Source organism: Eleutherodactylus coqui, chromosome 2 (genome assembly GCF_035609145.1).
Source record: "Eleutherodactylus coqui strain aEleCoq1 chromosome 2, aEleCoq1.hap1, whole genome shotgun sequence".
In the NCBI taxonomy this organism is placed as follows: Eukaryota; Metazoa; Chordata; class Amphibia; order Anura; family Eleutherodactylidae; genus Eleutherodactylus; species Eleutherodactylus coqui.
In genome coordinates, this window is record NC_089838.1 from 323,662,954 (window position 1) to 323,892,292 (window position 229,339).

The window sequence follows — 229,339 nt, forward strand, 5'->3', positions numbered from 1 at the left end:
TAGTGACCTGCTAGGGACCCCCGTAGTACTAGTGACCCCGCTAGGGACCCCCGTAGTACTAGGGACCCCCGTAGTACTAGTGACGCCGCTAGGGACCCCCGTAGTAATAGTGACCCTGCTAGGGACCCCCGTAGTAATAGTGACCCGCTAGGGACCCCCGTAGTAATGGGGACCCCGCTAGTGATCCTCGTAGTAATAGTGACCTGCTAGGGACCCCCGTAGTGGTGGTGACCGCGCTAGTGATCCCTGTAGTACTAGTGATCCCGTAGTAATGGTGACCCCCGCTAGTGATCCCTGCAGTAATGGTGACCGCGCTACTGATCCCCGTAGTAATGGTGACCCCGCTACTGATCCCCGTAGTGGTGGTGATTGCACTACTGATCCCCGTAGTGGTGGTGACCGCGCTAGTGATCCCCGTAGTGGTGGTGACCGCGCTAGTGATCCCCGTAGTGGTGGTGACCGCGCTAGTGATCCCCGTAGTGGTGGTGACCGCGCTAGTGATCCCCGTAGTGGTGGTGACCGCGCTAGTGATCCCCGTAGTGGTGGTGACCGCGCTAGTGATCCCCGTAGTGGTGGTGACCGCGCTAGTGATCCCCGTAGTGGTGGTGACCGCGCTAGTGATCCCCGTAGTGGTGGTGACCGCGCTAGTGATCCCCGTAGTGGTGGTGACCGCGCTAGTGATCCCCGTAGTGGTGGTGACCGCGCTAGTGATCCCCGTAGTGGTGGTGACCGCGCTAGTGATCCCCGTAGTGGTGGTGACCGCGCTAGTGATCCCCGTAGTGGTGGTGACCGCGCTACTGATCCCCGTAGTGGTGGTGACCGCGCTACTGATCCCCGTAGTACTAGTGATCCCCGTAGTAGTGGTGACCGCGCTAGTAATCCCCGTAGTGGGGGTGACCACGCTAGTGATGCCCGTAGTGGTGTGACCGCGCTAGTGATGCCCGTAGTGGTGGTGACCGCACTAGTGATGCCCGTGGTGGTAGTGACCGCGCTAGTGATGTCCGCAGTGGGGGTGACCGCGCTAGTGATGCCCGCAGTGGGGGTGACCGCGCTAGTGATGCCCGTAGTGGGGGTGACCGCGCTAGTGATGCCCGTAGTGGGGGTGACCGCGCTAGTGATGCCCGTAGTGGGGGTGACCGCGCTAGTGATGCCCGTAGTGGGGGTGACCGCGCTAGTGATGCCCGTAGTGGGGGTGACCGCGCTAGTGATGCCCGTAGTGGGGGTGACCGCGCTAGTGCTGCCCGTAGTGGTGGTGACCGTGCTAGTGATCCCCGTAGTACTAGTGATGCCCGTAGTGAGGCTGACCGCGCTAGTGATGCCCGTAGTGGTGGTGACCGCGCTAGTGATGCCCGTAGTGGTGGTGACCGCGCTAGTGATGCCCGTAGTGGTGGTGACCGCGCTAGTGATGCCCGTAGTGGTGGTGACCGCGCTAGTGATGCCCGTAGTGGTGGTGACCGCGCTAGTGATGCCCGTAGTGGTGGTGACCGCGCTAGTGATGCCCGTAGTGGTGGTGACCGCGCTAGTGATGCCCGTAGTGGTGGTGACCGCGCTAGTGATCCCCGTAGTGGTGGTGACCGCGCTAGTGATCCCCGTAGTGGTGGTGACCGCGCTAGTGATCCCCGTAGTGGGGGTGACCGCGCTAGTGATCCCCGTAGTGGGGGTGACCGCGCTAGTGATCCCCGTAGTGGGGGTGACCGCGCTAGTGATCCCCGTAGTGGGGGTGACCGCGCTAGTGATCCCCGTAGTGGGGGTGACCGCGCTAGTGATCCCCGTAGTGGGGGTGACCGCGCTAGTGATCCCCGTAGTGGGGGTGACCGCGCTAGTGATCCCCGTAGTGGGGGTGACCGTGCTAGTGATCCCCGTAGTGGGGGTGACCGTGCTAGTGATCCCCGTAGTGGTGGTGACCGTGCTAGTGATCCCCGTAGTACTAGTGATGCCCGTAGTGAGGCTGACCGCGCTAGTGATGCCCGTAGTGGTGGTGACCGCGCTAGTGATGCCCGTAGTGGTGGTGACCGCGCTAGTGATGCCCGTAGTGGTGGTGACCGCGCTAGTGATGCCCGTAGTGGTGGTGACCGCGCTAGTGATCCCCGTAGTGGTGGTGACCGCGCTAGTGATCCCCGTAGTGGTGGTGACCGCGGTGGTGACCGCGCTAGTGATCCCCGTAGTGGGGGTGACCGCGCTAGTGATCCCCGTAGTGGGGGTGACCGCGCTAGTGATCCCCGTAGTGGGGGTGACCGCGCTAGTGATCCCCGTAGTGGGGGTGACCGCGCTAGTGATCCCCGTAGTGGGGGTGACCGCGCTAGTGATCCCCGTAGTGGGGGTGACCGCGCTAGTGATCCCCGTAGTGGGGGTGACCGCGCTAGTGATCCCCGTAGTGGTGGTGACCGTGCTAGTGATCCCCGTAGTACTAGTGATGCCCGTAGTGAGGCTGACCGCGCTAGTGATGCCCGTAGTGGTGGTGACTGCGCTAGTGATCCCCGTAGTGGTGGTGACCGCGCTAGTGATCCCCGTAGTGGTGGTGACCGTGCTAGTGATCCCTGTAGTACTAGTGATCCCCGTAGTGGTGGTGACCGTGCTAGTGATCCCCGTAGTACTAGTGATGCCCGTAGTGAGGCTGACCGCGCTAGTGATGCCCGTAGTGGTGGTGACTGCGCTAGTGATGCCCGTAGTGGTGGTGACCGCGCTAGTGATGCCCGTAGTGGTGGTGACCGCGCTAGTGATCCCCGTAGTGGTGGTGACCGCGCTAGTGATCCCCGTAGTGGTGGTGACCGCGCTAGTGATCCCCGTAGTGGTGGTGACCGCGGTGGTGACCGCGCTAGTGATCCCCGTAGTGGGGGTGACCGCGCTAGTGATCCCCGTAGTGGGGGTGACCGCGCTAGTGATCCCCGTAGTGGGGGTGACCGCGCTAGTGATCCCCGTAGTGGGGGTGACCGCGCTAGTGATCCCCGTAGTGGGGGTGACCGCGCTAGTGATCCCCGTAGTGGGGGTGACCGCGCTAGTGATCCCCGTAGTGGGGGTGACCGTGCTAGTGATCCCCGTAGTGGTGGTGACCGTGCTAGTGATCCCCGTAGTACTAGTGATGCCCGTAGTGAGGCTGACCGCGCTAGTGATGCCCGTAGTGGTGGTGACTGCGCTAGTGATCCCCGTAGTGGTGGTGACCGCGCTAGTGATCCCCGTAGTGGTGGTGACCGTGCTAGTGATCCCTGTAGTACTAGTGATCCCGGTAGTGGTGGTGACCGCGCTACTGATCCCCGTAGTGAGGCTGACCGCGCTAGTGATCCCCGTAGTGGTGGTGACCGCGCTAGTGATCCCCGTAGTGGTGGTGACCGCGCTAGTGATCCCCGTAGTGGGGGTGACCGCGCTAGTGATCCCCGTAGTGGGGGTGACCGCGCTAGTGATCCCCGTAGTGGGGGTGACCGCGCTAGTGATCCCCGTAGTGGGGGTGACCGCGCTAGTGATCCCCGTAGTGGGGGTGACCGCGCTAGTGATCCCCGTAGTGGGGGTGACCGCGCTAGTGATCCCCGTAGTGGGGCTGACCGCGCTAGTGATCCCCGTAGTGGGGGTGACCGCGCTAGTGATGCCCGTAGTGGGGGTGACCGCGCTAGTGATGCCCGTAGTGGGGCTGACCGCGCTAGTGATGCCCGTAGTGGGGCTGACCGCGCTAGTGATGCCCGTAGTGGGGCTGACCGCGCTAGTGATGCCTGTAGTGGGGCTGACCGCGCTAGTGATGCCCGTAGTGGGGCTGACCGCGCTAGTGATGCCCGTAGTGGGGCTGACCGCGCTAGTGATGCCCGTAGTGGGGCTGATCGCGCTAGTGATGCCCGTAGTGGGGCTGATCGCGCTAGTGATGCCCGTAGTGGGGCTGACCGCGCTAGTGATGCCCGTAGTGGGGCTGACCGCGCTAGTGATGCCCGTAGTGGGGCTGACCGCGCTAGTGATGCCCGTAGTGGGGCTGACCGCGCTAGTGATGCCCGTAGTGGGGCTGACCGCGCTAGTGATGCCCGTAGTGGGGCTGACCGCGCTAGTGATGCCCGTAGTGGGGCTGACCGCGCTAGTGATGCCCGTAGTGGGGCTGACCGCGCTAGTGATGCCCGTAGAGGGGCTGACCGCGCTAGTGATGTCCGTAGTGGGGCTGACCGCGCTAGTGATGCCCGTAGTGGGGCTGACCGCGCTAGTGATGCCCGTAGTGGAGCTGACCGCGCCAGTGATGCCCGTAGTGGGGCTGACCGCGCCAGTGATGCCCGTAGTGGGGCTGACCGCGCCAGTGATGCCCGTAGTGGGGCTGACCGCGCCAGTGATGCCCGTAGTGGGGCTGACCGCGCCAGTGATGCCCGTAGTGGGGCTGACCGCGCCAGTGATGCCCGTAGTGGGGGTGACCGCGCCAGTGATGTCCGTAGTGGGGGTGACCCCGCCAGTGATGCCCGTAGTGGGGGTGACCGCGCTAGTGATGCCCGTAGTGGGGGTAACCCCGCTAGTGATGCCCGTAGTGGGGGTGACCGCGCTAGTGATGCACATAGTGGGGGTGACCCCGCTAGTGATCCCTGTAGTACTAGTGATCCCTGTAGTAGTGGTGACCCCGCTAGTGATCCCTGTAGTAATAGTGAAACCCCTCCCATCATACCACAGTATTAATATTGGCTGCAGTAGTATTAGTGACTGATAGGTGATCCCTGTAACAATAGTCACCCTGAAAGTTATCCCTGTAGTAATAGTGACACCTCCCCCCCAATAATACCGCAGTATGAATACTAGTAGTGATAGTGACCCGAAAAGTTATCCCCGTAGTAATAGTGACCCCCCCCCTCATAATAGCGCAGTATTAATAGTGATCCCTGTAGTAATAGTGACCCCCCCATAATAGCGCAGTATCAATAGTGGCCCCAGTAGTAATAGTGACCCAGATAGTGATCCCCGTAGTAATAGTGACCCCCCCCCATAATAGCGCAGTATTAATAGTGATCCCCGTAGTAATAGTGACCCCCCCCATAATAGCGCAGTATTAATAGTGATCCCTGTAGTAATAGTGACCCTCAAAGTTATCACCGTAGTAAGTTACCCCCATAATACCGCAGTATCAATACCAGTAGTGATAGTGATCTGATAGTGATCCCCCATAATACAGTATTAAATAGGGACCCCTTATAATACCGCAGTATTAATAGTGGCTCCAATAGTGACCTCCAATTGGTAATGCTGTCATTGGCCTGTGACCTCTGACCTCTCCCTAGGCCCTCCCTGCAGTCTGCACTCTATAAGGGGCATAAGTGAGTGTAATACTTGTGCAGCAGGCCATTAATATAATTCTCGTGCGGTTTACCTGCGAATACGAGCTGTTTTTCATGCAAAATCGCCTCGCATCACTTCCCAGGAAAATCACTGGTGTGTATGACTATTCAGCAGAATGCTCTTCATATTCGCAGGCGCGGGAATGTATCTTCTGGATGTGCTCACACTTGGCAGAAATGGTGCAAATTTTCCTTGGCAGTGGAAAATCCGTGTAAAATTCCATGTTAAAATCTGTATTGTTGGTGTGGAATGTGAGGCCGACCCGCGGCGGCCGTCGCCCCTTCACCTGAGATCCACGCCGGCCGTCGCCCCTTCACCTGAGATCCACGCCGGCCGTCGCCCCTTCACCTGGGGTCCACGCCGGCCGTCGCCCCTTCACCTGGGGTCCACGCCGGCCGCCGCCCCTTCACCTGGGGTCCACGCCGGCCGCCGCCCCTTCACCTGGGGTCCACGCCGGCCGCCGCCCCTTCACCTGGGGTCCACGCCGGCCGCCGCCCCTCCACCTGGGGTCCACGCCGGCCGCCGCCCCTCCACCTGGGGTCCACGCCGGCCGCCGCCCCTCCACCTGGGGTCCACGCCGGCCGCCGCCCCTCCACCTGGGGTCCACGCCGGCCGCCGCCCCTCCACCTGGGGTCCACGCCGGCCGCCGCCCCTCCACCTGGGGTCCACGCCGGCCGCCGCCCCTCCACCTGGGGTCCACGCCGGCCGTCGCCCCTCCACCTGGGGTCCACGCCGGCCGCCGCCCCTCCACCTGGGGTCCACGCCACACGCTGCAGAGCTGGATGCTGATGTTCGTGCACATCCCCACCAAAACCCACTGTGTCATGCCACAGATTCCAGAAACAATGGGGCCTCCTTCAGTTTTTTTCTTTACACGCAAGCGAAGAACCGTGATTCGCAGATCACGTACAGACGTGAAGAACAAACCTGCAGCGCATAGACGTCAGGGGGCTCATAAACCCGCCTCCAGCAGGCGCTGGCTCTGATTGGTTCTCGAGTGCAACGGCTCAGTCAATGTATGCAACGTGTGATGAACCAATCAAAGCCATCCAATGTGATAGCTGTTGATTGTTTCATCAAGCGCTGCATTGATTGGTTGATCCGCGGCGCTAGAGAACCAATCAGAGCCAGCGCTTCCTGTGGCTTAGTGACTATCCACAGAGATCCAGTGACTGTCCATGGTGAGCAGTGATTTGGCTACTATCCTGTGGCTTAGTGGCTATTTACAGTGATCTGGTGACTTACTGGATAGCCCTTGCACATCGTTGGTAGATTAATGCAGACGTTTCTGTAAATGTGGTTCGCAGAAATCCAGTAATCCGATTCACACTTATTGAATGAAATATGAGGGGAAATGAAGTAACCCTCCACATGAATGGTCGGCCATGAACTACGGAGAGCGCCCTTTCATTCTAGCCCAAAGAGGGGTATCGTGAGCACGGACCTGGCACTCCTTTATGGCCCAAGAAGGTATATGGGCAGAGTTGTCTTCACGAGAGAACCGCTTTTAAGTAAATGTACCGTTTTAATAACTTTTGGCTTTTTAATGAAACAAAGCATTATGTAGTGGATCTCCGGTTCCTTTGGCCCCAGTGGACCAGGAGCGGACAACAAGGTGAAGCCATACTGATACTGGGGGGAAGTGGTCAGTAGCTGGACTCCTCAGTGCCCTACATGTGCTCAGTATATTGGAGAGTGCAAAGCATGCAGGGAAATGTAGTCCATATCCAAGCACTAGCACTCGGCCGTTCCTCTATGTAGAAGCTGGCACTTGTGTTAACCTGTCACCTTGTGTCACCTCCAGCTGCTCCTTGAGATGGCATCTCCTGTCCCACACCAGTCTACTTCCGAAGGATCTCCTTCTCCATCCTCACCTCGGTCACCTCACAGTGAAGGAAGTGCGGGGGATGAGCCAGAAGATGACACGTGAGGATCACAAGTTTACATATCCTTCAGCTTAATAACACATTGCAGCAATCTATAGGCAGTAAGACAATATCACTAATACGTTTTAGGGGCTTGGATAGTTCTGTGCAATTATCTGCAGACGATGATGACGACGATGGAAGCGACTTTGAAGAAACTTTGAAAAAGAAATATAGGAGATCTCGAAAACCTGTTGTAAAGCAGACGCGGGTGAGTAGAACCTGAATGGGTTGGTGGAATTACACATGCAGCTTTTTTTTGAGTCAAAGCCAAAAGTGGATGTAAAATTAGTAGAAAATCTAAAGGGAGGACTTGTACGTCTCCTCCATGCTGGATCCACTTCTAGCTTTGGATACAAAAATTGCCATGAAAATTCACAATTTCGGTCAGACGGCAGAATTTGGTCAATATTTTTGCATCAGTATTTGGAACCCCAAACCATAAGTGGAACTTACAAAGACGATTGTCATACCATTCCATAAAACACTGTAATTCATGCCCAAATTTGGAGTCAAATTCCACCATGTGAACAAGGCCTTTCGTTATGTTCACACGTAGCAGAACATTGCTGATATTGGTGGGGATCAGCATAAATATCTGCATGTAACACTAATCTTGGTGCGGGTTTTGATGTGGATTTTACCTCCCCATTTGAAGAGGTGAAATTTGTGCTGTAAACTGTGGCCGTGGCACCTCTAGAAGTGAGGGCTGCACTGCTACTGTAGTCCAATCGCAACTGGCTGGAGCAGGGGAAGGGCCTTCTGCCTTTCCTCCTATCCTCCTCCAGCTCGCACAGTATCAGGCTTCCTATTGGCTCTCTCATCTTCTTCAACACAGTAACACAGTTACGTCTTCCTGCCCGCATATTCTCTGCTGCCTGCTGAGACGAGTGGTGCCTCTGACATGCTCCTCACACATCTTGCAACTTGCGGTTCAGGAACAGTTCCGTAACGGACAAGCTCTGCCTGGCGGCTAGCTCTCTTCCTCTATTGCTCATTCTACAGTGCCCCTAGCAGTAGGCCATTTACAAGTCACTCTACTTACTGACTACGGTCTGTGGGCAATCGACATCATGTCCAACTCCAGAGCTGAAGGCTTAAAGGGGTTGTCCCGCGAAAGCAAGTGGGGTTATACACTTCTGTATGGCCATATTAATGCACTTTGTAATGTACATTGTGCATTAAATATGAGCCATACAGAAGTTATACACTTACCTGTTCCATTGCTGGCGTCCTGCTTGCGCAGTCCGGTCTTCTCCCTTCTGAATGGGGCCGCTCGTGCCGGAGAGCTGCTCCTCGTAGCTCCGCCCCGTCACGTGTGCCGATTCCAGCCAATCAGGAGGCTGGAATCGGCAATGGAACGCACAGAGCCCACGGTGCACCATGGGAGAAGACCTGCGGTCCACCGTGGGTGAAGATCCCGGCGGCCATCTTCGCAAGGTAAGTAAGAAGTCGCCGCAGCGCGGGGATTCGGGTAAGTACTATCCGTTTGGTTTTTTTTTATCCCTGCATCGGGTTTGTCTCGCGCCGAACGGGGGGGCCTATTGAAAAAAAAAAAAACCCGTTTCGGCGCGGGACAACCCCTTTAAGAAAAGACCTAGTTAGAGCCACATGTTTTGTGTGCTCTTGCTATCGTACCAAATTCCTATGTGAGTAGTCTAAGCTGTTGTGCCAGCAGTCTTTCCTGCAGGCCGACCGGCGACAGACCGTCCACAGATGCTGCTCTTGTCAACTGCCAAACTGGAATGGACATGCTCTCTCGAGAGCAATGTTGGACTAAATCGTCCACCACCATCATAGAAAAGCTGGACCATCAACCACCTCCAAGCATGTCTGATGACGAATTTGCCATGCTCAATGTTCCTCGTCATAGGTCCTGGAACGGTCTAGGCCTTATAGCTCGAGGCAATCTTTTATCTCCCCCCACATCGGCATCTCCTCCAGTCCCGGTGGCGACGTGTTCAGAGCTCTCTCCCGAAGATGAAAGTCACTCTGAAGGCAAACAATTGGAATCTCTCTCGAATTCTGACCTGCATGAGTGAAAGAGACCCTCTATGTAAAGGATCAAGCTTCATCTGTGAAACCCTTTTCTTTCAGATTTCCGGAGCGATCCCCGAAGGTCTTTCCCTCTCATTCAGAACTAGGAGGTGTTAGGCCTCATGTCCACTCAAAAAATACAATCCGCGCAGAATCTGCCGTGGATTTCCGCGGCAGATTTGCTTTAAATGGCATTTTTTTGCATGCAGATATCCGCACACATTGCTATCAATGTGATAGCAATGTTGCCGATCCACGCGGATTCCGCGGCAAATGGAGCATGCCGTGTTTTTTCTCCCACGCATGAGAAACGCAATTCTTTTAAAATGCCATCCGTGGGTGCAAAAATCAATTTAATGGACCGCGGATGGCAATGATTCCTTATGGGCAAAATCTGCAGCGGATTCCGCAATTCCATTTACCCAGTGGACATGAGGCCTTAGTCAAAGAATGGAGCCTTCCCAACAAACGATTCATCAAACCAAAACGTTTGGGCGTCTCGTACCTTCTCCGGAAGACTTTAAGAAGTGTTCATCATCCCCAGCCTGCCTGTAGCGGACGCCCCGTCTTTTAGGGACATATGCGACACAAAACTGGAATCTCTGGCCAAAATTTCCTTTGTAGCAGTGAGTTCAGCATTTTGCCCTGTCTTTGCTTGTACTTGGGTCAGTAGGGATAGTACGGAATGGGCTAAACAACTACGTCACGGCATTCTAACTGGCTCTACTTCAGAAGAACCAGCAGAGATAGTGCAGCAGATAGGCCAGGTGAGAAAAATTCTTTGTGAAGTTGCCCTAGATGTGGTCAGGCTCTTGGCTTGCGCATCCGCAGCTTTGGTTTCCCCTCCCCAGACATTGTGGCTTTAATCCTGGGCCACAGATGCCGCCTCTAAGCAGTCTTTAACACGCCTTCCCTTTGTTGGCTTACGACCATCTTCGTTAGCAAACTGGACAAAATTATTTCTGAAGCCATTGGTGCTAAGAGTTCTCATCTACCACAAAACAAAGTCAGCTGTGTGAGATCTGCGCAGAAGAGGCCCTGATTTTGTTCCATTCCCTGCTCTAGCCCCTGGTCCTCACATGACAGAAAATCCACGCAAGACCAAATCCTAAGGCCTTCCTACAAACTGTTCTTCCTGGTTTTCCTCTCCATATTCTTCCAAGTCGGCTTCTACTAAATCCTCTACATGAAGGAAGGGAGGCAACCACCCAAGCCATCCATGGTAGAGGGACGTCTGTCCCTATTCCGGGAAACCTGGCTTGTCCACATCTTGGACACCTGTGTTTGAAAGGTCATCTCTTCAGGTTATGCCATAGTTTTCCACCCAACACCCCGCCTTCCACCCCAGATCTTTTAGTTCTAGAAGTCTGGTGCCTCCTTCAAAGGCCAACGCTTTGACTCATGCAATTCACATCTGCCCAGGGTATAATGGTCCCTGTTTTCCCCTTGGTATGGAGTAAAGGGTTCTATTCAAATCTGTTCTCCAAGAAGCACAGAACTGTACGCCCCGTTCTGGGTCTGAAGCAGTTGAATCAATATGTCAAGGTTTGACACATCTGCATGGAGTGGTTGAGATCTGTCATTGCATCCATGGAACCTGGGGAGTTTCTGTCATCTATCGATATCAAGGATGTGTGCCTTTTATATCCCAATCTGTCCAGCACATCAGCAATTCCTTCGTCTGGGGTGATTTAGTGAATCCTGCACTGAGCAGGGGGTTGGACCAAATGACCCTGGAGGTCCCTTCCAACTCTACCATTCTATGATTCTACGCTTTGTAATTCACTCGGAACACTACCAATTCACGGCCCTTTTGTTCAGGTTGGCCATAACCTCCTGAGTCTTAACAAAGGTTTTGGTATTAGTGATGGCTCTTCTCCACTCCAAGGTAATAGTAGGCATATGCCCTAACCCTATCTCAGCGATATCTTGGTAAAAGCCCCGATTCCATTGAGCAATTAGAGAAGTTCCACATCACTCTGGACACTTCGTCTTGGTTCGGCTGGATCACCAATCATCCCAAGTCTTCGCTCTTGTAGTCGCAACATCTGGACTTTCTGGTTCTCTCCTTCGACGTGGTACGTTCCCAAGTCCTACTTCCGCCGCAGAAATTACATCTTTTTATGGGAAGGTGTGCTCCCTGCAATATCAGACTACTGGAGCAATCCGTCACTTCATAAGAGTGCTGGGTCTGGGGGTCTCCTCCTTTTAAGGCGATTCTATTCAGCTAGTTTCACACCCGACCTCTCCAGTGGGCCATTCTCTCTCGCTGGGGCAAATCTCATCAGATCTGCTCTACTTGCCAACTTCAGCACTTCCTTCTCTGGCAGCTGGACTCTCCACAGGTTCTCCTGGGGTCGCTCCTTTCTGACGCTGCACTGGTAGCTACTAGCCGCAGATGCCAGGCTTCTCTGTTTGGGGGATGGGGGGGGGGGGGGTAAGCTGTGGAAGCTCTCAGCCCAAGGCACTTGGACAGCAAAGGAGCCAATAGATGTGTTGGAACTATAGGCCATTCTGTCGTTTCAACAACTGACATATGCTAAAGATCACCACCTAGAGCTCGGTTGTCCGGCATGGACAACTGGATAGCCAATTTTCTGAGTAGAAAGGCAGTCGACCTGGGAGTTGCATCCCAAGTGTCTCAAGCACTTTGTGTAAAATTGGGTCATCCGGACGTCGATCTCATGGTGTCCAGAATCAACTGCAAAATCCAAAACTTTGTGTCCTTAACTCCGGATTCCCAGGCTCAAGCAGTGAATGCCCTTGTAAGTCCCTGGACCGACTTCCAGTTCCTATACGTCTTCCCATCCATTTCCTCACATCCCTTGACTTCCAAACTGGCTTTGACATGAGTAGTATGCGGATCTTGTTGACACTCTGTGGGGCCTTCCTCTTCCAGAAGATCTTCTCTTACAAGTACTTGTCTTCCACCTGAGTTTGTCCACACTTTGTTTAACAGCGCGACAATTTAAGCCGCGGTCCTGAGCCCGTAGATTTGCAGAACCCGTCCTGCAGGGTTTACCATCGTGTCTGAAAAACGTTTATTCTCTGGTACGAACAGCGCTACTTCCATCCGATGCGGTTTTCGCTAACCCGACTTCTGTTCTTTCTGCAGGAGGGTCTGTACATGGGAGAGGCTTCAGCTCTCTGAAGGATAAGGTATTGGCACAGTCCATTCTGTTTCCATACCCCCTGACTACTAAATTTGCGATCTGTACCTTTTTTATAAGGAGTTGACCAAGCTGCTCCTTGATGCTATTCCCCTTTCCCATTTGGGGACCTCAGTTTGGTACTGGACACCATGCAGACTCCTCTATTAAAGCCATTATGCAGCATTCCGACTTGTCTTTTGTCTGGCAATCACCGCTGGGTCTCCGAGCTGGCAGCCAAACCTCCATTCACCATCTTTCATCAGGACAAGGTGGTCCTGCGTCCTGTGCCATCTGTTCTCCCTAAGGTGGTGTCTGCCTTCCAGACTAATGAAGACGTGGTCTTACCTTCATTCTGCCCCTCAGATACTCATCTGAGGGAATGTGGTCTCCACAAATTGGATTTGGTTTGAGCCTTAAGAACATGCCTCTCCCAGATGCCTTCCTTTAGACGATCTGACTCTTTGTGATCCTCTTGGGGCTTCCAAAGTAATTTCTCGCTGGATTAGATCAGCAGTAGCAGAGGCCTACCATGCAAAAGGCAGGGAGTCTCCCATTCGGGTTAATGCTCATTCGACTCAGGAAGTGTGTGCTTCTTGAGCGGCTCTTAACGCTGCTTCTGCCCTTCGTGTGTAAGGCTGCCACGTTGGCTTCTCCAAATTCTATTGGGTGTACACTTTTGCATCTGCAAATGATTCTCTCGGTCAAAGCGTTTTACAGATGTGTATCAACTGACCGCATGGCCATGGCATACCATTCCCCACGCCAGGGCAACTGCCCTGTAATGCCCCACGGTCTAAGCTGTGCCTCCAAGTGCAACAAGCGAGAAAATAAGATTTTTGTAATTTCCATAAAATCTTTTTCATCATGTTCATTGGGGACACAGCACCCACCCACTTGGGCTGAGGTTTTCACGATTTTCACCTTATTCGGAGTGTTTCTCTGGAGTTCTCATGGTTCCGCTGTGTTGCGGTCTTAAATGTTTTTAACGTTTAAATATTAACGTTGTTTTCTCTCTCATAACCTTCTTGGCTGTTCCTACTGCTGCCATACAAACTGGTTAGCTTGGTGCCTGTAGGAGGGTATAGCTGGTAGGAGGAGCTAACATTTTTTTCTGCTTAGTGTCTGCCTCCTAGTGGCAGTAGTTATACCCCACGGTCTTCTCTGTATCCCCCAATGAACGTGACGAGAAAGAGATTTTACAGTAAGTACAAAAAGCTTGTTTTAATGACGGATAGTTTTCCATGGTGATGAATAGCTCTTCATTTTAACCCCTAAATTCCATATTATTTTCTTCTAGGCCACAGAGCGAGTCAGGAGAGATGACAGAGACAGGGAGGACCTGTTTGAAGCTATCAGATTCGGCAGAATTGCCATGCAAGTAAGGAGGCAGTCAGTTGCTTGAAGCCATGAATTCCACACTATATACACTCAAATGAATTTTTTATGACCTCATTCCATTTCCTCTTACAGATACTAGTAGATGATTGGTTGGACAGTTACAAGATAGACCGTGGGTCTACTCTCCTGGGGCTAATCAATTTCATTATACAGGCCTGTGGTTGTAAAGGTGAGCCCACCAGCGTAGCGGCTGATGCACTAAACCAGCTGCGTGCTACAATATTTCACACACACATTTTTATTTAAAAAAAAAAAAAATCGTATCAAATCTTGGTCTTGTAACTGTACGGCATTAGTGAGTTTACATCGCAGGGACTAACACTTGTTACAATCGAAGACAGCAATTCAATACTGCTGATTTTACAGTAAATATCGAGATTATCAAAACCTCAGCATGTCCCTGTGGCCAACGAGGTCACAGGAGATGGAGATTATGTTGCCTGTGAGTTGCCTTCGTCCTGCCATCTAACTGCAGCCAAATGTCACTGTGTAGCCCAATTATTCCTGTTCACACAATGATGTGTGGCCGCTATTCTGAGTCTCCGTATTCTACACTAGAAGCAGTGATTTTAACCCCTTAACGACCAGCCCATAGCCTTTTTACGTCCTCCCGAAGTGGGCTTTATTCTCTGAGGACGTAAAAACATGCTTCCTGCAGAGAATAATGCCCCTCGGGCTGTGGGTGTGACAGCTCCATGCTGTTGGTGTCCGCAGGTAGCTGACAGCATGGAGCTGTCATCCCGGGCTGTTCGGAGCCCCCCCCCCCCCCCCCCCCCGGCATTGCGATCGGCGCTATGCAATGGATAGCGCCGATCGCAAAAAAGTAAATAAAAGTGCAATAAAAGTTAAAGATTCAGCTGCTCTGATGGATCGGATCCATGAGGGGAGGTGAAAATACTCACCTCAGGTCCGCCGATGTCCTCCGGCCGGTGTCGGGACCCCCCGCTGGCTTCTGCGATGTGCCGATGCGGCGCGCATGCGCAGAAGCCAGCGAGCCCGGCAAATTCAAAATCTCCCTGCACCCGGCTGTCACAGATAGCCGAGTGCAGGGAGATATGACTGGGGACCGCTGTATGCGGTTTCCAGTCATATGATCACCGTTATCCATCAGATAACGGTGATCATATAAAGTTAAAAAGTAAAAAAAAAAAAAAAAAAAGTTAAAAGTAAAAAAAAGTTTAAAAAGTTAAAGTTTCATTTCCCCTTATGGATCGTATCCGTAAGGGGGGATGAAATTGCGTACCCAAGGTCCCGGATTTGTTCCCTGGTGGGATGTTGATCCGTGGACCTTACCCCAGCTTTAGCGCATGCGCCCGTCAGCATGATGGCGGACGCATGCGCAAAAGTGAAAGATTGCCCAAGAAATATAAAATCTCCCTGCTGCTGGCTACAAAAGGTAGCCAAGAGCCTGGAGATGTCACGGGGAGCCGCGGTATGCGGTTACTGGTCACGTGATCGCCGTTATCCAATGCATAATGGCAATCACGTAAAAGTTCTTTAAAAAGTGGCAGTTTCATTTCCCCTCACCGATGCGATCGGTTGGGGGAGATGAAACATCTTCTTGGAGGCTTCCGCATTTGAATCCAGATGCGATTATCCTCCATGGACCCTTCCGGCTGCTGCGCATGCGCCCGCCGGCAAAATGCCGGACACATTCGCAGGAGCCGGGAAGCCCAGGAAATTTTAAATCTCCTTGATCCCAGCGACCAACGGTTGCTGAGTGCTTGGAGCAGTGACCGGTGGCCTCGCTGAGCGGTCCCCGGTCACGTGATAAAGTAGCGAACTAATATTAGGCCAGTCACACATGACCGGAGAGGAATTACAGGTTCTGCATGCGCTTGATCAGCGGTAATCCACGGATCAATCGCATGCATTGGATTACACAATTCCCCCTAATTAGCGGGTTGGAATTACGTAATCCACTCGCAGAAACAGAACACAGCATGCTATATTTTACCACGAATATCTGCGACCTAGAGCCCTTTGTGCTCTATGACCGCGGATATACTCGCACCCCATATGCAAACACATTGTGTACGGGCTGCGGGTACCCGGGTCATCTCTAAGCGACGGCGCGGGAAATGCAAACAAAAAAACGCCTGTGTGAGTAGGCAGTTATGCGCAGTACATTACGCGGCCGTACGCAGGGTCACAGCCGGGCTCACAGCTGGGATCCGCTGCAGGCCTCCGCAAGCAGATTCCGCCTACGGCTGTGTGAGCCCGACGTTATTCAGACCGCTACCTGTAATCCGTAATTTACAAGAAGCCCCGGGAACGTTCGTCTTCCTGCAGTTCCAGGAGCAGCTTGTTGAGCGTCTTCTGTGTGAGACCGCTGCACCGCAGCAAGATTACAAAGCCTCACAGCGCCACTTTCTACACCCCATACCCGCCGCTGAGGTTACGAAATACCCCCCAAAATACATGAGAGGAGGGGGGGGATACCCGGTTTTCTTGCCCCATGTGCCCAGCCCAACCAGCCTCCGTAATTACCCCTGTCTTCGGACATAAAACACAGTTTATATTATTACCTTTATCTAATATTTAGGGAATGCCAAAAAATGGGGATGGCGGGGGGGGGGGGGGGGGGGTGAGGGGGGGGATTATTTTTAGGAAGTCAAATTTTTTTCCGTATAAGTGGGCAATGGGGCCTGGAATTTATTCAGTTCTGCCCTGAAATCCAGCGGGCATTCCCTCCATTATGGGCCTAGCCATGTGTCCTGTAAGTAGATTAGGGCCACAATGGGTATGTTTCTGAACTCGGGTCAAATGGGGGGATCCATTTTGGGGTGAACGTCTTCATTCCTATGTACACTGTACAAAAAAACAGTTTTTAAATTGACAAAATTGCCAAACAAATGAAAATCGTAATTTTTTCCTTTTGCTTTGCTTAGATTCATTCAAATACTTTGGGGTCAAAATATGCAGTACACCCCTAGATGAATTTGTTAAGGGGTCTAGTTTTTAAAATGGGGTCATTTGTGGGGGTTCTCTATCGTTTTGGCCGCTCAATGGCTCTACATGTGGGCAATGGGGACTGGAATTTATTCCGTTGTACCCTGAAATCCAATGGGTGCTCCTTCCATTATAGGCCTAGCTATGTTTCCTTTAAGTAGATTAGGGCCACAAGGGGTATGTTTCTGAACACGGGACAGTGGGGGTATCCATTTTGGGGTGAATGTCTTCATTCCTATGTACACTTTCCAAAAAAAACCGTTTTTAAATTGACACAATTGCCAAAAAAATGAAAATCGTAATTTTTTCCTTCTGCTTGGCTTAGATTCATTCAAAAACTGTGAAGTCAAAAAAGTCATCATACCCCTAGATAAATTCGTTAGGGGTCTACTTTTCAAAATGGGGTCACTTGTGGGGGTTCTCCATCGTTTTGGTCACTCAATGGCTCTACAAGTGGGCCATGGGGACTAAATCTCCTTCAAGCAAAATTTCTGTTCCGAAAGCCACCGGTTGCTCCTTTCATTTTGGGCCCCATTGTGCATATAGACGTAATACTAGGGCCACAGTGGGTATGTTTCTGAGCACGGGACAAACGGGGGTATCCATTTTGGGGTGTAAGTCTTCATTCATATATGTTTGGTACAAAAAAACTGCTTTTGAAATGACAGAATTACCAAAAAAATGAAAATCGTATTTTTTTTCCTTCGGCTTGGCTTAGATTCATTCAAAAACTGTGAAGTCAAAAAAGTCATCGTACCCCTAGATAAATTCGTTAAGGGGTCTACTTTTCAAAATGGGGTCACTTGTGGGGGCTCTCCATTGTTTTGGTCACTCAAGGGCTCTACAAGTGGGCAATGGGGATTAAATCTCCTTCAAACAAAATTTCTGTTCCGAAAGCCACCGCTTGCTCCTTTCAATTTGGGCCCCATTGTGCATCCAAACGTAAGATTAGGGCCACAATGGGTATGTTTCTGAGCACGGGACAAACAGGGGTATCCATTCTGGGGTGCAAATCCTAATTTTCATGTGTACTATAGAAAAAAGTCCTGTCTTTAAAATGACATATTTGCAAAAATATGAAATTTTTGTTTTTCTCTTCTAAATTGCATTGACTCCTGAAAAAAAACTGTGGGGTTAAAATACTCATGACACCCCTCAGTGAATACGTTAAAGGGTGTAGTTTTTACAATGGGGTCACTTGTGGGGGTATCTATCATTTTGACTCCTATGAGCCTTTCCAATCTTGGATTGGTGTAGGAAAACAGTATTCCTCAAAAGGCTGAAAAGTAATGTTACATTTGTATGTCTCCTAAATGGTTAAAAAAAAAACGAAAGTTTTTCCAATGTGCGCCCAAAATAAAGTAAACGGATGGAAATATAAATCTTAGCAAAAATTTCTATATTATGTTTGCACATATTTGAGATATTGCAGTTGGAAATGTGAATAAATGACGATTTTTTCAAAATTTTCCCAATTTTGGCGCTTTTAATAAATAAACACAAATTCTATCGTCTTTTTTTTCCACCTAAATGAAGTACAACATGTGGCGAAAAAACAATGTCAGAATCGCTTGGATATGCAAAACCTTTCTGGTGTTTTTCCATGCTAAAGTGACACGTGTCAGATTTGCAAAATTTAGCCTGGTCATTAAGGCGCAAACAGGCTTGGTCACTAAGGGGTTAAGGGAAAATAACTGAATTGTTCATCATGTGATGGAACATAAAGCTGTGCATGCATCCTAAATGTATGTTCGCATGGGGTGGAAATGCCAATTTTTCACACAAAAATCTGCATGAAATCCACCCCAGAATTGACGTGGGGGTGGATTTTAAGTTTGCAGCATATCAGTTTATGCTATGGCTTTTCAGTGTGGATTCCATGTCCTAAAATGTGGGGCATGAAATTTGCTTTAAATTTTGCATGTTAGGGCTTATTCAGGTGAGCATGTCCATGAGAAAATTACCGTTTTTAATCTCGATGTATCGAGTGCCTGTTTTTTTTGTTTTGTTTTGTTTTTTTTATGCCCATGTGACAGACATTCCTTTTGTAGTTTTCCTAGTGCGCAAAAGCAATCCGGAAGACCATGCAGTTTTTTTTTCTCTTTTGTGATCTGTCTCTGTGCAGTACATTGCAAATACGGCCAGCACATGGACATGAAAATTGCCCTGTGTGAAAAAGCCCTTTTCTAATCAGGGGGTCATTGGGGGTCACGTCTGAAGACCGTGGGTATAGCTGCTGCTACTAGGATGCGGACACTAAGCAATACAGTGTTAGCTCCTCCTAGCTTTACCCCTCCTGCAGGCACCAAGCTAACCAGTTTGTAAGCAGTAGGAGCAGCCAAGTAGGAAAGGCATTTGGGCTGGCCACGGCTTCCCGGGTGTTCATAAAAAGACTTGCTACAGAAATGTCTACAGCTGTCCCATTCATATGTATGTAATTAGTAGACATCCATGTTCCTGCCCTGGGAATGGCCCCTTCAGATACATGCAACTGACTTTAATTTATCCATGTGTTTCCATAAAAAGTTCCACCTCCTAGTTTTTCTGTCCAGGACTAAAGCTGTGGGCCGTGGGCACAAGTGACAGATCTGCTGTGAATATTCCATGCCCCGAAAACCAAAGAGAAGTACAGTACAACTGGAATGGGTTTACTTCCTCCAAACTAAATCTGTGCAAAATTGATGGGAAGCCCTGCTGTATTCTAATGCAGAACTGTGGCAGATTTCACGCTTTGTATCGCAGATTTGCATGTTCCATGTTGTGGGCCACATCAGAATACTATAACGCCAACATGTAGTTGATCGAACAGCGAGCTGTCAACGTCAGGTGCAGATATGGTGCGCTCTAATGATATTGCATCATCCGTCTTTTTCAGGTGTGGTGACCCGGGACATGATGGAAAACCTGCAAAATGCAGAAATCATCAGGAAAATGACTGAAGACTTTGATGAAGTTAGTATAACATAAAAGCTGTGATTACTGTAAAGCTACTTTCAACTACTGTTGGATGAGTGATTGTTCACCCGACAGCCGTTCTCCCCAGTACCCCCAAACACACAAATGTTTGACTTGACTCTCATGGGAAACAAGAGTTGTGCATGGAAATTCAACACCTCCCATCCTTTTTCCCCTAATTTCACCTGTTGAGGGGGTAAAGTTGAGCCGCCCCCATACACATTAAGGAGTTGTCTAGCCCTGCCGTTATCAGTGAGTTCAAGTGACTAAACTCTAAGGTGTATGGGGGCTTTATCATAGGAATATAACACAGGCATGGGGGGAAAAATGATTGGCCTTTAACTGATCCTGCAGTTACCGGGCAGGTCATAATAACTGGCCTTAAAACAATGGTGGATTTCCTATTTCTTTTTCACTATACATCACAGTAAATCTATTGCAAAATGGCGCCATTAAAAAGGACAGCTTGTCCTACAAAAAAACACAAGCCCTCGTATGGCGATCTCTATGGAAAAATAAACAGTCATGGCTTTCGAAATGCAAAGATGAAATTGCCGCAAAAATCACTGTGTTAATTACCGAACTAAGCTGCAACATTAAGGGGGTAATGCAGGTTACTAATTTCTGCAGGACTCTGCAGACTATCCGCTGTCACTCAGCGCCAGGCCTTGGAAGAAGTTCAGGCTGAACTTTGGAGAATTTCTGGGCAAATTGGTGAGCTGCTGTCAGTTCAACATCATCTATGATGGGATTCTCATGGACACGCTTATCTCCTTTCTCACCGGACTCTCTGACTCTCAAGTGCGAGCCTTCCGACATACCAGCACATTTGCAGGTGAGATATACAAGATGTGTTTTAAGAGCTGCTTCATCTGCACCAGCAACAGAATACATCAGAGGAAGCCGTGACTTTGTAATTCTTTGACTTTACAGAGCTACTGTGTGAAGTACGCCATCCGTATAATGCTTAGTACCTGCATATTTTGACTCCACAAGCATCATCCTTTGTCTTCCACTGTAGTTACTTATCTAGCATTTATTTAGCTTTTATCTACACTGTGCCCCCTGCAAGATCATAAGCGACCTTTGGCAGACCTCTTAAGAGTATGTATTAATGGCATAAATTTGCTGCAGGTTTGATGGGAAATCCCGATCAAATCTGTGCCAGTAAAGTGTCCCAAATCTGCAGGTCGGGAAATCTGCACGTGAATTTGCCCATTGACCACTGCTAAAGCCGCGTGTGGATCCGTGGCTAACAGTTGGGCAAATCTACAGCACAAACCGGTGGCTTAGCTGCCCATTTCTACTGGGGTTTCAGAAAATCTGCTGTGGATTCTAGCGTGTGAACATCCATAACATGATATTTGTTTTATTGTCCTTATTTTTTCAGCCCAGTTGCCGGGGACATATAGTCTCTAGTGATGAGCGAGCATTGCCCTTAGCGAGTACCTGGAGTACCTGCCCGCTCGAGAAAAAAGGTTCGGCTGCCGGCGCGGGTGACAGGTGAGTTGCAGCAGTGAGCAGGGGAGGGGGGGGGGGGGAGAGATCTCCCCTCCGTTCCTCCCTGCTGTCCCCTGCCACACTCCCTGCCTGCCGTCGGCAGCCGAACCTTTTCTCTCGAGCGGGCAGGTACTCGCTCATCACTACTAGTCTCCTAACAAAGACTGCGGAGCTGATCTGTTAATACCCAGCACCTGGTAGTCAACAGCCTCTTCCTTATCTTTGAACAGTTCGGCTGTCTGATGATTTCTGTCCAGCTGCTGACTTTACAGAGACATTAGAGTTATATCTGGACCAGTACAACTTTTAACCCCTTAATGACCAAGCCTGTTTGCACCTTAGTGACGGAGCCAAATTTTGGAAATCTGACGTGTATTACTTTAACTACGTAAAGGTTTTGCATATCCAAGTAACTCTGACCTAGTTTTTTCGCCACATATTGTACTTAAAGGGGTTGTCTCGCGAAAGCAAGTGGGTCTATACACTTCTGTATGGCCATATTAATGCACTTTGTAATATACATCGTGCATTAAATATGAGCCATACAGAAGTTATTCACTTACCTGCTCCGTTGCTAGCGAGAAGACACCGAAGTTAGACGGAACCATGGCAACGGGGACGCTAGCAACGGAGCAGGTAAGTGAATAACTTCTGTATGGCTCATATTTAATGCACAATGTACATTACAAAGTGCATTAATATGGCCATACAGAAGTGTATACCCCCACCTGCTGCCGCGGGACAACCCCTTTAATTTTGGTGGTAAAAAAAGACCGATAGAATTTGTGTATATTTATTAAGAGCCAAAATTGGGAAAAATTAGAAGAAATTGTTGTTTTTTCACATTTTTAACTGCAACATCTCAAGTATGTGTAAATATACTGTACAAATTTTTGAAAATATATATATATATATATATATATATATATATATATATATATATATATATTTTCCATCTGTTTACTTTATTCTGGAAGCACATTTGAAAAACTTTATGCTTTACACTTTAGGAGACGTACAAATTTAACATTAACCATCAACATTTTGAGGAGCAAAGGCTCACAGGTGTCAGAATGATGGATACCCCCACAAATGGCCCCATTTTAAAAACCACACCCCTTAATACATTCACTGAGGGGGGGTCAGGAGTATTTTGAGAGTTAATGCAATTTAGAGAAGAGGAAAAAAAACATTGTTGCAAATGTAATTTTAGAGAGTTTTTTTCCTATAATGCACATGAAAATGAGGGTTTGCAACCCAAAATGGACACCCCTCTTTGTCCTGTGTTAAGAAGCATACCCATTGTGGCCCTAATTTTATGTCTGTATGCACAACGGGGCCCAAACCCAAAGAAGTAGTCGGTGGCTTTCAGATCATAAATTTTGCTTGAAGGTAATTTAGGCCCAATTGCCCACTTGTAGAGCCCTTGAGCAGCCAAAACAAGACAGACTCCCCTCCCCCACAAATGACCACATTCTAAAAACTAGACCCCTTAATGAATTCCTATAGGGGTGTACTGCAGATTTTGACCCCACAGTTTTTGAATGCATCTAAGCAAAGCAGAAGGAAAAGATTACGTGCTTCATTTTTTTGGCAATTGTGTCATTTTATTGGTCTTTTTTTTGTACAGCACACATATGAATGAAGACTTTCACCCCAAAATAGATCGCCATGTTTGTCCCGTGTTCAGAGACATATCTATTGTGGCCCTATTTTTCTGTCTGGATGCACAACGGGGCCCAAACCGAATGGAGCGTCCAACTTCAACTGTCTTTTAACTTTTACGTGTTTGTCATTATTCATTGGATTATTCACAGCGATCACGTGAACCGCTCACTGCGGCCCTCGGTCACTGCTCCAGGCTCTCGGCTACCTTTAGTACCCAGGAGCAAGGAGATTTTAAATTTCCTGGGCCCTCCCCAGCTTCTGCGCTGGAGTCTGCCATTTTGGCGACGGGTGCATGTACCGGAGCTGGGGAAAGGTCAGCGAATCAAGATCCCATCGGGAGACATTGCCGGAGGCCTTAGGTAAGTAGTTTCACCTCCCCTCAAGTGATTGCCGTTATCTGATCCGAGGCCAGGTAGGCCAGACTCTCGGCTATGTTTGGTAGCCAAGAGCAGGGAGATTTTAAATTACCCCCGCAATCTTCGGATTTTGCGCATGCATCCGCCATTTAGGCAACGGGTGCGTGTGCAGAAGCCGGGGTACGGTCTACAGATAAATCTTGGGGCCCTAGGTATGCAATTCCCTCTCCCCTCATGGATATGATCCATGAGGGGACATGAAACTAACTTTTTTTTCCTCGTTTTTTAAAATTTTACATGATCGCTGTTATCCATTGGATAACAGCGATCATGTGACCGGGAACTGCATAAAACCGCTCTTGGTGACAGCTCCCTGCTCTTGGCTGCTCATACTAGCAGGGAGTTTTTAAATTTCCCGAGTCTGCGCATGTCTGACAAGAACAGGTGCACTCCCTTCAAACTCAGAACCTGGTCCCTGTTCGCCACTGCATGAGAGTGCTGGGACTTGTGGTCTGCTCCTTCAAGGCAATTCTCTTAAGCCAATCTCATGCTCGACCTGTTCAGTGGGCCATTCTATCTGGGTGGGACAAATCTGCGGATTCACTTCTTCGGAAAATCAGTTTGCCTCAGTCAGTTTTACAGCCAGTGGTGGCTGGACTCTCCACAGATCCATCTGGGATGCTCTTCTCTGACCCTTCACTGGCCGGTGCTCACCGCGGATGGGATCTTCCTTAGCTGGGAGGTACCCTGCGAAACCTTACAGCAAGGACCGTCCAGGATAAATGTGCTGTAACATTCTCCTGCTGCTTCGACACTTTGCATCCCAGCTGATGGGTCATCCAGTCCGAGTTCAAATGGATAACGCAACGGCGGTTGCTTACATGAATCAAGGCCGGGATCCGCAGCACAGCAGTCATGGCAGAGGTGGCGAAGATCCTGATATAGCTGGAAGCCCACTTAACAGCCTCGTCTCCTACTTCTGTGCTTTGTGAATTTACTTGTCTCATGCTTTCTCTTTCTGATGCTCTGACTCTTTTTATGATTCCAGTAAGTGCTAAAATCTTGTTTTATAAAATTATTATAGTCCCGGTGATTTAGGCCATTAACCATAAAAATAATTATTGGTTTTCATCAAATGGGTTTTCTGCGGTAAATTGAACGTGGTGGGCACTCATTTGTACATGGGTGCAACATCTGTCATATGCGACATTTCGCCATTTTAAGTAGCGATCATGTGACCTCTCCTTACTGTTGAGCTAATAAATTAGAGTCTGATTCCACGCTCGTTATGGTTTTTTTTTTTTTATTGTTACTAAGCCCTGCCTCCCTATCCACACAGCAGGTTGTAATGTGCCTGATCTGCACAACACATGTAGTTATGTGTAGAATAAAAGGAGGCAAGTGTTAGCTGTGGTCACATGATACTGTATTATGCCGACCATGAGGGGCGTGTTTGTTACCACTGACTACCAGTAAACTACAGGCACTGGCGTCACGTGACCACCACTGACAATGGCGATTACCCAGCTCATTACATTTACACTAGCAAATACGTGTTTGTATCCAGAACCCCCATGAATAAGCTGTGGCTGCCAGACCCACAGTTTATGAGAAATTCATTTAACCATTTGGACCTTTATTGTCCAATTCTGTTTCTTCTTCCAAGATGAGCAGTGCCGTAAACCGCACACTCCTGCCCATTGTGCCAAAGCCTCATAGAGCTGACATGCTGTAAGGGTTTTAACCCATCTAATAGCTAAACAATTTTTTGGCCAACCGTTGCAGATTCTGTGGCCATCTTCCACTATGTCTGATCTTTATCCGCTCCTACTATATTGAGGATGTGCGTTCTCTGCTTTTGTCCAGTCCCTGCTATTCCTGTGAGTATCCGTGTGAGAAGAGGCTGCGGGAGGACACTGTACCATAAATCTTCATTTCTGCGCTACCATCTGTTCCTCTGCTCTTGTCTCTCAGGATCTGCTGATACCGCCTTCTTCTGACTTTGGCTGCCCTGTGACGCTCGCCTTTGTTTGCCTTTTGATTCATTTATATCTTGATTTAAAAAGGTTTTGGAAGAAATGTCACTAATACTGCCCAGATGATGGGCCACTTGTTCTGCATCTAACATACATGTTGTGTGACTTGGCACAGCCTGGCATCTGTGCAGATGCTGCAGATCACCTCTGTGCCCACAGACCATAACATTTCATTCTGCATACGCTGCTGATTACAATTAATTTGCGGTCAGTGTTAATCTGTATATGTGGCATTATAAAGCTAGATCATACTACTTGTGGTGTGCAGTGAAGCGAAAATGACTTACAGTAAGGCCTCATTCACATAGGCAGATTTGCGCTCCGTATTATGCATGATATGAAGAGCTGATCCCCATTGACTCACATCGTTTAAAAAAAAAAAATTGCAGCATGTCCTATTTTTTTTCGGCCATGCTACGGAATGAAATATCCCATTAAAGTGTATGGTATCATGCAAATAGACAACGAATACGCATGATACATGTATAGTCACAGCGTATTTACATGTGAAGTCAATGGAGCCTTTTTGCAAGCAAAATGTGCGCAAAAAACCCACGATACTCAGTGAATATGCACAGTTTAGGGAATGACCCCTAAAACTGGGCTACAGTCACATAGTTTATAGGGTGGAAAAAAGGCGAAGAGAAAAGCTGCTGCGAGGCGATGCCAGTCCCCCATATTAAGGGGACAAAAATATTGCCCTCCTCCCATTCCTAAGATAAACAATGCCATACTTAGTATGGTTCTCAGTTTTTAGAGGTTAACTCAGCACTTGCAAAACATCCAGGGACACAAACACAAGATTATAAAAGCTGTGATTGGATCTTGTGCAAACTTAGTGTGATCCCATAGAATCCTTTTAAAAGGTTTAATTGGAACTAACTTACGGTCATCAACATCTGATTGGTGGTCGGGCACTCTGCCGATAAACTGTGCGGCACTACATACCAGGCACAGCCGCTGTATAGGTTATAGCCACCGTGTCTGCTATTACAGCTCAATCCCATTAACTTGAATGGGACTAAGTTGCTCTCAGGCCTTGTGACTGATGAATGTGACATCACAGGCCTGAGGCCCCCACCAATCTGATATTAATGACCTACCCTAAATACTGGAAAACCCCTTTTAAAGGATTAGTGTCATCTTGGCCAGTAATGGTCAAGGTGGCTCTATCCCTCTGTATGTGGTGGCTGGAGTGTCCAGGAGTACAGAAACGGCCATATGGGAGCGTGTAAAAGAGAACAGCGTAGAACCGCCTCTTCGCTGCTTTTTCTATACTCCAGGCAACTCCTGGCTTGCCACATACATCTGAGCCAGAGAGGAGTGCGGCTCACAGGGCTGCATCTACCAGACTTTCATTAAAAAAAAGGTTACAAAAAACCCTGCGCTCCAAAGTGCGTGGATAGAAGATAGAAATTGTGTGTAAAGTTTAACTTGAATGAGAGGTTCGCAGTCCTTGGCAAACCTCCTCAAGAATACAGGTGAGCCTCCTAACTGCCAAACCTTTCATCCAGGTTTCCCCTAGGAGAGTAGGTTTATTTTATTGGCATTAGTACAGAAGATCCAGTACAGAAAATACAACGGTGTCGCAGGTCTTACTGACACGTCTGCCTCCTTACACAAGCGTATCATACAGAGATGTGTTGGCAGTATGAAGGGATTCATGTTAAGGGTAGAAGCAATACAGTAAGAAGTAAAGTGGGGAGGGGGGGAACAGTGCTGCACCAGACACACTGTCACCCCCTCCTCCAAGAAGAAAAAGCGGACCAGAGGGTAATGGAAGTCTACTCTGTCTCCCGCCAGCCATGGCATCACCGGAGGTTTCTGACTGCTCCCTCTACTTCCAGTGACATCTCAGATCCGAGGACGTTCACTAAAGCCGTGACCCTGCTGGTATGCGGGGAGCCGAAGCAAAGTGGGCGGAGATAGGTGACTAAATGGGATTAGGTGAGTATCCACCATAGTCCCTCCACACCTCGTTCCCCTTTCCCCATCAGCGCAGCGACGGTGTAACCCCGATCCCCTAAGACTGCGACCGGGGGCATGTGGGGAGAGGTGGAATATTCCCTCTGCCCTAAGGGCTCATGTCCACGGGCAAAATATGATTTAGGATCCGCAGCGGATTACCTGCACGCGGATCCGCACCCCATAGGGATGCATTGACCACCCGCGGGTAGATAAATACCCGCGGATCGTCAATAAAATGGATTTTAAAAAAAATGGAGCATGAAAAAAATCTGGACCATGCTCCATTTTCGTGCGGGTCTCCCGCGGGGACAGCTCCCGCGGGCTTCTATTGAAGCCTATGGAAGCCGTCCGGATCCGCGGGAGACCTAAAATAGGAATTTAAAGCATTTACTCACCCGCAGCGGGCCGGGAAGCTCTTCTCTTCCTCACGGCCGCATCTCCCTTGCTTCGGCTCGGCGGATGTGCCCGGCGCATGCGCGCGGCACGTCGACGACGTGCCGCCGGCGTCAGGAATTCATCCGCCGGCCGAAAAAGAAGATCCGGCCGTGAGGAAGAGCAGAGCTTCGCCGCCCGCTACGGATAGGTAAATTCTTATTTATTTGTATTTTCAGCGCTCATGTCCGCGGGGCAGGAGGGACCCGCTGCAGATTCTACATGTAGAATCCGTAGCGGGCCCGATTTTCCCCGTGGACATGAGGCCTTAGGCCATCTTCGCCGCTGCTGTGTTTTTAAATTTTTCCTGAGCTGCACCAGGGTTTTTTGCCTCGAGGCGGCGTTAGTCTTGCCACCATTTGGCGTCAGGGGCGCTGTAACTGTTACCATGCGGCAGTTGCTGGTCCTCCCAGGGCGGCGGTGTGCAGGGTCTCGCGGTCGAGGCGCGTGCCCCCCCCCCCCCTTGTTGTTCGGCTGCCAGGGGTGCGGGTGCTTAAAGGTGGGGTAGAGACTTGCAATCACTGCCAGTTATTGGTTTCCCTCAGTATGATAGCTAGTCTGCCTCTGTTGGTCTCCTGCTCCTCTCATCTTGTCTGCTATACTTTTCTATTATCCACCAGGTTTTGCCATCTGCCTCAGTTCTGCTTAGTATTGTTCGTGTTGGTTATTTACATCTGCCTTTTCTGTCAGTATTCTACCCTTTCCATCCAGGTACGCCAGCGTCCCTTTTTTCAGTCCCTAGTTAGAGTAGGGACCGCCGCCCAGTTGCCTGCCTGGGGTTGGCCAAGCAGGCAGGGACAGGTGTTGTGGGTGAGATCTATGGCACCCGGGCTGGCGTATCATGGGTAGTATACCGTAACAGTAACTCTGTGCATGGGTGGCCCTCCCGACTGGCCGCCATGTGGCCAATGGGCGCGTGGCCGCTCCCCCTTGCCGGCGAGCGTTCGGCTGGGATGCTGGCGCAGGCCCTTCCTCTTGTCTGTGGTGCTGCAGAGTGGCATGTTTGCCACAAGCCAGGGATGTTTAGTGGCAGCGGGGGCCTGCTATTTTGCTATTTCCAGTGGGACAGTCCGGCGGCATTATGCTTAGCCACTGTGCGTCATTATTGCTTGGCCGCTCTGCGGCACTATTGATTAGCCACTGTGCGGCGTTTTGTACAGCCGCTGAGCGGCATTATTATTCAGCTGCTGTGCGGCGTTATTGGCAGCCACGGCGCAACCTTGTTCTGTGCAGCTGCTGCGCAGAAATTCTGTGTAGCCATGCGTTTTCTGCAATAGGGTTGCATGGCTTGCTATATGTCGCCATCCTGCATGTGGTTATTGCCGCCTCGCATTTTTCGGTGTACATTTGCCACCATTCAGCATATTTTCGCTGCTAAATAGCCGTGGGCAAGATGTGTTGCCGCCGGCCAGACCAAGTGACTAACCCAGCCGGGGCGCCAGGTCTTTTGCGCGCAGAGGGTCCTGTGGGACAGGGGCTGTGACTGAAACGCGGGAGGCCTACTTTCCTCCATGTGCAACTTGTGCTCCCCACTTCCCCAACGGCGATGTGCCGTATTCCTAGGCGCCATAATCCTGACTCTTCACTGTCCAATCAACCTCAGCGTGATTCTAGGCTCGGGTTGACCTTGCCTAGCAGCTAGCTCCCCTGTTGCCCCTCCGGCAGTCCCCTGCTGCCATCCTTCGCGCAGTGTCCGTGTCCAGGATGACACGTGGACAGGGGCCGGCCAGAGCCACATGCTAGGGGCGCTCTCGCTACGATACAAGATTTGCATCCAGCAGAGAATATCTTGTTTTACTTACAACAGCGTTCGGACTAATGGTCAGCAGCACTCTGCACTGGGATTCTCTGGACTCATCGCTCCTCATGTCTGCTCCACACCGGGTTGAGCCTTGCCTGTCGGTAGCTCCCCTGTTGCCCCTCCTGCAGTTGCCTGCAGACAGCCTTGGCGCAGTGTCTGAGCCCAGGATGACACGCGGACAGGGGCCGGCCAGAGCCACATACTATGTGTGCTCTTGCTCCAATACGAGGTTTCATCTAGCCAGAGATTCTCGTCTTGCTGAGACCTGTGGTACCTTCCATACTGGAAAGAGTACTTTGCATAGGCATTCTCCGGACACATCGCTCCTCATGTCAGCTCTGCACCGGGTTGAGCCTTCCCTATTGATAGGTCCCCTGTGGCCCCTCCTGCAGTTCCCTGCAGCCAGCCTTGCGCGGTGTCGGAGTCCAGGATAACACGTGGACAGGGGCCGGCCAGAGCCACAAGCTAAGTGCGCTCTTGCTACAATACGAGATTTACATCCAGCAGGGAATATCTTGTCTTACGAACAACAGTGTTTGGGCTAATGATCAGCATAACCCCCCACACCCGACTCCGGATGTTTTCCATGACGGGACATGTTTAGAGTCATGCGGTTGCGATGCCAACATAGTGAGGAGCTTACTTGGTGTAGACCCCAGAGAGACGCCATTTCCAAGGCTAGAAGAAAAAACCATTGCCTTCAAGCAAAAGGTGGATGCCGCGGCCATGTCAGTTTGAGGGCTGATACTGTTATTTTTGAGCCATGCATCTACACCTCCCATTCTCTCTGGTAGTGGTAGCCCCCACGCATCGCCCGGGATACTTCCTACTAACCCTTCAACAGCGGGGCTGTCGTTAAATACAGCCTGCCCAGCTGGGGGTTTACAGTCCTCATTAAAGCAGACCCTGCTGTTCAACGGTATTATTGTATCCTGTCCCCTGTCACATCCCTAGCTCCTGATTGGGTGAATTCAATAAGGTCCTAGCAGCAGCGTGTGTAGTGCTCCAGGGTTAGGGTTAGGGATTAGTTTTCCTGTTAGGTTTACATTATTAGCTGTAAATGTGAAGCCTAATAGGAAAACTAATCCCTAACTCTCCAGGGCAGGCAAAAATAAATACACATTCTGCACTTGTCCCTGCGCTCCCTCAGTGGTCAGTGCAGCCACTTTTTTGCAGCTGCTGTGCCGGCTGTCAGCTCCGTCCCGGTCGGCAGTTGCCTTAGTCACTCACTGTTGGGGTCCGCTGTCTGTGTGCCTCAGCCGCTGCCTCTAGCTCAGCCGCCGCTCCCACTCTTGCTGTGGTCCTCCTGCCATGTCAGGACGGCACTTGGAGGATTCAACAGGCCGCCCCTCCCAGCCTTGCCGGTGTCCTCCAGCGCCTCTGTCTGTGCCGCTGCTCCCAGGCTTGCCGCTGTCTTCCTGTCGTCTCAGAACGGCACTGGCCGGTGTCCTCCGACGCCCTTGGCTCTGCCTGCGCTGACGCACCCTGCCTCGCTGCTGTCGTCCTGCCGTTGCTTAATTTCGTAACGCTCCCAACCATTCAGAAGCGGGGGGCCTTACTAAATTGTTTGACAGCTGGTACCTTGTCACCACCCCTAACTTCCAGGGGTGACGAGGTGCAATAGTACCCTGTTTGAAGTTTCAGCTCCATTGCCAATGGTGCTGACGTCACGTCCAGCTCACCTTGGCTATGCGTCTCCCTTCCAAGCAGGAGGCACTAGCGGGCGGATTTTCTTTGTCATCAAAAGAAGATGTTACCGACCTGCTGCATGTTACCTCTCTGCACGTGGTAACGTGATCCTACGTTGATGGAGACTTCAGCCCCAGATCTCTGCTGGTACTCCCGACAACACAAGTCCCGTCCTTGATTTTGCAAATGGGCTCTTCGCACTGGCTCTGCTTTACGGCAGTACAGGGTTACCGCACCAGGCATATCATATTTTTAGGCTGTGTTATGGCACATATTATTCGGCCAGCTGGTGTCTTGTTGGAAGCTGCTCGTCTGGAGATTTCTCCCGGTGGTGGATGGGACCGTTACTCGGTCCACTTTATGCTCTTTCTGAGCATGATGGAGGCCTAGGCATCCCTTAACGCTAGTTGTGGTTAAGGAGCTGATTACGCTGCTTACACGTGGCTTATTATTTTTTCCCACCCCCTTGGGTACTGCTCTAGAACATCCCAAGGTCTTGCTGTGTCCCCCAATGATACAGACGCGAAATCAAGATTTTGGTGAGAACTTACCGTGGACTCTTTTTCTCGTCCTGTTCATTGGGGGACACAGCACCCGCCCAGTCTGGTGTTAGGACTGTAACGTATACTTCACATGGTATTCCAGTGAGTTGCAGTTCTTGAGCATTGTTGTTTATTAACTTTGTCATATCCTACTTGGCTGCTCCTACTGCTTGCATACAAACTGATCAGCTTGCTGTGTGCAGGAGGGGTATATCTAGTAGGATAAGTGAACACTTTTTATGGTTAGTGTCATCTCCTAGAGGCAGACGCTATACCCAAGGTCTTGCTGTGTCCCCAATGAACAGGACAAGAAAGAGATTTTATGGTAAGTACTTACCAAAATCTTGTTTTTGTTTTTTTTACATTTTTCACTGCAATATGTCAAATATGTGCAAACATACCATACAAATTGTTGCAATGATATAGATTTCCATCTGTTTACTTTATTCTGGAAGCACATTTGAAAAACTTTAGTTTTATTTTTAACCATTTATGAGACGTACAAATTTTAACATTCATTAGTGAAATTTTGAGGAACATTTTATTTTCCTACACCAAACCAAGATTGCAAAGGCTCATAGGTGTCAGAATGATGGATACCCCCACAAATGACTACATTTTAAAAAATACACCCCTTAATATATTTACTGAGGGGTGTCATGAGTATATTGACCTCACAGTTTTTTTTTTTCCCCCAGGTATACTCTCCAGTGGGGTCAGGCATGAAAGGGAGGTCGTTTTTGTTATGCTGTTATAAAAAGTGGCATGAAACACACTAGTTCACAAAACCATTAAACGATGTTTGTTCACTCGGATTCGTAGTGCGTTTATTGTTCTACCCACATATTTCCGGCCGCGCGGACACTCCAGGAGATAATAATGTAATTCGATCCACAGCTTAACAAGTCTTTAATGATAAGTTTTGTGTTCATACCATTTTGTTAGGCATCTCCTGTGGATGTTATGACATGGGAATACCACGTGGGGTGTGCCTGACATGACGCAGGATGGGTCTCGTGCTAAATGTACCTGCGTGACACAATCCTGGTAGTTGCTAGAGGCGAAAAGAAAAATATTCAGTTTTTGTCATAAGGCATGTGGGGGCTGTTTCTTGCAAAGCAAATTTTCTGGTTTTGCACTTGGTGATTTTAAACCTTCTTAATATTTCCTGTTCTGCAGCCATGAAACTGATGACGGCATTGGTGAAAGTAGCGAAAGACCTGAAACATCACCTTGACACGAGCCAGCGTCAGTTCAACGGGGAGCGAGCAAAAAGTCCAAAGAAAATATCAGCGGAGAGGCTGGAGACGCTTGTGGAGAAGATGAAAGAGGTGATTGTGATAGAAGCAATGAGTGTGGGCTGTAGTATACCAATGTCACAGTAGTCCATGCTCATCTCATTAGGCTATGTTCACATTTTCACTCTGTTCGCCTTATGCAGCGAGGTTGTGCCAAGTATCTACCTCAAGTCCATCCACAGAGTCTTGATTTCTCCAACGGATGCCAAAAGAGGGGTTTTGTGAACGTCAGGGGTTCTGTGCTGGTACACTTTCTTGTTTAACTGTGCTGAACAACAAACATGTTCCGGTGCAGAGGGATCTTGCAAAGAAATCTTCATCTCATCACCTTTTTTTTTTTTTACTTGGTAAAATGTAATGGTTTCGGTGACGAAGGCCACTATACAGTATACAGTGATCTCTCCCCTTTTCTTCAGCCCAAATGATTGACATCTCCAGCTCCCTTGGAACACACAGAAGGAAATTTACTAAGCCTGGCATTACCGAGGTGCGTGCCTCTTCATGTATTCAGTGCATCCCAGCTCCTTAGGAAACTACAGGCCTGTGAGCCTGACTTCTATACCGGGAAGGATCTTTGAACAAATTATTAAACAGCATGTATGCAAGTACTTGGATGAGATTGGAGTAATTAACCAGAGCCAGCATGGGTTTGTAACAAGTCATGCCAGACTAATCTAATTTCCTTCTATGACAGAATCGCCGACTGGTTTGATCAGGGAAATACGGTGGATATAGTATATCGTGACTTTAGTGAAGCATTTGACAAAGTATCTCATACCATATTTATTGAAAATATGACCAAATCTGGGATTGACAAGGCAACTGTTAGGTGGATTCACAACTGGCTGAGTGATCGTACTCAAAGAGTGGTCATAAATGGCTGCACATCCAAGTGGAAGAATGTATCAAGTGGGGACCACAAGGCTCTGTCCTAGGCCCAGTGTTGGTCAACATTTTTATAAATGATCTGCATGAGGGAATTGATGGGAAACTGATCAAATTTGCCGATGACACAAAGCTAGGAGGGATAGCAAACACTAGGGGAGAGAGAGAGAGTATTCAAAAAGATCTAGAAAACCTTGCACAGTGGGCAGCGACTAACAGAATGGTATTTAACAAGGGGAAATGCAAAGTCCTACATCTGGGCAAGAAAAATGAAAAAAGCACATACAGAACGGGAGGAATTGGGCTGAGCAGCAGCACATGTGAAAAAGACTTGGGTATACTAATAGATCATAGACTGAACATGAGTCAACAATGTGATGCAGCAGCCAAAAAGGCAAACACAATTCTGGGATGTATTAAGAGAAGCAGAAGTTCAGAGAAGAGTTACCAAGATGGTGAGAGGTCTGCAAATTTATGTTCTATGAGGAGCAGTTAAAGGATCTGGGAATGTTTAGCTTGCAAAAAAGATGGCTGAGAAGAGACTTAATAGCGGTCTACAAATATCTGAAGGGCTGTCACAGTGCAGAGCGATCCTGCACTGAGCAGTGGGTCGGACCTGATGACCCTGGAGGTCTCTTCCAACTCTACCATTCTAGGATTCTATGAAAAATGTACAACTTTTTTGTGCCAGAAACTGGCGTAAAACGTTTTATGAATGTCCCCCGCAGTGTCTCCAGCTCAAGGGAGACTATTAGGGAGATTGGAGATGTCAATAGGGGATGGGGAGGGACCCGGACCAGTCCCAGCATGTGAACTGCCCATCAGACAGTTGACACCTCTTTTCCATACTGCGCACCACGAAAAAATGGTGGTTTCAGAGATTAGGCAGCGCTGTGAATTCAAGAAAAGGTATGATTCCTCTCGTCTCAATTTCCCCCATCTATGGTTAGCATTGCTTTATTAGAACTGTGGGTGACAGACTTCCTATAAAGATTTGAAAGTTGTTCTTTTGCAAACCGTTAATGGTGAGAGGTAAGTGACCTGGTAGATTTGCTGTTCTTTTACTACTTTGGTCGGTCTTCTCGGTGGAGACGACCCTTCGGGGCTCTTACATAGCCGCGATCACACCACCATTTCCACTTACATACAGCAGCATCGTTACACCGTTATTAATGAGCAATAGAAATTTCACAGCTTGAGCCGCATAATTTCATGTTTGCCCACACTTTATGTTAATTATCTGTTACAGGGAGGTCGGCTGATACCGGTTCTGTAATGGAGCATATGCGAGATCCCAAGCATGTTCTATTTGAGTGGCTAATGAATATTCATGCGGCTGATACTCCATCATTTACATCAGACTAGTGCTTGTCAGTCCTGGTCTTTGCATTTACCTCAGTATGTTCACAGTTTACAGCAATCTAAAATTAAAAATCGCTAATTACATTAAGACTAAAAATGCAATTAGCGTATAATTCCTTTAATATGGCATCAGTGGGACCACCCAGTGGAGGTTATCAGAGATCTTGGATTAGCTGACAGTCATAGAAACATAAAAAGTGTAAAACTCGTTTGTAACGGCGGTAAAGAAGCTTCATTAGGAGCCCAAAATAAAGTATCTGTACAAGATAAAATGTGCGTTTTTCCTTTTGATTACTTTTATGAATGCATGAATAGTAAAAGTCTGATTTCCTGTCATCCCTTTAACCATTAGACATATACTTCTCTTTTCTACACTTACCTGCTGCCTGGCGTGCAACAGCGGGTCGCCCCAGGGCTTCTGTGATGGATTCTCACTCAGCAGAGTGGCATATAATGCCAGCTGGAGAGATCCTGTGACTTCTCTGCTATTTTCACATTTACATCCGCTCTCCATGTTCAGGGCACATAGTTATGGCATATACCATATATACTGTACCTAGGTACTTAAGTCCTTCCCGACCGCATACATACATATACGTCATGCAGTCGTGAAAAGTGTATAGTGCGGCTGAGTCTTGGAGAGAAGTGGCTACTGTGTTGCCCTTCCTGACCCCACACTGGCCTCCCATGACCAGCGCCTCCCTGTGTGTGCAGATATGCTGCCACCCGCTTCCCCTCCTGAGCGAGCGCTGCACTGGTGCTGAACCGCTCTGTGGCCGAACTCTCTCTAGTAGACCTGACACCCGCTGGACTCTCTTGGGCGCCCTGAAGCCGCCTTCACAACAATAGTGGAAATGTTTTGTGGGGTTTTTTGTGATGAAATTAATTTTCATGTCCATTCACACAATTCATCTGATCGTCTTCATAACATTCTGAAGTTCATGCAAATCACCGCTATAAACGCTGAAGCAGCAAATTTGTGAAAACCAAAATTTGCGTCAGCCTCAAAATGTTTGGCAACGACTGTACTCTGCACAGAAGGGGCTGCGAAAGAATAACACCCGGAAGGCCAGAAAGTAAAGTGATCAAAAAGATATAAGATTCCCAAAATGGTATTAATAAAAACTACGGCTCACCTGCACAAAACGAGCCGTCACACAGTCCAATCGCGGAAAAAAAAAAAAATGTACGGGTCGCAGAATACTGTGACCGAAAGGAAAAATGTGTTTACCTCCTACAAATGTGGATCGTTAATGATGTTGTCATAATTGTACTAATCCACAGAACACGGGTCATACGTCGGCGTTACTGCACTGTGAACGCTGTAAAATAAAATGGCGCAATTGTGTTTTTTTTCTCCCTACTTAAATTTTGTTACGTTTTTTTCCCCCCAGCATTGTATGGCGGATTATATTGTGCCATTTAAATGAAATACGGCTTGTCCGTGTAAACGAGCCCTCATAGGCTGTCGGAAAAGGAAAATGTTCTGGCTCTCGGAAAACGGGAAGGAAAAAGCGGATAAAAAAACCAGTAAAGTCTCTGGTGCTGAAGGGGTTAAAGGCATTACGTAACGTCATTGTATCTCTCCACACAGATGCATTCCAGTCTGGAAGATATTGGGAACATGATGAATAGCTTATTCAAAGGCGTCTTTGTGCACCGGTACCGGTGAGTAATATGTCCATGTGTTCCCAGCATTAAATATCACACTGATGTTCATAAGATGATCCCTTGAAGAATTATGACATTTATTACGTAGTGCAGTGCCCCCTGGTGTTCACAGTATATAGCAATGTGTCACCTAATGAGCTGAGCGCTGGAAGTCACTTCCCCACATCCAGGTCCCTGCATAGTGATCATCTGTTCCCTGCAGGGCACCTAATAGGAATGGCTCTCTGCAACCTCTGTGATAAATGGCAGTATAGCTGAGAATACAACTACTTCAGGAGAGTAAGGAGAGAGACTATTGTCAGCTGCCAGAGGGGGGAGGAGACTGATTCTTCTCATAGCATATCCCCTGTAGCAGTAGCACTGGGGGTTGGGCACATGTAAGCAAAAAAGGATGAAAAAGATATGCTAGAAATACTGCAGATCAATTTAACACCGCTACGAACAGCATTTCAGGACCTTTGGTATGGAAATGCTTCACGGGATAACCCCTCTAAATGGTAACATTGAAAAACAAGCTCTTTATGTAGCTGGCGCCAGAAAAATAGAAACGTTTTATTTTTTTGAAAGGTGAGGATAGAAAAGTAAAAGCAAAAAAAAGGCTGCAGCAAGAAGGGGTTAAAGGGTCACTCCGGTGAAAACACATCGTTCCATCCCTGCCCCCTCACCTCATTGCCAGTGACACTAGGGAAGTCTCTGTGTAGTGCAGCCTCCTGTCTGATCCTTATCAGACAGCATCTTGAGAGTGTCTTCACACTTGCGATTGCAATACCCTGTTTCTTTGAAAATAAGACCCACCCTGAAAATAAGCCCTAGCATGATTTTTAAGGATGCAGAATGATTTTTCAGGATTTTTGTGGATGCTTTAAGTATAAGCCCTACTCCACAATTGAGCCCTAGTTACAGTTAAATTAAAAAAATATAAAGTGTCCAGGCAGCTTTACATGTAAATGAGTAAAATTTTCGAAGCAAAAATTATAAGACACTGTCTTATTTTCGGGGAAACGGGACCGGTGTGTTTTTTTTTTAACACGAATGGCAATAGGTCTGTTAGGGAAATGATCAGAGGGACTTCATAGTGTTTCATTGCCTGGTCCAAATTTAAGAGAAGCCGTGTACACGAATCACTGCCACAGGAAGCGGTCTGTATCATCCGACAGTGAAAGCAGACAATGTGTATATATAAGCTCTCTTATGTAAGGTCAGTTATACACGCCCCCTGTTATCATAACTACTGATTGGCTCTAGGTGCTAATGGTTTAACCCCTGAAGACCTGTCACTACTAAATACGTAATTCCTTGGAATAGAATCTAGATGCAGTATTTTCTAGATGTATGGAGAGTTAGACATCTCTAGTTATCTTTAGACATTGCTAAGCCATGACAGGATATGGGGGGGAAGGATGGGCCTATATATATATATATATATATATATATATATATATATATATATATATATATATATATATATATATATATATACATACATACACACACGTTTGCCTAGGCTGATGTGAGAAACATATATTATTACTATAACAGGACTTTCTAATGTTAAAGACGCATCTTTCACTTTCAATCAATCCCATGATGCATCAGCCCAGCATTAGTTAAGTATATACCGTTTTTGCCTCCGGGGGGTGGGCAGTTTTATTATCATTCCATTCTATATTCACCTAAATAAGCTACATCCCGTAAGTATACAGTCAGGAGGATGAGCTGTGATCTCCTCTCTTATACCTGTGTGGTCATCATCAGGAACTGTTACAATAGCGCCTGTATCCTTCTCTAAGCAGTTACAGTGGTAGATCCATGTAACTGCATCACACAAACTGGGACATTGACTAGAAAATGAATCCATAACCACGAGTCGTCAAAACTGAGACTACATGACCATCTGAGGTAAGAGGTTGAGGGGTTCAGACAGAAGGCAATGACTAAGCAAGGTAACACTAGATACTTATATCTACTTGGGGAATAGCTGCATGATGAATGAAGAACAATCAGCGGCGTGGCTCTGCAGAGGTCTGCGGTTTCTGACCCTCTTCCTGCGTGTTTATACATAGTGATACGCACGCCGACATCCGGATCCTCTGTATTGAAGAACTTGGCACTTGGATAACAACCTACCCTCAATCCTTTCTGACCGACGGCTATTTGAAGTATCTTGGGTGGATGCTGCACGATAAGGTGAGGATCCGCTGGACTGAGATCATTGTGGTGTGAACCTGATGATGGATGTGGGCAGGGGCGTAACTATAGGGGTGCAGAGCTAGCAGGGGCTATCGGGCCCTGGAGCCCTAAGAGGCCCAAAGGACCCTCTAGCTATAAGAAAGCACCAGTATTATAACTGGCGCATGAACGATTGGGGGTCCCTGTTACCGATTAATTGGGTCCCCTACATTTAGCCTCTGCCTGATCTAAGATTCCAGCTATGTCCCCGCCTGCTAATGTTGCATCGATAGGCTTCTTAAGAGACTCAGCGATGCAGAGGAAAGTTGTAGGGGCCCCCGTGCTGAACTTTTGCATCTGAGCCTTAAGCTACACCTCTGAATGTGGATATATACCTTTTATGTCTTTACAGCAAGGACATGTAAGATTACAGTGTCTGCAGAGCCTGCATGAACTCTACATTGTTCCTGAGTGGGCAGGAAAATTGGAGCTCTTTACTAGCAGATTTAAGGTATGGCCTACCTCTGTTCTTCCCAACCCTTTCAGCCATGGGCACCCCTGGGAAAAGATTTTACTGTAGGTGCACTCCTACCAAAAATGGGGGTGTGGTCAGGGGGCGTGCCTTATCACAACATATCACTACACCCAGCAGCCTCTAGTGAGTTTAAAACACTAGACACTGGTGAAGGAGGCGCCCATGGCACGAAGACTTCGGAGGTGAGAGGGGGTGCGGTATCTTCTGAATTCGGCAGCATAAGCACAGCAGATTTCGAGTCAAATTCCACACCTTTTGCAGAAAGGCTGCGGATTTTGCCGTAGGAATTTCCTGCTGCGGAAAATCCTTAGCATTTTCACTTTGTGTCGACATACCCTAAGGCCACTCTCACATGTGCGCTTGTAGAAACGCTGCGTTGATATGTGTTTTTGACTGCGTTTTCAGCAAATTTATAAACGCAGCCACGCAAGCTGATAATGCCAGAACTGAGCCAGCCCAGAAGAAACACCCCGGAAGCGATGGGATGAGCGCGCAGGGGCCGTTGAGCTTAGTTGACTGCTAGCTGTGGTCTTGAGGCCATGTCTTGTTTTGCTGCACTACTATGGCACCGCCATACGGTCATCTGAAGGAGGCCTGTCTCACATTGCTGCACTGCTATGGCACCGCCACCACCTTTAGCACTCTAGCAGTGGGGCCGCGTGTCGCTACAATATTGGGGTACTCAGCCTTAGATCCCCAGGCACAAAAAATAAAACCATTTGATGCCCTACACCTATCAAGAGACATACCTACTGTACTTAGGTCCTTTTTTGCTTAATGGTAGGAGTTGATCACACTGCTGGGGGCACTTCTGTAGCCAAATATTCCCAAGCCTGCTCTTTTGCACTACAATCCTTGTAGCTGCATCTCAGGAACATCGCAAGAATCCGCCCTTTTCTCACCGTAGACACGCTAAAAACGCTCGCTGTCACCCTCATCCACTCCCGGCTCGATTATTGCAACTCGCTGCTGATCGGCCTCCCCTGCACCAGACTCTACCCTCTCCAGTCCATCCTGAATGCGGCAGCCAGGCTCATCTTCCTGTCCAGCTGCTACTCAGACGCCTCTGCCCTGTGCCGGTCACTGCAATCTTTGCCCGTCAAATACAGAATTCAATTTAAACTCACTACCTTCATCCATAAAGCTTTCCACAGCCCCGCCCTACATTGCCTCCCTCATCTCAATCCATCATCCAGCTCGTGCCCTCTGCTCTGCTAACTAAATCAGATTAAGTGCCCCTTTAATTACAACCTCTCATTCTCGCCTCCAAGCCTTCTCTAGAGAAGCACCGGTCCTCTGGAATGTGCTACCCCAAAACATTTGGGCAATCACTGACCTACAACTTCAGGCGTGCTCTAAAAACGCACCTCTTCAGCGAGGCATACCGCATTCCCTAAACAAACCCCTCTGTACTCCCCTGATAACATGCTCCCTGACCTACTGACTGCAATCCTTGCTAGCTGCCATCAACCGGCAGCTGCAGCCATACCGATTCAGCCACTATACAGCTTATGTCTGACCATTGTCTATGTGTATAGCATCCCTCACTCTCCACTTCGCCATACCGCGCACATCTCCAGCCCTTTACCTTCTGTATAACCCCATTACCTGTAGTATTGGAGCAGGACCCTCACCCATACTGTTTCCATCAACTAATGTAACCAGGATTTTTGTACTTCTGTCTTTCTGTATCCCCCTGTCTTGTAAACGCTGCGGAATATGTTGACGCTCCATAAATGATGAATATTATTATTATTGTAGAGAGGGCAGTTTGTATTACAAATCGCTGGCTTCTCCGCCATCAGGTCTGTGAAGCCACAAATGTCCATGCGCGGCCTCTCCCTCTGTATTACCTCTGCATTGGCTTTACCTGTCAGAAGCTAAAGATAAAGAGCTGCTGACAATTTCTTGTAAACTTTTGGTCATTCTCAGTGGCCTAGCAGCCTGCGTTCAAAACCGCTGTGACCGCGCTCTACCTCATTGTCCGCAGTGCTGAAGAAGCTCCTCATTCATTTTAATCGCTTTAAAACGCTGAAACGCCCCAAAATAGAACAGAGAGTGCTTGGAAAATGTAGCGTTAAAATCCCTGCCCTAGAGCACTCGTCTGAGAAGCCCATTACAATCAAGAATAGCGCTTGACAGCGTTTAAAACGCAGCGTTAAACACTGAAAGGCACGCCTGTGTACGAGTGGCCGGCGGCTCGGCCCATGGGGCTGATTTGTTGCGGAATATTTTGTGCAGATTTTTTTCTGCAACTTGTGGATAAGAGATACAAAATCTCAGCCGCTTGCCTGCTACTGTTATTGCCACAGAATTTCCACGCAGGGGGTCTGCACGGAAGTTCCACAGCAAATCCGCACCTGTGTGGACTCGGTTGTGGCTGGCACTCATAATTGCAGATGCAGTCTCAGTGAAATCAGTGGGTGCTGTGTTTGTAACTGTAGGCTGGGGTCCCATTGATTTCAGTGACCGCTATGCCTGCAATTACAGTGCTGGCCACTACATGAGTCAGAGCAGAGTTTCCACTCCAACCCCAGCGGGCGCTGCTTTGAAACCCCATTTAGTGTCGGCTGAGTGATGCCCACCCTGGGAGCCGCTGCCCTCCGGTTGAGAATCTCTGTTCTGTATATTAATGCCTGATCTGCAGAATAAAGTGCTTGTAAAGCGTGTGTTCTATCACAGGACAGGATGGTGGCCATGGCCCTAGACAAGGAAAACTTGGTCTCCGCAGAAGCAATACATCTCATCGGACTCATTTATAGGTGAGTTATAATTGCAGTAATCTGCATTTGCAAGGAGATTAACCCTTTGATACCACTGCCAATTTTTTTGTTTGTTTTTTTTCCCTCCCCACTTTCAAAAAGTCTTATATTCAAAGTCCTTTTAGCGCATTTAATTACCATTGGGATAATTAAGAGAAACCTGTCACATCTCCACTGAAGTCTGTGTGCAGCACGAAAATCTGACTCTTTTCAGAGTCCTGTGTGCGTGCATCCCATAGACTTCCACAGTAGGGTGTACTCACGGGACTCTGAAAAGAGTCAGATTTTTGTGATGCACACCGACTTCAGAGGTGGACATGTAGGAGCGGGTGAATATAAACAATACATTCCACGGCTCCCTGTCACGTCCCCTAACGGTGCCATACCATTATGGTGCTGGGGGGCGTGACAGTTTCCCTTTAAATGATAACACCCACGATCTGAGTTATTTCTGATTGTGACTGCGGCTGACAGATGGCAGCTGTGACAGCTGATGACCATCATGTATGGAGCAGGCTTGACTCCTAAGAAACCCCACAGACATCCAATGTACCTGTACGCCCCCATACACATAAGAGTTCAGTTGTCCGATCCTGCTGGTAATGGCAGGACCAGATGACTCTCTAATGTGTATGGGGGCGACTCAACTGTTCCTCAATAGATGATGTTGGGAGAAAGGAGGACCGGGGACATTAAACTTCAGCACCTAATTCTTTTATTACCCGGGAGATAAGCCACTACCAGAGCTATTTGGCAACGACTTATCTCCCTAATATTGAATGCTCAGCTGAACCGAATGTTCATTTGTATGGGGAAGGAAACGGTTGCAGACTGTTGTTGAAGGTGTACGAGGGGCCCTGTGACCGCATAAAATATATTTAACGTAAAAGAACATGTGAAATTAAAGAGAACCCGTCAGAAGGTCCCCCAAAGCCGCCACCGCTGACCGACCGACCTGCTCCTGTGCTCTCTATGCTGTCCTTAGTAGCCCAAGCAGATACCGCATGATAGAAGCAGCCTAGTGTCTGCGCATGCTGTATGCTGGGTACCTTCTAGTGGTGGAGATGATGCCAAGAGAAAACAAGATGTCTGTGCCCTAAACTTGCCCAATCTGGGTTGATTGACAGACCGGGTGCGTCTTCAGTCCTGCGGCTGGGCTGCGTGCATGCACAATGTGGCAATGAAGTAAGGACAATTATGGCCCTGGTTATCTGCACTTGCATCAGAAACCGAGAGCGGGCAGTCACCTGCACCGTGGAGGAGCAGCCCTGTTTGGGGAGAAGGTTTTTATGGCAAGGGGGCATGACATCATAAAAGGAGAGAAGAGCGCAGAATTACTAATTACAAAGTATTAGTATGCTGTCAGAATACTACATATCTACTGCTCAGTACTATAATATGCAGAACATCAGGGCCTGGGGTGGTGGTATGTAGTACTGTACACCTTATGCACTGAGACAGGCAGACATGGGGTCCGGCGGAGAGCTGATACTATGAAGGCAAAAAGCCATCTGCATCGCACAGCTTCTCCATACACAGCGCCGGGGGGGAGAGAGCAACGGTGGAGATGTACTAAACACAGCGCTGGGCACAGAAGAAAAGACTGTGGTTATTAGACCGGATAAAATGTTTTAATTCAACCTTCATTAAGTGTTATAATGGGAAGAGCCTGCAGCTGCATTATAGAAAACAGTGCCGGCACCGCTGGAGCGCCCTCTACTGCTGCAGTGCACTTAGGTGAATACGGATTTCATTAGCAACGTCTCAGCCTAGCTGCATAGCAGAAGACTGGTTCTGAAGGGAAAATGTACAGAACAGACTAATGAAACGTAAAAATGCTTAGAATCGCCTATTCTGTGCTTTTTTTAAATTAAAATGACAGTCGTGGTTTGTGGTGGCCACGCCCCTCAACATTGGGCGGCATACGAACACCTCTGTGTGATGCAGAGAAGCCTGGAGCATCTTCATGGGCTGTAATCCATTTATATTTCACCTTATTTTAAGTCTAATGTTTTTCATGGGATAACCCCTTTTATGCAGTGGAGGGAATCTAAGCTTTATACACATGGAGCAGTTTGGGTGTTTTTACAATGTTTGTGGTGGAAAAAACAAACCGTAAACGGGACACAAATCCTTGTATTTTTTCCTTGTGGTTCTTGCTGCATCCAAGCCCCCCGTGTGAATACACCCTGACTGCTGCAAGCGGTTCTTCCCTCCTTCTCCTGCATTTCCTCTTTGCTTTCCCCTTTTCTATTTGGTCACGGTAATAACAGCGTTGGGATCACGAGGAGCAGCGGCTGTCCTACATCCAGTGGAACCTCATGGGTGTGATGTGGAAAGACCAGGAGATACTTTGGATCAGGGTTCTTCTATCGTGTAAAGCCTCAGTTCTCTTGTTGATGGGAATGATATTACTTATAATGCACTGCTGAAAACATTAAAGAGGTTTTGTAATGAGAAAAAAAATCAATACTTGCCTATTCCTCTCCCGTCAGTCGTCTTACCACATCTTCTCCTCCCCGATCTTCTCCTGGCTCCTTCAGTCCCCCAGGTCACCACCTCCAGCCGGCTGAATCCTCTTCTTCCTGTTTTGGAGCGTCCATAGCTACAGGTCACATCCTGCAGGGCGGGTGACGTAGCGTTCATTGTCTAGCAGGGAATGCCGAAACATCAGCAGCCTGCTTTAGCGCACATGCGCGATATCTCGCCGCTACTGGTTTACATACTGTATGAAGCACTAGTAGCGAGACATCATGCATTTGCAATAAAGCAGGCTGCTGAAGATTGGCATTCCCTGCTAGGCAGTGAACGCTACGTCACTAGTGACCGGGTACACTGACCTGCAGGAAGGAGAATGCTGGCAATGTACGTAACGCCACAGGAAGAGGCTGGCTGGCGGTGATGTGACCCGGGGGACTGCAGGAGCCAGGAGAAGATCAGGGAGGTGAAGCTCTGGTGAGGAGACGGACGGGGAGGAATAAGTATAGGATTTATTTATTTTAATGACAGAACCCCTTTAAGGTAATATGTAAATCACATCGGATCTCCATGAAGTCAAGTTGATTCTTTCACATCTATCACATGCACAGCAGGAACTTGTGAAGTGAATGGGCGCCAGCGGCAGACCTGCCAGTTATGGTGGTCCCTGGCGAATGCCAGTCAAGCTGCATGATGCTGGGCTGTGAGCACAGGTTCTGCTGCAGGACGTCGGGCCTCATGCCATTCTCATGGAGTCGGTGTATGACAGTCTGGTCATGGTGTTGGGCTCTTGCATTCGTCCTCCGGTACTGATGCGGGTTGATGCCCTTCTGCAGCCCTGTCCAGCTCTCCTCCTGTAACTGCCGTGTCCTGGTGTCTGCTCCATGCTCTGGAGACTTAGGGATGCCCCATCCCAGAGGAGAGGACTACCTGTACAACCGGATTGGGCTGCAGGAGCCCTTCATGTACCAGTAGAGAGGAGGACACCAGAGCTAGAGAAGAATCAGACAGGAGGAGGGGAGAGGAATCCTCTCTTTTTTGGGGGGCGTCTTGCCGTTCCTCTCCGGCGCGCCTGTTGTCACATTCATTTGCACCAAAGCAGGGGAGATGAATTCATAATGGACTGGACAGATTTGATATCCTGAAGTGACTTGGGGTAATACTGCAATGTGTTGAGCAGTGTAGATGGCTGCTAATCAATAAGCCATCTGCGGATGTAGTGATCGCTGCCCTGTGGTGTCCCTGGAGAGAAGTAACCTATAGCCGAGGTCTGGACCAAAGCTTGCTGCACTCCTGTGTGTCTGTAGAGGAAACATAAGGTATTGGATGTGTGAGGATAGAACATACATTACTATCTTTACCGCCAACTTCCCTAACTCTGTACTATGTATAAGGGGTGTTCTGTTATTGGGTGGTCTCACCATGACAGCCCCTTTGCATGCACCCTCTTCTCCGGACCATAAAAGCTGATTGCTGGGGCTTAAAGAAACCTGGGGGACCTGATGTGACCAGCTTTTTGTGAGATTATCCCTTTAAAACCTTAATCTACAATATATTCCTAACAGTAACCCCACCACTCTGCTGAATGTGTTAAACGGCAGCCCACCGGCTCCTGGCGGACATAGCCTTCTTGTGTGCGACCAAGCGCGGCAGAACTGAGTGACGGAAATTCGAAGCGCTGATGAATTTGAGGGGGGTTTACCTCAATTCACTGTTTTTGTCCCGGATCCATGGCGTCTGCCTGGATATGCCATTTTCATAACACATTATCCTAGTTTATCTAAAAGCTGAATGTCATTAGATAGCAGGCTGTGACCCCTTCAGAGAAGAGCTACTAGAACAATGATCACAACAAGACTATTCTCCCTCTTGAGTTTAGTTTCTTAGAAATCGCGTGATTAGTAGTAACACACATCTTAAGGCATTAACATATGTTAACCATTAACTCCCAGAGCCAATCATTTCTTATGATTACAGTTGATGCTGCGTACCCTAGGGCAGTGTCCCACAACTCCATTCCTCAGGGACCGCCAACAGATCAGGTTTTCAGGATTTCCTCAGTGTTGCACAGGTGATGTAATTGTCGGTGCCTCAGATATTGCCACAAGTGTTCTTACTATGGGATATCCTGCAAACATGGCCTGTTGGTGGTCCCTTAGGACTGGAGCTGGGGACCCCTGCCCTAGGGTATATTTGTGCCTGATGATGTTAATAAAGACAGAAGAGCTTCATTGTCGTATAAGGGAGATGAAGCAATACCTCCACAGTGCCACCTATTGGAAGGCAGCAATAGTCAATGGCAGCCGTCCAATCTGCGGCACGCCCACAGCTGCGGACGTGCCGCGGATCTTCGGCAATACAGGAGACTTTTTAAAAATTTTGTATTGCGCATGTCTGACAGCGAACAGTGAGGACCATGCGCAGAACAGTGAACCCGGAAGTGGAGGGATCCACAAGGACGCCGGTGCCGGCAAATGCAAGTAAGCGGGGCTCAGCGGCCGCGGCAGTGCTGTATTCAGTGTCAGATTCCCCGCACAGAATCTGCGTGCGCCGTGGACATGAGGCCTTACAGAGCAGATCATTGTAGTGGTTTAGGGAGTGGAAACCATCCGACAGGCAGCCTTTAATGTGAAGGAGAAGAATGGCGCTTCACAAGAGGAGAATTATTGGGGAAGTTATGTGGAACTTAAATTGTACAGAAGTAGCAAATGTTAACCTGACATATAATGCGCTCCGATAGCTTAATGACCTGTACTATTGTGCTGTGAATGTATTAAGAATTGCCATATTTGTACATTAAATGAGACTTCTCATCATAAAATGCTTGTATTCCACGGTATAAGCTGTACAGTAAGATGTTGGATGTCATTCATGCTGCCTTGTGTTTTTCCCACAGGAATATGGAAAACATTTTGAACAAAGAGGAGTATGAGAGTATTGATCCCTTGGTGTACACCAGCAGTCGGGCCGTGGCGGCTGCAGCGGGGGAATTTGTGTACCAGAGGTCTGTGTCACAGGGTTATTGATGAATGTGGTCCGCAGACTCGCAAATTAGAGAAGAAGATTTTAAATAGTTTTTTACCCATACAGGGAACCTGTCATCACCTGTGAGCCCCATAAACTACGTTATGGGGGATAGAGGGGAAACTGTGTTTCATACTTGCGTGCGCCCATTCAATCAGTGTGTCCCTACAGAATTGGTGCACAACAGCAGCCTGACTCTGCGAGCGCACTTGGCGTAGACATGAATGGGAAATGTGTGCGCAAAAAGAGTCTAGCTGCTGCCATGTGCCAACTTCCCGAGGACACAGCGCTGGAATGGGGCTCCTTGGACTCCCCTTCTTTTTGCTCAAAGGTGATGGCTGGTCCCTGGGCTAGTTTGGTTCTTTAGTAGTCGCTGCACTTTGAACAAACTTGCAGTTTTCTGATGGCTAATGTCATAACTGGCAAAAGTACAAATCGCTTATTTTTTGGGGGGCCCCGTTGTACGTACAGACAGAAGAATAGGGCCACAACGGGTATGTTTCTGAACACAGGACAAACAGGGGGATCCATTTTGGGGTGTAAATCCTCATTTTAATGTTAAATATAGAAAAAAAAAATGTCTTTAAAATGACATATTTGCAAAAATATGAAGTTTTATTTTTTTTCTCCTCTAAATTGCATTAATTCTTGAAAAACAAACAAAACTGTGAGGTCAAAATCCTCCTGACCCCCTCAGTGAATACATTAAGGGGTTTAGTTTTTATAATGGGGTCATTTGTGGGGTTATCCATAATTCTGACACCTATGAGGCTTTGCAATCTTGGCTTGGTGCAGGAAAACAAAGTGTTCCTCAAAATGTTAATAATTAATGTTATATTTGTACGGCTCCTAAATGGTTAAAAAAAACAAGCTTTTCAAACGTGCTTCCAGAATAAAGTAAACAGATGGAAATATATATCTTAGCAAAAATGTGCACAGTATGTTTGCACATATTTGAGATAATACAGCTGAAAATGTGAAAAAATAAAAAGATTTTCCCAATTTTGGCGCTTTTAATAAATTACACAAATTCTATCGGACTATTTTCACCACCTAAATGAAGTACAACATGTGGCCTAAAACAATGTCAGAATCATTTGGATATGCAAAACCTTTACGGAGTTATGATATGTTAAGTGACACATGTCAGATTTCCTGAATTTGGCTCCGTCACTAAGGAGTTAAATTACTCTTAAAGGGGTTGTCCCGCAGCAGCAAGTGGGTCTATACACTTCTGTATGGCCATATTAATGCACTTTGTAATGTACATTGTGCATTAATTATGAGCCATACAGAAGTTATAAGAAGTTTTTTACTTACCTGCTCCGTTGCTGGCGTCCTCGTTTCCATGGAGCCGACTAATTTTCGGCGTCTAATGGCCAAATTAGCCGCACTTGCGCAGTCCGGGTCTTCTTCTTTTCTCAATGGGGCTCCGTGTAGCTCCGCCCTGTCACGTGCCGATTCCAGCCAATCAGGAGGCTGGAATCGGCAATGGACCGCACAGAAGCCCTGCGGTCCACCGAGAGAGAAGATCCCGGCGGCCATCTTCAGCAGGTAAGTAAGAAGTCACCGGATTCAGGTAAGCGCTGTGCGGTGTTTTTTTTAAGTCCCTGCATCGGGGTTGTCTCGCGCCGAACGGGGGGGGGGGTTTGAAAAAAAAAAAAAAACGTTTCGGCGCGGGACAACCCCTTTAAGGCATGGACATCCTAATTGCCTTCTTACACATGGACTTTAGCTCTCTGTAGGACAGAAACATAACTCTTTGGTTCATGTAAGTCTGAGAGCAGCACAAATGGAGTCTAGATAACCAATCCTACAATATGACAGACCTGGGCGCTCCTGGCTGCCATAGAAACCCATCATCACTCTGCCAACACTGTACTCCCCGTGGGTGGGTACTCCTTGGGTGGGCTCACTGCTGCACTTTGGCTTACAGCAATAATTCCGTCTCTGTTCCGTTTTTGGCGCAAACGAAAAAGAATTAAAACGTAAATAAACGTTTCCATTTTCCCCCTTTGATTTCATTGGGTTCCCTGTGTTTGTTCCTGTAGGAAAAAAAACGGGAACGGAAGCAAACTGAGAGCTTTCCCGTTAACTTCTGTGTTGTTTTTGTTGTTGTTTTAAACTCATTGAAATTAGTGGGGAAAAAAACGGAATGGAGAAACGGGCTTGTAACTGAGAGCAGTAACACGGGTATAAACGGCTGTTAGAAGCCGTGGCCACTGCTGACCAGGGCACCTAAGGGGTTAAACAGCTGGGATTGGAGGGACTCCAAGGGGTTAGTGCCTGTTCCTCGATTCTCCTGTCAGATGGGTCATGTTACTATGTTTACAGCCTCAGTGTGTATTTGTATTGACCAGGTTACTGGACACGAGTGCGGAGGGACGTTCCCCGGAGCTCAGCAATCGCCGCAGTTTCCACACATCCTTCTTCCATCTGCTGATTGAGTTCTTCATTTCGAGCGAGGTGAGTGCCGTTGTGTCCACCATCTCGTATCGCCACGGCAGCCTCTACTTCTCTTACTTTATCTGTTGGCTAAGTTTTTATGTTGCACGGTTAAAAAAATCATCCAATGAGACGACCCAAATGGGGGATGTTGAAGGTTGAGTTTGTAGTTTTTCTATACAAGCTGAACTAGTCCGCAGCGGCCGTTGTGTACGGCCAGCTTTATGCTCCCTCCTTGTCCAGCGCTGCTTAGGCTGTGTTCTTCTCTCCTTTGTGGCTATGTCAGGTTTGTATTTCCTGACATGTCTTTTAGAAGCCTCTGAAGTACGCTGACTGTATAAGCAGAGTGTCCTACATTGACTTCCATTGTGAGAATAAAGTATGGTACCATGCGGTATATGTGTTTTCTACCGTGTCCCTCTGCATAGGAACGTGTAGTTGACTATGCATCCTTATACAGTGGAAAGAAGACATGCCAAGACTGACCCAGCATATGCAATACACTCTTTGCATACCTGGGAACATGGCGTATGTTGGGGAATACTCCTGATGTATACCCCAGACACAAGCAAAAACAAGATGAGAACAGTGTCTTATATGTTGCCTTCCTCACCTATTGCCAGCTTCACGAACACGCTGCTTACCTAGTGGACAGTCTGTGGGACAGTGCATCGACTCAGTTAAAGGACTGGGAATGTCAGACCGATCTTCTCCTAATGAAGAAAACCTGTAAGTTCAGACCATCTATCACACTAAGGGCTAATGTCCACGGGTGTTTGTTCACCGTGTATCATGCATGTGTGACTCGCAGTGAATGGGCTTTCATTCCTTCATGCAGACCAGCGTGTGGACCCAGCGTTTTCATACGGCAGAGAAATAAATTGTGTCATGCACTATATTTCTGTGCGTGTGGTACAGGCTCCGTATTGAACCGCTGCCCCTACGCAGGCATTACATTCTGTTCAGAGCTGGGAATGTGAAGGAAAAAAATAAAAGAATCACACTGTGCGTGACGTCAGATTCCGGACATGCGCAGGGCATACCCAGCCGATGCAGAGCGAAAGGGCCCCATATGTGTCTCCCGCACCATTTTACACTTAAACCCGTGGACATCAGCGCTTGTTTAGCATTTTATCTTTATCTTATCATTTTATATATGAAATTAAGTATAAACCGATGCAAAGAATGGTAGTCATAGTAAAAGAGCAGACATACACAGTAAGTGCATTAACCCTTTCCAATCCAATTTGTATCCTGGTTTTCCTAGGGGACTTACTCTTTTTCTAACGTTATACAATGGCGCTATATGCTGGCTTAAGCCAGTACTGCATGCGGTGACACGTTGGATTGGCTCTGACAGCAGAGAGGCTGGCAATATACAGTAAGGCCTCATGTCCACGGGGAAAAGCTCTGGATTCTCCATGGAGAATCCGGAGCGGGTCCCTCCTGCCCTGCGGACATGAGCGCTGAAAATGAGAATAAATAAGAATAAACTTACCTCCCGCCCGCTCCGGATCTCCTTTTCGCTGCGGCGTCATCTTCTCTCCGTCGCGGCCGGATCTTCTTTCTTCGGCTCGGCGGATGCGCAGGATGACGTCGGTGACGTGCCCTGCGCATGCGCCGGCCCGAAGAAAAAAGATCCGGCCGCGACGGAGAGAAGATGGCGCCTCGGCGAAGGGAAGAACCGGAGCGGGTGAGTAAATTCCTATTTTAGGTCTCCCGCGGATCCGGACGGCTTCCATAGGCTCCAATAGAAGCCCGCGGGAGACCCGCATGAAAATGGAGCATGGTCCAGATTTTTTCATGCTCCATTTTTTTTTTTTTTAAATCACTTTTATTGACCATCCGCAGGTATTTATCTACCCGCAGGTGGTCAATGCATCCCTATGGGGTGCAAATCCGCGGGCAGGAGTAGTTAAAATCCGCTGCGGATTTTAATTCTTCTTTTGCCCGTGGACATGAGGCCTAAGAGAACCCCGACGGATGTCTTCCAGCATTGGAGCTGTACAGCCTTAAATCATAATGTCTTTAGACGTCAGACAGTGGATTGGAAAGGGTTAAGAGACAAGGAGTCCTGCTGGGTCTTCTGGGCTGCCACAGTATAGGAGACAGCACTGCTGCATGTAATGTGATTGCTCAGCACTGCCACCTGTAGTGGAGCCTAGCAGGTAGTGCTGTGTCCTAATGCAGTTAAGGGCAGCCTGCAGTATGGACTATTTAGAAACACAATGTGGTGGACACGTTAATTAGAAGAGCCTTTATTACTCGCGCACAATAATTTTGTATAGAAGTGGAGTTACTCTTTAATCATGAAATTTAAAGTATCACTTTGTAAGCTGAACCTTCTATTTTGCATACAGCCAGCGGTCTACAGCTACGTCCAGATCACCGCGGATGTCACTGCCCATGTGCAGCAATTTCGACACAAAATCTGTTTGTGTAAGGCTGCTTTCACGCCTGTGCTGGGCTCAGTTCACGGTTTCCATCTCTCTGCTCCGTTTTTGGAGAAGAGAAACTGAAATCAAATGAAAAAAGGGTTCCTCTTTTCCCCACTGATTGCAATGGGGTTTCAAGAAAAAGGAAGGCAAACTGCAAGGCTTCAGTGTGACTGCAGTGAAGGACACCCTGTAGGTCAAAGATCTGGAGCCAGGGGAAGTCTCTTTTAGATGTCCAAGACGTTTCCCTAAGAGATTTCCTTCCCAAAAGGAATTCGAAGACGTCCTGACTAGGGAATGGAATCTCCCTAAAGCGAAGCACTTAGACATTATGTACGGAGGAGTCCATAAATAAATGGGCATCATCTCCTTCAGTAGACCCTCCAGTGTTACGCTTGGCAAAACACAACCACTCTGCATATGGAAGATGCCTCTTCCTTTGCGGACGCCCACAATAAAAAAAAAACTAGAATCGCTGGCCAAGACCTCTTTTGGGGTGGTAGGTTTGGTTCTACAATTTCTTTTTGCTTCTACCTGGGTCAGTAGGGCTACTACTCTGTGGGCCAATCAATTGTGCTGCGGTATCCTTTCCTGGTGGTTCCCCTGAAGAGCTTGCAGATATTGTGCAACAAATCGGCCATGCAGGCAAATACCCTGCGAGGCCTTCCTGGATGTGGCCAGACTAGTGGCCCCAGGCATCGGTGGCCTCATAGCAACATGTGGGACCTTATGCCTGAAATCTTGGGACGCTCATGCAGCATCTAAAAGGTCCTTAAATTGACTTCTCTTTGTAGGTTCCCGTCTCTTCGGTGCTCGGCTAGACAAAATTATGTAAGAAGCCACGGGTGGTAAGAGCTCCCACCTACTTCAGAACAGGTTTAAGCGGATGAGGTCTTCTAAGAAGAGGCGCCCTTGATATTGTTCCTTTCGTCACTCCAGTCCATGGACTCTGAGTACCAAGTAACCTGCTTGGGATCACGGAAATAAACCTTCCTTTAGACCCCGAGCCTCCTGGCATCCCTGTCCGTAGGCTCCCAAGCCCTCCAAACACAAAATCCTCCTCATGAAGAGCTCCCACCCCAGTCACTCTAGGTAGGGGGACGACTTTCCCACTTCCGAAACATCAGTTTTGGCCACAGCTCAGATGCCTGGGTTCTGGAGGTCGCCCCTTTAGGATATGCCATAGAGTTTGTCAACTGCCCTCTGGACTGTTTTTTCAGGTCCAGACTTTTGATGTCGGCTTCACGGATCAGCGATTTAATTCAAGCCACCTACAGGTCCAGGCTGTAATCTTCCTGGTTCTACTCAGAGCGTTTCCCTTTTTTGTTCTGTTACCATCGCAGAAACTTCAATTACTCCACATTATAAATTCAGACTTTGATCTCCATTTGACATTGTATGAGAGTCCTGGGGCTGATGGTCTCTTCGTTTGTCGTGATACCATTCAGCCAATTTCGCACCCGACCTCGCCAGTGGACAATCTTCTCTCGATGGGACAGATCCGCACACTCACTGGATCAGAGAATCCGTCTTCCCTGGCTGCTTCATCACTCCCTCAACTGGTGCCTGGAATCCTCTGTAGTTCAAGGGCGATCCTTCCTGACACTACAGGGATTGTTGCTGACCATGGACACCAGTCTTAGATGCACTTCAATCATGCACCCTCGAACTTATGTGAGATATCCCAGCTCACCTTTTGGTATAGAAAGTGGTGTTTTTGGTGGGTGTCGCCTCCATTCGCTGTGTCTTGGCGCTCACAGCCCTCTTGGCCAAGCCTCCCTTCACTTTAATACACCAGGACAAGGTGGTCCTCCACCCTTCCGAAGGGGGTGTCATTAATCCCCATCAATAAAGGCATTGTGCTACGATCCTTCTGCCATGCAGACATACATCTGAGGGCACGCACTCTCCATAGGCTCGATTTGGTTTGCGCTTTGAGAATTTTTTTGGCTCAAACTTCTGTTTTCTGGCACTTTGACTCCCTTTTTGTGATTCTAGACGGTCCTACAAAAGGGCTTGCGGCTTTCAAGGTGATCATTTGACACTGGATCAGGTCAGCCGTGGTAGAGGCATGCCATGCAAAGGGCAGAGATCCTTCCTCCCTCGTTACTACACATTGAACTCGGGCCGTGGGCAGCATAACATAGCGGCGCTTCCACCCATCAGATCTGTAAAGTAGCCATGTAGACCTCATTACACATCTTCACAAAACTTTACAAGGCTCACACATTTGCACACTGACATCTCTCTCGGGCCGCCGCATTCTGCAGACAGCCATATAACTGACTGTATGTCCTCTTACATATTATCCGTACCCCTGGGGACTCCTCGTGAACGTCTCTGACAGTCCAAGCTGTCCCTCCCCAATGACACAGACAAGGAAATTAGATTTTTGTACTTGCTGTAAAATGTTTTTCTCGTCTTGTTCATTGCAGAGCGACTGCAACCGCTAAGGGTTTTTTTTTCCTATTTTGAGACCTGTTTGATAACTCGCTCCTTGTTGGAGCAGTTTTCCTGGAGTTACGCAGGTTCTCCACTGTATTGCAGTTTATTTCTTACTATTTTGTTGGTTACAAACTGGTTAGCTTGGTGCCTGCAGGAGGAGTATAGCTGGTAGGAGGGGCTAACACTTTTTTTGCTTAGTATTCGCCTCCTAGTGGCCATAGCTATATCCCACGGTCCAAGCTGTGTTCCCCAATGAATGAGACGAGAACATTTGAACATTTTTTTTATGGTAATTACAAAAATCTCTTTTTTCCCCAGTCGTCTCCACGACAGCACCAATTGAGATAGCCTCCTCCTGATAGGACAGGAACACACTGAGAGGTTAAAAGCTCCCCCCCCTTCCCCACTTTCCTCAGTGTCTTCCTGTCCTGCCAGGAGGCAGGATCTCTGAGAGGAGCTGGTGGAGAAGCCAGACAGGATTACTTACAGGCGGATCGGAGGGCAGTGGGTCAGCCTGTCCTCCCTTCCAAGCCAGACGACTCCCGGGACGCCACATGGGGTGGTAACAGCCGTGCCAGGTTCCTCCCGCGGCGGCCCATGGGGGGTACAAAGCGGGAGCCTCAGTCCCCCTCGTCCTCCCTGCAGAAGTTAGAGCGCGGTGCTCCAGGAAGCCCTTCGACGGCGGGGGCGGGGCGCCGCGTCACTTGTCCAGCGCGATGACGTCATCGCGTCTGCATCAGGCGCGGAGGGGGCGGGGCTTAGCGCAGGAGCGCGAAAATTAAAAAAAAATAGGAACCTGAGAGAAGCCAGAACAAACCAGCACTACAGGTCGCAGGGTGTCTGCAGCACCGGTACAGAAATGAGTGCTCCAGCCCCAGAGATAGCTGAAACCTCAGCCTCAGCGGCCGTACGTAGCCAGTGCGGCAAAAAATACAATGCAAATATCCAGTGTATTGTGTATGGAAAATTGCATATTTACCTGCAAAAAATCCTTGCTTTGTCAGGGGGATATAAAGACATCACCCCCAGAACAAAACAAGAAAATGCGTGGAATGCGGGATAAAACTGCCAGCTACGTACCAGAGGCCTCTATGCAAGGCATGCGTAGCTAGGCTAGTTAAAGAGGAATCGGGAGGACGTTAGGAAGCTGGTGAAAGAAGAGGTAGATCAGCCCTAACGTCACAGCTGGCGCCGCCAGCGAAACGCCAGAAAAGGGCGTATGTTCCTGACGAGCCTTCCGACTCCAAGAGTTTTATCGGGTCGGAGCAAGAGGAACAGGCGGCTGAGGAGTCCTCAGATTAGGAGGACTACAAAAAATACTTATTCCATCAGGACGGCTTAATGGAATTGATTAAGTCAGTCAGGGCTACACTAAAAATGGAAGAGCCCAGAGAACCACGTACCCTACAAGATGAGATATTTGGGGGACTAGGGGAGAGGCGCAAGCATACCTTCCCTGTCCACAAGAATATCACCAAAATAATCCAAAAAGAGTGGAGAACGCCGCACAGTTAAAAGATCCCATGGATCGCAAAGCTGAGGGCCTTCTAAAGAAATCATGGGAGGCAGCGGCAAACATACTTAGGCCAGGGATCGCAGCCACTTGTGTGGCATGAACTCTGGGGGTATGGCTAGAACAGCTACACCTAACCAATAAGACGCCGAGGGAACAGATCCTAAATTCCCTTCCGATCCTGCGTATGGCAACAAATTTCCTAGCGGACGCCGCGGCCGAAACTGTCAAACTCTCGGCGATAGATACAGCCCGGTCTAACTCAGCCAGAAGAGCGTTATGGCTGAAATTGTGGTCAGGCGACCTAGCCTCAAAAAATAAGCTATGCGCCCTCCCGTTCTACGGCCAATTTTTGTTCGGACCGGACCTTGACAAGATTCTAGAGAAGGCGGCCGACAAAAAGAAGGGATTCCCGGAAGAAAAGCCACAGAGAGGGAAGAACTTCTTCCGGGCCCCAAGGCAACAGCCAGAGGCCTACCGAGGCAAGGGCAAGACAGGCCTCTGGAGTTGCCCCAAGGGGGGCAGAGGAAGGAACATCCTCTTTAACCCCTACCAGGGGGAGCCAAAGCAGAGACCCTGACGCCATCCCCGTAGGTGCAAGGCTGGGGGGCTTTGTGGATCAAGGGGCCGCGATTTCCGAAGGCCCATGGATCCCAAAGATCTTACAGCAGGGATACCGGATAGAGCTGGTGTCCCTCCCCAGAAGAAAATTCATTATCACGGGAGGCTCCAAACAACAGTTACACCTACTAAGGCAAAGCGTTGGGGACCTGCAACAACTAAATGCAATATCCCCCGTACCGCAAAACGAGGAAACCCAGGGCCATTATTCCAGGCTCTTCCTAGTAAGGAAACCCTGTGGGAAACAGCGGGTGATAGTGAACCTGAAACCTCTGAACACCTGCATCAGATACAGAAAATTCAAGATGGAGTCCATCTCCTCAACGATAAAGTTGATTCCCAAAGGAGCCTACATGGCATCCATCGATTTAAAGGATGCTTATTTCCATGTACCGATCCACGAGGGGTCCCGGAAATACCTAAGGTTCGCAGTGGATATGGGCAAAGGAATAGAGCACCATCAATTCAGATGCCTGCCCTTCGGGATCTCCTCAGCACCCAGAATCTTCACCAAAATTATGGCAGAGGTAGCCGCCTACCTGAGGAAGAAGTCGGTCCTACTAGTACCCTACCTGGACGATATTTTAATAATAGCAGAGTCCAGAGAACTCCTAACGGAACACCTTGGGATAGTGCTAGAACTTCTCCAATCCTTAGGATGGATCATAAACTGGGAAAAATCCAGCCTAGATCCCGACAAACAGAAAACGTTTCTGGGTGTAACGCTCAACTCAGAATCGCAATGCTCCTGCCTACCCGAGGAGAAAATACAAAAAATCCGACGGCTAGTCAAAACCTTTTTACGGAGACGATTATGCACAATTCGGAAAGCCATGTCTCTCCTGGGAAGCTTGACTTCATGCATTCCAGGAGTGGCATGGGCCCAGGCTCACACCAGAGCCCTGCAAAGACTCAGTCCTATCCACGTGGGAAAAAAGCAGTCCTCTCTAGGGACAAGAATGTACATTCCAAGCGCGGTGAAAACATGCCTGCGTTTGTTGGGCATCCCCAGAGAACCTGCGGAGAGGGGTTCATTGGCTACAAAACCCAGCCACTCGCATCACAACGGATGCAAGCGCCTGGGGATGGGGAGCGCATGTGGGGAACCAGTTCTTTCAAGGCCCATGGCCTCAAAGGACAAAAGAACAGTCCTCAAATTACAGGGAACTACAGAACTACAGGCCGTATGGCAGATCCTACAGCAGTTAGGGAACTCGCTATGGGACCAGCATATAAAGATACTGTCAGACAATATCACCGCTTTCGCCCATATACGACACCAAGGGGGCACAAGATCTCCCGCTCTGCAAAACATCGCACAGAAAATTTTCCACTGGGCAGAGGGCCGGATCCTCTCGATCACGGCAACCCATTTGAAGGGGACGCTAAACCAAAAAGCGGGCTTTCTCAGCAGGAGGCAAATAGACCCAGGAGAATGGTCTCTCTCCCTGAAAGCATTCAGAATCCTGATCAACCAGTGGGGGACCCCACAATTGGACCTGTTCGCAAACAGGGAAAATGCCAAAGTAAGCAATTTTTTCTCCCTCCGGCCAGGAGATCGTCCGACAGCAGTAGACGCCCTAGGCCAAGACTGGGGAGAGGGGCTGGTGTACGCCTTTCCTCCTATACTGTTGATCCCCAGAGTCTTAGAACATTTCAGAACCCAGGTATGCACACTGATCCTGGTGACCCCATTCTGGCCCAAAAGAAGCTGGTTCGGTCTTGTAGCAACATTGAGCGTCCAGGACCCAGTCATCTTCCCTACCTGGACAGATCTTCTATCGCAGTGGCCACTGAGCCATCCGAGCCTAGACAAGCTCCACTTAACAGCATGGCTCTTGAGGAATCCTCACTAAAAGAGAAGGGATTCTCAGAGAGAGGAGTAGAAACGTTAATGTCCAGCAGAAAAAAGACGACCCACCTTATCTACCAGAAAGTTTGGAGAAGGTTTTCCTCATGGAGACAGGGAAGGGATCGCGGGGATTCTATCCCGGACATCCCTCTAATCTTAGAGTTCTTGCAGGAGGGCCTAGAGATGGGCCTCTCTCCAAGCACCCTGAAGGTCCAGGTCGCAGCCCTTAGCGCCATATGTGACACAAAGTTCGCAGACAACAGATGGGTCAACAGGTTCCTAGCAGCAGCAACTAGATTACGGCCTAGGCCCATAAATCTTTTTCCAGACTGGAACCTTAATTGGGCCCTAGGGGCCATGACAACGGTACCATTCGAGCCGATCGAAGCACTACCCATAAAAATGCTTACTATCAAGACCATTTTCTTAGTAGCCATCACCTCCGCAAGACGGGTTAGCGAGCTGCAGGCCTTGTCTATTCGCCACCCGTTCCTGAAAATCTCGGACACCAAATTAGTATTTAAAACGGACCCGGCGTTTATGCCAAAAGTAGTATCACATTTTCATAGGTCCCAGGACATAATAATCCCCTCATTTTTTAGTAAACCTAAAAACGAGGAAGAAAAAACCCCCAACTGCCTGGACGTTAGGAGAGCAGTCCTAGGCTACATAGATGCGACAAGCCACTGGAGACGGGACGACAACCCGTTCATCCAGTTCAGTGGCCCAAATAAAGGGAGCAAAGCAGCAAAAAGCTCCATAGCCAGGTGGATCCGCCTAGCCATCATAGAGTCCTATAAAGCCCTCGGGAAGGAAATCCCCTTAGCTCTTAAAGCCCATTCTACAAGGGCAGTAGCATCCTCATGGGCCGAACATAGCTCAGCTTCGGTCGAGCAGATACGCAAAGCCGCAGTCTGGAAGAAACCCCACGTTTGTTAAACACTATAGGGTAAAAGTGCAGCAGGACCAGGACGTGGCCTTCGGCCGCAAAGTCCTCTCGGCAGCAATCCCACCCTAGGGAAACTTTAGTTGGTACGTCTCAATTGGTGCTGTCGTGGAGACGACTGGGGGAAAAAATGGATTATACCTACCTGATAATCAGGTTTCCAGTAGTCTCCACGACAGCACCCGTACCTTCCCTCCCTAAATTGATAGAAAAGAAACTATATAATATAATATAAAAAAACAAAAAAAAAAACCCTGGTTAAAAGAAAAAAATTTAAGTTGAGCTCCTACCCCAGAAATTCGTTAGAATCCACTGAGGAAAGTGGGGAAGGAGGGGAGCTTTTAACCTCTCAGTGTGTTCCTGTCCTATCAGGAGGAGGCAATCTCAATTGGTGCTGTCGTGGCGACTACTGGAAACCTGATTATCAGGTAGGTATAATCTATTTTTTTTATTTTTTTTTCAATCCCCATAAACTTCCTTTGTAAATTGCTGCAGATTTGTTATGCGGAATCTGCGCTGCACATTTGCACATATCTGAGCTTGTCCTAAAACAATAGCTTATACGGTACAAACCCTTATTTACGTACTACACTTCACCCATATCATACAGAGCAGCACATGTAGTATATACAGGGGTTGGACAAAATAATGGAAACACTATACAAAATACATGGGATTTTAACCATTCACACTGAGCTGCCCTTTTGACTGCTGCTGAGAGCTTTCCTGTCAAATTTGTGTTTACTTCACCTCTTGCCCTTCTCTGTGTGGTTTTGGGAGCCGGCTGGTAACAGCAGCTGAGTGGCTCAAACCCCTGACCAATGGAACCTTGTTGCTCAGGCAGATGTTCACTTCTACCCGGCAGCACATGTTATATTACCTCCGCTTACGTTACATAGGGTTATAAATAATATGTCAAGACATGTAGAGACTCATATTAAGGCATGCATTCCCTATGGTGCTTCCATACTTTTATCCACCCACTGTATCAGAGCAGAATGTGTATTCTGGCCATGCCAAATTATCTCAGATTTCCCCAAGATGATGCTTGCACCATGCGAGCTTCTATTAACCCGTATTACATACTTCATTTCTAGAAAAAATAACTTGCACTTTTTCACATATTCAAGGTCAAAGTTTACATCATGTGACCTTAAAAAGAAGAATGTAATGTTTTATTAGAAAACTATTTATTTATGAAAAGTGCGCTCAGCTGTCTTCAATACACGCCCCATATGAAATGTCTGCCATAATTAGGGGCAATCTTCTGATTTATTTAGTTGTTTTTTGTTCACCTGGTAAGCTTACATTTTCACATTGTTGTCATGTTTGCAATTCTGCTGTATAAGCGCTACAGATCACTGAGGACAAAAGTTTGGCATCTGCCAGTTACTTTATGCCCTCCGACGTCCTACCGAATTTCGTGAAAATTTGAAACATTTTTTTTTTTTTGTCATGATTTAGTATGGAATGACCCAATTAAATGTGACAACGAGTTCTTTACTGCAGCCCAATGACAAAGGGACTTATTTATTCATATGAAGGATCACAGCGCACCTCTCCTCAGTAAATATCCCAATTTTAGGTATTTTTGTGCCCATTTAGGCTTAAATGACCAGGAGGAGAGTGCGCTGATCAAAATCTTAGTGTCTTCCATAAGGCAGGCAGCAGAAGGGACGTCTCCAGCTGGCAGAGGACCTACAAAGAAGGTATGACAGCCTGTCAGACAAAGTGCTTTCATTAACATGTACCGCTTTAAGGCCTCATGGAAATTGAGCAGCGGATTCCACGCTTGTCAGCAGGTGAGGGCGATCCGCTGCTCAATGTGCCCATTGATGTGTGTGGAGATTCCTCTCTCCACGCATACCAGCGGATTTTATTTGCAGCCACTGCATGCCGGAATAAAATCGCAGCATGCTCTATTTTCAGAGCAAATACGCAGGGATGGCTTACGTTGAAGTAAATGGAAGCCGTCCCTGCCGCAGCACTTCTGCAAAGAGCATTGCAGAAGTGTTGCGGATCCGCGTCATCGCCTAGGCGATGGAGCTGGGAGATCTGTACTGCACATGTGCGTCGGAGCGCCTGCGGCACGTCCGCAGTACAGGAGATGATGATTTCTGACAGGTACGCAGGGTTGCCAGCAGCGGGCACGGGAGGATTCTGTGCGGGATTTCCCACACGGAATGTGTTGCACATCAGGCAATGTATAAAAATACAAGGGGCCAGTACAGAGATCTTTCTTATGATCTTTTTATACCCAGGACTGTAACAAGGGGGCGCTCTAATAAGTATGTGTAGATATATCGGGACAATGCAGAGATCTCTCCATTTATTATACCCTAGACTTAGAAGTTTATTAATGCCTGTATTGCTTAACATGAATTAAGGACGACTGAAGTACAACTAAAGCCTCATGTCCATGGACCCACACACTTTACCCGCGCAACATCCCACAGCGGATTCCACCTGGCCCGCAGACATGAGGCCAAAAAATACATTTTGCTCACCTGTCCCGACGCTGCGGGGCTCTCCTCCTTCGTGGCCGGATCTTCTTTCTTCTGCACAGCTGATGCGCTCGGTGCGCTGGCGACGTGCCTTCTTTGATTTTTTTAAACTCCTGCTTTCCCGCGGTCCGCAGTGTCGGCTGCGGATGTGCCGCGGATCCGGATGGCTTTCATTGACTTCAGTGAAAGCCTGCGAAAGCTGTCTGTGGGAAAACCGCAGGAAATCAAGCATGCTGCATTTTTTCCCACACGTGCAATCTGCGCACCGGAGTAAAAAAATGACATCCGCAGGTATTTAAATACCTGCAGAAGCCCAATGGTAGTCTATGGGCATATTGAACTGTGAATCATTTGTGCGGGAGAACCACGCGGATTCCGCAATTCAATTTTGCGCGGTGGACATGAGGCCTAAAATAAAATGCATCAGTAACCAAATCAAACAGGACCTCGGGCAGGATTAGTGGGGTGCGGCCTAGTAGTGTACAGAGTGTGAGTGGCGCAGGGTGTTCACACTTCCATTATTTTTTAGGTAGCCCATAAATCAGTCACAGAGGACGCCAACCCTTTCTTGTTTTGTTTAATTTAAGAAACTCCAAAATTCATGTCTCTTCATTGGTGACTATTTGGACATTGCCTTTTTAATTTGTACTTGAATACCATTGTTTACAACAGGGGTGTCAACCCATTTTCACCAAGGGCCACATCGGGCTTATGGTTGCCTTCCGAGGGCTGATTGTAATAGTGACCCCCATATTGGCCTCAGTAGTAAAAGGGTCCCCCATAATGGCCCCAGTAGTGATAGTAACTCCCCTAGTGGCTACAGTAGTAATAGTGCTCCCTCCAGTGGCCCCAGTTGTAATAGCGACCCCCTTAATGTTCCCGGTAGTAATAGTCTTTCCCTGTAGTGGCCCCAGTAGTAATAATGACACCTCCCCCCCATAATGGCTACAGTAGTAATAGTGATCCCACCAGTGGCCCCAGTAGTAATAATAACGCCTCCCATGGTGGCCCCAGTAGTAATAGCGATCCCCATAGTCACCCCAGTTGTAAGTGTTCCCTATTTTGGTGGCCTCAGTAGTTTTAAGTGACCCCCACAGTAGTAATAATGACCCTCTGACTGGACAGATTCGCCGCTCCCAAACTGCAGCTCCAGTCCAGCAGCAGTGCAGAATCTGTGACCCCTGACCCCTCACCACGGCTTCTACGCTGCATACAGGACGGTGCAGGAAGACTCCCCCTGGGTATATTTTTTTCGGTTTCTTCCCCACAATCCGACCTGGCCAGATGCTCCCACTACCTTTGAGCCATTCATCCTGAGTCGTGATGTCAGGGTGCGTTATTTTCGTTTGGAATCCATGAGAGAGATGACTGCTATGTATCAAGGCGAGTGTCATCAAATACTCCTATCCCACATCCCGATTCACCAGTCCCACCAGCGCTTTCTTTGGTTCACAGTCCAATCGGTTCCAATTCTGCGCTTTGGATTCTGCCCAGTAACAGCTCCCCCAAGTGTTCACCAAGGGACAAGCCAATGTTTCTGCAGCAAGGCATCCACTTTCTGTGGTCACGCACTTCCATCTCCATACGACAGGACATACCGGTGCTGGGACTTGTAGTTTGATGTGGCCCGGTACATGCATTTCCACACTAGCCCACTACAAGGAGCCATCCTATCCAGCTGGAACAGGTCGCATGACTTCCTGGATAGGCCTTTGATCATCCCTCAGTTGTTGCCTTCCCTTTAGTGGCTGACATCACCAACCTCTTACAGGTCCTTTCTTCATCTTAGCTGGAAAATGATAAATACGGACGCCAGGCTCTTTGAGGGGGAATCTCGGCAGCTTGACAGTTCAGGGACAGGTGACCAAGTCAGAGTCTACCCTTCAGATCAATGTACTGGAACTCCGAGCTATCTGCATGTCTCTAGCCCATCGTTCGATCAGTGTTTAACCCTTTAAGGACCAAGCACAGTAAATATACAGTGCTTGGTCCTGGGCTTTAATCCCGCCCGATAGCAAAAGTACGGTGGGAGTTAAAGCTTCTGCGTTATGGTCTGTGGAATATCTGTGTGGTATTCTCTGGGCCGCTTATCCATGTGGAAGGCACTCTGATCCGATCTGGTTATGTATCCGTCCTTGCAGATCACCTACACCCATACATGCTGATTGTCCTCCCCAGCCAGGTAATGAGACGTCACACACATATATATGTAAAATACCTACATATAGCTCTCACTTTGCTGATCCAAAGCTCCCAGTCCCCTGCAGAGGTGTCGTGGGAAAGATTTGTCACTCGTGTGCTACATAAATGTTAGTCTGGAGCTGGGCCGATTCCTGGGTCTCCCACTTACAATTAGAGCTGGAGTCTGCAAGACTGTGGCAGAGAGACATTTGAATGGAGTGGTGGTACAACACGGGCTCTCTGACACCACTCAGGCATTATGGGGATGACAGAATCAGCAGCACCCACATAATTTTCACCGACTGAAAGGGTAAAATCAGCTGCTGATTCACACCAAAATTTGCACCATTGGTGCGGATTTAGGCGCGAAAATGATGCGGATTTCCCCCACCGTTTGTTACTACATGTGAACGGCCCCTTATGCTGTGCTCTAGTGAGCAGGAGGTTCCCGGTCATTGGACCTTCAGCAATCTGACATTTATCCCTTTCCCATTGATAGGTGATAAATGTTTTAGGCCAGAATACCATTTTAATTGCCTGCTATCACCACTAGAGGGAGCTCACTGCAAAATGTTATCATCGAGTCCAATGTATAACAGAATGTAAGCTGCTCAGCTCCCTCTAGTGGTGGCTGCAGGCAGTCAGAATGTTATCACTTTTTAAAAAGACTGAGTCTTGACCACAAAAAATATGTTTAGTAACTAATCGGTACAGAATTTTGGAAGAAAATGGAGAGCAGTGATACACATACAAATTGAGAACACAAAGCTCCAACTCTCCCTTAATGAGGGGGTGTTCCTAAATGTCATTAAATTGTGATTTCTCATTTTAGATTCTGTCTGCGAAGGATAAAAAGACTTATTCAGAGGATAAACTGAAACTGAGCCGGCACATGGTCATAACATTACCACATCTCCTGGCGAAGGTACAGCAGTATAGATCATAAGCCCTGACTACTGAAGATATTACCATTATTAAGTGGCCCAACAGAAGAGTGGCGGTACCCAGCGGTTTGTGATAAAAATATGTGCAGTTTTGCTGTGTGTTTTGCAGCTGCACGGCCCAAACCGATGCCATCCGGGCAGCTAATATCAAAAACTGCAGTTGGTCAAATTAGAGAGTTGCTTTATCCTAGAAACAGCGCCACTCTTCTTCTTAGCCTGTGCATAGTATTACACCTCAGTGCCATTTACTTGGACATCACAGATTGTCCACACAGAACAATTAAAGGAGTAACATAGTAACATAGTATGTAAGGCTGAATGAAGACAATGTCCATCTAGTCCAGCCTGTCTATCCTCCTGTGTTGTTGATCCAGAGGAAGACAAAAAACCCCAAGGGCAGAAGCCAATTAGCCCTTTTAGGGAAAAAATTCCTTCCCGACTCCCTAATGGCAATCAGACTGTTCCCTGGATCAACCCCTAATAGTTCCTACCTGCCTATATACCAGGATTGACACTTCACCTAATATTTATATCCTGTAATATCCTTCTTCTCCAGAAAGACATCAAGTCCCCTTTTAAACTCCTCTATGGATTTTGCCATCACCACTTCCTCCGGTAGAGAGTTCCACAGTCTCACTGCTCTTACAGTAAAGAACCCTTTTCTGTGTTGGCGATGAAACCTACTTTCCTCTAATCGTAGCGGATGTCCTCTTGTTACCGTCGTGGTCCTGGGTGTAAACAGATCGCGGGAGAGATCCTTGTATTGTCCCCTCATGTATTTATACATGGTTATTTGATCGCCCCTTAACCTTCTTTTTTCTAGAGTAAATAATCCTAATCTTGATGCCTCTCTGGGTATTCCAGTCCCGTCATTCCATGTATTAGTTTAGTTGCCCTTCTTTGAACCCCCTCCAGCACTGTAACATCTTTCCTGAGCAGCTCTGACCAGAACTGTACACAGTATTCCATGTGAGGCCTGACAAGTGCCTTATATAGTGGGAGGATAATGTTCTCGTCCCTCGCCCCTATACCTCTTTTAATGCACCCCAAGACTCTATTTGCCTTTGCAGCAGCTGACTGGCATTGGTTACTCCAGTTTAGTCTATTATCCACTAATACCCCAGATCCTTTTCCAAATCACTTTTCCCTAGTGGTACCCCATTTAGTGTATATTGGTGACATCCGTTCCTCCTGCCCATGTGCATAGTCTTACATTTTTCAATATTGAACTTCATTTGCCATTTTTCTGCCCAAGCCCCCGGCTTATCTCGGTCCGTTTGTAGCCGCACATTGTCCTCCATTGCATTAATTATATTGTATAATTTTGTGTCATCTGCAAATATTGATATCTTGCTGTGCAGCCCCTCTACCAGGTCATTGATAAATATATTGAACAGAATGGGGCCTAGTACTGAACCCTGTGGCCCCCCACTAGTGACTGTGGTCCAATCAGAGTACGAACCATTTATTACCACCCTCTGCTTTCTATCATTGAGCCAATTTTTTACGCACTTACACACGTTTTCGCCCAGTCCGAGCTGTCTCATTTTGTATATTAGCCTATTATGTGGCACGGTGTCAAAGGCTTTGACTGTTTATTGGAGACCCCCGCTTCAGTAGGACTCCCTGTATTAAAATAATGGAGTGCAGTATACTGACCTTTCCATGGCCACCGGGAACCAGTGCTGCAGCCCCATGGTGGTCCCGTTATGGCTATGATGTAATATGATCAGTTGACCACTGTTGCCAACTAGAGGCTACAGCGTCACTTTTCTGAACGTCTGGCATCAGGATATGAGTGCCGATGCCAAAATGAGCTGAGATGCTGCAGCCTCTCATTGGCTGAGGTGGTCACTTAATTTCCTGTGACATCATCTGTCACAACAATCACCGGGACCACAGCGGGGCTGCAGCGGTGGATCCCGGCAACCACGTAGGGGTAAGTATAGTTCACTTCATTATTTGAATACAGGGAGTCCTATTGAAGCGGGTGTCTCCAGTAACCGGACAACCCCTCTTAGCTATTTGTTTTGCAAGTCTTAATTAGCCGCTTTAACGGTCTCTTCAGAATGCTAATCAACTCTGTTTTCAGTTCTCAGCCGATGAAGACAAAATGGCGTCTCTGCTAAAGGTTGTAGAGTACCTAGAATTAGAGATTTACTCCACTGAGAGGCTGGAGAAGGTAAGGAGAACGGAGTGGGAGCTGGTGGAGGGCCATGTACCGGAGCAGGACACTTCTGCATGGGTTGACCTGTTGTCTCTCCAGAATCTAGACCTCCTGCTGACCCAAGTGAGTGATATCGTGGAGAAGCACACGGCCGCGCCGGTCCTGGAGGCCTGCTGCCGCACCTTCTACCTCTTGTGCGCCCGGGACCTGGCGTTCTCTAAGAGAACGGACATAACGCTCAGCCAGCTGGTGGACAAACTCGCCACCCATTTCCAGAGCAGCCTCCCAGACATTCTGCAGGTATCTGCCGCACCAGCCGTCTGAAGGCCTGAGAGGAGGCACAGAACTACGTGTCTCTGACTGTAGATATTATTTTATTGCCTGTACTATGGGGACGGCCATCTTACCTGAGCTGCTGGTAACAGCATTTAGAGGGATGCTTTACAGCAGCCTCATGGACCATGGACACAGACAGGAGCTGACACACTGACTTCTATACAAGAGTGTTGTGGACATGCTCTGTAACCTGTGCAGGGAGGGAGGGGAGGTGAGCTGTGACATCACCTGTTGTGAATAGTGAATTCTGTGTTATCCTATATAGGTGTCACACCTCACTGTAATCCCGGCTGTGATGATAAAGAGATTACAGAACAGGAAATGTCCAGCTATTATTAGGCCTAGTGGTCAGTGTGAGAAATGCGGGATATTAGGATTTTCTTTATATATAGATTGTAACATTAAAAAAAATAATGGGATAAAAATTCTTAAAAATATGCAGAACGTAGAAATTAGATTTATACAATCTGTCATTTTCTGATGAGACATTCTCTTTATAGCAGCTGATGATTGGTGCAATCCAATATGGTGTATTCCCGAGGAGCCAGGACATCTTACAGGATGATGCAGCATTTTGTGCAACGGGTCAGATTTACAGTACCTTTACATGGACCAATAGTCACCAAAATAATTGCTAAAACGGGTGATTAAAGATGGCTGTCGGCCCGTGTGCACACTGCCCCCTACAGGGCACTGATGAGACGTCACTCAGTTGTTAGTTCTGTTTCAAATTGCTCCATCTTTGAATGACTCTTGTTTACAGTGAATGGAGGCCGGGGAATGGCAGAGATCTCACGCCGCTCTGCCTCCATTATCTGACAGACTGTCGCTCCTGTGTAAATGTTGCTGTCGGACATTTATGCGTCCATCAGTTGTCCGTGTAAAGGTACCTTACTAGTGAAAATTCAGCAGTTTTCTGGCACAAATTGCATCAGATATCTGTCTTGCATGCTTTACACAACTGCGTGTATTAGACATTTTCTGACTTTCTTTTTTTTTTTTTGCTATGTCCAAGAAACTGGCGATTCTTTGTGTGAAAAAGGGGGTGTGGCCTAAATGTGACGCTGTGCACTAAATAAGTGTGTTACGAAGTGGTGCATAAACTGAGACCGCTAATAGCTGGGATAAAGTTAGATAAGATAGTCTGAAGATTCAGCAGATTTCTCATCCTCTATCAGAGCTGCTGCGATCAGGCTGGAGCATTTCAGCGTCTGCTTTGCTGGCTCTACCTCCCTTCCTCTTCCCCTTGCTGTTGGGGTCCCCCAGGGCTCGGTCCTCGGCCCCCTCCTCTTCTCAATCTTCACAGCCTCCATTGGACAAACCATCAGATTTGGCTTTCAGTACCACCTCTATGCTGACGACACCCAGCTATACACCTCTTCCCGGGACATCTCAGCAACATTCCTCCAAAACATCGACTGTCTGTCCGCTGTCTCTAACACCATGTCCTCTCTCTACCTAAAACTGAACCTCTCAAAAACTGACTTACTGGTATTTCCGCCCTCCACTAACCGACCTCATCCTGACATCTCCATCTCAGTGTGTGGCGCCACCATAACTCCTAGACAACACGCCCGCTGCCTTGCGGTCATATTCGACTCCGATCTCTCCTTTACTCCCTACATCCAATCTCTGGCCCGAACATGTCAGCTGCACCTCAGGAACATCGCAAGAATCCGCTCTTTTCTCACTATAGACTCGCTAAAAACGCTCACTGTTGCCCTTATCCACTCCCGACTCGATTATTGCAACACCGCTGCTGATCGGCCTCCCCTGCACCAGACTCTACCCTCTCCAGTCCATCCTGAATGCGGCAGCCAGGCTCATCTTCCTGTCCAGCCGCTACTCGGACGCCTCTGCCCTGTGCCAGTCACTGCACTGGCTGCCCGTTAAATACAGAATTCAATTTTAAACTCACTACCTTCATCCACAAAGCTTTTCACAGCACCGCGTTGCCCTACATCGCTTCCCTTATGTCAATCCACCACCCAGCCTGTGCCCTCTGCTCCGCCAACAAAATCTGATTAAGTGACCCTTTAACTTGAACCTCTCATTCCCACCTCCAAGACTTCTTCAGAGCAGCACCTGTCCTCTGGAACGCACTACCAAAAGCCATCTGGGTAATCACTGACACCCTAAACTTCAGGCGTGCTCTAAAAACGCACCTCTTCAGGTAGGCATACCGCATCTCCTAAACCTAACCCCTCTGCACGCCACCTGATAACATGCTCCCTGACCTACTGACTGCAATCCCTGCTAGCCGTGATCAACCGGCAGCTGCAGTTATACTGATTCAGCCACTATACGGCCTGACCATTGTCTATGTGTATAGCATCCCTCACTCTCCACCCCGCCATACCACGCACATCTCCAGCCCCTTTACCTTCTGTATCACCCCATTATCTGTAGTATGTAAGCTCGTTGGAGCAGGACCCTCACCCCTACTGTTTCCATCAACTGATTACTACATGTCACAGTGGTTTTGTTTTTATTTCCCCTGTATTGTAAGCGCTGTGGAATATGTTGGTGCTATATACATAAAGATTACTATTATTTTATAACTGTCTATCTAATGGTGCGTAGGACAGGAGCTGATATCGTGTGATTAATCATTACATCAAGTGAATCAAAGTGCTAACGACCACTTGTCCATGAGTGTGCGAGTGCTTCACATGCTCCGCCCCCTGATCAGATGGCTGTAATGTCATTGCAGGTTCTAAAGCATATATAAAACACAGAGCCAGACAGCAGCCGTGTGCTCACAGGACCTGTGATGATGCCACCATCATGCGATCAATCACAGGGTCTCTGAGCTCCGCCCCCGATCACCTGACGGTGACGTCATCACAGGTCCTTCACATTATTAAAAGCCTGCAGGGCTGGACAGCTGCCGTGTGCTGACGGGAAACACCCACGGCCTCAGTTGCTATGGATATAGCTGTACTCAGTCTGGCAGTTTGTAGTTGCACACCTGTGTGGAGACTCCAAAAAATGACACCTCACAAATGGCGGCATACATAGCTGGCGGTGCATACTGACCAACAACACTGAAGCCTAGTCCTTCCCCACTATCTTCACATCTCCTGAAAGTGATATCATTTCATCTCAAGTACTAATGCCGCCAACACCAGTCCAGCCTTCATCTAATCATCAGTGTTGTAACAAACCGTCGCTGTTATGTAAACCTGTCACTGCAGAGGGTTCAACGCCACCATGAAGCTAATGCAGCTTACATGGCACAGCGACAAGCCACGATGTCACCACCGTCACCTGCTGAAGTTCGTAAAACACATGCAGCTCGTATGCGAAAGCTACGAGCCAACATGTCTCCTCGGCGAGCTGCTGAACTATTCACACCTAAATATTTTGACTAACTCCAATCCCTTTCACTATATATTACATTAGTAAGTGGTAATTAGTAAACACTGGTCCTATAAATCATACTAACTGGTATGAGCTGTGAACGCCTCCATTGTTCGTTGGGTAATTGCGGATATAAAGCCTATATTTACTAACATTAGGGGATCGGGGCGGGCAAAGTGAAAAATCAGCCTTGGGAAGCCGTTATTTAACCCCTATTCCAGTGAGATTTTCACTGACTGCTGCGGAGCCATAGGCTGATGTGAAGAGCCGCATGTAAAGCACCTGGGTGTAGACTGCTGGGACGTACAGGTAGATTTACACGGAACAGCTACGGGGCGCAGAATCATCTGACAGCCGTCGGAGTTGGCCCGTTTACACAGAGAATGGGCGCGGAGTGCACCAGAGATCTCTTGGAGCCGCACGCTCACATTCACAGAAAAACAGGCTTACCCGGAGCGAGAAGACATTCAGTAGTTGTTCTGCTTCAGTCAGATGATATGGAACGACTAGCAACAACTGAGCAAATTCTCACTCAGTGCCCTGTAGAGGGCAGTGTACATGGGCAGACAGTCGCCCGTAATCATTCATTTGGGCCCGTGTAAAGGTACCTTAAGCCTCCTGCTACAGTGGGCACATTGCTGGAGAACATGGAGGGAAGGGAGGCAGAGGGGGATCCTGCTGAAGAAAGGGGTAAGAGTGGCCCTGCTGTCATAGAGGAGTAGTAGTTTGCTGCGCCTCCTAGGACTTGGGGAACGATTTGTCCCAGCCTTGTTTGGAGAGCAGATATGGGGTTTGATTAAGTAAATGCCAACACTCAACTGTTCTTTCTGTTTAAGTTAGCTGGAAGCGCAATGTCCTTTGTGACTCGGGATTTGTTTTAATACATTTGACTTTCCTGTAATAAGGAAAGACCTTAACGATTGTAGTTGGTAAAGCAGGTAAGGCGCTCGTAGCCGGCGTTTGTATCTTTGTCACGCTCTGTCCTGTTGTAGGTGACGGATCTGGATGAAGATGACGTCTACAACATCGCAGCCACAATGAAGAGGCTTGCTGCCCTGTACAGGTGACACCCAGACCCCATTATACCTGCGCAGGTAATCCTGTCCGCTCTCATGATTCCTCCCTTCTCTCCTGCAGCGCTCATGATCTCACCCGCTGGGAGCTGTATGACCCCTGCATCCATATCCTGCAGAAGGCTATAGACACGTCGGAGGTTCCTGAGCAGGTGATGCCTTGTGTCTCAGAGCGGCGTCTGTGCAGCGGTATCAGTCACTAAGCATCCTCTCCTTTATAGATTGTCCGCCCGGCGCTGGTCTGCTGCCATTTCTCCCTGTTATGGGAGCTCTCACACTTCTCCAAGTGCCAGCCATCTGAGGTAAGGGACAGGAAGCCATCGGAGGTTAGGGACAGTCCTGCCCAAGGTCTATAGCCCTAAGGGCCCATTCAGACAGCTATAGATTTGGGCCCTGTGCTGTCTGTGTATTCCACGGACGTATTAGGACCAATACGTATGTTCACATGAACTTCCTGTCATATGGACCGATGGCAGCATATCCTATTCCACAGCACACGGATGGATGACTGTCTGCTGTCTAATCTCCCATGCTTGAGTTTCCCAGGCGTAACTGTTGTATGGCGGTCTGACTACGGTGATGTTAAAATTAGGAAAACCGTCCCCAAAATGTCACTCTTTACTGTGGATAGTAAATGTATGTCTCATTAAAATATAGTTGCCGCATAATTTAAATGTCTTAAAGGAAAGCTGTCAGGAGATTCTTGCTGCTCCAACCACATCAGTGTTAAATACTGACGGCCTCCTTCATTGTAAGCAATGGGGGACATTCATAGCAGCTTTTACACCAGTTTCTGGCATAAAGTCAGATTTCTGTGCAAGTTGGGTATTTGCGCACAAATTTGCAACTTTTCTGCTTTTTGCACCGCCCACGCCTCTTTTGAAAAAATTAAGGATGGTTGCCCCGGACCAGAAACCAGCAGAAATTATAGCAGAAATGTGCCCCAGGTTAGGCCTATTGTATATTTCAGTTAAGGCGCACGGAGATGCCAAGATGCGCCTAATATACAAAGGTCTGTCCCTGCTAAGCAGGGGGTTGATGACCCTGGAGGTCCCTTCCAGCTCTACCAGTCTATGATACTTGTATATTAGGCACTGTCTGAGCAGCTAAAAGTTCTGTTAAGACGGACGTTTAAAATGCCGGACCTAATAATTCCCTTCTTTGTTTAATGCTGAAGTGTTTAAAAGAAAATATCGGGGCTTATTTACTGATACTATCTAAAAGTTAGACCGTGCATACTAAGGCCGGCTCACATTATACTAAGGCCGGGCTCACATGAGCGTACATTATACTAAGGCCGGGCTCACATGAGCGTACATTATACTAAGCCCGGGCTCACGCGAGCGTACATTATACTAAGGCCGGGCTCACAGGAGCGTACATTATACTAAGGCCGGGCTCACAGGAGCGTACATTATACTAAGGCCGGGCTCACATGAGCGTAATACGGTGACTGGAGTCCATGAAAGGACATTGTTACACACTTGCGTATATTCATTACATAAATTAAAAAAAGAACGCATCATGTCTTGTTTTACCGCGTTTCACCTGCGTACCACTGTATTGTTTTCTATGGCTGCGTTCGGAATGCTGTGCATACGCAAATACATTGCATTGTGTTGCGGTTTTTACGCATGTTGCTAGGAAAACCAGAAGAAAGTTTAAAAAAAAAAAGAAGAAACCAGGAAGCAGGAGAGCGTGCGTAACACACTGTATGTACAGGCAAAAACGTGACACAGTTCCCTGCGCCGCTAAAACGCTGCCCTTTTTATGCAGCGTTGTACCGTGTGCCCGTGTTAGCCCAGCCTAAGACTAGACAGGCTTATAATGGATCAGATTCATCACAGCAACTCCTGCGGGATGCTACATTTATCGAATCTCAACTCTGCCCAGTCCAAGATTATACCAGCTATTAGATGGCTAGTTAATGCCAAAAATTGTGCTAAAACTTTGGCGCAGTTTGCCAGAATCTATATCTACACAATAACGCATAGGATACTGGATACTGAAAACTGATTTACCACGATTATCCAAAGGAACGGACCGCCATCCTAAGTGTCACATGTGAAACAACTTTACTTCTTCTTACCCCATGAACACTGTTCCTGACCTTTATCATCAGACACCGTGTCTTCCTCACTATGCTGTCCCGCAGGACATCCATCCTAGAGCTGGAGCCCCTGCTGAGTAAGGTCACATTAGACAGCGGTGTTGTCGAGACACAAACTAGACCCCACTGACATGCTTCACCGCATCCTCGGAGGGCAGAGCTACAAGTCCACCATTCGTCTCACTGTTTAAATGACCCGCCTGCCATCACGCGCCCCCTAAAACCCTTATCCAACCTGAGCTGAACTCCTAGAATAGAGGAGTGCTCGCCCCTCGAGTATCCCGTGGACCTGGGGGCTGCGCCGAGCCATCACATGCAGCATTTATTACCGAGCGCTTCCATAAGCGATGGGCATCCTGCTGCTAGGCAATGGGGTCTCTCCTCCGTTGACAAACGGGGCTGATATTGAAAAGGCCGGACATTTATATAATTGGACTGTTACCGTATAATAATTGTAGTCAAAATGGAATTAAGTAAAAGGGGATGTAACAAGGGCCCGCCCACAACGTGCAGCAGACCTCCACAACATGCAGGAAGATGGGGATGTTATAATAGTGGAAGTGTTTATTAAAGCAGTAACCCATCGGACATCGAGTTACCGATGTAAGGGGGAGTCAATCTGCAGACCCTGACCACCTTATAGATACATACACTACTAGGCAGGACTATCCAAAGCACCATCTTCAAAGTCCTCCCATAATTCACATCACCTACAGAAATCGTCCTTCACATGTGGAGCAAGGCATCGTTTTCAGTTCAGTGAGATTATGGCAGTGAACCAAAGTCTTACCAAGTAGGAAAAGTCACCAATGCAATTTAGAACATAGTCATTGGCTGATAGGAAAGCCCCTCATTTAACCCCTGTGAGACCATGCAGGTGGATAATCCATTTAGCTTCACGTTGTAAGAACGTTTTATTTAGATACCCCTGACAGAGTCAGAATGTAAGTTTTGAGTAATCAAGTTTACATATCTGGCCGCCGGAGTATTAGCTTGGGTCCCAATGAAACCCAACTGCTTAGCTCTCCTCCTCGGAAAGGTCAACACATTACATAAGCGACCACCTTCCTGCGTCCGTTGACAAATTGTCTGATCTCTCATACGCTCCCATCGGTGGGGTTAGTGCTATTTTTTGTTTATTAACAAACTGGCAGGGATGCCTTTTCCACATGGGGAAACGTCTTACCACATTTGGACAGTGTTGTAAGGAGTTATGACCCCCTACACGAGTCAAAATGGCTATATACCAGAATGTCCTTCACATTGGAGCCCCATGATGCATCACACCTGCATTCTGAGGGAAAACACGTGATAGTTCTGCATCTGACCGTGAACAAAATCCGTGCAGATTCAGACCCGTCAGATGGTATCCCTCAGAATCCAGAAATTTACACCAGAAAACCCAAATTTTCAATAGTATTAACCCCTTAATGACACGGCCTATTTTGGCGTTGAGGACCAAGCGATTTTTTTGGTATTTTTCCATCTCCATTTTTCAAAAGCCATAACTTTTTTATTTTTCCGTGGACGCAGCCGTATAAGGGCTTGTTTTTTGCGTGGCGAGCTGTAGTTTTTATCGGTGCCACTTTTGGGTACATAGACTATATCGTAAAATTTTTTAATTTTTTTTTAATGATAACAGGGAGAGAAAACGCATCAATTCTGCCATAGATTTCTTTTTCTTTTTTTTACAGCGTTAATCATGCAGCATAAATGACACACTAAATTTTTTCTGCGGGTCGGTACGGTAACAACGATACCAAAATTTTAATATTTTTTTTAGGTTTTTACACTTTTTTGCAATAAAACCCCCTTTTTTTTGGAAATCTTTTTTTTTTTCTCTATAGCTGCATTCAAAGTCCTGTAACTCTTTTATTTTTCTATGTACGGAGCTCTATGAGGGCTTATTTTTTACGAGACGAGCTGTAGTTTTTATTGGTACTATTTTGGGGAATGTACGGCTTTTTTGATCACTTTTATTGCATTTTTTGGGAGGCAAAATGCTAAAAATTAGCATTTTGCCTCTGTTTTTTAGCGTTGTTTTTTACGCTTTTTATCGTACAAAATAAAAAGTGTGTTCAACTTTTTGTACACGTCGTTACGGACGCGTCAATACCAAATATGTGGGGTTTTAATTTTTTCCCCCTTTTTTATGCTAATATTAGAAAAAGCATAAAAAAAGGGGTTTTTTTTTTACATTTTTCTTTTTTTACACTTTTCTTTTCTTTTTTTTATACTGTTTGTGTCGCTCTGAGGGACTTACAACACTGTGCCTATGATCGCTGTTATAAGGCATGGCAGAGCTACTGCTCTGCCATGCCTTATCGCTTATACAGCGATTATAGGCACAGGCAATACAGGACGCCAGTGTCTGGCGTCCTGTTGCCATGGCGACAGGCCGGGCTCTCGCGATGACATCGTGAGTTCCGGCCGGAGACACAGAGGGAGCGCGATCCCTCTGTGAACTCTTTCCCTGCCGCGATCTACTTAGATCGCGGCAGGGAAGGGGTTAACAGCGGGCGGCGCATCTCCGATGCCCCCCCCCACCCCGCTGTTGCAGCGGGACGCCGGCTGTGACTGACAGCCGGCTCCCGCTGCGGGATAGCGCTGGATCTTATGTGATCCCGCGCTATCTCCAGGACGTACCGGTACGCCCTGCAGCGGGAAGTACCAGGCTGCCAGGACATACCGGTACGCCCTGGAGCGGGAAGGGGTTAAAAATAGGTGACTCCCCTCCCGTCTTTCCTGACTTGATTGACCGGTCTCTCCCATTAGACGAATAGAGGCATCCACTTAGAATTATGTTCCCCATCATAGGAACATGGGATCCCTGACCAAAACAGATCCTTCCCATCTGCAACTGTTGGCAGCAAAGAAAACTGTAATCCTGGCAGCTAGTGCTCCCCTGGAGCTGTGTATAAGCTGACCTCGGCAATGTACAGGTGGGGGGATCCACTTGTAGCCATGATCACTCAAGCTGGGGCCACTATGGAGACAAGCAGGGCACACTAGTAGTATGCCCAGACCGATGCCTCTGCACTGTGGAGTATCCAGGATGTAGTCAAAGTCGGACCCATCGCTGGATCTCATACCAGTGTCCTATAGGGAGATAACAATTACATACTTGGGTAGAGAAAACACTGATGTGCTACACGATGGTACGGCGCATTGGCCCCTGGGAGCCCGGAACACATGCTTCAATTCTGTGTTGTGGCCCTTGGAAGAGATAGAAAGTAAACCTGATTGCAGAGTTGAAGAGTAGCGTGTGAGAAGCAGGAATCCGCTTTCTGCATCTAAGTCTTGTGGGACCGTGGCTATGACTGAAGTAAGGGGAGCGTACTGGACATGGCGTCCTTCTGCTACGACACTTGCATGGAGCCATTCGACAGCGCAGTCCAGGGCTGACGCCATCATTGTAGGACCTTGTTGGTGCAGATGCAATGCAGATTACTAGTAAGAGAACCAGCCAATCAGAAGGCAGTGCAAGTTTCTGAGTGAACGTGGGGGTTGGAATCTGGCGCCATTGTCTTTTTGGACCTGTGCAGGAGATTTTCGGATACCGATCCGTGTTGAGAGTGCCTGGAGTGAACAGACGATGGCGGACGACTTCCTGGATGATCGGCCCCCATCGTAGAATACACCTCCAGTACGCTCTCCTTACTTCATTCATAGCCGCGGTCCCACCGGACTTAGAGAGATGTGGAAAGCAGATTCCTGCTTCTCACACGCTACTCTTCAACTATACAACTGGGTTTTCCTCTCTCTTACAGGGGCCACAATACAGAAATGAGATCCGTGATCATGTAGTGCATCCAGGCCTTCCTATGCAAGTAGACTATTGTTACTCCAATATAGGACACCAGTAGGGAGATATTACGCTGGATCCGGCCTTTTCATTATACCCGGTGTTGTAATTGAACAAAAAAAAAACTCGGTCCCTTTTGTGAAATTAAGGATAGTGTTAAAATGATTAAAAATGATACAAAACTCTTTTTTTTTTTTGCTAAAATACATTTTATATTTGGTATCCCCATTACCATGCAGCACTACTTATAACATATGGAATTGAAGGGGTGTTCTGGGATTACAACATCTAATGAGATTGGTGGGGATCTGCCCCTGGGACCCCTCCTGAACAGCCGCTGGCAAGCTGCTGTGGCTGGCTGGATCCATCGGCCATAGCACTTTTGCGTGGTTTGGTATTGCCGCTCTGTCCTCTTCACTGTTCCTCCTCGCACCCAGGGATGTAGCTCCGCTCTGCCGTCCAGCACGCAGCCATTGATTTCAGTCCATGATGTTATCATGATTGAAATTAACCTGAAATTGCTAGAAGTGAAGTGCCCTTGGCCCGGCTTATACTTGTGTGTGACCTGAGTCATCGGCAGTGATCTGCATGACAATGAATGTCCTACCAGCGTCAGGCAAGGAATCATTTCCATCATATCCAGTTATCACTGCCAGAAAATGCACATTATAATAATGGCCCGTCTGATCTCTGCCGAGCCGCAGCTTAGATACTTGACACGTCAGAAGATGTGGAGTCTCCTTGAGTCCTCCAGTCTGCCCCCTCCCTAATACTAATGACACGTCAGATGATGTGGAGTCTCCTTGAGTCCTCCTGTCTGCCCCCTCCCTGATACTAATGACACGTCACAAGATGTGGAGTCTCCTTGAGTCCTCCTGTCTGCCCCCTCCGTGATACTAATGACATGTCAGAAGATGTGGAGTCTCCTTGAGTCCTCCTGTCTGCCCCCTCCGTGATACTAATGACATGTCAGAAGATGTGGAGTCTCCTTGAGTCCTCCTGTCTGCCCCCTCCCTGATACTAATGACATGTCAGAAGATGTGGAGTCTCCTTGAGTCCTCCTGTCTGCCCCCTCCGTGATACTAATGACATGTCACAAGATGTGGAGTCTCCTTGAGTCCTCCAGTGTGCCCCCTCCCTGATACTAATGACACGTCAGAAGATGTGGAGTCTCCTTGAGTCCTCCTGTCTGCCCCCTCCCTAATACTAATGACACGTCAGATGATGTGGAGTCTCCTTGAGTCCTCCAGTCTGCCCCCTCCGTGATACTAATGACATGTCAGAAGATGTGGAGTCTCCTTGAGTCCTCCAGTCTGCCCCCTCCCTGATACTAATGACATGTCAGAAGATGTGGAGTCTCCTTGAGTCCTCCAGTCTGCCCCCTCCCTGATACTAATGACACGTCAGAAGATGTGGAGTCTTCTTGAGTCCTCCAGTCTGCCCCCTCCCTGATACTAATGACACGTCAGAAGATGTGGAGTCTCCTTGAGTTCTCCTGTCTGCCCCCTCCATGATACTAATGACACGTCAGAAGATGTGGAGTCTCCTTGAGTCCTCCTGTCTGCCCCCTCCGTGATCCTGATGACATGTCAGAAGATGTGGAGTCTCCTTGAGTCCTCCAGTCTGCCCCCTCCCTGATACTAATGACACGTCAGAAGATGTGGCGTCTCCTTGAGTCCTCCTGTCTGCCCCCTCCCTGATCCTGATGACATGTCAGAAGATGTGGCGTCTCCTTGAGTCCTCCTGTCTGCCCCATCCCTTCTTCCCCAGACACCTTGCACCTCATAACCTTCTGAACTGCCTGCAGCCTCAGCAAGCCTCGTACACCGGCTGCAAACCTTACCTTGACATTTAACGCATTGTAATAATTTACCGTGTGCGACAATGCCATGATTCGCGTTATCACATTGCACCGGTCATGTCAACCATTGCCACATCTGTGGGTCCTGGGAAGTGTTGGTCATACACCATAGTCTTGTTGCTAGTATGGGCAGCTGATTGTTGTATCACAAGATGTTCTCTCTGTAACAAGGATGCGCTGGCGGATTTACGGAAGAGGCTCCTCTTGTTCCTGAGCGCGTGTCAGACTCTGCTGACGGATACCCACTGCAGCGTAAGAGAACAGGTAGCGGATGACGAGACTGATTTATGTTTGTTTTCCCTCCCTCTTAGCTATAAAGTCCTGTTGTTTGTAATGAATACATTTCTCAGTGTACACTGGATGGCCGTGTTCTTAGACCCCCATCTAGTAGCACGTTGGACCTCATTTGGCCTTCAGAACCGCAGCAATTCTTTGTGGTGTAGATTCCACTGGGTGGGGAAAATTTGTTCTGCAGGAATATCGGCCCCTGTGGACAGGAAGCTCTCTATGGTTGCCACAGATTCGCTGGAGGTTCTGAATGTTCTGCCTAGCTGATAGGAACCGGTCATCGATCTATGCAAATTTGGAGACTGTTGAAGTTGGCATCCCAGATGGTCCCATACATGTTCTATTGGTGATAAATCTGGCGATCGGGACCCTGCCTCTTGCAAGACCTGCCATGAGAGGAACACATGTCGCTGCAGGATGTCCTGAACATATGGCTGAGCTGTCATTGTCCCTCGTACCACTACTAGGGGTGACCGACTGTTGTATGCGATGACCCCCCGCAGACCATCACACCAGCAGGGGGCAGTGTGCCGCTCCACAGCAAAGGCAGGATTAAGGGGCTCCCCCCGAGGTCTCCAGACACAAACACGGCCGTTGTCGGCGGCCAAACTAAACCTGCATTCAGCACTGAAGACAATCCAGTTCCTCTGCGTAGCATCTAGTTTTATCATTTATGACATCACTGCAATGGTGGGGGACAGAGGCCATACATGTAATGGGGGCCGCGAGACCAAATGTCCTTTTGCAAGTGCCTGAACAGGGTTCTGACAGACACAGGGGTGTAACGATGGCGCCCTCTGTCTCTGGATGGCGGACAACGAAACGGAGTTGATGCTTGTCGGACGATCCTCTCTTCTGTTGAGGGCGTCCTGAGCCCGGTCACCTTGTGTGCCTTCATGCACTGGTCCCAATACCTCCTAGCAGTCTGGTCAGACGCTCCTCTCTTCTGGTGGTTTTTTGGAGCGTCCTGAGCCCGGTCACCTTGTGTGCCCTCACACACCCACTGGTTCCAGCACCTCCTAACAGTCTGGTCAGATGCTCCTCTCCACTGGTGGTCTGTAGGGGGCGTCCTGAGCCCGGTCACTTTGTGTGCCCTTACACACCCACTGGTCCCAACACCCCCTAACAGTCTTGTCAGACGCTGCTCTCTACTGGTGGTCTGTAGGGGGCATCCTGAGCCCGGTCACCTTGTGTGCCCTCACACATCCACTGGTTCCAACACCTAACAGTCTGGTCAGACGCTCCTCTCTACTGGTGGTCTGTAGGGGGCATCCTGAGCCCCGTCATCTTGTGTGCCCTCACACATCCACTGGTCCCAACACTTCCTAACAGTCTGGTCAGACGCTCCTCTCTACCGGTGGTCTGTAGGGGGCATCCTGAGCCCGGTCACGTTGTGGGCCCTCACACCTCCACTGGTCCCAACACCCCCTAACAGTCTGGTCAGACGCTCCTCTCTACTGGTGGTCTGTAGGGGGCGTCCTGAGCCTGGTCACCTTGTGGGCCCTCACACCTCCACTGGTCCCAACACCTCCTAACAGTCTGGTCAGACGCTCCTCTCTTACGATTGGTCTGTCGGGGGGTCCTGAGCCCAGTCACCTTGTGTGCCCTCACACATCCACTGGTCCCGACACCCCCTAACAGTCTGGTCAGGCGCTCCTCTCTACTGGTGGTCTGTAGGGGGCGTCCTGAGCCTGGTCACCTTGTGTGCCCTCACACCCACTGTCCCAACACCCCCTAACAGCCTTGTCAGACGCTGCTCTCTACTGGTGGTCTGTAGGGGGCATCCTGAGCCCGGTCACCTTGTGTGCCCTCACATATCCTATGGTGCCAACGCTGTTCTGACCCTAACAGTCTGGTCAGAACGGCCCAGTGGGGGACAATCCATCGATACGACCATCCAGCTTCTCACATCCCAATAATGCGCCCCTCTCAGACTCTGGTAACGGGGTGAAATCTCTTCTCTGCATCGTAGAGGCCACTAGTGGCCAACAAGCTCCACACAAGCGGAAGAAGAGGTCACTACACACAAGGAGCCTCCGAGAGCCTTTTATAGGCCAAGGGGGGAACCAATTTTAGGGTCTCAGGTGACAAGACCGTCTATCTAGTGGTATCCAAAAGAAGAATCCCGCAGCACACCAAATAATGCGCAGCAGCGCAGAGGTATTAAGTGATGTATGCCAAGCCACTAATGGGACTATGGACCTCCAGTCCCCAGATCAAGCATCAGAAAAGAAGTGGCCTTAGGCTTGATAAAGACTAATTGTCGAAACGTTGCCTGTACTTTTGTGATATGGAGTAATAAAATTGCAAGACCGTCCATCTAATCCCCACAACTCTCGGCATTTACAGATCTGCCTGAGATGGAACCGCATGCCGGGATTTGTAGCAAAGCAACACCTTCTAGGGCTGGGATTGTTTTCTTAGACATGGAGTGTACATGTGTGCGTCTATGTATGTAAATGTAATTCTATGTATATCTAATGTAATGGATGTGTCTATTGTTAACAACCACTCAACGAGTTCTTGCTGTTTTCCTGCGCAGACCTTTAAACTACTTAGTGACCTCCTGGTGATTTTCAGTGAACCCATTGGCCGGGGCGATCGGTCCTACCTGCAGACGCTTTCGTACTCGCCAGACCTTCCTCTCCAGGTGGAGCTTGCAGGGTTCCTCGTTGATCACGTGTTCACAAACTCTGAAGATGAGGATAGCGGTGCGTGTTCTGTGTGCGGGCGAAGGTAGAGCCATATAGGACGATATAAAGAGCAAGTGGTGGCTTATTTGTAGGGTTCAGTTCCCATCAGCATCATCTTGTTTTATAGGGACGGGATTACACAAGGCAGGGAAGGAAGGCTTCAAGGGGTTTTCTGAGATTTTTTGTAAAGCTTGCCACAGCAAGCATATAAAGGAAAAAAACATACTCGCCCTTTAATTGTCTAAGCCCTGCGGCTCGCGTCCTGGTCCTTTGCTTCCAGGAGCTCCTGGCCTCAGTAACGTGACTGCTGCAGCCAGTCATTGGCCTCACAGGTCACATGTCGCCATTGTAGCCAGTGATTGGAGGCAAAAATCTCCAAAAACCTTTTTACATTTCTCTTTTATTGATCCAATTAGTTTTAGTTTGACCCCTTACTGACATCCGCTGTAAATGTATAAGTGGGAAAGATGACGGGGCAGGCTGCACTGTACCCACTGTTGTATAACACTCCCCTACAGTGGCCAGGATTGGAGATGAGGCTTTAGGCTGTTTAACCATTCAGATGCTGCAGTCCATAGTGATCGTAGCATCTGGACAGAGGAAGGGGCCGCCCCTGTCACCCCATCCCCTCCACCCGCGAAATAACAGATATATTGTACAAGCGATGGCATGTTCAACCCGGTTCGTGGGATTAGAAAGCAAAGTGAAACTAAACTTTTCCTATCGCGTGAAAAACAGGAAAAAAAAACGTATTTGGTATCGCCACATCCAAAACAGTCTGCACAATTACCCCCTTCACTACCAGGAATTTATTTTCCCGCTTACCTCCAAGAGCCGTAACGCATAAGGTGTATTTTTGTTAATGGCACCATAAACTTATGTAAAAAAAAATATAAGTGGGAATAAATAGATGAGCTTTAGTTTTTATCGCCATTTTGGGAAATATAAGTCTTTTTGATCACTTTTTAATATTTTTTAGAAGCAAGGATAACAAAAAAAAATTCTGGCTTTTCGTACTTTTTTTGTGATGTCTTTCACCATGCAGGATAAATATCGTGATGTGTTAATAGTTCAGTCTTACAGACACAACTAGACCAAATGTCTGGAGGTTTTTTTTTAATGAGACTGGGCTTTTATCAAAATTAAAATATTTTAATTTTTTTTACTGATTTAAAAAAAAAAACCCTTTTATTTTTCTATTCCTTTTTTCACGCTTCTATATAGTCCCCACGGGGAACTTGAACTTGCAATCATTTTATTGCTTGTACTTTATACAGTAGTATTTGAGGATTTATAAGTATTGCCTATGAAAGCCTGTCACAGGCCGAGCTGCAGTAGGCTCTGGGCGGTCATGATGGTCCTAATCGAGGTAAGGAAGGCATTCCACCCTCACACTGACTGTTTAGAAACAGTCAGCATGGCATCTAAACGGGTAACCAGAGCAAACCGATCGGGGCAGTTGCTGTCAAGAACAGAGTTGGCATTTTGGGGTTTTTTGTATGTTGGAATGACTTTTTTTTTTGTTCAGTTCCACCTCAAGTCCTCACATTATGTGGTACATGGAATGGAATAATAAAGAGTTGTAGACCTCGGAGGTCAGGGATGAGAAAGGAAAATGTGACTGTGGCCGGAAAGTGTTACCAGCAACTGATGTGTAAAGCTCTGTTTACATCTTGTTTATGTGACATATCAACTGGGCGGGTGCTGAAAGGACACGATCTTTGGGTCCCATAGAAATGTTGCACAATGTAGTGTAAAGACAAGATGTGAACAAGTCCTGACTTACATTCCACTTTCACACCATGTCTTACTTGTTGATATCTTTCAGTCAACTCCCAGAACCTGTTGCAAGGGACCCAAATAGTAAGACTAGCAGTCATTGGCTTTTTTAAACTTATTTTTAGGGGACGAAGACTACAAAATCCAACGGCTCCATGAAAGACGCATACTCCTGGCAGGATACTGCAAGCTGATCCTGTATAACACCCTCGAGCTCCGCTTCGCCAGCGAAGTCTTCAAGTATTATATAAAGGTTGGAATCACTTGACTTGTTATGTGTTTATAATAATATTGATAAAGTGTCACCCGACTGTCCACCATTCTGGACTAGGGAAATGTTCAGTGGGTCTTCAATATTTATCTCTCCCCCTACTCTCATCTAAAGTGAACTCTGATTTGCATGTGGCCTCAGAAAGTCCTTAAACATGATGGCAATAAAGTTAGCCAGTGACAGGGGCATGTCAATTACCCCCCTGCCAGCGAGGTTTGACACCTCTGGTATTTCTCACAGACACCATGGCTCTGAGAGTCAGATTAAGGGGAAAATCTCTTAATAAGGATTATTGGTCTGTGAAGGTCCTAGCCTTCCTTATATTTTCGGAATTGGGGGGCAAGCCAATTAAAACGCATCTAAACTCATGGAGGTGCAGGCCCCAGAACACCCCCAAATGGCGTATCCACCTACCTGGGTATAGTTTCCGGGTCCTACTTGGTATTGCTAAACAGCTAAAATCATGACCTGAAATATGCCAGGCATATATTCCCGATCGGAGGATCTCCTGCAGAGATATGGTCAAAATGGGGAATTAGGGATTTTCCACAAGTACGTACACATTTACCGCACCCCTCTCGGAATGACCTCAGAGGGGGGGGGGGAGGTGTGTTCTGTGAAAATATTAAAACCTGGGGGGGTCAGAAAAGACCCAGTGTCAGACCTTCGGAGGTGTCCTACAGCGTATGTACTTTCCCATTTGCTTCCTGTTACTCCGCACAATGAAAACCTTGGGCCGAACATCCCAAATCTGGTATGTGTGTGTGTGTATGTATGTATATGTGTATATATATATTTAATTAGCACTGCTAGTTTTTTCCTAGAATAAATCTGCAAATTGAACCTTGTGCATTTTTAAAACTAACCAGAACTCCAAAAATTCAGAAGCCTGGGAAAGCTGGGTACAAATCCACCTGTAGTCTAACAACTCTGCGCTTGCAATCCCGCTGGAGTGATCGATCGAAGCTCTGACAAGGGGTCATAGCGGCACGAGTGCACTTGGAGTAGTCAATCCATGACAAATCTGTGATAAAGGTGATATAGATAGTGTCCCCGCCCCTCCCCCTCTCTCTCCCTGACATTGTACTTTGGAAGCTTAAAGTCAAACTGTGCTTTACAAAAACTTTTGACCTCTCATAAATTCTGATTACTGGAGGTTCGGGTGCTGAAACCTTCACCAGTTACCACGACTAAGCAGCCGAATCACTCATCCACTGTAGATGGGCTCAGTAAAAAGCTTGTGAGTCCATATGCAGCTAGTGAGCAGTGGCAATGCTTCGATAAGTGCTTTGCCTGCTTCATTCTAGCGATCAGTGGAAGTCTCATCATCCAGAAAGCAAAACTTTTGGCATATCCCTTAAATGCCAACACTCCCTCTGTAAACCCTTCCCATGCCACGATCTACATAGATTGCTGCAAGGAAGGGGTTAACATCGGGGGTCGCGTCTCCGATGCACCCCCACTGTTGCAGCGGCAGGTCAGCTATCAGTCACAGGTGGCTCCTGCTGCGGGATAGCGCGGGATCGCTTATGATCTCGCACTATCCCCAGGATGTACGTTTACGCTTGTTTCAGGGAGTACCCTGCTGCCAGGACGTAAGCTTACACTCTGGAGCGGGAAGGGGTTAAAAAACACAAACCGTGAAACTACCCCTAAAAGTTTTTTTTTTTAACAATGAATAAAATGTCTTAAAGCGGTTATCCAGGGGCGCATAGTATCCGGTAAAACCGTGCTCAGCCTCCAGTAGTAAAATAATAGAATGCATACTGCCCGGTCCGCTGCCATTTCGCCAGTCCCTGCTGGTCCTCATTCCAGGGTGCAGGGAGCTGGCGATGATATACCCCACAAGAGGGCCATCAGTCGGTGAATAGCTGCAGTGCTCAAGTGACCCCGTGTCGGGTCGTCATCACTCCCTTCACAGAAGGGAAGTCAAACAAGGACTGAAGAGACATCAGCGATTTGGGAGGTCAGAGTGGGGGTAAAAGGCAGCGGGGCTCGCCTCCATGTCTCAAGTCAAACTTCAAAGTGTATTTATTCTGAAACGCCTCAGCATTTCAAAATGAAATCTCCACGGGGGCGACGGGCATCCCTAACGCAGGTTCTTGCTTCCCACGGTTCAAGCAGCATGGACCTTATGACAGAATCCCTTTTAAAATCTCCTTTAAGTCTCAAAACATAAAATAATATACACATATTTGGTATCATCAAGAATCTCCAACACATGTATAGCATCATTGTCATGACTGGTGGGTGCTACAAAGATGATAAACCTACAGAGGAATGTCCTTCATTTACTACATGCCAAAATAAAAATATAACGTGAATGTATCTGTGTATGTAGCAGAACACGGCGCCCACATAAAGTACAACGCGTCTCGCACAAACACACAGCCTCATACGGTTATATTAAACAACTACTGCCAGAATGCAAAGCAGGAACGGAACAAAAAAATTGTTCTGGTCCTCGAGGGGTTAAATAAAATGTCGAACCCCTTTAAATCCCCACTTGCGTAGTATTGGGTGCTCCGTTTGTACGGTCATCTATAACACCGGATGGGAAGGCCACTTTGGGACTATGACATTTGTTCACTCTTTGTACTAAATAATCTTTTTTTCTAGTACTATACAGATTATGGAGACATCATAAAAGAAACCTTGAGCCGGTCCAGAAGAGTGAGCAAAGAAGAAAGCACCAGAACCATCCTGCTGTGCCTGACCCAGGTAAGGGGATTCTAGGACCACCGGGATTAGAGGTCCTTAAGCAGCGCAGTCTGAGCCGTATAACAAGCGCCAGTCGGTGGGATTGATGCTCGTTCAGCAGGACGATTGCGACCGTATAGGGGGACACCGATCGTTCCTACAATAGTTTTTTCCCCATACAGTTTCCTGGTTCTCAGCAGCTCATCACCCATTCACACATGGAATGGTCAGCTGTAAACTATGGCGCCCATTTACAAAGGTTTTTAGCTTCAAGAAGTTGCAGATTTTTGCACACGCGAGTATTTGCACAAACGTTTGTGACCTTCTTCCTTTTTTTGCCTAGCCTGCCACTTTTTCAAAAAGTAGGCAGGGCTTATCAAGAGGAGACTCGGCCAATCCCAGAACAACAGATTTACATATACTTTACACCAGAAACTAGCGTAAATTATACCAGGAGTGTATGCCAAGTCAGACCTGTCATCTTCGAAGACGCACGGAGCTACTGGGAAAAACTGAATACATGAAGAGGCCTACACCTTGGAAAGAGAGGAACCCTTCTTTTCTTTCGTTGTGACCCCGGCAGGACCACTTTCAGTGCCCACATAGAGGGGAGAGATGTGGACAGGTGCAAGCCGCTGCAGCTCCGCCATTCACAACTGGAGGAAGGGGAAGGAGTTGTAAAGGTCCACACACTTCTTATTTTGCTTTTTACTCACCCCCCCCCCCCCCCCCTTACAACCGCCGGGGCAGACTCTTCACTTGCAGTGCATCTTTCTCACGGATTTCCTCGATACTGGTGGGTGCGGGATTAGTCCCAGGGGCAGCACAACCCCTATCCCTTGGGGTGTGACATCGCCAAGCACCCATTGTTGCTGCCACTCAGGACTGACCTTGTAACATGTCCCCGCCCACAAGTGGCAAAGTCCTCCTCGGCATGGAAGGCGATGCAACCCAGGTCATCGAGGCGGGGAAGGGGGGGGGGGTGAGGCTTCTGCTGCTTTTCAGGGATGTGTGGTTCACTCAGTTTTCCCCTTGGTCTTATTTATGATCCTTTCCCCCTGATTGTGATCGTGTATTTCAGGCATTTTCCTATATAAGGAGTCCTCACTCATGTCCCTGGGGAATAGGGCCAGTCTGTTCTCTCACAGCGGCGATTGATCTAATGAGTGTTTGTTTGTCTCAGGCAGCTGCAATCTGGATTTTTAAGCTTTTAGCAAGTGAATTTATAGTTATATCTAATAAGAGTTATATTTTAGGGATCTCTGTGTTGGGCTTTACTTTAAAGGGGTTGTCCCGCGATAGCAAGTGGGGTTATACACTTCTGTATGGCCATATTAATGCACTTTGTAATGTACATCGTGCATTAAATATTGGCCATACAGAAGTTATACACTTACCCCTCCGATGCTGGCATCCCCGTCTCCATGGCACCGACTAAAGCTGCCTTCTGCCGGGATTAGACGCGCTTGCGCTGTCTGCTCTCTTCTGTCCGGCTCCGGCGTGCTCGCGCCGCAGAGGTCTTTTGCGCATGCACCGGAGGGGTAAACTGTGTATAACTTCTGTATGGCCAATATTTAATGCACGATGTATATTACAAAGTGCATTAATATGGCCATACAGAAGTGTATAACCCCACTTGCTCTCACGGGAAAACCCCTTTAAGTCATTTATGACCCTTGCCGAGCTTCTAAGCCACTTTCTTCTGATCATTTTGATAGGTCACTTTTATGGAGGCGCCAATACCATGTATGTTTTGGCTTTATTTCTTTGTTGTAATTTGTTATGTTAAAAATAGGAAAAGGGTTTTTTAAACTAAATGTTTTTATTTCATGCAATAATTATAAAATATTTACCGTATTTTTACTTTATTTTCAATCCCTGAAGTGGACCTGAACTAGCAATCATTTGATCGCTCATACAATGCACTGCACTGCTTCAGTATTGCAGTCTATTGTATTTGATTCGGCATTCTATTAAGCTCTGCCACAGGCTAGGCTTAATAGACAAACCTACATGGAGCTCAAGCTACCATAATGAACGTTCAGCCACAATCTTACAACATTGGAGCCTGAGGGAGCCCACCTCCCACTGTTGGACCATTTACATTTAACTGTCAGAAATGATAGCTGCATCTGTATGGGTAATAGCTGCTATCCAGTTATCTCCAAATGCAGCTTCTGCGGCCAGGTATCAGCTGTCAAAAACAATCAACACCCACTGTGTATGCTGCTGGCCTGGCACTCATGCCCACTCCGTACAATCACCGCGTACATCTGACGTACATATACGTACGGTGTCGCCAAGAGGTTAATTCAGGACTTGACCAGCTCCTTGCAATCACTTCTCTAGACAATAGGAAGCAGCAGCTATTACATGGAGAGAAAACAACATCTGCCAACTGCAATAAACCATCTGCTGAGTCAAACCCGGCCCCTCCAGCCGCTCTGGGGGAACAGATGAGCCTGGAAGCTGTAAATGAATGAAAACTGCTCCTTTATCAAGCAATTCAAAAGTGATTGTGAGCGAGCGCACCGAACGAGAGACTGACGACGAAGATTATACATTCCATCTCCGCTGTCCCCAGAGGCCAGCATTCAATTCACTGCAATCACAGAAGCCGCCATTCTATTATCCTCACATCTAATGAAATCTGCAGATCAAATATGAAGGTGAGATAGCGTGTTTACAGCGGTGGATGGGAGATCTGGCAGCGGCACAGAATGGCCAGCTCAGCTGTCTCCAGAATCCCGGACCCCTCTGCCTACGGCGTACAGATGAGTATCCCTGTGTCAGCAATGATGCATTGCCGTGGGAAGAAGCCTTTGACCTCTTCAAAACCAGAGGTTTGTCAAATGTTAGCACTTGTTTTAGGTCCCCGCCTCCTGAGAGCTCCAGCTTTTTTATTTTTGGGATGAAGAATGTTTTTTGATGGTACCTTTGAATGTGCTACAAACTTACTGGAAAAAAACTTTATAAACTTTTTTAGTGAGGTCCTTTTTTGAAGGCTGCAGCAAAAACAATGCGCACTTTATTTTGCAGATCGGTGCGATTTATGGTGTTAACAAGTTTTTATTTTTTCTTACTTTTTAAAAGCGGTAAGCTGCTTTCTTCTGTTAACAAGACTTTCTCTCCGTTCCGTGAACCCCGTTGGTTTGCAGCGGGTTATTTAGATGAGAGCTGTTCACGTGTGTAGATAAAATAATACGCAGCGTGGCCTATTTTGGTCTTAAATCGCCCATTAAAGTCTGTGGGATTATGTAAGAACACAGCACATACGTAGTTGCATACACAGTCACCATGTTTGTACGCATGTTGGCTTGAGAAGGAGGAGTTTAAAAAGCAGTGACATCAATTGGCCCTCTTGCTTATTTTTTGTGAGTGAATACGTGCACAAACAAAACTCCCCACATCTGCATATTTAATGCTGTGTGAATGAGGACCGCGCCTAGATGAACCTGATAGACATACGAAAAAATACCTGGTCCTCTTATAATCCACAGTATTTGGAGAGCGGCACATGCAAATAAAACAGACCCCCCCCCCACCACCACCACCACCAAAATTCACAATGATGGGGGTAAGAAAGTGTTAGAGGGTCTTGCTGTGCGCTCAAATTAGAGAACTATGACAATAATCTGGATGCTCACTCTGAAGGTTCCCCAATGCAAAATGAAGTGTCACCACCTCCCTTGGGGTCCCAGGATGGCCTGTCAGATGCAACGCGTTTCGACCACCTAGTGGCCCTTGTCAAGGCTTGACAAGGGCCACTGGGTGGCCGAAACACGTTGCCTCCGCTGTTGGACCTCCTGTGTGAGGGACATTTGTAAGCGTGACATTTAGGATAAAGAAGATTCTACTACTCCCGTGTGAGATTACATCATCTCCACGAAGGATTATCTATACTGACTGACAGGCCATCCTGGGGCCCCAAGGGAGGAGGGGACACCTCATTTTGCATTGGGGAACCTCCCCCTTCAGAGTGAGTACCCAGATTATTGTCATAGTTCTTATTTGAGCGCACAGCAAGGCCCTTCAACAAATACGTATATTTACATGCAGTAAGAACCCTGAAATGCACACATGGCTGTGGGAGGACTCTTTCCTGCATATTTTTAGCCCTTCATGAGGAATTTGAACTTGCAATCGCTTGTACCGTATACTTAAGTATTGCAGTATATAGTACTTTTTACTGTTGCCTGTTAAATCCATCCACAGGCAAGGCTTAATAGACATCCATGCATGGAAGCCATTGAACCTTCACTAAAACCCAGACTGTCAAGCCAACCTATCGGCATCCTGTTTTCACATTGCAGGGGTGGGGTGCTGATGGGAGTCCTCACACCAGGTCCTTAGATGATGTGCCCTCCGGTTAACTCATTAGAGCACAGTTAGCTTTGACTGCGGTATCTAATTAGTTAAGTCGCAATTGGAGCTAACTTTGTTCACGTCCTGGCAGCTCCCGGGGCCTCTTCATACACCCTTGGCGATCGCACGATGCATAGTGGTTATACAGCTGTATAGGGGATGAAGGGGAATTATTACATTAGCAGGACAGCTAGCAGGTTTCTGGGATTCCAGTATTGAATCGTCACCACAATGCTTTTGTGATGTAGATCTTATTGTCTTCTCTATAACCTAAGCCTACATCTCCACAGGCGTACACCGGCCTCAGCTCGGAGGAAGACTCTCCTGACCGGCACTTTTCACAGCCTTTCCTTGAAATCCGGGATCTTGCAAGACGCTTCTCCCTTCTGCTGGGGCCCGACCAAATTAGAAATCGCGAGGACATTGTCCTCCTCCACAAGTGAGTGTGCCGCTCCTTCACAGCTTGGCTTCTGCCCTTCGTAATGAGAAGTGCACAATTCCAGATCACAACAGCAGATTTTCTGGACACGTGTAATTCATCACATGTGACAGCTACACAGATTGCTTTTTGCTGAAGGTTAATCTGGATCTCCAACTGGCGAGGTTTGGAATTTTGCAGTCTCACGTTCTTGGGCACTGAAATACAACACCCTATTGTGTCCTTTCTATGTGCAGGGTACCTAAGAAGCCAATTCCTCTGGGGTGTGTTTAAAGCACCCTTTCACTGGGGTTAAAAACACATTTGCCTGTTCTGCGTTTCTTTGGTATGATTGTAAATAACTTGCGTTATAAATTACATGGCCAAAAGTATGTGCACCCCACTTAGATTATTAAGCTCAGGTGTGTAAGCCACGGTCATTGCAGCCAGGTGCATAAAATCAAGCACTTGGACATTTGTAGTATTATGGGTCATTTTGTAAAGCCCAATGATGTTCACCCTTTCCAATCCACTGTCTGATGTCTTCCTACATTCTGATTGAAGCTTATACAGCTCCAATGTCAGAAGACGTCCGACAAGGTATTCTTGCTGTCTATTGCCAGCCACTCTGCTGTCGGAGCCTCTCTGGCGCACACACACTGGCTTTAGCCAGCAGATGGCACCGTTGTATAACAGCAAAAAGAGAAAGCCTTTTAGGAAACCCTGAATCCAAAATTGGTTTGGAAAGGGTTAAAGTGTTTTTTTTGTTGTGTTTTTTTTAATTGTACAGAATAAGTGATTCTAACCATTTTTGCAATATGTGTTTTCTCAGCCGTTTTATTGGTGGACTCAGCCTAGTACCATTGGTATAGCTACTGCCACTAGGAGGCGAATACTAAGCAAAAGAATTGTTAGCTCCTCCTACCTGCTGCACTCCTCCTGCAGGCACCAAGCTGAATAGTTTTAGCTTAATGTCCGTAGGAGGCACACCTCTTATTTCATTAGTCTTCCTGACTCTGGGACTACAAGGCTGGCATTAGACTCTCTGTTTACCCCACTTAGGAGGGCAAACAGACTAAATTTACCCTCTCTGTTTACCGCCCGACACTCAAAGGAAAGGAGGCAGAGTTAGTTTTGACCCTGATCCGCCAGTCATAGTGACCTCCACATTGGAGCACTGGGGGTACACTGATGGGGACTGGGAGCTATATTTCATGTGACGGAAAGGTAAGTATTCCTCTCCACCGGGGTAAGTATCTTCTCTTTCCACCTTCTTCTCTCCTTCCTTCTTTCCCTCCGCCACTACCACCACTAATGTCCTGCCCACAACTCCTAGGAACATACCTCTTTTGGGTGCAGGGAACCCTACACCCCTTTTCTTTTGTTGTGGCCCCAAAGGGACCACTGCTCAGTGTCTGCATGGGGGAATGCGCTACTTGCTTCGTCTCTGCCATTCTCTTTCAGCTCTTTTAAGAGAGGCGGGTTCACTCCTCTTCACGCGGCTTCTTTGCTACCGCCCACGATACGGTCAGTGGCGGAGGAATGGTTCTGGGAGCAGTGCGGCTCTCCCTCATTCCGGGAGTGACCTTGCTACATGCCTGATGCCATCACCGCTCACACCACGGGAGACACTTCCTCCTGCAGAATGTTCTCTGGTGTTTAGGGTGGAAATGAGCAGCCACAATCCTTGCACCGCTTACCGGCCTCCAGGCCTAAAGTTTAGGCCCCTCTGTGGCCTACTACCGGACACTTCTGACGGGGGTGAAATCATTCCCCTTCTTGGTCCAATAGTGGCTTCAGGTGCCGTGGGGGGGGGGGGCCTCTGATGCCTGGGGGCAGGCTTCTGGCCCTCCAGTCCCCTTGGTGCCAGGGTCCTCTCTTCTCGTTGGCTCTTGCCCTCCTCTGCGTCTGATCCTGCCCTCAGGACCTGTTTGCTGCTTATCTACACAAGCTCATTGCTCTCTGCTGCAGCTGGGACTAGTAGTGCACTTCACAAGCTCCTTATTCCACTCCAAGTACGTCATCGGCAATCCATCTCTCCTTCCACATGTGACCAGCAGCGGATAAGCGCTGCCTGGCGATGAGCTCCCCTCCTCCTCTGCTTCTCCTGCAGCACCTATAGCAACAGACACCTATAACAAGGTTCCACTACTAGTGTGCAGTACTTGGCACTGTGTGTGTCACATACCAGACAGGAGAGAGGGGGTGATACCTATCAATCCCGCGTCTGTCCCTAGTTACTTACTGATCGACTATTCCGAGCGCACTTGAAATCCGCTACCAACCTTCATGGCAGAGCCTCAATCAATCACTCTAGCGGTATCGCAAGTGTGGAGTCCTTGGAGTACAGGTGGATCTGTACCCAGCTTTCCCGGGCTTCTGCACGCATGCGAAGTGATTATTGCGAAGTCTTATTTTATGTCAGTGTTTTCTATCGTTTGATTACATAAAATACTAATGTGTGTAACGCCTGGATATCCGGGACCTTCATACATATGGCCTCCACAAGGAGGTCCGCGGCCGGCATGCATCACTACCATTTGCCCTTCTCTATCCATAGGCTACCATGTGGCATAGTTTTTGCTTTCTGCAGTATGCCTGTTTGGAATATTCCTTTCAGTCTGCACTATTCTGTACCGCACAGGGGTACGTTCACAGGGGTACGTTCACAGGGGTACGTTCACGGGGGTACGTTCACGGGGGTACGTTCACGGGGGTACGTTCACAGGTTGTGGATTTTGGTGTATTTTTTGATACAGATTTCAGCTTTTCAATTGAAGGTGTGAATTGTGCTGCACCAATTCCGCTACGTGTGAAGTACCCTATAAAAGGTATTCTGATGTAAAACAGCCCGACACAGCCAAAATACACACACTCTTTCTCCATGCAGTGAATTGGGCACTATGAATATTTTTGATGTTTACATTTGCAGCTCTTAGTGTGATCGCCCCCTGAGGCCGGACTAGCAGATTGTAACACGTCCGTAATACAGGTGCTTATTACAGACCTGTTACCTGATGACATGACAGCCGACGTCCTCAGTATTTCACCACTAATTGATCTAGATTTACTTTCTACTGGGCAGATGCTGATCTGTATCTGTCCAATAGAAAAGAATACAAATACAGAGGTAACTGCACACAAAATGGGTCAGCTGTAAAAAGTACGGCCATGAGATACCAGGACTGCTGATTTACCTTAGCTCGTATTACCACCCCCAAAATACGGACCAAATGCAGAGGTGAAATACGCTTGTCCTCGGTGTCGTCCACCCGTGGAGGGCTCTATTAGACAGACTATCCAGGAGTATGTGGACGGTTGGTAACCCTGGGAGCCCTGATCAGGATTGTCCATGATGGTTCTGCATGGACATTTCTCTGCCCGTATCTGCAGTGCATGGGGCAGACTGCTAGACCCGGGTTCCTCGGGTGTCCTGGCGGAGCACACAGCAGATCCTACTGACATTTTTCGGTATGCTTTGTTACAGTGCCATCTTGTGGGCATTTAGTATAAAGATGTAACACATGAATGACAATCTTCTGGGAGGTCTTGTAGGCTGGAGATATGGCATCGCTCACTGAAGAGGTTTTCTCTACGTGTTCACGAATTCGCGCAGTCCTATTTATAAGACTGTAGAGTCCACAGAGTAGGAGAGGAACTGCTATGGATCTCATACCCAGTACATTTATGTTCTTCTAGGGAAGGTATAAAGTTTTCGGTGCGGCTCTCTCCATGGTCTGCGAAGAACCTCCTCTTCCTGGATGTATTAAGCGAATTCTCACCTAAACTTCTTAAACAAGACAAGGCTGCGCTGTGAGTAAACACCGATTTGTACTTTTTCTACTATATATACAGCCGTGTTCAGACATAGTCCAACCTCACTAACCTGATAAAGCCCTGGTTTTGGTAGAAGTGATATCTCTACATAGCAAGTAATGTACTTGTAAGGGAAGGACTAAGTTGATTAAAATGTTAATTGGAGAGGGAAAAGCATAGAGAAGTGCAGCAAATTCTAGGCTGTTCAGGTAAAGTGATGTCAAATGTCTTAAAGTAAGTAGTAACCCAAACCTGAGAGACGCGGAAGGAAGCGGGGAACTAATGTTCAAATGGATCAAAGAATAGCTAAAATGGCTCAGCAATGATCACATCAAAGAAAGGTGTGAACTTACCAGTGAGGACTGCTGGATCAGAAGAACATTTAATGAAGCCGAAGTTATCGGCAAGAACTCCACGCAAATAAGAAAGATGGAAGAATACCTCTGCAGCGCCACCTATTGGATGGCAGCAGTCCTGCAAATTACTGTACGACTCTTTAAAAAAGTTTTTAAAACTGTGATTAGCAATAGGAAACCAAGCCAGAAAACCATACACAGACAGCTGGGTGTTTGCCCCTCATTGGTGTGCAGTAGGTTTCTGGCTTGGCTGGTGAGAGGCCTGTGTATGGGGGTCAGGAGGACTGTCGTCTCTCTTTAAGGAGCGCACCCAGAAGGGGTGTGGAGACAACTAGGAGGTGGGTGAGGAGACTTAAAAGGCCATGCATGCTCCTCTGGGTAATATATGCAAATAAAGAAGATGGAAGAATACCTCTGCAGCGCCACCTATTGGATGGCAGCAGTCCTTCAAATCAACGTACGACTCTTTAAACAAGTCTTTAAAGCAATGATTGGGAATTGTTCCATCTTCCTTAGATTCATATCTTACCTAGAGGAGCATACATGGCCTTGAAAGTCTCCTCACTCACCTCCTAGGTGTCTTCACGCGCCTTCTGGGTGCTCTCCTTGGGGAGAGACTATGTGACCCCCCCCCTTCCCCATACATTCACCTACTAGGGGTCTCTGCACATAAATGATTACTCTCCTTAAGGAGAGACAACACCCCTTCCGACCCAAATTTGCAAGGGAACACAGACTGGCAAAAGAGAAATGGCGTAACACTTTATGGATTGATGAAAGCTAAATTGTTCCCTTTGGGTCTAGTGGCCGCAGACGGTATGTCAGGCGACTCCTGGGCAATGAACTGAAGCCACAGTACAATGAGAAGACAGTAAAGCATGGTGGTGGGGATGCTTCTCATACCACGGGGCAGGGATCATGGATCTTTTTAAATATATATATATATATATATATATATATATATATATATATATATATATATATATATATATATATATATATATACATACATACTTGAGGAGATCATGTTGCCGTATGCTAATGAAGAAATGTCCTCAAAATGAGTGATTCAACACGATAATGACCCGAAACACACCAGTAGGTGAACAGTGTTTTGGTTCTGAACAACCAGGATTGACATTATCGAGTGGCCACCCAATCCGCTGACCTCAATCCCAAAGAGAACTGGTGGGGTGACCTCAAAAATGCGGTTTATGAAGCAAAAACAACAGATGAAGAAGAGCTGTGTGATGTAGAACAACCTACCTGGACTGGAATGTATCTGTTCAGAGGGGCCGGACGTGGGTACACTCTGACCCACACAGAAGGCCAGCAGTTCTCAGAGACGACGCTTATACCACTAAATGTTAGTTTGGTCGTTTCAATCTTAAACATTTTTCCCCTTTTATACATTACATTTTTGAGTTTTTACAGAAAAATGCTGCACTGCCATATTTTTAACAGCTAAAAATACTGATTTCTAAACTTTCTGTAAAGTTTTACCGGAAACTGGATAAGTTGTGTCAGTGTTGATTTGAGTTGATGTAGGTGCATTTCTGGAAATAAGTACCGTATATACTGGAGTATTAGCCGACCCGAGTGTAAGCCGAGTCAATACGCTTTACCACAAAAAACTGGGGAAACTTATTGACTCGAGTAGAAGTCTAGCTATACTCCAGTATATAGTAGGTAAAAAAACCCCCGCAATACTCACCTCCCACCCAGCGTCTGTGTCCCTGGCATGATGGTCTACTCGGCGGTGCAGCAAGCTGCTTTAGATTTCTCCCCGTTGTCATCTCCCTGCTCGGCTTTAACGTCCCCCAACGTAAGCGCTGTGATTGGATCGAGCCCAAGCCAATCACAGCCAGCACTCGATAAACCAATCACAGCCATTCAGTGATGTCATTCACTGAATGGCTGTGAATGATCAAGCTAAAGAGGACCACTGGGCGGCCATTGAAAAACCAATAGACTACTGATTATAGAGGTTTGTTGGAGGATGGGCAGCCCGGGGAATTAAAAGGGTATTCCAAGCTTTTTTTATCTCATGATTAATTCCGTGGATAGGTGATCAGTCATTGATGGACAGGGGTCCCAATCCATCAACTGATCCTCCAACCCGCTGCACTGGCAGCAGGCCAGACGTTGTCATCAGTGGTCAGACATGTCGGAGTGCCAGCCTCGCTCCCATTGAAATCAGTGAGAGCGCCTGGCTGCTCTTAGACCGCCTGCTTAGGACAGGAGGTGACGGCCTCACCATGGTCAGCAGCTGGAAGTGTAGGATCAGCGCTCCCATTGAGTTCAGTGGGAGTGAAGCTGGTACTTGGACTTCCTCCTCTGACCACTGATGACAACGGCTGGACTGGATGATCAGCTGAATGATGAGGGGTCCAGAGGGGCGGACTACTGTCCATGAACGACTGATGACCGATCCAGGGAATAGAGCATCAGCTAACAGAAAGCCTGGAATGTTCTTTCCTGTACAGGCAGATTTATCATGACTGAGATGGATCCTGTTTGTTTGTACTTATTTCCGAATTACTAAGTAATATGCGCATCTCCATTCTGAAGCCCAAGGGCCCGTTCACACGGCCGTATTGTCTGCTGGTATTCAGTCTATTGTTTGCTGACCGCACGCTGAGCCGCGGAATCAAATTGGTCTATTCAGAATTGTGTTTATTTGGACCAATGTTGCACGTAAAAACAAATCGCAGCCCGTCCTATTTTGGTCCGTATCCACAAATCAGCATTGCCCGTTAAAGTTTGAGGGGGAGGCATACATTAAACCTAATGTTCATTTTGTTTTCGTTTTGCGCACACAGTTTTTTGGCGGATTGTAACCAAACGGACATCACTCGGGCCGTCATCTGTCTTCTCTTTTTTTTTTTTTTTTTTGAGCACGCCTGAACAGCATGGAAAAGCACATGTAACACGCAGTGAAAATGATGCCCTTTTTTACCGACTGAAATTGCATATGCCCATGTGAACAAGCCCTAATGCCTCCTTCCCACGAACGGATTTGGCGGAAATCCGCTGCGTTGCCCGCAGCTATTAGGTTCTATTGAACCTAATAGCTCAGGGCTCACGGTGCGGAATTCCGCACCGTGAAATCTCCCGTCCTCACCCGCAGCATGCTCCATTTGCCGCGGGTGTACGCGCGGACGGCTTCCGTTGCAGTCAATGGAAGCCATCTGTTCACGCTAGCTTCCGCTGTAGCACAGCGGAAGATAGCGTGAAAACGCTTCCCCGCCCACCACCGCCGTGGTGGGCGTGTCACATGACTCGGCGGAGGTGGGCGGGGAAGCGTCATGCAGGAGCGAGGACGCCGGATCTGCAGCTAAGTATGGGGTCTCCTGGGGGGCGCCGTGTGCAGCCGGCCTTAGGCTGCAGGCTGGCACACTGACCCATTACAGTCGCTGGCATACAGACATGCCAGTTTTTTTAATACAGACTGATAATCTGTGTAAAAGATTCACAGTATGTATTATTCTGGTCCGATTCCTTGGGCATAAAGTCACCCATTCAATCAGTAAGTGTGAGAATAAAGGCGCACGGACGGTCTGGTCTCTCAATGGCAAAAAAAAGTGGGGATTCGGATGACACAGAAATGAAGAGTGTAAAAAAAGCTGGCATCCAGCATATCCAGATACACGGCGTCACACCGAGTAAAGTCTGTGTGCTTCACAGGACAGAAGCCAACATGTTCTCCTGAATAAGAACGTCTCTCACCTTTTTTTCCAGCTTACATTACCTTGAGCAGACGTTCCGGCACTGCGTCCCCCCAGAACAGGCGACCCACATTAATGAGGACAGTAATGTTACTTGGGCGCCGCTGCGTGCATACAAGAAGTCCCTGGGCACAGACACCGTGTCCTCTCCTACACCCGGCCCTCGCAGGGCAAAGGCGAGGAGGCAGGCTCGCTCACCGCTGATCTCTCCAATCAGTAAGAAGAGAAGGTTCAGCAGAGGTGAGTAATCCTGATGTTATGGAGATTCACCCAGCTCTACATGGCCGCTTGTGGTTTCTGGGATCAGCTATTTTAATGCCTGGAAAAGCTGGGTGAATTGAGGGCAGGTGCTCAGGTGTCGTCCGAGCCAAGCTCGATCAAAGGAGATATGAATAACTCCACCTCAATGCATCCCGTCCCGCTGTTGTGTGATCTGAACACGTGGAGCCGCACAACCGCTGGACTATCTTCTATTCATGCTATGACATGGCGGCTATAGTTTCCCTCCTGGGGAAATATGGCCAACATACTGAATTGTATTTTCATCCGGTAAATCTGTGTCCGCTGAGCCGCCCCTCCCTGATGCCACGAAGGAGATCCCCAAACTGTCAGAATAATCTCGGTTGCGAGGAGCAGCAAAAATCTGAAACAGATACAGATCCTTTGATCTAAGCGACTTCTTGGACTGCCATCTCTATTATTGTATCCCTCAGAGCTGTGTTGTGTATATTAGATGTTCCTTACCCCTTGGTACATTATGCTTTCTGCATATTTTTATAAAAGCACTGCTATTAGAGATGAGCGAGCATTGCCCTTAGCGAGTACCTGCCCGCTCGAGAGAAAAGGTCGGCTGCCGGCGCAGGTGACAGGTGAGTTGCGGCAGTGAGCAGGGGGAGCGGGGGGAGGGAGAGAGAGATCACCCCTCCGTTCCTCCTCGCCGCTCCCTGCCCGCCGCCCGCAGCCGCACCTTTTCTCTCGAGCGGGCAGGTATTCGCTAAGGGCAATGCTCGCTCGACTAATTGCCCTTAGCGAGTATGCTCGCTCATCTCTAACTGCTACCTTTTTAGAATAAAGCCTTAAACTTTATTAGTCTGTCCTTGTAGCTCTCAAAAAAATCCATAAACCCCAAAGGTGTAGTAATTGTGTTTTGGCTGTTGGAAACTGGGAGGTTCATATCCAGACAGTGAACAGAACCTAGGTGGCTGGCGGACCTGGCAGCGAAGTGATTGGGGTGTAGGAGACCAGGTCTGAGTGTGATTCAGGCTCTAAGATGCACAGGCACAGGATCCAGGGGCCGGAGATGCTGTGTTCAGCCGCTACATCATCACACCCGGGACCCCCAGTGATGTCTAGAATAAAGTCATGTCCTCTTTCGCTTTTTTTTTTTTTTTTATACAGCCTTTCTCCTGAACTGCAACTTAAAGGCGTTAACCTCTACACCAGGATAGATCATCAGTAGTTGGTCAGCGGGGATCCTAACCTCTACACCAGGATAGATCATCAGTAGTTGGTCAGCGGGGATCCTAACCTCTACACCAGAGTAGATCATCAGTAGTTGGTCAGCGGGGATCCTAACCTCTGCACCAGGATAGATCATCAATAGTTGGTCAGCGGGGATCCTAACCTCTACACCAGGATAGATCATCAGTAGTTGGTCAGCGGGGATCCTAACCTCTACACCAGAGTAGATCATCAGTAGTTGGTCAGCGGGGATCCTAACCTCTACACCAGAGTAGATCATCAGTAGTTGGTCAGCGGGGATCCTAACCTCTGCACCAGGATAGATCATCAATAGTTGGTCAGCGGGGATCCTAACCTCTACACCAGAGTAGATCATCAGTAGTTGGTCAGCGGGGATCCTAACCTCTACACCAGAGTAGATCATCAGTAGTTGGTCAGCGGGGATCCTAACCTCTGCACCAGGATAGATCATCAATAGTTGGTCAGCGGGGATCCTAACCTCTACACCAGAGTAGATCATCAGTAGTTGGTCAGCGGGGATCCTAACCTCTACACCAGAGTAGATCATCAGTAGTTGGTCAGCGGGGATCCTAACCTCTGCACCAGGATAGATCATCAGTAGTTGGTCAGCGGGATCCTAACCTCTACACCAGGATATATTATCAGTAGTTGGTCAGCGGGGATCCTAACCTCTACACCAGGATAGATCATCAGTAGTTGGTCAGCGGGGATCCTAACCTCTACACCAGGATAGATCATCAGTAGTTGGTCAGTGGGGATCCTAACCTCTACACCAGGATAGATCATCAATAGTTGGTCAGCGGGGATCCTAACCTCTACACCAGGATAGATCATCAGTTGTTGGTCAGCGGGGATCCTAACCTCTACACCAGGATAGATCAGTAGTTGGTCAGCGGGGATCCTAACCTCTACACCAGGATAGATCATCAGTAGTTGGTCAGCGGGGATCCTAACCTCCACACCAGGATAGATCATCAGTAGTTGGTCAGTGGGGATCCTAACCTCTACACCAGGATAGATCATCAGTAGTTGGTCAGCGGGGAGCCTAACCTCTACACCAGGATAGATCATCAGTAGTTGGTCAGCGGGGAGCCTAACCTCTACACCAGGATAGATCATCAGTAGTTGGTCAGCGGGGAGCCTAACCTCTACACCAGGATAGATCATCAGTAGTTGGTCAGCGGGGAGCCTAACCTCTACACCAGGATAGATCATCAGTAGTTGGTCAGCGGGGATCCTAACCTCTACACCAGGATAGATCATCAACAGTTGGTCAGCGGGGATCCTAACCTCTACACCAGGATAGATCATCAGTAGTTGGTCAGCGGGGAGCCTAACCTCTACACCAGGATAGATCATCAGTAGTTGGTCAGCGGGGATCCTAACCTCTACACCAGGATAGATCATCAACAGTTGGTCAGCGGGGAGCCTAACCTCTACACCAGGATAGATCATCAGTAGTTGGTCAGCGGGGATCCTAACCTCTACACCAGGATAGATCATCAACAGTTGGTCAGCGGGGAGCCTAACCTCTACACCAGGATAGATCATCAGTAGTTGGTCAGCGGGGAGCCTAACCTCTACACCAGGATAGATCGTCAGTAGTTGGTCAGCGGGGATCCTAACCTCTACACCAGGATAGATCATCAACAGTTGGTCAGCGGGGATCCTAACCTCTACACCAGGATAGATCATCAGTAGTTGGTCAGCGGGGAGCCTAACCTCTACACAAGGATAGATCATCAGTAGTTGGTCAGCGGGGATCCTAACCTCTACACCAGGATAGATCATCAGTAGTTGGTCAGCGGGGATCCTAACCTCTACACCAGGATAGATCATCAGTAGTTGGTCAGCGGGGATCCTAACCTCTACACCAGGATAGATCATCAGTAGTTGGTCAGCGGGGATCCTAACCTCTACACCAGAGTAGATCATCAATAGTTGGTCAGCGGGGTTCTGCCACACAGGATCCCAGTCGATCAGCAGTCCTGGCAGCTCTGTGTATATAAAGCCTGAAGCTGACAGCTCCTTGCGGCCTGTAGCACCTGGGACCCCGGGCGATCAGCGGAGCAGGAAGCAGTTGGCTCAGCCCAGGTTGGTGCTGCAGGCACAGCTCCCATTGAAATCCATGCAATACCAACCCGAGGTGCAGCAGTGTGCCCTGAGCTGTCTGCTTCCTGCTCCATACCTGCTGATAGTTGCTGGGAGAACAGGTGATCGACTGCAGTCTAAGTGGCAAACCCCAAAGATCAACTATTAATGACTTATCCTGAGGATGGGTCACCAATACTGTAGAGGTGGACAACCCCTTTTAATATAGGTTTTTTTAGAGGCACCTTCTTGAAGAACCGTACAGAGACGACTTTATTCTGGATCAGTGTTTCCCACCTCCAGTCCTCGGGGACCACCAACAGGTCATGTTTTCAGGATGTCCTATAGTAAAAACCGCTGTGGCACTGACAATAATTACATCACCTGTGCAACACTGAGGGAATCCTGAAAACATGACCTGTTGGGGGTCCCTGAGGACTGGAGGTGGGGAACACTGGTGTAGATGACTGTGAGGGTCCCAGTGATTAGATGTCCACCAATCAGACATTGATGGTAATCAGTATACTAGTATATACAGAGACCATCAGGGTTCATACGCATCATGGAAAACCTGGAATCTGATGAAAGTCATGGAAAACCTGGAAATGTCCTGGAATCTTCGCATTGGTTGTGGTAATAATAATTTCTGAGATTCTTGTGTTTTTAGTTGTTTGTCCAAAACAATTTCTTTCTTGCGTTCCGATCCAGCGTTGTGTCTAACACTCGAGGCCGAAGGAATAAAGAACTTGTTCTGGATAAACAGAACTAAAACCACACACGAATCTCAAAGCTCCGACTTAGAAATACAGAAAATACCTCAGATTGTGCCGTTTGTTCTCAGCGGCCGCTCGCGGTCGGGTCGCCGCAGGGTGCGTCTTCTATTATTAATAATGGCGCCTTCACACCTGCAAGAAAATCGTGCATTTTTTTAAGCGATGCGAGAGTGAGAGCGCAGAATTATGAAACCAATGATTTCCCATGGTTTCCTTCACATTTCCGATGTTGCAAGAAAAGTAAAAACCAAGCCCGTTCCACCTTTCTGCAGTTTGCAGGGTTTTTTTAATCTCCCATGTTTCCCTATGGAGTCTCCTTTTTTTCGCTTCACAAAGCAGGAACGTGCGATTTTTGTGCGATGTGTTTTTATCATTAGAAAGTCCTATTGACTCTTGCGCTAAAAAATTGCACCAAAATCGCTCGAGAAAATGGCAAGTGGCAGCCAATGCTTCTGGCAGAAAAAGTAGTTCTGTCGCTCAAAAGTTACAGGGAAAAGTCGCAGTTTTCACGCAGCGATATCGCGATCGCCATCGTGAAGGAGCCCTAAACCCCTGATCTGCGAGCCTCATGGAAAACATTTTTTGGAGACCTGTATGAACCCTGTTGATATTTTCTGGTCACGTACTATGGGTGTATTCTACGGACTGAACACGGCGCCATTCTAGCCTATGAAGCTGGACACACGAGTGACTTCATACAGGCTAATTGTGAAGAGAAATGACTTCACGTTCTGGGACCATGGATCCACAGGATAGAGGATATCTTGGGGGTCTCATCGCTCAGAGCCCTGCCGATCTCGAGAACGTGGGTCTCGTGTCCCCCATCCTCCTCACTGCGGGGCCACTGTACCCACTGTAGTGAGGAGGACACGGGAGCGCGGATCACACTAGCGCTGCATTCACTTTCCACGGGACTGCTGAGATACCGGAGTATTTCCATTAGCCCCATTCAAATGAATGGAGCACCGATCATGCATGCTCAGCCAGCGCTACATTCACAGTCACCCTCGTAGTGACAGTCAGAATGGGACATGGGAGTCCCGTTCTGGAGATCGGTGGGGGTCTCAGCGTTGAATAGGGGATAACTTACAATTTTGGTATAACCTCTTTTGAGCATGGAGTCTGGTGACTTTCAGTCCTGCTTCCTTTCCTCTAACATGCTAGGCCACAGACAACATGCAGATCTCCCGTTGCTGCTCTTCTCCCTGGAGCATCGTCTCTCGGTCTGGGCTCATCGCTCGTGTTCTTACTTTTTGTAGCAGGAGACTCCAGCAGTGTCCTGACCGATGAGGAGGACGCTCACCCACCATTCATGTCTTCTACGCTGCTGCGAAAGAGGAAGACCGCTCCAAGTCCGGCCGATGACCCAGGAGGATCTGACTCGGATTTTGATACCAGGTCAGAAAATAAAGTTCACTTTAACTAAAAGTCCAACAATCTGGCTCCCAGCAGCCAGGAAGGTCTGTTAACCCCTTAATTGCCAGTCCGTTTTCTGTTGTCATTCTTTTCTGTCCAAGAAGAGATGACGCTTCTATTTTTCTGTAAACGTAGACCTGTGGGGGATTGTTTTTTTTGCTAGAGATGCAATATTTTTCTCTGACCCAGTAGTCCAAGTTAGAAAAATCGCCGCATGTCCTATTTTTGTGCGATTCTTCAAGTATTTCCTGTTGGTTATACACATTACAATCACGAGCCGTGCGATAAACATGCGATTGCAATGTGTTATTAACACAGATTACTTGGGGACAAGATGAAAAATGTACCACGGCATACAGCGCAGAGAAAAAACATGTACGGAAATCACAAGGGAAGCGGTCAGTTTTGCACCAACCAAAATCACACTCCCCTGTTTACATGCAACAATTTCAGAACAGTCTATATAGTAATTGAAGGCCCTTTACAGTATAGACATGCGCCTTGTTCCCATATACAAGGGAAAACCAGCACATGCGGCCTGAACAGACACACATATACTAAACTCAAAAACTGCATTAAGAATGTAGGGGTTCTGTCAACGGAGACCAATGCGAATGTTGCCTGAGTCCAAATTACGAGGAAATATTATATCGAGTACTCGTAGATGAGAACCATAAGAAGCCACTACACACACAGTCTAGTGATATCAGTATGAATTCTAGTTTATTGTTGAACATTGCTGGTTATATGCAAGATGAAAAGAAGGCGTTTCCAAATGTTACCTGATACTTAGTTTCAAAGTACTTGACCAAGTCCTCATTCCAACAGATTACAATATGGCTGTAAATCAAAAGCCTTCTAAACAAAAGGTATCAGCAAAACTGTGTGAAGTGGACATCAAACAGTTACATGTGATCGTAAAGATGACTCCATACTGTCTGAGTACGTACTTAATTACACCTCTTCCCAGACCAGGATGTAATCTTAAAGTCCATTGTGTTAAATTTTATCTTGTCTCCAAGTCTGATTTGCACATCAAAGAGGGGGCATTGGTTCTAGTTTGCACATAGAACTGGTTTTAGCCACCTACTTAGTACCTTCTGGTGGAAAATTCAGAATTGTATTCAAGATAGCTGAATAAAATAATACATTTAGTATTTTAAAATCATCATCCAAATATACCTTTTGACATATGATTCTATATCCAAATTCTACTAGTAACTTCCGGAATGTTTTACATATTTTTCAGTTCCATAATACATAACCTTATACGACCAAATAACTGATGTCACATTTATTACGCTGTTTCCTTATCTTTCTTATGTTAGGTTATTAAAAATATGATTGACCCCTAACAAGAACACCTACATATAGGTTCTTCACTGGGGGTCAGAGTCTCCTGTCTAACATGTAGGCGATGGAGGGAATCGGACCACCTAAGATGTTATGGGAAGTTCATATAGTTTGCATTTATATACTGATTTGGCACACTACCATGAGGATGCCATCACTTGTTTCCCATTGTAATGAATACGTAGGTTAGATTGCCGTATTTATCATGTACTATTTTGGCCTGTGGCTGAACTTCTTGGCAGAATGCCTATCAAGCTATTCCTGTGGGGTGCCTTAATAGACTGCCAGCCCGATCGCAGTATGATGTAATGCTGTGGCATTACATGATACTGCAGAAGCGATTAAAGCAGTGCAAGTTGTGGTCCCCCAGGGGGACTAAAAAAAGTTAAAATATTATTAATAAAGTTTTTAGTAATTATTTTTTTTTAGTTATAAAAGTAAAAAAAAAAAGAAACTTTTTGCCATATTTATAATAAAAGAATCTAAATGATAAAACAAAAATACATATTTGGTATCGCTGCATCCGTAAAAGTCCGACCTATCAAAGTAACATATTATTTACCACGCACAGTGAACGTCGTCAGGAAAATTAAAACCCGCCAGGAATGCATTTTTTGGTCACCTTGAAGTCTTATGTATTTCAAAATCACAACAACGTAAACTACAAGATGTCCCGGAAAAAAATGAGCCCCCGCACAACTAGGTTGATGGAAAAATGAAAAAGTTATTGCTGTCAGAAGATGGCGGCAGAAAATAGTAAAAAAAAAAATTTAGTATAGGTATAAAAAAACTATGTAGGTTTGGTATCACAATAATCGTACCGACCCGGAGAATAAAGTTATCAGGTCACTTTTGTTGCAATTTGCGCGCCGTAGAAACAAGACGTACTGAAAGATGGCGGAATGCCGTCATTTTTTTTTTTTTACTCCACTTAGAATTTTTTCAAAGTTTTTCAGTACATTATATGGCACTTTAAATAGTGGCACTGAAAATACAACTCGTCCCGCAATAAACAACCCGCAGATGTCTGTGTCAATTGATAAATAACAGAGTTATGATTTTTTTTTTTTTTTTTTAAAGGGGGAAGGAAAAACTAAAAATGGGGGGGGGGGGGGGAAGAGGGCAGCGCCATTAAGGGGTTAAACAGCATAGGCGGATTAATTTGTGAAAAAGTGCTGGCAGGTTTCCTTTGAAAAATGCACCTCATCCCACGAACAAGAAGCGCTGGGGCAGCGGTGTCAGAAACAAAAAAGTGTTACAGCTCTTGGAACGCCGGGAGGAAAAACAACCAAAAACCCCAAATGTCTGCTGTAATATCTGTGTAACGCATCTTCTCTGTTACAGCCAATCCTTCGGCGTCCGACGACCCCTGAAATCTGCGCAGACTTCACAGAGGACACAAGGAGAGACGGCTCCATTTGCCTTGGGCCACAGTCTGCATCGGTGAGATCTTTGGTCACTTGGCAGCTGGGCTCTGTAGTACTACAGTTTGGGAGGGATGGTTAGAGCATCTATAGCTCCCGGAAACACTGGACGAGGGCCATATTAAAGGACACTGTACAGTCCGGGCTATTATGAGCCGTGGAGCTTCTTGCCCCTGTAGGACACGCTCAGATGTGGCAGAACTGTTTAAGGCTTCTGGTGAGGATTCTTCCACAACAATTCACAATACAATATAAACCGCCATCCACACGGAAAACCTCATCGTTGTGGGAATCGGGCGTGCCAGTTGTGTCACAGGAAGCAGACGTGATTGGGAGTCCATTTCACCTGCTTTGCTCCAAATGAATGTGACAACAGGAGCGCCGGAGAGGAACGGCAAGACACCCCCAAAACTGAGACTATTCCCCTCTCCTCCTTCCTCACTCTTCTCTAGTTCTGCTGTCCTCGTCACTACCGGTAGATGAGGAATACCTGCAGCCCAGTTGGGGTGTACTGGTGGCCCTGCTCCTCCAGGATGGTGCATCCATACGTGCTGGAGCCAGGAGGTTTGCGGTGTCTTCCTGCACGGTCGCTGGAGCAGATAGCGGACACAGCCGTTACACGGGGAGAGCTGGCAGATCGGTACTGGAGGAACAGGAGGGGCTGCCAGAGCCCTACAAAATGACCCCAGCGGCTTCTGACCAGACTAGTAAACCAGCTCCACGAGGGTGACCTGAGGGCCTGATGTCCTGTAGTGGGACCCCTGCTGACAGCCCTGGACAGGTCGACTGGCATTCACCAGAGAACTCCAGAACTGGCAGATCCACCGTTGGCGCCCCCTTCCTCTACACAGATAAGAGCAGGTTTACAAGGAGCATGGCTTTAGTTCATCGAGGTCTGATGTGTGATTTAGGTGCCCCTTCATTTACTTTTGAGCAGTGTGTATTATTTGTAGGAGGTAAGGTTATGAGCTTTACTAGCAGACCAGTTATTGTATTGTCATCTTACAGATTGAGTTTAATGGAGGAGGAAGAGGAAGAAATGGTGATAGATGACAGGGACAGCAGCGTGGAGTCAACAGCTGGAGAAGAGGAGGTAAGCTTTAATGTGAATGTCCACCTTCATAACCAGTTAATCTCAGTGGATCCAGGAACCTGTGACATGTAAGTAGGATGCAGAAGTAGCAACAGGAAATGCACATCTATCATAATAAACTCTTATAGGGGACAGAGCGACGAGTTTTTGTCCTTCCACACTTGTACAATAAAATTCTGACTGCCTTTGGCCACCACTAGAGGGAGCTCACCGCATGGGAATTCATTGATTTCAATTGGTGTTGTATAAATCTCTATGCATTGAGCTCCCCCTAGTGGCAGATGCAGGATGCTGATCCGTAAGTTGAGGATTAGAAGGGTTTAAAATGGTTCTTCATCTAAACAAGGATTTGAGCACACAGAAGAGTGTGGCTACAGGCTGCTGCCACCAGGGGGTGGACACTAAGCAAACAGCATTAGCTCCTCTTGCAGGCTATACCCACACTGAGTTAAGGCTCATTCACCCAGCTGTAGGCAGTCTTTGGTCTGTGAACACGCTGAGTTTTCCTAGACATTCGCCGCTCGTTCTTTTTGTTTGTAATCACTACAGATTTATGTGCCCAAAGAAATCACCCGATCCCATAGATGTCGTGCCTAAACACAATGAATATGCGAGTATCGGGTATATTTATACAACCCCAGTGACTTCAATGGGCTCTTTCAGCGTGTAATATGCACCATAATAAGACGAGCTGCGTTTGGTTTGGTCACGCGACTGTTAGTGAAATATACACTTGTGTGAATATCCTAGTGCAAGTCAGTGGGATTCAGCCCTGCGTATTAGGCCTCGTTCACATGAGCGCGGTTTTAGCGCTGTATAGGCGCAAAGATCACGTCTAACAGAACCAACTGTTTCTATAGAAGTGTTCAAGTGTTAAAGAATTTTAGACGCACAACATACAAAGATGGGACATGTGACTGCGAGACACCACCAAGGTCCGTGGTGCGAGAACAGATAAAGCCTGACCTATCTTTGGTGCGAGCTGCGCAGGAGTTTCCATAGACTCCTATGGGTGGTGGATAACGTGCAGCACGCCGCTCCGATCGTGTGAACGGGCAAATTCACTGCTAATTACACTCAAGACTTAATAACTGGAAATCACCCGTTCACACAATTTTTTATTTTTTTTTTTTTTGCATGAGCGAAATGCGGGTTTTTTTGTTTATTTAGCTCAGCTATTTGAGTGCGCAAACAGCGCTGTGTGAACAAAGCCTTAATCGTACAGATACGCCCATTTGCATGATCCATTTAACTTGTACACAAACATTAGTAGCAATTAGGAAAAATCAAGAGAAGAGACCAGAAAACATCTGAGGCCTCCTTCACACGAGTGTTACGACTTTATGTTCCGCAGATCGCACCATAAAATCACATGAACGAAGAATAACCGCGACCAATTCACGGCCATTATTCGCTATTTATTGTCCAATTACCAGCTGGCTGCGGCACAATGCAGGGAAACTAAGCTGCAGCCCGAAATCCCTCTGTTGGCAGAACTGCTATTAAATCCCTTCTAAATGCCCCACTGAGGCCCCTGCCAGTGTTTAGTGGCGCTCGCCGCTGCCTAACTCCCTCCCCCTACCTTTTCTGACGGCTCCCATAGGAGTCTGTGGAGCCTTCAGCATTGTGCGGTCTGTAGATCGGGCACGGCCTATATTTTTGCGCAGAAAGAAATTTCGCTCGGTGAAATAATGAGCTTATGCGCTATTTTTTTCGCTCCGATATTTGTGTGCATAAAGAAATCGCTTGTTCGCTTCACGCGGCCCTAAGGTAGCTGCAATATAACGCTCGTGTGAATAAGGTCTGGGGATGCAGAAGTGTACACACCATGGAAGTAAGGGCTCATCCCCACGGCCATGTATGTAAAACACTGCCTGTAAATGGCCATCTCAAGGCAAAGCACGACAGTAAGCAGGGATGCATCCAGGAGGATGAAGAGAGTTGGAGCCGCGGAGGGAGACGGACAGAGGAGAGCATTTCCTAGGATGGCAAGGTAAAAACCTTTATCAGGAAAAACTGCTGACTGAGCTGCACATCGGATGACGGCCGCAATAACAAGGCTGCTTACCAAGATGAAGCCAGAGAATATGGACCAGGTGATGATAAAGGGAACTGATGGGTGACCCCTTGGAGAAAAGCTAGCACGTCGAGCAACAAACTAAGGGCTTATTCACATGGGCAATTGTGCCATCCCCCTGCTGCCTGCACACAGACCCATTACAGTCACTGGGGCTATACAGGCATGCATGCCTATACAGACTGAAACAAAATCACAACATGCCCTATCCTGGTCCCAGGGTAACAGTCAAGTCAATGGGTGCACAAAAAAAATGCAGGGCTTCCCTCTGCGTGTTGCTTTTTACTGACTATTGCAATGCAGTGCTAGAAAACAAGGGGCCACTTTTTAAAAAAGAATTTGTGCGCATGCAAAAAAAAAAAGATTTACACGCAGTAACAGGCTGGGCACATGCCACCCAGACCCACACACAGAGCAACGTAGGCTAATTTCCGCAGACCAAATTGAACATGCTCATCTGCCAATGTCCTTAGACCAAGCCCCAGATCCTGTGCCGACAGAGGAGGAGGGAGGAGCTCTAATACATGGAATGATCAGCGTTCAAACGAGAGAAAGTGAATGATAAGCAGCCAGCGATGGAACGATACATCATTCACTTCTCGTTCATTTCATGCGGCCCCTAAAAACCATCGTTGGCTCGTTCACTAATCGTTCAGTTTAGATCTCGATGGTTCAGTCCTTCTCAGTCACTTACAATGAGCCGACCATGTATCTGCCTGTCCAGGCTGCATGAAATCATTCACTTATTCAAAGGACAAATCTTTTGGTGTAGACGGCCCCTTCCCGTACAAGCTTGTAGACCACAATGGAGTCGGTGCTTCAATTAAAGGCCCATTTACACGCAAAGATGATCGCTCAAAAGTTGTTCAAAAGATAACAGAGAATGACAGTGTGAGCGATCACTTTGCATAAGCTGCTAATGTTCACTAATGCCTATTACTAGCTACATTTGCATGTAAATGAGGCTCCCTGTGCTGTATACAGATAACGGCAGGTGGTCTGTTATCTGCATACATCCCCTTTGTTGTGCCAAGGGACTGTAGCTGAATACATTGTTATCAATGCTCCCGTGGAGAATCACAGCGTGCGGTCCCTGCAATCAGCTGTCCGACCGAACTATGGATTTTAAACTCAACAGAAAATCATCGTTCAACCGAAAAACGATGGTAGCATTTACATGCAACAAATTATCACTCAAAAGACATCATCTGAGTGATAATCGTTGCGTGTAAATGGGGCTTAACACTGGGGACAGGGGGAAAAAATACAAGCACTGCGGAATAAGTTGGCGCTATACAAATACCAAGATTTATTTATTTACAATACACCCACAGACTGAAGCTACGGGCAGAAGTCCAAGACGGCCTGCCCAAGGAGCAGCACAGAGGCAGACGGACCGTGCAGCAGAGGAACTTGGTGGCATGGCAGGGGGCTAAGTGTTGCAATGGACAACCAAGACTCCCTCCAGGGAGAATTTCCATGGGGAAAGAAGAGTCTTGACAGGAGGGATGGATGAAGGTTAGGATGGGTGAGGAAGAGGAGTGTTATCCGTTCTCCCCTAATCCTGAAATATTCACCTCTAAGCTTTGGGTTCCCCGGAGTACCAGTGGGGTCACCCCTTCATCAGCTGTCTCCCTCTTGTGCGAGTATAGATGGGGGTAATGCTGGGTGACTCCATGGATGGTGGGTAACAGAGGAGCTGGACGAAGGGATAACTGTGTGAAAAACCAGCACTACTCGCCCTGTGCCCTTACTTAACCCTTGAGTGGCAGGTTTATTATTACCATGTTGTGCCTCAGAGGGCAGGTTTTTTAAATGAGTCAACAATGCAATTTTATCACGCAAGTATTTATTAATCCCTGGAGTGGCACGCCCGCAAAATCTTCGGTGCTTGCTGCACTGACCATGCAGTTAAATCCCAGAAGGTTTTTCGTGGACAGCTCTATTGCTGAAATGTGCAGAGCACTGAGCTGTCAGCTGGATTTTCCGGGGTTTTTACTGCATGGGGAGTGAAGAGGACGCCCCGCGGGGAGTAAAGAATCCCTTTCCACAGCTGTCATAGCGGTGACAGCTATGGGAGGGGGACCACGCAGCCCTCCTATTGATTTGAATTGAGCCGCCCATTGAAGGCAATAGGGCGCTGGCACCCCCTGCAGGGATTTTTGGGAAAGGGCTTGAAATAAAACCATGCAGTAAAAACCCGGAAAATTCAGCTGACCGCTCAGTGCTCTGCCCATTTCAGCACTGGAGCTGTCCGCGGAAACGTTCCGGGGTTTAACTGCATGGTCAGTGCAGCAAGCCCCGGAGATTTTGCGGACGTGCCACTCAAGGGCTTAAAGGGGGTTGTTGAAGTTATAGTCAGTCCACAGGGTAGCTTTTTGGGGGACATGCCTAAAGCCTTTTACACCAGTTTCTGGCTTTAAAATGTCACAGATTTTTGTGCAAGTGGGCATTTGTGCAAAATTTGTGACTTTTAGGTTTTTTACAGCTACCTTGCCGCTTTTGTAAAAAAATGTTAAAAACTGGGCAGGCTTGTTGGAAAGGGGCATGGATCCCCTTTAAAGTGTTGGTCAGCGGCCTGCAGAGTTGTGAAGTCCTTTCCTGCACTCACTGTATTTCTTCTTCCCCACAACAGCCGGATCTCCTGGATTCCGCTATTCTAGATGGTGAAGAATGAAGCCCCCTGGTGGCCGCAGTCCTGAGGAGCAGCTCGCAGGGCGCAGTTCACAGCCTTGGGTGTTCAGAAGTTGTGTCTTCATATAGAAAAATGTTTAATGTTTGGAAATGTGCGTCCAAGTTGTACTGCAGGACTGGTTGTATTTATGGCCCTGACAATACACACGGAGAGAAAGCAGCGCTGTTGTGTCATACTTCAGGACGACGTCAGCAGGGTGCATGCGAGGTCACACAGGACAGCAACACGGCTACAATCTGGGGGCGGGCCAGGGCCCAAAAACACCTTCGGGCTACTAGTATGTGGGAAGAAAGTGCCAATGGATTTTACATGCAGGTGTCCCCATGATGTACAAAATGACTCCACCAGCAGAATAGTGAGTGCAGCTCTGGAGTATAATACAGGATGTAACTCAGGATCAGTACAGGATAAGTAATGTATGTACACAATGACTCCACCAGCAGAATAGTGAGTGCAGCTCTAGAGTATAATACAGGATGTAACTCAGGATCAGTACAGGATAAGCAATATATGTACACAGTGACTCCACCAGCAGAATAGTGAGTGCAGCTCTGGAGTATAATACAGGATGTAACTCAGGATCAGTAATGTATGCACACAGTGACTCCACCAGCAGAATAGTGAGTACAGCTCTGGGGTATAATACAGTATGTAACTCAGGGTCAGTACAGGATAAGTAATGTATGTACACAGTGACTGCAGCTCTGGAGTATAATACAGGACGTAACTCAGGAGCAGTACAGGATAAGTAATATATGTACACAGTGACTCCGCCAGCAGAATAGTGAGTGCAGCTCTGGAGTATAATACAGGATGTAACTCAGGGTCAGTACAGGATAATTAATATATGTATACAGTAACTGCACCAGCAGAATAGTGAGTGCAGCTCTGGAGTATAATACAGGATGTAACTCAGGATCAGTACAGGATAAGTAATGTATGTACACAGTGACTCCACCAGCAGAATAGAGAGCGCTGCTCTGGAGTATAATACAGGATGTAACTCAGGAGCAGTACAGGATAAGTAATGTATGTACACAGTGACTCCACCAGCAGAATAGAGAGCGCTGCTCTGGAGTATAATACAGGATAAGTAATGTATGTACACAGTGACGCCACCTTTCATGTCGATTATATTTGTTTTGAAGCTGTACAAATATCAGATCTCGCACCTGAATGAGCCTTTTTATCGCTCCTCTGATGGTGGATTTACAGGGTAGTTGGGCGAAGACAGAAACCGTGGCAAAACACTGCTGTAAAAAGTTCCCAAGATTGCAGTGCAAATGCCAGAATGAAAGCGGTGACGTTGTTGTGAGCGCCCCCTATGTTGTATGTAGCAGTTGGCTGCCCTGTCTGGGGTCACACAGTCGCTACATCACCAGATCAAGTACACTAGTAAATGTCTGTAGCCGCAGCTAGCCGAGCCGCACACTGTAAGAGTCACTCTGGGTCAGATATCTGACCCACGTGTGGATTGGGGTCGGCCGCTCACTGCGTAGCCTGAGAAATCGGATCTGCAGCCCCGAGCAGGTGAGGGACGGGACCTGGAAGGAGAGGTTGAGAGGCGGGAGATCCAAAACGGAGGGAAGGGAGAAGCATCCGGACACATCCACCTGTGCAAGGAGGAAAAGGCAGAGGGACAAGTATTAGAGGGTTCTGATCCGCCATGACTCCCACTGCTGTAACGGCCATATTGTCCCCCAGCTGTTCCCGTAAGCTCTGGTCATCCGTGGGATGATCCGGATGGCACAGGATTACCTTGAACAGTGCTGATAGCTGGCTTCCTCCACGGATCCTTGGGATGTTCCAGGACAGCGACTGAGTGTTTGGCGTCAGTTCTGCGCTCTGGTCGGGGCTGCTCAAATCCTGAGACACACTGGATAATAAGAGTTAGGGGCTAACCAGCCGTCTGGGGGTACATAAGACTACAGAACATGTTCGTCAACGTGAAATACCAACCTGTTGGCTCCCTTTGGTACAGGTATCTGGACACGAACGTTAATCGCCTGGCTGTATGGGGGACAAGTGTACAGGGAGACCATTAGTGCACCTCAAATGGAAAGTTCTGCATAAAGAGACACAATCTAGGGCTATTCTGCCGTTTCTCCGGCCTCCACTACGCCTCCTGCAGGCGGCGCCCCTCTCAAGCACCTTCCGATTTTAGAACAAATATTCCAGAGAAGAGGGGTTTATTACCGGCAGTTGTTCATCTCTGCCGCTTCCGACTTCCATTTTTGGTCGTCCAACATGGCTGGTGGAATCTTCAGACTACCCAATGCCTACAGTGCTTTGATAGTGTTAGACTACCTAGACTATATACCTGCTCTCTGATTGGCCAGGGCTGCTTATGTGATCAATGCTGGCCACTCAGAGAGCAATGGACAGTGTGCATGAGGTAGGTAGAAAATTGGGATGGCCATCTTAGACGGCAGAAAACGGGACCCAAAGCTTATCAATTGGAAGGAGAGCAGAGAAGTTCATCTACAGGTAATATATATATATATATACGCCTTCCTGTCCCAGGACAGATATTGTATACCAAAACCGCAGGGTTGCTTTAAGCAGCTATACATTTGCTGATGCTTCATAGCTAGGCAAATTTGTCATCAGGGAAGGCTGAAGAGGGGAAAAAAAAAAAATCACTGGAGGAGCTGTAATTTCTACCGTTTTTGGTATTGCTAGCTTCACCAATCTACTGAAAAGGTATTTTCTGGGAAAATACTATTGATGCATCCTCAGTATCCGGAGCCCCCATTGATTGCAAGGAGCCTGCAGTTACAAGCGCCGGCCACTAAACCAGGGTCGGAGCAGCTTCTGTTCCAACCCTCGTTTATTGCAGCACTGTCAGCGGGCACCTAAACAGCTAATTGGCCAGGGTCCCAAGAGATGGACTACAGACAATCAACTATTGATGACCTGAGGATACATCATCCATAGTAGGGAGAACCCCTTTAACCCCCATCTTGATGTCCACTGTACATGTAAGTCGGGTGTCAGTGTATGCAGCCTGCGTGCACTGATCATATAGAATAGGCAGATGTTAAATGTACAATCTACTGCTATACTGAAGTATTGCAGTATATTGAAGATGCCGTCAGACAATCACAAGTTCAAGTCCCCTTTAGGAGCTTAAAAAAATATGATAAAGATGGTGCAACGGTACTGATATACTGAAAAACGTTAAACAAATTCTAAGTAGAGTGAAATGGCAAAAAAAAATGCAATTCCTCCATCTGTGGGGGGAGGGGTCTAGTTTTTACAGCGTACACACTGCAGAATAATGACGATAACTTTGTTTTGCGGGTCGGTACGATTATGACTAGAGATGAGCGAGCACGCTCGGATCATGCAGTTACTCGGGGAGAGCGATGCTGGCTCATCTCTTATGACGGTACCTGCTTTATGGGTTTTTTATTGTACTATTTTTAAAAAATTAAATCTCTTTGGAATAACATTATTTCCGTGTCGACCCGCCGTGCGGAGGCTGCGGCGACCCGCTGTGCGGAGGCTGCGGCGACCCGCTGTGCGGAGGCTCCAGGGACACGTTGTGCGGAGGCTCCAGGGACACGTTGTGCGGAGGCTCCGGCGACCCGCTGGGCGGAGGCTCCGGCGACCCGCTGTGCGGAGGCTCCCGGGCCACGTTGTGCGGAGGCTCCAGGGACCCGCTGTGCGGGATTTCCGTTAGCACCGGTTTGGATCACCTACACTTTCTGATCACTTCTTATTACCTACACTGATATACGGCGTTTGGACTGAGCGCAGCATTGATGAAATACCTCCTCCACACTACTTACATGTCGGATCTCAAAAAGGGGCCGGTTTTGCTCTGAGCCCTCAGCTCCCCTGCATATCTGCGTACTTATAGAATGTACTAATGTATAACTAGACATACGGCGGCCATATTGATTGTTACCCAGCTTTCCCAGGAACAGATATGATCTTTAAGTAGATTTCTGATTTAGATAGGTAACCCGTGATCATTGCATTTCGCTTCATCTGTGCCTCACCTCTTCGGGCTTAAGTCACAACGCAGCTTCAAGTAGATCCGCAGGCGACTGCAAGAGAAGGCGAGCCGTCATGGAGAGGAGGCACACAGTGTCATGTCATTCAGCTCCAGTCTACGGGTACATGTTGTCTAGCAAATGGTTATCATTCTGTCTGGTGACTATACAAGCCTACACGGCTACATACACTGAAGTACTGACAGGATGGACGCCCCCTCGCTGTACGGCTTACCTGCTGCCAGGGTCTCTCTCCAGGCTGGGGAACAGGTGAAAGGGCAAGCTGGTGGAGATGCTATCCGAGATCTGGTACTGCATCACTGTGAGCTGAAGGGAGCAACAGCAGAATTACAAAAAACAGCACTACTCTTGCCCACAGGTTGTGTGCGGTATTGCAGCTCAGCTTCATTTATTTCAATACCAGGCATAATCCATGGTCAGGTGTGGTGCTGTTTTGGGAAAGGGGGAAGCAGCCATGTTGTTCTAATCCTGGACCAACCGCTTTAAAGACCTCACAAGGAGGGAACCAAAAGGTAACGGGGCCGATTTTATAATAGTCCACAGCTGATCATCAGGATACTCGCACACTGTATTTCTCACCTCGCCCTGCGGAGGCAGCACTTTCAGGATCCGACTGATCTCAAACTCGTCTAGTTTTACCGACTCGTGGAACTGACAGCTGTCCACCCGCACTGCAGAGCCGTATCCTGTAGGGGGCAACATGAGTATATCTGAACTTAAAAGGGCTTCTCCAGTCCTGTGTAAACAGAGTTCAGGCTGTGAAATGGAACGCTCTTTGTTGTATTTTATATCAAAGTGAATGAAGAGATGAAGATCCACCTCTGACTAAGGGTGAGCACCCACTGGCGTTTTTTTACCTGCGTTTTGCGTTTTTCCTGCACAGCCATAGAGATAAAGTGTGCTCATGTCCACTGGCGGTTTTAAAATCGCCCCGCCCCGCAAAATCGCATCGCAGCTGTCCTTACACTCTGGCTCCTTTTTTTAATCTAACTTCTCCCATGGTTTTCAATGCTCCCGGAAAAAACGCAACGCAACTCGCACGCGCCGCGTGGCGTTTTTGCAGACAACATTACTGAAGACTGTGGAAGGGCGGGCATTCTTCACAGGTGCTGTAGGGTGTGTTGGTATAGAAACGCTATGCAACGTTTTAGGATGAGACATTCTCCGCGTTTTGCGTAAAAAAAACGCAGCGAAAAACGCAAACGCGTAGATGCGAAATCACTGCGTTTTTCATGCACTAACAACGCAAACGCCAGTGGGTGGGCGCCCTGAAGGTGGCTTCACATGGGGCAACTATCGTCCGAATAGTCGCTCAATCAAGCAAAGAAGTGACAATTCTGTGTAAACACAACCACCCCCAGGGGACAAGTGAGAACTCATGCGCTACTCGCTAATTATTTTTAGGTGAGACAAAACGAAGCAGTCGTTGTCGTCTGTTGTAAACAGGTAATCTCTGTCTTTTAATGACTTTTTCAATTACTCTTCTCTTCAGTGACCAAAATGGGCCAAATCATTGTAAAAACACACCAATAACGAACGTCTGGCTGTGGCGACTGTTCAGACAGTAGTTGCCCCATGTAAAGCCCCTAACACTCCTATAGTACAGCTCCCTAGATGGAAATGTCAGCGTCTCCCTCCTGTAACTGCAGTTTTCACTTAGTGCTGTATAAAGATCTCCTGTTCCCGGGTGGAACCCATCAGCAGGCAGGCCAGTTTCTCCTCACTCGTGCTTTACGACTTGATCCCTACTCTACACTGGTGCAAACTAAAAGTGTTACACAAACAGAGGTGCAGAAAACTTATGAAACTTGGATGAAAGTCCCTCCATGTGAGGAGTATAGAATAAAGCTTGGATGAGGTACATGTACTAGTGTGCAAATGATAGGGCCCTTTGTAATGCATTATGGCAATGTAAGAAGGTCCGTTACTCCCCAGGTGACCAGGAATGCCAAATCGTAGAGTTTGATCTCCGTACACCCAAGTATCTAACGAGAGACGTTGGATAATTGGCATGAAGTGGCAGCATCATATAGTGAGATGTCTGGAAGGACCGGCCGCAGTGCAATGTCAGTACAGAGAGTGGTTACTCAGTGGGCACAGGGAGGCTCCAGTACTCACAGACCCGGAACAGGTACATGCAGAAGGGCAACGCCACGTGAAGACCGCCACACTGCAGATGGCAGTTGCTGATAGACGGGCTACTGCAGCACAGATGATTGGAGTCAGAGTCACCCCATGAACAATTGTAACCCCATTAATTGAAGCCGATTGCATGTTCGGACCCCCATCCAGTATGTTCTGTTAACCCGGTTTAACTGCCAGCAACAACTAGCGTTTTGGAAAAAGGGCCCACCCTGCTGTGATTTCGGAGCGCCACACATGTCCGACCCCTGGAGTCATGGTTTGGGGGCAATCAGTTACGACAAAAGGACTGAGTTGGCAGTGGTGGAAGGCACGATGACTGCCCTCCGGCATGGGGATAGAGTGGTACACCCTGCTGTCATACCCTTTATGACCACCATCTACAATGGTATCTTCCAGCAGGATAATGTCCGTACAGATACTGCAGCCACGCTTTGACCATGGATTGGCCTGTGCGGTCTCTAGATTATCTCTAACGAGCATGTCTGGGATGCCAGAGGGAGGCACATTACGTCACACGACCACAAACTGTACAACTTGCTGCAGAAGTCATGCAGCTATGGAGAGACCCCAGCAATACACGGACAAAAGTATGTGAACACTGCAGAAAATCAGCAAATATGCAAATACTGAGTTTGCAGAACGGCATGCTGGGAAGGGCATGGGGAAAATAACAAGATGCTCATTTTGTAATAACTATTAATTCCTCCGATCGAGTGGTTGTGGGACGACCTGGAGCGACGGGTACGACACCGCCACCCATGCCCATCCTCACAACAATCTCTTTTCACAGCCTGGCACGAGGAATGGCAGCTATTCCTGCCCAGACTTACAGAGAACTTGTGGAGAGTATTCCTCGACGTGTTACCGCTGTAATACAAGCAAACAGAGGGTCGGATTAACCCGTTTCAGCAAATAAACGTACAATTACGTCCCAACTGCAGTGTTCTTCCTGCTCTAGGACATAAGAGTACGTCCAGGGACTGTACCCCATCCATCAGCAGTGCATGAGCTGTAATATGCAGACAACGTCCTGCTGCAACGACTGGGTGATCTCCGGTCCTAACCGTTCAGTCCTCTACTGAAGGTGGCAAGGAATGAGACTGACCAGAAGGGGGCGCCCTCTGAGGGGGGTGAATCCCCAACACTGACCTCTCAGCTCTGAGCTCCCGACACAAAACTCTTCACTCAGTCCGACTCTTAGCTCTGAAAAGGAAAGATGCGAATGACGTCACAGCGACTTCCAACTAGAAGGTAGGTACTGAGTTGTGGCTACTGACCTGGACAGCTCTGGTAGAAGTTCTTCAGTCGTAATTCTCCCTGGACATCGGCTTTTAGCAGCGACCCCTGCAAAAAAGAAATACGTAGAGGCAGCAAGCTTATATGACGAAGGCTCACAACAACTTCCACAGACGGGTTCCAAGGATCCACAGCCTGGACACAAATTGAGCACATATCCAAGTTACCACAGGGGGCAGTACTGCACCCTCTGTCACCTCGCTGAGGGGTAAAATATTAATATTTGCAGGCGATACTAAGTTCTGAAAAATAAGTGTCCTTTTAGACAAGCTGATTGCACTGGGCAACATAATTTGTGTAACAGATAAGCAGCTAGGCGGCTTATAGTAACTTTAGTGCGGAATTCAAATAGGAGATCCGTTTTTTTCTGGACCGTAAGGTTTTCCAATTATGGGGAATAATGTCATCCAACTGCCATTGTATTTTTTGGAAATATGTCTATACAATTAATCCAGTCGGCCGCCATTCACCTGCTTAATAAAAAAAAAATAACAAATTATGCAACTATTGCGCAATCTCTGTTACACACCGCACTGACTGCACACTGTAAGGGTAGGTTTATAATAATAATAATAATCTTTATTTGTATAGCGCCAACATATTCCGCAGCGCTTACATAGACAGGGGGATACAGAAAGACAAAAGTACAAACATTACAGAACCACGGTTACATAGTAATCAGCTGATGGAAACAATAGGGGTGCGGGTCCTGCTCCAACGAGCTTACATACTACAAGTAATGGGGTGATAGAGAAGGTAAAGGGGCAGGAGATGTGCACGGTATGGTGGGGTGGAGATGTGCACAGTATGGTGGGGTGGAGGTGTGCACGGTATGGCGGGGTGGAGAGTGAGGGATGCTTTACACATAGACAATGGTCAGACATTTAGCCGTGTGACGGCAGAATCGGTATGACTGCAGGAGCGGTTTATGATGGCTAGCAGGGATTGTAGTCAGTAGGTCAGGGAGCATGTTATCAGGCGGAGTACAGAGGGGTTTGTTTAGGGAATGCGGTATGCCTCCCTGAAGAGGTGCATTTTTAGAGCACGCCTGAAGTTCTGCGAGTCCTGGATTGCCCGGGTAGCCTTTGGTAATGCGTTTCAGAGGATCGGTGCTGCTCTGGAGAAGTCTTGGAGGCGGGAATGAGAAGTTCGAATGAAAGGGGCGCTCAGTCTGGTTTCATTAGCAGAGCGGAGAGCCCGGGCTGGGTGATGGATTGAGATGAGGGAGGCGATATAGGGGGGCGCTGCACTGTGGAGGGCTTTGTGGATGAAGGTAGCGAGTTTAAATTGAATTCTGTATTTACCGGGCAGCCAGTGCAGTGACCGGCACAGGGCAGAGGCGTCTGAGTAGCGGCTGGACAGGAAGATGAGCCTGGCTGCCGCATTCAGGATGGATTGGAGAGGGTAGAGTCTGGTGCAGGGGAGGCCGATCAGCAGCGAGTTGCAATAATCGAGCCGGGAGTGGATGAGGGCAACAGTAAGCGTTTTTAACGTCTCCACAGTGAGAAAAGAGCGGATTCTTGCGATGTTCTTGAGGTGCAGCTGACCTGTTTGGGCCAGAGATTGGATGTAGGGGGTAAAGGAGAGATCAGAATCGAACATGACCCCAAGGCAGCGGGCATGTTGTCTAGGAGTTATGGTGGCGCCACACACTGAGATGGAGATGTCCGGAGGAGGTCGGTTAGTGGAGGGTGGAAACACCAGCAGGTCAGTTTTAGAGAGGTTTAGTTTTAGGTAGAGAGAGGACATGGTGTTAGAGACAGCGGACAGACAGTCGGGGATGTTTTGGAGGAGAGGTGCAGAGATGTCACGGGCAGAGGTGTATAGCTGGGTGTCATCAGCGTACAGGTGGTATTGGAGGCCAAATCTCCTGATGGTTTGTCCAATAGGAGCTGTGTAGATAGAGAAAAGAAGGGGGCCAAGGACCGAGCCTTGGGGGACCCCAACCGCAAGGGGAAGAGGAGGGGAGGTAGAGTTTATGTAACATATAGGGGATGTTTCCTCGTGGCGTAAACGCTGCAGATCATCCATCAGTGAGCTGTAATTAATGAACTGGGTTTTTACAGGTCATTGGTCAGACTAAATAAAAGAATCAAAATCATACAACAAAAATACATATTTGGTATCGCTGCGTCCGTAAAAGTCCGATCTATCAAAGTAGCGTGTTATTTACCCCAAACTGTGAACGTCGTCCGAAAAAAAGATTAAGAACACAGAAATGTGCTTTTTCTGTCATTCTGTCTTCAAGAAAAAAATGCAATAAAAAGCGATTAAAAAGTCGTATGTATTCCAAAATGGTAGTTACGCAAACTACAAGATTTCACGCAAGAAATGAGCCCCCGCACAACTATGTGTACGGAAAAGTAAAAAAGTTATTGTGCTCAGAAGATGGCGGCAAAAAATAATTAAAAAAAAAATTAAATGTCTTTAACCCCTTCCCGCTCCAGGACGTACCGATACGTCATGGCAGGCTGGTACTTCCCGCAACAGGACGTACCGGTACGTCCTGGGGATAGCGCGAGATCACATAAGATCTCGCGCTATCCCGCAGCAGGGGTCGGCTGTCAGTCACAGCCGGCGTCCCGCTGCAACAGCGGGGGGGGGGCATCGGAGATGCACCCCCCACTGTTAACCCCTTCCCTGCCGCGATCTATGTAGATCGCGGCAGGGAAAGAGTTCACAGAGAGAGCGGACTCCCTCTGTGTCTCCGGCCAACTTTCGCGATGTCATCGCGAGAGCCCGGCCTGTCACCATGGCAACAGGATGCCAGACACTGGCGTGCTGTATTGCCTATGCCTATGCTCGCTGTATAAGCGATAAGGCAGTAGCTCTGCCATGCCTTATCACAGCGATCATCAGTACAGTGCTGCAAGTCCCTCGGAGGGACTCACATTGTGTAAAAAAAAGAAAAGAAAAATGTAAAAAAAAGAAAAATGTGAAAAGAAAATGTAACAAACCCCCTTTTTTATGCTTTTTCTAATATTAGCATAAAAAAAAATTAAAAAAATTAAAAACCCCACATATTGGGTATTGACGCGTCCGTAACGACGTGTACAAAAAGTTGAACACACTTTTTATTTTGTACGGCAAAAAGCGTAAACCGCTAAAAAACTATTTTTAGCATTTTGCCTCACAAAAAATGCAATAAAAGTGATCAAAAAAGCCGTACATTCCGAAAAATGGTACCAATAAAAACTACAGCTCGTCTCACAAAAAATAAGCCCTCACAGAGCTCCGTACATAAAAAATAAAAAAGTTACAGGACTTTGAATGCAGCTATAGTGGAAAAAAAAGATTTCCAAAAAAAAAAATGGCTTTTTATTGCAAAAAAGTGTAAAAACCTTAAAAAAATATATGAGTTTTGGTATCGTAACCGTACCGACCCGCAGAAAAAATTTAGTGTGTCATTTATGCTGCATGATTAACGCTGTAAAAAAAAGAAAAAAAAACGATGGCAGAATTGATGCGTTTTCTCTCCGTTATCATAAAAAAAAAATAATAAAAGTTTTATGATATAGTCTATGTACCTAAAAGTGGCACCGATAAAAACTACAGCTCGCCACGCAAAAAACAAGCCCTTATACGGCCGCGTCAACGGAAAAATAAAAAAGTTATGGCTTTTGAAAAATGGAGATGGAAAAATACCAAAAATCGTTTGGTCCTCAACGCCAAAATAGGCCGTGTCATTAAGAGGTTAAAAAAAAATAAAAGTAGTACAAAAACACTATACAAGTTTGGTATCGTAGTAATCATACTGATCCACAAAATAAAGCTATCAGGTCGTATTTGTTGCAGTTTGTGTGCCGTGGAAACAAGACGCACTGAAAAATGGCGGAATTTAATTTTTTTTACATTTTACTCCGCTTAGTTTTTCAGTACATTATACGGTATATTAAATAGTATCATTGAAAAACAACCCGCAGACATCTACATCGATGGATATGTAAAGGCGGTACGATTTTTTAAAACGAAAAAAAAAAGCTTGATCACTTAGGGGTTAAATACCTTAACAAGGAGCCGCGCCGCTATTATTCCGTTTTAGCGGTGGGATCAGCAGGTTTTAATTTTACAAAAACATAAATTATTTTCGTTCATGAAAATTTTTTAAAAATTTCTTGCGCCGTGCCATCGTTGGGCCGAGCGAGTGATGTCATTACTAACCTTGTTGGCTGTTGTCCAGCCTGTCTATACAGGCCCAATATCGCACTCATCAACTTGTGATTTACCTGCGGATGCGAGGCGATGTTCAGGCTAAAAGGCATCGCATCTGTTAAATTCCGATCCTCTCACACACGCTTCATGCACCATAGAGGATCGGAAGCGTTTCCCATTGGTTTCAGTGGGACACCCCACACATCACACGGCATGCAAGAGCCAAGCGATGAATTAAAGGTCCCGTTGAAATCAATGACTCACGCAATCCAAGGAACACGAAAAGATAAGACCTGACTCCATTCAAAAGAACGGGATTCACAATCACACAAGATTGTCAGCCGTGTGTAAGCGGCCTATGTGAGGGCGAACGAGCGAGCGATCAGTATAAGTGAACGAGCCAACGATGATTGTTATGCCGATGAACGATAAGCCAACGATTAATGTTTGTCGTTTGGTCATTGACTGCGTTTTGACGACTGTTTATCATTCACTTTCACTCGTTTGGGTGACTTTTTGAACGATCTGTGATAGACATGATGATTGGTTGGTGTAAAATGTCTATCGATTTGTACTAAACTAGACGTATTATGTGTGTTTTGTGACTTCAGCCTAATGTGGAACTCTGCTGCATAAGGAAAGAGTTAAATCACAGTGTTATATGTTATTGCTTGTATTCAATACTGAGTGTTTCCCCAGTCCTTTCCCATCCCCCACACAGAAACTTCTCCATAATCCAGCTCACAACAAAGAGATACAAACATGTGCTCAAAACTGAAAGTACGTAAGACAAAGACTTGCTTATACATTGGACTTGAGAGAAGGTGGGCAAGAAGGAGGGGGGATTCTATATGATCCGACAAATGAGAATCCTATATGTTACTGATGTAATCTGTTGCACGCCCATTGTATGCTTTACAATAAAAGGGGCTGTCTGGGTGTTTCTGCCCAGAGAGCCATTTTGGATATGAGACTGATAGCTTGTGTCTGATCTGGTCGATGATGTGTGCACACTATACAATTTGGAGGCTACAAAATACCCCGAAACCTGCTGGAGAAAACCAATGTCCAGCTCAGATCTTTCCATCTAAAAGCACCCGAGCGGGAGGATGATCTAATATTACGGGGCATTTGGGCAAAGAAATGACACATGATGTTTAACCCCTCCCAGCTTTCAAGGAAACATGAAGATTTCATTCTTACATTGAAGCAGCAGTGCGACTCCTTGAGTGGTTTTTACTGCTGCTATTTAATGTACTGAAAAACTTTTTAAAAATTCCCAATGGAGTGAACTAGAAAAAAATGCAACTGCACCATTTTGGGGTGGGGGAGGGGGCTTGCTTCATGGCATAGAAGTTGTAGCAAGAATGACTTGACACTTTATTCTTTATTTTTATTGCACTACTTTGAAAAAAAGTTGTCCCCATTTTCTGACCACCGTGAGTTTTTTATCTTTCCGTCGTTGGGGATGCTTGAGGACTCAGTTTATAAGGGGCGACCGCTGCTTTCACTTGCCATGATTTTGGTGCACATGTTACTTTTTGATAGCCTTCTATTACATCTTTTTTGGGGGATGGGGTGAACAAAAAAGTGCAATTCTGGTATTTATTTTACTGACCGTTCACGGTGTGAGATAAATAATGCGTCACTTTATTAGATCAGACTTTTACGGATGCAGCGATACCAATTATGTTTACCTTTCTTTTGTTGTGATTTTTTATTATAAATCTGGGAAAAGAGGTTTTAAATGTTCAATATTTTTTGTAATTATTAAAAAAGTTTTTTTGCACTTTTTTATTGCCCTCAGGGGCTATTGCAGCATACTGCATGTTGACAGGCGTTCACAGGCACACCTTAATAGGCAAATAGTCATGACACCTCTGTGGGCTTTCGCCAGGCCCCTGGTTGCCATGACAACTGAATGGCAGACCATAATCTCATCGCAGGGGACCATTCAGGACTTCTCAACGCAGATCAAACCATTTGAATACTGTCTGAATTGACAGCGGCGTTTAAGTAGTTAACAGCCATGATCTTGGCGATCGGGGCTGTTGCAGCCAGTCATGCATGGAGCGGGCTTTGGAGTCAAAATAGAATTTATCCTCCTAATTTGGGCAATTGGCCTCATGGGTTTTTTTTAGCATTCTTCTGTATTAACAGCATGGGATTATGGACTGATTTGTTGGATCTGTGTCTTTTTTCAAGCTTGTCAACTATAAGCCAAAGGTCTGAGTGATCAAATATTGACCGGTTGCTATACATATGCTGCTTGACAACCGCACTGAAAAGATTGGTTGTTAGGCAGAGTATCCCTAGCAACCAAACTGTCAGATATTCACGGGCTGTCAACCAGCTTTCCTAGGCCTGTGCTGTAATAAGGGAGCATCACAAAGCTGATTTCCCATTCTGGACCCCTAGTAGGAGTTGTAATGGTGGCCATACTGGTGTCCAGCATTCCCAGGATCGGGCCCATTTATGGTGATCAGATTACTCACATTAGCTCCGATGGCCACAGTCATGCGTTCTATGACATCCAGGAAGATCTCGTTTTGATCCCCCTAGTAATAAAAAAAATATTAATAAGTATGTGCCCCCTCTTCACATACACAAACTATGTTCACATGTAGCACTCACCTGTGGATGACGGGAGGACAGAACGGGCCGACTGGAGGCTGAACTTGGTGCAACCTTACTCTGCTGAGTCTCTGCTCCGAACTGCAGATCATCAAGCAGGAGGGGGCATTGGAAGACACGTTAGTGGGGGATAGTGGTATACAGAGACAGAAGCAGGTATATATATCATATATACACAGATCTTACCAGCCCCACGCTGCTCAGGTCCAGGAGACTAAATGGCTTGGTGACAACTGGATCTGACTGGATGAAATTCTTCAGCACGTCTGTGGAGGTTGTCTGGATGAATCCATAGTCCTGTGGAGGAGGACATACATAATATATACTACTCATGTATACAGTCACTATTATGGTAACCCCATCCACCACCTACCAGAACCTCATCCAGCAGCTCGTAGATCAAAGCAAAATTCAGTCGTATGACGGCCTCACTAAGGTCACCGCAGTAGTCACGGATCAGGGCAGCCAGTCTAGGACAAGGTGGAGCGGTAAGAAGTAGAGTAGCTTAGTACAGTGAAATTAGGTTACGTGTATCATCCCACAGCCTGCATTTATGTTTAATTCCCATTGCATTCCAATGTTTCATTGGCAGTGCTTTATACTCCAGAGCTGCACTCACTATTCTGCTGGTGGAGTCACTGTGTACATACATTACTTATCCTGTACTCATCCTGAGTTACATCCTGTATTATACTCCAGAGCTGCACTCACTATTCTGCTGCTGCAGTCACTGTGTACATACATTACTTATCCTGTACTCATCCTGAGTTACATCCTGTATTATACTCCAGAGCTGCACTCACTATTCTGCTGCTGGAGTCACTGTGTACATACATTACTTATCCTGTACTGATCCTGAGTTACATCATGTATTATACTCCAGAGCTGCACTCACTATTCTGCTGGTGGAGTCACTGTGTGCATACATTACTTATCCTGTAGTGATCCTGAGTTACATCATGTATTATACTCCAGAGCTGCACTCACTATTCTGCTGCTGGAGTCACTGTGTACATACATTACTTATCCTGTGTTACATCCTGTATTGTACTCCAGAGCTACACTCACTATTCTGCTGGTGGAGTCACTGTGTACATACATTACTTATCCTGTATTATACTCCAGAGCTGCACTCACTATTCTGGTGGTGGAGTCACTGTGTACATACATTACTTATCCTGTATTATACTCCAGAGCTGCACTCACTATTCTGCTGGTGGAGTCACTGTGTACATACATTACTTATCCTGCACTGACCCTGAGTTACATCCTGTATTATACCCCAGAGCTGCACTCACTTTTCTGCTGGTGGAGTCACTGTGTACACACATTACTTATCCTGTACTGCTCCTGAGTTACATCCTGTATTATACCCCAGAGCTGCACTCACTATTCTGCTGGTGGAGTCACTGTGTACATACATTACTTATCCTGTTCTGACCCTGAGTTACATCCTGTATTATCCTCCAGAGCTGCACTCACTATTCTGCTGGTGGGGTCACTGTGTACATACATTACTTATCCTGTACTGCTCCTGAGTTACATCCTGTATTATACTCCAGAGCTGCACTCACTATTCTGCTGCTGGAGTCACTGTGTGCATACATTACTTATCCTGTACTGATCCTGAGTTACATCCTGTATTATACTCCAGAGCTGCATTCACTATTCTGCTGGTGGAGTCACTGTGTACATACATTACTTATCCTGTACTGCTCCTGAGTTACATCCTGTATTATACTCCAGAGCTGCACTCACTATTCTGCTGGTGGAGTCACTGTGTACATACATTACTTATCCTGTACTGATCCTGAGTTACATCCTGTATTATACCCCAGAGCTGCACTCACTATTCTGCTGGTGGATTCACCAAATGGGTGGAGCAAACTGTAGACACTGAACAAGCAGGGTGTGTTGTGTAAACTGTCAAATGGTTTTCACAGACTAAAAGTTATTCTAGCAACTTCTTGTATTCATTGCAGACCCCCCTGCTGAATCAGTAATGGTCTATGTAGCTGTAGTAATGCCGCGGCGCGGTGCCACAGGCAGTCACATTGCTTAATCTCTGCTTGCTGTCAGAGTATGAGAACCTTCTTGTTATAGTGTATCAGAGCTCTCTTACATAAGGAGCTCAGCTTTCAGCCTCTGGATGACAAATTTCAAGCAAGCAGAGATCTTGAAAATGATGAGGAATTGAAACATACAGTATTTTGAAGAGTTTTAGAACTTTCTGTCAGCAGGAGGTTTTCAAAATCTGGTTGTAAAGATGTATGTCTCCATTTTCTAACAGCAAGCAGAGATCTTGACAATTATAATTATAATTGATAGATTGGAATGTTGCAGAACTTTCCATCGCACAAGGAATTTTTAAATTAGGCCCAGATACTCAGAATTATGGGATGGTTGCACAAGAAGCCCCTGCAACCCGGCCTTTTCAACATCCACTCACCGGTTCAAGAAATCCAGATACATGAACGGAGAATCATCGGGGCGAATGCTGATCACAAAATACAGACCTCGGTGCCGGGTGTGGAGGAAGTGGCCGCCCTCGTGTTCCTACAAGACAGCAGCAGAGTGTAGCAAAATAGAGCGAGACTGTCACTAAGAATACAGCACTGAAGGCAACGTTTACCCTCTTACTGACTATCCCGAGCCATGCTACTGCTGACTGTTCCCGGGCCGTGCTACTACTGACTGTTCCCGGGCTGCGCTCCTGCTGACTTTTTTCAAAGCTGCGCTACTACTGACTGTCCCGTGCTGCGCTCCTAATGACTATCCCGAGCTGCGCTACTGCTTACTTTCCCGAGCTGCGCTACTGCTTACTTTCCCGAGCTGCGCTACTGCTTACTGTCCCGAGCTGCGCTACTGCTTACTGTCCCGAGCTGCGCTACTGCTTACTTTCCCGAGCTGCGCTACTGCTTACTGTCCCGAGCTGCGCTACTGCTTACTGTCCCGAGCTGCGCTCCTGCTGACTGTCCCGAGCTGCGCTCCTGCTGACTGTCCCGAGCTGCGCTCCTGCTGACTGTCCCGAGCTGCGCTCCTGCTGACTGTCCCGAGCTGCGCTCCTGCTGACTGTCCCGAGCTGCGCTCCTGCTGACTGTCCCGAGCTGCGCTCCTGCTGACTGTCCCGAGCTGCGCTCCTGCTGACTGTCCCGAGCTGCGCTCCTGCTGACTGTCCCGTGCTGCGCTCCTGCTGACTGTCCCGTGCTGCGCTCCTGCTGACTGTCCCGTGCTGCGCTCCTGCTGACTGTCCCGTGCTGCGCTCCTGCTGACTGTCCCGTGCTGCGCTCCTGCTGACTGTCCCGAGCTGCGCTCCTGCTGACTGTCCCGAGCTGCGCTCCTGCTGACTGTCCCGAGCTGCGCTCCTGCTGACTGTCCCGAGCTGCGCTCCTGCTGACTGTCCCGAGCTGCGCCCCTGCTGACTGTCCCGTGCTGCGCCCCTGCTGACTGTCCCGTGCTGCGCTCCTGCTGACTGTCCCGTGCTGCGCTCCTGCTGACTGTCCCGAGCTGCGCTCCTGCTGACTGTCCCGAGCTGCGCTCCTGCTGACTGTCCCGAGCTGCGCTCCTGCTGACTGTCCCGAGCTGCGCTCCTGCTGACTGTCCCGAGCTGCGCTCCTGCTGACTGTCCCGAGCTGCGCTCCTGCTGACTGTCCCGAGCTGCGCTCCTGCTGACTGTCCCGAGCTGCGCTCCTGCTGACTGTCCCGAGCTGCGCTCCTGCTGACTGTCCCGAGCTGCGCTCCTGCTGACTGTCCCGTGCTGCGCTCCTGCTGACTGTCCCGAGCTGCGCTCCTGCTGACTGTCCCGAGCTGCGCTCCTGCTGACTGTCCCGAGCTGCGCTCCTGCTGACTGTCCCGAGCTGCGCTCCTGCTGACTGTCCCGAGCTGCGCTCCTGCTGACTGTCTTGAGCTGCGCTACTACTGGCCGTACCGAGCTGCGCTCCCGCTGGCCGTCCCCGGGCTGCGCTCCCGCTGGCCGTCCCCGGGCTGCGCTCCCGCTGGCCGTCCCCGGGCTACGCTCCCGCTGGCCGTCCCCGGGCTGCGCTTTTGCTGGCTGTCCCGAGCTGCGCTCTTACTGCAGAAATGTGCAGGGTGAAGTCAGTTCTTACCATAACCACAGGGGCCTGGTCTGATGGGAGGGACGACAGCTTCAGGTACAAGCCATCCGCCGCATTAGAATTTGTGGAGAGGCCGTGATCTGATATGTCTGTAAGGAAAGTGTTGAGACAACAGAGACCTTTCCACTGCTCAGCGTGTGAAAAAAAATGCAATATGGCGGCCATCCAGGTTCACACCCAGGCATCCTCCGTATACATACAACCAAGAAGCTAGAAGGATCCTCGCTGACTTACCCCTTGTAGACACCCCTATAGAAAGTACCAGAAAGCAGATGCTATGAAGCAAGAACCGAATTTCTGCAGTATCAGGAGCCGAAGTAAAGGAATCTCAGTCTATATCTAAGCTAGTATTAGGATACCATATTCCCTTCCATCAGCTGGACTCATTATATAGAGTCTCGCCGAGGTCCTTATATCTGCACTACAGGTTGTTAAAGGGCCACACACCATAATATATCTGCACGGAGTGGAAGAATAAAATAAAACGTGTTCCAATTCTATTATCTCGTATAACTAATGGCTACAGAAAAATTATGTCGAAAATCCCGGCGATGATAAATGGTGTACATGGGGTACATGTGAGGACTCGTGGGCGTCAGGCCTCGCTCACACCGGCTACATAATCATCGCTGTGTGTTGTAGCCTGGGAGAACCCACTGGGAACCCGGAGCTTCACATCCATGGGTTTTGTAGCGATGACTTTGTAGCCCGTGTGAACAAGGCCTAGACAGAGTAATGGGTCATGTGACCCTGTACAGATTACCGCGGGTGCCGACTACACAGAGAAGGGAAAACATACATAGAATTTTGGGGGGGTGGAAACCGTCCAAGGTGGTATTAGATAACGGTCAGTAGTCTTCTAGGACTTCATCTACTGGCAGAGGATACAATCCTTGTATATTAGGAGGTCGCCCTTGGAGGACAGGATGAAAAGCTGCGAGATCATGGCTCCTCCTCAGCCCTGTAAAAGAAAAGAACATGAAGAGTTATCGGAGGCGGAGCTCCTGGGGGATCCACTATGGCGCCAACTTAGAGCCGATCCAACATCTTGCCAGAGAGTCTGCCATTTAGGCCCGCACACTGGCATTTATTTAACGCTGTGATATCGCTGTGTTTTTTTAACGTGATTGTCAATCGGACTCTCTAATGTTATAAACACGTCACAGGTCGGCGCTCGGCCATTTCTGTGTGATGTGTTTATAACATTAGAAAACGCAGCGTTAAAAAAATGCTAGAGTGCAGGGGCCTTAAGGCGGCCTTCACATGAGCATGATACAGGTGCGTTTTCACTCCCGCATTACAGATGAGCCTCTCTGCCCGAAGGTGGCCCTACTGACCCAAACTCAGAGCAGCATAGGGATCTCAGATACTTGGGGCTGCCACCTTTGTCACCAAAAAATCCCAATCAAGGTACAAGGAAGCGTGGCTCTGGGGTGGGACCTATCACAATGTATGCTTTTTCCTCCATTTTTCCAGTGGACCCAATAGTAATAGTGCCCCCCAATAGTGGATCCAATTCTAATAGTGTCCCCTCTCAGTGGCTCCCATAGTAATAGTGTCCCCTCTCAGTGACACCAGTTGTAATAGTGCTTCCTGTCAGCGTCCCCCTTAGTAATAGTGTCCCCTATAGTAATAGTGCCCCCTCTCAGTGGCCCCAATAGTAATAGTGTCCCTTCTCACTGGCCCCAATAGTAATAGTGCCCCCTCTCAGTGGCCCCAATAGTAATAGTGCCCCCTCTCAGTGGCCCCAATAGTAATAGTGCCCCCTCTCAGTGGCCCCAATAGTAATAGTGTCCCTTCTCACTGGCCCCAATAGTAATAGTGCCCCCTCTCAGTGGCCCCAATAGTAATAGTGCCCCCTCTCAGTGGCCCCAATAGTAATAGTGCCCCCTCTCAGTGGCCCCAATAGTAATAGTGCCCCCTCTCAGTGGCCCCTATAGTAATAGTGCCCCCTCTCAGTGGCCCCTATAGTAATAGTGCCCCCTCTCAGTGGCCCCTATAGTAATAGTGCCCCCTCTCAGTGGCCCCTATAGTAATAGTGCCCCCTCTCAGTGGCCCCAGTAGTAATAGTGCCCCCTCTCAGTGGCCCCAATAGTAATAGTGCCCCCTCTCAGTGGCCCCAATAGTAATAGTGCCCCCTCTCAGTGGCCCCAATAGTAATAGTGCCCCCTCTCAGTGGCCCCAATAGTAATAGTACCCCCTCTCAGTGGCCCCAATAGTAATAGTGCCCCCTCTCAGTGGCCCCTATAGTAATAGGGCCCCCTCTCAGTGGCCCTTATAGTAATAGTGCCCCCTCTCAGTGGCCCCTATAGTAATAGTGCCCCCTCTCAGTGGCCCCTATAGTAATAGTGCTTCCTGTCAGCGGCCCCCATAGTAATAGGGCCCCTTCAGTGGCCTTAGCAGTACAGTAATAGTGCCCCTTTTGATACCCTCCCACCTCTGAGCCTGCAGCTGGGCAGCAACCCTATCATCAAGCACTATAACTCACAGTCGAGCTCCAGTCAGGGCAGCACGCTGCTGCAGCTCAGAGTAGATCCTCACTCTTCCCCTCCTGCTGGTGTTCCTACACATATTGTATGCAGTGCAGACACCGGGGGAGGAGCGGGGATCCTCTGTGAGCTGCAGCGCCGTCCTATCCCAACCGGAACCTGACTGTGAGTTACAGTGCAGCGGTGACACCTGGAGGCGCTACACATTGTCAAACAAACTAATATTATGTAAATGGATGGGTGACTCCGGAGGAAGGGGTATTATATATAAAGCATTCATGTAAAGTGGGGGCGGCCATTTGCATCACTTATAACTGGCAGAATCAGATTACTTGGCGTCTCAATCCGGTCCGCAGCAATCCACCAGTTTCTACAGACGGCCATTACCAAACGCTGCTTCAGGGACACTAGACCCCATCCGCCCTGTTTGGGTCGCGTCTCTTCTACTGAGACGCACAGACATCGACTGTATCCACGGACAGCGGTGTATCACAACCAGTAATGCAGGTGTTTGCTGGCCCTTCCATCATACATATCACACACAAATCAGCTCATGGATAACATTTCTACTAAAGACTTATTTCCCCTGTCGTAGGCCTGCGCATAACTTACTAGGTGTGCACAGCACACCGAGGCCAGCCTCACTTACATCCTGACGCTGCAGCAGTGTCCATAACCTTTGGTGAGGTGGCAGCCGCTCTCGCTGCTTCTCACGGCCCCCACCACGTAACTTCGCTGGTGGCTGCTGGGCTCTCTGACATGCTGGCTGCGCTTCACTAATAGCGGAGCCAAGATAAGCAAATCCAGCAAGAGGGGCGGGGCTTCATATGACGGAGAGAATATTCTGCGAACGTTGGCCCAAGCGTTGGCATCGCCCTCTTACACGGGCATGAAATATCACCTCTATTATGTTTATGTGACCTACAGCGGCCCAGACACCACAAACACGTCCGGTGGGGGATCCTTCATCTGACAGAGGTTTCCCCGGATCCCCCATACAGGTGAATGTTTGGCTGGGCTGAATGTCTGTGTGTTTAGGGAGGGAATCCATAACCAGGCGGCTCTGGTGGCTCCTGGGGAACCAAAGCATCGGCATTCAACACCCCCTGCTCTTCACTTCCCTGACACCGTCAGTATGGTTGACCCGCGCCCGAACACACAGAGTCATCCCGCCGCGCCGGTACTGGCAGGTTCAGATGACTAAAATCTAATGTGGCCTCAGGTGTGATGTGTGTGCTCCATTACCACAGCACCTCCGCAGGAAAACCCCGGCATTACACATCATCTCTGATAATGGCCCGTACGGACCTCCACTTGTCTACGGATTTTGCTTTTTTTTTTTTCGAGGGCCAAGATTTTAGTTGTTTTTTTTTTCATTTCATTTTTAACCCCTTTCTTTGCTTTAAATCTGCATAACCTATTTCATTTTTTTGGTAAATGGCGCACATTTTTAAGGAGCGTTTTGTGACAATGGCGGCAGATTCGTTCTACAGGTTGTTCCTATCGGGACTGAATGTGTCGTCCGTTATTGTTACGGAACGGCGTTCAGATGGATTATTGTCATATAAGGCCGGGCTCAGACGGGCGTGATTCGCTGTGCGCCGCCCACGGCAGTTACACAGTGACATTACGCACTTGCTGCACACCGCCAATCACCATGCGCTATCTCGGCGTGTATCGTTGCGGAATATGCGCCCAGATAGAGCACGCTGCGGTTTTATTGTGCAATTCATGTGAGCGACAACATGGCCAGGGAAAACCGCAGACGCCAACAGCGGGTTGTATGTTCATGTGCGCTGAGGGGCTCCAACGCACAAAACGCGCGCAGTGTGTAAATATGGCCGGAGGCGCCTCCACACTGGAGAGAAATCCGCGCATTTTTTGGGCAATGCGACAGCGGGTGTGAACGAGCGCAGGGAGGCGGGCTCTTCGGTTGGTTCACTCACATCTGCGAGGTTTATAAATGGCGGCACGTCTGCTCTGTCTGCGTTTTTTTTTTATTGGCCATGTTTCCCTATGGAGACTTTGTTTTATCACAACGCAAGAACTCGTGATTTTCGTGCGATGTGACGTATTAACATTAGAAACTCCCATTGTCTGTCATGAGAGAAAAATCGCAAGTGGCGGCCATGTTTGTGCAAGAAAAAGCATCGCCAACGCTCTCAGGAGCCAAATTGTGATATTTGCTGCGATTGTCTCTCAGAGATCGCCAGTGTGAAGGAGCCCCCAGACCTCACTGTACAGCAGGGGGTCTGTCAGTGATCACCTCATCACTCCTCACACACAACTCCCTCACAGTCACAAAGACAGAAAAGCGCGGGAAACCGTAACCTTCTCCGCTTCCCATTGGCTTCTCCAACTCATGAGGCGGGCAAAATGTCACAAGTTGATTGGCTAAAGCTACTGCCAATCACTCGAAGAAGGCTGGGCGCTGTTGTTTGTGTCTCCGCCACAGCTCGGAGTTTATTGGTTGTAGGCTTGGTCACGTGTCACGCGCTCCGTTGCTAAGGGGCGGCGTTCAAAGTCCGGCAACTTACAGCCAATCAAAGCGCTGCTGAGGGAAAAGCCCGCGAAAAACTAGCCCGGGAAAACAAGAGCAGAGTCAGTCAGAGCGGAGCGCGCAGCAGCAGCCTGTCATCATGCCGCGGGACTACCAGGCCGAGAAAGGTGATTAAGAAGCCGGGGAGGTCAGAGGGAAACTGAGGGGAGGACTGGGAAGAGGTAGCGGGCCGAGTTGGGGGATGAACACTGAGTGATGCGCGGCCCTTGGTGTCAGACTGCAGCCCCGGGCTGTCCGCTGCGGCGCGGCCTCAGTTATCACTGCCTCATATACACTACTAATAGAGACGCCTGCCTTTACGGTCCTCCACCACCAGAGGGCGCGCGCGCGGTTCTTACGGAGCTCTCTGTAACGCCGGGCCGGCTCTTTCTAACGTTACTCGCTGGTAACTGCTTGTGAGCGGCGCCGTCTTAGAACTCACCGGCCGCGTCTCCGGTCCTGGCAGCGGGATTGGGACACGATGACCGCCGGTGCCGAGCCTTCCGTGTCCGGGTCAGCCCGTCACGTGACTGCTCGTGCTGTAGAAGGCGGCGGTGTGCGGGAGCCAATCACATCGCGTCTTGTATCCAGTGCTGAAACATGAAAGCCGGGATGTGATTGGTGGCTCTCTGCCTCCTGCTTATCTCTATGCAGTGCTGGGCTCCGGTGCTTCCTGCTGATGGCTCCTCCAGTGGGCACATGACTGATGTGCAGTGTAAAGCATGGGGGAAAGGGCAGCACTAGGGAGATCTGACAGGAGGCGGGGTCACACGGGGTATAGAGGCTGCACTGAGTTAGTCTTAAAGGGATTGTCCACTCTCTAAACATAATGCTCTGATCACCTAATATTAAAAGGGCCCCGAGGGGCTCTGACTTCTGCTAGCTGATCTTGGGCCCCTGGCTGAGGGCCCGCTGTCTCTGGGACCGTCTCCTCGCTGATGGCAGAAGTTGCTGCTGAACATGGAGCTGTAATGGCAGCTGAAGCCTGGAGGTGGTGCCAGTGAGGGCGGTCTGGCCCCCTAGGACAGCGGGTGATAAGGGATCCTACAAGGCGACTCCCTGGTGACTATTGATGACCCACCGGAGGACGGGACATCGTTAGTTTATGTGCGGAAACCCCCTCTATGGCGCCCACAGCTGGCCAGTTACAGTGCAGCATCCACAGCGCCTCCTGTAGGAGAGGAGGCTGACGTGTGACCGTCCTCGCACATCCCAGTGTGACCTCCAGGGGATCGAGCCGTCCAGTCAGGAAGCAGGAGGGGTTGTGGGTCCACTTCACCGGCTCTGGTGTAAATGACAACAGGAGCGCCGGAGAGGAACGGCAAGACGCCCCCCAAAAAAGAGAGGATTCCTCTCCCCTCCTCCTGTCTCATTCTTCTCTAGCTCTGCTGTCCTCCTCTCTACTGGTACATGAAGGGCTCCTGCAGCCCAATCCGGGTGTACAGGTAGTCCTCTCCTCTGGGATGGGGCATCCCTAAGTCTCCACAGCATGGAGCAGACACCAGGACACGGCAGTTACAGGAGGAGAGCTGGACAGGGCTGCAGAAGGGCATCAACCCGCATCAGTACCGGAGGACGACTGCCAGAGCCCAACATGATGAGCAGACTTAGTAGCTGCTGTCAGACTGCCCCTGCAGTCCCCTCACTGCTGACCCTTCCAGTGGTGCCCCCCGCTAGTAACAGTGACCCCCTGCAGTGGTGCCCCCGCTAGTACCAGTGACCCCCTGCAGTGGTGCCCCCACTAGTACCAGTGACCCCCCTGCAGTGCTGCCCCCCGCTAGTAACCCTGACCCCCCGCAGTGCTGCCCCCTGTGGTCCCCTCACTGGCGACCCCCTGCAGTGCTGCCCCCACTAGTAACACTGACCCCCCCCCCCCCCGCGGTCCCCCTCACTGGTGACCCCCTGCAGTGCTGCCCCCACTGGTAATGGTGACCCCCTGCAGTGCTGCCCCCTGTGGTACCCCCCTAGTAACGGTGACTCAGAGTGCGTGCCATTATTACCCCCCTTCTGTTTCCTATCGCTGACCAGTTACCCTCTTACACACGTTCTCCCCGGACCCAGGGTTCTCATCTACAGACCAGATGGGGTCAATAAATAGATGAGATTATTTATCCCCAGGAGTGTAATAATAGCGCCTGTCAGACTCTACGTTTATCACGCCTTCCGCTTGTGCCACTGCAGCCCATTATTGGGTTGTAGTAACTATAATCTACCACTAAGTGGAGGAGAGAGGCATGCGGCCCACGGGATGCCAAAAGCACAGCGGTTCTGCTCCTCCGCGTTTCATGCCTGCGAGAGGGCAGCGTTTAAAACTGAGCCTGACTGCAGAGAACAGTCGCCCTGCGTGCGTCCGTGATGCCATAATACCGGGCTCTGTGCCTATCGCGGTCCGTACGCAGTCTCTGCCGGCGGAGCGTAGGGGCTGTGAGGAGTGCAACACTGCGAGACTTGTGACATTGTACGCATACACCCGTGTGAACAAGCCCCTATGAAAGCCTGTGTATGTCCCCGCTTCTGAGTGCCGGGGGGGGTATGGCTGCATATCTAACTGCGTTTCCATATGTGCTTGGGGGGAAATGCAGGCAGGGAGCGAAGTATATACAGTGATCACTCAGCATTTTGCTGGCACAAGCGTTTCGCAAGCAAGGCCTCCACCGCGGGTTGTCTAAGATCTGCGTATGCACATATATCCATAGTGTCCAATGGGGGCCGCACCCGCTGATCACGTGGTAAAATAAAGCATGCTGCAAACACCCCCCCCCCCCCCCCCCCCTCACGTATCGACATGCAGCGTCCAAATGCTGGTGTGCAGGAAAGAATGAAGGTCCATCGCCTCCACTCACCGCCGATCACACACACATAGTTTGCCGTGGACATTAGCCCTAATAGTCACAGAGGACCAGAGGGTCTCACTATGACGTGTAATATCGCTGATTGTTCACATTGGAGTCAAGGAAGAATTTTTCATCCCCCCCCCCCCCCCCCTTCCCAATATGATTAATATTGTCTTCTACCTCATTGAGGGTTTTTTTTTTTCCTTTTTTGCCTTCCTGGGTGGTGGCGAACCTATGGCACGTGTGTCAGAGGTGGCACACGGAGCCCTCCCTGCTGGCACGTGCCGACCGTCGCCCGCTCACCATGTTAGTGTATACTGGCAGGCGCCACAGCTCACCTGCCGGTATTCACCCAGCTGCCCTGCTAGCGGCACTAATCCCGGCGTACGCTGTGACGTTGGTGCAGACGGGATCCTCCTCCCCTGACGTCTCCTCTTAGGTTCCACGAGAGCGGAGGAGGTGGCGTCAGGCAGCACGCTGACGTCACAGTGTGCACCTGTGATCAAAGCTGCTGGTGGCGCCCTGGGCAGAGGAACAGCAGCGCTTCCATATGGGGGGGGGGGGGGTATGGGTCTCACTATAGGAGGTTGCCGTGGGATATCCCTACTACTACAGGGGGCCGCCGTGGGATGCCACCTCCACTACTAGTACTACTACAGGGGGCCGCCGCCGTGGGATGCCACCTCCACTACTAGTACTACTACAGGGGGCCGCCGTGGGATGCTGCTGCCACCACTACTAGTACTACTACAGGGGGCTGCCGTGGGATGCCACCTCCACTACTAGTACTACTACAGGGGGCCGCCGTGGGATGCTGCTGCCACCACTACTAGTACTACTACAGGGGGCTGCATCCAATAGCAGTCCAGATCCGCACCCAGTCTATTTTAAAACAGCCCTGTTCCTTTTATAAGGAGGGAGGTAAAATCATAAGTCATGATAAGCCCCGCCCCCTGATGTCTTGGCACTTTGCGATAAATCAGTTGGTTTTGGGTTGCAGTTTGGGCACTCGGTCTCTAACAGGTTTGCCATCACTGCTATACCGGTAGAACTAGGGGTTGTCTTGGTAATGATTACCACATGGCCCTCCGATATGTTGATGAGGTGCTGCCATATCTTCAGACTATACCCATTGCCAGTAGGGTACATGGCTGCACACAGCGAATACCAGCGGGCAGCTCTGCAGGGTGTCCAGGTGACTCCTCAGCCAGCCTTGTAATGAAGATGAACGGCAGCACCACTAGAGAATGCCTGGCACTTGCTGAACTGCTGTCATGTTAATGACGATCACCCAACATGGTGGCCCCACTGATCCTCCGGAGCAGGAAGCTGCCGACTTACAGATTGCGCAGTGTGAAGGGCCTCCGCAGTTGGCGGAATGCTTGTACCCCATCGTCTTACTGATCAGTGGGGGTCTCGGCATCAGGACCCCATCATTAAGTGCAGTTACTCCAAGTTCATATATTTGAGTTTTCTACTTTGGAGATAATTTTCTGTAGCTTTTTGGTTTTTGTGGTTTTTCTTTAATGCCTCAACTTCACATTTCAGAAAAATTCAAGACCTTCCTGCAGGAATTCTACAAGGATGATGAGTCGGGGAAGAAGAACTTCAAATATGGCACCCAGCTGGTGAGGATATACACTGCCACCCCGCCCACAAACATGGCAGAATGCATTTTTCCCTATTTCTCTCACTTATAATGTACCCTAGAAAGCTTTCCTTTTTCAGTACTTTACATAGTACCAAAGAAAAATACAACTCGTCCCGCAAGAAACCCGCGGCCAGCTACAGTGATGGAGGAATAGGATTGTAGTATTCAGTTTTGGTTTTTCTTGCCCACTTTAAAAAGTGTCATTGAGGGGTTAATGGTACCAGAAAAGCTGGATGTTACTTGGTGGATCCCCTTGTATATCATACTCTACAGGGTTGTAGTAAATAACTGCATAGAACTTCCCTCTCTCCTCAGGCGAACATCGCCCACCGAGAACAAGTGGCTCTGTACGTTGACCTGGATGACCTGGCGGAGGAAGACCCCGAGCTGGTGGACGCCATCTGTGAGAACACCCGCAGATACACCAATCTGTTTGCAGACGCTGTGCAGGAGCTGCTGCCCCAGTATAAGGAGAAGGAGGTGAGCGCTGGGGTCTTACACGAAGCTGCTGGGGTCTCCAGACAGAGCCGCTCACCATGGCTTATCTCCTCAGGTGGTGAACAAGGATGCTCTGGATGTGTACATAGAGCATCGATTAATCATGGAGCAGAGAGGCCAGGACCCGACAGAGATCCGGGATGCCCACAACCAGTATCCCGCCGAGCTCATGCGCAGATTGTAAGTCCCCATGCGTCCTGCTGACACCCCTTAACCCATTCATTACTGACTGCCTGACTTCTAATAACACAAATGAAGGTTTTTAAAGGGAATTAAATCTGCATTCTAAGACCCAGAATGTTTTATTTTTCCAGCAGCAGAGTTGAAGCTTTTATCGGTACCTTCTTGGGTTGTATTTTATTGCATTTGCAAACAAAAGAAAATGGCACTTCTGGTGTTACTTTATTTACATCTTGACATTGTTTACCACACAATATAACGAGGAAAAAAATGTCACTGGGCCTTTATGAATGCAGTAACTGCTTTGTGTGTGTGTTACCTGAAATCTTGTGGATGTCCACAACGGGCGCGCAGGGAAATTCCACCTCGAAGCTGCTTGTCCGCCTGTATCTTGTTGCGGAAGTCTCTTCCCATAGACAGAAGGGGGCCCACAGCAAAAACGGCGACACACGTGACATGGTATGGATTTGAACTCCGTACCGCATGTTTGTGTGGCTTGTCCGCAGCGTGTGGATGAGACTTTTTTTATTTACTTTTTAATTTTTTGCAACTGTCATCCACTTTGCTGCTTAGTCTCAGGCTTAAGAATGCATGTGGAATTTCTGCAGCAATTCCGCCCTGTGTGAACACAGCCCAAGATGTGATTAGCTGCTAGGATAGTACACTGCATTTCTTACACAGCACATTCTACAATGTCTGACCGCAGCCTATTAGACTGAGTAACATGATCGACATGGAGCTCTTTGTCAGGCTTCTGGCTGCCATGGGAACCCATTGGTACTTTGCTGTTGCACTGCCGGGTACTGATGGGTGACAGGAGGAGCCCCCTTTCCCTGTCATCTGCTTACGTGCTGTAGTTGCGATTACTTGTGGCATATATAAGGGGTTAAACTGCTAGGATCTGAGGCTTCTCTGTTCCTGGCAGTTAGAGCAGGAGACTGGCTGTCTGTAGTCAGCCAAGCCACCACTTTAAAATGTGTGTGGGCCTTTTTAAAAGCCTTTAGACAGCCATAAATAGGTTTTGATGACTATGGGGTTAATAAGGTTGTCCCACTTCTAGTGCTTTGCCTTGCAGATGGCTCCATACACTGCTCCGTGTCCTGACCAATATTGCAGGCTGAGTCCCATTCATTTCAATAGGACTTAGCCTGCAGTACCAACCCCAGCCACTGCACAATGGACAGAGCTGTCTGCATCCTGCAGCTAAAAAACAGTTGGGCAACCTCTAAGTCCATAACTTTGTCACTGACATGTCTTCCATGTAGTTTCTTTACTATAGAACATTCTTCCTTTTCCAGCGAGTTGTACTTCAAGGCTCCTTCCACCTCCAAAGCCAGAGTTGTTCGTGATGTGAAGGCCGACTCCATCGGAAAACTTGTAACAGTGCGAGGAATTGTCACGAGGATCACAGAAGTGAAACCCATGATGGTGGTAGCAACGTACACATGTGACCAGTGCGGTGCGGAGACGTACCAGCCTGTAAGTCATGCAGTAACTCGTTAGATGTGTAGAAGGATGTAGGACGCCATGTAACCATTTTCTTGTCCACTACAGATCCAGTCTCCGACATTCATGCCCCTCATTATGTGCCCGAGTAAAGAATGTCAGACCAACCGCTCAGGCGGCAGGCTCTATCTGCAGACCAGAGGCTCCAAGTTCATCAAATTTCAGGAGCTCAAGATCCAAGAACATGTGAGTGTGGGCGATGAGTGCGTTTGGGATGCATTCACTTCAGATGTCCGAGATATCGATTGGGGAGGAGTTACTGATGTGTGCCTCAATTACCTTCATACACACATGCCAAAAGTCATGGGACAGGAACAAAAACACACTGTGCTCACATCCAGAATTGCCGTTTTACAAGTGCAATATCGGTCCGAGTTTCTTTGACTGGATCCCGCTGACCTGTGTGGATGCACCCATACATAGGTGTTGGGCGTTCCCACAGTCACCTGAGCTAAAGTCACTTCATCAATTTACACACTGCTATCCCAGGACTTCTGGCATGTTGGTGTACGCTGCTGTACAGTGACATATCACTACACAGGGGAGGGGAGAGGAGACTCAAGCCAGAGGTACTCGTGGGTACATATGATGGGAGTGTGAATTCATTCATGTAACTAATGGGCTCTATTATCCTAGAGCGACCAAGTTCCTGTTGGTAACATTCCTCGCTGTATGACCGTCTGTGTCCGTGGAGAGAATACTCGTCTGGTGCAGCCCGGTGACCACGTCGGTATTACTGGAGTGTTTCTGCCAATGCTGAAATCTGGTTTCCGGCAAGTAGTCCAGGTAAGAGCGATCCTAACGTTTAATGCTTGGGAGGGCATTTCACTAGATATTCGGTGCACATGGCCTCCGTCCTCTCCTGCAGGGGCTGCTGTCAGAAACCTACCTGGAGGCTCATCGGTTGGTGAAGATGAACAAGACTGAGGATGATGAGCTGGGAACAGAAGAACTGAGCGAAGAGGAGCTGCGACAGATCACAGGTGAGCGGGGAGCTGGACACGGCCCTAGCAGGGTGCAAACTAGTTTAGGTGCAAGATGATGTGTCGCTATACAGATGGCGGTCATACATGTTGGAACGCTAATACCCTCCATTGTCCTGTTGAGGAAACGGGAGGATGTTCACCAGAGCAGTGGATGCCACCATACTTGCTGCTTGTGCAGGACGCTGGCTGAAATAACCCCACTAATGGAGGAGCCTCTGATGGTCAACATTCTGGGTATGTCCACACGGGCCGGATATGCTATGGCATGTCCACAGCAAATCTGCATTATATGGTGTGGAATTCAACCAGCCCCTCACTTGGAGGTGGGATTTAACCAAAAATCTATTGCTATAATTGATGCTCTGCAGATATTAAAATCTCATCCACTTTGCTGAAATACTGTAAGTGCTACCCGTTTTCTGTGTGGCGGGTCTGTACAAAAAAAACTGTGGCGAATCAGGCCTGTGTGGACTTGGCCTATTATACGATAGAATGGGCACACTTGGCATCATAAACCTAGGCTGCAGCTTTATATCACTTATGGTTGGTATATGCAAAAAAAAAACCTGCAGTGGAACTGCAAAATGTATATGTACCAAACTATGGCACTTGCATAAAGTACACCCTGGCAAAAACCAACTATGCCAAACAAGTCCTGAAAATAAAATCATTCTGGCCTTCAAGGGGTCACAGCTGACAAACACAATCTGCTTCTTATTTCTAGAGGATGACTTCTACGAGAAGCTCGCTGCCTCCATTGCACCTGAAATCTATGGACATGAAGATGTGAAGAAGGCTCTGCTGCTTCTCCTGGTGGGTGGTGTTGATCATTCACCCCGTGGCATGAAGATCAGAGGTTTGTACCACATCCTGCATGGTGGTCATTTGCTTCTGTGTCATCTGGCATATTCAATGTAAATACTTCCACAGGGAACATCAACATCTGCCTTATGGGAGATCCCGGAGTGGCCAAATCCCAGCTTCTGTCCTATATTGATCGCCTGGCTCCTCGCAGTAAGTGTTGTTCTGTTGGATCAGGGGTCAGTGTGTAATCTTAATTTTGCATCATACCTGTCTTCACTGTTTTTAGGTCAGTACACAACAGGAAGAGGCTCCTCTGGCGTTGGTCTGACGGCTGCGGTGATGAAGGATTCGGTGACCGGGGAGATGACCCTGGAAGGGGGAGCCTTAGTATTGGCAGATCAAGGAGTCTGTTGTATTGACGAGTTTGACAAGATGATGGATGCTGACCGCACTGCCATTCATGAAGTCATGGAACAGCAAACTATCTCCATTGCAAAAGTAAGCGGCACATACTCATCCCTGTAGTAGCAATAACATAAACTTCAATGAGTAGCAAGTTGGGTTGGTCTAGATCAGTGTTTCTTAATTACCCTACCCCAACGGGTCATGTTCTCAACATTGTCAAATCCTGACCATTGGGGGACTGGGGTTGAGGAAAGCCTGACCTAGATTAGTGGTCAGTATTGGAGTAAGCTGGGAGTTGTAGTTACCTAATGGCAGAGGTGCCATAAAAGCATCTGATCTGGAGCACAGCTGTCGCCTTTTGATCACGGACCTTGATGTAAGGGTACGTCGCAGACTTGCTGTGGATTTTCTGCAGCATTTGGTGTGCATTTAACCCAACCCTTATAGAAGTGGAATCCGCAGCATAAACTGACAAGTGGACGAGACTCGTCAAATCTTGTCCAATTGGCTTGGACTGTAAATGCATACTTTCGGAATGGAAAGCCCTCAGTAACACCTCTGACCCTTGTAGATGCACCCTAAAACCTGAGCTTCAAGTAGTACATGTTTGAAGCACAAGAATGCTTAAACTGTACCTGCGTCACTGAAGGGGTTTCCAGAATCTTGGATAGTGATGACCTTTCCTCGGGACAAGTCATCAATATCGCATTAGTAGTGGTTTTCAGCTTGGATGCCCCCACCCCCAACTGATTGGCTGTGTCTAATCATGGCTGTTCCAGCACATACAAGGCACAGCACTGTATAATGGATGTGCCTGGTGTAGCAGCTGGAGCCCATTTACTTAAATTGTGATCAGTAACCATCACATCACTGGCCTGAGAGGAGGCCGCAGGGCACACTGTCTTCAAGCAGCTGAGTGGTCACATCCCCCCCCCCCCCCCCCCCATCTGATATTGATGACTTGTCTTAAAGATAGCTTATCAATTTCTGAGTTTCAGAAAACCCGTTGGAATATTCTTTGAAGGAAGTGGCTGACGTTTAGTTGACTTTCTAAAGGTGTGAACAGACTTGTTGCAAGCTGGTGTGACTTGTATTAACACAATTGTGTGTAATAGGCTGGAATAATGACCACTCTGAATGCCCGCTGCTCAATTCTCGCTGCTGCTAACCCGGCCTATGGAAGGTACAACCCCAAGAGGACCATCGAGCAGAACATCCAGCTCCCCGCCGCCCTTCTGTCTCGTTTCGATGTGCTTTGGCTAATTCAGGACAAGCCTGACCGAGACAACGATCTCAGGTGCCTTATGTCACTATCACTGCTGCCTGCATAGACACTGCAGCCTCTGTCATGGTCCTAACTCTGACTCTCTCCTCAGGCTGGCCCAGCACATCACTTATGTCCACCAGCACAGCAAGCAGCCACCCTCTCAATTCGAGGCCCTTGATATGAAGCTGATGAGGTTAGTCCGTGTTCATGTTCTCATGTTTCATCCCTGCAGTCGTCATCTGCGTCCTCTAATCTGTTTTGGCCCTTTTTTTTTGTAGACGTTATATTACCATGTGCAAGCGAAAGCAGCCTGCAATCCCAGAATCCCTTGCAGACTACCTGACGGCAGCCTACGTTGAGATGAGGAAAGAGGCGCGAACCAACAAAGACACCACATTCACGTCTGCCAGAACCCTCCTGTCCGTCCTGCGGCTCTCCACAGCTCTGGTAAGATGGATCCTGGGAACTCCAGTGATGTGTGATTTCCTTCTTAGAGGTGCTTCAGTCCACTGAGCTCCAAAGTGCTGTTCGTGCAGGTAGCTGTATACAGAGCCTACTGTAGGGGCAGCACTTCCGCCGCTCGCTGTGACCCGCTTCTACGCTGCACTGCCGCTTCTTCCCCGACAGGCCGATGTTGACAGGCAGAGACAGGAGCAACTGCTGGTGTGTCCTGGGAGCATTGCACTTGTCTCGGTCTGACAGTGTTGGCGAAACACTGCAATATGTAAAGTCGCCATGATCTTTGCTTATCTCCGCTCCTCCAGTAACGCTGCTACTAGTTACTTCCACGTGCAACTTTGCAAATGCTTTGCTTTATGTATTATGCATCGGTCTTGTCTAATACTCTAATTACATCCAATGACGCATCGGTGACCCTATAATATAGTGCATTGTGGAGATGAGCATGCCCTTTACCTACTACGTCTCCCACAATCCACCACAGCACAGAGCTGTAAGGGACGTCTTGCAGCACTGGATGTGTCCTCCATCTAAGGGCTCATTCACACAGCAGATTTTGGTCCATGAATATATAGTGTCTTCACAGACCGAAACACTATATTCCCTGCGTATTTTGTCTGGCTTGCATTTTTGTACACAACTGCTCTTATCCATGGGGTGCCTCTCTGTATAGTAAAGGGGAACCTGCTGCTTGATCCTGCAGAGTATATATAAAGTCCAGCATTAGAGATGAGCGAACGTACTCGTTAAGGGCGATTTTTTTTTTTTTTTTTTTTTTTTTTTTTTCCGCAATCGAGCATTGCTATTTTCGAGTACCTGGCTACTCGGGTGAAAAGATTAGGGGGGTGGCGTGGTGGAGCGGGGGTTAGCAGTGGGCTCTCTTCCGCCCCCACTCCCCTCTGCAACCCCCCTGGCGCCCCCTGAATCTTTTCACCCGAGTAGTCAGGTACTTGAAAACAGCAATGCTCGATTTGCGAAATCGCCCTAAACAAGTACGTTCGCTCATCTCTATCCAGCATCCAAAAATAGACTTAACAGTAATTAGATTGGTAACAGAGGACAGATACTACTGATGTGTTTTGGACAGCTAAAGGGTGACTAGTCTTGGCCTCTGGTTAAGGACCCTCCAGTGGTCTAAGACATATCGGACGTCTGTCCTGTGTTGTGGATCTGAAAAACTGTTTAATGCTTATTTCCTCTCTGATCCTGGTTCTGTCCTGCACCTCATGCATCCATGTCAGTGATTGGGGAGCTGAATTGTTCTATACAGCTGACGAAATCCCCTCTTAACCTTTTGAGTGAATGATGGGGCCAGTGTCTGAAGGTTCTTTTACATGGGACAAGCTGTCGGGCCGACTATGCTCAGCACTCGCCCCCAGTGATACTGGCTGTGCTGTTACACAGCAAGTACCCCGTTTCCCTAAAAATAAGACATAGCATGATTTTCCAGAATTTTTGAGGATGCAAAATGATTTTTCAGGCTTTTTGAGGATGCTTGAAATATAAGCCCTACTCCAAAATTAAGCCCTGCTAAGTTAATTTAAAAAGTCAATTTAAATAGCGTCCAGTCAGCTATACATGTAAAAAAGTTAAACCTTTTTGAACAAAAATAATATAAGACACTGTCTTATTCTTGGGGAAACACAGTATTGCTTGCAGCACTGCCTGCATGGGGAGGAGGGTTCTTTCCCTGCCACCTCCATTGAACAGCATATCATTACGTTCTGCATGGGTTTACATGGGACAATTGCTCAGAATCTGATCGATCATCCCGTGTAAAAGGGCCTTAACACGTACGCTCGGGTGCTGTGCAGCGTCTAGCTGACTAGAAATCAAGAGAAGGTGGCCCAGGAACTAATCCCTGCGGCACCAGCTGTCTGTCATTGTGGTGACTTCCTCATATACTGCCCTCTAGGCCCGTCTACGTCTGGAGGATGTTGTAGAGAAGGAGGACGTCAATGAAGCAATGAGGTTAATGGAAATGTCTAAAGATTCCCTGTTGGCAGACAAGGGGCAGACCGTCAGGTAAGGGAATGTAACATCCTTTAATTGCTTCCCGTTTATAATGGCAGTCTCTAATAACTGCTCCGATCCCCAGGACCCAGCGCCCGGCTGACGTCATCTTTGCCACCATTCGGGAGATGGTTCCGGAGAAGGGACCTCGCAGCATCAAGTACTCGGAGGCTGAGCAACGCTGCGTGTCCAAGGGCTTCACCCCCGCACAGTTTGAGGTGGCTCTGGAAGAGTACGAGGAGCTGAACGTCTGGCTGGTCAATCAGGCCCGGACCAAGATCACCTTTGTGTGATTTACATCTGCTGCCGCTCTGCCTACACAAACTGTTAATCGCACCCGCTCATACGTGACTGAGCGCCGGACCCCCGTATATTATTGGGTGTCTCAGTCCCCGCACTTCAAGGAGCCGAGTTTATGTTACAGGATTTTCTTTTAGCGTCTCCTGAGGCCGCCTCCGCACCGAGGGGGTTGTGGACGAAGTTCAATAAAGACTTTTAACTAGTAGAATGGCATCCTTTTGATTCTTGAAGATGTTGTGATGACCAGGTGGCCGTCGCCCTCGTACTGCTCTGTAGTGGTCAGCAGGTGAGGATTCTGTAATGGACTTTATTTCTATAGTCGCCTCTGACTGTAAAGTGCTGTGGAAGATGTGCAGGCATTACATTCAATGTTAAAACCTCTTTGAACATTGGGGCTGCAGGTCCTGTTCACAAGAGCTTACAGTCTGTGGGTAGTTCTGTGCAATGGTCCAGCCATCCCTTATATAATAGAGCTGTGTGAGCTGCTCACTCAGTGAATAGAGGTGTAGCAGCCAGGGATCGTGCCCACCTCCCTTCACAAATGGGCAGTCGTTTGTAAGTGAGACCGCTTTACTACATGCTCAATGCAAGAATCCGAGCTATGATCAACCCGTGTGAAGGCCCTTTAGTCTGAGATCATTAGAATGGAGAGCATGAGGAGCGGTAGACAGATGGAGGAGTTGATATAGGCTGGTGCAGCGTTCTAGAGTTATGGCAGCGGGGTGGGAGGTATGGCCGGGTAGGGGCTGGTGGCAGCAGGGTGGGGTGGAGGTAGGGGCTGGCACAGTGTCTGTTGTAATCAGGATGGAGTGGGGAGGTCAGTGAGGCGATGGATCAGCAATGCGTTGGGGAGTAAAGATAAGACTGGATCCGGGCAGCAATAAGGGTTCTTGTTTCCACAGTAAGATGAGGGCAGATTCTGGAGGTTTGAGATGCAGGTGACCTGAGCGAGCAAGAGGTTCAGTACAGGGATGGAAGGACGGATCAGTCTTGACCTTGGCACAGGGGGCACACTGCCAAGGAGTTATGGCGGTACCACACCAGTGGAAATATTATGTTGGTTGGTAGATGGAAACAAGTTTTATGAAAGCTTCACTGAAGCGATTGCGGGACTGTGTCTGGGACTGAGTAAAGGTGTGATCCACAGACCCCTGACCACTGCCTTCATCCAGGGATCTCTGTAGCCAAGCATACCGAGGCTCCACGGTCCTCCCTCTCCCTGAGATCACTCATCCGCCGGGTGCAGGCCTTACACAGACGAGCGAAGGGCTTGCAGTAGGACTGTAGCTGATGCCAATACCCTCCAGATGCTTCCTGCTCCCACGGTTATGGATTGGGGCTTTTAGACAAAACTATTTAAATGAGCAAAAGCTAATAATCTGTCTAAACAGACTAATGAGAAATGGTCACTTCCTGCAGGCATAAAGCCCGCCGGCTCCTTCACTCATCATTCAGTCCTTCTCTTGCCTTACGGGACGACTTCTTGTTTGTACAAGCCAACGTTGTATCTGCCTGTGAGCTGGGGGTGACGGCCCTCACTTGGGTCAAATAATCGGCTCATCTGGAAGGACACTACTGGTTTCTGGATGTAGCAGAGCTGTGTCTGTGTTTGCACCAGTCGTGGCAGGGACGAGGTTTAAGAGGATGTTTACCATTAGCCTCCTTGTCTACAATGAAACACTAAAGTTACTGACAGAATGGCCTCCACTCTGCTAGACCCATAAAGGTGTTTAACCCTTTACAATCCAATTTTGGATGCAGGGTTTCTTTTCTGCCACTATACAATGGCAGTCTGCTGGCTAGAGCTAGTACTCTGGTATGGGACATGCTGGAGAGGCTCCCCTGACAGAGCAGCCAGTAATCTACAGTAAGAATACCCTGCCGGACGTCTTCCGACATCAGAGCTGTACAGCCTTCAATCAGAATGTTTTCAGACAGTGGATGGGGAAGGGTTAAATTTAGTATGAAGCCTGGTCTGTTTTTCTCTGTCTAAAGCCTGGGCGTCTTATAGTTCCCACAGCCAGTCACAGCCCCCGCCAGTAGAAGCGTGGTCACTGACCATCTACTTACAGGAGCTTCAGTTGGTGCAGAACAGTGTGCCCAACAACAGACCACATGAGATTCTACCGATCTCCCGTTATCTGACCCGATCGAGTCTGTTTCACCTGTATGACAGTTCCCTGCCACTCCTTGATGATTGCTTCATTAGCCTAAAGACAAATGCTACAACCATAAAATAAACCACTTTGTGCCACCCAATGCCCCTCCTTACAGACCTCACTAATGGGCTTTAACCCCACACATCTTAACTTCATTAAAGGTTATAATGTGGGTTGTAGTCCTGGCAGGGGGGCTTGATCCACCAGGGTGTAAACTTGCATCATGTGGGTGGCGCAGGCTCAGAAGCTGTGACTGATGGCCAGTGTCCCACTGCACCACCATGGATCGACAAGACCGTTGATCTCTGCTGTTTACACCCTATATGCCACATTCAGTGTAGATCACAGCATGTAATGGGTTCACATGGCGCACTCCCTCTGTCATCAGACCAGCTACTGGGGTCCTGGCCTGCCAGTGCCGATCGCTATACTAAGCCATGAGGCATTGCAGGACAGAAGTGATGCATTATCGCTGTAAGGGTCAAGCTCCCTACAAGCACAATGTAAAATAAATCCACATTTGCTTTCATCATAGCCATAACCACCTCTACAATAACTGAACACTAGGTTTTTGGTAGTTTTTGCAGACAAAATGCTTTTGTCCATTTTGCCTCCCAAAACATGCAATAACTGATCAAAAAGCCATATGTACAAAAAAATAACTCCTAGAACTCGGGGCCTAGAAAAATAAAGCTAGGGGATTTTGAATGTAACAATGTAGAATTTTTTTGTGTGCTAAAATAAAAACCTGGCCTCGTAATTGTTGTGGCACAAAGTTCCACGCCACTCAGGCGGTGCAAACAAGCTTTACATGGACCCAGAAATGGTACCAATAAAAACTACAGTTTGCCACAAAAAAATGAGGCCGCAGCGATTTGGCTTTTGAAAGGAGATAAAAATTTCTCCAAAAATCAATCAGTTTTTATTCCCAAAATAGGCAGAATCCTTAACCCTTTTCTATCCACTGTCTGACGTCTAAAGACATTCTGACTGAAGGCTGTACGGCTCCGATGTCGAAAGACGTCAAGCAGGGTATTCTTACTGTATATTACTGGCTGCTCTGTTGTTGGGGGCCTCTCCAGCATGACCCATACCACAGTACTGGCTCCAGCCAGCAGATGGGGCCATTGTATAATCGCAGAAAGAGAAAGCCCCCCTAGGAAACCCTGAATCCAAAATTGGATTGCAAAGGGTTAAAGGAGTTGGGGGGGGGGGATAGGGTGGAAGGAGGGAGAATCTATACTTTCTTCTCCGTCAGTCTCCTTATTATATCTCATCACAGCTTCTCTAGGACCCCGGCTCACCGCACGCTGGCAGACTTGTTATGAAGCCAGCATTCCTCACATGCTCCGGCTGGCTCAGTGAAGGTCACATCCCTGTGATGTAGCCTTCATTGGCTAGAAAGGAATGCTGATCTATTGCAGAGACAGCCGGCATGAGTAGTCCCTGCAATAATTAGGCTGTGAACTGTAACATACGTTGCCAGGCAGGAAGAAGACTGCCTGTAAATGTAGGTAACCTCACAGGAAGCTGGAGGTGAGGTGCCAGAAAAATAAAGGGTTATGGGTCTAAGAACGTGGTCATGGTCATCTCAACCCAGTAATCGTGCAGAGCCAGATAGTTGTGTTATCTCTTACCAAACTGTCAATGCTGTAAAAACAGAACTCAAAAACAAAAGGTGGAAGTTTTGGTATCCTCTCTCCTCTGGTGGCTTGGGGGGGGGCGTGTGTGTGTGTGTCTGTGTCTGTCATGCTTGGTGCTACTTTCAATAGCCGACGATCGTCTGCTATTGAAAGTGCTGCTAGAGATCACAATCTGCTGTGACAGCTGTAGCAGGAGATTCCTTCATCTCATCATGTCCCCTCATTACTGGACAACGTTGTCCCAGTGTCCAGTGATGGGGGGGACATGCCGGGGAGATGAAGGAATCTCCTGCTACAGCTGTCGCAGTGTCCAGTGATGAGGGGACATGCCGGGGAGATGAAGGAATCTCCTGCTACAGCTGTCACAGCAGTAGCAGGAGATCGCACTGCTCTTCCTGCCCTCTCATTGCTCTGAATGGGGCCGGACGGCTGCCGGCTCCATTCAAAGCAGTGAAGCGTGCGTTTGCATTAGGACGCCGGTCCTCCAGTCATGTGACCGGTGTCATCGGGAGCGCGCACTGAGGAGAGAGAGGCAGCAGTGCATCATGGGAACTTCTCAGCGGCGCCATCTTTGAAAAATTCTTCAGGCCAGCTTTATAAAAGGGAAGAAAAGGAATAAAAAGGTGAGGAAAATATCGATTTTTATGGGAAAGGCTGTTGTGTGTGATGCTTCTACTCCACAGGGCATTAATGGGGGGAAAAAAAAAAAATCAGTTTGGGCGGCGGACAACCCCTTTAAACTTATGTCCTGCTGATGGTGCGAGACCAGGAGCGAGCCTGTGCCATCCCATGGCAGGAGCTGGCTGTGACTGACAGCCATCTCCCACTGCAATAGCAGGAAAGAATGAAAACCATATGGAAAGGGTTTACAGAGGGGGGCACACTGTGTGAGGTCATTAACCCTCCGCCATGTAATTGCAGGGGGCCTAGGGGTTGCCAACCACTTCTGTTACTGCATTACCACCTAGAGTAGAAGTACCGCGATGTATTATCATAGCAATCAGAGCTGTTATGGTTCAAGTTTGCTACAGGAACAGAATGTAGAAAAATAAAACCCTTTTGGCACACATTCCCAATTATATAAAAACACATTTGGTGTCATCGTATCCATAGCAACATGTACAATGAATTGAATACACTATTTATCCTGCACAGCAAAAAAACAACCAAAAAAAAGGAAAAATGCTTAGTTTGTTCATATTACCTCCCCAAAAAAACCGCAATAAGACCGATCACAAAAGCCGTATGTACCCCAAAATGGTACCAATAAAAACTACAGGTCGTCATGCAAAAAACAAGCCCTCAGCGAGCTCCGCCCATGGGAAAATAAAGCTGGGGTTCTAAAAATGTAAAAAAAGGGCTTTTATTGTACAAAAGTGGAAAAACCTACACAAATAATTCTGGTATCATAATTGTACCAACCCGCAGGAAAAAACGTATCCGTGTCACTAAGGCCTCCTTCCCACGAGCGTGACGGGCTCCGCCGCGTAATATTACGCAGTGAAGCCCGTCACGGCGCCCCCCAGAGCCCCTATACTTACCAGCGGACGATAGCGTGAAGACGCTTCCCCGCCCACCGCCGTCGCGTCGTGTGACACGCCCACCACGTCACGTGACGCGGCCGGCAGTGTCACGTGACGCGCCGGCCGCGTCAAATGACGCTGCGGCGGTAGGCGGGGAAGCGTTTTTTCACGCTATCTCCCGCTGGTTACAGTTGACTGCAATGGAAGCCGTCAGTGCGTACAGCCCGTCCTCACCCGCAGCAAATAGAGCATGCTGCGGGTGAGACGGGAGAAATCGTGGTGCGTAATTCCGCGGTGGAATTACGCATTGTGAGCATTGTGCTATTAGGTTCAATAGAACCTAATAGCAGGGGGCCACGCAGCGGATTTTTGCCGCGAATTTACGCGACGTAAATCCGTTCGTGGGAAGGAGGCCTTACGTTGTATGATAAACGCTGAGAGAGGCAAAAAAAAGTGCGCTGGTGAGCGAGAGGGAGGCAGGACTGATGCGGTTTCTCTCCTGCCCTCCAAAACAATCACATAGATGTTCTACAAAACCACAGCTCACCACACTAAAAACAAGTCCTCATACGGCCATGTTGACAGGAGGAAAAAAAGAAGTGCTATGGCTTTTGAAAAGTGAAGACGAAACTCCCCCACAAAAATCATTGTGTCCTTAGGGCCAAAATAGGGCATGTCACTAAAGGGTTAAGGCACAAAATAGTCCGAGTTACTAAGGGATTGAATAAGGAGGGAATCCTAGAGTTAAGGGTTAAACAAAACAAAGGGGACCATCGCTCATTTGCATATCATTTTTCCCAGAGGAGCCTACAAGTCTCCTCACACCTTGGAGGAGCTCTCCATAAGGAGAAACAGTACCTCTCCTGACTCGCATAATAGGCCCCTCCTCCAGCCAATCAGCAACCTACCGCACACTGAGGGGGGCAGAAACATCGGTCTGGACCTGGTGATCTGTTCCGGCTCATATTCCCATCAGTTATAAGGCACTGATTTATAGGGCAGCTACCTTCCAGCAGGTGGCACTGTAGAGGCATTCTACTCATCCGTATGCAGGAAGTCCGATGACAAGCTGCTGCCATCTAAAGGTCAAGGTATAAGTGAGACGACCTTGGCGCCACCCCATTAATGAGGGTAGAAGGCACTAGAGCGGGCACGGGTCACATGACCGGAAGACAACCTTTATTACACTAACATAACACAGAGCTCCAGTCACTAAAGTCCTTTTGTCCGGAGGGGCAGGTTCAGAAGAAGAGGCCTCTCATCCGCCGGCCGATCCCCTGGCGGTCATACAGGATGTTGAATTTGTTGACGAACTGGTTCATGGTGTTGCAGGTCTTGGTGATGGTGCCCAGGTAGGACATCAGGCCCACGTCGTTACATTGCTGGCATGAAGACAGAACACGGGGTTAGACGACACCAACAGGGACACAGACTTAAAGACACTTATCTCCAATCCGCAGCACATGGGATAAAATGTCTGAGCGCTGGGACCCCCAACAAACTGCCCTGTGAGATCGCAGTGGTGAGGCGCATGCTCCACCGCCACTTCACTCAACTCTATGGGAGGGACGGAGACCACGGAGCACACCGCTCCTCCTCCATCCCATAGTATGCACCCCGTCCTCCAGTCACAGGGGCAGCGGTCAGACCCCCAGCGATCACAGATCAGACATGCGGCCATCTACAGGATAAAGGTCTTTAAAAGGGCTTGTACACAACTGCATGTTAACCCCCACAGGATACTGGAGCACATGCTGTGATCAGTGGGTCTCTCAATGCGGAGACCCCGCAGCTCTCAAGAATGGTACTCCGGTATCATGCTCTGCCCCTCCCCCGCAGTGACATCACTGTATATGAGCATGCGCAATCACCGCTCCATTCATTACATGAAAGTGAATGAGGGTCACCTCCTCCTCCCTGTAGGGGGTTCATAAACCACAACATGAAGACAACTGGCAACGGCGCGGCACCCCAAGAGCTCATCGCGTGGGGGAGGGCTGTTCGGGGGCCCCTGAACAGCGATCAGGACATTTATATACCGCTGTCAGAAGTGATAGCAGCATCTAAAGAGTTAAATGCTCCAATCAGCGGCGCGGCTTAATCAGAGCTGTCAGCGGGCAGCTATCAGCTGTAAGAAACAACCGGCATCCGCATTGTATGGAGCGGGATCGACCCCCGATCCCCTTCCATACACACCCCGAACTTCAGGATGTAAATGTACGTCCTGCAGGTTAAGGATACATTTACACCTAGCAAAATTTAGTGCAGATTTTGCCGCTGATCTGCGTCGGAGGGGCGGAGCTTGCTCTGGATCCATGGCAAAAATCGGCACCAATAGTGTGGTTTTTGACATGGATATGGGAGAATCCACACCAATTACTCTACCCTAAAGGGGTATGCCAGGAGCTGGTATTTTCAAGTTTTCACCAATCCACTGGTTAGGCAACAAGTGAGACTGGTGGGGTCCAATCACTGGGCTCTCCAACAATGGGGGTCCCAAAAGCTCCCTGAATAAAGGGGCGGAGTCACATGTGTACCGCTGCTCCATTCATGTCAGGGGACAGCCTGAGAGAGGTCCAGTGCTGCTCTATTCTCAGCAGTCCCACTGAAATGAATGGAGTAACATCACACGTGTGACCCCCGCCCTCCTTCATGCAGGGAACTGCAAGCCTTTCATTCTGATGATCAGTGGGGTCCCATTGTATGGGTCTTTATGGATGCAACGATACCACATGTGGATTATTTAGTTTTTTGATTTTTTTTTTTTTTAATTGGGGAAAAGGGTTTTTTTTTTAATTTTTCATATCCCTGTAGAGGACTTGAACCTGCGATGCTATGATGGCTCTGATAATACACTGCAGTGCTTCTGTACTGCAATGCATGATCACTTATCATAGCAATCACAGGTGATGGCGGACCCAGCCTCCATTCACTAGTGTCCGCTCGTCACGACATCCCATCAGCCCTCCACAATTACGTGGCGGAGGACTGATGATGTCACAGAGCGCCCTCTCCCTGAGAACCTTTTACATGCTGCGATATAGAAGGTGTTAACAGCGGGTAACGATGTATCCACCAATCCCTCTCTGTTGCAGCAGGAGGACTGCTGTCAGTCACAGCCGGCTCCTGCTGCGCGCTCAGAAGCCGAGCCCACTCCATCCATAGCACATACATGTACGCCCGCTGCAGGAACCCCTTCCCACCCAGGGTGTAAACGTAAAGGCTCTGGGGTGAGAAAGTGTAAAGGGGCTTGGGTTTCATCATCTCTGCTGTTAGAATGGCTGATCATCTGTACAGACCTCATGCTGCTCACAGCTGAGGGTTTGTTACAGTTCGGTCATCAGTCTGGAGTTCAGAGAGGATTGTAACGGTTCAGGGTAGAGGAGAGAGAACGCACATAGCATTGTCTAACCTGGATACATTGTAACAACTCCTCCGCTGTGAGAAGAATTAGGTCTGCATCACTTTTCAGTCTCTTAACGTAAAAAGTTTCTATTCTCTGACAGCAAGCAGAGATCTTGTAACTGATGATGACTGAGATAAAGGTACATTAGGACGTTGCTGAACTTTCCATTGCACAGCCGGCTGGCAAACATTATGAACGACTTGTGGCATGTGACTTCAGCGGTCTACCAGTAGGGGGCGTGTGGAAACGCCTGCCATACTTACATCATAGAAGTCTGTCTTGAACTTGTCGGTGCTGAGTACGGGGAGGCAGTGACACAGCGCAGAGGCTTCACGCAGAATTTCATGATTAAAGGGAACTTCCCCTACAAAATAGTAACAGCGCAGAATCAGGAAAACGTATTCGGGTGATGAAACGTCGCTGAGACGAGCGGCGGCGGATGAGCGCCATTACCTCCTTCAGCCGCCCTCACGTACTCCAGGATGAGCCGCACTCTGCTGTGCAGCATCTTGATGGCGCTGTGCTGAGCGATGAGATGTTCTGCCACTGCAATGATGAGAGAAGAATATTACTACAGGGCTCACAGAAGGATGTAGCAGAGCTGGGAATGCGTCGCCTCAGCTTTTACATGGGACTGCAGATCAATCATGAACTCTACTTTATCCCCTTAAGGACGCGGCCCTGTGAACCGATGCCCCGGTACTACAGCATACCGCATTATGACAGGCAAAGGCAATCAGTCGTGGCAGCCCTGGGGGCCTTCAGGAGGCACTGGGCTGCCATGACATGGCACCGAGCTGGACGGGCCCTCCGGGGTCATCGGGTCCCCCTGCTCAGTGCAGGATTCGCTATGTCATCCCAGACAGATGTCCGTCCGGCCTCTGCAGACGTCCACTGACGGAGAACTCACCACCTCCCATCGAAAGCCTTAACCTCTCGGCCATCATCATGAAGGGGCCATTCAGGACCCCCGAACGCCAATCGGGGCATTTACATGCCACTGTTAATCCTAAGGGTTAGCAGCTGCAGGTTAGTGTCTGTTGTCAGTCGGCACCCACCTTGTATGGCGCAGCATCGGCTCGCAGGCCCACTCCACACAAAGCCTGTATGCCCGGAACATTGCTGGGGGTACGAGTGGGGATAAAAAAGGTTTCTTTCCCAAATCGTCACATTCCATATGTGTAGCGAGAAGATTTCTCCTTCTGACCTCGTCCTCCAGTCACTACCAAAGCTCCATTCATTATTCCGCTAGCTCATCACGTCTTCTCCAGTCACAGCCCAAGCTGCATACATTACTCTGTCATGCCTTATACTCCAGTTACCTCCACAGCACTCACTACTTTACCATGTCTCATCCTCCAGTCACATCCAAAGCCGCATTCACACTTATGCTGTTACATCATGCCTTACTCTAGTCACATCCAGAGCTGCGCACACTTCTGCTGTCTTCCTGGATGCCATCTAGTCCCCCAGTCTTCCTCCCGACCTACAAGCTGCTGTAATAATATTCTCTGCCTTACTGGTGACAAACCCAGCTCTGCTACATCAGTATATCAGCACGGAAACTTCCGCCTCACCTGTTGAGTTTTCCCCGCTGCCGGTGGCGGTCATCCGCGCGACGTGGTCCACGCCGATTCGTTCTGCCTCTTCTGTGGCGAGTGTGTAGGGCAGCTCCGCCAACAACATGGTGGCCTGAAGAGAACAGACGGGAGGGTCAGCTGACACACAAGGAGCTGCTGGTTCAGTGGCTGCGGCCGCCCGACTACTCACCTCGCCATTCACAATGTCAATCACCGACTCGTAGACGCTAACCGGCAGCTGCGGAGGACAGAGGAGCGTTATACATACAGGGCGGAGCCAGATGACAGGTGGGGGAGGGGGCAGTGTCCGCTACTTACATCAGTGTGCTTCGTCATGGGGTTCAACTTCAGGAAGAGCGGAGACTCGATGATTTCACACACCTGGGTGAAGAGTGACAAGGGGGAGGAGCTTAGAGCTAGGAATATTAATGACGGAATGAACAGCTGACATCAGACTGCCATGCTCAACTGCATCGGCTCTGCTACATCACAGGCACGTTGTGAGCACAAGGCCCACTGGGCTGCATTGTGGGAGATGTAGTGTTTCTAGCAACCACTGGGAGGAGCTCTCAGCTGAGCGTTTAGAGGTGTGTCTGCAGTTCTGGGTGGGACTAGAGAAGCAAAAAAGATGTAACAGAAGTGTGAATGCAGCTGTGCATGTGAGATGATACAATAGTGGATGCAACTAGAGCGTAAGGCAGCACAGAGGAGAATGCAGCTCTGGAAGCAACTAGAGAATATGATGATGTAATAGCATAATAGTGAATGCAGCTCTGAATGGGACTGAAGAACGCGACATGACAGAATAGTGAATACAGCTGTGGATGTGACTTGAGTATAAGGCATCACAGTAGTGAATGGAGCTCTGATTGTGACTAGAGAAAGAGATGATGTAATAGCAGAAGTGTGAATGCAGCTGTGGATGTAACTAGAGTAGAACGCTGGACAGAATAGTGAATGCACCTCTGGACTAGAGAATAAGATGATTTAACAGCAGGATGGCGAGTGCAGCTGTGGGTGTGACTAGAGAATATTGCATGATAAAACAGAATAGTGTCTGCAGCTCTGGGTGTGACTGAAGGATAATACATGATGTAACAGAGAAGTGTGAATGCAGCTGTGGACGTGAGATGATGAAATAGAAAGGTTATAGATTTTATTGGATTGTAAAGCATGACAGAATAGTGAATGCAGCTCTGGATGTGACTAGAGGATGATAAGATAATAAAACAGCTTAATGGTTTATTCACACGGATGCGTTTGTGCAGCGTAATCCGCAGTGAATAGATCCCGTTGATTACAGTGGGTTCCTTCACATGAGCGTATTTTGCGCGTGCATTTCGTTTGCACAATAACGATGCTAGGCATGTTCTATCTGCTTATCCACGAACACAGAACATATGACACTGATATAACGCGGGGCGCTGGCGTGTCTTTGTTTTGCGCTCGCAAAAATTACAGTAAAACACACAGAGGGGCGCGCAAAACTGCAAGGCACAGAAATACGCTCATGTTCGTGTGAAGCCGACTTCACGGTAAATGCATATCTGGATGCAACTACAGGAGGATAAGACATGATGTAATAGCAGAAGTGTGAATGCAGCTCTGGATGTGATTGGAGCATGATACATGACACAGCAGAATAGTGAGTGCAGCTCTGGATGTGACATGATACAGTAATGAATGCTATGGATGTGAATGTATAACAAGGCAGAACAGAGAAGTGTGAATGCAGCTCTGGATGTGATTGGAGCATGATACATGACACAGCAGAATAGTGAGTGCAGCTCTGGATGTGACATGATACAGTAATGAATGCTATGGATGTGAATGTATAACAAGGCAGAACAGAGAAGTGTGAATGCAGCTCTGGATGTGACTGGAGGATAAGATATAATGTAACACCACAAGTGTGCCTGCATCAGTGCTAGATACATAAAGCTGTGATGTCTGGTACCTGTTTGTGGACGTGTATGTCGGAGGGGTCGGGCGGACCCCCCGTGGTGTACCAGCCCAGGAACTCCATGTCTTTAAACACCTGCTTAACTGCAGAATGAAAACACAGGAAAACATATCAGAAATAGATGCCAGCACCCCCCGGTGGTCACTGTACAGTGTACTGCCTGTATTTATACACAGCGCCCAAACAGGCCATACAAGCCGACAGCCCTGGGGGTCTATGACCCCTGAACATCTGCCCGCACACGTTGCGGGCACCGGTCACACACAGGGCTCTGCCCACACTCATTGCAGGGTATAGTGGGTTAAAGGCGGTTGTGAAAATGGCGCCCCCTACTGAATCCAACAAGGTACAACTACAGGAATGGCATAAACCCCCGGATGGCAGGCCCCTCCCCCTGGCGCCGCTGCTCACACTGCTCCTCCTTGGTGTAGTAGTACTCCTTGTTGATGGTGATCTTGTCGTCGGTGATCTGTGACAGAAGCTCGAAGGAGTTCATCACCTCGATGTTCCTTCCCTCCTGCTTGCCGATGAGGGCGCCGATCACTGCGGGGAGACGAGAGCTGAGTGCGGTCGGTGGACGGAGGGCAAAACGCGGAAAGGGGGAGGGGAGGCTACTTACCCTGCACCGGGCGACCTTCCTGAGACCTCATCCGGATCCAGTGGTCAGAGATATTCAGGATCACCAAGGGGTGAAGAGCAACAGCCACGCTGCCCGTCACCCCCTGCGCCATCACCGTGGGGGCAACTGCAGGGAGACAAGAGGAAGAGTAGTGAGCGCAGCTCCGGAGCATAATACAAGAGAAGCAATGCATGTACACAGTGACTCCACCAGCAGAATAGTGAGTGCAGCTCTGGAGTTTAATACAAGAGAAGCAACCCATGTACACAGTGACTCCAGCAGTAGAATAGTGAGCGCAGCTCTGGAGTATAATATAGGGTGTAACTCAGGATCAGTACAGGATAAGTAATGTATGTACACAGTGACTCCACCAGCAGAAAAGTGAGCGCAGCTCTGGAGTATAATACAGGATGTAACTCGGGATCAGTACAGGATAAGTAATGTATGTACACAGTGACTCCACCAGCAGAATAGTGAGCGCAGCTCTGGAGTATAATACAGGATGTAACTCGGGATCAGTACAGGATAATTAATATAGGTACACAGTGACTCCACCAGCAGAATAGTGAGTGCAGCTCTGGAGTATAATACAGGATGTAACTCAGGATCAGTACAGGATAAGTAATGTATGTACACAGTGACTTCACCAGCAGAATAGTGAGTACAGCTCTGGAGTATAATACAGGATGTAACTCAGGATCAGTACAGGATAAGTAATGTATGTACACAGTGACTTCACCAGCAGAATAGTGAGTACAGCTCTGGAGTATAATACAGGATGTAACTCAGGATCAGTACAGGATAAGTAATGTATGTACACAGTGACTTCACCAGCAGAATAGTGAGTACAGCTCTGGAGTATAATACAGGATGTAACTTAGGATCAGTACAGGATAAGTAATGTATGTACACAGTGACTCCACCAGCAGAATAGTGAGTGCAGCTCTGGAGTATGGGTATCACACCCACAGGGGAATCACTTATTTTAGCAACATTGTCACTGATTTGACTCCCAGTTAAAATATAACTTTTAATAGTAACTAATAAGGATGAGCGAGTATACTTGCTAAGGTACTACTCGCTCGAGTAATGTGCCTTAGCCGAGTATCTCTCTGCTCGTCCATAAAGATTCGGGGGCCGCCGCGGCTGACAGGTGAGTTGCGGCGGGGAGCAGGGGAAAGCGGGCGGGAGAGAGAGATCTCCCCTCCGTTCCTCCCCGCTCTCCCCTGCTCTCCGCCGCAACTCACCTGTCAGCCGCGGCGGCCCCCGAATCTTTATGGACGAGCAGAGAGATACTCGGCTAAGGCACATTACTCGAGCGAGTAGTACCTTAGCAAGTATACTCGCTCATCCTTATTAGTTACTAATAAAAAATATCCCCCCAGAGAGAACAAATATATATTTGTGGTTAAAACACCATAATCTACCGATTCCGTTAGCTAGTCAGAGGCTATAGCATACCCATACTGTTCATTGGAGGGAGTAGGCTAGTCAGAGGTTATAGCGTACCCATACTGTTCATTGGTGGGAGTAGGCTAGTCAGAGGCTATAGCACACCCATACTGTTCATTGGTGGGAGTAGGCTAGTCAGAGGCTATAGCATATCCATACTGTTCCATCAGTGGGAGTAGGCTAGTCAGAGGTTATAGCACACCCATACTGTTCATTGGTGGGAGTAGGCTAGTCAGAGGCTATAGCACACTCATACTGTTCATTGGTGGGAGTAGGCTAGTCAGAGGCTATAGCATACCCATACTGTTCCATCGGTCAGAGTAGGCTAGTCAGAGGTTATAGCATACACATACTGTTCATTGGTGGGAGTAGGCTAGTCAGAGGCTATAGCGTACCCATACTGTTCCATCAGTGGGAGTAGGCTAGTCAGAGGTTATAGCATACCCATACTGTTCCATCAGTGGGAGTAGGCTAGTCAGAGGTTATAGCATACCCATACTGTTCATTGGTGGGAGTAGGCTAGTCAGAGGCTATAGCATACCCATACTGTTCATTGGTGGGAGTAGGCTAGTCAGAGGCTATAGCATACCCATACTGTTCATTGGTGGGAGTAGGCTAGTCAGAGGCTATAGCGTACCCATACTGTTCCATCAGTGGGAGTAGGCTAGTCAGAGGCTATAGCGTACCCATACTGTTCCATCGGTCAGAGTAGGCTAGTCAGAGGTTATAGCATACACATACTGTTCATTGGTGGGAGTAGGCTAGTCAGAGGCTATAGCGTACCCATACTGTTCCATCAGTGGGAGTAGGCTAGTCAGAGGTTATAGCATACCCATACTGTTCCATCAGTGGGAGTAGGCTAGTCAGAGGTTATAGCATACCCATACTGTTCATTGGTGGGAGTAGGCTAGTCAGAGGCTATAGCATACCCATACTGTTCATTGGTGGGAGTAGGCTAGTCAGAGGCTATAGCATACCCATACTGTTCCATCAGTGGGAGTAGGCTAGTCAGAGGCTATAGCATACCCATACTGTTTACTGGTGGGAGTAGGCTAGTCAGAAGTTATGGCGTACCCATACTGTTCATTGGTGGGAGTAGGCTAGTCAGAGGTTATAGCGTACCCATACTGTTCATTGGTGGGAGTTGGCTAGTCAGAGGTTATAGCATACCCATACTGTTCATTGGTGGGAGTAGGCTAGTCAGAGGTTATAGCATACCCATACTGTTCATTGGTGGGAGTAGGCTAGTCAGAGGTTATAGCATACCCATACTGTTCATTGGTGGGAGTAGGCTAGTCAGAGGTTATAGCATACCCATACTGTTCATTGGTGGGAGTAGGCTAGTCAGAGGTTATAGCATACCCATACTGTTCATTGGTGGGAGTAGGCTAGTCAGAGGTTATAGCATACCCATACTGTTCATTGGTGGGAGTAGGCTAGTCAGAGGTTATAGCATACCCATACTGTTCCATCGGAGGGAGTAGGCTAGTCAGAGGCTATAGCACACCCATACTGTTCCATCGGAGGGAGTAGGCTAGTCAGAGGCTATAGCATACCCATACTGTTCCATTGGAGGGAGTAGGCTAATCAGAGGTTATAGCATACCCATACTGTTCCATCGGAGGGAGTAGGCTAGTCAGAGGCTATAGCATACCCATACTGTTCATTGGTGGGAGTAGGCTAGTCAGAGGTTATAGCGTACCCATACTGTTCCATCAGTGGGAGTAGGCTAGTCAGAGGTTATAGCGTACCCATACTGTTCCATCAGTGGGAGTAGGCTAGTCAGAGGTTATAGCGTACCCATACTGTTCCATCGGTGGGAGTAGGCTAGTCTGAGTTTATAGCGTACCCATACTGTTCATTGGTGGGAGTAGGCTAGTCAGAGGTTGTAGCATACCCATACTGTTCCATCAGAGGGAGTAGGCTAGTCAGAGGTTATAGCACACCCATACTGTTCCATCGGAGGGAGTAGGCTAGTCTGAGTTTATAGCGTATCCATACTGTTCATTGGTGGGAGTAGGCTAGTCAGAGGTTATAGCATACCCATACTGTTCATTGGTGGGAGTAGGCTAGTCAGAGGTTATAGCACACCCATACTGCTCCATCGGTGGGAGAAGGCTAGTCAGAGGTTATAGCATACCCATAGTATTCCATCGGTGGGAGTAGGCTAGTCAGAGGTTATAGCGTACCCATACTGTTCATTGGTGGGAGTAGGCTAGTCTGAGTTTATAGCATACCCATACTGTTCATTGGTGGGAGTAGGCTAGTCAGAGGTTATAGCATACCCATACTGTTCATTGGTGGGAGTAGGCTAGTCAGAGGTTATAGCATACCCATACTGTTCATTGGTGGGAGTAGGCTAGTCAGAGGTTATAGCATACCCATACTGTTCATTGGTGGGAGTAGGCTAGTCAGAGGTTATAGCGTACCCATACTGTTCCATCAGTGGGAGAAGGCTAGTCAGAGGTTATAGCATACCCATAGTATTCCATCGGTGGGAGTAGGCTAGTCAGAGGTTATAGCGTACCCATACTGTTCATTGGTGGGAGTAGGCTAGTCAGAGGTTATAGCATACCCATACTGTTCATTGGTGGGAGTAGGCTAGTCAGAGGTTATAGCATACCCATACTGTTCATTGGTGGGAGTAGGCTAGTCAGAGGTTATAGCATACCCATACTGTTCATTGGTGGGAGTAGGCTAGTCAGAGGTTATAGCATACCCATACTGTTCATTGGTGGGAGTAGGCTAGTCAGAGGCTATAGCATACGCATACTGCTCTATCGGTGGAAGTAGGCTAGTCAGAGGTTATAGCATACGCATACTGCTCTATCGGTGGAAGTAGGCTAGTCAGAGGTTATAGCATACCCATACTGCTCCATCGGAGGGAGTAGGCTAGTCAGAGGCTATAGCATACACATACTGTTCCATCGGTAGGAGTAGGCTAGTCAGAGGTTATAGCATACACATACTATTCCATCGGAGGGAGTAGGCTAGTCAGAGGTTATAGCGTACCCATACTGTTCCATCAGTGGGAGTAGGCTAGTCAGAGGTTATAGCATACCCATACTGTTCATTGGAGGGAGTAGGCTAGTCAGAGGTTATAGCGTACCCATACTGTTCATTGGTGGGAGTAGGCTAGTCAGAGGCTATAGCACACCCATACTGTTCATTGGTGGGAGTAGGCTAGTCAGAGGCTATAGCATACCCATACTGTTCCATCAGTGGGAGTAGGCTAGTCAGAGGTTATAGCACACCCATACTGTTCATTGGTGGGAGTAGGCTAGTCAGAGGCTATAGCACACTCATACTGTTCATTGGTGGGAGTAGGCTAGTCAGAGGCTATAGCATACCCATACTGTTCCATCGGTCAGAGTAGGCTAGTCAGAGGTTATAGCATACACATACTGTTCATTGGTGGGAGTAGGCTAGTCAGAGGCTATAGCGTACCCATACTGTTCCATCAGTGGGAGTAGGCTAGTCAGAGGTTATAGCATACCCATACTGTTCCATCAGTGGGAGTAGGCTAGTCAGAGGTTATAGCATACCCATACTGTTCATTGGTGGGAGTAGGCTAGTCAGAGGCTATAGCATACCCATACTGTTCATTGGTGGGAGTAGGCTAGTCAGAGGCTATAGCATACCCATACTGTTCATTGGTGGGAGTAGGCTAGTCAGAGGCTATAGCACACCCATACTGTTCCATCAGTGGGAGTAGGCTAGTCAGAGGCTATAGCGTACCCATACTGTTCCATCGGTCAGAGTAGGCTAGTCAGAGGTTATAGCATACACATACTGTTCATTGGTGGGAGTAGGCTAGTCAGAGGCTATAGCGTACCCATACTGTTCCATCAGTGGGAGTAGGCTAGTCAGAGGTTATAGCATACCCATACTGTTCCATCAGTGGGAGTAGGCTAGTCAGAGGTTATAGCATACCCATACTGTTCATTGGTGGGAGTAGGCTAGTCAGAGGCTATAGCATACCCATACTGTTCATTGGTGGGAGTAGGCTAGTCAGAGGCTATAGCATACCCATACTGTTCCATCAGTGGGAGTAGGCTAGTCAGAGGCTATAGCATACCCATACTGTTTACTGGTGGGAGTAGGCTAGTCAGAAGTTATGGCGTACCCATACTGTTCATTGGTGGGAGTAGGCTAGTCAGAGGTTATAGCGTACCCATACTGTTCATTGGTGGGAGTTGGCTAGTCAGAGGTTATAGCATACCCATACTGTTCATTGGTGGGAGTAGGCTAGTCAGAGGTTATAGCATACCCATACTGTTCATTGGTGGGAGTAGGCTAGTCAGAGGTTATAGCATACCCATACTGTTCATTGGTGGGAGTAGGCTAGTCAGAGGTTATAGCATACCCATACTGTTCATTGGTGGGAGTAGGCTAGTCAGAGGTTATAGCATACCCATACTGTTCATTGGTGGGAGTAGGCTAGTCAGAGGTTATAGCATACCCATACTGTTCATTGGTGGGAGTAGGCTAGTCAGAGGTTATAGCATACCCATACTGTTCCATCGGAGGGAGTAGGCTAGTCAGAGGCTATAGCACACCCATACTGTTCCATCGGAGGGAGTAGGCTAGTCAGAGGCTATAGCATACCCATACTGTTCCATTGGAGGGAGTAGGCTAATCAGAGGTTATAGCATACCCATACTGTTCCATCGGAGGGAGTAGGCTAGTCAGAGGCTATAGCATACCCATACTGTTCATTGGTAGGAGTAGGCTAGTCAGAGGTTATAGCGTACCCATACTGTTCCATCAGTGGGAGTAGGCTAGTCAGAGGTTATAGCGTACCCATACTGTTCCATCAGTGGGAGTAGGCTAGTCAGAGGTTATAGCGTACCCATACTGTTCCATCGGTGGGAGTAGGCTAGTCTGAGTTTATAGCGTACCCATACTGTTCATTGGTGGGAGTAGGCTAGTCAGAGGTTGTAGCATACCCATACTGTTCCATCAGAGGGAGTAGGCTAGTCAGAGGTTATAGCACACCCATACTGCTCCATCGGAGGGAGTAGGCTAGTCTGAGTTTATAGCGTATCCATACTGTTCATTGGTGGGAGTAGGCTAGTCAGAGGTTATAGCATACCCATACTGTTCATTGGTGGGAGTAGGCTAGTCAGAGGTTATAGCACACCCATACTGCTCCATCGGTGGGAGAAGGCTAGTCAGAGGTTATAGCATACCCATAGTATTCCATCGGTGGGAGTAGGCTAGTCAGAGGTTATAGCGTACCCATACTGTTCATTGGTGGGAGTAGGCTAGTCTGAGTTTATAGCATACCCATACTGTTCATTGGTGGGAGTAGGCTAGTCAGAGGTTATAGCATACCCATACTGTTCATTGGTGGGAGTAGGCTAGTCAGAGGTTATAGCATACCCATACTGTTCATTGGTGGGAGTAGGCTAGTCAGAGGTTATAGCATACCCATACTGTTCATTGGTGGGAGTAGGCTAGTCAGAGGTTATAGCGTACCCATACTGTTCCATCAGTGGGAGAAGGCTAGTCAGAGGTTATAGCATACCCATAGTATTCCATCGGTGGGAGTAGGCTAGTCAGAGGTTATAGCGTACCCATACTGTTCATTGGTGGGAGTAGGCTAGTCAGAGGTTATAGCATACCCATACTGTTCATTGGTGGGAGTAGGCTAGTCAGAGGTTATAGCATACCCATACTGTTCATTGGTGGGAGTAGGCTAGTCAGAGGTTATAGCATACCCATACTGTTCATTGGTGGGAGTAGGCTAGTCAGAGGTTATAGCATACCCATACTGTTCATTGGTGGGAGTAGGCTAGTCAGAGGCTATAGCATACGCATACTGCTCTATCGGTGGAAGTAGGCTAGTCAGAGGTTATAGCATACGCATACTGCTCTATCGGTGGAAGTAGGCTAGTCAGAGGTTATAGCATACCCATACTGCTCCATCGGAGGGAGTAGGCTAGTCAGAGGCTATAGCATACACATACTGTTCCATCGGAGGGAGTAGGCTAATCAGAGGTTATAGCATACCCATACTGTTCCATCGGAGGGAGTAGGCTAGTCACAGGTTATAGCATACCCATACTGTTCTATCGGTAGGAGTAGGCTAGTCAGAGGTTATAGCATACACATACTATTCCATCGGAGGGAGTAGGCTAGTCAGAGGTTATAGCATACACATACTATTCCATCGGAGGGAGTAGGCTAGTCAGAGGTTATAGCATACCCATACTGTTCCATCGGAGGGCAGTGATCTCATGTAATACGCTGTACGTTCCCCGCTGTCGCCTCGCCGCGGTGTTCCGGACGCCCTCTATGCGCCATGTCATTGTGTACGTTTATTCCGCCCCCACAGGGGGCAGCGATCTCATGTAATACGCTGTACGTTCCCCGCTGTCGCCTCGCCGCGGTGTGCCGGACGCCCTCCATGCGCCATGTCATTGTGTACGTTTATTCCGCCCCCACAGGGGGCAGCGATCTCATGTAATACGCTGTACGATCCCCGCTGTCGACTCGCCGCGGTGTGCCGAACGCCCTCCGTGCGCCATGTCATTGTGTACGTTTATTCCGCACCCACAGGGGGCAGCGATCTCACGTTATACGCTGTACGTTCCCCGCTGTCGCCTCGCCGCGGTGTGCCGGACACCCTCTATGCGTGATGTCATTGTGTATGTTTATTCCGCACCCACAGGGGGCAGCGATCTCATGTAATACGCTGTACGTTCCCCGCTGTCGCCTCGCCGCGGTGTGCCGGACGCCCTCCATGCGCGATGTCATTGTGTACGTTTATTCCGCACCCACAGGGGGCAGCGATCTCAGGTAATACGCTGTACGTTCTCCGCTGTCGCCGCGGTGTGCCGGACGCCCTCCGTGCGCGATGTCATTGTGTACGTTTATTCCGCACCCACAGGGGGCAGCGATCTCATGTAATACGCTGTACGTTCCCCGCTGTCGCCTCGCCGCAGTGTGCCGGACGCCCTCCGCGCGCCATGTCATTGTGTACGTTTATTCCACCCACAGGGGGCAGCGATCTCATGTAATACGCTGTACGTTCCCCGCTGTCGCCTCGCTGCGGTGTGCCGGACGCCCTCCATGCGCGATGTCATTGTGTACGTTTATTCCACACCCACAGGGGGCAGCGATCTCAGGTAATACGCTGTACGTTCCCCGCTGTCGCCGCGGTGTGCCGGACGCCCTCCGTGCGCGATGTCATTGTGTACGTTTATTCCGCACCCACAGGGGGCAGCGATCTCATGTAATACGCTGTACGTTCCCCGCTGTCGCCTCGCCGCGGTGTGCCGGACGCCCTCCATGCGCCATGTCATTGTGTACGTTTATTCCGCACCCACAGGGGGCAGCGATCTCATGTAATACGCTGTACGTTCCCCGCTGTCGCCTCGCCGCAGTGTGCCGGACGCCCTCCGTGCGCCATGTCATTGTGTACGTTTATTCCGCCCCCACAGGGGGCAGCGATCTCATGTAATACGCTGTACGTTCCCCGCTGTCGCCTCGCTGCGGTGTGCCGGACGCCCTCCATGCGCGATGTCATTGTGTACGTTTATTCCGCACCCACAGGGGGCAGCGATCTCAGGTAATACGCTGTACGTTCCCCGCTGTCGCCGCGGTCTGCCGGACGCCCTCCGTGCGCGATGTCATTGTGTACGTTTATTCCGCACCCACAGGGGGCAGCGATCTCATGTAATACGCTGTACGTTCCCCGCTGTCGCCTCGCCGCGGTGTGCCGGACGCCCTCCATGCGCCATGTCATTGTGTACGTTTATTCCGCCCCCACAGGGGGCAGCGATCTCAGGTAATACGCTGTACGTTCCCAGCTGTCGCCTCGCCGCGGTGTGCCGGACGCCCTCCATGCGCCATGTCATTGTGTACGTTTATTCCGCCCCCACAGGGGGCAGCGATCTCATATAATACGCTGTACGTTCCCCGCTGTCGCCTCGCCGCAGTGTGCCGGACGCCCTCCGTGCGCCATGTCATTGTGTACGTTTATTCCGCACCCACAGGGGGCAGCGATCTCATGTAATACGCTGTACGTTCCCCGCTGTCGCCTCGCCGCGGTGTGCCGGACGCCCTCCATGCGCCATGTCATTGTGTACGTTTATTCCGCACCCACAGGGGGCAGCGATCTCATGTAATACGCTGTACGTTCCCCGCTGTCGCCTCGCCGCAGTGTGCCGGACGCCCTCTGTGCGCCATGTCATTGTGTACGTTTATTCCGCCCCCACAGGGGGCAGCGATCTCATGTAATACGCTGTACGTTCCCCGCTGTCGCCCCGCCGCGGTGTGCCGGACGCCCTCCATGCGCGATGTCATTGTGTACGTTTATTCCGCACCCACAGGGGGCAGCGATCTCAGGTAATACGCTGTACGTTCCCCGCTGTCGCCGCGGTGTGCCGGACGCCCTCCGTGCGCGATGTCATTGTGTACGTTTATTCCGCACCCACAGGGGGCAGCGATCTCATGTAATACGCTGTACGTTCCCCGCTGTCGCCTCGCCGCGGTGTGCCGGACGCCCTCCATGCGCCATGTCATTGTGTACGTTTATTCCGCACCCACAGGGGGCAGCGATCTCATGTAATACGCTGTACGTTCCCCGCTGTCGCCTCGCCGCAGTGTGCCGGACGCCCTCCGTGCGCCATGTCATTGTGTACGTTTATTCCGCACCCACAGGGGGCAGCGATCTCATGTAATACGCTGTACGTTCCCCGCTGTCGCCTCGCCGCAGTGTGCCGGACGCCCTCCGTGCGCCATGTCATTGTGTACGTTTATTCCGCCCCCACAGGGGGCAGCGATCTCATGTAATACGCTGTACGTTCCCCGCTGTCGCCCCGCCGCGGTGTGCCGGACGCCCTCCATGCGCCATGTCATTGTGTACGTTTATTCCACCCACAGGGGGCAGCGATCTCATGTAATACGCTGTACGTTCCCCGCTGTCGCCGCGGTGTGCCGGACGCCCTCCGTGCGCGATGTCATTGTGTACGTTTATTCCGCACCCACAGGGGGCAGCGATCTCATGTAATACGCTGTACGTTCCCCGCTGTCGCCTCGCCGCGGTGTGCCGGACGCCCTCCATGCGCCATGTCATTGTGTACGTTTATTCCGCACCCACAGGGGGCAGCGATCTCATGTAATACGCTGTACGTTCCCCGCTGTCGCCTCGCCGCAGTGTGCCGGACGCCCTCCATGCGCCATGTCATTCTGTACGTTTATTCCACCCACAGGGGGCAGCGATCTCATGTAATACGCTGTACGTTCCCCGCTGTCGCCTCGCCGCAGTGTGCCGGACGCCCTCCGTGCGCCATGTCATTGTGTACGTTTATTCCGCCCCCACAGAGGGCAGCGATCTCATGTAATACGCTGTACGTTCCCCGCTGTCGCCGCGGTGTGCCGGACGCCCTCCATGCGTGATGTCATTGTGTTTGTTTATTCCGCCCACAGGGGGCAGCGATCTCACGTTATACGCTGTACGTCCCCCGCTGTCGCCTCGCCGCGGTGTGCCGGACGCCCTCCATGCGCCATGTCATTGTGTACGTTTATTCCGCACCCACAGAGGGCAGCGATCTCAGGTAATACGCTGTACGTTCCCCGCTGTCTCCTCGCCGCGCCGGACGCCCTCCATGCGTGATGTCATTGTGTACGTTTATTCCGCACCCACAGGGGGCAGCGATCTCATGTAATACGCTGTATGTTCCCCGCTGTCGCCGCGGTGTGCCGGACGCCCTCCATGCGCCATGTCATTGTGTATGTTTATTCCACCCACAGGGGGCAGCGATCTCACGTTATACGTTGTATGTTCCCCGCTGTCGCCTCGCTGCGGTGTGCCGGACGCCCTCCATGCGCCATGTCATTGTGTACGTTTATTCCGCACCCACAGGGGGCAGCGATCTCAGGTAATACGCTGTACGTTCCCCGCTGTCGCCTCGCCGCGGTGTGCCGGACGCCCTCCGTGCGCCATGTCCTTGTGTACGTTTATTCCGCACCCACAGGGGGCAGCGATCTCATGTAATACGCTGTACGTTCCCCGCTGTCGCCTCGCCGCGGTGTGCCGGACGCCCTCCATGCGCCATGTCATAGTGTATGTTTATTCCGCACCCACAGGGGGCAGCGATCTCATGTAATACGCTGTACGTTCCCCGCTGTCGCCTCGCCGCGGTGTGCCGGACGCCCTCCGTGCGCCATGTCATTGTGTACGTTTATTCCGCACCCACAGGGGGCAGCGATCTCAGGTAATAAGCCGCCAGATACAACATGGGGCGCTCTCTATACGCCACACACAACCGCGTAGCCCAGTGTATACGGCTCCCTGCTAACTACCGTCTATCCCGTTTACAGCGCCCACGTAACACGTGGGCATCGGTCGCCCCTGGGAGCCCGGATCACACCTCCACAACACTGACAAACACGGCTCTGCTACATCTGGAGGCTTAACACTTCATCTACTGCCATGCATTAACAGGAGGAGGTTCCCGCCTGCAGCTGAGCCCTTCTGGGGGTCTCCAGTGGGGAGGGGGCAGCTGGCACAGGGGGCACCAGGCCTGGCACAGCAGACAGCCGCCTCTAAGCACGGGGGTAGAAAATTCACCATAAAACCGCTTTATTTACCCCAAAACAACAATATGATGACATCACTTCCGCCTGGCGCCTAACTGACAGGTCTGTCAGCCAATCACAGCTCAGGATGCAGCCGAGTCCCGCCGCCTCCAGCACAGAGCGCTGCTCTCCATCCCGCCCGGCGGCCATGCTTACTACCGGCCCGGCCAGCAGCGCCACGACCTCTCCACTGACTAACCGGCCTCTCTCCTATACTCCCTGCTCCACCGACCAGGCGGACACTCACCAGCGCCGTCCACCTCCATTCCGCTACCGTTCGAAGCCGCAGCAGACGCCATCTTGCTCCACCCCGCTCGCCGCGTCCCTCACAGCGGCTGTGATGGCACTAACGCGTTCGATTTACGCATGCGCGAGATGAAAGCTCGCTGCGCCTGCGTAGTTTGTGCACGGCGTGTTCTCTCACTGCTGCCTGTAGGGGCGCTGTTGCGTCGTCTCTTCACAGTTTAGCTCAGGCTGATTACATCACAAGCAAGCGATCTACATCGTCTGTGAAGTGTTCCAGCGCCCCCAGAGGACAGCATCTGACAGGACTGAAGGGTTCTGGGGGCGCTGGAGGATGACAACCGCTTTAACCTTTTCATTTCCAAGCCATATATTTTTTTCCCTTAATTTAGTTTTTTTCCTCCCCGTTTTCACAATGATGAGTTCTGCCACCGGACGCAACCAATTCTCCGTGTCCGGAGCGCCACGCCGAAATCCGGAGGTCCAACTGCACATTTTGAAGCCATTTTGAACTCCGCCTGTAAGTCCGCAGGAAGCCTCCAGATGTTGGTGCGCAATGTACCGCGGTTGGCAGTGCGGCCAATTCCAAGTGGTCACGGCAACCTGCGGCCAGCAGATATCTCATATATTGCAAAACTGAGGTATTGCGGTATATAGTCTAAACAATCACAGGTTCAAGTCCCCCGAGGGGAGTAAAAATATTATTAGACAAAATAAAGGGTATGAAAAGTTTTTTTTTTTAAAAACTTTTTCCATATGCATTATTAAAAAATAAATTAACCCCCCCCTCCCCCCGCCTCAAACATATTTGGTATCGCTGCATCCAAAAAGTTCAATCTATCAAAATATGGGATTCTTTCTCCCACACGTTGAGAGTCGGCAGCAGGAAGCAACACACAATGCCAGAATGGTACTTTCTTGGTCACCAAAAAACGTAATAAGCAGCGATTAAAATAACGGATTTACTCCAAAATGGTATTAATAGAAACTACGGGACGCTGCGCAAAAAACGAGCCACACACAGCTATGCTGACAAAAAGAGAAAAAAAGTTAAATCGGCAGAACCATATAATATTTAAAAGTAGTACAGCGTAAAAAAAAAAAGGTGGTATCGTCGTAATCGTACCGACCCCCCAAAATAAATCCCCCATGTCACCTGTGCCGCAGTGCGTACGCTGTAAAAAGCATATCCCCGCAAATATGGCAGAATGGTATTTTTTTTTTGTATTTTTTCCATGTCACTCCACTTTTAGGCCCCCTGTTTACAGTAGTGATTTTGCTGGCAGTTTACCGCCGGCGAATCACGCCGGCCGACGCTTCCCATAGCATTGCTATGGAAAGCGCCAGCACCTGTCCACGAGCGGAGAGTCATTGCGATTCTCTGCTCGCGGCGGGCTATTGGATATTAGGTAGGGCTGACCGGCGGAGATTCGGCGGCGGCTCCTGCTCCGCCACGGGATACCGCATCGCCCGTGGACAGCCGGCCTTATAAATGTTTTCCAGTACATTCCATGGAGCACCGCTGTAAGTACAACTTGTACTGCAGTAAACGAGCTCCTCGGCAGCGACGGCCACGGATAAATAAGAGCTCTGATGCTTTGAAAGTGGGGAAGAAAAACCTAAAAAAAGTCCATGTCATTAAGGGGTTAATGCACTATGTAACATACTGAAAACTAAAAAAAGTTTCTAAGTGGGAAAAAATGCAGGTCAGACATTTTTTGGGATGTCTTGTTTTTACAGCGTGTGCCCTGAGGTGACAATCACACGATAACGTTATTCCGCGGGGCGGTCCGATTACAACGGCAACAACTTTACGTAACTTTGTGTTACTTTTAGAAATTAAATAATTCTGTCCCCAAGTTCTGACTGTATTTTCTCGTGATCGGGGTGATATCAGGGCGTGCCTTATGAAGGAAGACCTGTAGTTTCTAATGGTATCATTTAGGGGTACATACATTTTTTTGATCACTTTTTAGAACTTTTTTTTTTCATCAGGTGACAAAAAAAAAAGTTTTCGCCAAAGTTTTTTTTTTCTTATGGCGTTCACCATGTATAATAAATGATTTTTATGGACATGACAATACCAAAGTTTCTTTTTTTATGTTACAAAATGGAAAATGTTCCAAAGGTTACTTAAAGGGGTTTTACCTGGTAGTGCCCCTTGTCAGCCCTAGGGTACACTGGGGTCATGGCGGAAGCCACAGCTCCGATGACTGTATACTGGCCGGCGCTTGTAATTGCAAGCCTAACTTCCATTGCTTTCAGTTAGACCCCAGTTTGCAGTTAGAAGCCCCGGCCATTACACGGGTTGGAACAGCTGCTTCCACCCTAACCCTGTTGTATCCTGGAATGGACAGCAGATGCTGTCTGGAAAATCCCTCTAAACTAGCAATTGTCTGATTGCTTATGCAATACTACCTGATACACCCGGCTTCGCCTGAGTTAATTTGGTACAGGTGTTTACTTATTGTTCCCATGGAAATTTTTTTGAAGTCATGGGTACGTCAAAGGAATCGATGAATAAAAATTGTATACACATTGAGGAGCATTGGATTCTACTCAGACTGCATGTACCGATGTCCCTCTGCAGAACATGCGCCCCCTCTTACTCTTCTCACTTTTTACCATTAAAGGTAACTCCTGTTTTTATTCAAATTTAACCCCAGACTAGAGGTTGCAGCCCCTTCTTTGCCTGAAAAGCATGTCCATCCCTGCAGTCCATAACAGCTTCCTTAGGTACTTTACAGCATTTCAGTATATACACAGAGGTGAGGTAGATTCTCCTCCGTATATACACATAGAGGTCAGTTAGATTCTCCTTAGTATATACACATAGAGGTCAGTTAGATTCTCCTCTGTACTTACACTTAGAGGTGAGGTGCAGTCTCCTAAATATATATATGAGAGGTGAGGTAGATTCTCCTCAGTATATACACATAGAGAAGCGTTAGATTCTTCTCAGTATATACACAGAGGGGAGGTAGATTCTCAGTATATACACAGAGGGGAGGTAGATTCTCCTCAGTATATACACAGAGGTGAGGTAGATTCTCCTCATTATACACACATAGAGGTGAGGTAGATTCTCCTCAGTATATACACATAGAGGTGAGGTAGATTCTTCTCAGTATATACACATAGAGGTGAGGTAGATTCTCCTCAGTATATACACATAGAGGTGAGGTAGATTCTTCTCAGTATATACACATAGAAGTGAGGTAGATTCTCCTCAGTATATACACATAGAGGTGAGGTAGATTCTCCTCAGTATACACACATAGAGGTGAGGTAGATTCTTCTTAGTATACACACATAGAGGTGAGGTAGATTCTTCTCAGTATATACACATAGAGGTGAGGTAGATTCTCCTCAGTATATACACATAGAGTTGAGGTAGATTCTCCTCAGTATATACACATAGAGGGGAGGTAGATTCTCCTCAGTATATACACATAGAGGTGAGGTAGATTCTTCTCAGTATATACACATAGAAGTGAGGTAGATTCTCCTCAGTATATACACATAGAGGTGAGGTAGATTCTCCTCAGTATACACACATAGAGGTGAGGTAGATTCTTCTTAGTATACACACATAGAGGTGAGGTAGATTCTTCTCAGTATATACACATAGAGGTGAGGTAGATTCTCCTCAGTATATACACATAGAGTTGAGGTAGATTCTCCTCAGTATATACACACAGAGGTGAGGTAGATTCTCCTCAGTATATACACGTAGAGGTCAGTTACATTCTCCTCAGTATATACGCATAGAGGTGATGTAGAGTCTCTGGGTGGCAGGCCCTATTTTTCTGTATTTACATTATTATTTATATCACTGACTAGGCAGGGAGAACGGTATTGGTGTGACCAAAGTTTGGATAAACAGACAATGGGAAAGACTTATTACCAGTCTATGCGGTCTGAATAGATTAATTAAATTCACCTCTAAATATCTAGGGACTGGACATAATTGAAAGGAGAGGAAGCTCTGTGATCCCCCTATGAATTAATATCTATAAGAGGGATGAATATGAGCTGTTATGTCCTCATATTAGGATATATAATCAGACACATTGGATGAAGAATAGAGACCACCAATACCAAATTTGAATCTGAAAATGGAAATCTATCCCATATAGATATCCTCCCTGCTGAATCTAAGTGCTTGATTAAAAAAATTGATCGGACATCAGGACTGTCACGTCTCATATGCAAGATTCATACAGCGCTCTGGGTCTTATAGATATCCCTGATCCACACAGCGCTTGGGGGCTTATTGACATACCTCTTTCTTATTAAAATCAGGGTGGTTCCTGATGAACCTATAGGGAGACGTGTCGAACCTAACCCTAATAGTATAAACACATTGAATTGTAGGTGTCCACCTGGACAGCCTACATGTCTTTAAAACATCTATAAGCAGTAGATCTAAAAAGACACTACGATCCCTGCGACATCTTGCAGGTTGTATCAGAGGGGCTACCCATCCCGGAAGGGAAATTCCTCGGATGTTAGTGGCTTCACCTCTGTTTTTTTGTGTGTTTTGTTCTGTAATGTCTGTAAGTCAGTGAGTGTGTGTTGTAGGTCCCCGTCTCCCACCAAAGGAGTGTCGTGGACCCTGTGATTGGCAATACATAATTCGGGTATATTAGCTAAGGGCGATAGCCCTCACTGACGGACTCGCCACTAATTCTGTAACTTCCTAGTGTTGTACAAACGTGAAATTTGGCAGGAGCATTCTTTAAGTCCTAAATAGGAAAAGTAAAGGGTTCGCAACTTGATTGTTCAATTCCAAATGCAAAAGTAACTAACCCCCTATGTTTTGCACCTAATCTTTTCTCTAACTTCCCGATGCTGTACAAACTTGAAATTTGGAACGACCATTCTATAGGTCATAAATAAGAGAAGTAATGAGGTTGTAACTTGAATATTCTATTCTAGGTGTGAGAAAATATAAAGCCTAGGGAAATGATTTGTATACCGAGGAGATTCTAACGCTCCACTATGTGTATATACTGAGGAGAATCTATCTTACCTTTATGTGTATGTTAAGGAAATTCAATGGTTTCCCGATATGCTGTCAGGCTCCAAATTATAGAGGTAACTGACCGGTCAGGAGGATGCAGACACACACAGACCAATTTGGCTTTCATTTTTACCCCTAACTAATGTATTAGACACTAAAATTGTTTGCTTCTCTCATGATTATTCATCAAATCTGATTGGTCCTTTTCATGCATACATAATTACATATACATTGTGAACTACAAGGAGCATAATTAATAAATGCACTCATATTTGCAAATAATTGATATTGCAAAGCAAACCTGAGATTGAACAAAGATAGAACATCTTTAACATGACCTAACATGAGATGTTGAGGAAGGAATAGGGACAGCATCCATTGCGCCTGAAGATTGATAAACTGGAATACATTTTTTCAAACTCAGCAACCCTAGTTTACATCACTTCCATATGAATGGAGTTAAAAGCTTCTATTCCTGTTCCAACACCCCAAGTACAATGTCATATCATGCCCCCTTCTATTTGTCAACACATTTCTCTATCTCACTTGCAATCTGACAACACAATGTGTAGAAATCCTCCAGCATCACAGTGGTGTGGTACATTTTATTAATCCAATGTCACATCTATTACAATGTTTCCTATATTTTTACTTGCTACTAACATAAAACCAATCTTGTCACATCTGGACTCAGAGCAAAAATACAACAAAAGAAAAAAAATAGTGGACTAACAGATACAGGATTGCAAATGCATCTTTTTCTGTAAACTTCTTCCTTCTTTTGATCTTCTTAAACCCTAAATCCACAGGGTCTCTAATGCAGGAAAGCAGGGGGATTATTGTGCCCATACTGCTTTCCCCGGTTAGTCAAAGAAGTAGTTGTATTCTTGTATATAGGAGGCAGTATTATAGTAGTTATATTCTTGTACATAGGGGGCAGTATTATATTAGTTATATTCTTGTACATAGGAGCAGTATTATAGTAGTTATATTCTTGTACATAGGGGGCAGTATTATAGTAGTTATATTCTTGTACATAGGGGGCAGTATTATAGTAGTTATATTCTTGTAGATAGGAGCAGTATTATAGTAGTTATATTCTTGTACATAGGGGGCAGTATTATAGTAGTTATATTCTTGTACATAGGGGGCAGTATTATATTAGTTATATTCTTGTACATAGGAGCAGTATTATAGTAGTTATATTCTTGTACATAGGGGGCAGTATTATAGTAGTTATATTCTTGTACATAGGGGGCAGTATTATAGTAGTTATATTCTTGTACATAGGAGCAGTATTATAGTAGTTATATTCTTGTACATAGGGGACAGTATTATAGTAGTTATATTCTTGTACATAGTAGGCAGTATGATAGTAGTTATATTCTTGTACATAGGAGGCAGTATTATAGTAGTTATATTCTTGTACATAGGGGGCAGTGTTATAGTAGTTATATTCTTGTACATAGGAGGCAGTATTATAGTAGTTATATTCTTGTACATAGCAGCCAGTATTATAGTAGTTATATTCTTGTACATAGGGGGCAGTATTATAGTAGTTATATTCTTGTACATAGGAGCAGTATTATAGTAGTTATATTCTTGTACATAGGGGGCAGTGTTATAGTAGTTATATTCTTGTACATAGGAGGCAGTATTATAGTAGTTATATTCTTGTACATAGGGAGCAGTATTATACTAGTTATATTCTTGTACATAGGGGGCAGTATTATAGTAGTTATATTCCTGTACATAGGAGGCAGTATTATAGTAGTTATATTCTTGTACATAGGGGGCAGTATTATAGTAGTTATATTCTTGTACATAGGGAGCAGTATTATAGTAGTTATATTCTTGTACATAGGGGCAGTATTATAGTAGTTATATTCTTGTACATAGGGGGCAGTATTATAGTAGTTATATTCTTGTACATAGGAGGCAGTATTATAGTAGTTATATTCTTGTACATAGGGGGCAGTATTATAGTAGTTATATTCTTGTACATAGGGAGCAGTATTATAGTAGTTATATTCTTGTACATAGGGGACAGTGTTATAGTAGTTATATTCTTGTACATAGGAGGCAGTATTATAGTAGTTATATTCTTGTACATAGGGAGCAGTATTATACTAGTTATATTCTTGTACATAGGGGGCAGTGTTATAGTAGTTATATTCCTGTACATAGGAGGCAGTATTATAGTAGTTATATTCTTGTACATAGGGGGCAGTATTATAGTAGTTATATTCTTGTACATAGGGAGCAGTATTATAGTAGTTATATTCTTGTACATAGGGGGCAGTGTTATAGTAGTTATATTCTTGTACATAGGAGGCAGTATTATAGTAGTTATATTCTTGTACATAGGGAGCAGTATTATAGTAGTTATATTCTTGCACATAGGGGACAGTATTATAGTAGTTATATTCTTGTATATAGGAGGCAGTATTATAGTAGTTATATTCTTGTACATAGGGGGCAGTGTTATAGTAGTTATATTCTTGTACATAGGAGGCAGTATTATAGTAGTTATATTCTTGTACATAGGGAGCAGTATTATAGTAGTTATATTCTTGTACATAGGGGGCAGTGTTATAGTAGTTATATTCTTGTACATAGGGGGCAGTGTTATAGTAGTTATATTCTTGTACATAGGAGGCAGTATTATAGTAGTTATATTCTTGTACATGGGGGCAGTATTATAGTAGTTATATTCTTGTACATGGGGGCAGTATTATAGTAGTTATATTCTTGTACATAGGGGGCAGTATTATAGTAGTTATATTCTTGTACATAGGGGCAGTATTATAGTAGTTATATTCTAGTACATAGGGAGCAGTATTATAGTAGTTATATTCTTGTACATAGGGGGCAGTATTATAGTAGTTATATTCTTGTACATAGGGGGCAGTATTATAGTAGTTATATTCTTGTAAATAGGGAGCAGTATTATAGTAGTTATATTCTTGTACATAGGGGGCAGTATTATAGTAGTTATATTCTTGTACATAGGGGGCAGTGTTATAGTAGTTATATTCTTGTACATAGGAGGCAGTATTATAGTAGTTATATTCTTGTACATAGGGAGCAGTATTATAGTAGTTATATTCTTGTACATAGGGGGCAGTGTTATAGTAGTTATATTCTTGTACATAGGGGGCAGTGTTATAGTAGTTATATTCTTGTACATAGGAGGCAGTATTATAGTAGTTATATTCTTGTACACGGGGGCAGTATTATAGTAGTTATATTCTTGTACATAGGGGGCAGTATTATAGTAGTTATATTCTTGTACATAGGGGCAGTATTATAGTAGTTATATTCTAGTACATAGGGAGCAGTATTATAGTAGTTATATTCTTGTACATAGGGGGCAGTATTATAGTAGTTATATTCTTGCACATAGGGGACAGTATTATAGTAGTTATATTCTTGTATATAGGAGGCAGTATTATAGTAGTTATATTCTTGTACATAGGGGGCAGTATTATAGTAGTTATATTCTTGTACATAGGGGGCAGTGTTATAGTAGTTATATTCTTGTACATAGGAGGCAGTATTATAGTAGTTATATTCTTGTACATAGGGAGCAGTATTATAGTAGTTATATTCTTGTACATAGGGGGCAGTGTTATAGTAGTTATATTCTTGTACATAGGAGGCAGTATTATAGTAGTTATATTCTTGGACATGGGGGCAGTATTATAGTAGTTATATTCTTGTACATAGGGGGCAGTGTTATACTAGTTATATTCTTGTACATAGGAGGCAGTATTATAGTAGTTATATTCTTGTACATGGGGGCAGTATTATAGTAGTTATATTCTTGTACATAGGGAGCAGTATTATAGTAGTTATATTCTTGCACATAGGGGACAGTATTATAGTAGTTATATTCTTGTACATAGGAGGCAGTATTATAGTAGTTATATTCTTGTACATAGGGAGCAGTATTATAGTAGTTATATTCTTGTACATAGGGGCAGTATTATAGTAGTTATATTCTTGTACATAGGGAGCAGTATTATAGTAGTTATATTCTTGTACATAGGAGGCAGTATTATAGTAGTTATATTCTTGTACATGGGGGCAGTATTATAGTAGTTATATTCTTGTACATAGGGAGCAGTATTATAGTAGTTATATTCTTGCACATAGGGGGCAGTATTATAGTAGTTATATTCTTGTACATAGGAGGCAGTATTATAGTAGTTATATTCTTGTACATAGGGAGCAGTATTATAGTAGTTATATTCTTGTACATAGGGGCAGTATTATAGTAGTTATATTCTAGTACATAGGGAGCAGTATTATAGTAGTTATATTCTTGTACATAGGGGGCAGTATTATAGTAGTTATATTCTTGTACATAGGGGGCAGTATTATAGTAGTTATATTCTTGTAAACAGGGAGCAGTATTATAGTAGTTATATTCATCTACATAGAGGACAGTATTATAGTAGTTATATTCTTGTACATAGGGGGCAGTATTATAGTAGTTATATTCTTGTACATAGGGGGCAGGATTATAGTAGTTTTATTCTTCTACATAGGAGGCAGTATTATAGTAGTTATATTCTTCTACATAGAAGCAGTATTATAGTAGTTATATTCTTGTACATAGGGGGCAGTATTATAGTAGTTATATTCTTGTACATATGGGGCAGTATTATAGTAGTTATATTCTTGTACATAGGGGGCAGTATTATAGTAGTTATATTCTTGTACATAGGGGCAGTATTATAGTAGTTATATTCTTGTATATAGGGGGCAGTATTATAGTAGTTATATTCTTGTACATAGGGGGCAGTATTATAGTAGTTATATTCTTGTACATAGGGGGGAGTATTATAGTAGTTATATTCTTGTACATGGGGTAAGTATTATAGTAGTTATATTTTTGTACATAGGGGGCAGTATTATAGTAGTTATATTCTTGTACATAGGGGGCAGTATTATAGTAGTTATATTCTTGTACATAGGAGGCAGTATTATAGTAATTATATTCTTGTATATAGGGGGCAATATTATAGTAGTTATATTCTTGTACATAGGGGTAAGTATTATAGTAGTTATATTCTTGTACATAGGGGGCAGTATTATAGTAGTTTTATTCTTCTACATAGGAGGCAGTATTATAGTAGTTATATTCTTCTAAATAGAAGCAGTATTATAGTAGTTATATTCTTGTACATATGGGGCAGTATTATAGTAGTTATATTCTTGTACATAGGGGCAGTATTGTAGTAGTTATATTCTTGTATATAGGGGGCAGTATTATAGTAGCTATATTCTTGTACATAGGGGGCAGTAGTATAGTAGTTATATTCTTGTACATAGGGGTAAGTATTATAGTAGTTATATTCTTGTACATAGGGGGCAGTATTATAGTAGTTATATTCTTGTACGTAGGAGGCAGTATTATAGTAGTTATATTCTTGTACATAGGAGAAATATTATAGTAGTTATATTCTTGTACATAGGGAGCAGTATTATAGTAGTTATATTCTTGTACATAGGGAGCAGTAGTATAGTATTTATATTCTTCTACATAGGGGACAGTATTATAGTAGTAATATTTTTGTACAAAGGGGGCAGTATTATAGTAGTTATATTCTTGTACACAGGGGGCAGTATTTTAGTAATTATATTCTTGTACATAGGAGCAGTATTATAGTAGTTATATTTTTGTACATAGGTAGCAGTATTATAGTAGTTATATTCTTGTACATAGGGAGCAGTATTATAGTAGTTATATTCTTGTACATATGTGGCAATATTATAGTAGTTATATTCATATACATAGGGGACAGTATTATAGAAGTTATATTCTAGTACGTGGGAGGCAGTATTATAGCAGATATATTCTTGTACATAGGAGCAATATTATAGTAGTTATATTCTTGTACATAGGAGCAGTATTATAGTAGTTATATTCTTGTACACAGGGGTAAGTATTATAGTAGTTATATACTTGTACATAAGGGGCAGTATTATAGTAGTTATATTCTTGTACATAGGGGTAGTATTACAGTAGTTATATTATTGTACATAGGAGCAGTATTATAGAAGTTATATTCTTGTACATGGGAGGCGGTATTATAGTAGTTATATTCTTCTACATAGGGGGCAGTATTATAGTAGTTATATTCTTGTAGAAAGGGGGCAGTAGTATAGTAGTTAAATTCTTGTACATAGGAGCAGTAGTATAGTAGTTATATTCTTGTACATATGAGGCAGTATTATACTAGTTATATTCTTGTACATAGGGGGCAGTATTATAGTAGTTATATTCTTGTACATAGGAGGCAGTATTATAGTAGTTATATTCTTGTATATAGGGGGCAGTATTATACTAGTTATATTCTTGTACATAACAGCATTATTATACTAGTTATATTCTTGTACATAGGGGGCAGTATTATAGTAGTTACATTCTTGTATATGGGGGGCAGTATTATAGTAGTTATATTCTTGTACATAGTGGGCAGTATTTTAGTAGTTATATTCTTATACATAGGAGACAGTATTATAGTAGTTATATTCTTGTACATAGGTGCTATATTATAGTGGTTATATTCTTGTTCATAGGAGCAGTATTATAGTAGTTATATTGTTGTACGCAGGACAGTGTTATAGTAGTTATATCCTTGTACATAGGAGGCAGTAGTATAGTAGCTATATTCTTGTAAATAGAGGGAGGTATTAGAGTAGTTATATACTTGTACATAGGAGGCAGTATTATAGTAGTTATATTCTTGTACATAGGGAGCAGTAGTATAGTATTTATATTCTTCTACATAGGGGACAGTATTATAGTAGTAATATTTTTGTACAAAGGGGGCAGTATTATAGTAGTTATATTCTTGTACACAGGGGGCAGTATTATAGTAATTATATTCTTGCACATAGGAGCAGTATTATAGTAGTTATATTCTTGTACATTGGTAGCAGTATTATAGTAGTTATATTCTTGTACATAGGGAGCAGTATTATAGTAGTTATATTCTTGTACATAGGTGGCAATATTATAGTAGTTATCTTCATATACATAGGGGACAGTATTATAGCAGTTATATTCTAGTACGTGGGAGGCAGTATTATAGTAGTTATATTCTTGTACATAGGAGCAATATTATAGTAGTTCTATTCTTGTACATAGGAGCAGTATTATAGTAGTTATATTTTTGTACATAGGGGTAAGTATTATAGTAGTTATATTCTTGTACATAAGGGGCAGTATTATAGTAGTTATATTCTTGTACATAGGGGGCAGTATTATAGTAGTTATATTCTTGTACATAGGAGCAGTATTATAGTAGTTATATTCTTGTACATAAGAGCATTATTATAGTAGTTATATTCTTGTACATAAGCCGCAGTATTATAGTTGTTATATTCTTGTACATAGGAGCATTATTATAGTAGTTATATTCTTATACATAGGGGGCAGTATTATAGTAGTTATATTCTTGTAGAAAGGGAGCAGTAGTATAGTAGTTAAATTCTTGTACATAGTAGCAGTAGTATAGTAGTTATATTCTTGTACATAGGAGGCAGTATTATACTAGTTATATTCTTGTACATAGGGGGCAGTATTATAGTAGTTATATTCTTCTACATAGGAGGCAGTATTATAGTAGTTTTATTCTTCTACATAGGGGGCAGTATTATAGTTGTTATATTCTTTTACATAAGAGCATTATTATAGTAGTTATATTCTTGTACATAGGAGGCAGTATTATACTAGTTATATTCTTGTACATAGGGGGCAGCATTATAGTTGTTATATTCTTGTACATAAGAGCATTATTATAGTAGTTATATTCTTATACATAGGGAGCAGTATTATAGTAGTTATATTCTTGTAGAAAGGGGGCAGTAGCATAGTAGTTATATTCTTGTACGTAGGGGGCAGTATTATAGTAGTTATATTCTTGTACATGGGGGGCAGTATTATAGTAGTTATATTCTTGTACATAGTGGGCAGTATTTTAGTAGTTATATTCTTATACATAAATGACAGTATTATAGTAGTTATATTCTTGTACATAGGTGCCATATTACAGTGGTTATACTCTTGTTCATAGGATCAGTATTATAGTTGTTATATTGTTGTACGCAGGGCAGTATTATAGTAGTTATATCCTTGTACATAGGAAGCAGTATAATAGTAGCTATATTCTTGCACATAGGGAGCAGTAGTATAGTATTTATATTCTTCTACATAGGGGACAGTATTATAGTAGTAATATTTTTGTACAAAGGGGGCAGTATTATAGTAGTTATATTATTGTACACAGGGGGCAGTATTATAGAAGTTATATTCTTGTACATGGTAGGCAGTATTATAGTAGTTATATTCTTCTACATAGGGGGCAGTATTATAGTAGTTATATTCTTGTAGAAAGGGGGCAGTAGTATAGTAGTTAAATTCTTGTACATAGGAGCAGTAGTATAGTAGTTATATTCTTGTACATAGGAGGCAGTATTATACTAGTTATATTCTTGTACATAGGGGGCAGTATTATAGTAGTTATATTCTTCTACATAGGAGGCAGTATTATAGTAGTTATATTCTTGTACATTGGGGGCAGTATTATAGTAGTTATATTCTTGTACATAACAGCATTATTATAGTAGTTATATTCTTGTACATGGGGGGCAGTATTATAGTAGTTATATTCTTGTACATAGTGGGCAGTATTTTAGTAGTTATATTCTTATATATAGGAGACAGTATTATAGTAGTTATATTCTTGTACATAGGTGCCATATTATAGTGGTTATACTCTTCTTCATAGGAGCAGTATTATAGTAGTTATATTGTTGTACGCAGGACAGTGTTATAGTAGTTATATCCTTGTACATAGGAGGCAGTAGTATAGTAGCTATATTCTTGTAAATAGAGGGAGGTATTAGAGTAGTTATATACTTGTACATAGGAGGCAGTATTATAGTAGTTATATTCTTGTACATAGGGAGCAGTAGTATAGTATTTATATTCTTCTACATAGGGGACAGTATTATAGTAGTAATATTTTTGTACAAAGGGGCAGTATTATAGTAGTTATATTCTTGTACATAGGTAGCAGTATTATAGTAGTTATATTCTTGTACATAGGGAGCAGTATTATAGTAGTTATATTCTTGTACATAGGTGGCAATATTATAGTAGTTATCTTCATATACATAGGGGACAGTATTATAGCAGTTATATTCTAGTACGTGGGAGGCAGTATTATAGTAGTTATATTCTTGTACATAGGAGCAATATTATAGTAGTTCTATTCTTGTACATAGGAGCAGTATTGTAGTAGTTATATTTTTGTACATAGGGGTAAGTATTATAGTAGTTATATTCTTGTACATAAGGGGCAGTATTATAGTAGTTATATTCTTGTACATAGGGGGCAGTATTATAGTAGTTATATTCTTGTACATAGGAGCAGTATTATAGTAGTTATGTTCTTGTACATAAGAGCATTATTATAGTAGTTATATTCTTGTACATAAGCTGCAGTATTATAGTTGTTATATTCTTGTACATAGGAGCATTATTATAGTAGTTATATTCTTATACATAGGGGGTAGTATTATAGTAGTTATATTCTTGTAGTAGGGGGGCAGTAGTATAGTAGTTAAATTCTTGTACATAGGAGCAGTAGTATAGTAGTTATATTCTTGTACATAGGAGGCAGTATAATAGTAGCTATATTCTTGTAAATAGAGGGAAGTATTATAGTAGTTATATACTTGTACATAGGAGGCAGTATTATAGTAGTTATATTCTTGCACATAGGGAGCAGTAGTATAGTATTTATATTCTTCTACATAGGGGACAGTATTATAGTAGTAATATTTTTGTACAAAGGGGGCAGTCTTATAGTAGTTATATTATTGTACATAGGAGCAGTATTATAGAAGTTATATTCTTGTACATGGGAGGCAGTATTATAGTAGTTATATTCTTCTACATAGGGGGCAGTATTATAGTAGTTATATTCTTGTAGAAAGGGGGCAGTAGTATAGTAGTTAAATTCTTGTACATAGGAGCAGTAGTATAGTAGTTATATTCTTGTACATAGGAGGCAGTATTATACTAGTTATATTCTTGTACATAGGGGGCAGTATTATAGTAGTTATATTCTTCTACATAGGAGGCAGTATTATAGTAGTTATATTCTTGTACATAGGGGGCAGTATTATAGTAGTTATATTCTTGTACATAACAGCATTATTATAGTAGTTATATTCTTGTACATAGGGGGCAGTATTATAGTAGTTATATTCTTGTACATGGGGGGCAGTATTATAGTAGTTATATTCTTGTACATAGTGGGCAGTATTTTAGTAGTTATATTCTTATACATAGGAGACAGTATTATAGTAGTTATATTCTTGTACATACGTGCCATATTATAGTGGTTATACTCTTGTTCATAGGAGCAGTATTATAGTAGTTATATTCTTGTACATAGGGGGCAGTATTATAGTAGTTATATTGTTGTACGCAGGACAGTGTTATAGTAGTTATATCCTTGTACATAGGAGGCAGTAGTATAGTAGCTATATTCTTGTAAATAGAGGGAGGTATTAGAGTAGTTATATACTTGTACATAGGAGGCAGTATTATAGTAGTTATATTCTTGTACATAGGGAGTAGTAGTATAGTATTTATATTCTTCTACATAGGGGACAGTATTATAGTAGTAATATTTTTGTACAAAGGGGCAGTATTATAGTAGTTATATTCTTGTACACAGGGGGCAGTATTATAGTAATTATATTCTTGTACATAGGAGCAGTATTATAGTAGTTATATTCTTGTACATAGGTAGCAGTATTATAGTAGTTATATTCTTGTACATAGGGAGCAGTATTATAGTAGTGATATTCTTGTACATAGGTGGCAATATTATAGTAGTTATCTTCATATACATAGGGGACAGTATTATAGCAGTTATATTCTAGTACGTGGGAGGCAGTATTATAGTAGTTATATTCTTGTACATAGGGGGCAGTATTATAGTAGTTATATTCTTGTACATAGGAGCAGTATTATAGTAGTTATATTCTGGTACATAAGAGCATTATTATAGTAGTTATATTCTTGTACATAAGCTGCAGTATTATAGTAGTTATATTCTTGTACACAGGAGGCAGTATTATAGTAGCTATATTCTTGTACATAGGGGGCAGTATTATAGTAGTTATATTCTTGTACATAGAAGCAGTATTATAGTAGTTATATTCTTGTACATAGGGGGCAGTATTATAGTAGTTATATTCTTATACATAGGGGGCAGTATTATAGTAGTTATATTCTTGTAGAAAGGGGGCAGTAGTATAGTAGTTAAATTCTTGTACATAGGAGCAGTAGTATAGTAGTTATATTCTTGTACATAGGAGGCAGTATTATACTAGTTATATTCTTGTACATAGGGGGCAGTATTATAGTAGTTATATTCTTCTACATAGGAGGCAGTATTATAGTAGTTTTATTCTTCTCCATAGGGGGCAGTATTATAGTTGTTATATTCTTTTACATAAGAGCATTATTATAGTAGTTATATTTGTCAGGACAGTGTCCGGGATATGGGGGTCCCTGAGATATCCCGCAACCCCTGTCCCTGCCTACTTGCCCCCCTGGGCTAACCCCCAGGGCGACAACTGGGCGACGGTCCCTACCCTCACTAGGGAAGCGGGACACGGGAGACAAACAGACACTGAGACAAGCAACGGTAGAATGGTCAGACAATCCGGGTAGGCAACAAGAGGGTACGCAGTACGGAGGGGTCAGGCAAAAACGTAGTCAAGTCCAAAAGCAGGTGTCAGAAAAGCCGAGGTCACAAGAGCAGTCAGGATAAACGCGGGTGCAGCTGGAGAACCAAACTAACACTGGCGAGGCCTGAGAGGAAAACACACCTATTTAAATGCTGTCAGCGCTCCCGCCCCAGAAGCTGATTGGGGCGGGGAGCCTGACAGCAGCAGGGCTAATCAGGGCGGTGCTGGGGACACGCCTCCAGTCTAGCTGCACAGACAGTTACTAGGGAAGCCAGCCTGGTAGTCAGGACACTAGAAGCACCAGCTGCCTCCCTAGCAACCCGGCGGCGACCAGTCTTACAGCGGCCCGGGGAGATCACAAGAACCGGGGTACCTCTGCGCCGCGCTCCTGTACCCCGGGTGGCCGGACCGGTGGTGCGGGCACGGCGGCCCCGAGAGTTGCCGGTTCTGACAGTACCCCCCCTTCTACGGGGGTACACCGGACCCCCATGGCCAGGTGCGGGCTTAAGCGGGAAAGCCCTGTGGAATGCCTGGACTAGGCGTGGCGCATGAACGTCCCTGGCAGGGACCCACGTCCTATCCTCAGGGCCAAATCCTCTCCAGTGGACCAGGTACTGCAGCCCACCTCTAACCCGTCGGGCATCCACAAGCCTTTCTACTTCATACTCCAGTTCCCCCTGTACCAGAGAGGGAGGAGGCGGGTTCTGGGTGGGGAGAACTGGAGTCACATACTTCTTAAGCAAGTTCTTGTGAAAAACCTTGTGGACCTTCCAGGGGTCAGGAAGTGCCAACTTATATGACACCGGGTTGATAACCTGAGAAACCGTAAATGGGCCAATGAACCGAGGAGCAAGTTTCAGGGAGGGAACCTTAAGTCTCAGATTCTTAGATGATAATAAAACCTGCTCCCCGACCACAAAAGGTGCAGAGATAGTACGTCTTTTATTTGCGTATTTACGCAGTTTCTCTTGGGAACCCTGAAGGTTCTTACGAACCTGGGCCCAAACTGTGCACAGTTCTTCGGCGGATATGTCGGCGGCCGGATTGTTCGAGACCAAAGGAGTAGAAAGCGAGAACCGGGGATGGAACCCATAGTTACAAAAAAAAGGTGACAGTTGGGTCGACGAGTTACCATGGTTGTTAATAGCAAATTCGGCGAGAGGTAAGTAGTTGGCCCACTGATGCTGGTTATCAGAGACAAACAGTCGCAGATACTGGATAAGTTCTTGGTTCATCCGTTCCGTTTGTCCGTTACTCTCGGGATGGAAAGCGGAGGAAAAGGACAAATTAACGTTTAGATTTTTACAGAAGGCTCGCCAGAAGCGAGCGACGAACTGAACCCCTCTATCAGACACAATATCCTCGGGGATCCCATGTAACCGAACAATCTCCTTGATGAACATCTCAGACAAAAGTTTGGCGTTAGGCAACTTGCCAAGTGGAACAAAATGAGACATTTTGGAGAAACGGTCAACTATTACCCAAATGACCGTATTCCCCAGCGAGGATGGCAGATCAGTAATAAAATCCATGGACAAATGGGACCATGGCCTGGACGGAATGGGCAAGGGCAGAAGAGGCCCCTCAGGACGTCTCCTGAGGTTCTTCCCCCTTGCGCAAACCGGGCACGCGGACACAAATACCCGTACATCCTTGGCCATGTGCGGCCACCAATAGAGTCTGGCCGCTAACTCCAGAGTACCCCTGATACCGGGGTGTCCAGCTAGGACTGAAGCATGTGTCTCCTCTAACACTTTCAATCTCAGTGACAACGGGACAAATAATTTGCCTTCCGGAAGGGCTTCAGGAGCAGATTGTTGAGCGGCGTGAATGAGAGGTGAAAGGTCGGAGGAGACAGCAGCGAGGACCACCCCAGGGGAGAGAATGCTCTCAGGCTCCGGCTCGGAAGGTTCCGGAGAACCAAAACTCCTAGACAGGGCATCAGCCTTGACATTCTTAGAACCGGGTCTATAGGTAACAACAAAATTGAACCGAGAGAAAAACAAGGCCCAGCGGGCTTGCCGAGCATTTAACCTCTTAGCGGAATCTAGATAAGTGAGGTTTTTATGGTCAGTGAGTACCGTAATCTGGTGATGGGCTCCTTCCAAAAAATGCCTCCACTCTTCGAAAGCCCACTTAATCGCCAGCAATTCCCGGTTGCCTATATCATAGTTCCGTTCGGTGGACGAAAACTTCCTAGAAAAATAGGCACACGGTCTAAGGTTGGTGAGAGTGGAGGGACCTTGGGACAGTACCGCTCCCACACCAAACTCAGAGGCATCTACCTCCACCACAAAAGGACTGGACAGATCCGGTTGTACTAGGACAGGTGCCGACGAGAACGCCGCCTTTAGGGTATTGAAGGCCCTCAGAGCCTCAGAAGACCAGGTCCTCACATCTGCCCCCTTTCTGGTGAGGTCCGTTAGAGGTTTAGCCACCACGGAGAAGTCTTTAATGAATTTGCGATAGTAGTTGGCGAAGCCGAGGAAGCGTTGAAGGGCTTTCAACGACCCTGGCTGGGCCCACTCCGTGATGGCCTTCACCTTTTCAGGATCCATCTGGAAGTCGCATGGCGTGATGATATACCCCAAAAATGATATCTTTTGTACCCCGAAAACACATTTCTCGAGTTTAGCAAACAGCTTGTTATGTCTGAGTCGAGCTAGCACAGTCTGAACGTGAGTATGGTGACTCGGCAAGTCGGAGGAAAAAATCAAAATGTCGTCTAGATATACAACCACGAACACCCCCATGATATCCTGAAACACTGAGTTCATGTACCCCTGAAAAATGGCGGGGGCGTTACACAATCCAAAAGGCATAACTAGGTATTCAAAATGCCCGAGGGGCGTATTGAAGGCGGTTTTCCACTCATCCCCCTCCCGAATGCGGATGAGGTTGTATGCTCCCCTGAGATCAAGTTTAGAAAACCATCGGGCACCAGCGACCTGGTTGAGGAGGTCAGGAATGAGTGGAAGAGCATACTGGTTTCGGACTGTGATTTTATTTAGCTCTCTATAGTCAATACAGGGCCGGAGACCCCCATCCTTCTTCTCAACGAAGAAAAACCCGGCACCCACCGGGGATTCTGAGGGCCGGATGTGCCCCTTGGCCAGGCTGTCCTGGATGTAGTCCCTCATGGATTCTCTCTCTGGAACCGTAACGTTATAAATGCGGCCCTTAGGGAGTTTGGCCCCAGGAATCAAGTCTATTTTACAGTCCCATTCCCTATGAGGGGGCAGAGCTTCAGATAATTGTTTGGAGAACACGTCAGAAAACTCGGAGAGGTATTCTGGTAGGGGGCTCCCCTCGCAGGTGGAGATTCCCACCTTCACCGCACAAAGGTGGTTGGCACAGCGGGGACCCCACTTTACCAGTTCCAACGTGTCCCAATTTACTACCGGGTTGTGCTCCCGGAGCCAGGGGAGGCCTAGGACGACGTCCACAGACAAATCTCTCATCACTAGAAAGGTGCAGGTTTCCACGTGTAAGGCTCCTATAGTAAACCTTACTTCAGGGGTCACCAGATTAACCACCCCTGCTTGCAAAGGAGTGGAGTCCACTCCTGAAACCAGAATCGGAGTTTCTAAACGTAACAAAACCCCGGACAGTTGAGCAACGAAATTAAAGTTAACGAAATTAGCCGCAGCCCCCGAATCAACAAAGGCTTGCCCAGTACGGTGGAAAGCATGAAATTCTAGGGTGCAAGGCACTAACATTTTGGACAACACAGGGAGTACCTTGGCTCCTAGACAGTCCCCCCGATAACTGCCTAGGAGCGGGAGTTCTTCCTGCCGTGGCTTCTTAGCGCAGGTAGCAATGCGGTGACCCGGCTCCCCACAGTAGAAGCAGAGGTTCTTCTTCAGGCGGTGTTCCCGTCGTTGCTCGGGGTTCACGGCTCCCAGCTCCATGGCCTCGGTGGTGGGAGGGTAAAAGGTCGGGTCAGTCGAAGAAGTAGACGTGGGGAGTGGGGTGGTCCGAGCGGCGTGTCTGGCCCTCAAACGTCGGTCGGCTCGAATAGCCAGCGACATGGCTTGCTCCAGGGTTTTAGGCTCTGGGTGGGCCACAAGTAGGTCCTTGAGACCCTCAGACAGACCGGTCAAAAATAAGTCTTTTAGGGCGGCATCGTTCCACCGGGATTCCGTACAATGTTGACGGAATTGGGAACAGTAGTCCTCCGCCATCTTACAACCCTGGCGCAGGGCCAGAAGTTTGGAGACTGCGTAGCCCGCCCGGTCGGGTTCGTCATAAATTTGACCCAGGGCGAAAAAAAAGGCGTCAAGGGATAGTCGGGCTGGAGAGCCAGCTGGTAGCGAGAAAGCCCAATTCTGGGGCTCTCCCCTCAGGCGGGTAATTACGATTCCCACTTTCTGGTATTCAGTACCAGAGGAGTGGGGGCGGAGATCAAAGTAGAGCTTGCAGCTCTCTCTAAATGCAAAAAACTGATCTCTCTCTCCGGAGAAGCAATCCGGAAGCGTGGCTCGAGGTTCTGACATCGTTCCTGGAGCGGACGAGGGCTGCATGGGACCTGCAGCTGCCACTTGTTCCCGTGGCTGCAAGCGGGCTGTTAGGTCCTGGGCAAGGGTCGTAAGGACCTGGACCTGGTTCGCTACAGCCGCCACGGCCTCCATCGAGGGGCTCAAAGTTGCCGGGCGGATGCAAGGGTCTGACCTTAGTTCGGCCAGTGTTACTGTCAGGACAGTGTCCGGGATATGGGGGTCCCTGAGATATCCCGCAACCCCTGTCCCTGCCTACTTGCCCCCCTGGGCTAACCCCCAGGGCGACAACTGGGCGACGGTCCCTACCCTCACTAGGGAAGCGGGACACGGGAGACAAACAGACACTGAGACAAGCAACGGTAGAATGGTCAGACAATCCGGGTAGGCAACAAGAGGGTACGCAGTACGGAGGGGTCAGGCAAAAACGTAGTCAAGTCCAAAAGCAGGTGTCAGAAAAGCCGAGGTCACAAGAGCAGTCAGGATAAACGCGGGTGCAGCTGGAGAACCAAACTAACACTGGCGAGGCCTGAGAGGAAAACACACCTATTTAAATGCTGTCAGCGCTCCCGCCCCAGAAGCTGATTGGGGCGGGGAGCCTGACAGCAGCAGGGCTAATCAGGGCGGTGCTGGGGACACGCCCCCAGTCTAGCTGCACAGACAGTTACTAGGGAAGCCAGCCTGGTAGTCAGGACACTAGAAGCACCAGCTGCCTCCCTAGCAACCCGGCGGCGACCAGTCTTACAGCGGCCCGGGGAGATCACAAGAACCGGGGTACCTCTGCGCCGCGCTCCTGTACCCCGGGTGGCCGGACCGGTGGTGCGGGCACGGCGGCCCCGAGAGTTGCCGGTTCTGACAATATTCTTGTACATAGGTGGCAGTATTATACTAGTTATATTCTTGTACATAGGGGGCAGCATTATAGTTGTTATATTCTTGTACATAAGAGCATTATTATAGTAGTTATATTCTTATACATAGGGAGCAGTATTATAGTAGTTATATTCTTGTACATGGGGGGCAGTATTATAGTAGTTATGTTCTTGTACATAGTGGGCAGTATTTTAGTAGTTATATTCTTATACATAGGAGACAGTATTATAGTAGTTATATTCTTGTACATAGGTGCCATATTACAGTGGTTATACTCTTGTTCATAGGATCAGTATTATAGTAGTTATATTGTTGTACGCAGGGCAGTATTATATTAGTTATATCCTTGTACATAGGAGGCAGTATAATAGTAGCTATATTCTTGTAAATAGAGGGAAGTATTATAGTAGTTATATACTTGTTCATAGGAGGCAGTATTATAGTAGTTATATTCTTGCACATAGGGAGCAGTAGTATAGTATTTATATTCTTCTACATAGGGGACAGTATTATAGTAGTAATATTTTTGTACAAAGGGGGCAGTATTATAGTAGTTATATTATTATACATAGGAGCAGTATTATAGAAGTTATATTCTTGTACATGGGAGGCAGTATTATAGTAGTTATATTCTTCTACATAGGGGGCAGTATTATAGTAGTTATATTCTTGTAGAAAGGGGGCAGTAGTATAGTAGTTAAATTCTTGTACATAGGAGCAGTAGTATAGTAGGTTTATTCTTGTACATAGGAGGCAGTATTATACTAGTTATATTCTTGTACATAGTGGGCAGTATTATAGTAGTTATATTCTTGTACATAGGAGGCAGTATTATAGTAGTTATATTCTTGTACATAGGGGGCAGTATTATAGTAGTTATATTCTTGTACATAACAGCATTATTATAGTAGTTATATTCTTGTACATAGGGGGCAGTATTATAGTAGTTATATTCTTGTACATGGGGGGCAGTATTATAGTAGTTATATTCTTGTACATAGTGGGCAGTATTTTAGTAGTTATATTCTTATACATAGGAGACAGTATTATAGTAGTTATATTCTTGTACATAGGTGCCATATTATAGTGGTTATACTCTTGTTCATAGGAGCAGTATTATAGTAGTTATATTGTTGTACGCAGGACAGTGTTATAGTAGTTATATCCTTGTACATAGGAGGCAGTAGTATAGTAGCTATATTCTTGTAAATAGAGGGAGGTATTAGAGTAGTTATATACTTGTACATAGGAGGCAGTATTATAGTAGTTATATTCTTGTACATAGGGAGCAGTAGTATAGTATTTATATTCTTCTACATAGGGGACAGTATTATAGTAGTAATATTTTTGTACAAAGGGGCAGTATTATAGTAGTTATATTCTTGTACACAGGGGGCAGTATTATAGTAATTATATTCTTGTACAAAGGAGCAGTATTATAGTATTTATATTCTTGTACATAGGGAGCAGTATTATAGTAGTTATATTCTTGTACATAGGTGGCAATATTATAGTAGTTATCTTCATATACATAGGGGACAGTATTATAGCAGTTATATTCTAGTACGTGGGAGGCAGTATTATAGTAGTTATATTCTTGTACATTGGAGCAATATTATAGTAGTTCTATTCTTGTACATAGGAGCAGTATTGTAGTAGTTATATTTTTGTACATAGGGGTAAGTATTATAGTAGTTATATTCTTGTACATAAGGGGCAGTATTATAGTAGTTATATTCTTGTACATAGGGGGCAGTATTATAGTAGTTATATTCTTGTACATAGGAGCAGTATTATAGTAGTTATATTCTTGTACATAAGAGCATTATTATAGTAGTTATATTCTTGTACATAAGCTGCAGTATTATAGTAGTTATATTCTTGTACACAGGAGGCAGTATTATAGTAGCTATATTCTTGTACATAGGGGGCAGTATTATAGTAGTTATATTCTTGTACATAGAAGCAGTATTATAGTAGTTATATTCTTGTACATAGGGGGCAGTATTATAGTAGTTATATTCTTATACATAGGGGGCAGTATTATAGTAGTTATATTCTTGTAGAAAGGGGGCAGTAGTATAGTAGTTAAATTCTTGTACATAGGAGCAGTAGTATAGTAGTTATATTCTTGTACATAGGAGGCAGTATTATACTAGTTATATTCTTGTACATAGGGGGCAGTATTATAGTAGTTATATTCTTCTACATAGGAGGCAGTATTATAGTAGTTTTATTCTTCTACATAGAGGGCAGTATTATAGTTGTTATATTCTTTTACATAAGAGCATTATTATAGTAGTTATATTCTTGTACATAGGTGGCAGTATTATACTAGTTATATTCTTGTACATAGGGGGCAGCATTATAGTTGTTATATTCTTGTACATAAGAGCATTATAATAGTAGTTATATTCTTATACATAGGGAGCAGTATTATAGTAGTTATATTCTTGTAGAAAGGGGGCAGTAGTATAGTAGTTATATTCTTGTACGTAGGGGGCAGTATTATAGTAGTTATATTCTTGTACATGGGGGGCAGTATTATAGTAGTTATATTCTTGTACATAGTGGGCAGTATTTTAGTAGTTATATTCTTATACATAGGAGACAGTATTATAGTAGTTAAATTCTTGTACATAGGTGCCATATTACAGTGGTTATACTCTTGTTCATAGGATCAGTATTAGAGTAGTTATATTGTTGTACGCAGGGCAGTATTATAGTAGTTATATCCTTGTACATAGGGGGCAGTATTATAGTAATTATATTCTTGTACATAGGAACAGTATTATAGTAGTTATATTCTTGTACATAGGTAGCAGTATTATAGTAGTTATATTCTTGTACACAGGGGGCAGTATTATAGTAATTATATTCTTGTACATAGGAGCAGTATTATAGTAGTTATATTCTCGTACATAGGTAGCAGTATTATAGTAGTTATATTCTTGTACATAGGGAGCAGTATTATAGTAGTTATATTCTTGTACATAGGTGGCAATATTATAGTAGTTATATTCATATACATAGGGGACAGTATTATAGCAGTTATATTCTAGTACATGGGAGGCAGTATTATAGCAGTTATATTCTTGTACATAGGAGCAATATTATAGTAGTTCTATTCTTGTACATAGGAGCAGTATTATAGTAGTTATATTCTTGTACATAGGGGTAAGTATTATAGTAGTTATATTCTTGTACATAAGGGGCAGTATTATAGTAGTTACAGTATATTCTTGTACATAGGGGGCAGTATTATAGTAGTTATATTCTTGTACATGGGGGCACTATTATAGTAGTTATATTCTTGTACATAGAGGGCAGTATTATAGTAGTTATATTCTTGTACATAGAGGGCAGTATTATAGTAGTTATATTCTTGTACATAGAGGGCAGTATTATAGTTGTTATATTCTTGTACATAGGAGCATTATTATAGTAGTTATATTCTTATACATAGGGGGCAGTATTATAGTAGTTATATTTTTGTAGAAAGGGGCAGTAGTATAGTAGTTAAATTCTTGTACATAGGAGCAGCAGTATAGTAGTTATATTCTTGTACATAGGGGGCAGTATTATAGTAGTTATATTCTTCTACATAGGAGGCAGTATTATAGTAGTTATATTCTTGTACATTGGGGGCAGTATTATAGTAGTTATATTCTTGTAAATAATAGCATTATTATAGTAGTTATATTCTTGTACATAGGGGGCAGTATTATAGTTGTTATATGCTTGTACATAAGAGCATTATTACAGTAGTTATATTCTTGTACATAGGGGGCAGTATTATAGTTGTTATATTCTTGTACATAAGAGCATTATTATAGTAGTTATATTCTTATACATAGGGGGCAGTATTATAGTAGTTAAATTCTTGTACATAGCAGCAGTAGTTTAGTAGTTATATTCTTGTACATAGGAGGCAGTATTATACTAGTTATATCCTTGTACATAGGGGGCAGTATTATAGTAGTTATATTCTTCTACATAGGAGGCAGTATTATAGTAGTTATATTCTTGTACATGGGGGACAGTATTATAGTAGTTATATTCTTGTACGTGGGAGGCAGTATTGTAGTAGTTCTATTCTTATACATAGGAACAGTATTACAGTAGTTATATTCTTGAACATAGAGAGCAGTATTATAGTAGTTATATACTTGTACATAGGAGGTAGTATTATAGTAGTTATATTCTTGTACATAGGGGGCAGTATAATAGTAGTTATATTCTTGTAGAAAGGGGGCAGTATTATAGTAGTTATATTCGTGTGCATAGGGGAAGCATTATATTGTATACACAGTATGTTCACATGTATGTCTATATATGTTCCTTTTTTACTGTGGGTGTTTTAGTAAATAATAGTTCTCACTTTTTTGGCCGTCTCATACATGTATCTTTCACCATCATTATCCTGATTTAAAAACAGGAACAACATAATCAAGATAAATTTCGATGTGTCACACATTAGACCGTGATGTGAAGACAGATTATACGTGAGTTAGATTTATAATCAGAAACATTCTGTTTTCTCACTTGTGCCATAATGTTTTTTGCTTTGGCTACAATGTGTTGACTAGCTGTATGCATTCTACAGTAATTTTCCACCTACAAGGTTTGTTGTCTTGCTTTTCCAGCCTTCTGATTACTTATGGTTCAAATAAATTTTATTGAGTACAACTTTGTCATGGTTATTTGCTTAAATCTTGATCAATCTACAGAAAAAAGGAAAACTTTTAGCAATGCAATTCTGTTAACTTTTACTTAGACAGTTGTAAATATGAGGGATAGAGAGGGAATAAAGAGGGGGAAGACTGAGCTAATGGGGCGTTGAATCATGTATATTGTTCGGGGGCTGTCTGGTGCCCCCGCTCTTGGTGGTTTGTTCCCAGCCGCCCCCTCCCTGTGATGGTGACTAAGGTTCGGTGTTGGGTAATCAACCCGGGCCTAGTCTAAATACTCAATAGGCCTTTCCCTCTCTTCCGATTATAAATACTTAACTTAACTTTTCTTATTCTAAAACGTACATAGGAGAAGGGGAGTGGTGGGTGGGTGGGGGTGGGAAAAAAAGGGGGGTAGGTGGGGGAAGTGGAGGGGTGGAGACTCGGTGCTTATGGACAGGCGAGACTGTAGCGATTATTGTCTCAGTACTCGTCCGGGTAGTGGCCGATCAATCAATCGTTCCTTGTTCAATCCAATATTTAAGGGCGTCTGATCCCCTACTTCTGATTACTTAGATCAGGAGTAATATTGGAGCAGAGCACTATCGTTTTACGTATGTGCGTTGCTGCTGTAGTAACAACATGAATGTGAAAAGAAACTGGGTATTTGCTGAACTGCAGTCGGAGTCAAAAGTTTAGACACAAATTTTGGATTTTAAAAAGTTTGCTGCTTCGATGTTTTTATACCTCTTAGTCAGATGTTTCTATGGTTACCTTAGTACAATTATAAGCCTTTCAAACATTTTTACACATTTTGTTACTGACAAATATACCAAGTTTAGACAAAGACTCAATTTTTGCATTATTGATCCTTATTTTTCAAGAGTTTTGTCAGTCAGCCTGGCATGCTGGGTATCAGATTGTGGGCCAATTCCTGACTGATCACAACCCATTCTTCTTATCTCTGTTTATCACAGTTTCTGTGTTTTTGCTTGTCTTCTCACTTTTTGAGGATTGACCACAAGTTCTCAATGGGATTGAGTTCTGGGGAGTTTTCTGGCCGTGGACTCAAAATTTAAATGTTTTGTTCACCAAGCCATTAAGATATCACTTTTGCCTTGTGACATGGAGCTCCATCATGGTGGGAAAAGCATTGTTCATCACCACATTGCTCTTGGATGGTTGGGAGAAGTTGCTCGTGGAGGAGGTTTTGATCCCATTCTATATTCATCTCAGTGGTCTTAGGCTGTGAGTGAGCTCCCTCCCGCGGATGAAGAGCAGCCCCACACATGAATGGTCTCCAGATGCCTTACTGTTGGCATGACACAGGACTCATGGTAGCGCTCACCTCTTCTTCTTCAGTCATTTTTCCACATGTCCCAAACAGTCTGAAGGGGCTTCATCAGAAAAAAAAACCCTTTACAGGGATTGGACTGCAGAGCACTGGGGCAAAGTTATTTTTTCAGAGGACACCAGTAAGCATCAAAGGCCTAGGGCTGTAGTTAGCTGTTTATCCAAGGAAATCAGAAGCAAAAGTACTAAGTGAGGGGTTTCAGTCAGGATTTTACATCCCATATGATCCTTCAACTGTTTTGTCTCTAGCAGATAACCTAAAATCGGTGAGCGAAAATTTGGCAGTAGATAGGAAAAAACTCAAATTGGGTAGGATGTCCGGCCCTTTTTCAGAATCCCCTTTTCCTAATCTGAGGGTATCCCCTCTTTGCCTGGTCTCTAAAAAAGAAAAAGGCAAATTTAGGTTAATTCATCACCTATATTTTCCTTGTGAGATATCTGTCAATGATGGCATATCCAAGAAAGCAGCCCACCATGTCTTACACTTCTTTTAATTTGGCTGTTGAACGGGTACGGCAATCAGTCCCTTGTAAGTTGTTCATTATCAAGTCAGTCTTTTACTCCCCGTGAATCCTGACTGCTTTCACCTGTTCGGCTGTATGACATGTGTTTTCCTATGGGATGCTCCATTTCCTGTTTCCCCTTTTCTGGAGTGGGTGGTTCATACGGAATTGGGCATCCCATCGGTTGTACACTACTTAGATGATTTCTTGTTTGTCGGCCCTCATGATGACAGGACATGCGCATTGTTGTTGCATTTTTTAAGGATATTTATGGCCAGGTTTGCATTTTGGGAGGAGAAGACAGAAGGGCCGGTAACGAAACTTGCTTTTCTGGGTATCGAGATCAATACTTTGGAAATGTTTTTTGCCTTTCCTTCATAGAAACTCATGATAATGTTTACACGGGTTAAAATGGTTGTGTGTTCTAAAAATATTATTTTTAAACCGTTTGAAGCCTCATCGGCTCGCTTAATTTTGCAACTCACATTTTGCCCATGGGTCGGGCTTTCTCTCGTCGATTGTCATTGGCTACCAGGGGAGTTAAAAAAATGGAGCATTTTATCAGTGTTACCAGTGTCAAGACAAAGAAATCAATACTGGTGATCCAAACTTCATGACAAATGCAGCAGGTACGTCTGGACTTGCAACAATTTTTGGCATTTATTGCAGGGCACCCCGGCTAGAGTATTGGATGCACCTTGGTTTGACAAAAACTTAACGTTTTTAGAACGATCTCAGATTATATATTTTTCAGTGTAGCAAGTATTATAACTAAAAGATATAACACGGGGAAGTGATACCAACAATATTCAGTGAGGCATATCTATTGAGCATATAGGTCCCTGAGGAGCTCCAACACAGAGCGAAACGCGTCGGTCCATAATAGACCTACTTAACCATCTAGAATTTAATTATTTCAAATTGTGACATCGGTCACTCTTGTAATCTTTAGGATCTTCTGTGACTAATATCACACAGACCTCTTCTGATTGTAAATACTACTTCAAAACATCCTTATGCCTCTGGGGGTAATTAAAATTGAATCACACCCAGGATACTCCATAGTGGCACTATCAAATATGATTAACTAAAAAATATTTTATGTTTCAAAGAGTTTTATTGAAATTGAATTTAGGGTTGGCAACACTCTGCCTCACAGTCCCCGCGCAGGGGGCGACATTCAATATTGTAGAACAGAGTATCGTTAGAATTAAACTAATTTGTTAGTCTTAATAGAACGGGAGATGGGGTATAGGAGGAGGGAAGAGGGAAGTTGTTATAGTGGGCTGGGTGACACTTGGGAGACATGGGGGAAAGGGGGGGGGGGTTAAGTGGAGAGGAAGGAAATAAAGGGGTAAAAATATCAAGAACATTAACAATGGACAGGGTACATTCTCCATAAGTAAATTTCGGTTTGTCAGCATCTCATTTTATTTCTCACCCGTGTGGGGGGACCATATCTCACCCTCCTTCTCTTTAATGTGCATGTGAATGTAGGGTTGTTTTAGTGGTTGCTTTATTATTATCCTTTTTTTTGTGTGTGTGTGTGTGTGTTATTGTGGGGGATTCTGCCTATAGTCTCATAATATAATTTAAGTTTGGTGCATTAGTGTGGGATATCCAGGGGTTCCATACCCTTTCAAAAAGCGGGACAGTGTCTTGTCGTATGGCTATGAGTTTTTCATTTCTCATGGTTTTATTGATGCAAGCTACTAGAGGTTCGTATGGGAGCATTGGTTTACGCCACTGTTGAGCAATCAATATTCGGGCTGACATCGTGATGTGTTGCAGTTGTTTAAAGGGAACGTTGCGCATTCCCTTGGGTTTGTCTCCCAGGAGTAGCACGAAGGGGTTGTGTCTGAGAGTTGTCCCAGTTACTGTAGCTATAAGGTGGGAGACCCTTTTCCAGTAGGTCTGCACCACCGGACATGTCCACCAAGTGTGGAGTTGAGAACCCCCTTCGTTGCATCCCCGGAAGCAAGTATTTGGTGTTTCTGGGTAGATTGCATTTAATCTCTCTGGGACCAAATATGTCCTATGCAGGACCCTGATTGATGTTTCTGTCAAGGCTACTTGCCAGCTGTTTTTGCTTATATTTTCGCAGCAGTGATGCCATCGCTCTAGTGTTAAAGACGCTTTTAAGTCTGATTCCCATTGTATCATGAAGGGGTGTTTGGAGTCTTGTAGAGTCTTGTTAAGCATATTATAGAACTGTGAGAGAGTCCCTGGGTGTGTAGGGCGGAATTTGCATATGGCTTCCATCGGGGACATTTTGGTTTTGGTTGAGGGAGGGAGTATGGAGGCCCAGAAGTGGAATATTTGTAGCTTCCTCCACCATTCCTGTGGTGGTGGCCTATGTTGGCTGGTAAAGGTCTATATTGAGGTCAGTTTATCGTGTATGAGAAAATCATACAGGGATGTTAGGTTTTTTGTTTTCCACCATGTGAATTGCGATACTTCCAAACCCGGCGGAAATTCCGGGTTGAGTAGTAGTGGGGTAAGTGGAGATGGCATATTTGAGGGGTTCAGTTTGAATCTGGTTTGTCTCCATAGTAAGATGGAGAAAAAAGTGAACGGGGCATGTGTTCTAAAGCCTGGTGGGAGAGGGGTCTTAGTCCAGAGCAGTACTGGCCATGTGTGCGGGGAGAATTGTGATTCTTCTATGGCGGTCCACAGTGGGGCCTGGCGTCCTGCATATATAGGTGGAATCTGTGCTAAATGGGCGGCTTTATAGTATTTAAGGATGCAGGGTACCGACAGGCCTCCGTATTTTTTGTGTAGACACATTATAGGTTTCGAAATTCTGGGGCGTTTGTTTGCCCATATGAAGGTGGATATTTTTTTTTGGAACGCGTTAAGGATTAAGGTCGGGACTGGGATGGGGAGGGTCCTGAATAGGTAGAGTAATTTGGGTAATAGGGTCATTTTAATGCTGTGTATACGGCCGATCCATGAGAGATAAGGGGAATCCCATCTCCCCAGGTCCAGTGGGCGAAATAGTGGGTCATAGTTGTGCTTGTATAGGGAGTTTAGTGTATTAGTGAGTTTTATCCCCAGATATGGGAGATAGTGGCGTTGCGTTTTAAATTGGAAGTTGGTTTCTATTAGTTTTTGTGTATTGATGGGGGTGTTGCAGTGGAGGATTTCGGATTTTGTCTGATTGATTTTGAGTCCGGAGATATGGCTAAATTTTTTGAGTAGTTTTAGCAGGTTGGGGAGGGATATTAGTGGGTTGGTAATTGTTAGTAGGAGGTCGTCGGCAAATAGACTCAGCTTGTTGTTAGTGGTGTCTACTTGTAGTCCTGTGATGTTCGGGTTCTCTCGTATAGCGATTGCTAATGGTTCCATTGCTAGCGCAAATAATGCAGGTGAGAGAGGGCATCCTTGTCGGGTGCCTCTCAGGATTTGTATTGGGGTGGGCTGGGTTGACGGGATTTTGAGGTAGGCAGTGGGTTTAGAATAGAGTACTGATATGATTTTTAAGAATGGGCCCGTAAATCCCATTTTATTGAGGACTGATTGAAGGTAGGACCATGACAGGGAGTCGAAGGCTTTCTCTATGTCTAGCGCTATTACTGACATAGGGGTTTTGGTGTAATTTGCGTTGTGGATAAGGTTGAGAATTTTCCTTACATTATCGGGGGCCTGTCTTCCCGGGATGAAGCCCACCTGATCTCGGTGGATTAATGAGGGAAGAAGTCTGTTTACCCTGCTCGCTATGATGGAGGTGAAAAGTTTTAAGTCTATATTGAGGAGTGAGATGGGCCTATAATTCGAGGGGATGGTGTGATCCTTTCCTGGTTTTGGGATGGTTGTGATTAGGGCTTGTAGAAAGTCTGCGTGGATGTGGCCTTTGCTAAGGATGTGGTTGAATAATGCTGTTAAACGGGGTTTCAGCAGGGGGGTAAATTTTTTATAGTATAGGGACGTAAATCCATCTGGCCCTGGGGCTTTTCCTCGCTTCAGCCGTTTAACTGCCCATTCGGTGTCCTCGTCGGTTATTAAGGCATTTAGATCGGCCAGGCTGGATTCCGACCGGTGGGGTAGGCTTAGTTGGGAGAAGAATTCTCTGATAGTGTTTTCTGGTGGGGCTTGTTGCTGTTTATATAGATTTTGATAATATTGGTGGAAGGTTTTGTAAATTTTATCGGGGTTGGAAGTGATTTGGCCTCGCTGCGTTTTAATTTTGTGAATTGTGTTGATGGTTTGTTTTTCCCTCAGTTGTCTAGCTAAGAGTTTGTCTGGTTTGTTTGCATATCGGTAGAATGTTGCCTGTGTCCAGGCCAGTGCTCTTTCTGTCTTGTGGGACAGCAATACGTCTAATTCTAATCTGGTGTCCCATATGGTTTTTCTTAAGTGGGGGGGGGGGGGGGAATGTTGCGTGTAGGCGATTTCAAGTTTGCGTATTTTATGTTCTAGTGCTAATTGGGTTTTTGTTTTCTCTCTTTTCTTCTGCGAGGCCATGGCGATCAGGGCACCTCGTATCACGGGTTTGTGAGCTAACCTTCGGATGTCCGGTTCTGTGTCCTCTGGTGTGTTGTGGTGAAAGTACTCCTGGAGCTTCTGCTGTAGTACGGTGGCTGAAGCCGGATTAGTGAGGAGGGCCTCGTTTAGCCTCCATGTGTAGGGGATTCTTGTTTGTGGGGACAGTAGAAATTCTGCCAAAACTGCGTCATGGTCTGACCATGCACTAACCAGGTGGCGAGAGAAAGATAATAGGGGCAGGGGCAGGGAGTTTGTGAGGATCCAGTCTAGCCTAAAGTGATGTCTGTGCGCTGGTGAGAAGTAAGTGTATGGCCTGGTTAAACTCTTGGCCTGGTTAAACTCCCGCCAGGTGTCCGCTAATGTTAATGTCTGGAATATTTCCCTGAGCCTCTTTCTCTGTCCTTTGTCTCTTATAGGGGGGGTTGGGGAGGTGGAGTCGATGCTGGGATCCTTAGTGAAATTAAAGTCTCCGCACCAAATTAATCTGGTTTATTCTAGGGAGATAAGGATGTCACATATTTCTAGGAAAAATTCTATGGGGTTTTCGTTAGGTGCGTAGTTGTTAACCACGCACAGTTTATCATTGTATAGATCCCCTGTCAGTATCAAGTATCGGCCCTGGCTATCTGTAAGCGAATCGATCAGTTTAAAGTGAAGAGAGTTCCGAACGAAGATGGACACCCCTCTGCTTTTTGTGATGTAGCGGGCATCATGGTGTGTTTGGTATCTGGGATGGAAAAATTTGGGGGTGGAGGTGATTGAGAAATGGGATTCTTGTATGCAAATAATGTTGGGTTTGTGCCTTTCATAATCTATGAAAGCTTTTCTACGTTTCTGGGGGGAGTTTAGTCCTCGGACATTGTGGCTTAGAACTCTACACATATTTGTTTGGGTTAGTTAGTGCGCTGGTGTTAGGAGATGGTTGGGTGGGATTAATTTTATATGCGGGCGGTGTTGTGTTGTTCCTCTGTATGATGAGATGTGGTCATAGGGAAGGAGTAGTGTACCCTGTAACAAACAGAACAGTCAAAATAACATCGTTGCAAATTTTCCTAAATACTTTAAACTTAAAACAAGATAGGAAGCGAAAGGGGTACTTAAATCGGACCAGCCAAATTCGCTTGAACCAGTCGGACAGCATTTCGTCTGCGTTGGTGGCATTGGACTTATGGAATGTTGGCAGCCGCCAATAGGCCGCTGGGAGGGCAACTCAAAGTCTTGTTCGCCTCTACAGTTATTGGGTGGTATAGTGTCCTGACAGCGACCACCCTGGGTGTCGCAGCATAATGAAGCGGAGTTAAGAGGATCTGCCGCACCCCTGGTGTTCGTCTGTTGGAAGTGGCATGCATGTCAGGGCACCACCAACTCTACTATGCTTGGTAACTTCAGTGTGGTGTCTCTTGGGAAGGGGTGGACGTGGTCTCTGGCGTCTTCTTTCCCATAATCTTGTGGGGCGTTGGGGTTGTGGGGGCTGTTGTTCTGGGGTTGTGACATCATCCATTGGTATGTTTGCAGCCTGGAGTATTTCTTGTCCTTCTGTCAGCGTGTGAATGATGTGTTCCTGGCCTTCAATTTTAAAAGATAGCATGAATGGGAAGCCCCAGCGGTAGCGTATTTGCGCTTTTTGCAATGCCAGAGTGATGGGGCGCAGTCGTCTCCTGCGCTCGAGTGTGGATGGGGCCACGTCTGCCAATATTTGTACACCCTGGTCCACTCCGGGGAGTGGGGATACGTTTCTTGCAGCTGCAAGGATCATGTCCCTGGCTTCTGCGTAGTGCCGTTTGAGGATGATGTCCCTGGGTTGATTTGGATTGCGTGATTTGCCAAGTGCTCTGTGTATGCGGTCCATACGAAATAGGCTGGGGTCTGCTTGTGGGAGGAGGGCTTGAAAAATGTTTAGTACAGTTTCTTTAAGTGATGTGAAGCGCTCCGGCAATCCTCTAATACGTAGATTAGCTCTTCTGGATCTGTTTTCAAGGTCTTCGAGTTTTAACTGTAGCTGCTCTATCATTTCTTGGTTTTCTTTAATGAGACTTCTGTCTTGGTCTAATGCCTCTATTATTTCGGCGGTTTTATTTTCAATCTCGTCTACTCGTTGGCCCAATTCGTGTGTTTGCTTTGAGAATTCGGAGATTGCATCCTGTAGCTCCTTTTTGAATAATTGTTGGATATTATCGTAGAGCTCCTTGATGTCTATGTTAGAGGGGTTAGCGTTGCTTTGAGGTGGATTTGGAGCTTTGTTTTGTGAGGTGGACGGCTGGTCAGAGTCTTGGTCTTCCATTTCTGGAGTAGGTTGAAAGCGGAAGATTTTTTGGGATTGTTTGAGACAGGTTTTGTAACGGGACGGGTTTCGGGTTTTTGCCGTATTTTGGCATAGTATTTCGGTTTTAGTAGTAGAGGCGTTTAGTTCGCTGTGTGTATACTGAGTTGCAGCTTTAAGGAATCACATGCCACCAGGCAGTCGGGGGTTAATACAGTAGCATCGAACCTCCGGGTATGCGTCCGCTGGAGAACTTTTTTGGTGGCTTTACAGTTTAGGACAGGTGGGGGTTTGGTGGTCTTTTATAGAAGCGATTAGGTTGGATGCTGTGGTGGTTTAGGGGGGGCGGAGTAGTGTCTCTCTCTGTGGAGCAGATCCTTTCTGCTGTAGTCTGCCAGGCTGTTGGTATTCAGGGGTTTGTAGTGGGTGTAGTGCCTGTGATTACACTGGAGGTGGCACAATAGAGAATGTGGCGGCTAGTTAGTGTGGCCCCACAACCATGGCACCCCACCAATGCCCCTTGCTTGACTTTACAGTCTTTGTGAAATGTAAGTGCGTGGTGAGGGGGGTGCAATAACACTCACTGTGGTCCACGGAGACCTCTGGACTCCCGGGCCGCCACTGGTTTACGCGGTGCTGCTCTCCTCTTGCTCTCTCACTGGCTGGAGGGCAGTTCTTCTGAGCCTCGGTGCCTCTGGGGTCTCTGAGAGCCCTGGTTGGTGCTGCTGGCTTGTCACCGCCGTCGGGGGCTTGCCCTGTCCTCACCCGAACGGCAGTTGTTTGCAGGTGCCCTGCTGGGGCTCAGTGCTGGCGCTCCTCCGCTCCTCTGCTCCCAGCCCTCCCCCTACTTGTGGTGTGGCTCTCCTGTCTCTCCTCCAGCAGCTCCCCTCGGTCCTCGGTTGCAGCAGGTGTGGGGTCTGGCTTCCCCCCTTTGTGTGGTCTGGTCTGGCTCCGCTTGGTGTCCTCTGCGGAGGCTCCTGCTGCCCCGCTGGCCGCACTTCCGGTCCGGCTGCTCACTGCGCTCCAGGTCGCTGCGGCGCCGCTCGAATGGGCAGCGGTTCTTTGCGGCACCCAGCGGGTCGAGTAGGGGCTTATTCTGTGCCTCTTATGGTGGGGGCCCCGGTCCTGGTAATTTCGGGAGCTTTTATTCGTTTTTTTCCTTCGAAAACCGCGTTTTAATGCGGTCCGGCTGGAGGAGACACAGAGCGCGCGTCTTCTCCCGCTCTCCGCTAGGCCACGCCCCCTAAAAAATATTTTATACCACTGATATATGAATTTATGTACTATGTGAGTCTGTTAGGTTTTTGCTTTATTTTAAAAGATATTATTAAAAGTTATGTTTTAAGGTCCAAACAGTGACAAGATCTCAGATTATAGTTTTAGTGGAATTGTGGGGCAAGTTCATGACGAACAACCGCATCAGTTTCAGGACTGATAATATAGCAGTGGTGCAGGTTGTGACTAGTCTTTCTTCCTGTTCTCTGCCAGTGCCGGCGTTGTTGCACTATCTAGTGCTCAAATGTTTACAGCTTAAAATCTGGTTTAGGGCATCGCTTGTCCCCGGTGTACACGACAAAACAGATGATGCTTTGTCTCAGTTCCAGATGCCAACCTTTCAGGAGCCACATCTGGAAGCAGGCGAGGATGGGCATCTTTACCCCAAAGCACTTATGGGCCATCGTCGAGAACAACTTGTAGAGCTGCTCAAAAACTCAGTAGTCCCGTCAACATGGAGGCATCATTCAAAAGCGTAGAATGCCTGGCTGGATGTGGTAAGCAGAGATTTCATGGTAGCTCGAAGCTATATTAGATTATCTTCATCAGTCCGAGGTGTCTTCAGCGATTCTCAGGAAACCGCTTTCAGGCATTGAGTTCACGTTGAAGCTGTAGGGTTTCCGCGATGTCACAAAAGAGTTTGTGGTTCATCGAGTCCTCAAAGATTGTATGAAGGAGGCCCTGGGGCCGGATAAGAGATGGCCGTGTGTCCTTCGACTTATTAATCAGACTTTTACAGTTAATACTGAATGTTCTCTATTCAAGGCTGCTGTTTCCCTTGCTTTTTTCCGCACACTACGTGTGGGTGAAATAGCTCTAACAAACCAGGGTCATTTATTGAGTTCGGATGTTTTTCTGAGGACAGAAGGGGTTGCTGGTTATCGATTCGCCCTCTCAGGGATGAATTTTGCCCAGTTCATTTAGTAAAGCATTTTTAGCTCATTTCCATGGTCGGCTACTTACATCTTTTCAATGTTATGCTGTTAGTAAAACAGATTTGTCATTTTTAGACCTGGACACATCCGATTTCGGAACACATTCCTTACGTATTGCGGTGGACACAGAAGTGGACAGGTTGGGGTTGAGTGAGCAAGCAATCAAGCAGTTGGGTTGATAAAGTTCAGATACTTTCCATTCTTATATCCGTCCTGACTTGTGTATTAGTGTATGTTTCTTTGATTTTTTTTTGCATGAGTTAACCTGGTACAAGTTTGGATTTCTAGGCACTCTTTCATTTATTAGGCAGGTAGAAATGCAGAATATCGCCCTATTCGAATCAACTTGAGGCTGTCTTCTGTGGAAGTGCATTGGCATGGTGTGACGGGTTTACGATGGGCCCAGTTGCAGACACAAGTCATCTCAGCCATCAAAGATTTTAGGCCCCCAGTGGTGTTGTTTTTTCATGACGGGAGTAATAACTTGGGTCAAACCAAGCTGGCGGTGTTGTTCCTGCTTATAAAGGCTGATTTAGTATAAATTAAACAATTTCTACAAGAGTGTCTTTTAGTATGGTCATAGCCTGAAATTACTGGTGTAGGGCCAAAGACCCCACAGCTCTAGAGTCTTCTCAAAGGTTATTGAATGTTCACATCTCCAGGTTCATCCGATGCTTGGGGGGTTATGTCCCTTCACCACCATGTGCTAGTAGGGGATAATGGGGACATCCTCACAGCTGATAGATTTCAACCATGTTGGATTAGACATTTTCTATCCGATTTAGTGGGGAGCATACACACACAGCGCTGGAGTTGGGATGGGACAAGGCAGAGCATCCGGGGTGAGTGACAGCGAGTAGGAGGGAAAATGATGGAAGTATGGCTGAGACAGTGATATGAGCCGTGAGGGGAGATGACGGGCGAGCGGCGTGCCAAGTGACAGTGGGGTCAGGCATGCACATTGCAGGCCGTTGGGGGGAGACTCACAACGGTGGCCAGTAGCGCAGATGAATGGGGATGCCAACCCAGCTGGGGAGCACACACATGCCAGAATGCCTGGTATCAGCCAATCCGCTGTTGTGGGCATCACCTGTCCCTCCCCTATAACTCAACCAGTCCAACTCATGTCCCCACCCATTATTCCAGTGGAGACAAGATGCACCAGTACCATTATATATGGCTCCTGGAATAAGGGAGGTGATGGTTACCATCCATACAGTCATCGTTACACCGCAGGTTACCACACGTTCCCTAAGAAATTAGTTAGAATCTCATGGTCCTATCATGAGCAAGCACTGTTTTCTTACATGTGTCTTAACCCTTATTTATGACTACACAGTGGGAGGACAAGAAAAGTGTGCAATGATGTGTCCCAAAGGTTTGGTAACTAATTTTGAGCAAAACCTGAGTTGCACAATGGTTTTTACACCAAAATAAAACAGAAGTGACTTGACACTCACAATAGTGACAGTGAAAACATCACAATAAATACTTATAATTATAAAAAGACTTAACTCCTTTCTATCATTGAGTCCCAGAGCCCCAAGAGCATGCCTCCAAACCATCCCAAGTTAAACAAGACAGTCCCAGTTTTCAGGTGTTGTCCTAACATTCCAAAAGGCATGCAGAGTGTCCCAATTCCAACTGGAGAAACCAAGTCTTGTAGATATGATATCTTTCAATGGCTAACAAAAATACATGATGTAATGCAAGCTTTTGAACCTCCCATGGTTCTTCCTGAGAGGTTCGAAAGCTCGCTATAACATCATGTAATTTTGTTAGCCATTAAACTGTATCATATCTACAGGATTACTGGGTTTCTCTTGCTGGGAACAATCACATTTTGCTCTACTGGCTAACACGGTACCAAACCTTTTTCCAATTCCAACAGTTTTTGTGTCCTAAGGCTTGACCTACATAATTCCCTCCAGAAAATGACAGGGCATGCACACTTATACAATGGGACTTTAATACCTATAAGTAGATAACATATGATCAATCATTCACAAAAGGTGATGATCACAGCTCACCTCCTCCCCTCCCTGAACAGATCACAGAGCATGCCAGCAACAATCCCTTAAATGTCAATAAACATCTACAGTCTACTATGTCTATGGTCAAGTGTCAGTCTATTATTGAAATAGGTGACCAATGTGATAACTGCAAGATGTTAAAAAAATACTAATATATATAGTGACACAGAAAGTAAAAAAAAAAGGTTTTTAAAAGTTTTTTTTCTTTTTTACATAAGAAACTTAATTTACCCAATAAGTGATTTTCTGAGGACACTTTCCCTCTATGGGTGTTACTCAATGATGTGGCCAGTTACACAGAACATTGTCAGGGAACTGGGGTCCAGGAAACTGGGAGTCCCTGAAAACTTCCCACAACCCTTGTCCCTACCTACTTGCCCCCCTACGCTAGGCCCTAGGGCGACAACTGGGCGACAGTCCCTAGATTTACTAGGGATGCGGGGCAGGAGTCAGACTCACAGACAAACATGGAAACAAACAAACACAAAGGCGGGGAGCCTGACAGCAGCAGGACCCAATCACTGGACACTAGGACAGCCCCCAGCGCCTGCTAAGGACAGGCAGAGACTCAGACATAAGACAACGAGTGCAGAACAGAGACCCAGACCTCAAGCAGCGAGTGCAGAACTAGCGCGTGCGAGTGTCATGGTAATGGGGACACGGCGCGGGCCGGTATCTGCTGCGTCTCCAGCAACCCTGCTAACTAGGCGCACGTTTCCTGCACACGGGAGCGCGCGCCTGGAGCCGGTGTCCAGGACTACGGCGGCCAAGGCAGGTCACTAAAACCGGGGCTCCCTACCCGCGCAGCCCGGGTAATAGGACCGGTAGTGCAGGCAAAGAGACCCCCAGAGCCGCTGGACCTGACAACATAGGATATTGTGTATGACCATGAAAGAAGCAAAAACATGGGAGAAAAATGAAAGTTAAATAACTAAGTTGGCACAAAAGTCACATCGTATGCCCCATCTTGTTGCAGGCACGGGCATGAAACTCTTTGGGAGTCACAAATGCTGTTAAGGCAGTTGCCATTTTCCTTCCCCATTCTATGACTATATTTAGATTGCTTCCCTTTTTCTGAGAAATTCTAAATAAGTAGTGAGAAAATGTATATGTTGTGGCTTCATCTGATCAGAAAATTAATGTATGATTTCCCTCTGCACCCCAGAATCTAAAGCAGGGGGTCAAATTACTAGATTTCAGTGGTATGCATTAGTTAAGACCCCATTGCAGTTCTCCATATGTCTTGTAGGTACACTCTTTGTAAAAAAAAATAATAAAGCCCCTAGAAGAGGTTGTCATTTTACTGCAAAACTTGGCATGCAGTTAAGGCCCATTTAGACACAAAGATGATTGCTCAAAAGATGGCTTTCGAGCGATCATTTTGCAGAAAACTACTACTTGCTACTAATGCCTATTAGTACCAATTAGTAGTGTGTGAACCGCCGGGAGCTGTATTCAGGGAACAGACCACCCGCTTTTCGCTGAATACATCCCCTTTCTTCTGCCACGCTGAGTACAGCTGAGACCATGTTATTAGCTGTTATCAGCTCTCCTCAGGCAGAACACAGCTTGCAGTCCGTCTTATCAGCTGTTCTGCTGAACGACAGATTTTATGCCGAACTGAAATCAATCATTCGGCAGAAAACTGAAAGATTGGCTCATTTACACGCAACGATTATCGCTCAAAAGATGGCTTTTGAGCGATAATCGTTGTGTCTAAATGGGCCTTTACATCTCAGGCAGATATGCAAATAACTAGAGTTGTTATGTCATAAGATCAATTATATTGCCACCTGAGGACCTAAAAGTTTTCCCCCCTTGGCCTATAAAAAGGCTCTTCGAGGTTACTTTTGTGTAGTAGACCTCTTTTTCCACTTGTGTAGAGCTTGTTGAGCACTAGACGCCTCTATGACAAGTGGACAATTGAAGAGATTTCCTAGTCTACCTAGCACCCACTTAAATGACTCTATGTTGGATCATCTGAAGTACTTTTGCCCAACTCAGATTGTCTTCTCACTATTGACCCTTAGTTACTCTGACCTACACGTCCACTCCACAGCTGTCTCAGTCTGATGTACAATGCAGTGCACCTTTTGCTAATTGGTGATTCCTCAGAAGGGAAGCCTACAATTTGGGGATCCAGTAGGAAAAGTCCATACTTCGGTAAGGGGTTTAAAGATGAAGGACTCTGTTCCTTAGTTTAGTAAGTCCCACGGCATTGAGGTTACACTATGAGTTTTGTAACGTTGCATACCAGACTCTGAGCATGATGCAAAAAACAAAGGAAGATGCTCAAATCCAACCAAGGAGTCACTAGGACCAATAATTGCCTCAACACCAGAAAAAGAGGAAACCATAAAGCCGTTACCAAAACCTTCAGTGAACAATTACACCACCTCCACTATTCATGGCAACATTTTCTCCAACCTTTTACAGGCCTACATGTATTTTCTAGAAAAAGTCATTTGAGCAGCGTCATCCACTGACCAACCAGCGCATGCAGGTGATGTCACCTCAAGAGGCATATTTAAAATGACATCATCCTCCAGAGGTGTTAGCCCCTTCTTGAGACAAGTTTCAGCTTCTCCTCAAGCAAGTGGACTGAGCAAGGTAATTATTGACTCTACATCACTGTATTCATTCTTTTGTCCCTTTGACCTTGCAGGCATGGACGTCGCTCAATCCTTAAAGCTACTTTGCAGTTCTTCAGTCAGCTGTAGATGATGACATGTAAGAATTTCCCAAAAAGCAAAAAAAAAGTATCTCATCAAGGAACGATAGTGAGAAATATTCAGAAACCTCCTCAGTCACAGAAAACCATCGGGTGAGAAACAGTAGAGATGGAGGAGGGGATGCAGCTGCAGTTCCTGTGAGACTGCATGCTAGGAGAGGGGAGAAGGAGCAGCAGCAAGAGCAGAAAAATCTTATTGGCTCAGAGCACAGACAGCACTGACATCATCCGGAGAGTGTTAGGATTTGTTGGGGAGCCACAAGTGGAAGATGACTAAGTTAGGTGAAGATTATATCATATTTTTGGGTCCATTCAGGATAACATTCAGATAATTCCAAAAGGCTCACAAACCTCTTCTCATAACTGTGTATATTGTGTGTATAACACTGACCGGCCCCTTTATTAGACCCCGGCCCTCTCACAATTGGCGCTTCCCTGTATGGTCATTATCCCCGTGACCCCGGAGTGCAGCATAAAATCCCATGACAAGTTTTCCGTGAATCAATTTAAGTGTGAATCTACATTAAATGGGAAAATCCAGCGATCTGAGTGACTTCCAACGAGGCCGGGTCATCAGTGCTAGACTAGCCGGAGCTAGGATGTCACTGCCAACCGCGTGGGGTTTTCTTATGTAACAGTGTAGAAAGTGTTAAGGACCGCTAGGTCACATTAACCTTTCAAGTCTTGGGTTCCAAATCAATTCGTATCCGCTGCAGCACAGAGGCCAAGAACCACACAAGAGTCGGTTTCTAGTTCTCCTCAGATACGGAGAGAGAGCCACGGCAAGTATATAGCTCGCTCTGCTTAAGGCGTACGTACTCTGAGCGTTTATTGACTGAGTATAATTCTAAATACAGGAAAGCAATACGTCATCATTAGTCATGGGGTTAGAAAAAACATCAAGAATTGTGCTTTGTTCAACAATCAGCGCAGTGAGAATAAATATGTGAAATGTCCTTCAAATGATTACTCCTCCCGGACGTTATCCCATCCTCCCTTGTGGTGCTTGGATGATCGCAGCGTCTTATCAGCACGATTTGCTCCTTTCCCATAGCTCAGGACATTGGGGGAGTCTCTTTTGATAGCGACTGTACCAGGCAAATGTTCTCGGATGAATAGAAAAAAACAAATCATTAGACATTGCACCGAAAGCCATGCTCTGCAAGTTATCTCTGATCTAATCATTGTTTCACTACACACAAGCTCATCCACATCCTATAATGCTCCATTTTGTATCTAGCGGCCATTTTGAGACAGATTCTTTATTTTTTATGGACCTGTACCTTCTCAAAAGTATACAAGAGAATGGTAGAGAAGCATCTAGCAAATGGGGATTCTGTGGACGAAACAACTCATCAGTGAAAGGGGTCAGAAGAGGATGTGAGGAATCGTTCTGACCAACAGGCAATGCACAGTCAGGAGCAGTTAAACACAACGCTGGTGCTAACCTGTCCATATGCACAACTTGTCATTCCTTAGCACAGATGGGGTATAACAGCAGATGACCAGTTCCAGTGCCATTGTGTCTAAGAGAAACAAAAAGGCGACGCCAGGGGGGAAAATAGTGCAGAAATTGTATCAGTGAGCAGCGGAAAAACATCCCCTGGTCAGATGAATCCAGATTTCCGTTGCTCCGTCAGAATTTGGTGCAAGCAGCATGAATCGATGACCCCTTCCTGTCAGCTGGTCAGAACAGGTCAGCACCACCATCTAATTTGCAGCAACTACAAAAAGCTTCCTGTCCGCAGGGGCCGATATTCCTTCAGAACATTTCCCCCACCTAGTGGAATCTACACCACGATGAATTACTGCCATTCTTTAGGGCAAAGGAGTCCAACGCGCTACTACCCTGTTTCCTTGAAAATAAGACATAGCATGATTTCCCAGAATTTTTGAGGATGCAAAATGATTTTTCAGGCTTTTTAAGGATGCTTGAAATATAAGCCCTACTCCAAAATTAAGCCCTGCTAACAGTTAATTAAAAAAAGTCAATTTAAATAGTGTCCAGGCAGCTATACATGTAAAAAAGTTAAACCTTTTTGAACAAAAATTAATATAAGACACTGTCTTATTTTCGGGCAAACACGGTAGATGGGGGGTCCAATAAAAGGGTCATTCAGTCAGTATATGTTTTGTGTCTATATTGTGCATATACCGTAGATGGATTTGTGTCTATTTTGATCATTCAGCTGACGGGAAGGCGGTGTCTGTTCCTTCCTATTTATCGCTTCTTTCTATCTTCTCTGTCCGCTGGATAATAACAGCTGTCAGCTATTTTCTTGCAAAACCACAAGCTGCATCTCACCAGTCAGGGAGGTGTCGCCGTGCCTCGTGCCTCTGCCGCCTTTCCGTGAGAACAACCAAATATGTTATTTTACCAACCATGAGTAGGCAGAGCTCACATGTTTTGAAACTTATATACTTTATGTGGTCCTATACTTGGCCGGCTCAGTAACCAATAGAAAGTGAGGGATCTTAGGGGGTCATGTTCTTATAATAAGACAGAATAGTAATAATAATGTCCCTTCAGAGGGGTGTAACATATGTCCACTCCACTTTATATCAGGCTTTTCATGGGTTGATGGTGGCACTGACTCTAACAGTCACTGATAGTGAGACCTCAGTGCATATCATACTGAATTCCTTTCTGTTCAACTGTTAGCCGCTTTTGGTTGCAAAACATTAAAACCAGCGGCACCTATTTGAATGATAGCAGTCAGATTCAGATTCAGCCTTCATCTATCGGCTGCATACAGGACTGAGGAGTCCTTTTGTGAGGGTCATTGTTTTTACGGACCCTGTCTTTAGATCTACCGCTTCACTAAACAAAAGACCATACTAGCCATGCTCTAATTTTGGTCTCGGGGTGTAATGATATGGGGCTTATGTGTCCATTATACCACACATGACATTACCTTTTGCCCCGAAAAACCGTTAAGCGGTAGTATCTCTTTACCAGCTCCATTAGAAAATTGCTACCTACATCAGTTACTACCGTGTTTCCCCGAAAATAAGACAGTGTCTTATATTAATTTTTGTTCAAAAAGGTTTAACTTTTTTACATGTATAGCTGCCTGGACGCTATTTAAATTGACTTTTTAAATTAACTGTTAGCAGGGCTTAATTTTGTAGTAGGGCTTATATTTCAAGCATCCTCAAAAAGCCTAAAAAATCATTTTGCATCCTGAAAAATTCTGGAAAATCATGCTATGTCTTATTTTCAGGGTATGTCTTATTTTCAGGGAAACAGGGTAATAACAACAATAGTGACTGTTTTATCTGGAGCTGTATACAACTATAGTGCTGACTTATGGCAATATACAAATTAGATGTGCCATTGTCACCATAGGTGGTGTACCATACCTACATCGGTGCAGTTGATCTCTGTACATTCATAAATAGTATGCGTAAGGACTCACTCGTCTATGTAACGCCAATTCTTTTAATTGGAGTCGAACAGTAATAAAGGATCACGCTTGAGATTTTTAATTTTATTTAATAAAAGTTATATTTTAGTGATTCCCTCGGTGATATTCAATAAGACAGAATAGTAATAATAATGTCCCTTCAGAGGGGTGTAAAGACTAGAACCAAAAAAGAAGAAGAAAAAGGGTGAGTGTGTGTGAAAACAAAATGCAACACAGAAGTAATAAAAAGACCAGAAATACCACTAAGGGGGTTACTATTACTACTGGGGCCACTGAGAGGGGCACTATTACTATAGGCGCCATTAAAGGGGGCACTATTACTACAGGGGTTACTAAAGAGGGCACTATTACTACTGGGCCAATAAAGAAGGCATGATTACTATTGGAGCCGCTGAGAGGGGGCATTAGTACTACTGGGGTCATTAAAGGGGGCACTATTACTACAGGGGTTACCAAAGAGGGCACTATTACTACTGGGCCAATAAAGAAGGCATGATTACTATTGGAGCCGCTGAGAGGGGCCACTAGTACTACTGGGGCCATTAAAGGGGGCACTATTACTACAGGGGTTACTAAAGAGGGCACTATTACTACTGGGCCAATAAAGAAGGCATGATTACTATTGGAGCCACTGAGAGGGGGCACTAGTACTACTGGGGCCATTAAAGGGGGCACTATTACTACAGGAGTTACTAAAGAGGGCACTATTACTACTGTGCCAATAAAGAAGGCATGATTACTATTGGAGCCGCTGAGAGGGGGCATTAGTACTATTGGGGTCATTAAAGGGGGCACTATTACTACAGGGGTTACTAAAGAGGGCACTATTACTACTGGGCCAATAAAGAAGGCATGATTACTATTGGAGCCGCTGAGAGGGGGCACTAGTACTACTGGGGCCATTAAAGGGGGCACTATTACTACAGGGGTTACTAAAGAGGGCACTATTACTACTGGGCCAATAAAGAAGGCATGATTACTATTGTAGCCGCTGAGAGGGGGCACTAGTACTACTGGAGCCACTAGAATAATGGAGGTAAAATCATACACTGTGATAAGCCAACCCCCTAACCATGCCCTCTAATCAACATCCCTTCTGCATTGGCCGGTATTTTTTGTGACAAGGGCAGCAACCCTTTTTATTAGCTAAGGCAAAGTTTTGCAGCAATATCTGGAGGACCCGACGCCATTGTGGACTATGCAGCTCCTCTTCATTTCAGTGGGTACTAAATTACTCTTCATTCTCCCACACCCGACTTATTGTTAGGGGGTCCCAGTAGCACAGAGACATTCATGTATGTACATCAAGCGAGATGTAGACTGTATCATCCTGTAGGTCCCTTCCAGAGTGCAGCGGTAACAGTCACAGCCGGGCTTGAGGGTCTATATCAGAAGACAACAGCATAAGGTAAGTGGGAGGGGGGGGGGGGGGGGACTTTCACGGATGTTGCACCTAATGACCCTGGTAGATGACATGTTTTGACGTTGTTGGAAGTCGAGTCACTGTAAAAAGCACATTGCAAAAATAATAACAGGAAATTCTGAAAGTTTGACATTACACAACAGCGGTTACGAAGAGAAGGTGGTAGTGCCAGCGGTGACCCAGGAGGTCTTCATAACCACATGTGGTATAAGTAATGGGAAGTACAACTCCTAGTAAGGAGACAACTGAATAGGTCCAGCAGGTATCTGTGGGAGCTTCGGCTTCATCCTCCAACATTTACAGGCAAGTCCTGTGGAGCGGGTTCTAAGGAGCAGTCTAAGTGTCATATCCAAAGGCAGCCATGTGAATGTGCCATCTAGGACTAGGGAAATGTCAAATTCACCTGCAGGCACCATAAGGAGAATAGTGGCCCCATATATTACATTTAAGTTCAGTTGCTGTCTTTTCTTAATTCATATTGGACTCATCTTGGTGGTAAAGACAACGGGGTGCAGGATGCAACAAGAGGACCGTTCACATGTTTGAAGAAGTTCTGATTTCAGACTCCGGGACAACAATCTCAGAGATTAGAGAGCGATACATCGGAAACGTACATCTGGTATGTAATGGCTGCTGATATACCGCGTATATGATGGGACCAAGATGCTTCTGTGGGTAGGATGCACAGTGAAGGGCTTCGTCATGAAGGACAGCCACTAAGCCACCAGGGCCAGATGGTAAGATACTGGTTATGTGCTAAACTGGAGCCAAGAAAGCAGAATCCCTACTGAATCACTGAGGATGGACACAACCAGAGGACCAGAGATAGACGCTGAACTGTGAAAGGCTTCCGGCTGGTCCAGAGACCCAGAAAATATTAAAAGTTCACTTTATGACTTAAATGTTAAAAAGTGGAAGATGACCCCCATTACAAAAACCACCTAATGAAAACTCCAGTCCCGCCAGCCACTGACAGTATTTTATAGACACTATATCACTATATCTACTTATACGCCATCAGTAGAATATTTTGTGTTATGGCCTATCTGACCAGTGTGTTTGGGTGTGAAGCATTGCATGTATTCCGTTAAGACTGGTGGAACAAGCAAAGATGTGTTTTAGTGATACTATTTCTCCAGGTGAAGCATACATTTCTGCAATCCCATAACTACAGGTAACAGCGTTCTTGCTGTGGTCTCCATTATACATGTGCATTACAGTGGGACTGTTTCCACCAGTACAGTTGCTTTTTGGGCTGCCCAGGTGCACAAGTTGGGGCACTAGTGGTCCCAGCATTCCTTGTGGGGTTCAGTGCGCATGTTGGGCGAAGGCGTTGGTGCACTAGTGATACTATTGTGTTCAGTGAATCATGTGCTTGTCTGGGCACTAAACCACTGGATCACCAAGGATGGACACTAAACCACTGGATCAATGGGGATGGACACTTAACCCCAGGATCACTAGGGATGAACACTAAACCACTGGATCACTAGAGATGCACACCAAACTACTGGATCACCAGGGATAGATACTAAACCACTGGATCACCAGGGATGGACACTAAACCCCTGGATCACCAGGGATGGATACTAAACCACTGGATCACCAGGGATGGATACTAAACCACTGGATCACCAGGGATAGATACTAAACCACTGGATCACCAGGGATAGATACTAAACCACTGCATCACCAGGGATAGATACGAAACCACTGGATCACCAGGGATGGACACTAAACCACTGGATCACCAGGGATGGACACTAAACCCCTGAATCACCAGGGATGGATACTAAACCACTAGATCACCAGGGATGGACACTAAACCACTGGATCACCAGGGATGGACACTAAACCCCTGAATCACCAGGGATGGATACTAAACCACTAGATCACCAGGGATGGACACTAAACCACTGGATCACCAGGGATGGACATTAAACCACTGGATCACCAGGGATGGAAACTAAACCACTGAATTCCCAGGGATGAACACTAAACCACTGGATCACCAGTGATGAACACTAAACCACTGGATCACAAGGGAAAGGCCCTAAACTGCCACTGGGGCACTGGAAGCCAATGAAAAAAGATATCTATGGGGTTTCAAGGACTTTATCTGTTATTTTGTTATGGAATTCGACTATTATATGGTTGAGTTAGTAGTTAACAGCGCACTGCTATTGCTGCCTGGTGGTGGCAAATCACAGGCAGCGCTCGGCCATTCAATGAATCGCCGAGCGCTGCCTGTGATTGGCTGAGCGCTGTGACCAATCACAGGCAGCACTCAACTGTCATTCAATGAATGGCTGAGCGCTGCCTGTGATTTGCTGAGCGCTCAGCCAATCAAACACAGCCCTTTCAGCAGGCGGGGATTTTAATTCCCCGCCTGCTGAAGGAACCTCATTACAGTGATGGGACCTAAGCGGCTAGACGTGCCTGAGCCCCGGCAGCGTCGGAGAGGTGAGTATATATATTTTTTTATTTTTTACACCAGCTAGGGATGATTTTCATGGAAGGTCTTATACTTAAAGCCCTTCCCCGAAAATCATTGCAGGGGGTGCCAGGACCCAAGCGGCTAGATGTGCCTGAGCCCCAGCAGCAGCGGGAAGGTAAGTATACATTTTTTTATGTTTTACTACTAGGAATGATTTTTCAGGGAAGGGCTTATATTTAAAGCCCTTCCCTGAAAATCACTGCGGGCTGTGTCGGCTTATACTTGAGGCACCTAAGTTGTGGTAAGCTTAGGTGCCTCGGCTTATATTCGGGTCGGCTTATACTCAAGTATAAACGGTAATACCAAGAAACAGACAGACAATAACACTAAGAGGATGTGGATGGGACCCAGACTCTATCATCCAGAGGAATAACTGGTGCCCTCTAAGGCCTCCCGCACACGGGGCGTTTTATACAGCGTTTAGCGCTGCCTTTTCAGCCCAGCGCTAAACGCTGTACAACACTCCCATTCATTTCAATGGGGCTGCTCACACAGGGCTGAAAACGCAGCGCCTTCCAACGCTGTGCTTTGACAGCGATGCAAGTTCTATTTTGGGGCGTTTTCAGCCCTGCATCGCCCATTGAAATGAATGGGCAGCGGTTTTAGCACTGCTGAAAATGCGGCAACACTTGGTGCCGCGTTTTTGGCAGCGTTAACCGCTCGTCGATTTTCGGGGTGAGGGCTTGCAATAGAAGCCCTACCCCGAAAATCAGTCCCAGCTAGGTAGAGAAAAAAAAAGCAATACTCACCTAGCCGCTGCAGTCCGGGTCGCGGCTGCTGGTCTCTGCCGCTGATCCGGGCTTTCTCGGCACTCCCAAGCCTATTGCCGGAGGCCAGGTTTGAGAACCCCGGCTCTGGCAATAGAGCGCTGTGATTGGTTATCGGCGCTTGCGCCGGCAAGCTCTGATTGGCTGAGACAGTCAATGAAGGGCTGTGATTGGGCATCGAGCAAGCGCCGACAACCAATCACAGCACTCTATTGCCGGAGCCGGGGTTTTCAAACCTGGCCTCCGGCAATAGACTTGGGAGTGCCGAGGAAGCCCAGATCAGCGGCAGAGACCAGCGGCCGCGACCCGGACTGCAGCGCCTAGGTGAGTATTACTTTTTTTTTCCTTTTCAGCATTCTTGGCTGCGTTTTCAGCCGAGCTATGCCAGCGCTGCTGAAACAGGGCAGAATCTGCAGTAAACGCAGCGTTGAAAAACACTGCGTTTCTGCAAACGCCCTGTGTGAGGGAGGCCTAAGAGGAGTGGCCAGAATAAATACTCTCCAAAATAGCTGATAGGCCAGCTGGGAGAAGCAGGTCCCCACCTAACCCGCCTGGACCTGCTTCAGTATTGCAGCCACCACCGCACCATGACAATGTTGCAGCCGGCGTGCCATGACAGAACCCCTAAATAAATTCCGATCCTATCTTGGGAGCAAGGAGGCTAAGGATTATTGAACACTATCTACTGAATAGATACAATAGATAGTGGCAAAAAAAATATTACAGTAGTGGTTTTGGGGGTATATTTGCCCCCATCACCAGCCCTCCAAATCTGCTCCAGAGAAATGAGTTCTATAGAAGTCCTGCAAATGAGAGTGAAAGGATGTAATAATGGAGGATGAAAGTTGTAGGTATTCCATGTGAAATATTGCGGCCTTACAAATATTGGAGGAACCTATCTGAACAATGAGAGTCCTCACCAAAATGGTGCTCCAGCATCTGGATCTTCTGCTGACCCTCTACTAGACTGTATATAGCTCAAGAAACATGATTAAAAAATGGAAGACATTGGCTCAGAGCAATGATTTCTTCCATTGACAAGCATCAACAGAGCTGGACATTGTATGAAGTCAGAGGTAGGAAGCCATGGGCCAAGATGTTCCATAGTTCAGCAGACTCTGGAAACATATTTGCAACAAGTCTCTGCTTCAATATTTGTGGCTATATGTACTAAAGAAGTGGTCACCCAGTCAGGAGGTCGTACGGTTGCTAGATACCCTGGTGTAAGACAGTCTATAGAAGACCCTAAAGTCAAGCCAAAAGAACAATGAACATAGATTCTACTAAAATGTGTGAAAATATAATAACATTTTCTCATTGTCATTATTGCCTTGGACTTATGTGTTAAACTGAATGCTCCGCTACATGAAGGGGTCAGAAGCAGTTTAAGGAGTCAGTGGCTAACCTTATAGATGTGCATTCCCTGGGTCGCTACCAGGCTCTGTATCACAGTTATATTACTGGAGAAGCAGAAGAGTTAATGAAAAATGGAAATCCCCTCGAAGCAACTACCCAAATGTAATGTGTGTGGTTAACCATCGAAGCCATTATACAAGCAAACAAGCGAGGTATCTGGACAACTTTACACTTAGCAAAGGAAGTATATATTCACAGAGATGGGAGGACTAAACCACATCAGATGTGTCTACCAGTTATATATAACTTTCTGCAAAATTATCTAATCCTCATAGTACCAGGTTGTATGTCAGTAAGGACCAGTTTTACATATAGGAGCAGAAAGAAGAAACGCAACACATACACTGAATGTCCACTTCATTACAGACCTCTATATAATAGCGCATTGGTGTAAGGGGTTAATCCCCTTTAATACTCCTGACTTTATATGATTGGACTGGTATGTGAGTTTAAGGACCTTCAGAGAGGTGACATGGCTGTGTTTTGTTGCTCTAAATTTGCTGCTATGGACTGCCGGCTAATTGGCTGATGGGCTGGGTATAAAAGGTAAGTCCTCTTCCAGGCTCTGGGGTGAGTTTTTGAGGAGAGCAGAGAGCCTTGTGAGGAAT

General features: G+C 47.0%; 4 protein-coding genes across 4 annotated transcripts; 2 read left to right on the forward strand and 2 right to left on the reverse strand.

Annotated features, from left to right (window-relative positions):
• Positions 1-11,821: 11,821 nt before the first annotated feature.
• Positions 11,822-115,452, forward strand: STAG3 (STAG3 cohesin complex component). The gene is made up of 31 exons (XM_066589520.1): positions 11,822-12,013; positions 13,698-13,778; positions 13,871-13,967; positions 19,626-19,702; positions 20,336-20,540; positions 32,877-33,028; positions 36,837-36,910; positions 38,977-39,100; positions 39,495-39,593; positions 42,300-42,379; positions 47,754-47,861; positions 50,242-50,347; positions 50,950-51,055; positions 61,744-61,847; positions 65,656-65,748; positions 67,860-67,949; positions 68,034-68,234; positions 72,626-72,696; positions 72,771-72,858; positions 72,928-73,008; positions 80,654-80,746; positions 83,313-83,481; positions 85,368-85,495; positions 88,133-88,234; positions 92,869-93,017; positions 96,696-96,809; positions 100,910-101,136; positions 106,502-106,640; positions 109,356-109,454; positions 110,444-110,528; positions 115,241-115,452. The coding sequence occupies exons 1-31, from the start codon at positions 11,822-11,824 to the stop codon at positions 115,280-115,282; spliced, it is 3,576 nt and encodes a 1,191-aa protein (XP_066445617.1). The 3' UTR covers positions 115,283-115,452.
• Positions 115,453-116,416: 964 nt separating this feature from the next.
• Positions 116,417-139,310, reverse strand: AP4M1 (adaptor related protein complex 4 subunit mu 1). Its single transcript, XM_066593784.1, has 16 exons — positions 139,135-139,310; positions 134,553-134,625; positions 133,656-133,744; positions 131,999-132,105; positions 129,923-130,019; positions 129,736-129,846; positions 129,550-129,630; positions 129,411-129,473; positions 122,745-122,811; positions 122,617-122,670; positions 119,902-120,008; positions 119,537-119,628; positions 119,308-119,355; positions 117,260-117,310; positions 117,059-117,176; positions 116,417-116,913 (listed from the first exon to the last, which is right to left on the reverse strand). The coding sequence occupies exons 2-16, from the start codon at positions 134,608-134,610 to the stop codon at positions 116,716-116,718; spliced, it is 1,341 nt and encodes a 446-aa protein (XP_066449881.1). The 5' UTR covers positions 134,611-134,625; positions 139,135-139,310; the 3' UTR covers positions 116,417-116,715.
• On the forward strand, positions 138,687-151,803 carry MCM7 (minichromosome maintenance complex component 7). The gene is made up of 16 exons (XM_066593783.1): positions 138,687-138,820; positions 143,075-143,154; positions 143,493-143,657; positions 143,731-143,855; positions 145,154-145,334; positions 145,410-145,547; positions 145,998-146,147; positions 146,230-146,344; positions 147,072-147,203; positions 147,278-147,361; positions 147,438-147,649; positions 148,672-148,853; positions 148,933-149,016; positions 149,102-149,270; positions 151,198-151,307; positions 151,381-151,803. Exons 1-16 carry the CDS (start codon positions 138,793-138,795, stop codon positions 151,586-151,588), a joined length of 2,163 nt encoding a protein of 720 aa, XP_066449880.1. The 5' UTR covers positions 138,687-138,792; the 3' UTR covers positions 151,589-151,803.
• A 6,274-nt stretch (positions 151,804-158,077) lies between these two features.
• On the reverse strand, positions 158,078-176,928 carry COPS6 (COP9 signalosome subunit 6). Its single transcript, XM_066593785.1, has 10 exons — positions 176,778-176,928; positions 164,489-164,614; positions 164,281-164,412; positions 163,864-163,952; positions 162,225-162,287; positions 162,097-162,144; positions 161,904-162,018; positions 160,780-160,872; positions 160,590-160,690; positions 158,078-158,302 (listed from the first exon to the last, which is right to left on the reverse strand). The coding sequence occupies exons 1-10, from the start codon at positions 176,827-176,829 to the stop codon at positions 158,162-158,164; spliced, it is 960 nt and encodes a 319-aa protein (XP_066449882.1). The 5' UTR covers positions 176,830-176,928; the 3' UTR covers positions 158,078-158,161.
• Positions 176,929-229,339: the final 52,411 nt, after the last annotated feature.

Bases quoted from the DNA above. Each gene is read 5' to 3' on its own strand.
- STAG3 (XM_066589520.1), top strand. From the start codon at position 11,822: ATGGACAACTGGATAGCCAATTTTCTGAGTAGAAAGGCAGTCGACCTG. The intron at 67,950-68,033 runs GTAAGGAGAACG...TTGTCTCTCCAG, and splicing joins CCACTGAGAGGCTGGAGAAG to AATCTAGACCTCCTGCTGAC. The intron at 72,697-72,770 runs GTGACACCCAGA...TCTCTCCTGCAG, and splicing joins AGGCTTGCTGCCCTGTACAG to CGCTCATGATCTCACCCGCT.
- AP4M1 (XM_066593784.1), bottom strand. From the start codon at position 134,610: ATGATCTCGCAGCTTTTCATCCTGTCCTCCAAGGGCGACCTCCTAATA. The intron at 122,812-129,410 runs GTGAGTAATCTG...TCTTTTTTGCAG, and splicing joins CTGTGGCCATCGGAGCTAAT to GGGTCGCTGCTAAAAGCCGA. The intron at 116,914-117,058 runs GTAATCCTGTGC...CTCCTTGCACAG, and splicing joins AGCTATCAGCACTGTTCAAG to GTGGATGTGTCCGGATGCTT.
- MCM7 (XM_066593783.1), top strand. From the start codon at position 138,793: ATGCCGCGGGACTACCAGGCCGAGAAAG. The intron at 146,345-147,071 runs GTGAGCGGGGAG...TCTTATTTCTAG, and splicing joins GGAGCTGCGACAGATCACAG to AGGATGACTTCTACGAGAAG. The intron at 149,017-149,101 runs GTTAGTCCGTGT...TTTTTTTTGTAG, and splicing joins CTTGATATGAAGCTGATGAG to ACGTTATATTACCATGTGCA.
- COPS6 (XM_066593785.1), bottom strand. From the start codon at position 176,829: ATGGCGTCTGCTGCGGCTTCGAACGGTAGCGGAATGGAGGTGGACGGC. The intron at 164,615-176,777 runs GTGAGTGTCCGC...GTCTCCCTGCAG, and splicing joins AATGGAGGTGGACGGCGCTG to TTGCCCCCACGGTGATGGCG. The intron at 162,019-162,096 runs GTGAGTAGTCGG...TGTTCTCTTCAG, and splicing joins TTGACATTGTGAATGGCGAG to GCCACCATGTTGTTGGCGGA.